Consider the following 232,984-nt stretch of genomic DNA (forward strand, 5'->3'; position numbering starts at 1 on the left):
TCTGAGGATGGGCTGTAAGAGAGAATTGCCCGTTCCAGAGAGGCTACGCCAACTGGTAAATGTGTTGGGCCGACATCGAGGGCTCCAGGATTTCAGAGAAAGGAGGCAGCCCTGACTCCCAGTTAGATTGTGAGCTCCTAGAGGACAGAGATTCCTGTACTTCATTTGTCCCCCACCGTGGTCGACAAGTATTTGTCAAATCAATAAACTGGTGAACTATTATTTTTATTTTATTTGACCACAAAAGCTTTGTTCTCATGATATTTTCCTATATAGTTTCCACTGTGGTCTTGGTTAGCTGACCTAGGATGCAGAGGAATTATTAATAGTTTAAGAAACTGCTTGTAGAAGAGGAAGTCGGTGCTGCTCAGGATACATTCATCGAAAGCAATAAACATCATCAGCTTTGAAGCTTTCAGTAAACATCATCAATTAACTCTCTCTTCCCCCCAAGCTTTAAAACCAGTTTGCTTAGGAGGTATAGGAATCCGCTGACACTAGCAAGAAACAGGAGTATGGCATAACCTCACTCGTAATCCCTTGTTAAGCAAAATACCACCCAAATAAAAGCCCCCTTCTCTACTTTTTCATAGAAAGATCAGCCTTAGAGCTGCTGCTGTTGTCACTAACTGTGATAAAGAATCAGGCCTTAGACTTCTGGTGGATATGAGATCCCAGCAGCTAGAGATGGGGGATGAGTAGAGAACGCAGTAATTTGGTTAAACGTTACCCTCCTGGTTCCACATCGCTGCGTGGCATTCCCTTACAATGCAGGATGGAAAGGGAGTTTCTGGGAGGACTTTGTATCCTGGCTTGTCAGGAGTGCAGCGAATGGGGTCTCACGGGTGTGAGGAGGCACAGGGAGCTTCCCCACGCAGCAGTCAGGACTGCCGTTAACCGAGTTTCCTGCAAATGGGCAAAGGCAACTGTTAAGTAATATTGAAAAGTAGCTGAGAAATCATATCTCATTTAGGAAAATTGGGATGACAGTTACAAGCGTATTAGGATCAACTATTTTAATGATTTGGTCTCAAAAGAAAATGAGTTAGAAATCATGCTCTTCGTGTTCTGAGCTCTAAGTGGGGACAGTGAGCTGTTGGGTATTTAGTGCAGGTCACGCAGCAGAGCCAGGCGTTGGGAGATCGTTGTATCGACTCTGCCTTGAAGGGCTCCCTCGTTGCCTGAATGACAGATCGTGGCCTTCTTAGAAAAGTGCTCCGTGACTTTCTTATTGATCAGCCTTCAAAAAAGAGCACAGCAGTGGGGGGAGAGGTGGGGCCAGTCTCCCTCAGTCCTTGGGACTAGGCTGAAGCCCAGACACCCTCACAGGCTGATGGGAGACTCGCCAAAATACTCCATTCACCTGGGACGGTCCTTGTTTATCCAACTACAGTCTGAAGATACGCAGTGTGGTTTCCTGACACTTCCGGTCAGCTCCTCGCCATATTCTTTTCTCCTCCCCTCCTGCACCCCTCCCTCAACACTTCCCCCTTATGACTTGCTGGAACACCCTCTCTTTCCTTACCTTATCTGGAAAAATGTATTATATTGTCAAATAAATCAAGCTGTGTTCAACTGGAAGACTAGAGGCATAGCAGAGAAGGCCCTTTGTCTCTGGACACAAGACACTTAAAAAAAAAATCTCACTCCATTATCTTCCAGGTAATTTGTCCTTTAAATACTTTTCTTCCATGGAGACAATTCCAAATGACAGTAAAAAGAGAAATGGTTCATTTGGAAGACACGCATAACAGTATTTTCTTAGGGTATTAATTAATGATCCTCTACTTACTGAATTTAAATCACAAAAAGGTAGGTATTAAAGTGGCTTTTTAAAAAGAAGCTTTGCACATAACTCATTTCTATGATTCCTCTGTGTTATAGAGAAACTTGTCGTTTACAAAGAGCTTCCGCACACGTTTTCTCATTTGTCATTATGTGTTATGGCATGATAGGCGTTTCCCCCCCCCCCCATTTTCTAAACGAAGATGCCCAGAGAAGTCAGGTGTGTTGCACAAGGTCACCCAGCTCCTTGCCTCTCAGATTCGGTCACTACTACTTCTGTATGTGTTCATAGCTCCATGACGAGTTCTGTTGTCTAAAACAAAATGGAAAACAGCTATTCCCCTTGGCCCGGTTTGGTGGCTAGGTTATACTTGGCTTAGCTTTACACCTAGGCACCCTTTGAAATGTGATTCTGAGCTAGGAAAAAGGCTATTTTAATACACCCAAGTGGGGCTTAGTCGAATTTTTCCTAGTGTGTGCCTATGACTAAGAGAACACAATGTTTCAAGGAGTTCCGTCAGTACTCTGATCATGTTTGTTTTGCTTTTAATTTTGCTAAAATCATGAAGTGAGAATGAATTTCCTATTTAAATACACTGGCATGTAGTAACCATTTAAGAAAGGTAGGTTGGTTAAAAAATATGTTTAAAAGATGATAAATATAGGAGAGCTTTCTGTACATTTTGAGTTAGAGGCAGCTAGTATTCCTGGATAGAAAATACTGGAAATACAAAAACATCTTCAATATAAAATACTACAAAAACAAAAATCTTCCTGCTTCTGTCTTGGAGATGGGAGTGTCTCAGGCGTGGCCGGGCAGCCTACCCCAACCAGCCGTCCCCGTTAACACGCACCCGGGGATTCAGACACACGGCGGCACTCATCAGAAAGAGCATTCTAATCCTCAGGAAATGCATCTGACACACACACACACCAAAACAACTGCTAATACATTTGTGTAGCAATGTGACCAGGATCAGGTTCCTCGTTTCCTGGCTCCAAATAGCTTTAAAGTATTTTAAAACAGGAAAAATGTTTGTGATCAATTATGACAAAGTCAGAATAATGACTGATGCTGTGCTGAGTCATTGAGGTAGGATGTGAGCAGGTTATTTTTTGGTTTTCCAAAGAACAGAATCCTGAATCACAGCATTAAATCAACGGAGTTTCCAGCAAAAGAGGATGAGAATTTTGTCAGGTCCAGGAATTCTCACCTCCTTGGGGTCACTGAGGACTGATGACTACAGGCATATTTTCTAGGTTGAGAATTGGGGTCTCTTGCTTGATTCTTGAGGTCTTTAAAAAAAGAAAAAGTAATAACCTGTTTTGTGCCCACCATGATGTGGCAGCTGTAGTGTAAAGAAAGCCAAGTGGATGACTCACTGTCCCTTGAATACATCATTCACATTCCTGCCCCCACACCTTTGGCCACGCCATTCTCCACGCCAGGCCCTGCGCCCTTCCGCACTCTACTGAGGAAGGCTCCGTGCAGGCCTCATCTCGGGCCCAAGGTCGTGTGTCCCTTCCCGGGTCAGGCTGCCTCCCTTCTTGGAAATCCTGGAGCCCTCCATGTCTGCCCAACACATTTACCAGTTGGCGTAGCCTCTCTGGAACGGGCAATTCTCTCTGACAGCCCATCCTCAGACACAGGCTGTAAGTTCCCTCCCTGCAGGCAGATCTTTGTTCCTTTTTTTTGTTTGTTTTTAATTTCCCTGACAGCATGCCTCATACCAAATACGTACTCCAAAAAAACCTGTTGATTAGTTCATAACTTGTAACGTCTTGGTGCTTGGAGAAAGAGGTATGTATTAGTTCGGGCAGCAGAGCTGTTGTTTCTCACCATCCTCTGGTTTAAGGTCTCTGCTGAACTGTGGATTCATGTTGTTGCAGTCTCTTAGCACAAGGTCAGGCAGGAGACCACAGTGTTGGCTTTATAACTCCATCTGCATGTCCACTCCCTCTCATCTGTGGCTGTTATCCCAACCAGTGGCTTGGACACAACTAAGAATTATGAGGATTCAGGAGGACTCAGTGTACTCAATGGAGTGCCAAGCTCAGCTCTAAGAAGGCTGAAGAGATAGCAGGAAGAGAATATGGCTTCAGGTGTGGGGGAGGCTATTTCTCTTCCACAGCCTCTGCAGAAAACATCTGAGATAGTCTGCAGAGTCAAAAGTCCTGTTTTTGCCTTATCTATGGGGCTCGACTCATCGGCTTCAAGAGGGGAGGGGGCAGGTGGATCCTAGTTCCTAGCATTAAATGAGGCTCTTTCCTTACAAGAGCTGACAAAGCAGAGACAGCAGAAAGCTATCTAGAAGAGTAAGTCAGGAGACAGTGGAGAGGAGATGAGAGCGGATATGAAAGTTATCTCAGGAGAGGGAGGGCTATCTTTGCAAGAGAGCTCTTGGAGACAGGATTCAATTGCATAGAGTAAAACGGTAGGGAATTATTTTTACCTGACTCTACAGAACGCTTTGCTGAGCTAGGGGGTAAAATAATAGATTTGAATTTTGATGACCTCAGGGTTTGTGAAGACTCGGGCTACATAAGAAGGCAGCAAGTGGAGCAGTAAGGAGCGTGAGCTTGGAGAAGGAGCTGGGTTCAAATCACAGGTGTGTGTCCCCGGCCAAGTTACTAATCTCTGAGCCTCAGTTTCCTCATTTGTAAAATAAGAGTGTCTACCACAGAGTATTGCTGAGAGGATTAAGTGAGATAATACAGGCAGTTAGTGCAGCCCCTGGCACTTAATGAATGGTTAGCTCCATCCATGTAGAAGGATGGGACATTTCTTTTTTTTTTTTTTTTTTTTTTGAGACAGAGTCTCGCTCTGTTGCCCGGGCTAGAGTGAGTGCCGTGGCGTCAGTCTAGCTCACAGCAACCTCAAACTCCTGGGCTTAAGCGATCCTACTGCCTCAGCCTCCCGAGTAGCTGGGACTACAGGCATGCGCCACCATGCCCGGCTAATTTTTTGTATATATGTATTTTAGTTGTCCATATAATTTCTTTCTATTTTTAGTAGAGACGGGGTCTCGCTCTTGCTCAGGCTGGTCTCGAACTCCTGACCTCGAGCGATCCACCCGCCTCGGCCTCCCAGAGTGCTAGGATTACAGGCGTGAGCCACCGCGCCCGGCCAGGATGGGACATTTCTTGATCTTTCGTTAGGATTTCTGGCCTTGGAGTGCCCTGAGGGTGCCAAGGAGGGACACAGAGAGAAATTCCTCATGGAGAGAATAGCCAAAGCATTTCTAGGAACAATGATATCTGATGTTGCATTTGAAATTATTTCCTGCCCTGGGCTGTAATAGCTCTGTCTGTTCTCATTAGCCACAACATCACCAGAAAAGTCTGTTATGTGCAACTGCTTTGTGTTAGTGGTACTTTGCAACAGAAAGGAGACAGCCTATGTCTGTGCTCTGGCTACCCGAAATGGGAAGAAAGAGAGCAAGCCACGGGGATCGGGCAGGAAGCAGGATTTCAGAGCCAGTGGTGATGGACGCATTCGAGAGGGCAATGATATTTCCACAATGAATAGCAAAGGCAGGAGGCCTCAGAAGGGAAGGAGACTTGGTAACATCCAGGTTCCAGCAGCACATTCACAACTGTCACAGGGAGAAGAAATTGGGAAATACTTTCAGTTATTGGAGTAATCAACTCAGAGCTGAGAATTGACAGGAAGTCTTTTCTGGGCCCTCTGCCTAGCGGCAGTTCATCACTTACTGATTAAGTTAGGGGACCCACCTGGAGTAGCTCTAGCACATTCTAATTAGTCTGTACCTGCTAAGGTTACAAGACCAGCTTCGCTCAATGTCAGCTGTGGCTCTGTGCACTCTTCCTTCTCTGCGTGACAGGAAGGATCCCCCAGGTCGCCAGCCTGAGGGCTAGGCAGGATGCAAATTAATAATGACACAAAACTGATTTGGCTCACAATGAGAAAGGATTTACAGGCTGGCTCACAACTGCTGCTGTGCTGTGTCCAGCAGGGCTGCAGCGTCTAGCCTCGACTGGCTGCTCCAGCACCGACCAGTGAAATACTTCAGAAGGCCTCTCAGATGGCCAGGTGCAGTGGCTCACACCTGTAATCCCAGCACTTGGGGAGACTGTGGCCAGAGGATCACTTGAGGCCAAGAGTTCAAAACCAGCAACATAGTGAGACAACCCCCACCACAAAAATTTTTTTAAAAATTAGCGGGTGTGGTGGCGTATGCCTGTAATCCCATCTACTCAGGAGGCTGAGGCAGGAGGATCACTGGAGCCCAGGAGTTTGAGGTTGCAGGGAACTATGATGACACACCACTGCACTCCAGCCTGGGTGACAGAGGGACACTCTGTTTCAAAAAAAAAAAAAAAAAAAAACCTCAGATGATGCATCAGCCACTGTGGCCCCTCCTATTGCTCTCAGGTTACTTTAGGTTTGTTCCAGGTGGGAACTCAACTTTCTGCCTTCTCGAATTGTTTTCTTTTATTAGCCCAGTCTGGAGGAGGGCTCTTGACAGGTGTAGGATATTATCAAATAATCAACAGGTGTCCTCAATATTCCATCTGCATATACAAGCTCCCTTTAAGAGAGCTCACCTGCGGGGGGTGAACTGCAATGCAGATTCAAGCTAATGGCATATCAATTACCCTTAGCTTACTCTAGATCACATTGTGAATCTTATTATGCCTGGGCTGGGGAATTGCTAGATTGCTAAAGCATTCCCTCCTTCCCCAGGTGTAGCCCTTGCTCGGGATAGGATTAGGGTGGGACAACACTAAAATGGAGTGCCGCCCTTATCCTCCTTGCAGATGGAGCAATTCCTCAAAACGGCACCAAAATAGGGAACCCTTGTCCCGAGAAGAGCCGGAGATCCTAACTATCTACCCAACACTACTGTTTTCTATGTGCCACAGACTCTCCCAGACACTGCCTTGGCACTATTTCATTTAATTCTCACATTAAACTTGGGCAATATATTTATTACACCCATTTTTTCAGATGAGAAAACAGGATAAAAGAGACTAAATACCTTGCCCATGTATGTGTTACCAGTAACAGCTAATAAGTGTTACCAGTAAGATGTATCTAATAAGATTTGGCATCTTTGAGAAATGGTTGGAGAGAGAGAGAGATAGGTCAAATTCAGAAGTCTTCTCTCCCAGCCTTAAGTCATTATCTGAATAAGTATGAGCTGATTGGACAGGGGGAAGATCTCTTCATCTGTATTTTAAACTATGATTCATATCTATTTTTAAAATTTTAACATAAAGAGTAATTTTTGAGATGGCAAAAAATTAGGAATCAGATGAGTAACTTTTTAAATTGTGATGGTTGCCATCCTTGAAATGGTTGAATTTACAAACTATCCCACAAGTAGTGCATTGATTATTTCTATCTGAGGCAAGACTCTAAGTCTGCAATTCTGATAGTTGCTGTTGGGAGGCAGCGGGGAAGGGTGGAAGCGTAGGCTTACAGATTGAATCCGCCATGGGGGTAGCTGCCAGGTGTCGAAAGTGCTGTAACTCTGATAACATGTGAGCCCAGGATTCACTCCCAGGGCACGGAATTCTGGGTGTGGTTTACAGAATGATTTAATTCAAGTCCAGTTAGATGAGAGAGGGCTTCTCCAGACTCAAATTGGTTCAATATCTGAGGCAGCCCCAGGTGTGGATTAGGTTTGCCCAATTAGTAAATTCAAATATACATAGAAGAGCAATGAGTCAGAAGATATAATCCCTTGAGAGAGGACTAAAGGAGCAAGATTAAAAGAAATAGAGTATTTGGGCAGTCCCAGACTGGTGCCATCTCTCATATTAACTTCTGATATGAATAATTATTACTTAATGTAATCCAGCCTTGGGTTCACGTGGGGGCTGGGCCTAGAAGAAAGGATGGATGGATGGATGGATGGAAAGAAGGTGAGCAGGTGAATGAAACGTCAAGTGAAAACACCTGCCTGAAGCTGCTTGTTTGCTGTGTGCAAAGGTCAGCTGAAAACAGCTGACCTGTATGGAAGCTGTTAAATAAATTAGCAAATGGCCCTGACCCTTTGCATGTGTCCTTGGAAATAAATGCGGGGAGGAAGGTAGCTGAGGAGGCCATTTTCTCCTTCAGACTCTGGCCTCTCTCCTTCTCTTGAAACATTGTGTTTCGAGTATATTACTCGTTTCTTTGCTACCAAGCTCGGGAATGGAAAGTAGCCACGCGAGGGATAACCCTTATGTGATTCAGGAATCCAGGCGTCCAGAGAGTGTTTCGTTGTCTGGACTACATAGGGGTATCATTCAGGTAAGGGATGGTCCCACCCACTGCTTTGAGAAAGGGATGGACGCATGTGGTTTCAGAAGGGGATTTCTAACACGGGGCAAGAGCTGTCGAAGGATCAGTGAATCTATTTGTGCACTTTGCAGCGGCTTTTAAAAGCCGCTCGATGTTGACCCAAAAGTCTTATAGCAGCCCTTACGTGCAGTAAGGCAACAGTGCCCCAGGCTCCCAGAGGGGAGAGCATATTAGGTTTAGAATTCCAGGAGCTAGTAGGGAAGTTTTTCAAGACAAACTTTAGGTAGAGGACTCTGGTGCCCCTTACTGTAGTAACTACATGGAGCCTGGTGTGAACAGCGCTGACTCCCTTACATGTTCCTTACAGGTTCTAATCCACTGGAACCCGCTCCTCCTTTTCCACCGTCTGTTAGGGTGGAGAAGCTGGCATTACTTGCTGTAAAATTCCCGGAATCTTGAGCTACTCTCTTCACCGTTGCTTTCTGTGGCTCAGTAGGAGCAGCTACCTCCAGCTCCTTCTCCCCATCTCAAAGGGGATCTCTATTCCTCCCCTGGTAAACCATCCACTCTTCAACATTGCCTTCAAGAGGGCCTTCTCAGGAATCCGCTTAGTGAGTGGTGTCCCGGGCTCCTGGAGACAAAATACTCACCACCTTTGATGTATAGGCCTTGACCAACAAGAGGCCACACTCCAACCCCTCGTCCTTCCCCTACCAAACTCTCTATGGGTCCGAGATTTGCTGGAACAATGGAATCTTCCTTTAACTACCTAGCCTTTTCATTAGGGGCCACTGCACAGGTGCACCCAATACAACCCACACCTTTCCAATGAGCTACTAATTTGCCCTTCTGGATAGAGCGGTGGCTCATTAAGCAGGATAAATTAAAACATCAATCTCTTGTCCAGGACCAACTTTAAGTGGGACATATAGAACCTGCCCTGAGCCCATGGAATACTCATGTATCTTGCATACCTATAAAACAATAAGTGGCATTTACCATAGGATGTAAGAGCTCTTAATGCTATTATAGTCCCTGTGGGACCTCTACAACCCAGTCTTCCCCAGCTGTTGTTAATTCCAAGAGATTGGCCTTTGATTGTAATTGATTTAAAAGACTTTTTTCATAATTCCTCCAGTGAAACAAGGCCAGGAAAGATTTGCAGTTTCTGTTCCCACCTATAATAGTCACCCGGTTGACAGGTATCACTAGAAAGTCCTTCTGCAAGGAATGTTAAATAGTCCCACTATTTGTCAACATCATGTTCATCAAGCCCTACTCCCTTCTCGGTGCCAGTTCCCATCCGCTATCATCTATTATGATACGGATGACACTCCTAACTTTTTTTTGTCCAGGCTCCAGCTGCCCTCCACCACTATCTTTCGTCATTACACCTCCCTTTCCAGATCCCAACCGGAGCCCCGACAAAGTGTGGGTGCAGCTATGGGACTCCGCAGGAACCCGGGACGGCCCTTTGGTGTGTTAACATGGGGAAGAGGACATGTTTGTGTTCAAACTTCTACGAGTCCGGAGTGGCTCCCTTCCAGACAAGTTCGTCTACACCATGAGCTGGATTCCACAAATGAAACATGTCTCCCTCCAGCTGCCGCCATGGGGCTTCTGCCGCAACAGACAGGTAAGGCCACGGCGGTACCCTGGATCACGTGGGGTCAATTGAGACAACTAGAGAGATGGGCCTCAGCTGTGATAACACACTGGGGGGTCCTCCTACCCCAGGGAGCACTTCTCTGGTGTACTTGGCCATTGTTGCCCTTAAGAGGAGTCAGATACCCCAAGCCTTTTTCTCTCATTTCTCCCAGGTAGTACAGCCATGGTTTACTGGGCTCATGTCTTAAACCAGACTGTGTTTAAGGCCCTCACCTGGTGGGACTTGGTAGACCTCTACCAATGACTCAACATGGACTGGAGGAATATGGCTGCCTCCACATCCCTGGCAGAGAATTTCCTCCACTCCCCTCCCCACCCCACCCCACCAAGTTACACTGGACACACTGTCGTTACTACCATTGGGGGCTTTGAGAGAATCGGGACTCCTTCTGTCTCTCAGAAGGAACTCCCAGAGCTTGCCCTGAGAAGGCAGCTTTTAAAGTTCCCCCATCAGAATGGGTGTGGGTGGGGAGGGTTTTCATATCTTCAGTATTTCCACCAATACTGGTTATCTTATTCAAAATCATACCGAGTACCATCAATCACGAGTTGGGGCTTGCGTAGCTGCAACTCCTCCAGCAGCTTTTGTACTTGCACAGGGTACTGGCACTTCCACAGCCCAATTACCCGTAGATTACAGATGGGCTGTGCAAAGTCTTCACCATTCCTTCGGGACTGAAGTTCTGCACCAAGTTCAGACGGGTCAGGCTCTGGCTGCAGGAGAGGGCGGCGGAGAGCCCCTCGCAGCACGTGGAGGTCAATCCACATGCCTGCAACCCGAGCCTCCTCAGAGCCCTTCCCGTGCTTCAGTCCCTTGCAGAGCACTGCAACCCCACTGTCGCCCAGGGTGTTTTCGGCAAGGTCCAAGCTCTTGAGGTGTGGGCTTCTGATCAGAGGACAGATTCGTGCAGCAAGTGGCGGTAGAGTGGCACCCCACCAACTCCAGGTCCTGCAGCTGACACCATGGCCCCAGCATGACTTTGTACAGAAGGCTCATGCCCTCGTCCTGTAGTGGGTGCCAGCTCTGGGGCAGGAGGTGGCCGGTTCAGCTGTAAAAACAAAAGAAATCCTGCCATTTGCAAAAACATAGATGAAACTGGAGGGTGTGATAACCATGTGAGGTGATGAATATGTTAACTATCTAGATTATGGTGATAATTTCACAATGTATATTTATGTCAACGTATCACATTGTGTGTGTGCGTGTGTGTGTGTATATATATATATATATATAGATATACATATACACACAATTCTTTTCAATTATCTCAGTAAAGCTGAAAATGGGGGAATGGGAAGGCTGTGCAAAGCTCTTTCTATGTCAAGGCTGGTGCCCTATATGGTATCAGATAACTGACTCCTCTAAACTGCTAAGGCAGGCTGGTCATTCCTGCTAATGCAAAATAGAAAACCCTTAAGTGACCCTGCTGGAAGGTGACAATATAACACATTGCCCAGTACTCGGCCCGTAGCTGAAGTTCAAGAGGCTCAGTGGGAAATATGTAGCTACTTTGCTCCTGCATTAGGGATGACTGAGCCGTGCCTGGACAAGCACAGTGAGCTGGAAGCAAGCCTTCTACTCTAATCTGGGCAGCACGCTTGTTGATAAATTGCAAAATGTCTCATGTTTCCATGGAAAAGAGGGTGTTAACTGACATGTGACTCAGTGTAATTACAATCACTAAAGTTAATATTTTCCCCAAACCACAGATGGTCTCTGAATTGGGCTAAATTTGCAGAAATTATGTTCTAGTCCCATTAAATATGGCATGGAATTACCTTTCAAAGTAATGTACATGAGGCAGCTCATCTCTTGTCATTCAGCAAGTGACCCTATCCTGGCAGGGAGTTTTCCATTAAATAATACAATATATTTTCCCAAAAGGTAGAGAAGGGAGGAAGGAAAGAAAAAAGGACAAGATAGTGTGAATATCATTAGGGATGTTCACAAATAGCCTAGCTTTCCTCTCTTTCCAGGAACGTAGTAGGATTGCACTTCACTGCCCTCTTTGAAGTCAGATGTTACCATGTGACTTACTCTGGCTGATGAAATGTATACAGAAGTGACCTATGTCACTGCTGAGTGAAAGCTTTAGGAGCCAGTGCACAGTTTGCTACGTTCTCCTTTACTGCTGCCCTAGAGATTGTGGGAGCAGGTGTCAAGATGGGTCCTGTCAGCATGAGTCCCTTAGTGACCCTGAGAAGCAGAGCAACAGAGTGTGGGCAAAAATCAAAGATTTGTGTGGTTAAGCTATTGAAGTTGTGGGGTTTTTTTGTTTGTTTGTTTTTATTGCCACATAACCTATCTTGACAGAAAGCAGCAGTGAATTCTGCATGTTAACTGTTACTAACCAACCAGCCAATACTGCCAGTGTTAGTGGACAGAATTCTCCAAGGGAGGAAAGGTGTTCCCTAAAGGGGCTGCTCCCGGGTGTGCACCTGCCAGGGCAGATCTGTTAGGGAGGCCAAGATTGGGCTCCAGTTAGGTTGTATAGGTTTTACTACTAAGTTACTAGAATACACTTACCAGTTGTAATAAATGCTTCAGATAACTATGAAATACTTCAATATGGTGAAGTTCAATATTACAATTTCATTCCAGACAACACTGAACAATAAAGTCCCAGGAATATTATGAAGATCAAATGGAAAAAGGAAGAAGGAAAATCAAGTCACGTAAATACCATTTTAATAGAGGGACCATAGCCATTGAGTTATATTAATGTCAAATTCATCCACCTTCTCCTTCCTGTTTTCAACTCCCTTAACTAAGCCAATCGAATCACCTGTTTTCACCTAACAATCCTACTCTAACACTTCTGCAATGACTTCTACAAAATTCTCCTACCCTTCTATAATAACTGTCATAGCTACCTAAAATTACTTCCAGGGCAAGGAGGGGTACAAATGAAATAACAGACTGTCCCTTTATTCTAGGAAAACTTGAGATTGACTCTACCATGGCTTTATCACTTCACTGCCTGTTCCCCCCCCCCCCCTTGCTTCTCATCAATCAATTCCCTTCACCCCAAAGCACTGTCCTGTGCCATGACGGTTTTTCTCGCATGGATTCACGCACCTGCACAATGTCCCTTTCTTTCCCCTTTCTCTATTCAATCCTGACCTTCCCTCCAGGCCCAGCTGCCATGTCCAGGAAGCACTGGAGCCTCCCTCTCAACTCCAGCCCTCACTGGTTTTCCTCTTTCCTGAATTCCTGTGGCAGTAACAATCCTAAGCACATCATTTAGTGCCAAATGACATAACAGTTCACCCCTCTTGTGTGTGGCAGTCCTGTCCCACAGTCACGGCATGGGTTTGTGTGCAACTTGGGACTTCTCTTTCTTTCCTCTCTTTCTGTGCTTCTCTTCATAAACAAGTCACCCTGTATCATGCACTGAATTAGAATATGAAATAGAGCTTTCTATTGAAAGCAAAAGACCATGACAACTTAAAGTACCCCAAATAATTCAAATATTACCTTTACTTATGATTGATAACATGCCCTTTCATAAATATATAATGTAGGTGACTATCACATGAAAGCTATTTTACTGTTAAAAGGATGAACTACATATTTAGGATAAAATATCACAAATATACTTCATTTCTATCTTCTGCATATTTTATATGAAATTATGGCTTTGTGAATCATTTTAAAAACATGCCGATTAAAAAGAAATTTTGGGAGACTTCTGATTTATTTTTAGTTATAACTTTCAGCTATAAGCACAAATGTAAGCTCAATGCCTTTGATGTTTCTATATGCCCATAGAATCAGAAGTGGTAATTACCATGTGGTCAATTGTCAATAAATTCTTGGTGAATTTTGGACCTTCCCTACAAAGCAATATTTTTTGACTAAGCCTTTTTGAACTTGAGCTCTGGCTTTCATATGCTTTTACTTATATGGTTATTAGACATTTGAAGGGAAGGAAATTAAAAACTTATAATCAGACTTCAACCAGAAAAATATTAATGAATAATTAAAACATTAATCTGAAGACATTTTTGAAATAAATGACTACATCCAAAACCACTTGAATGTTATTTCCTATTTTTAAGGTAATATAAATGAAATTGTTTACATCTGATTGTGTCTGCCTGGCCAGATTTTTTTGATGATGATAACCATTCCTGGCTTGTGACTACTTATGTCTGATCAACTCTTCCAAGCATAAATGCCACAAAATTCATCAAAGTCATGGTTTCTGCCAAGATGATGGTCAGCTGTGGTCATCAATATTGACAAAGAAGGGATATTTTGATGAATGCAAACTTAAAATGTAGCATATGAAAAATTCTAGTTTCAGTACATTGTTTAATGTACTGAAGTCTTTTACACTTTGATAAACATGTCAAAATACATGTTAAACATTTTATCTTTTGTGTATTTTAGAATATTAATTTTTAATTCAAAGTTCCTCAATATTTGGGAGAAAGAGGGTGAAGTACACGAGTTAGGGAATGGTAGAAACATTACTTGCAAATAAGAAAATCCAAACAAGCAAAAACGATCAAAAGGGGCCAATGACGTAGATTCAGAGCTAAGTTTATCTCGGTCTACGCTGTGTGACCTCTATTTCTTACTGCTGCGTTCAGAGTAATAAGTAGACTTGTCAGAGCATTTTTTTTTTTTTTTTTAATCCAAGCACACATCTTAACAAAGCCTGTTTTCCTCTTTACTCTCAGTCCTTGGCTCTAAGTCTAAAAGAGAAACAATTAGGATTTGGATGCTGTTTAAAGTAGAGATACAGTAACAAAAACAACAGTTCCATTCACTGTGCCTTACGACGTGCAGGGTCTGTGTCTTTCTAAGCATAAGGACCAGAAGGACAAAGATAATCCGACTAGCTCCTCACACTAGAGAAACACAAACCTGGCTCTATGTTGCCACCATCTGGCCAATATGTATATTACACTTCCACTCCACCTGTGTCCACAAGATGATGAGTATCTGGAATCTTGAACCACCCAGAGTGGGGATTCAAACTCACAAGACTCATTTTTCATATAAAAGAAGGGATATTTTATGAAGTCACAATCTGTTATGTTTTTACTTTTTGGACCCTTCATTCCTCAAACCAGTAACTGAAACCAGAAAAAAATTTCAGAGGTGGATAAGAAAATGTTCAGTCAGGCTCTCAGTTTCAAATTCAGGGGTACTTTCCTTAATGATTTTTACTTCTGATGCACCTGAAAATAGTTCGATATTACTTCCTGCCAATTGATTAATAGCTCCATTTCCATTTACTGATTTCTGGGCAAAATCTGTTTTAGCAGATATAAAAGGCCCAGACTGCTTAGATGAAAACCTGGGAGTTAGATCCACTTGGTTACTCACCGAGATGTAAGACTACGGTAAGTCATCTAATATTTAAGGAGCTTCTTCTGAAAAGTAATGGGGCTCAACTTAGGACTTCATGGAGAGGATGTCTAGCTTAAAAATCTTTCAACATGTGCCACAAGATTTAGCACTTAATTTCATTGTTTTGTTTGATATTCTAATCGTTTACATGAGTAGTAATCTTGTTTCTTCAACTAAAATTTAAGTACTCGATGGCAGGGATGACATCAGACTCCTTAGTCTATGTGCTTTTTATTGTATTACAGGACATGAACATTTAATAAGTCAACATTTAATAACTTATTAATTTTTAGCAAGTCAAAATAACAATATGAAAATTTAAAAATATTTTATATTTACTAATAAATAATACTCATGAAGCACCATTACTATACTAGTTACTGTATTAACAACAACAAAAATGTTCCAAATATGGGCAGAAGTCAGCTAGCACTATGCACTTAACTGAGTCCACTGCTTTTCCGTCTTGGTTCCAGATTTATCAAGCACAATGGAATCTCTTCACGACTGGCATCTAAAAGCATGGTAGGCTTTTATCATGTAATCCTAGTTTTGCTTTGTGGCATATGGTTTGCTGCTGTATTTGTGTCCGTATAACGATAAATAACAGTACACAAGATTCTTCTACTCTAAAGTCAGTTTCTAAACCCGCAAACCCATCCCCCAAAAGTCTCTGTTACTTGTGTTGGGTTAAGTCAGCCATTATCATCAAACTGTCCCCACTGAGGTAGTCTCAAAATTAGTCACATTTTTTTCCTTGTTAATTTTTGTAGGAGATATCTCTAACTATTCCTGAGAACTTGAGGATGTGATTTTTTTCGCCCCTTAAATTATGCTCTTTATGCAGATTTCACAAAGACTCCAAGTTTGCGACTCTAGTTTTCTTATTGTGATTCCTTTTTTTTTGCACTTAATAAAATTCTGTTGATTATTTTATCTGAGGGTGATCCAATGAACTTCAAGATTATGCAAATTAGATAATACTGTCTAATATCTCTGTTTATCTGCCTATATGCTAGAGTCCTGCTAATATGCTTAAGGAGTTGGATTAAAGGTCATGGATTTCCTAGAAGATTATGTCCTAGGTAAATACTATCAATTTGATTTAGTGCCATATAAATAGCCTATAGATCTAAAACGACTCTTTTAAATATTTGCAAAATAAAGCACGCTTTGTAAATGTGTGCTAAAGAATTAACATTAGTTTTATTTAGAAGTCTTCCTTAGGACTATAGACTGAGGCCTATAATGTGGGAGCAGCCCTTTAGGGAGGTCCCATCAGTCTACTCCAACACAGTATGTCGGTTCACAGTTTATATACAGGTGGTGAAGATTCAACACCTGCAAAACCACATCTAAGCTTGGGTGCAAGAGTGCATCTGGTTATGGTTTGCAGAAGCATAATCACTAAGCCCCGTTCAATGTTTTCCTTTGTCTGCTGGGGTTAGTGATTAGGAAAAGGCAAGGAGTAGGGTCATTTAGGCAAGAAATGGGGGGGAGGGGGGTGTGTACTGTATCCTGTTATGTCTTCAAAGCATCTTTCTGGAGAGCTTCATGTCATCACAGAATAAGGAGCTTTGTGAAATTCTGCTGTCAAGCAGAAACGAAGCAAACATGGCTTCTTACATTTGCTACTTTTGTCTCACATAAGCAAATTTTCTCCTGTGAGGAGTAGATTAATATACATTCTAATTTTTAATTTATGCTGGGTAAGAGAGGAAAAAATAGCTAACTCCATTTATGCTGTTTGCTTGTTGAAGTGAAAACAAGGAACACTACTTTCTCTCTCTCTCTCTCTCTCTCTCTCTCTCTGTGTGTGTGTGTGTGTGTGTGTGTGTATGTATTTTATTTTATTTTTTTATTTTTATTTATTTTTTTTTGAGACAGGGCCTCGCTGTGTCACCCAGACTGGAGTGCAGTGGTGCTATCATAGCTTACTGCAACCCCATACTCCTGGGCTTAAGTGATCCTCCCAGGTCAGCCTCCTGAGTAGCTAGGACTACAGGCATGCACCACCATGCCAGGCTAATTTTAAAAGTGTTTGTAGAGACAGGGGTCTCACTATGTTGCCCAGGCTGGTCTCGAACACCTGGCCTCAACTGCTTGCTATTTTTATGCTGCTCTAGGCCGGGCGCGGTGGCTCACGCCTGTAATCCTAGCACTCTGGGAGGCCGAGGTGGGCGGATCGTTTGAGCTCAGGAGTTCGAGACCAGCCTGAGCAAGAGCGAGACCCCACCTCTACTAAAAATAGAAAGAAATTATATGGACAGCTAAAAATATATATAGAAAAAATTAGCCGGGCATGGTGGCGCATGCCTGTAGTCCCAGCTACTCGGGAGGCTGAGACAGGAGGATCGCTTGAGCTCAGGAGTTTGAGGTTGCTGTGAGCTAGACTGACGCCACGGCACTCACTCTAGCCCGGGCAACAGAGTGAGACTCTGTCTCAAAAAAAAAAAAAAAAAAAAAAAAAAAAAAAAAAAAATATGCTGCTCTGCTTTTGCCCATGCTACTCCTGCTTGGTATGCCCTTCTATGTATCACTTGCAACACTTTATTGCCCATATTCATTTACTATCTGCAAACCCTTAAAGAACAATAACTGTGTCTTTTATACATTCACTCAAAACTTTATTCAATAAACATTTAGCTGTGTGCCAGTTCTGGAGAATACGGCAGTAATAAAAACAGACAAAAATTCCCTACCCTCATGGAACTTACATAGACTAGATGTAATAAATGAGTAAAATATATTGTATGTCAGACGGCAACACGTGCTAAAGAAGTATTAATAGAATAGAGTGTTGGTGGGAATGTGGTTGTAATTTTTAATAGGGTAGTCAAGGAAGTTTTGACTAATGCGACATTTGAGCAAAGCCCTGAAAGAAGTGAGGGCAAACTATGTGGGTATCTGGGGGTAGAGTGTTCCAGAAAGGGGGAATGGCAAATGCAAAGGCACTAAAATGGGAGAATGTTGGATTATGCTTGAGTTGTGAAGAGCCCCAAGGAGGCCCATATGGCTGGAGTGGAGTGAGACAAGGCAGGAATAATTTTGTTCATCATCTTGGTTTCCTTAGGGTCTAGCACTGTGTCTGAGACATATTAAAAATTAACATATTTTTGATGAATTAATATTTTGGTAGCAACGTAAAAAATGTCAACATTTCACAAAATTGGAATTATACTAAATCCAGTCCAGTTACTTTTGTTAACAGTGAAAACATTTTGGTTGCCCTGACTTTGGTTGTGCCATTGAAATAGATAGGACTTTTGTTAACTCAGATTTTTAGGTCAGTTCAAGATAGCATGTTGGAAGCATTTCACAACAACATTCACATCTTTTTTTTCTTTACACTTCTGTTAAAATAATTAGAATCATACATTATTGTGAATATAAACACTGGAAAATTCCACCAAACATTGTTGAGCAGTATTCTAATAACATTCAGATCTCCTAGCAAGGGTAACAGCACTACTCGGCATCACTAAAAGAAGTTGCCAGTTTAAGAACTTATTTTACTTCTAAAACTGATTTCTTAGAACATCACTCATAGAATTTTATTATTCATTTTACCTCATCAATATTTATTTCATTTGAAAGAATGACTCACTGATAGCAGAAGATGGGGCCGTGCACACCATGTGCAACACGGCAACCAGCAACCATCACAAGTCAGAATGATTAGATCTCGACCCCTTCTCTCCTGCCTGCTCCTTTCTCTGGTCCACTTCACACCCCTCATGTTAGCATTTCCTGCCATTGCTTGCCATTTGTCAGTGGATTTGTTTGAATCAGTATTCTCTACATGCTGATTGTTAAGCTTTAATTCTACCAGCAGAATTACAATACTTTATTCTGACTTCCTGACTTCTTGGTTGATTTTTTTGGGGGGGATTCAGAAAAATATACAGAGTTGAGCGCTGAACAGCTTGGAGGTTAAAGGCACTAATCCCCAAGTAGTTGAAAATTTGCATATAACTTTTGGACTTAACTACTAATAGCCTACTGTTGACTGCAAACTTTAGCAATAACATAAACAGTCAATAAACACATTTTATACATGATATGTATTATATACTGTCTTTTTACAATCTAGAGAAAATGTTAAGAAAATCAGAAGGAAGAGCAAATACAGTTACAGTATTGTACTGTATTTATGGATACCATATGTTTACAATGTCTGTTTACGAGACAAACTGTCTGAAATGGCAGGCAACAGCAGCTGCAGACCTCCATCTATGGTACATATCAAGCAATTCAATGTTTTCCCGATACATACTCAAGGTACATATCGAGAAAATTCACATAACGTCATGACTTTTCTGTTTCTTGGGAGCACTTCCAGCATCACTGATGGCACTTGATATGGGTCCCATGGTGTTATTCAAGGTTTATGGTATTGCACTAAACATGATGAAAAATACATGAGAACCTTGAGAGATCACTTTTTAGTGCAAATTTACCAAAGAGGTGAACTGCTGATGTGGAGACGATCAGTGTCACAGTTGTTTTAAGCCGATACTCACAAGACTTGAGTTCGCCGCAATAGCAACAGGAGGTGACTACGAAATTACTACAGAAGTACAATATGTACTACAGTGAATTTTATGCAGTTATGAGTTAATATTGCATCTTTACATTTGTTAACATTTTCTCAACTGCAAACGGCCGAATTTTTGGTCTGTGTGTAAGGTTGATAAATTTTAACTTTTTATAATAAATTTGTATATACTTTATGGTAGTAAATGACAAAATAGACAACTTTTTTCTACATACATTTTATGTATTCATGACACACCTAACATTCCCTTAATTTTTTCAATATTTCTACATTATGTGGTTTGTCTGTGAATTTTTTCAAATTGTCACAAGTCTCCAAAAAATTTTCCAATATATTTATTGAAAAAAATCCACATATAAGTGGACCCAAATAATTCCAACCTATGTTGTTCAAGGGACAACTGTACTGTCTTTCCCAAGAAATTTCTGAATGGAAACACTAATTGTAAAAGTTCTATCCTCTCAATGTCACCAGATCCTGATAGTTTTGGGATTTTAATAGAATCTTTAAGAAATAAAACATTCTCAAGTCAATGCCCTTCAGCCAGAGACCTCCAGGAACACACCTGCAGTTAATCAAGTTGGAATTCTTACTGGTTTCAGTGAGGAAGAACACATACCTTGGAGAACCATGAGCTGCCTTGGTAACAAGGTGTTAAGAAAGAACCCATTGTGGCATTTGGGCTTTGGTGATTTGAAGGAGAGTCTAAGGAAGCTGGAATATGTTCTAGATTGAACACAGTCAGAAAGTTGGGGCAGTTCTATGACTCGGCATCTCAATCTTATCCATAGAAGAAACTAACACGAGAATAAAGCTGTAATTGATAAAGAAACAGCAGTCACTCGTTTTGGCTAAGAAAAAGGGTGTTGGAATTTTGTAGTTGGCAAAGTGATCTTGTTTTTGTCTGTGCTTAGACATACTTAATGAAGTGCTTTGCTTTGTCTCATTTTATCATGGTTTCAGAGTGATCTTGTCTGAGGTTGGTATTTGTGAGATGATTTATTTATTTATTTATTTTTGTTTGCTGTCCAGGAGATTATTTCTATCTATCCTATCTAATAGGAGAATAACATGGCCTAGCAGTGAGTGCCAGGCCAGCTTCTGAATGTTAGGCGCTTTTTTTTTTCTTTCTCGCATGTTATTTTTAAATTTTTCATCCAAATACAATGTACATACAGTAAAGTACATAATTTGAAGTGAATTTTCACAATATGAACACACCTGTAAACCAGCGTTCAGCTTAAGAAACAAATTATCAACATCCAGAAGTCCCCGTTAGGCCCCCTTCAGGTCGCCAACCCTAAAGCTACTCACTATCCTGACTTCTAACACCACAGAATAGTGTTACCTGATTTTGAACTTCTTATAGAAAAAATAAAAAATTATGGAAGCATACAGTATGTACTTTTGAGGTACAGGCTTCCTGGGCTCAGTACTATGTTTATGAGATTCATTCATGTTTGTATCATTTCAATTAATTCATCATTACTGCTGAATAGTATTCCATCATGTAAACACACCACAGTTTATCCATTCTACTGTTCATGGATATTCATAAGTTTCCAGTTTGGGGTAATCAGGAATAGTGCTGCTATAAATGTTCTTGTACATGTTTTTTGGTGAATGTCACGTATGCATTTCTGCTGGGTGGGAGTAGAATTGCTGTATATTTATGTTCAGCTTTAGTGTAGATAGTGCTAAACATTTTTCCACAGTGGTTGTACCAATTTACACTCAAACCAGCAGTATAAAAGGATTCTGCTTGCTCTATTTCCCATGTTGTTTAAACTCTTCCAGAATACAAAAAAAGATGCAGACTTCTAAATGCATTTTATTAATACAAGGATTCTATTACCTTGATACAAAATTGAGAACGTATAGGTCAATGCTCTCTTTAAATAGAGATGTAAAAATACTAAAGAAAATATTAGTAAACTGAACCTACAAATACAAAAAAAGAAAAGGACGAGATGAGTTTATTCAAGGAACAGAAGTATTGTTTAAAACTAGTAAGCCTATTAAATTAGTATTAATTTTAATGTATTATATTAATCTTAATATAATTCCCTATTAATAATTTTATTAATATGATTCACTAAAATAGAAACTCTAGTAATAATTCCTTTCAAAGACTCTAGTAATAATTCCTTTCAAAGCAGTTAATAATATTCAATTCCTACTTCTAATAAAAATGGTAGAAACAGGTATGAGTCCATGCATCTCCCCTTCAATCTATAATACTTTCCAGGTTCATCGTCTCTTGTTACCCCACATGCAGGCTTTGGCTTACAACTTACTTTTCCCTTGCTCCTCCATTTGTTAGCTGTGCAGCCTTGGGCAAATTACTTAACTACTCTGTGATTTCCCATGTGTAAAATAAGATTACCTACCTTATGTAGTACGGATTAAGTCTCTCAAACAGTAACGGACTCAGTAAGTTATTTTTAAATTGCAAGAATTTGGCCATTAGACATCTCTTGACTGGACTGTGAGTACTTTGACAGCAGGGACTAACGGTGGAACATTCTGGATACTTAAGGAATGTTTGTTGACTCCCGATCCAAGCTTTCTCACCTCCCCACCTTTTCTCATTATTTCCTTATCCTGTCCACCTGTAAGCCTAACCCCAAATGGTAAATAACCATTCTTTACAACACTTTGTATCATTCTTACGGTGCTTATTACATTGTTTTGAATACTAAATGAATATATAGTGTTGTTTTTTTTTTTTTTTTCCCACAACATTTAGGACATAACCACTGAGTAACTTTCTAAGTTCCTTTAGGGCAGGACTATGCCGTAATTTTTGGTTTCATTTTACAGTGTCTGCAAAGCACAGTGGCAAAAGTAGAACTCCGAATCAGAATTGTGCTAAGGACTTCACTCTCACCCGCTAAAGCCTATTCCTTTCAAAGCCTATTCTCAGAGCCCTGAGAGATAGAGGTTCTGCAGGTGTGGAGAGCGAAACACTAAGCAATCACACAGTAGGGCGGCGAAAGCCCCATCTCCCAGTTTTTCATTCATTCAAGACAGAGCCAACCCCAGAAGCAACAGATAAACGCGCATGCCTGTTTAGGGGTGCCAGGAGCACACAAGCTGGGGTGGGCGGGAGCAGGCGGAACCTTCATCCTCAGCTCCACGTTTCCCGCGACTCCGCTCATATAGCTACACTACCAAATAGACAGCCTGCTTCCCCCCGCCCCCACTGGCCTATCCCGACAACGGGTTCCGGAGTATTTAACTACTAATGTCAATGAAGCGATTAACAGACACCCTAACAACTGAGTGCAGTTTCTCCAAGCAGCGTCCCCCCAGCGCCACCCCACAGGCTCCCTGCAGGGGAGGGCGTCTGAGGACGGACGACCAGACCGCCCCTACCGGCGCTGAGCGGGCCCAACCGAGTGGCGCGCCGCAAACGCGCACGCCGCCCGCGCGCACGGCGCCCCGCCCCCGCCGACCCCTCGCCAGCCGCGCGCCTCGCCTCTCCCACACCCTGGCGCGCTTCCTCTGGACCCCGGCGCCGTTGGAGGGTCCCCGGGCGACCCGAGGGCAGTGTTAGGCAGAGGGAAGCCCGAGGAGACCCGGTGAACTGGGCAGCGCAGCAGAGGGGAGTAGAGCCTGCCCCGCAAGCGCAAGGAGTAGAAGTGGGCGGGAGGCAGAGTTACGTGAGGGAGCGTGGAGTGAGCGAGCTCGGGTCCCACTTGAGCTCGGGCTCGGGACCCAGACAGGTCGGCCAGGGCCCCAAGCCGGCGTTACACCCGATATCAGGAGGACAGACCTGACTCAGAGGGACTGACCGAGCAAGGAGACATGGCCTCACCATTCCTGCCTGCGGGGGCCACCACAGGCGACAGCGGTGGGGAGCTGAGCTCAGAGGATGACTCCTGTGATGTGGAATCCCCCCATAGCCCTGAGACCGAGGAGTCCAGGAGCCTGACAGAGCTGTTTGAGAAAGCTGCCGCGCACCTCCAGGGCCTAATTCAGGTGGCCAGCCAGGAGCAGCTCCTGTACCTGTATGCCAGGTACAAACAGGTAAAGTGGCAGGGAAGGGGTGGATGCAAGAGAAAGACATCCGACCTCCAAAACCTGATAGCAAACATGTATGGTTAATGGCTAGGTGTAATGACGTTTGTGTATGTGTGTTTTGTTTTTTGATCATCTGCTTGGAATTAGCATCATTCTGGACATAGAAAAGATCCGTCTGCTATCCTAGAAGTGATAGTTATTTAGCTGGACGCTGAATGACAGTTTTTCTGTGTCTTCTCCGACATAGTGCACTTCACTGGCCTCCAAACCTTTACAAAATGAGGAAAGATTTATCATTCATTTACTCTTACCAAAGGGCTATGTGAAAGTAAATATGGTAATGTTAATACAAATATTTTTAGATCCAAGAGAATAATATGATTGTAATAAATAAGATGATGCAATACAAAATACAGTATTACTACTTTTATTGTGATTTTTTTTTTAAACCCTAAATATCTTCGGTTTTATTGTGGTTGAATATATTCCTGTCAGTTCAATACAATCATAAAAATTTTAGAGCTACTAAACACCAGATGAAATAATCCTCTTCTTTTACAGAAAAGGAAACTGAAGCCCAAAGAGTAGGCAACTTGCTTAATTAAGATCATAAAGATACATCAGTCAGAACTGGATTGTAGCTCCTGACGCTAAGGTTCTGAACTTTACTTGGAAATAGAGAAACGTGTGAGTTATTCATATAGGGCGTCTAATTTATCATTCCGAGAGTCATTGGTTAGGTACTAGAAGGAAAAATAATTGCTTTATCATTTTATTCAAATATTTGTTCAGCATCTTTTATATGCAACACACTTGGGTGTTGTGCCTACAGAGAATGCAAAGAAGCAAAATCTTCTTGACATTTAACCCTTAAGAGGCTTACAGAGTACTTGAGGAGTCTGGATTTAAACATCTGAAAAATCACTGACAGGAAAATTCCAGATCTTTGGAATACTGGAGGAAATGGAGTTCTGGATGATAGGCTATTCTATTTTATTGAATTTTTAATGTTTTTTCCCCCTCTTGGTATAATTACCTGTTTCTCCTTGTATTCTTTAAAAAAAAAAAAAAATTGTGTGTGTGTGGGGGGGGGTCCTCCTGTATTCTTTAACTGAATATAGATGAACCTTCTTTTGAAAACTGATGGTCATTGTTATGAACATCGATTAATGTGACCTGAGAGGTTAGCAGGAACAAATGGTATAAATTGTAGTTGAATGAAAATTGCCTCCAAATTAACCTTAGGATTAGCTTTCTTGCAAAAGTTCTGGATATCTATTTTCTCTTTGGTCACTTAGCCTGTCCTAATAGCATTAGTATGAAACTTTTGATTATTTAGCAAGTATAATACTGAGCATTGTGCTAGGACCTATAACATGTCCACGCTGATTCTCTAATTCTAATTTTCTCCAAACTCCCTAGAGAACATTGTTTTTTTTTCCCCTCTCTTCCTCCCTCCCCTCCTTCCTTTCTTGCTATTAGTGTCGTCATTATTAAATATCTGATTTCCAAGTCATCAGTGAACTTCAGTCACCTGTCAACTGGCAACCACTCTGTATCAGGTATATTCACTTTATCCAGATAGTCTGAAGGACGAGTGTCCCATATCCTTTCAAGAACTTGACATTCCTGAGATATTCTGTATCTGAAAATTCTTCATTATTAGAGAATAAGATTATGCTTGCTTAGATATGACAGAGGGCCACAGTTTTCATCAGTCTCCTAAATATTGTATTTTTAACAGAATTCTGTTGAAAGTAGCATCTTTGATAGAATAATAAAGTTGAAAGTCCAATGTAATTTCTGCATGTTGGATTAAAATTTATCATAAAATAACATCATGTACTTGGAATAGCACCCTATTTTTTAGGCTGAATGAGGTAAGGTTGTTGGCAGGAAAATAAAAATAAGGTGAGATATGAACCTTATTTTCTTAACAGAGCTCTAAACTTACCTAGCGTCATAGCTTTTTTGGTCTCAGATAAGCCTATGGCTTTAAAATCATCTTTTAATGAAGTTTCAAAAAGATCAAACAAATTAACAGTTTTTTGGTGCCTCTGTGCATTAGCTTACACTCTTCCAGCAAAAGATAACTAATTGACACCTGTGAAAACTGTAGAGCAATGACCATTTTGAATTCCTTTTGATATCATTTTATAGGAGCCTTCAGCACAGAACAAGTGAGAATATTGAGTGTGCCCTCCTACTTTAACCTGGGCACACTTGATTCATTGGCATCTGTCATTGGCAACCTTTGCTGAAATAGTCTTTCGAGGGCACTGGATATATCAGAACAGAGTTTAGATGCTCTCTTAAAGTGGTACATTTTATACCTCTGCTTCATAGCTTATAATTCATTATCTCATGGTTTGAAAACTGCTGTTCATGATGTCCTAAAATCTTATTGTTTTAATTTCCCAGTCTTTTCTGAATCCAGATTGTTCTTTGAATTTGGGAATTATAAAAGCTTCTGTGTCAGTTAGGTTACAAGGTCAGCTGCTGAACTTTTGTTTTCATTTCACGGAATGGTCTGGTGATCCAGGGCTGGTAGGGTGGCTCTGCTTCATGAGATCATCCAGAAGCCTAAGCTTTTTCTGTTTGGCTCAGCCATCCCCTAAGGCAGCAGTTCTCAAACTGTGGTCCATGGATCCCTAAGGTCGAAATTATTTTTATAATAATGCTAAGACACTATTTACCTTTTTCCTATGCTATTATGATGGATAAAACTGCTGATGCCTTAGCATGAATCAAGGCCCTAGGAGCAAACTGTTAATAGTCGTGTTTTTTTTTACCACCATGTACTCAGAATAAAAATGAACTCCAGTTTCACTTAAAAATGTCTTTGATGAAATAGTAAAAATTTATTTCCATTACATGTTAACCCTTGAGACAAGTCTTTTAAATATTTTGTGATGAGATGGGAGGTACACACAAGCAAGGCAATTCTGCTGCATACTGAATTATGTTGGCTACTTTGAGGAAAAGTGCTTGTGTAATTTCTGAGTTGCAAACTGAACTATCTACTTTTTTCTATGGAACATCATTTTTACCTAACAGAACAATTCACAGATAACTATGCTTATTCAAATTTAGGTTTTTGGCATAAAAATTTATGTTTGTTTTTTTTTTTTTTTTTTGAGACAGAGTCTCACTTTGTTGCCCAGGCTAGAGTGAGTGCCATGGCATCAGCCTAGCTCACAGCAACCTCAAACTCCTAAGCTCAAGGGATCCTCCTGTGTCAGCCTCCTGAGTAGTTGGGACTACAGGCATGCACCACCAAGCCCAGCTAATTTTTTCTATATATATTTTTAGCTGTCCATATAATTTCTTTCTATTTGTAGTAGAGATGGGGTCTCGCTCTTGCTCAGGCTAGTCTCCAACTCCTGAGTTCAAACGATCCGCCCACCTCGGCCTCCCAGAGTGCTAGGATTACAGGCGTGAGCCACCACGCCCGGCCAAAAATTTATGTTAACATGTAATGGGATTATTGTTATTTTAAATGCATTAATACATATTTTTTAAATGTCTCAGTTTTAATTTCTAGTGTGGTAAATATCAATAGATATAACCCATATAAATGATAGCTCTTTGGAACCTTTAATTTCTAAGAGTGTAAAGGGATTATAAGACCAAAAAGTTTGAAAACTGCCACCCTAAGTTTCTTTTTCATGGTCTGAGGTGACTTGCCATCACCACATACATGTTCTAGCCAGGACAAAGCAAAAGAGGAGGACAAGCCCCTTTTCTTTATAAGGAAGATTTTTTTTTTTTTTTATTACTTTTGCACACATTTAATCCCCAGAACCTAGGGAGAAGTTGCAAGGCCACACATAACGTTTAGCTGGATTACCATGTGTCCAGCTAGAGAGTTCTATTACTGTAGGAGAAATGGAGAACAGATATTGGCATTTATTTCTGCCACTGGCTATTATTGTCTGGATAAAAAAACAAAAATATTAATAATTGCTATTTTTATGATGTCTTATAGTTTATATAGTTTACCTCATTTCATATTTCTAATAATCCAGTAGTTCATGTGATTTCAGATGCCAGACTGAAGCCCGGACTCTAGCATTTAACTCAGAATGATAAGTAGTAAAGATAGATTGAACTTGGGAATCAAACGGCCCTGGATTTAAATTCTAACAGCTAAGTCTGGATTTACTAATTTGTAACTGAGACAACCCTCTTGAGCTTCTCTATCCTAATTTATAGAATGAGTTTGTAATGGCATACCTTGTGGGATTATTGTGTGGTTCATGTGAGATCACATACGTGAAGTGTTTGTTCATGGTGGTGGTTCAAGAAATGCAGCTCCTTCTCTCTTACCCTTTCTTCCCTCCATCCCATCATAATAGGGCTGTCCCTATGTAAGTGTACATTTTAATAACAGCCAAGGGGCCATGTGATTAATTACTAAGCAAATTATAGAGGTGACAATTCCTATGAATTCAGAGGTGGATGAGATCATTGTAGATCAAAAGTATTCTTAGAATCTGAATTTTGAATAGGATTGGAGGGGGTGTAGCATTTTGAAAAGCTGAGTGAAGAAGAGCAGGCATTTCAGGTGAGTGGAATAACGAGCAAAACACCAAACTAAAAATCCCTAAGTCAGTCAGTATATCATTCTGGTTAGATAAAGGCATCAGTTAGATTTTAGCAAAATTCAAGCAAGTGTTTAAGAGTAATAGGAGATAGTGGGAACGTCCCTGAGAAGTACATAGGTACTGAGGGTGAGTTAAGAACAGTTAGAGGCTCTGTTCTAATAGAGGCTTTACATAAAACTTTCTAACATAAGGTAGAAAAAGTGAAAAGTACGTTAAGAAATAAATAGAGTAAGTGCTATAGGAGTTCATAAGGAAGGGAGGTTACTTCTGGCAGTGGGAATCTGGCTGTATAATGAATCTGCACTTGTATGAGTTTCATTTATGCTTATTCACAATGAAAATTATCACTCTATAGTTTACAAATGTCATTTGAGGCTTAAAATAAGTATTGACAACAAATAAGAGAAGATTATTGTGGAAAAATAGAATTTATATTGTTCTTGAGAACCTTTGAAATTTTTTTGAATGGCTTTTGGCATCTAAATGTATGTTAATGAATTTCATAATTGGACACTTTTAAAATAGTATACTTTATCCTGGAATTTTGGAGAGATAAAATGCTAATAGAGTTATGAGACTCAACATGAAGGAACAATCTTATGAATTCTGATAAACTGAACTTTAAAGCTTGTTAATTGCATGTTTAAAAGTTATATTATAAGTGGTAATAAAGATTACATGGTCTATATTGATAATTTGTCTTATGTATAATTAGTCTAATTTAGGAATGCAATTGTTTGTCACCCATATTATTTCTGTATTACGGTATTAGATAATAGTTATTTTATGCAGAGAGCCAAAGCAGCTTTCTGTAAAGTTTGATTTGTTTGGGTTTTTTTGTTTGCTTTTGCAAAGAATATTAAATTTTGTTATTCCATATAGAGTAAATGCTTGTAACCTATAGTTACAAAATATACATAATAAATTTGAAAAGAGTTTCTCAAATATTTCTTTGAAAAATAAGTTCTTGATTTTTTGTCCCCTCATTTAGGTCAAAGTTGGAAATTGCAATACTCCTAAACCAAGCTTCTTTGATTTTGAAGGAAAGCAAAAATGGTAAGAAATTCTTAGCATCTTTAGTGAGGTGGTTGGGGATGGTTTGGGTGTTCAGGAGTTAGAGAGTAGTGAGCTGATTAAAGAATTTTTTTAATATTAATCTCTCTCTGCTGTAGACTGTCCTAATGACAGGCAACTGGGAGAGGGATTAAAAGAATCTGCTTTAGCTAAGTCTCCTAAAGGATTCTTATGCCAGGATATTGGTATATAAGTAGTTCACAACAGACATACATTCCTTACATGTTTATAGTAACATAGTAATGATAACAAGCTATTGCTTAAGATTTTCCTTTCCTACCGTACAGCCCCTAATGAGTCACCACTTCTCCCCTCTGGAGGGATCTTTGGAAGGCCAGGAGGATGAGAAGGCAGAAGAGCAGAATAAATCCCCATTTTTCACTCTTCTACTTCCCTGCTCCAATTTTATCTTCTTGTCTCTTGATAGTCTTCTGTTCCTTGCCCCACCCACACCACATTAAATAGTGCTTATAATAACCTCTTGAAAGAAGGGGGGGAAAAAACCCAAAACAAGATACTGAGTCTACCTCTGAATATGTAAAAAGATTATGCTCTCCCCCAGTTTTTTTTTTTTTTTTTTTACTTATAATTCAGAGGCTCCGTGTTGTTATTTATGAGGCCTTATATTTTCTTACCTTGTCTAAGTGAAAAAAGAGAAGTTGCATACAATAGGGAATCTTAGTTATGAAAGGGAATACTTTGGAGCATCAGCCCTGGAATTAAAAGAAATATAGAGGGGTAGAGTTTTAAAAAAAATATATATGAAATATGGCTATGTAGAGGGGAAGTGCTCAAAAGATGGATTCTGACTTTACATTCTAGAGAAGTCCTACACAAAATTTGATCCCTGGATAAATTGCCTGTCTGCCAACTGTTTGTTACCCAACTGTAAGGAGATAAAGAACTTGAACTTGAATGTAAATCACTTATGTCACTAACCACACTGTTTAGTTCAGCTGACTTTTTTTTTGTGTAGAGCATTCTTAGTGAAGGAAGCAGTGCATTGATTTATGTTCTGGCACAAGTTTTCTTGGTTGATGATAACAAACAGTTCTCTAACTGGCATCTGTGACTGTTCTAGAGAATGCCTGATATAATTTTACTGTGAGATTTTGTTTTAATTTATGAAATTTTATAACTTCATTAATTTTTTCCCTGTGCTTTGCCTGTTTCTCCATTGTTTTTAGCAATTAAAACAAGTTTAGATTTTATAGCCACCATAATAATAATTCAGGCAAGAATCATCAATGCATGCTAAAACATTAGATGAAAAACTATTGGGGAAAAATTACGGGGGAAATCTATTATTAAAACATTAGATGAAAACTATTGGGGGACAAAACTGTGGGTTATAGGCTGACCCATGATTTACTTAACTAATTACAAAGGAGAAAAACTGGCAGACACTACTTTTACCAAGTCATCAGTCTTAGTGATGAGGGGATAAACCCACAGGAACAAACCCCAAATATGGTGCGTTGTAAAGGACATGTCACCTACATATTGTTGCTACTGAAATATTTAACCTGGTTTTAGTCATGATTAATAATTTTTGACAAGAACACTATGTAGGTGAGGAAATAAAAAGACAAATCCAAATTGACAATTGGTTTGGACTCTTAAAAACTATCAATACCATGGAAGACAAAAAGGCTGAAGATATATGAAACTCAGTGCTATATTTGAATCTTGATTTGGCTCCTGGTCTGGGAGAAGAAAGCCACAAAGAACATTATTGGGACAATCAGGGAAATCTAAATCTGTGGTCTCCATATTATCTAATAGTATTGATGACAAATTTCCTGAGTTTGTATAAGCTGATATATTTAGGGGTAGAGTGTTAAGATGTATACAAGTAACTCTCAAGAGATTGAATGAAAATAAATTTAGAAACCTTAGAAAGATGTTATGTTCATCATCAGAGCAGGAAGAGAGTGAAAAAACTGTGGAACTGAGTTCTGTTTTACAGTGGATAAAGGACACAGAGAAACCCTGGTTGGAAGTAGAAGGAATTGGTAGGGAAAAACCAAGGAGGCCTATTGTGGTGGCCTGCAGAAAAAAAGAAAGGGGACTCAGGACTGAAATGTTACTTTCGGTATTATACTATAGGAAGTCCCTACCTTCTGATTCATTAGTTGTTATTTTTTTTTTTTTTTTTTTTTTTTTTTTTAGGGAAAGGGAGAGGGCGAGAACTGCTCTTATTAATATTCTTATTTCTGCCCTCACTATTCCTCACTTTTGAAGTCCCTGACCGAGGCCTCAGGATTAGCTATTGGTAGCTTATAGATGAGGTAACAGCAGAAAGGGAAGGTGGATTTCTTGCATTTGAAGTAAAAAGTTTGATACATTTTCCCAGGGGATATTGTTTTTTGTGTGATGATTAATTTCCATACTACTAAAATGCCAAAAGTACAGTTAATTTATAAGATGGGAACTGCCTCTATTGGTCTGTAGACCTTATATTTTCAACAGGGGTGAAAATTGGGTTTTGAGGAGTGATAAAATCTTAGATTACAATGGTTTGTAGTCTTTTAAAATTCAACAGATGTGCAGTATATCTGTGTTATTAAAATTTTTGGGTGGGGGGGGCCAGGCGCGGTGGCTCACGCCGAGGCAGGTGGATCGCTCGAGGTCAGGAGTTCGAGACCAGCCTGAGCAAGAGTGAGACCCCCGTCTCTACTAAAAATAGAAAGAAATTATCTGGAAATTAAAGAAATAAAAAAATATTAAAAAAAAAACTTGTGGGGGGGCAGATTAGGAAAAAAATTACCTAAAAAGGCTTCTTAGGAGTGATAAGGTCTATATTGCTGTAGACCAGTGTAAATGCAAAAAGAGAGGGCTTCTCCTCTGTGCATAGCTTATTGTCTCTACATCTATACCCTTGAAATGTATATAAAAATTTTTTAATAATAAAAAGAAAGATGCTGTTGTGTTATTTACATAGTTAATGACAGGTCATTTTGGATATTCTACACTGTAGGGAAGCGTGGAAAGCACTCGGTGATTCAAGCCCCAGGCAAGCAATGCAGGAATATATTGCAGTAGTTAAAAATTTAGATCCAGGTTGGAATCCTCAGGTAAGACTTAATGATTGTAAATAATACTTTCTAAAAACTTACCTTTCTCTCAAATAAATGTTTAAAACTAAGCTTAGGCTTAAGTAAGATGCTTAAGGTTTTTCTTTCTTAAAACTTATAGTTATTGCAATATTTATTTAAGAATACTATTGCTTAAAAATGAACATAACCAGCTACTGATGCTGTGAGAATGTCTCTGAATTATAGAGAATTTTTAAAAGCATAAATCATGTCAGAATTTGAAAGAGTTAGCTTGAGATCATCATTGTAATCCTGGGAAAAAGAAATTTCTTCTTGGATTTTTTTTTTATGAGTACTTTCTATACAGATATAGAATGCTTATTAATAAGGATAGAAAATGAATAAGATATATTTCTGCAGTTATGTAGTTTAAAATAAAATAGAGAAGATAAAACATATCAAAATACATGTTTAATAGTATAAAACAGGCTGGGCGCAGTGGCTCACGCCTGTAATCCTAGCACTTTGGGAGGCCGAGGCGGGTGGATCGCTCGAGGTCAGGAGTTCGAGACCAGCCTGAGCAAGAGCAAGACCCCGTCTCTACTAAAAATAGAAAGAAATTATCTGGCCAACTAAAAATATATATAGAAAACAATTAGTCGGGCATGGTGGCGCATGCCTGTAGTCCCAGCTACTCGGGAGGCTGAGGCAGTAGGATCACTTAAGCCCAGGAGTTTGAGGTTGCTGTGAGCAAGGCTGATGCCACGGCACTCACTCTAGCCAGGGCAACAAAGCGACACTCTGTCTCACAAAAAAAAAAAATAGTATAAAACAATAATAATGCAAATGCAAGGGAATCCAGCAGAAGAAGAGATTACTTTGGACTCTGGGAGCATTGGATATTGTTCACTTAAATATACTCTGTTTTTCTCTTATGCTTATTGGAGACCATCTAGAAAGAAGTCAGTAAACGTAGGGTTGCTATTTTATTTAAAAATATTAAAAACATGGTTGACAGATATTTCAGTGGGATAAAGGCTACATTGTATCATGTTAAAAATGCAAACTGAATTTTTTTTAATCAAAATATTTAGGCCAAACATTTTAGCAGTGAATGAATTCAACAATTTTCAAGGTTTTTGTAATAATTAAATTATTTCATGAGTACATAGTTGTTACTAGTACCAAGGAATTTTGTTCCATCAATCATGAAGTCTTAAAATCTCGAGTGTTAGACCCCTTAAGAGATTATATATTGTGACATATAAAAGTGTATCTTAATTAAGAGTACAAGGAAAGAGATAAACCAACTTAGGATATCTTTAATGATATAATTGCCTTTTGGAAGTCAATGAAAAATTTTCTGATTATTTATTTATTTATTTATTTTTTTTTGGAGACAGAGTCTTACTTTGTTGTCTGGGCTAGAGTGCTGTGGCGTCAGCCTAGCTCACAGCAACCTCCAACTCCTGGGCTCAAGTGATCCTCCCACCTCAGCCTCTCCTCAGCCTCTCGAGTAGCTGGGACCACAGGCATGCGCCACCATGCCCAGCTACTTTTTTTTCCTATATATTTTTAGTTTTCCAGCTAATTTCTTTCGATTTTTAGTAGAGACCGGGTCTTGCTCTTGCTCAGGCTGGTCTCGAACTCCTGAGCTCAAATGATCCAGCCACCTCTGCCTCCCAGAGTGCAGGGATTACAGGCGTGAGCCACCACACCCTGCCAGAAATTTCCTAATGTTTTTGATGTGCATGAATTTCATTTTCAGAAATCTTTCATTTTATTATTTTTATAAAGCACCACATATGCACACAAGTACCTATTATAAAAGTTGTACAAGGGCTTAAAATCCCAAGGTCAACGGTCAAAACAAAACACGTTCTCCCTGAGACGGACTCAGCCTGAACAAATGTGGCACAGTGTTTGAAAATGAAACAAAACTTGAACGTGAATGCCTTTAGGCAGAGTACTTTTAAGGTCCAGTCACTGTGGTCTCATTCTTCCCTATTGATTTATATTTGATTTTGCTGATGGCTGGCCTGTGAAGGCATTTGAGTTTATAAATTCTGATAAATGACAGAATTTATGATTTCTTACCTTCAATACCTTATTAATCAGTAAAAATTCATTAACTGTGACTCTTAAAAATGCTTGCAGATTCCATATAGTTAGGTAGTTCTTCTTTATGGAAATCCAAACAGGTGTTAAAGATGCTTTTTTTTGAGACAGAGTCTCACTTTGTTCCCTGGGCTAGAGTGCTGTGGCGTCAGCCTAGCTCACAGCAACCTCAAATTCCTGGGCTCAAGCAATCCTACTGCCTCAGCCTCCCGAGTACCTGGGACTACAGGCATCTGCCACCATACCCGGCTAATTTTTTACATGTATATATTTTTAGTTGTCCGGCTAATTTCTTTCTATTTTTTTTTTAGTAGAGACGGGGGTCTTGCTCTTGCTCAGGCTGGTCTCGAACTCCTGTGCTCAAACGATCCTCCCCCATCAGCCTCCCAGAGTGCCAGGATTACAGGCGTGAGCCACAACGCCCAGCCCGATACTGTTTCTTTTGAGTCCTATACAAAGTTTTTTTTTTTTTTGTACTAATAGCAGAATGATTCAATTTTAGTTTATTTTGTAACTTGGGCATATACATTAATGGCTGCTTTTTTTTTTTTTGCCTAATGATATTAATGATCTCTCTCCAGACCTCATTAAAAGATCCATGTCATGTATTTTGCATATGTAATTCAAATTTATCCTAATCTGTAATGGATTACTGTTTCATGTTGAACCAAATATAAAATGAGGCATTTTGGATTTTTTTCTAACATCTGTTAAGGTATGATTGATACTGGTCAGTTATTCATTCCACATGTTAACAGTATACTGATTTTCTGCAAGTTTGCAAGTTACAGTTTTAGGGGCTGAGAATACAGCAGCAGTGAATACAGCAGAACAAACCCAGCTGTTAGGGAGTTTACAGTCTGACAGGGGTGAGTAATAAATAAGTAAATATGGTGTAAGTAAATATTACAGTGTATTAGAAGGTGATAATATTATGGAGAGAAGGCAGGGGAGAAGGATAGGGCATACAGGAGGTGGGGTTACAAAGGAGGGACCACTGAAAGGTTACATTGAGCATAGATTTGAAGTAAGTGAAGGAGTGAGCTGTACAGGGGGAAAAACATTCTCTACAGAGGCTCTAAAGGAGGATCATGCCTGGTGTGCTCTACACATTGTAAGAAGGACTGAACGTATATAGGAAGGAAGGGCAGAGAAATAGAATATGAAGTAGGATTGGGCACACAGTGTAAGTCTATTGTAAGGATTATGGCTTTTACTCTGAATGAGAAGGGAAATACACTGATTGTGAACTTGTAAAAGATGTAGGTATTTCTCTGTATTGTCTGATAGATAATATTTTAATGAAAGTAATGCAGGCATATGGGAAAAAAGTTCAAATTGTGGAAGAGTATAAAATGAAACTTTAAAAAAAGTACCTTTCCCCACACACTCATACACATTCAGTCCTAGTCCCTAGAAGTATTTTTTCACTTGTTACTGTTTCTGTAATCCTCAGAGCTACCTCCATAACACTCAACTCTGAATTCCTGTTTTTTAAAGTTTTCTTTGAAAATTGAACATTTTTTTCGTCTGACATACAGGTTAACTTAGTGCCTGAAATTTCATTTCTCTTTGTCTTCTACCTCCATCTCTACTCATACCTAGTAAAACCTTCAGTGACCACCAGAGGGAGCAAATTTCATTATAAATAAGATGTGTTTTTATTTTCAGGAATTTCTAGTGCTTTGCCTGTGTTTCAGTGATACTGTTAATACCTTGATTCTCTCTCTTGCTTTTTTTTTTTTTTTTTTTTACTTCCTAGATCTTTAAAACTTTTATATTTACTTGGTATCTTATAATAGTAACTTCATTTCTCTTCACCTCACTGGTCTCATGACATTTAGACTAGCATCCACTGTGTTATATTTGTGTGTTGTCCATGAAGATAAATAGCATAGATGGGAGAACTGACACTCTCTTTTGTTCCAGTAGCCAAATAAGTGGTTATCTAGCTGTCCAGTAGCCATCTAGCCTTTTGCAAAACCATTTACCTGTTGTTTTTATAGCATCATCTACTTATCTTTGACCTATAAAAAATTCATTGAAAGTCAGAATAGATAAATTCATAAATGTAGTATATACTTACCTATAAAGGCAGTCATACGTTTGGAATTTATATTTTAAAATGCAATTAGATATGTTTATTTTTGCCAGAAATTTATCTTCTTTGATTTTTTTCTTATTTATATTTAATTTTTGTTGACAATCAGGTATTAGTATTAAATTTGGTTTCTTTTCTCTAGTTTATGCTAGAAAATAATTCTCTTAAGTTATATTTTTATCATGTATTAAAACTCTCATCTCAGAAAGAACCTCATCTGACTGTTATACTTGATAGTACTACCTTTAGCCTATAGGCCCTTCAAAGCCAAGGACCATGTTGAATTCATCTTTGTATTCCCACAATACCACCTACAAGGTTTAGCACAGGACCATGCCATAGAAGATACCTAATAAGTAGTTTTTTGATTATTCTAATTTCGTTCTCATTCTCTTTTCCAGGGTAAATACTAATCCCTCTACATTTCTCTCAGGATATATTTCTAATCCTCTTCTGGCTCTTCTTTTGTTTCTTCAAGTTCCAGGGCATAAGTTAAGCTCAGTATAAGGGGATTACTTTATTTAATTCAACTAGCCTTTATAGAGCATGTAGATATACCGGATGCTAGTAGTAATTCTTGAAAAACACTACTTGGAAATAAATAGAAAACTCAGCATTTGTGATTAAGGACTAACGGTGTTGCTGAAGAGATTAAAATATACACACATGGGGAAAAGGAATTTTGAATTAGGATTTGAGTATAGTAAATGCCACTGTTAAGGTGATAGGAATATCCTAAAGCATGAAGTATGCATGATTAGGTATTGTTTTGTCCCAGGATTCAGCCTGTGTTGATAATTTTCAAAACTGTGTATCTCCCTACCATGCTTGCAGTTTTAGCCACAGCCTATATTGATTGTAAATTTATTTTTTAGCCCTGATCTTTTTTGCAATCCTGGTCAGGGCTTAGAATTTTTAGACTAGGGTCACAAGAAAAGATTTTAAAAAAGTCGAATGCCTTCATGGGCCAGGCCATTAACATAAATGAATGAGGTGGGTCATGATTTATACATAGAGAGTCATGGAACTCTGCTTTACAGTGAAGTGCATGCACAGTTTAAAGAGGGGAATTGGACCTTAGCTCCAACCAGTTATTGCTATGAATGCCTAGTGATAGATCTGATAGGAAATTTTGATTTTTATGTGAAATCTCCCGATTTTTATTTTTTTATAAAAATTGCTGAGCTTAAGTCCAAAGTAGAACTCATCAATTCTCTATCCCCTTCTCTTGCCTTTAACTTTTTTCTCCTTTATTCCTTATGTTATTTAATGATACTGTCATATACCTAGTTTATTTAATTGAGAAACCTAAGAGTAATCCCTGAATCTTTTCTTAGCACTTTTTCTTAGTGGCCCATTTAATTAATTACTAAATCTCACTAATTTTACCTTCAAAGTAGTCTACATTCATCGCTTTCTTCCAATCCCTACTGCTTCTGTTTTAGTATATCATTGTCTCTTGCATAGGCTGTCGCAGTGCTTCCTAAGTGTTCTTGTTTTGAGTCTGGTCCCTCTCAATTTTCCTCCACATTGTTTCTAAAATGACTTATCTAAGTATATATCTGATCATGTTTTTCCTATTTAAAAGTGGTTTCCTTTCACTTATAGGCTAAATTAGCATGACACACAAAGCCCACCATAATCTGCTTTATAACCAACACTTCAGTCCCACTTTTTCTCTATCCCCATCTTTTATTTTAGGTTCTGATACTATCAGACTGCTTGTGTTTTCTTACTGTGTTGTTTCACCATCCTAGCCATACGTCAGAATCACTTGTAAGGAGCTTTAAAGATACAGATGTTCAAGCTTCGTGCCAGGGTTCCTTAAAATTTACTGAGACAGAGTCCTGGCATCTGCTTTTGTTTTGTTTTCATGGCCCACAAATTATTTTGAATCACAGCCTAGAGTTGTTAATATCTACTTCCCTATGTCTTGCTGTTTCTTCAAACCTTCTAGTCTTAGTTCAGTTGTTTTCTCTGTCTAGAAAACCTTCTCTTTACCAGATTAATTTATGCTTACCTTCAGGACTCAGTTCAGGGTATTTTTACCTCCAGGAATTTTTACTCCATGTACCATACTGAAATAGGCAGAATACATGTCCTTTATGATCCATGCTTTCGTTGCACTTTGAATTGAAATTATCTTTCCCTCCCATAGTACTGTAAACTTTTCCAGAATTAAGATTATATCTTATTCATATTTATACTCCCTGTACCAGACTGTACCTGAAATATAGAAGATTGTCAATAGAAGTTGAACTGAACTTACTGGGCAGTCATGTTATGTTTGGTGCCGAGGGAGGATTAAAGAAAAGTTTGAGTCTTTTTACCCAAAAATGCAGTTTGGCTAGATAACCTTAATAGCTGAGTGTGCTATAGTCTGTTTAGTTTTGCTTTATATAGCTTTATCAACTGTAATAGTGCCAAGTTAATAGAAGATTGGTTTAAGAACCTATGTAAATTGAATTCTGAATTCAGTATCTTTATTCCTTTTTTGATATGGATTGTGTCCATGTTTGCTCATATATGTTCTGTCTGAATGAATTGGGTTAAATATTGTGATTTTTATGCAGGAACATGAAAGTTAATGCCATATTTAACTGCAACTTGAGCTTTGGGTGAGTCCAAAGGGGAGGAGAGACTTTAACTGAGGTTGGAGAATGTTTGAGATAGGCATTTCTCTAGTATAATCTTGTTTTAATAAAAGTTTTATAGAGCAGAAGAATTTTGCTTTAGGAACAAGGCAGGAAAATCCAAAATTCCTCAGCTGTATAATATTGTGATTTAAGTAAATTGAGTTGTGTTTTAATTCAGTGGACTACAGAGGGCAGTGTTTCACAGTTTAAAATTACTGTGATTTTTACTTGTGCTTATTTTTTGTGTTTGTTTCCCTTGTAGACACACAATAAAATAACTGTAAGGTTAGAAATTAAATGTTTTAATCTGCTGTTAATAGACATTTTAATGAAAGCTCTTTTAATAAAGAATGTGTAATCTTTACATTTCAAAATGTATATTTGGAATAATAGATGAGAACTAAAACTGGGAAAAGATTTTGTTTTCCTATTCAATTCATGTAAGTTAAGAAAAATAAGCAACATAAATTTCGTTTGATCTAAATTTAATAGAAAATTTAAAAACCTGTTCCCTGTGCAGCGAAAATTTTGTTTTGTAAAAGAATTCTTTTATTATTTCTTTCTTTTCTTTTCGTTTCTTTTTTTCTTTTTTTTAAGAGATGGTGTCTTGCTCTGTTACCCAGGCTGGACTTCAACTCCTGGGCTCCAATGGTCCTCTTGCCTCAGCCTCCCAAGTAGTTGGAACTACAGGTGTGAGCCACTGTGCCTGCCTCCCCATTTATCTTTAAAATACAGTAGTACAAAAATCAGTGAAATTATATACCCCAAACTTAATGAATGTATCATTTCTAGTCTTGCCTATTTTGTACCTAAAAAGTATGTATCTTTCATGCAAATTCATTCATATGTGCATATATATAAAATTCAGAGTAAAAGACTCAATTAGTCTTTTTAGCAGTCCTGTAGAGTGGATGTTATTATTCTTTTCTTACATATGAGGAAACTAAGGCTCAGAAAGGTTAATTTAACCAAGAGATTAAGTAACCCAGCCTATAGCTAGAATGTACAAAGGCAAGACTTGTAAGACCCTAGGCTTACCTGACTTAGGTACCTGCATTATTTTCCCCACACCACATTTTGGAAGATTTTTTAGCTTTTCAGGTATATGTTATGTTTTATGTTTTATTAATATTTCCTGAAACAACATTGATATTTGGCCCTATTTTATCGGAATCTGATGCTTTTTTCTAGGACTGCCTACCCCTTTAAAAACAAGTATAAATTCCAGCTGTATTTAAGCTAGACTAGTATCTCTCTCATTTTATAACTTTTTAAAGAGAAATATACTACAGATGTGTTTCAAGATAGCTTTGTACTCTACCTTGACAACATAGTGTTATTTCTTCTTGTATTTGTCACTGGATATAAGTGAATATTAGCAGAATTATTAAGTTAGAAATTGTGAAAGAATAGAAGAGTGGTCTTTCCATGTATGTTTTATTCTGAAACCAAAGTCTCTGTAATGTTTTCAATAAGAATTTATAGTCTTTGGAAGTATTTAGAAGTATTACTTTCATATTTAGATTTACAGGGAGACAAAATCTCAACACGGAATGAATATTATTTCATAATTTGAACCCTATTATGTATAAGAATGACTATGGGGGTGTGTGTGTATATGCATATATATAAACAGATATTAATATGGACATTACCTAACTTTTTAATACAAGTAAAACATTATAAGAAATATTTTAATCAGGTGAATCCAGAATTTCTATTTCAGTGGTGGTGGTGGTTTGTGTGTATATATGTGTGTGTACCTGTGCATTTGTGTGTGTTTAATCTCCCTCATACTACCTGCTTTTATGTGGCATTTAATATTAGTAACTCCAGCAAAGAGAGTTTGATGGTGTTACCAAGAAATTAGGTACATTAAAACCTGAAAAATAGCAAACCTATGTCTGCATGTTATTAACACTGCATTCCAAATAATCCTATCTGTATTGTTTAAATTAACAAAATGCTTAAGCAATTTACTGTTTCTCCCTTTTAAAAGTTTTTATAATTTTTAACATTTTGGGATATTAAAATTTTGTATTATAAACCTAGATTGATAACTTTTGATTTCTCTTCCTGTACCTTCCCCCTGCCCCACCAAATTTGGTTCATGTGCAGAAGTTTTATATATTGAGAGACTGAATGTTTAAAATGTCTAATATTTGTATGGTTGCTGATTAAATTATTTTTACTAGTATTTTAGTCGTTGTGCTCTTTCTATATATTAATTTTTATAGTCCATGGAGCATTTCTCTTGTATATGTTTTATTCTTTGGAATTATTCTATATTCTAGTTTATTACTATGGTTCTCTACCAGATTTCCATATCTCCAAGTACTATAGTATTTGTTTTCATATCTATTTGTGTTGTAAAACTGAGGGTAACTATGTTAATTTGTCCTTTGAGATTCCATTCAGCTAAGATTTATTGAGCCTCTTCAGGCTGCATTACTTAGCATAAACTAATGCAGTATTCCTGCTGAAATCTTATAATAATAATGATTAATTATATGTCATCTTCTGAAATTTTTAAAGAATTAATGTACTTTGGAATGTGATTTTCCCAGTATTCTCAAGATACCAAATTACTCAGCTTTTAGCTCCTTTCTCTAGCATTTCTGCTGATCGGTACAAAATCATGAAATCATCCAATTCAATTACTCTATCATTGGCCTATGACTTTGAAAAACTGAATGGGAAGATCTGATGGTTTTTTTGACAGTTTTTGGTGAGAAAGGCACACACACACACACACACACACACGCCACCTTTGTGGTTGTAGTGTCTTCCATGAAAATTTAAATTGGGGAAATTTCTCTTTAGGCTAACAACTAACCTCTTTTGGCTTTATGGTTCATGGTTTCCAGGGATGCCTGATGGGGTACTTCTGCTGGCATCTGCTGTAAGTCATGATGCTGTTGTTTTCTGATACTCTTGAGTCATTTGTGTTATCAGTAAAGTATGCACCATTCTTTCATAGTCTAATTTTTGCCAGGTGTCACCTAAACATCATCTCTGAATAATAAAGTAATGGAAGAGTTAACATATATGGTACCCAAATTAGCCCAGCATAGGATATCTTAATTTAAAGGAAGGGTCTGACATTGTAGTGGGCCTGGCCAAGATAAATGGAGCAAAGGTATTTTGGAACCCTGCCAGGTCAGGCCTTCCCCTACAGATATATATGTTCCTAAAATTTCAGAACATCAGAAATAATATCATTAAATAGCCAGGTACAGTAGCATGTGCCTGTAATCCCAGCACTTTGGGAGGTCGAGGCGGGTGAATCACTTGAGGCCAGGAGTTTGAGACCAGCCTGGGCAACATAGTGAGACCCTGTGTGTACAAAAATTTTTTTTAAAAATCAGGCAGGCACAGTGGTGTGCACCTAGCTACTTGGGAGACTGAGGCAGGAGGGTGGCTTGAGCCCAGGAGTTCAAGGCTGCAGTGAGCTATGATAGCACCACTGCACTCCAACCTGGGTGACAGAGCAAGACTCTGTTTCCAAAAAAAAAAAAAAAAAAGAAAGAATATCACTAAATGCATAACTTTAGTAATTAGAGTTGTAAACATTTTTCTATGTTTGCAAACGTTTGTGCATACATATGTGAGAGATTTTTGTAGAAACACATTGATATAAACCTCTGCTAAGGCAGAAGACCATGTATATTGAATGATTTGCTATACCAATTATACTTGTTTTTTGTTTGATCATTTTTATGCTTAAATCTGCAGTTTTTAAATTTATTACCTTATGCCTACTGGAAAAGAATGAAGTGCCAATTATCTCCTTCCTTCCAAGCTGACAGATAAACTTTCAATTTGCATTATTTAGGAACAAGGAAATATCAATTGCAAAATGAATAGGAGAACAAATTCTTAAGTTGCAAATTTCTATTTAAGTTATATTCACAGGTTGATGCAAAAAGTACTGAAATTTTGGAAAACAGAATAGACTTCAAGTAACACTTTTAAGAAATAGATTTATTTTAACAAAAAAAATTGAGCAGTTAAATATTTTTACCCATCTTCACACAGTGGAATTTGGTTTTAAATACCATTTTTTAATCATGTGCTTTAAAAATCGATTTAAGCTGGGTATGGTGGCACATACCTGTAGTCTCGGCTACCCAGAAGGCTGAGGCAAGGAGGATCGCTTAAGCTCAGGAGTTCGAGGCTGAAGTGAACTATGATTGCACCACTTCATGCCAGCCTGGGGAACAGAGTGAGACCCTGTCTTTGAAAAAAAGAAATCACTTTAACTTCGTATATTCTTTAAAAAATGCTTTATCATGAGCACTAGCAAAGTGACCTTTCATAATGCCTGGTTGTGATGAGATGTGGATGTAGCACTTGTTTGTATGAAAAACTGTAAAAACTGTGTTGTTGTCTTTTCCAGGCCTTTAAAAAAATTTTCTGTATTTTAGAGTTCCTTGTCAGCTGTGTGAATATAGAATCATGGGAGGCTTGAGATAATCTAGGTACTGTTTGAAATGTTGTCATATGTGCCCTAGTTTAAGTCTGTGCTGTTTTACAGATAGCTCTCATTTCATGCAGAGTCCTGTATGTAAATAACTTAGATCATTGCTATTCTAAGTAGTGCTTTTGCAGTCAAACGTCTGAAAGGGGATTGACTTTTTTCCCATAGCTTCATAATTTATAAGAAACATAAAATGAAAAGACTAGACCAAGATGATTTTGGTACATGGTTGTAATCTTAATATCAGTGTGGAGAGTAAAAACTAAGTCTGTTCAGGTAGACTGGTTAACTAACTGATCAACTGGAATTTCATATAATAATTTCATTGTTTAGTTCATGGGTTTCTTAAAAAAATTTAATTTGTAGGTGTTGGGTGTCTTTGATTTTATGTCTTTAGAGAAATTTATGATTAGGTTCTTTATTTATGACACTGTAGTCTCAGCTTAGGCAATTGATTGAAATACAATATAGGGAAATTTAGTATGCACTTTTTGAAAGCTTAAATTGGAAAAATGAACCAACAGTGCTAGTGCTAATGTAGAATTGTTTTGGAGCAAGGTAGGAAGAGAATGATAGGTTAATTTTTTTATATTTCTATTGGTCTTTTTTTGTTAAAATCTTATTTACAATATTTGACATGATTTGCTTTTGGAGATTTGTAGTGTATTGTCATGTTTTGAAGTTGTGAAGGAAGATTATAATTCATTGAAATTATATATGTATAAAACAGTTGGTAAACTGTAGAGTGCAATGCAAATATAAATTATTTTTATTATTATATCAAATATACTTAACCGAGGCAAGAATTTTATTAATATGCTACCAAAAAATAAATGGGATGCAGTGTTAGTGTTACTGGGGGTATTAGTGATAACTCACTAATGGCACATGGAAGACTATGTTGAATAAATGACCAGGTCAAAATTATAGTGGAATTATTCAGAGGGAAAAATTAATACATTTCCCTTGTGTGGCTATACTGTAGTAAAGCTTGATTCTTATAGGACTGATTTAGTTAAGTCTGATTCATATTCCTTTAGAGTAGGAAAATAGTTTTTCCCCATATATTATTGAATCTGTCAGCTGCATGAATTATATTTTATTAACCAAGTTGAAAATAAATGCATTCATTTTTGGAGAATGTTATTAAAGTCTTCGATTTAAAACATGCTGTGAGAATGCTGTATTGTTTTCAAGCTCACTACAGAGTATCCCTCTTCTGGAGGCAATGCTGTTTTATTTACTTTACAATGCACATGAAGTAGGACTTCCTGGTATTTGATACAATATCTAATCCCAAAGATATTAATAACTTTACAGCTTTGCAGTCAAAGCTACCATATATTTTTGTACTTTCAATTTTTAGAATATGACAAAGGTGAAAAGGGGGAAGAATTGGGTGATGGAATGACCCTTGAGTACAATGCAGAAATCAGATCTAAAAACAATCAGAGTATTTTTTGAAAGGAAAAAAACATAATAGGATAAAGAAGATGTTATCACAAATTTGGGTCTGAATCTCTCAGTGTCTGTCTTTGTATGGAAAAAGGGTCTGTATTGTTAAAGATAATTATCTTATGGTCAAAACCCTATAATTAAAGAAATTTGAATTGGACACTGGCAGTGCAGCTTGGTTGGCTTATAGACCGAGGTGTTGGCAAGCAGGTGTCATTGTTCTGTTTGATACTGAAGCATTCTGGCCAGAAGGTGAGCACATGGAAAACTGGATGGAAATGAAGATTTTCTTACGTGCCAAAGTTTCCCCGACCCTGCAAAATGTAATTATGGAATCTAGGGATAAGGCAGTTGTCATGTTTTTGCCTTGTGCTCCTCTGTTATAGCTATGGAAAGAATAACCATCTAAGATTTTATAATACTATATTTAAACTAACCCATAGCCTTAAATATCTGATTTAAAGGCAACCTGGAGTGATTTTATTAATAGAAAATAGGGCAGAACTGAGAGTAACAAAATCTTGTAGTTTAATTATATACTTGTAATGGAAGGGTGAAAAATTATACCTAAAATTTATGAAAATCAGCCATCCCCCGAAGAAATAATAAATACCAGTAAACAGAAAGATATTCAACCTCACTAATAATCAAGAAATGTAAGATAAAACATTATATCCTACTTCTCATCTGACACATTGAATTAGAAGGCTGTTGTTGGCAGAGCGTGAGAAAATAAGCACAGTCATGTACCTTTAGTGGAGCGTAAATTTGCAGCAATCTTCTAGGATACAGTTTCTTCATCTCCTTAAACCACCTGCTCGCTTAGCCTCCTTTAGTGTGGGACCTTCAGCTGGACCTTCTATCTGACCAGACTCATGGAGGCTTTGACCATTACTGTTTCCTGGCTTCGGTGACTGGGGAGAGGTGTGGTGGAAGTTCTATCCTCAACAACTGCTTGGAGGGGTTAGGTGGCACGCCCAGAAATTCAGGAGGCAAACTTTGACCAAGGATAGGCAGGAGATAGGAAAAATTTGACAGATAATTGCTTTTCCTTTCTTTTATTTCTCCTTTTCTTGCTGGCTGCAAGATGCAGTGGTTCATAACCTGAGTGGAAAACATCTTGTGTGACCTAGGTCAGTGAAGCCAGCTTCTTAACAGTACCATCTTTTATTTGCTTTTCCTCCTTTCATGCCTCACCTCCCTTTTCCCCTCATCCTTCATATTCCAGGATTTCACTTCCTGAGAATTCATTAGCTTGGAAGCCTTGCCTCAGGTTCTCTGGGGAATCTAGGTTAAGAAGTCCCACTTCTGAGGCTGTAGTCTACGAAAACATCTGCAAGTTCTAGAAGATATATGTACATGTTTGTACATTGTGGTATTGTTTGCATTACTGAAAAATTAGAAATGATCTAAATGGTCATCCACAGGGAAATGTTTAAATAATGATACATCATACAATCGAATACTATCCAGCCATAAAAATAATGATTTAGAAAATTGTCCTAGGTATATTAAGTGAGATAAACAAAGTATAGGACATTATGTTTAGTTTGATAACATTTTGGAATATTAAACCCTCCCTAAAATCAGGTATATTTGTGCCCACATGTGGGCACAGGCACAATGTTGAAGGAAATGATGTGGGATGGGGGAAGAAAATAAGGAAACAGAGGGATTTTCACTTTTTACTTTATGCACTTCTATAAGATTAAATTTTTTTCACATTTAATATCTGATAAAACAATTGAAAAAAAGAATTTGCTACTTGCCAGGTGTGGTGGCACATGTCTGTAGTCCCAGGTACTTGGTAGGCTCAGGTGGGAAGATTGCTTGAGCCCAGGAGTTTGAGACCAGCTGGGGCAACATAGCAAGACCCTGTCTCTAAATAAAATAAAAGGATTTGCTACTTAAATGATACAAGAACTGAGATAATTATTAATATGAAAAATGGAGAAAAGATATGTTTTGGAGATCGCAAAACATACCAGAGTGCTTAGTTCATCTAATATTAATCTTTGGGGATCACATAAGAACTAAGTTTTTAACTTTATAATATATGTTTATACATTTACATATATACACATGTACATATATATGTGTATATGTGTATGGATTTACTATAAGCTGGACATTATTCTAAGTGCTCTAAGTCCTAATGAGTATATTGCACACTATCTGGGTGATGGACACACTTATGTTGTTGACTCAAACTGTACAAAAGCAATTTTTGTAAGCAAAATGTTTATACTCTCATAATATTCTGAAATTAAAAAAATGAAACTACAAAAGGAAAACCAATATTCTCCATTTGTTTACTTAAACCATATCATTTTATATGTCCATACCATTTCATATATGAGATGGTGAACTATCATTCTGTTTCCACATTATGTGGTCTAATTATAAACTTAGGGTCAGACCTAAACTGGGAGTCAGCAGCCCAATAAATCAGTATTACAAATGATATGCCCCAAAGGAGTATTTACCAGTTACTTTAGCCAACTTATAAATGAGTAGCTTAAAACCACAAGTAATTAGATAAGGTCAAGAGTAAAAAATACCTATAAAATGGATGGCAGCATTCTTCATTTTCTTTGAGGATGTTACCTATTTTATGCTGATTGTTGTAAGTTATCATTGGTATTCTCTGTATGGGTATTTCAACTTTCACCTTTTAATAGTAAAACCTAAATAATCTTGATTATAACTACTAGAAAACAAAAATGAATCACTTAAAAGTAGCAAGTTTTCCAGATGAATTAGTATTTTTTAAGCTTTCGGCACCCATGAGCAATTTAATGGGCATTTTGTGCATAGGCAAACTATTAATTAAAGGTAAATTTTAGTGAAGACTTTATAATAATTGTTTTAATAATAAAACACAATATTTTAAAAATTTAAATGTACCCAATAAACATCATTAATTTCTTTCTCCAGCAAGTTAAGCAAACAAGTAAGTGTTGGGAAAGTGTTAAACTCTTGTTGAATAAGCATTATAATTAACCTGCCAAACTACCTGCAAATAGTAAATACCTAGTAAATATTTTTATAGAACTATGGTTATAAATAGTCCCAGGAAATTCCTCTTGAATATGCTATGTTTACATTTCAATTTTATGCTGTTGGTATAGCTTTAAAACTGAATATAATTAGAATAAATATTAATAACAAGCTAATAGTTTGATTTTGTGCTTTCAATCAAAGCTTATTAAACTAAACCTTTACTCCCAAAATAGTATCTTAAATGAGTACATGCAGCTTACTAGCTTCAAATGTTTTCCTGACATCACGTGTGTTTGATTTTTCCCTTTGTAAAATTGAAGAGTGTATGCAACTAGGTGTGTAACTCTGTTCAAGCATCCCTCATTTAATAGAATTCAGAATAAAGGGAATTTATGAATTAAATAACAAATTGATTTTAATTTTTCCTCTTATCCACAGAACTTGAGAAACTTGGCATTGCATGTATATTGCCAGAGAGAATACCAAATGCCTCTTACTGTGTATGTGATAGTTAAACTAAAATGAATGTGGGAGAACACTTTTTAAAATGTATTAAGAGCTATTGGTGAGAGCCCTCATCCTAGTAAACAGAACTTTATATTGGGAATAGAATAGTCACAAAGGCCCAGTCTTATACACCTGTCATCATCGGGATATTCATTAGCTGTTTTTAAGCTGTGAGTCCTAGCTAATTTGAGCTGAGTCCCCTTAACTAAACTAGGATTGAATATTTCAGTGTCTGGCTTTATAAACTATTCCATGCAAGGATACCTTTTAAAAACTGGTTAGATACAATTGGGGAGAATGTTAGTAAATAGAAAAGTAAATTATAGTTATGAGGAAGGTACAAAAAGAGTTAAATTATGGATCATGATTTTAAAATTAGAAATGTTAAGGTGGGCTGGAGCCAAATTACTAAAATATTAATACTAGAGATTTGTCTTATATAACTGGAATATTTTAAACTCTCTGTTAGACTACCAGATTGCCTAATGAATTTGTCGCTTTCAGTATCTTAATGTTATGAATAATTTAATGTTTTATAATATGAATTATTTTAATGCTTTCCACACTGAGATCCTAAAAAATATTGTTACTTTTATTAGAACTTTAAAGTTCTAATAAAGCTTTCTAATAAAACTTTGAAGCTATATGTTTTTTAAAAATTTGGTATATTGTAAGTGTGATTGTGTTATATATGGAGATGAACAGTTTTATAATGGAGTATATGTTCCTCTTTATAATGAAGGTTAACAGGAAAATGACAAAAAATAGTTTATGTCAAATTTCTTAACCATTAATTTAAATCTAAGTTTTAGTTCTTACTTTCAAAGTCCTTTGTAACATATATTTCTCTCCTCAAAATAATGAATCCAGACTTAATCTCTAACTTTACATACTGTATACTGTAAATTTGACTCTCATCTGACATGCTCATTGCCCCTCAAATATGATAGATTTATTGTGCCTTTTTTTACTCATGTTGCTTCCTGAAATACCTTCTTTATTGTTTCTACCCATGGATGTTTTTTTTTTAAGTCCTGGTTAATTCCTGTTTCTCTAGTCCACACTAAGTTCTCCCATTCTGTAAATCAGTCACATACATTGTTTATGGCACACATTTTAATATTTGATCTTATTTGTCTTATATGATTTCTTATCTGTTTTATGTGCCAACATATCCTAAATTCCTGGTATTACTAAATGTCTTGATAGCAGGTACCTTGATTAATACACCTTTTGGTAATGAGCTCAATGTTTAAGAGAGTAACTGCTTAAAAGTACTTACTCTGTTGAGTTGAATTGAACTGAAACAAGTTACAGAAGTTAGAGATTTAACAGAAATTATGCCTTGTACTACGGCATGTATGCTTTTTGAGTGTTCTAACAATTATGTATATTTTTCACTGTCTTTTTGAAAACATTCCAATTGCTGAATCATGCTTATTCATTGAAGGGCTATTTTGAGTCATGCTATATATAGGAAAGATGTATTAAATTAGGATTATATTATTAATATTGATAAAAGGTTAACTTTTGTGGTACAGTAGACTTTTATAGAATAATGCATTGAGGGTTTTGTTTGTTTGTTTGTTTTTTGGTTTTTTTTTAAGAGATGGGGTCTTGCTCTGTCACCCAGGCTGGATTGCAGTGGCCTGATAATAGCTCACTGCAACCTTGAAGGCCAGGGCTCAGACGATCCTCCTGCCTCAGCCTCCTGAGTAGCTGGGACTACAGGGGCACACCACCACGCCTGGCTAAATTTTTGTATTTTGTAGAGATGGGATCTTGTTATGTTGCCAGGCTGGTCTCAAACTCCTGGCCTCAAGTGATCCTCCCACCTTGGCCACCAGAAGTGCTGGGTGGGATTACAGGCATGAGCCACAGCGCCCAGAGCATTTAGTTTTTGTATATGCCTATATGTCTTCACATTTTATTATATGAAAATTCTCTTCTGTTTCTCCAATTAATTTTGCTTCCCTCAAAAGCCACTCATTCTGATTCATCTTAGCCTCTTGCTCTCCTTCAGTGATTGTAATTTTTCTCTGCCTGTTGATTGTAGGTTTCCTTAGCACTGGTTCTGTCTGTTGAGATCTTTTGAGCAGTAATAGACTGACAGGCAAAGTAGGATGTAATTTTTTTCCTAGTGTCGTAGGCCAGTGTGCTAGCACCCTCTGATCTCTACTGAGACAAGATGCAATGGAGTGAGAGAGACCTTTCTCCCCTTCGCATTCCAGGTAATGGCTGAGAAAAGATAATGGCTGAAAAAATGTCCCCAGTCTCTCCAACAAAGAGACTGGGGACAGTTCAGCCTTCCAGGATAGTTTAGGACTGCCAGAGTAAGTAGGATTTACCATATGTAGGAACCATATATAGCATGTGGCCGGTGTGGCCCCTTTCTACTTGATAAGGGACTCTGCCTTTACCAGGTGGTTGTACCCTTGTGAAGGTTCAGGTTTTTACTGTGTGAGTAAATTTCTATCCTCACCTTTGGGCCTGTGGATCTCTTGCCCCTACACACTCTCCCTTCAGGTACACCTGTGATTTCTTCCAGGCTTGTTTTAGTTGTTGATATGTTCCAGTACAGTAGCCGTACTGGGGAGAAGGAGCCAAGGATATGTGTTTAGTCTACCATCTTCCTGTTGTTGTTTTTAGATAAAGTTTACTGTTTCTATTGTCTTCCTTATGTTTCTAGGTTTCCAAGGCCCTATATGCAATATAATTTTTGAATACTGAGTAAGCTTTTATTATAGTGTGATATTATAAAAGATAATTTATTTGGACTCTTGATCAGCAATTAGTCACACTCATTGTGTGAGGTTTTCTGATATTTTTCTTAGTTAATTGGAAAATATAGGTGGAAATACCTTTTAGAATTGCATATTAGTTGTTACTATTTCATGCTATGTCAGTCTTTCATCAAAAATGTTGTATGTCTGCTGTACCTATAACCAGTGTGTTCACACTTTTCATGAGCTTTCTTAGGGTGGAATTCCTGGATCAGCTGCAACCTAGGTGAAGTTTTGCTTTGTATTCTCTTTGAGGTGGTCCTCAGTAGTAACGGAAAATACCAGAGCAATTACTGCACCCACATTAATGGTCTTTCTAATCTCCAACCTTGCATGTAATTGCTGCTGTCAAGTACAATTACTGTCTGCCCAGGTTTCTTTCCCTGGGGGCAGTTGTGCCATGCCTTGCTACAGAGTTAGAAAATGAGAAGAGAGTTTCTGAAACTTTTTGAGAGTTTTGCTTATAAACTTGTTTACTTTGAAAATGTAAAGCTATAAAATTACATTGCCTTTTTTATTTTTTATAGGACTGACCTGAATAAATATGACGGTAATAAGAGAAGAATAACAAAAAAGATTTGAAGGTTTCATTGATTGTAATTATATTTCTAAAGAATTAATTATTTATACATTTCCTTTATACATTAGTACCATATTGGTCATAGTTCAGGAAGTATAATTCTAAGCTGCTATTACTTTATTTCTTAAGTATGTGTATGGTTAAATCCCCCTGCATAATCTGGAATTAATTCAATTTTGTGGTTGTAGTGATAGGACAAGATCATAAATTAGTGGTTCTAGTTTGTGGCACTGGCATCTCTGTAGGAATAAAGCAGTAGGGAGCCTTAGTGTCCTGTGAATGGGAGATCCTAAAATAGCAACAGGTAAAGCTTCGAGGGATTTTTGCAGACTTCAATTCATGGCTGAGTACAATAGGTTCATGGTAAGGTTCTTTTGAATCTTCCAAAATTATCAATGACTAACCAGCCAAAGGTCTCTTCCGGTATAAAGCCTCAGGCTGAGAGCAATCTGCTGGGAATTTAATCAAAATCAAGTAGGACAAAGACAATAAAGACAAAAGGAAAAAGAACCAGGTAAAAGTGGAAGAGGGGACCAGAGCTAAGTGATCTTGAAAGTGTCCCAGGGGCCAAATTTTTTTAAACACTTAATGAAAACAACAGAAAAGGGGGATATAAATCAAAAAAATCTTCCTGGCCTATGTTTCCATCTTAAAAATGCAAGAACATTAAATTCAGGCAAAGATAGGCAATACAGAGCATTATGGTTGAATCCCATACCAAGTTACTATAATTAAGGATTATATTTTGTTCTTGTAACATTCAGAAGTTGGTGAAAATAATGAACATACGCTAATAATGTTGTGGGTCTTGGTAAGATTGCCATATGCTTTCCAAAAGAATAATACCATTTAAGAAGGTCATGGAGAGAGTGGGTGAGTGGGTGGGTGAGTGAGTGAGTGAGGAAAAAAAAAAAAGTCATTAGGGCCATTGACTTATTATTAGCACCTGTTTCACTACAATTTTACTGGCTTGGGTGATGTTGTTATCCTAATGGAGCTAGTTAAAAATCCATTGCTCATTGTTGTTTTAATTTGCGTTTTTAAACTATTAAGGGACGGTGAACATTTCCCCAATTATTGGTCTAACATTATTGGTTTTTATGTATATGTATGTGACTGGAACCCTAAACCTCTATGTAACTTCACATATCTCATTCTTGCCTGCTTATAATTATGGTGTGTTTATCCATTGGATATTAATGTTTTTCTTATATACGAGATCATTTGGATATATGGCTTATAATGTTATAGAAATATTAGCCATTTGTTTTGCTTAAAATACAGTTTTCTTTTCTCATTTATTTTTGCTATATTATTATAGAAATGCTAGTTTATGTATTTGAATATATCAATCTTTTATGATTTCCTTTGCTGCTTAAAATCTAAGAAAATTAAAAGAAAAACAAACAAACTAGTAAAACAGAATCCCAAAAGTAGCACATGGAAGAAAGAAACCTCCTCTTTGTATGTCTTAGGCTATTAATCTTTGGAATGGTTACTTTTTCAGATAGAAAAGAAAATTTCATAAGGTTTTAAGATCTTTTTTTTGGTAGCAAAATGCTGTTTATTTTGAACATCTGGGGAAAGATGGGTAGAGAGTGAAAAAGGCATTCACTGGTTTTAAAATCTTGATTCTGAAACTGACCAAGGTGGAGTCTGAATCAAGTGATAAAGATTCAGCCAACAACTTATCCTTTCCCCTTTGAGTGAAGGAGCATTTCAGTGTCTCAACTAATAGAGTCTGAGGCAATATAAGAATTGGCAAATTATATCCTATTGGCTGCCAAATTGGAATCTCTTTCTTTAACTGCTGATACAACATAAAAGTCACTTAAAGGATTTTGAGTAGAGAGAAATGGAATAAACTTCTAAGCCTCTGTGAGAGACATTTCATTGGAGTGGAAATCACGGGGATAAAGTAGCCAAAGTTTACACCCTTTGGTAGATGAAGTGGATGGAAAGGAAAACTAATGCATCCTTGGCATCTTCGTGCTGGATTCAGTTGGATAATGGCAGATTATTTTTAAAATATTATTTCTGCCTAAGATATCTTTTTTGTCCCCCACAAAAAGTTGACACCACCATTTCAATTTGTGTATTTGTGCATTTGCTTTAGAAAGAGGGACAAATCCCAGGAAAAATATATTTAGAATACACCATAGTCAAATTATGGGGTCAATTTTTTTCCCTAAATATTTTAATTAAAACTGTTATTTCTTATGCATAAAGGTATTCGTTGTATCTTTATGAGTAAAAAAGTGAAAATAACCTAAATATACAACTGTCAGATAATGGTTAGGTAAATTATATTGCTGCATGGATTATTATGTTGGCTTAAAATTAATGTTTGTGAGACTTCTGCTTCTGGGCATGGTGGAGCAATAGGGATGAGATTTACCCTTTTGCCAAAAACAAGAAAACCAGACATGGGGCTGAAATTACTGTATGAAACTAATTTTCAGACATTGCATTATAAGCAGTGTAAAATTATGAGAGAAGGGAAACAAACAAGCTAAGCCCTACAGGTGACTTAGTTTATTGCCTGGAAGCATTTTCCAGGCTTCAAGGAGAGGGAACCCAAAATTGCTTGGCATTTTCACCAATTTGAGCTAGAATTTGCAGCACTGAATACCAGAGAGGATGATCCTACATAGAGAGTTATGGGGATCCGTAGAGGGATCCCTTTGACTGAATACTAATCTCTACATGTGTGAGAAGAAACTGATAGGCTGGGGAAAGAAACACAAGAATGCAGTAAGGCAAACGATTTCTGGAGCTGACATAGGGCTGATAATATTTTGCTTCCTACCAGTGAAGAGTGAAAAGAAACTGTAATGTATGGGGCCTCAGAAGGGTTTCACTTCAGTAGTGGGGCTAAATTAAGCCCTATATTAAGCCTGTCTTGCTTAAAAGTGAGACTCCAAAAGATCAGACTGATTCCAAGTAACTTATGCCAGAACAAAGCCCAACATAATTTAAAGGAACACAACAAAATCGAAGCAAGAATGTAAAATTTACAATGCCTGGCTTATAGGAAAAGTCTTTCAAGTATGCCAAAAAAAAAAAAAAAACCAAACCAACAAAACACCCCACAGGAAAATCTGACCCAGGAGAAAAACCTGTCAATAAAAGCAGATGTTGAAATGATCGAGATGATGAAATACCAGACAAGGACATGAAAACACCTATTATATGTTCTATAAATTCAAGAAAGTAGAGGAAAATATGAACATAATATAGAGAGAAATGAAAAATACAAACAGACCCAAATGGAAATTCTGGAAATGGAAAAATATAATATCTGAAGTGAAAAATATACTGGCTAGGATTAACAACAGATAAGACATTGCACAAGAAAAGACCAGTGAACTTGAAAATGTAGCAAGTGTAACTAATCAAAATGAAGCACAGAGCATAAAAAGACTGGGGGGAAAAAAAAAAAAAAAAGGAACAGAACTCCAGTAAGCTATGGGAAAATATCAAGCAATGTAGCTTGTATATAATTGGAGTCCCAAAAAGAAGAACAAAGTGAGAGAAGACAGAAAAACGTTTTAAAATAATGGCTGAAATTTTAAACATTTCATAAAAACTATAATGCAGAATTTTTCAATCTTTGTACCATTGATATTCTGGGCTAGAAAACTCTTTATTGTGGAGGGCTGTCCTGTGCATTATAGGACATTTAGCAGCAACTCTGGTCTCTATTCACTAGATGCCAATAGTGAATGTGACAACCAAAAATTGCTCCAGACACACCAGTATTTAATTGATTTTTACATCAGTGTTCATCAGGGATATTGGTCTGTAGTTCTGTTTTCTTATGGTGTCTTTGTCTGGCTTTGGTATTAGGGTAATGCTGGCCTCATAAAATGAGTTTAGAAGGTTCCCTCCTCTTCAGTTTTTTGAAGTTTGAGGAGGATTGATGTTAATTCTTCTTTAAATGTGTGAAAGAATTCTCCAGTGAAGCTAGCTGGTCCTGGGCTTTTCTTTGTTGAGAAGTTTTTGATTATTCATTCAATTTCTTAACGGTTATAGATCTGTTCAGATTTTTTTATTTCTTCATGATTCAGTCTTGGTAGATTATATGTTTCTAGGAATGTATCCATTTCTTCTAGATTATCCAATTTTTAGGCATATAATTGTTTATAGGTGCCTCTTATGATCCTTTGTATTTCAGTGGCACAGGTTGTAATGTCTCCTCTTTCATTTCTGAGTATAGTTATTTGATGTTTCTGTATTTTTTCTTAATCTAAAATAGCTCATTTTTTTGTCACTGAATAATATTCTATTTTATGGATGTACCATTTGTTCATTCATCTGTTAAAGAACATACTGTATTTTAGCCATTCTAATAGGCGTATAGTGGTTTCTCATTGTTGTTTTAATTTGCATTTCCCTAATGACGTGATGTTGAGCATCTTTTCACCTGTTTATTTGCCATCTATGTATGTTCTTTGGTAAGGTGTCTGTTCAGATCTTTTACTCATTTTTTATTGGGTAATTTCTTTTCTTATTTTTGAGTTTTAAGGATTCTTCAGATATTTTGGATACCAGTCCCAGATAGGTGTTTTGCAAAGATTTTTTTTCCCAGTCTGTGGCTTGTCATTTCATTGTCTGAACAATATCTTTCACAGAGCAGAAGTTTTTAATCTTAATAAAGACCAACTAATCAATTTTTTCTTTCATGGGTCATGCCTTTGGTGTTGCATATAAAATGTCTTTGCCAAACCCAAGATCACCTAAGTTTTCTCCTATGTTACTTTCTAGGAGTTAGTTCTTTTTCAAGAAGCTGTGCTTGACACTCTATGCTTGGCTCTCTTTTTCTTTTCCTTTAGTATCTAGTTTTCTCATTTTTCATTTTTATTATTTAGTAATCATCTCTTAAGCACCAAGTATGTTTCAACTTTACCAATGGAGCATATGTTTAGAATATGATTGGATTGAATAAAACAAGTTCTACCTTTGATTTTACAGATGTTCCTTGACCTACGATGATGCTACCTCCTGATAAATCCATCATAAGTCAAAAATATCATACATTGAAAATGCATTTAATACCCTGATAAACTCATCATAAAGTAAAAAAATCCTTAGTTGAACCATTCTAACTTGGGGACAATCTGTACTTTTTTTTAGTATAAAGAAAATCATTCTCTATCCAAGAGATTCTTTGCAGCATTTATTCTCTAAGAATGGTCCTCAGAGAATGGAGAGATCTGGCATTTACTTAGAACATCTTATTTTCTAGCATCATGCTAATGTACTTTATATACTTTGTCATTTAATCATGGTAATAGTTGTTTATGATTTTATAACTTTGTTTCTATCATAAGTTGATAACTGACTTGATTCATCTCCTCAGAAATTTCTGCCATTTTTTGAAACCTTAGTTCCCCCAATAGTGTTAGAAACTGATAGAATATGCCGTCTCCTCAAGCCAATGATCTGCAGAACTAAAAAATAAAATAAAGGTAATAACAATAAAACCCCTTCTTTAAAGTGAGGGAAAAAAATATGGGTATTGCCTTTATTTTTTGAAGTAAACTAGTCATTTTGCAGTGAAATTAAACAATAAAATAATTTAATTTTGACTCTAAAATATTTATGTTCAGAGTCAGAGTTTTCACTTTTACAGGGTGTCCTGGTCTAAAAACTTGATATTGCAGAGAATGTGGGCTTTTGCAGAGGTTGCAGTTTGATCCTTTCAGACAATATTATCCAAGTTCATTGCTTCCACATAATGTATTTTAGAAGAATCTTATTTCTAAATTAATCTTTTGTGTTTTTTGAGAACATACAGGGGCAAGGCCTACTGAATCCTTGAGTTTCCAAGACATTTCCATAGCAGTTTGCTTCCTTTTTCTTTTCTTTTAGATATAAGCCTCCTATCCTTCCCTTCCCTTTGTCCACCTAAAAACATTTTTTAAATTTTTCTTTGTGATTGAATTTGAAGTTTTACCATAATTTAGCTTATTTTGTATTTGGGAACTTTAATTTTATAAATCTGTATATGAATTTGTTGATCACATTCATGTCTGGTATTTAGATTTCATATTTCATTTTCATTTTTTCACATGAACATCCATATTTTCCACATCAAACATCATCTCACAGTCAGCTAGGGGAATGACTTTTTGGTGGCTACAGAAGGTGGTGTTGGAATGACCTTAGATTGCCAGCGGACACCCATTCCACTACTGTGATGACCTGAGAGTCCTGTTGCCTTTCTGTTACCACTTTAAAATTGTCAACAGGGCTTTTAGAAATGGTAAAATCCTTAGTATTTCTTAGCAAAGTAATATTGTGTAACTAGTTTAAATACACACTGCTTTAATCCACGTGTTTTTTTCCTACCTTCCCCCCCACCCCCGACAGATACCAGAGAAGAAAGGAAAAGAAGCAAATTCTGGTTTTGGTGGGCCGGTTGTTAGTTCTCTATATCATGAGGAAACCATCAGGTAATTTCTCTTCTGCTCTTTGATAATAAGAATGTGTGTGTGTGTGTGTGTGTGTGTGCGCATGCGCAAGTGCACATATGTAAGTTTGTACTTGTGTATGTGTATATATATTTTTAATCCTGAAATCTTCAATTTGTGAAGCACTAATTCTCAACACAAAACTGATTTGGTGGTATCTCTAGTAGGATAATAAATGGCAGGAAAGAATGTTTTAGCTGTATAATCTTTAAAATCAACACATGTCTGAACCAGCACTAGATGATGTGTCTTAATTGATAGTAATTTTTATCAGTGTCTGATAATAACTGTCTGAATCAGTGCCTTCCCCCATCTTGTGTGAGAAACAAAAGCTTGCCTTGCCAACTAAATCTGATTTTCCTCAAAATACCAGTATTTCTTTTAAAGATTTTAATTTTCATAATTTATTTACTCTAATTAAAAGTGATTTTAATTTAATTTACTCTAAATTAAAAGTCATTTTGGAATGTAAAATGGTATAGCCACTATGGAAAACAGTATAAAGTTTCCTCAAAAAGTTAAAAGTAGAATTACCATATTACCCAGCAATTCCACTTCTGGGTATATATCCAGAAGATTTGAAAGCAGGATTGCAACAACATATTTGCACACCCATGTTCATAGCAGCACTATTTACAGTAGCCAGGAGGTGGATGCGATCAAAGTGTCCATTGAGGGATGAATAGATAAACAAAATATGGTATGTACAATGGAATATTATCCAGCCTTAAAAAGGAAGGAAATTTTGACACATGCCACATCATGCATGAACGTTGAGGAAATAAGCCAGTCACAAAAAGACAAATACTGTATACTTATGTGAGGTTTCTAGAGTAGTCAAATTCATGGAAATAAAAAGTAGAACAGGGGTTTCCGGGGGCGGGGTGGCGGGGAGGAATGGGGTAGAATTTAAGTTTTGCAAGATGAAATAGTTCTGGAGATCACACAACAGTATGAAGATGCTTAACACTACTGAGCTGTAGAAATGGTTAAGTGGCTAAATTTTATATTACGTGATTTTTTTTACCACATTAAAAAAATTTTTGAAGATCATTTTGTATTACTTAAAGATCTTAAATTTTGTGTAAAATATTCTTAATCTTTTTCTTTCAGCACTATGTGTGTATAAATCGGAAAAAGGATTCCATGCTGCTTTAAAGAGTAATATGATACATTCTTCTAAGATTGTTACTTTACAAACTAAACAAAAAATAGAAATCTGTGATACTCTTACTCTTTTGAGTTATCTGAGCCTTGCTTTACTTATTCGTTAGCATGAATTAAATGAGGTCTAATTTTCAAGTGAAAAACTGGGATCACCTAAATTTATTGAAGGGAAATACCTATCTTCATAGAATGAAGAGGATATTGTACCAACAGTTTATGCTTCACCCTTGCAGAAAAGAGTTCACTGACGTTATTCACCACATAAATAGCAATATGAACTCCAGGTAGCATTATAAAAGAAAGTTATTGGTACCTCTGTGAATTAAAAACTTCAAATGCTCAGTTTCCACTTATTGACCAGGTAGTCAGTTAATGCTATGGGACCTGTCTTGAATCTATTTGCATAGCAAGCACACCATTTTCACTTAGATTCGATGTTTATGTAGGATGGGAAGGCTGATGGAGATTTGGGGGGAATAAAGATACTCTTTAATGCTGCTACTGGCCTGGAGTACATTTGCTGCTCTGATCCCTGTGATGGACTCTGAGAACTCTGAGGAGCCCATAAAAGTTTTGAGGAAGCATAGTTTAAAAGCCATTTTCAGAATTTAACCCTTCCTTCAACTCTAATGTATTCAGAAAGTGTTTTGGGGTTCTTAATTTGTGTATTCTGTCTTTAGAGTCTTCTAAAAAATAGCATTTTAGAACCTTAACCCTACTAATCAAAATTTATTAAGTGTTCAAGTCAGGAAACCTTCATAGTCATTTTACTAGGTAATAGGAGGGGAGGCAGTCATTTCTTCTCTGTTTTCTCATAGTCCTTTGTTTACATTTTTGTTATAGAATTTATCATGTTATACCAAATTGAATTATAATTTTTAAAAAACTTTATCCCCTCTACTAAACTTTTAGTTTTTGAGGGCAAGGATCATATTTTATCCATCTCTACATTCGTACTATCTAAGGAGGTCCAAGATCTTAGTATGTGTCCAATAACAGTGCTCAGAACTTGGGAGGTAGCTACAGCTGCTTCCCTTAAATAACTGATAGGTTAGTGAAATTTGCTCATGTAGAGTTAGCCTAATGGCCCTAAAACAGAGAGCTTCTGGTTTCCTTTTCCTGTTATATGCCTATCCTCTCCTCTTTCTCTAAACAATTAAAAAAATTTATAGACTGTTTTTCTTTCCTAGTTATATAAATAAATTGAGATAGTTTCTTGACTTTGCTTTTATTTTTTAAATCACTAAGCTTAACTTTCTAACAATATCAATCACTTATCTATAAATAATAATGATCTTTATTTTGTGTGCCATTTTCCTTCAGGGCTCCCAGACTCTCTAGTACTTTTCAAAAGGGCATAGTGAATACAGTTGCTTTTGACCACAGTAGCTCTATAGAATATGAAACAAATCAAATGTATGCCAGTTGAAGTCAGAGTAGAAATCCTAGGCCGGGCACAGTGGCTCACTCCTGTAATCCTAGCACTCTGGGAGGCCGAGGTGGGAGGATAGCTTGAGCTCAGGAGTTCAAGACCAGCCTGAGCAAGAGCAAGACCGCGTCTCTACTAAAAAAAAAAAAGAAAGTAGAAAAAATTAGCCAGGCATGGTGGTGTGTGCCTGTAGTCCCAGCTACTTGGGAGGCTGAGGCAGGAGGATCGCTTGAGCCCAAGAGTTTGAGGTTGCTGTGAGCTAGGCTGATGCCATGGCACTGGCCTGGGCAACAGAGTGAGACACTGTCTCAAAAAAAAAAAAAAAAAAGAGAGAGTAGAAATCCTGAGATGGAGTTTAACGTTTTAACAGAGTTTATCTTCCCCCTCTTATCCCTCATCCAATTCCTAAAGAAGTGACTTAAATTTAAATCAGCATTTAAAATTTTGACCACGAGAAACAATGACAAAGAATAATATAGCTTATTTTCATAAAGTATAGATTTTAATTCAGCTCAACATATATTTATTATGAATCTACTATGAGACTAAGTGGCATTGTGTATATTTGTGCTTTTTAGCTGCTTTTTTTTTTTTTTTTTTTTGGAGACAGAGTCTCCTCTGTTGCCCAGGCTAGGATGCAGTGTTGTCGTCATAACTTGCTGCAACCTCAAACTCCTGGTCTCAAGCGATCCTTCTGCCTCAGCCTGCTGTGTAGCTGGGACTGCAGGCGTGGGCCACTACACCCAGCTAATTTTTCTATTTTTTGTAGAGATGAGGTCTTGCCCTTCCTCAGACTGGTCTCGAACTCATGGCCTCCAGCAAACCTCCTGCCTCAGCCTCCTAGAGTGCTAGAATAACAAGTGTGAGCCACCATGGCTGGCCACCTTCTTCATTTTTGAATAATATTGTTTTTAATACTTTGGGCATTTACATGGATGTATGTTTAATAAATATTATTTGAGTGAAATATGAACCTTTGCTATGGGCAAAACTGGTTAGACTTGGCCTTATTCATTAAGTCATTTAAGTATTAGTGTTCTTATGATATCATCTAAATCTTCATATTCTGAACATATTGTTAAGATATGAAACACTAAGAAATGGGAATATGAACAAGCCATTGAAAGCCTTTTAACTGTTATAAACAGTACTTTTGTCACTACCATAGCAGATCACAGCAACTAGTCATATTCTTATATTGAGGGAATTCATTCTATAGTGTAACAGAATTCCATAATAACAAATTAGATCATAATAAAAATTCTTATGTACTGAAATGTTGGATTATTCCAATGAAGGACCAGATGCAGTCCCTATGGTTTCTTAAGCATTAGAATGCAGTTGGAACAATGAAAACAGGTTATTTCTTGGAAGTTATGTAATCAAATTTTCCTTGTACTTTTGGTGATATATAATACCTGATATTTTTCTAAGAGAAAGTTGTACTTAAACTGATTGCAGTTTCATGGCAGAATTATGTTTAGCTGAGGTGAAAGTGATGTTAGATTTTAGAGTTTTAGAAACATCAAATGGTAAACTTGATGAAAGGAAAAAGTTTTTCTATAGAACCATTGTTTTTAAAAAGGTCATAAAATAATGTATTTTAAAAGTTTGTTTTGGAGACTTTAATATATAAACTCCAAATTTTTTTCACATTTGTCAAGATCAAGAAAATCAATAACAGTAATTCCACTTGATTAGGCATAGGTTCCATGTTGTGGCAGGTTTTCTGACTAATGTGTATTATAGATGGTAAGTTAAGGGCCCATTTTAGTTTTAACATAAATATTCTTGAGCCAAGGGCCACTGGGGCCAATTCTGAGCTTGCTTCCTGCCTTTTTGGTTCTGACCTTTATTTCTACTCTGTCATAGAAAGTGACAATATAATGTCACAGGTACAGATCTATGTGTTAATATCCCAGAGCCCTGACACCAATTCACCAATTTCTCATTCTGAAGCTAGTTAATTATTCTATAATATAATAGAGGGGATATAGTGTGAGTCTAATTAAGAACAAAAAGCATGGAGCCAGACTGCTGGCATTCAAATGCTAGTTCCACAACTTACTAGCTGTATTACCCTGGGCAAGTTACTTATCTGTAAATGGGGATAATTATAGTACCTGTCTCACATGATACTTATGTGGATTATATGAATACCTTCACACAGGTGTTTTAGGACAGTATCTGGCATAAGATAAGTTACTATATAACTGTTAGCTTTTATTAGTATTGTTACTCAGCGTAAGGAGTCCCTACAGAGGAGACCAAGAGCAAAGGGCTGATGTTAGGAGCTAACATCATGTCATTCTGGCTATATAATTAGGCATAAGTTCTTTGCATTTGCAAAACAAAATGGGAAACATGGAAGGGAGAGCTAATGCTATTAGATCTGTTTGGAACTATAGAAACAAAAGAGTGAGAAAATCTTGAGTTACCTCTAGTTTTGACATCAACTGTGTTTCATTTATATTGCAGATGGGCAGAAAAAAGAGTGGTTAATAGGCATAGGGCTTTGCAAAGAGTCAAATGGTTCTACACTATATACAAGAAATCATTTTTGGTAACTTATATACATAGAAGGTTTGATCTAGAAGTTGGCACATAAATTGAGAAATTAGGGCAAGAATTAAAAATGCAGTAAATGAAGTACCCACTCCACCCTGCAATAAGATTTGTTCTTCCCTGTTATATGTTGTAGTTTGACGCCATGTAATCTATCAGAATTTTATTAATTCCACTTACACAAGCAGCCATCTGGACCTTCTCTAAGCAAGACCAGACTAGTATACAACTGAAGTGATTGATGGGCTCTGGAATTGATTAGTTGTTCTGTGAGACAAATGAAGTGTTTTGGCAGAATATACCAGAGGTCACTGCTTGTGGTCAGACACAAAGCCTGTAAAATTTCAGAGAGATGCTTTCATCATTGACTTACAAAGTTTCAATTTTTAAACAATAATGGATTTTGAAAATATTTTAGAAATACTTTTTCATTGGTTGCTCTCTAGTCCTGATTATAAAGTGGAAGAATGTAAGTATAAAAAACTAGAATGAAAGTGATTGTTTTATCCTTTAATTTTGTATTCTTGGTGAAAATATGAACTAGAATGAAAGCATAAAAGCCTCTTACTTACATATAAATTATACTCTAAAATTTTCCTGAAAGAAGTGTGATTGGAGAGAAAACTGCAACATACATGGTTTTATTGTAAATGATTTATAAAATCAGATGTTAAAAAATTCCATTTAGTTTTTTATTCAAAGCTTCACATTGTTAGATAGCAACTTGTTTTTAACAAATCTATTTAAGGACTCTGAAGCTTCAAGAGTATGTGTTGTACCTATTTGTGTTTTAAAAATGGAATATTTGGATTTTTATGCTTGTAACAGGTTAAGTCGTTCTGGGACATCCCTGTCCCTGTGACGCTGCTGTCCATAGCTTTCCTCCATCTGTTTGGATGGTGGTAGTGTAATACTTCCCTATTTCACTGTGTTGTCTGTGATCAACACTGTGTTAACATTTTGGTGATAGGTGATAAATTGGATGACATATGTCTTGTTACATTCTGGTTATTCTTTGAGGACTACACAAGTGTGTATAGGCAAGTGGGCAACTCCCCCTCGAGAATCTGACTGCTCAGAATGAACTTGAGTTATGGATTTATTCAGCCTGTAAAACCTCAGCTGGCATAAATAATTGAGAAAGCAAAGGTTTGTCTGTGATGCATACCTCAGGGACTCGTGGCTCCTTTCCTCCTCTCTACCTCCCTTTCTTATGAAAATGATCCCAGTTGCACTCCTAGATAATAACACACCAAGCAATTAAAAGCCATGGGTGGCTGGAGAGAGGAGAAAAGGTTTAGTTAATGAGCTTTTCCTTTTCCAGTGCCCATGAGAGCTTTAGGAATGACAAGGCGATTAAAGCGAAGAGATAATTATAGATTATGTGAAAATGGGTCCCTTGGGACCAGTGGGTCTTGACATAAACAGTAACTGTTGGAAGAGTCTCCTGGCTCTCATATTCACCCTTTTCTAGTGTGCTTCATTTAGCTCCTGTGTGCTCAGTGTCATGATGCCAACCAGGCATATAGGCAAATCCAGCTCTTTCTGACCTAGGGTCATTCATCAACTAAAACTATTATCTTTTCTTCCTCTCTGCTTTTCATCTTCCTTTTTTTCATCCCCCTCTTCCTTTTCCCCACTTTCTTCTTTCTTTGCTATTCATCTCTTCTAATCTTTTCCTTCTCTTTTTCCTATATCCTTGTCTGTATGTAGTACCTGTGAAGTGCTAGGCACTTAGACTTGTTTACAGACTTTGGTGTGTGTATGTGTGTGTGCATGTATAAAGATACATATAGTATGGGTATACTATATCCATTACAGTGATAAGAGGGTTATATATATTACAAATAATATTACAAACTGGTATTTCATTAATGCCAGTTTTCCCCTCAACTCCTTGTTCACTCTGCTCCAACTACATTGGCTCATTTTTATTTCCTTCAAGGTCTAGTTAATATTTGTTAGATTGATCGACAGTGTTATGTAAAGGTATGAGAAATGACCTCCCAGTTTACAACATATGCTAAATTCTTAAGATAATGAGCGCTAATATTTATTGACTACTTATTATGTGCTAGTAGCCATACTGAGTTATATATGTTATTTAATCTTTAGAATGATCCTATTTAATATAAATGTTATTAATATCCCTATTACACAGATGAAGAAACTGAGATTCAGAGAGGTTAGGTTACTTCCCCAAGGTTACATGGTTAATAACAGTGCTCTTAATTATGCTATACTGGCTTCTGAAATGTTTGAGGACTCATTATAATTTCTAATTAATGAAATTGAATTTGATAGTTTTTACTATTTAATATAGTGAATATCTTCAGTTAAAATTTTAAATTAAATCCCTTTTCCATTTAATGTTTTTTAAAATGTACTTTATTGGTAAAATTAGAGACTCTAGTCTTCCATTTATCAATATACTGATGATGATATTTCCTTTGGATTAATTGTCTTATTGATTTTAGACTTACCTTAATGGTTGAGAATGTAACTCAGCCCTGTAGAGCCTTTTAGCAAAGGGGGTCTGTAGATTTTTCTGATATGACCACTAATTTTCTGGGAATTGATCAGAACTGAATTATATTTTTTCTTACAGGCATTTCAATCAACTTTGTTTAGAATTAAGCAGGTTTTCAGAGGTGAAAATGCATTTTTAGTAACCAGTGTCTTTATAAATCATGGTTAAGTAAGTTTTCCATTACAACTAATTATCTACAAGAAGTATCTGGGACATTGATTTTTCTTTTGTCAATACTTTCTTTAAATAATGTGAGAAAAATATGTAAAAATGTAAGTGGTTTTATTTGATGGGACCCATATCAACATAAATGATATAATAAACAGAACCTTTAATTTGAGTGCTTTAATAATTTTCTGATCCTGGAACTAAGTATACTGCATATATAATTCAGTCTGAAAATAGGAAGATGTTGCCAATACCACATAACAGGAAGGAGGAAAACTAACTGGTTGTTTTCTATAACTGTCTGAAACCAATTGCAGATATAAAAGAACTGTGAGTGCAAGGATTGTGATTCAGTACAGTTGAACGACATGGGTTTGAGCTGCATGGGTCCACTAATGTGGATTTTTTTCAATAAATATATTGGAAAATTTGGGCGAGATTTGCAACAATTTGGAAAAAACTCACAGATGATACCCTATAAATATCAAAAAAATTAAGAAAAAGGCATCATGAAAGCATAAAATATATGCAGATACTAGTCTAGTTTATCATTTACTACCATAAAATATACACAAATCCATTACAAAAAGTTAAAATTTATCAAAACTTGCACAAACACTTGCAGACTGTACATGGTACCATTTGTAGTTGAGAGAAATATAAATATGAAGATGCAGTATTAAATCATAACTGCATAAATTTTTTTAATTTCAGGATATTATGGGAGTACAAACATTTTGGTTACATGTTATGACTTTGCTTCACCCAAGCCACGATTAGAGGCGTGCCCTTCCCCCATACAATGCTCACCACATCCATTAGTTGTGAGTTTACCCACCCTACCCCCCCAACCCCCAGTGAATATTACTACCATGTGAGCACCTTAGTGTTGATGAGTTAGTGCCAATTTGATGGCGAGGACATGTGGTGCTTATTCTTCCATTCTTGTGAGACCTCATTTCGGAGGATGGGCTCAAGCTCTATCCAGGATAATGTAGGGGTGCTAGATCACTATTGTTTTTTGTAGTTGAGTAGTATTCCATTGTATACATATACCATATTTTATTAATCTACTCATGGATTGAAGGGCACTTGGGTTGTTTCCACATCCTTGCAATAGTGAATTGTGCTACAACTGCATAAAATTAACTGTAGTATAATACCTACTGTACTATTGTAATAATTTTGTAGCCACTTCCTGTTGCTGTTGTGGTGAACTCAAGTGTTGCAATTATCCACTTAAAATGCTGTGTGATGCTAATCTCTCCTTATAAGCAGTTCATCTCTCTAGTAAGTTTCCTATCACAGTAAAAAGCGATTTCTCATGGTTTTTGAGTATTTTTCATTGTGTTTAGTGCAATACTGTAAACCTTGAATAACACCATGGGACCCATATGAAGTGCCACTGGTAATGCTGGAAGAGCTCCCAAGAAGCAGAGAAAAGTCATGACATTATAAGAAAAAGCTGTGAATTCTTGATATGAATTGTAGATTGAGGTTTGCAGCTGTGATTGCCTGCCATTTCAAGACAAATGAATCCAGCTTAAAGACCACTGTAAAAAAAAAAAAAAAAGGAAATTCGTGAAGCCAACCCTGCAGCTATGCCAACCATTGTGAAAACCTTGCATGTTTTGTGAAGTACCTTTGTATTTAGTATTGAAAATGCAGCATTTATATGGCTGCAGGGTTGTTATAGGAAAGGTACATCTATATAACTCTAGTATGATTTGAGGAAAAAGCAGAGTCATTATATGACAACTTAAAGCAAAAGGAAGGTGAAGTGTCTAAAGCTGGAAAATTTAATGCCAGCAAAGGATGGTTTGATAATTTTAGGAGATTTGGCTTAAAAAATGTGAAGATAACAGGAGATGCAGCTTTTGCTGACCGAGAGGCAGGAGACATTCTCAGACACCTTAAGAAAATCATTGGGAAAGGTTATCTGCTTGAACAGCTTTTTAATGCAGACAAAAGTGTCATATTCTGGAAAAATTGCCGCAAAAGACATTTATTATTAATAGGAAGAGAAGTAAGCACCAGGTTTTAAGCCAGGAAAGGGATAGGCTAACTCTACTGTTTTGTGCGAAAGCTGCTAATCCCTGAGCCTTGAAGGAAAAGATAAACACCATCTGCCAGTCTTTTGGTTGTATAACAAGAAGGCCTGGACAATAAGAACCATTTCTCTGGATTGTTTCCATTGATACTTTGTCCCTGAAGTCAGGAAGTTGCCAGTAAGGGATTGCCTTTTAAGGTTCTTTGGATATTTGGACACTGCTGCTACCCACCCAGAACCCCATGAGTTCAACACCAAAGGTATCAAAGCAGTCTACTTACCCCCAAACACAACATCTCTAATTCAGCCTCTAGACCACAGAGGGTCATAAAGACCTTTAAGGCTCATTACACATGGTGTTCTATGGAAAGGATTGTTAATGCTATGGAAGAGAACCCTAATAGAACATCAAGAAAATCTGGAAGGATCAATCAAAGATGCCATGGTAGTTATAGAAAAAGCCATCAAAGCCATCAAGCCTGAAACAATAAATTCCTGCTGGGGAAAACTGCCTCCAGGTGTTGTGCATGACTTCACAGGATTTTATGACAGAGCCAACCAAGGAAATCCTGAAAGAGATTGTAGATATGGCAAAAAAGGTGGGAACGTTGAAGGGTTTTAAGATATGGAACTTGGGGAAATTCAAGAGCTACCAGACACCAAACCAAAGGAATAAACAGAAGTTGACTTGAGTGCTTCTGAACCAGACAAGGAGGAAATAGACGTAGAAGGAGCAGTCCCAGAAAACAAACTGACGTTAGACAGTCTGGCAGAAAGGTTCTGTTTATTCAAGACTGCTTTTGATGTTTTTTATTAATACCACATGGAGCCTTCTATGATGTGGGCACTAAAATGCAAGCAAACGGTGGAAGATAGATTGGTACTGTATAGAAACATTTTTAGAGAAATGAAAAAGCAAAAAAGACAAATTACAATGTATTTTCCATAAAGTTACACAGAGTGCGCCTGCCTCTCCTGCCTCCCCCTCCTCCACCTCTTCTGCCTCTGCCAGCCCTGACAGCAAGACCAGCCTCTCCTTCTCTTCCTCCTCAGCCTACTCAACATGATGATGAGGAGGATGAAGCCCTTTATGATGATGATCCGCTTCCACTTAATGACTAATATATTTTTTCCTTATGATTTTTCTTAACATTTTTTCTCTAACTTTATTGTAAGAATATGGTATATAATACACATAACATACCAAATAGGTGTTAACCGACTGTTTATGTTATTGGGAAGGCTTCAAGTCAACAGTAGCTATGAGTAAAGGTTTGGGGGAGTCTAAAGTTATACATGAATTTTTGACTGGGGGGCAGTGGTCAGTACCCCTAAATCCCCTCCTCCCCCATGTTGTTCAAGGGTCAACTGTATAGTCATTCCTTCAGTCATTCACTAGTCCATCTCTCACTGTATTTTTTTTCTTTTTTTGAAACAGAGTCTCACTCTGTCACCCCAGCTAGAGTGCAGTGGTACCATCATAGCTCACCACAACCTCAAATTCCTGGGCTCAAGTGATCCTCCTGCCTCAGCCTCCCAAGCAACTGGGACTAGAGGTGTGCACCACCATTCCCGGCTAACTTTTCTATTTTTTGTAAAGATGAGGGTCTCACTTTTGCTCAGGCTGTTCTCAAACTCCTGACCTCAAGAGATCCTCCTGCCTCAGCCACCCAGAATGCTAGGATTACAGGTGTGAGCTACTGTGCCCGGCTGACACTGTATTTTGAACCTACCTTATTACTTCTTTGACTCCAAGGCACCATTTGTTTTAAAGAACATCATTATTTAAATACCATTACCAAAAAAAAAATGCTGTCCATTAATTATAAGATGCTGTGGATTATAAGATCCATAAGAGGTGTTAAAATATGAAAAAAATTGTGTTTTAGAATCAATGAACTATGACAAGTTAGTAAATAGTTTCCAAATATCCATTCAGGATTTCAAGAATTCTATGAACAATGCAACAAACAAAACACTTTAAGTGCTTTAATCTGAAAGCTAGACTTCTTAAACATAGTTAATGTGTAATTAGTATTTTGCCTGTTCCAGGGCTTATGAATAAGGTATTTTAGAAAGGAGGTACTATTTTGCAAGATTTTACTTGAGGATCATAATATAGACTCTCATTTGTGATTGTTGGTAAGATTTAAAAAAAATTATTTTTAATTATGGGTACATAATAGTTGTATATATTTATGGGGTACATATGTTTTGATACAGGCATGCAATGTATAATAATCAAAGTAGAGTAATTAGGGTATCTATCACTTCAAGTGTTTATCATCTCTTTGTGTTAGGAACATTCCAATTCCACTCTTTTAGTTCTTTTAAAGTATACAATAACTTATTGTTGACTATAGTCACTCTGTTGTGCTATCAAATACTGTTCATTCTATCTAATGGTATTTTGCACGCATTAACCTTCCCCACTTTATCTCCCCCCCCCCACCTTTCCCATCCTGTAGTAACATTCTATTCAACCTATCTCCATGAGATCAATTGTTTTAATTTGAGTGAGAACGTGAAATTTGTCTTTCTTTGCTTGGCTTATTTCACTTAATGTTCTCCAGTTCCATCCATGTTGCAAATGTCAGTTCATTCTTTTTTTGTGGCTGAATAATATTTCATTGTGTGCGTGTATGCACACACAAACACACACACCCACCACATTTTGTTACTCACTTATCCACTGGTGGACTCTTAGGTTGATTCCAAATCTTGGCTATTGTGAATAGTGCTGAAATAGACATGGGAATGCAGATATCTTTTCAATATACTAATTTCCTTTCTTTTGAATATATACCTAGCAGTAGGATTGCTGGGTCATACGGTAGTTCTATTTTTAGTTTTTTGAGGAATCTCCATATTGTTCTCCATAGTGGTTGCACTAATTTACATTCCTTCCAATAGTGTTTGTGTTTCCCTTTGCTCACATCCTCACCAGCATTCATTATTGCCTGTCTTTTGAATAAAAGCCATTTTAAGTGGGGTGAGATAATATTTAATTGTAGTTTTGATTTGTATTTCTCTGATGACTTGTGATGTTGAGCAGTTTTTCATATTCCTCTGGGCCATTTGTATGTCTCCTTTTGAGAAATTTCTATTCATATCTTTTGTCTATTTTTTAATCAGATTATTTGATTTTTTACAATTTGTTGGAGTTCCTTATATGTTCTAGTTATTAACCCCTTGTCAGATGGGTAGTTTGCAAATATTTTCTCCCATTCTATGGGTTGTTTCTTCATGTTGTTGATTTCTTCGTTTGCTGTGCAGAAGTTTTTTAGCTCGATGTGATTCCATTTGTCCATTTTTGCTTAGATTGTCTGCACTTTTGAGATATTAGTCAAGAAATTGTTGCCCAGACCAATGTCCTGGAGCATTTCCCTAGTGTGATAAGATTGACACTCAAAAACTGTGTTCTTCAAGGTGAAATTAACATCTAAAATTTTAATTAGATATTAATTAGAAGTGGGGATTTTCAATGTGCTAAATATGGCAGCCGTGACAATTAAATCCTTGAGAGTTAGGAGTTGACTTTACCTATTTTGCTTCTCCCAAATAAGTCTTAAACCACCTTTACTAAAAACCTTTGATTCTTACTTTTGGGGAGAGAAGCAGCTGTAATTAAAATTAAAATATGCCTGTATAATGTTTTATGTTTGTAAATTAACACATACTTTTTTAAAATAGAGGATCTTAATTTCTATGTAGACATTTTATCTCAACTTCTAAAATATTGATGTTTTCATTATATCAAAGATTATATAAAGATATATAAAATGAAGATCATATGAAAGATCATATTAAAAAGAATCAACATTAGGCTTTGGGCTTTTTCTTTGGCATACACAGAATGTTGAAGGTCATAGTCAGTTGAGATCAGTGAGATGACAGCATTATTTCCTGACATTATATTTGGACAGAATGACAATCCTTTACCTTTTACATAGAAAACTTCTGGCTATACATGCAACAATAAATTAGGAAATTAAATTCCTCCAAAAAAGTAATATTCACCAGCAGTACAAGTGAATTTTGGAAGACAGCATGTGATTCAGGCCTTTATCCTAGAAAGACTAGCTGTAAAGGAACTTCACAGAGTGGCTTTTTTTTTTTTTTTTTTTTTGGTGAATTTACCATTGATCAGGGTTCATTCTTCAACCTCAAAGATCTAGAAAAAAGTCCCATAGATGAGCAGACCCTTAAAGACAGAGTATCAATAATAAAAATTGACCTAAAACTGAGTTGTGAACTAAAATGCTGGTCGGGGGTGGTGGCACATGCCAGTAGTCCCAGCTACTTGAGAGGGTGAGGCAGGAGGATCACTGGAGCCTAGGAGTTGGAGGTTTTAGAGAACTATGATAATGCCGCTGTACTGTAGCCTGGGAGACAGGGAAAGACTGTGTCTCAAAACAAAAAACAAAAAAAGAAAGAAAGAAAGAAAAAGAAAAGAGGGCGGAAAAAAACCCTAAAATGATTATTTACTTACCAAAGGTACTATGCCTTTGTAGTGATTGAAATACTGGGTCTACTCCTTTCTGAGTATTGAGGAGCCCAAAAAGACAGATTAGTAGTTGGTTGATCATTTGTAAAAATAAAAATAGAGCCGGGGAAGGTGAATCATTTTGAGGATTGCTTTAGCTGGGGTCCTAATCAGGCCTCATGAACAAACCAGAGAAATACCTCAGAATGGTTTTTTGCCTCAGATTGTTTATTTTGGTCAGTGTTCAAATTGTCCTCACTGGCGTTTTTCCCCCCTGTGGTTCATTGCTAACCATTCTTACTGATGGTGGGTTGTCATTTAGTTTTGTTTGCATTTTTTTTAGATGTGTTATGGTTAGTGTCTGAATCAAGAAGACATTCTTTTCTCCTTTCATTAGGTACTTATTTAGTTTGTTTAAGAGGGCAATCTTATTTTCCTTTACTCCAGGTTTTGGAGGATGTATAACTATTTTGTTCCCCAACTAACTTGTTACTTACATTATAAGCCCTGTGCCAAGGCTGTTTGTGATCCGTTGTCCTGATTATCCCTCTAACATTATTTCCCAACACCCTACCCTGACCAATTGCTTGCAGTTCCCCTGAATACCTCTTCTTGCTAATGCTTTTTCTTCCTATTCTTCTTCATCCTTTGATAACCCAGTGAGGTTATTTGTCAGTTCATCCTTCAAGACTAGGCTGTTGTAATGTCAATTCTTCTGATACCTTCTTTGACCATCCTTGTTGAGTAGCCCATTCCTTGCTTTTGGCCTCTATTTTATAGAATATTGGATTTAGAGCAGTGTCATTCAAAAAATCTTTTTGTAGTCCCTAAGAAGTTTTGAGAAGACTATGTTCCCTGTTACATTTTTAAGATAACATTTATGGCCGGGCGCGGTGGCTCACGCCTGTAATCCTAGCACTCTGGGAGGCCGAGGCGGGTGGATCGCTCGAGGCCAGGAGTTCAAGACCAGCCTGAGCAAGAGTGAGACCCCGTCTCTACTAAAAATAGAAAGAAATTATATGGACAACTAAAATATATATATACAAAAAATTAGCCGGGCATGGTGGCGCATGCCTGTAGTCCCAGCTACTCGGGAGGCTGAGGCAGTAGGATCGCTTAAGCCCAGGAGTTTGAGGTTGCTGTGAGCTAGACTGATGCCATGGCACTCACTCTAGCCCGGGCAACAGAGTGAGACTCTGTCTCAAAAAAAAAAAAAAAAAAAAATAAGATAACATTTAAAATTTTTCATTAAATGCTTAAATAATTATAAAGTATATAATTTCTTATATTTTATAAATAATACCATTTTTAAATAGATTACTCTTTTATATGTGTCCAGTGGAATCTAAATACTATAAAGAATAATCCATTTTCTAAAATACATGAACATGGTATATCACTGGGGCAAACCGGGTGAAGAGTACACAGGATCTCTGTATTATTTCATACAACTGCATGTGAATCTTCAATTATCTCAAAATAAAATGTTTAATTAAAATAAGATTCTGCTCCTGATTAAAAAGTACATGAACAAGTTCTTTAACAGAAATTTTATATCATTCTTTTTTCTCCCTTTTGCATAATTTCATTTTAAAGTAATATATTTCTCTGAAGTCTTATCACACTATCATAATTCTCTGTGCAAAAATATGTATATAAATTGAAATTTTAAAATAATTAATTTTTTGTGACCCAAAAGTTTAAGCTTTAATTTTTTTCTCGTTTGAGTTATCTTTATAATTATTTCTATACAGTTGATCAAAGCAACATACGTTACAAGTTTTGTTAAAATAATTATTAAACATAAGTAAAATTTTATTGAAAATGTGTCTCTTAATAAGATGCATGGAGCTTTTAAAAATAGTTTATTTAACAGATGAATATTAATTTTTATTAGAATGAAACAGCATCGAGCCTGTCTTTTATTTTTTCATCTCTTCTATACTCTAATCTCAATTAGAGGAGGCTTCTCAACACCAAGTTTTCACCAAAATTTTCCCTTTATTTGGTATCATGGAGGATTTTGTATTTTGAGGCAATCCATCCCAGGGTTAAGTTTGCCCAAACCTTTCCTAGTATATTAAAGAGGATACTTTTTAGCAAAAGAGTAATAAGTTTAATTAATATTCATTTGCCAAATCTTAGTAAAATCTTTGGTTATACTTCCTAGAAGTGTACCGTAGTAAGGAGAGAGGTGTCTGCCTCTCTTTTACAAACCAAAAGGAGAGTGTTTGCACAGAGGGAATCTGGAAAAGGAGAATGGTGACGTGAAATATGTACCACAAGAGCCTTTCAGGTAGATTAGTAAAGAGTGCATTCATTTAGAAGTTGAGGAGCTGGGAAAGGATTCATTTAAAATTATCCATACCTGCTATCCTTTTAAAGGTCTTTGTGTACCATAGAGCCCACAGATTCCTTTGTTTGATTTGTTTGTATCTTTGTAGATAATTGGCTTGCTTTCTGTGGGTTTTCATTCATCCAGTAAATACTTATTCATTGTGTATTTGTTGGAATGCTGTGTTTTATACATAATTTCCAGTTGCTTGATAAATACATGTATTGAATTAAAATATTTGTTGAATGTACCTGTTAAGTAGGTTTCCAAGCTGGTCTCATAAATGTGTTTTTTAATTCTACAAAGTAGATGAAATAGTAAGTAAATGGACTTTATGTGTCTTGCCATGAAACCTATTTGGATTACTCTTTTTATAGGAAAATATAATCTGTATAGAAAATGGTACAGATAACATTTTTAGCAATGGTCGAGGATCTAGTTCCTGTGATTGGATGAAAAATAGTGATACTTAAACACCATCCTTCTTGTCCGTAGGGGTGTGTTCTTATGTTTTGAAGGAATTTCAAGGAAAACCAGTGATTTTTCCTTTGAGTATATAAATGTATTTTCTGTCAATTTCAGAAAAACGTGGAGTAATCTAAAGAGAGACTTTCCATTTTGTGCTAGGGATAAAGTGGGACATCTTTTAGGGCAGCATAGTGAGCATAACTCATACTCATCCATAGAGAATGAATATGATAATTTTTATACTTACATTCAACAAAGAGAGGAAGAGAGATAACAGTAAAAAATCATAAGAGAAAGGAAGATACGTAAGAAGATGTGAAAGGACATGTTTATTAAGGCTCTACTATATTTCATAATAGCTGGGTTCATTTGCACATGTTATTTCATTTCAGATAAATATGGATATAGAGGGAAATATTGACTACGGAAGACTGTATTGAGCTCTTAACAGAAATGTAGAGCAAGAGTTTGATTTCATTAGGGGGCAAGAAAGGAGATACAGAACAATGTTGGTACAGACATTTCTCCATTTTGGCCACTAGGTGGTGACATTGTATAAAGACAGCTTGGTTGTGGCAGATAAGATAGTCAAAATTTGGTGTGGGGTTGGATAGCTATATTTAACAACTAAGCCCAAGTGTATTACTTAAATTTTTTTATATTAGTCACTCATCTTTGTAGCACAATTGTGGTGATTTTATTTAACTTCTGTTTTTAACATCTAATATAAATTGTGTACCCTATCCTGAAGTATTTTATAAATACCTCTGTGCCTGACATATTTAGTGATGATGAACTATATATGATAAACAGGTATTTAGATGAATAAATGCCCCCTGCCCTCAAAAAATTCATATACCAAAACAAAATAATAGATGATGCATCTAAGGAACATTAAAATATATTAAATATTAAGCAAAATAAAAATTTAAATATGTTTGTACTATGTTTATTCTTTTACTGCTTATGGCATAAATATACATGCACATTTGGAAGTTGGGTTCAGGAAGAGGGATCACTCATAAGGTCTTCTCATCTATGAACAACTCTTACATATTACTGGGTGTGGGTAACCCACATCCCAGGGATCCTCCCTACTTTCCTTCCTGTGCCCCACCACCAATTCTCCACTATTTTAAAATTCAAAACAATTGACGAGTAGTGTATTTTTGTTATGACTTAAAATGATAGAGTCCTTTCACAGTTGAAGTTGCTGCCTCTTGATTAGAGGGTTCTCTGTTCCTGGATTAGGGAGAAATAGGCCCCTATTATTCCTAAATTGGAACTCTGAATGCACTCTTTTACAGAAACTGTGTTTTTGAGAATAGTTAAATATAGCTAAAGTGGTATTATATGCAGCCCTAATTTTAAAAATTAGACCTCTCTTTTCTGGGATTTTGGCATTAGACTTCCCTGTTTCTTTACAGAGTAAGTGATCTGGAAAAGCATTTTCTCTTCTGCAAAACAGGACATTTTCAAGTGGTCACATATTCCTATTAAACTTGATTTGTTGATAAAGACCTATCTCATTTTCTTCAGCTTGAAGTAGGCTGTTTCTCCTCTCTTCTTTTATAGTCTTCTTTAAAGATCCAAGTTCTACCTTATGTTGATGGTGTATAGATTTTTTTTTCATCCCAACTATAGTGTTTATGTGTTGAAGGCAAACTTTCTTGCTTAGCCTTGTATCTGTTATCAACAGAATCTTGCCCAGTGCCTTGCCAGGTAATAGGTGCTCAATTAAATACATCAGATGCTTAAGAAAAGCTTTAGATGGTTGATGCCAAAGTAACGTGCTTTAAGACAATTATCTGTGACTAGAAATAACTTTTTATATAGTTTAAGGCATTTAAGTTGGCTTTTAAAGTGGAAGAACTCCAGGCCGGGCGTGGTGGCTCACGCCTGTAATCCTAGCTCTCTGGGAGGCCGAGGCGGGTGGATCGCTTGAGGTCAGGAGTTCGAGACCAGCCTGAGCAAGAGCGAGACCCCGTCTCTACTAAAAATAGAAAGAAATTATGTGGACAACTAAAAATCTATATAGAAAAAATTAGCCGGGCATACTGGCGCATGCCTGTAGTCCCAGCTACTCGGGAGGCTGAGGCAGTAGGATCGCTTAAGCCCGGGAGTTTGAGGTTGCTGTGAGCTAAGCTGACGCCACGGCACTCACTCTAGCCTGGGCAACAAAGTGAGACTCTGTCTCAACAAAAAAAAAAAAAAAAGTGGAAGAACTCCTATGACCAGGTATTTTAATTTCTGATGAATGGATACTATGGCCTTCTGGGTGATAAAGCACACTAGTTTAATTTTTGGAACTCAAAATACATTCTTATGTGCCTGTCTGTAAAATTCATTTCACAGTTAGGACAGATTCATTGCTAATTGTCTAAATTACTGATCCTTTTGGAAGTCACAGATCTTTTAATTAAAGGTATTCCCCTACTTCTCCCTGCCATATATATACAACACCCAGAAAAATACACATGCATTACAAAGATAGTTCTGTATACTGTTTTAGAGTGCTCATAGGCCTCAAGTTAAGAACTTCTCCTTTAGATTTTGGAATAGAGTGCAACTAACTAGTCAAGAGGCAGCATGATATAATAGAACAATGTACTATATACAAAGTCAGTTGATCTGTTCTAGCTCTTATTCTACCTTTGATAAATGTGGTGCCGTTTGACACAGGTCATTTAACATTTCATCCTTGCCTGTTTCTTCATCTGTAAAGTGAAGTTGCTAGATTAAAGATTAAATGAATTAGTACTGCAATATGCTTAGAATAGTGCTGGGTACATAGTATGCTTCCCAGCTTTTTTCCCCAGTCTTTGATTCTACTATCTTACAAAGGATTTCTGAATTTTGTAATGCTCTCTTTTTTCTAATGAATTATCTTTCCTTTAAGAAAATTACTTTCTTTTATATATATATATATATGTGTGTGTGTGTGTGTGTGTGTGTATACATAAAAATATTTTTAGCTTGAGTAACAATTTATTCTGTTATCCTGTAAGACGAGTAGTAAGCTAACAACTTTAGTCTTTTCAGAGTTTGGATGTAATATATCTATTGCAAATCCATTACTATTCATGTAAAATATTTTCATAAAAACTGATTCTATTAATGTCTATGTCATCAGCAAACAGGTTGTGTTAAAAATGGGTAACTTTTATGTATTACACAGTAAGACAAACACCTGTTTTTGTTTTTGTTTTTTTAACTCCAGGGAAGAAGACAAAAACATATTTGATTACTGCAGGGAAAACAACATTGACCATATAACCAAAGCCATCAAGTTGAAAAATGTGGATGTGAATCTGAAAGATGAAGAGGTATGAAAAATATGCCCTGCTAAATACTTCTTTATGCTCTGTTGTTCTGCCCCAATGCCTTTTTGTAAATAGTAAACCAACAAACTACAACTCAAAGTACAGTATGGTTAAGAGCATATCAGAATATCTAAATGAGATGATGTCATCCAATTAAGATATTTCTGTGTCTATGGCCAACATATTACATTATCTGTGTTTTAGAAGGTACTCCCTGAAACTTGCAGGAGTCAAATAATTCCCATTTGTTTATGAAAAAGGGAGAGACTGTTAGCATAAGTGAAATCTATAGGTAATATCAAAATCTCATTTATAAATTGCTTTATACCTTAAACGGATATATTGTTCTTTGCTCAATAAATATATTTATAGAAAACTCTGTCAGAATTTTGGTAATTTAAATACTGACCAATAATTAAATACTGACCCACTATTTAAAGGGATCCTATAGTAAATTATTATATAAAATATATTACTTCTTACTTTATTTGTTTTGTCAATAAATCTTTTCACATACTGAGTTTAAACTGTCCCTGAATTACAGTATTAACAAAGGAGCAAAATTTGTTAATTCACCTCTAATCATTTTTCTCATTCTTTGGTGATGCTGTGAAAGATTATTGATGGCCAAAAGGGGGTAATTGTTAGGAAGAAGATATACTGTGATCATAGATAATCTTTAGAGTAGATAAATAATCAACTTAGAGCTCCCTATGCTGGTTAGCCCTTAATAATATTATCTCACTTTTAGGCAACATCTGTCCTGTGATATTTTGTCAATGGCATCTGAAATTGAAAATGTAAGACCATAATATTACAGTAAAAGGGGACTAGTAGTACTCTTTGTTCTCCACCAACCAGTGAAACAAACAACCAAGAAAGATGTGGCTAGAGAAAAGCAGAAGCCAAATTGTGAAAAAATAATACCAGGTCTTCTGATTCCAGTTAGGTTCTTTTTTTTTTTTTTTTTTTGCCTTTCAGAATCAGAACCCAGGCATACCTCAGAGATACTGTGGGTTCAGTTCCAGACCACTGCAATAAAGCAAGTCACATGAAATTTTTGGTTTTCCAGTGCATATAAATGTTATGTTTACATTTTACTGAGGTCTGTTAGGTGTATAGTAGCTTTATGTCTAAAGAAACAATGTAAATACCTTAATTAAAAATACTTTATTACAAAAAAAATTCTAAAGATCATCTGAGCCTTCATCAAGTAGTAATCTTTTTGGTGGTGGAAGGTCTTGCCTCTAGCTTGATAACTGCTGACCGACCAGGGTGGTGGTTGCTGAAGGCTAGGATGGCTGTGACAATGTCTTAAAATAAGACAGCAATGAAGTTTGCCACGATTGACTCTTCCTTTCTCGCACAATTTCTCTGTATATGTGATGCTGTTTGATGGCATTTTTACATACAGTAGAACTTCTTTCAAAATTGGAGTCAATCCTCAAACCCTGCTGCTGCTTTTCAACTCAGTTTATGTAATATTCTAAATCTGTTGTTGTCATTTCAACAATATTCACAGCATCTTCACCAGTAGATTCCCTCTTCAAGAGACTGCTTTCTCTTTCATTCGTAAGAAGTAACTCCTTATCTGTTAAAGTTTTGTCATGAGATTGCAGCAATTTAGTCACATCTTCAGGCTCTACTTCTAGTTCTCTTGCTATTTCCACCACATCTGCAATTTTCCCCCACTGAAGTCTTGAATCACTCTAAGTCATTTATGAGGGCTGGAATCAACTTCTTCCAAACTCCTTTTAGTGTTGATATTTTTACCTCCTCTCATGAATCATGAATGTTCTTAATGGCATCTAGAATGGTGGATCCTTTCCAGAAAGCTTTCCATTTACTTTGCTCACATTCATCAGAGGGATCGCTAGGGTAGCTATTGCCTTACAAAGTGTACTTCTTAAATTATAAGACATGAAAGTCTAACATACTCCTTTATCCCTGGGCTGCAGAACGTATGTTGTGTTAGCAGGCATGAACACAACATTCATCTCCTTGTATATTTCCATTAGAGTTCTTGGGTAGTACTGTCAGTGAGCAGTAATATTTTGAAAAGAATCTTTTTTTTGAGCAGTAGGTCTCAACAGTAGGCTTAAAATTTCAATAAAGCATGCTTTAAACAGATGTGCTGTCATCCAGGCTTGCTTGCTTCCATTTATAGAGCACAGGCAGAGTAGATTTAGTGTAATTCTTAAGGGCCCTAGGATTTTCAGAATGGTAAATGAACATTGGTTTCAACTTAAAGTCATTAGCTGCATTAGCCCCTAATAAGAGAGTCAACCTGTCTCTTGAAGCTTCGAAGCCAAGCACTGACTTCTGCTCTATAGCTCTGAAAGTTCTAGATGGCATCTTCTTCAAATAGAAGGCTGTTTCGTCTACATTGGAATCTGTTCTTTAGGGTAGCCATCTCCATCAGTGATCTTAGCTAGGTCTTCTGGATAACTTGCTTCAGCTTCTACATCAGCACTTGCTGCTTCACCTTGCACTTTTTATGATATGGAGATGGCTTCTTTTCTTAAACTTCATGAACCAGCCTCTGCTAGCTTCCAACTTTTCTTCTGCAGCTTCCTTACCTCTCTTCGCCCTCATAGAACTGAGGAGAGTTAGGGTCTTGCTCTGGATTAGGCTTTGGCTTAAGGGAATGTTGTGGCTGGTTTGATCTTCTATCTGGATCTCTTAAACTTTCTCTGTATCAGTAATAAGGCCGTTTTGCTTTCTTATCATTCGTGTGTTCACTGGCATAGCACTTTAATTTCCTTCAAGAACTTTTCCTTTGCATTCACAAGTTGGCTATTTGGCACAAGAGGCCTAGCTTTCAGCCTATCTTAGTTTTCAACATGTCTTCCTCACAAAGCTTAATCATTTCTAGCTTTTGATTGAAAGTGAAAGATGTGGGACTCGTCCTTTCTCTTGAAACTAATTTTCACTTGAAACTTAGAAGCCATTGTAGAGTTATTAACTGGCCTAATTTTTTTATATTATTGTCTTTCAAGGAATATGGAGGCCTGAAAGGGAGAGAGATGGGGGAATTGCCAGTTGTTGGAGCAGTCAGAACACATAAAACATTTATTGATCAAGTTTGCTGTCTTCATGGATGTGGTTCATAGTACCCCAAAACAGTTCAATAACAACATCAAAGATCACTGATCACAGATGGAATAATAATGGAAAAGTTTGAAATATTGAGGGAGTTACCCCACTGTGCCGCAGAGGCATGAAGTGAGCACGTACTGTAGGAAAAATGGCACTGATAGACTTGCTTGATGCCGTGTTGCCACAGGCCTGCAATTTGTGAAAACTGCAGTGTCTGTGAAATGCAATAAAACGAGGTATGCCTGTACATGCTTTTTTTAGTAATTCAGGCATGATTGCTTCCCTTTATTTTACTGTTGTTTTTTTATTTTTGTGCTTGTAAATTAAGATTTTTATAAAATTCATACATGTGGATTGTTTTTAAACAATCGTACTATTAGTCTTATTACAAAAAAAAAAAAAAAAAAACTTTCTCTCTTACCTGCATCCTTCTCACTTTTTGTGCTAGCTCCCTTGAGGCAAACTCTTGCAATTTTTTTTTAGTTGTTTCTTTTGCAACTTACCTACACATAATTCTAAATAATGTACTTCTATCTCTTGTTTTTCAAATTCAGACATTATTGATTTCCTTCTATGTTGTATTGGGATTTAACTGTCTCACTTGTCATCACCTTCCTGTTCCTCCTAATATAGTTATATTGCAACTTTTAATTTCAGCTTTCTGATTGAATTTCTATTGAATCAATGTTTACATTATTACGACTAAATATTGTTCATTGCTCAGTTATGGATTATACTATATATAGCAGTCAGCTTTTGCTGTAGCACAAACAACCCCTAAATTTCGGTAGCTTGTGGCAACAAACAATTATTTCTTTCTTATATCACCATCTCATCAGAGTGACACCATCTCTTTTAGATATTCTGATATGCTCTTTGTTTCTTGCTTTGTGTTTATCTATCTGATATTTTTAAAAGATTTTGAATCAGTTGAGGTACTCAAATTTTAGCTATTTTGATTATTTTTAACAGTATGAATGAAGAATGATAATATAATGAAGAAATGGATGAGGAAGCCAGTTACCTTTTCAAGGTCACAGTTTTTTCACTAGAAAGTATCTTGTATGTGCTATATGATCCCTATTAATATTTCTGTCTTTCAAATAATACTTTATACAGTGTGCATTGTAGTTTACCGAATACTTTCACTTATTACCATATTATCTTTACAATAGTCCTCTAACTAAGGTAGATGTTATCCTCATTTTACAGATAGGAACTAAAGTTCAAAAGTGTACAATTACTTGCTCAAATGCATACAACTGGTGAGTAGAAATCAGGTCTGGGAGAGCATTCTTCCAAGCACTGGATTTTAGAAGGATAATTTGAAAAAAAAAAAGGAGGAGGAAGAGAGCAATTTTCAGTTGGCCCTCCTGTGTTATGCTCTGATGTGCAACGATTTCTTTTATAAAATAGTTCTAAACATTAAATCCACATGTGACCTCTGCAAAGATCATTGGACAGACAGCAGTGGAATAAGTGCCTAGAACACAAATAGCTTACACTAAATACCATATTTTTTGTAAAAATAAAGGGAAAACTTACAAAATGTATTGCTTCTACTGTTTGGTTACTTTAATGTAGTACTGCTTCCCAGCTCTTCCAGTTTGTTACCCGTGCAGCTACCTTTACCCCCAGCCTGCCAGAACATTGTATTTCCATGAACAGATGAAGTGCTTACACATTCATAGACTGAGACGCCAAGAATTCAGTTGGGTTCTCTCATTGCTCCAAGCAGATTTCTGCCCTCTCAGCCATGACATCTCAGGCTGGGCTTTGAATACTGATGGCAAGCTCTTTTATTATTAATCAGGGATTTGTATGAATTAATTTAAGAACATAAGGGAGATGGGAGCTTAAAATCAAAATCAAACTTAACATCCTAAGTAAAATAAACAGTAGGCTTCATGACTTTTAAAGCTCTAGCAAATAAAACAATTTACTAAGCCTTGATGATGGACTAAAAGTATATAACCTCAAAAATAAGTTTCTAGCAAAATACTTTTAATCCCCTGTCAGTAAAAAAGGCATTTCCTTTTTTTTTTTTTTTTTTTAAAAGAAACAAGTTCTCACTCTCTTGCCCAGGCTAGAGTGCAGAGTGCAGTGGCATTATCATAATTCACTACAGCCTCAAATTCCTGGTTTCAAGCCATCTTCCTGCCATAGCCTCCTGAGTAGCGGGGACTATAGGTGCACACAACTGTAACAATTATAGTTTTAAAAGAATATCCAGTTCCTTTTTGTGTTTATCTGAAATTTGAACTTGAGATATTTCCCTACTGATTGCCCAGGATTCTTTGGCATGGTATACATTTTTTACTTAAAATGTTCATCCAGCAGGTTCAGCCCAATTTTAGTTTGCCCTTAGATGACTAAAATTTATTGCACTTAAAATTTGCCATGAGCACATAAAAAATTTTAATGACAGTCATAAAATGATAAACTACATTTGCACTCCCACACATTGAAATAAACACAATAAATTATTAAATCATTATAAATTTAGGGCCAGGCACAGTGGCTCACGTCTGTAATCCTAGCAATTTGGGGGATCGCTAGAGGTCAGGGGTTTGAGACCAGACTGAACAACATAGTAAGACCTCTTGTTTACAAAAAACAAAAAATTAGCTGGGCTTGGTGGCATGCACCTGTAGTCTCAGCTACTCAGGAGGCTGAGCCAAGAGGATCCTGTGAGCCCAGGAGTTTGATGGTGCAGTGAGCTCTGATTGTACCACTGCACTCTAGCCTGGGCAACAGAGTGAGGCCTTGTCTCAAAAAAAAAAATTATAAATTTGTAATTCGTAAATTATTATATTATCTGAAATGCATATGTTTGGATCTAAAGATTATATTAATAGTATATGAACAAATATATATGAAATGATTTTTAAATAAAATTTAATTGTATTTTATAATGAAGTTATCTATTATGCATAATTAAAGTTCCTTATATATATCTTTTATTCATTTATGTTGTGATTACTATGGGTTGAATATCCCTGATCTAAGAATGCAACATTTGAAAAGCTCCAAAATCCAAAACTTTTTAGTGCTGATGTGACACTCAAAGGAAATGCTCATTGGAACATTTTGGATTCAGATTTTTGGATTAGGGATCCTTAAGCAGTAAGTATATAATGTAAATATTCCAAAATCAAAAACAATCAAAAATCCAAAAGACTTCTGGTCCTAAGCATTTGGAATAAGGGAGACTCAACCTGTACTAAAATAGTAATGCATGTATTTCTAATTTGAGAAAATTACCTGGTATTTCCTACTGTACTATAGTAATTAGGACATTATTTATATTTCACATAATAGAAAAAAGTTTCATAATTATACTTACTATTCAGGAAGCTATCTATATATTAGATTTTTCAAGGTACAAATTGGTACCTTGGTGTTATGTGTACTTATGATAAAAGTTGTAATTTAAATAAATATTTTTAATCTCATTTGTGAAATGTTTAGAAATTGAGGTAGCGAATGTAAAGAGAAAAGTTAAGGACAAAGTCTTTAAGCTTATTTATTTTTTTAAATGATGCTTCAGTTTTTATCTTTGAGTCATATTAATACAGCTCTTCACACATGCCAAACATCTGTGGTTCTTTCAAGAAAATACATTTTAAGGGGAAAGGATGATTTAAATAATTTGTAAAATATATTTAAAATATGAGTAGAATATTTCTTACCAAACATCAGGCACAAATTATGTCTGTATAATTCTTGTCACACACTTCTCAGATCAGTGCCATGTACAATAAACACTAAGTACATGCTTATTGATAATATTTCAATAGTATTTTATTTTTATTTTTTTTTTTAGTCAGAGTCTTACTCTGTCACCCTGGCTAGAGTACAGTGGCATCATCGTAGCTCACTTCAACCTCAGACTCCTGGACTCAAGTGATCCTCTTGTTTCAGCCTCCCAAGTAGTTGGGACTATAGGCACATGCCATTAAACCTAGCTAATTTTTCTGTTTTAGTAGAGATGGGGGTCTTGCTCTTGCTCAGGCTGGTCTCGAACTCCTGAGCTCAAGAAATCCTCCCACCTCAGCCTCCCAGAGTGCTAGTATTACAGGCATGAGCCACAGCATCTGGCCTAAATAGTATTTTAAATCTTTGCAATAATATAAATTTGTTTTAGAACAAATGTAGCAACATAATATTTTAGCAAAATAGATGACGTCATTGCAATGCAGCTGTCTATCATCAGTTCCCACAAAGACATTCGTTGTGGTGCATTGGTTTTTCATAGATTCTTATCTAATGCACTCCCAAATTCCTCTTTCACTGAGTTGCTTCTTTAGTTCTTTCCTTTCTATCGTTTTGATGGTATAATTGTTATCATTAGCCATTTTCCATATGTCTATTGATTCTTTCAAATACTTCGAAGGAGGTCATCTTTCTCTTGACTCCCATTCCTTTCCTTTCTTGCTTTGTTTTAAATTTGTGGCTCATGTCAGAATATAATTTACATGCTTTTGGATTGAGAAGCTGCTCTAAACTCTGGCAAAACTGACAATATTAACCTAACAGGAAAGCAAAAGATTTAAGAGGCAGAGTCAGTATACTGAGGCTAAATTTATGCTTTTATTTAAGATTCGAGAAAGGAAGGAAGACAAAATTATATCCTCTTAAATAACTTTCTACTTTAGAGTATATGCTATTTTAGTTGTGTAGTCTGTGGTCCCCAACCGTCAGACTGAGGACCGGTACTGGTCTGTGGCCTGTTAGGAACTGGGCCGCACGGTAGGAGGCGAGCAAGCAAAGCTTCGTCTGTATTTACAACTGCTCCCCATCGCTGGCATCACTGCATAAGCTGCTTCTCCTGTCAGATCAGCAGCGGCATTAGATTCTCACAGCAGCGTGAACCCTCCTGTAAACTGCGCATGCAAGGGATCTAGGCTGTGTTCTTTATGAGGATCTAATGCCTGGTGATGTAAGGTGGCGATGTTAGTGCCCGGGAGCAGCTGCATATACAGATGATCATTAGCAGAGAGGTTTGACTGTACAATAAATGTAATGCGCTTGAATCATCCAGAAACCATCCCCCCCCCTTAGTATGTGAAAAAATTGTCTTCCGTGAAACCAGTCCCTGGTGCCAAAAAGGTCTGAGACGGCTGGTGTAGTTGACTGAGATATTAATTTGAAGGAACTTTGTTTATTCACACTCATGATTAAGAAACGCACTACAAACTGTTACGCTCATTTGCATTAATGTAGGTAGTGCCATTTAAAAATCAAGCCTATGGTTATACTTTACATTATAAACTCATATTTAATACAAAATCAGAAAAGAGTGAAAGTAGTTTAAGTCTTATGAACTTTGGCAACTTATTTTTTTGTTTGTTTACTATGGTAAAATAAACATAACATGAAATTTACCATTTCAACTATTTTTAAGGGTACGGTTTTGTGGCATTGACTCTACTTACATTGTGTGCAACCATCACCACCATCCAACTTTATCATCTTCCCCAACTGAAACTCTGTACCCATTAAACACTCCCCATTTCTCCCTTCCTCCAGCCCTTAGAAACCACCATCCTATTATAATACTTTCTTTTTCTCTGTGAATTCGACTACTCTGGGGACCTCATATAAGTGAAATCATACAATATTTGTTCCTTTTTGTTTTTTGTTTTTTTTTGAGACAGAGTCTCACTCTGTTGCCTGGGCTACAGTGCAATGGCATGCAGCCTAGCTCACAGCAGCCTCAAACTCCTGGGCTCAAGTGATCCTCCTGCCTCAGCCTCCTGAGTAGCTGGGACTACAGGTGCTTGCCATCATGCCCAGATAATTTTTTGTTTCTATTTTTAGTTTCCTGGCTAAGTTTTTCTAGTTTTTAGTAGAGACAGGGTCTCACTCTTGCTCAGGCTGGTCTCAAACTCCTGACTTCAAGCGATCCTTCTGCCTCGGCCTCCCAGAGTGCTAGGATTACAGGCATGAACCACCACACCCAGCCTATTTGTTCTTTTTTGATTGGCTTATTTCACTTAGCATAATGTCCTCAAGTTTCGTTTATGTTGTGGCATGTGTCAGAATTTCCTTCCTTTATAAGCTGAATAATATTCAATTGTATGTATATACACAGCACATTCTCTTTATTCAAATATTCATCAGTGGACACTTGGTTTGCTTTCACCTTTTGACTATTGTGAATGATGTTCATATTTTTGTTATTAATGTGAACATGGGTGTAAACATTTTGGGTTTTCTTCAACAATTTATTATGAAAAATGTTATACAGAGAAGTTGAAAGAATTTTACAACGAACATTTGTATTCCCACCTAGATTCTACCACTAATATTTTGCTATACTTAACTTTATCAATATCTATCTGTCCACCAACCTTCTTATTTTTTGAAGCATTTTAGAGTACGTAGACAACAGTACGCTTCCTTCTAAATGCTTTAACATGCATGTAATTAACTAGAATTCAGTAGTTTTTCTTTTAAGATAACATTTATATTCAATGAAATGCACAAATCTTAAGTACACATTTGATGAATTTTGACAAGTGCATATACCTGTATAACTGAAGCTCCTGTCAAGATATAGGACATTGCTATCACCCCAGAAAGTTCTCTTATGCCCCTTCCCAGCCAGTCCTTTCTCCTAATCCCCAAAAGATAACTACTATTCTGATATTCTTTTTACCATAGATTAGTTTTGCTTGTTCTAGAACTTTATATAAATGGAATTATATGCATGTGTAAGACTTCTTTTATTCAGCATGTTTTTGAGATTCATCCATATCGTTATGGATTAGTATTTCCTTCTTTTATATTGCTGATTAATGTTTATCACGTGAATATATCATGGATATCTGGGCTGTTTTCATGGCAACTTCCTATTATTATTGCTGTTATTACCTGTTTTATACAGGATGAAATAATATCTCCCTCATTTATTCTTTCACTTTTAAGTCACTAACATTATGGCTTAGTAAATGCTTGTGAAGGGATTTTTTAAAAGTAGTGCATTTTAAATCTTTCTCAATTCCCTGACAACTTAGCAATACCACCCCTCCCTATCCTAGATCTTAGCTAGTGAAAGGGATCAAATAGTTGCCAATTTGAAGTGTGTATCACACGTATTGGTGTGTGGTTTTCTTTAATGCTGGTAAATCCCACAAGGAACCATTGGCTTCCACGCTAGGTATATCTTGAGATCTTAAACTGTCTCCCAATCTTACTCCTGTCGGAGTTTTTGAAACAACATTGTCATTTCATTATGGAGAGGGAAGTGGAAGTAGGAGGCATTATGTAATTTCTGGTGGTTGCAGGTAGAGGAGTTCTCACGGTGGGCCAGCTGCTATAGCAGCAGCAGGTGCTGCAAAGGGTAGAAGATAGGGATAGGATATAAAGGAGATGGAGACATTATAGGTTGTTAGTAGTTAATGTCTACTACAATTGTAATTGACACCCAAATTTTTTGCAGAGGGAAATTCAGGTCCACTTGGTTTGCAGTATTTCATTTGCAAATTAGGCAGTACCATAACCATACATATTTGATAGAATGTCAAGGTAATAATTCTTACAAACTTAAATATACCAAATTTGCCATGTTTTTATTTACTGTATGTATGGTACTTTGTATCTGATCTGAAAATACTATGACAACATGACCCATTTTATAATAGAATAGCTTTTCATTTAATTTTGTGATATCCAGGAGAAAACTCTAATTTAAAAAAATTCTGTATGGTTTAAGGACAAGTAACTATGGATATCAAAGAAGCATGTAAAATATTAAGACCTGCTCTCTATATTTTCCAGAAGGCATAAAAGTAATACCACTTAATAGGTTAGCTGCTACCCTGCACTTTGAAAGCACTTTAGAGTCATTCGTCTGTCTGCAGTAGGATGGTATTAGCACCTTTGGTTAATAGATGAGAACTCTTTTTCTCTCCTTGTATTTTACTGTATTTGAGTTCCGGAATTTATCCAGAGCTCTCCAAACAGTGCTTGTGGCCTTCTGGTGGCCAAAGATTCCTTCTAATAATGACTCCCCTGCCCCACCAATGTCCTAAATACTTCTGGGATATTTTTCCAGAAGAGTTTTGAAAACTAGAAACAAAGAAAGAATTGTCAATTTTTGAAGTAGCAATAAAAATAAATTTAACTTTAACATTTATGAAAGATTATATCACTTATGTCAAAAGATAAAACAACTATGTATAAAAATAGGTAAAAGATTTCATAAATTTGGATAAAGTCTTTAAGCAAATATAGCTTTAATGTGTACCTAATTCATGGTTTTCTTTGTGGAGGAGACATTTTGGTATCCTGTATCTAAAATAATTTACTGATTATATTGTATTGGTTTATGTATGTTTGTGGTTAACAAAGAGAAAGGAAAGAAATGTGTTTACTTCCTGATTTTGTCATAATTAGTTATAAGGATATCATCTCTTCAAATTACTGGTTATGTTATTACTTGAATAATAATCTTAGAACATGTTTACGGGAACTTTATAATTTGAAGAAGTAAAAAGGTATCACATTTAGATACTTCATTGTGCTGGTGTTTGTTCGTTTAAATAGCATCTTGAAGGTAAAAGTTTCAAAGTCTGGTTTGTTTAATCTATGTTTATTTATAAGTATGTTTAATTCTATTCTTGTTTTGAAGCATTTTAGTACTACAGAATATATTAGTCATTAGGTGGTCTTAATGTAGATATCTTCAGCACTTCTACAGAAAGTCATTGTTAGAGAATTCATTCTAATTCAAGGTTAATTAGTGTACCATTAAAATAATGTGTTACAAAAATTAATTGCATTGCAGGTCAAAAAACGTGTTAAAAAGCATAGTGTAAATGTCTGAGAGCACATCATCCTTCTTAAAACATTGCTATATGTGTGCCACCCTTCTGGAAAATATATCCAAAGTGAAAATCAGTACTGAGGTCCAGTCATAGGTGTTTCCCCTAAAGTAAATTTTTGGCACCACATATGGGAAATTTAAAATATAACTGCCATTAACAGTAAAATGTGTTGCTTATCTGCTTTGCCATTGAAACAGCTAAGGATTTATATTTTAGCATTAGTTGATATGACCATAATGGGTCAAACGTAAAGAGAAATCAGGAACCTACCCAGTTGAAAGATAGAAATTATCTGTACATCTTGTGGTAAAAGTACTAGATATATTAATATTATATTTTCCTACTTTATTATTAGATAGTTCTGGTAAGTGCCCTATGTGAGCATATCACACATCATTTTAACTATGCAGTAATTCTTGTTAATAGTTTATAAAATATATACTTACAATTAGAACTAAAAATAATTTTGAAATTTTGTCTGATTCTTTTAATGTAAAAGCTGTGAAACAGTTACATGGAACTATAGAACATTTTATTCATTGGTATTTGTTCAGAGGGTTTCATTAAAATGTCTAATTGTTCATATGGAGGATTTTTGAATTATTACCCTAGTAACAGCAGGTCACATTAGAGCTACAGAAATTTTAACATGAGAAACTCTGTTCTAGTACTCAACAATACATTTTTTACTGGACTTTTGGAATTGTCTCCATTTTCAAAAACTCTTAGTGGGCTCCGAACAAGGTAAAATAAAATAGTTTTGCTACTACAACAAATTGTGAGTGATTTGTCCACATTTTCAAATTTTCTGCTTTCCTCCTTTTTAGGATTTTGTATAAGCCTATTGGAAAACAGATATTCACAGGTAAATAAAAGTAAATCAAGCAAAATAAGAGGACAATTTGTAGGGAAGAAGTTTTCCTACTCTGTTTTTTTGTTTAAAGAATAGATCCCCGGTTTAATTAGTTGAACTAATAGGTATGTGAAGAGTCTGAATGATAAAATAGAATACAGGCAAGTTTAGAAAGCTTTCTTGAAAAGTGCTTTTTACTTTAAACCCATCCTTGTTGCAGCCTATGTCTATTTAAATCTTATCTAAAATGACATAAAGCAGGGATTTCAACTTAATGTGGGAAAACATTCCATTCTTTATAAAAGACAACATCATTACCACCCTCAAAAAGTAGTGTTAAGCCACACATCACTCATTTCTTAAGAAAAGCCTTTAGCTTTGGGGGTTTTGTTTATTGTTTTTCACCAGGTAGGCTTCTTTCATTAACTAGACCAAGATTTTCTGACAGTAGAGAATAGAAATAACACATGTAATAGTAACTGTGAGTCTTTGGTAGACAAGGGTTAATATTTCATATTTAGTACTTTATCTCTTAATAATTAATCGTCCATTGTCTTTTACAAGTAGTTTTCACAGTCAACTGTTGATAAATACTAGTAGATGGTACTAGTGTTTTGAGCTATTACAGGTATAAATTTGTAATATTAAGGAGAACGCTTATTTTCAAACTGGTTAAATATTCTTTTTAAGGAGTAAACTTGAGAAAATTTAGATATAGTACATTTAGATTATTATTTCTACCTAGGTTTTAGGTGCTCATTTTTTTATTCATAAGATTTCTTTCACCAGAAGTGAACAGAATTTAAAAAAACTGTATTTTATTATAAAGTACAATTTACAAAGCATTTTCTTATAGCTCATTTATTCGATAAATTTATTGATATTATTGTTATTACTATCATCTCCACTCCGTAGGTGAGGAAACTGATTTGACTGAAAGAAGTCATTGGGCGAGTTCATAATGGACCCGGAAGTAGAACTCAGGGTTTCTAGTTGATTGTCTATTGCTTTTCCCATGGCACATTTTTATAATCAGTCATTCTTAGAATAATTAACCTATTTTACATATTTCTTTTGTCTTTCTTAAAACATTATATTTTTAAAAACATTTTAAATTTTAATAGATTTAGGGGGTCCAGGTTGAATTCCATTATATATATTAGGTAGTGGTGAAGCGTGAGCTTTTAGTGTACCCATCACCTGAGTAGTGCACATTGTACTCCATAGGTAATTTTTCACACCTCCCCACAACTGGATCATTCATTTCTATTTTTCTGTGTTTTTAGGGTAGAGCTCTACTCCACTGGGCATGTGACCGAGGACATAAAGAACTAGTCACAGTCTTACTGCAATATAGAGCTGACATTAACTGTCAGGTAAGAGTGGAGCTTTTATTTTTTAATTGAAGTAAAATTCACATAGCATAAGATTTACCTGATTAACCATTTTGAAGTGTACAATTCAATGGCATTTAGTACATTTGACAACATCGTGCAACCATCACTACTACGGAGTTCTGTAACATTGTTTTCACTCCAAAAGGAAACCCTGTACCCAGTAAGCAGTCACTTTATTTCCCCCCTCACCCCAGACCTTGGCAACCACTAATTTGCTTTCTGTTTCTATAAATTTGTCTACTCTGGATATTTTATATAAATGGAATCATAAAATATATAGTCATTTGTGTCTGGCTTCTTTCACATAGCATAATGTTTTGAAAGTGTTATCCATGTTATAGTATGTAATAGTATCTCATTCCTTTTTATGGCTGAATTGTAAATCTATCCCACATTTTGTTTATGCAGTCATCAGTTGATAGATAATTGGGTTGTTTCTACCTTTTTGCAATTGTGATTAATGCTGCTATGAACATTGGTGTACATGTGTTTTTTTTGAACACCTGTTTTCAGTTCTTTTGGTTATATACCTAGGAGTAGAATTGCTTGGTCATATGTGGTAATTTGATGTTTAACTTTCTGAGGAACTTCCAAAATGTTTTCCACAGGAGCTCACCAGCTATGCCACACTTCTAATTTCACCGCATCCTTACCAATACTTGTTATTTTCCCTTTTTTTAGTAGTCATCTTAGTGGGTATGAAGTGATATATCATTGTGGTATGATTTTGATTTGCATTTTCCTAATGACTAATGATGCTGTGTATTTTTTCACATACTCATCGACTATTTGTATATCGTCTTTGGAGAAATGTCTAATCAAATGTTTTGCCCATTTTAAAGTGAGTTTGTCTTTTTGTTTGTGAGTTGTTAGAGTTCTTTACATATTCTAGATACTAGACCCTTATCAGATATATGATTTGTAAATATTTTTTCTCTTTTTTGTGAGTTTTCTCTTCAATTTCTTGATACTGACCTTTGATGCACAAGTTTTTAATTTTGATGAAATCTAATTTATGTTTTATTTCTTTTTTCTCTCATGTTTATGGTGTCATACCTTAGAATCCATTGCCAAATCCAAGGTCATTAAGATTTATCCTTATGTTTTCTTTCTTTCTTTTTTTATTATTGCAAAATATCTATAACATAAAATTTAACATTGCAACCTTTTTTTTTTTTTTTTGGAGACAGAGTCTTGCTCTGTTGCCTGGGCTAGAGTGCTGTGGTGTCAGCCTAGCTCACAGCAACCTCAAACTCCTGGACTTAAGCAATCCTTCTGCCTCAGCCTCCTGAGAAGCTGGGACTACAGGCATGCGCCACCATGCCCAGCTAATTTTTTCTATATATTTTTAGTTGTCCAGATAATTTATTTCTATTTTTCAGTAGAGATGGGGTCTCGCTCTTACTCAGGCTGGTCTCGAACTCCTGACCTCAAGCAATCCTCCCGCCTCAGTCTCCCAGAGTGCTAGGTTTACAGGCATGAGCCACCGTGCCTGGCCTTAATCATTTTTAAATGTACAGTTCTGTGGCATTAACCTCATTCACATTGTGTGCAACCATCACCACCACCCGTCTCCAAAACTTTTTCATCTTCCCCAACAGAAACGCTGCACCCGTGAAACATGAATTCCCTATTCCTCCCTTTCCCCAGCCCCTGGAAACCACCATTCTACTTTCTATTTCTATGAATTTGGCTACTCTAGGTACCTCATATAAATGAAACCATACAATATTTGTCTCTTTTTGACTGGCTTATTGCACTTAGCATAAAATCTTTGAGATTCATCCATGTTTTAGCATGTGTCAGAATTTCCTTCCCTTTTAATGCTGAATAATATTCCATTGTGTATATTTACCGCAGTTTTTTTATTCAAATAGCCATTGTTGGAGACTGTTTTTCACCTTTTGGCCATTATGAATAATGATGCTATGAACATGGGTGTACAAATGCGTAAGTGCTTGCTTTCACTTCTTTTGAGTATATACCCATAAGTAGAATTGCTGGGATCATGTAGTTCTGTGTTTATTTTTTTGAAGAATTGCCATACCATTTCTCACAGCAGCTACACCATTTTTACATTCCCACCAGCAATACACAAATGTCCCAACTTCTCTACATCCTTGTCCACACTTGTTATTTTCTGTGTTTTTGATAATAGCCATCCTAAGGACTGATTTGAGTGCCTTTTATTTCATTTTCTTGCCTAATTGCTCTGGCTCAACCTTCCAGTACTAGGTTGAATAGAAGTGGCAAAAGTGGACATACTTGTCTTATTCCAGGAGTTTGCTTTTTAATTATGTTAGATACAAAATGCTTTTTATTTACACATATTTGTTGGCATATACATCCATTCCCCTCTAGTCCCCCAGGCCTCATAGGCCCACCCTGGATCTTTCTGTCAAGTCTGAAATTTTCATTTCTAATTATACCCTCCAGTTCATTCCACTCTACATCTCTTCTCTGACCTTATGGATATCCTCCTGTCTCTTGACTATCCACCTTCTTCCATTTCAGTTCAACTTTTTTTTGTCTACTTTCACACTGTTATCCTGATTGACATTTCCTGTTCTTCAACTGTCATAGCCACCTGGCAAATCTCTAATTCTGACTGATCCAATTGCCTGATTTCTGCACATCTACACCTGGGTTCTGGGAAAAGATTTAAAAAAAAAAAATTCACACAATCCTGATGTTACTATAAATCATGGTAATACTATCATTAAGTTTGACTACCAAGTCTTCTAGTCTTTCTTATTTCTAGAATATCTCCTATTTCACAGAGAAAGTAGAAGAAATCTTTATCACCAACCCCGATCTCAGTCAGTAACTTCAGACACATGTATCTCTTCTTTGATGTCCCACAGATACTTCAGGCATAAGCCACTGTACCTGGCCTGTTTGAGGTATTTTAGAGAGAAATGTCCCCACGTTAGGCATTGCCTGAGGTTTTTGCCTTGTGGCTTTCTTGTATTCTATTTGTTTGAATGGTATAAGAAAAACAATCCAAAAACTACCTTACATGACTTTATAGAACATTCTTAACTGAACACCAGCTATAATATAATGAATGCAAAGTAAAAGTTCCAGGTAGGTTTTTAGGATGGATTGGTTAGGACTATATGCCTGGCACAATGTTTCCTTGCCCCCCTTTGTATTTATATGACCATTTTATGTAGCTGCCAGCCTTAGTTTTCGTTTGTTATTGGCAATAATAATCTATATTATCTAACTTCAGTTAAGAGGATGTTTTGGCTTTTTAAGTTTGAGTTGCTAACATACTTCCAAGTCAGAAGGCTTCTGGAGATTAGTTCTCAGAATAGCTCTTTCTCTTGTAATTTCTTCTTTGGTTTCGTTATTGAAAACTCTTTTCAAATATAGACAATACAAACATAATAAATGGAAGGAAAGCTTCATCTCCCTCATGACTCAATCTTTCTTAAACAACATTATTATTGACTGGCCTATTGGTTGCCAAAAAGAGAAATCAATTTTATTAGAAGTATTTGCTTGGCCACAGATCTTGGTACTAACCCAGCACAGACAGGCTGATGTTATCAACTATCTGAAGACTAATTTTTACCATTAGTCTGAAATGAAGTAGTAATTAGAGATATGTCAAAGTCTGCTCTGTGTTTTTCTGTCATTTTTACCCTTCACTGTATCTTGTACATTCTTTTATTGCACTGCGGTTTCTATGTTCTGTGACTGTGATGGAATTGGAACTTGTAATTTTATTTCTAAGAAAGATCTTTTATAGATCTCATTTGTTATCTGGCAGTATTACAGAAACAGTTTTGTCTCTTCAACTGCTTGGTATTTTTAATTCAACTCTGAAAGTCAGGTTTTTACCACATTTGGGATTAGGATGTGGCTTAAACACACACACACACACACACACACGTATTCTTCTCTGACTTCTTGAGTAACTGATTTTTTTAAGCCCTGTAGAAAGATTAAAACTGCTTCCCAAAGCACATTAAAAGATATTTGAGTGCTGACGATTTATTAGTAGGTTTTCATAGATTTGTTGTAAGGTAGCATTAGGGAAAAAAGCAGGGTGGGGAGGAGGAGGAGGGGCTTCTGTGGCGTAGCCGTCTGCACTGCATACTAAGTGTTACACAGTTCAAAAGAAAAACTTTTGTTGAGTGGTGTGGAAATATTCAAGGACTCTATGATTTATAAATTATATAAGCTTATGGTTTATAGAATACCGTGGAGCATCGTGCCCTCTCAATGAATATTTTGGTGGCTATCTGTGTGTTGTAAAGATTTCAAAAACATGAGAAAAGTATAAAACAGTAAATAAAACCGTCTGTAATCCCATTACATGGTATTATGTTGGGGGGGTGAGGAGTAGGATATAAAACAGTTTCTTAGTATTTACTACGTGCCAAGCATTTTATGTGCATTGTCTCTTTTAGTCATTGCATCAATCCCATAATATAGGTATATTACTGTCTGCATTTTACTGATGAAGAAACAGGAGCTTAAAGAAGTCATAGATCGGCAAGGCACAGTGGGTCATGCCTGTAATCCTAGCACTTTGGAAGGCCAAGGCTAGAGGATCTCTTGAGGGCAGGAGTTTGAGACCAGTCTGGGCAATGTAGTGAGACCCCATCTCCACAAAAAAATTTAAAAATTAGCTGGGCATGGTGGCATGCACCTGTAGTCCTAGCTACTCAGGAAGCTGAGACAGGAGGATCCCTTGAGCACAGGAGTTCCATCCTGGGTGATAGAGCAAGAGACCCTGGCTCTATTAAAAAAAAAAAAAAAAAGAAGAAGTCAAAGAGCTCACAAGTGACAAAGCCTAGATTTGAACTCCATAGCCCAAGCTCTTAACTTCTTCACTATGAAATTTGAATATATTTCATTCTTATCTTTATTTTTTTCTACTTATGTGTATATAATATATTTTAAAGCTACTTCATACAATATTATAAATATTTTTTATTATTTAAAATTATTGAGGTATAAAATAAATTCAGTGAGGTAGCTATAGTATACAAATCTTATGGATACAACTCAGTGCATTTTTAAATATATATATACACACACACACACACACACACACACGCCCTTGTGTAACTACCACCTGTGTCAAATAAGAACATTTCCAGAACCCCAAGAGGTTGTTAGTGTATGATAAAAGTAGAGTTTAGTAAACTAATGCATTGAGTAGACTTTGAGTTAAAATTCATAGAAAAGACTGTTCTTAAACACTTATGGAAGTAAAATTGTTAAAATCCCCTGTATGCATTACAGATACTTAGACCTGTCCACTGGGTTGGTAGAGGATAGGAAGGGGAAGTGTTCTAGGCCAGAATGTTCCTATTTAGAGGACATTTTGAAATTATAGCTTGTGTTATGAGTGTGTACATTCACTGCTACTGTGTATAGTGGGGAAAAAACTCAAGTCCTATTTGAAACATATGGTCTTTCTAGATGTTTAAAAGTACACAACATATGTTAAAAGTAAAGAGCTAAAGTAACACTCTTTAAGTGTTTTTTGTTATTTCATAGGAGTGGTTGCATTTGCGGAATGGAATTGTTAAACTTGATGTCTTGGAGAGTATGTTGTCACTGGGTGTTGAGGGGGGAGAGGAGTAAGTATGCAGAGAACCCTTCTGTGCCAGTGAGTAAGATTAGTTAACCATTGTTCTATTATATGCTGAGTATGAAAGGAAATGGTAATGCTCAAAGTATGTTAAAAGTAGAAGTAGTTAAATAATCCGTTTATATATGTCTTTTGTTAGTTTTTAGGAAGGACTGTGTTTTGGGAGTGACCTTTGTTAATCCACCTCTTGGAGCTAGACTTAGTCCTGTACGTAGTCACTGGAGTGGGGGAAGAGGGAGAAGAGAAAGGGTGAAGAAGGGAAGGGCTCTTTGCTAGTATCGCCATATCTAAAAGACGATTTTAAGTTATAACCATTGGTCTGTATGTGCATTTTTAGTGAAGTATCTGTGTTTATCGTGAACAAAGTTCATTATTTTGCAACATCTAAGCTTTGGAGATGTTCTGAGGTGACAGCATATGATAAAAAGTGGAACCAGTGAATTAGCCATTTTGTGAGTATCTTTTTGTTATAATTGATAGAAAAGATGCATCTTCGACATGGAATTGTTAAACCACCTCTGAGCAGTGTAAATTAGGACTTGTTCATTAGATTGGCAGCAGAGGGGCAGAAGGAAGTATAAAAGAAGTATGCAGATGTGTTCATATTTACGTTTTGATGTTAGCCATTGATGTATGTGCATCTCTTGGCTATACTATAAAAATACATTAAGTAATTCAATAGAAACATACCTTCTTGCTAATATTTTAATGGTATAGATCTGATAATGAATCCTCTTAGGAACATTACACTTAGTGTACTCTGTTGCTTTATGTTTGATTTTAAATTGAACATTAACGGAATGCAGTATTTTAATCAGAACTCTGCCAGTAATTTTATCTAGAGGCCTGTTGCCATTTTTGTCTTCTACAAAATTTTTGTCCCAAGAAAGGCAGGATTACATTTTTTCCTAACAGATTGAGTTGGTGTAGTGTATTCTTGGTCATCAAAATACTCACAGAGCTTTGGGATTTTGGACTGGTAAATATTCATGATGTGTGAAAAAGCATGATACATACTGCACAATCTCAATCCCGTAAAATTGGATTTTGTGTATGTGTCAGGATCTAGAAGGACATATCAAACTGTAAACTGCTTGTGATTGTGGATGACTTTCTTATTATGCTTCTTGTATTTTTCAGTTTCCTATACTGCATATATTAACTTTAAAAAAAATAAAGATTATTTAAAAACTTTAAAAAATAATAATCCTAGCACTTTGGGAGGCTGAGGTTGGGAAGATTGCTTGAGGTCAAGAGTTTGAGGGTACAGTGATCATGTGACTGCACTCCAGCCTGGACAATAAGAGTGGGACCCTGTCTCAGAAAACAAAAAAACCTTTCTATTTGGAAATAATTTTAGACTCTAGAGAAGAGTTGCACAAATAGTGCAGAGTTCCTGTATACCTCTCACCCAGCTTTGCTTAGTATTAACTTCTTATATAACCATAATATAATTGTCAAAATTAGGAAATTAACATTAGTATAATACTATTATTTAAACTGCAGGCCTTATTTAAATTTCAACAGTTTTTCTACAAATGTCAAAAATGTTTTCTGTTCCAGGATCCTATCCAGTATCCCACCTAATTTGGATTTGCTTATTGTTTCTGCTTAGTTTCCTCCAGTCTGTAACAGAGCCTCAGTCCTTCCTTGTCTTTCATGATCTTGACACTTTTAAAAAGAACTGAGAAGTTGTTTTACAGACTGTTCCTCACTTTGGGTTTGTCTAATGTTTTCTCTTGATTGGTTAGGTTATGATTTTTTGGCAAGAATGTCAACAGAAGTGATGTGCCCTTCTCAGTGCATCACATTAAGGGGTTCATAATGTTAATATGTCTTATCGGTGATATTAACCTTGATCCTTTGTTATGGTAGTGTCTGGCTGATTACTGTAAAGTTATAGTCTTTTCCTTTGTAGTTGATTAGTATTGGGGGAGATACTTTGAGACTATGCAAATCCTGTTTCTCCTCAAACCCTTGCCCACTAATTTTAGCATCCGTCAGTGGAGCTTGTCTGTGATGATTATTAATATTATTGTGGTATTTGTCTAATGGTGATTTTCTGTTTTCCTCTTTTCTTCTACATTTGCTAATTGGAATTCTACTGTAAGGAAGAACTGATATTTCCCCCTCATTCCACGATTATCTTGTATTTTACCTATCCCAGTCCTGGATCACTCATTCCTTTTATCGGAAAATATGTTTAGAAATGAAGATCTAGGCACTAGGTGTGCTCATTCCTATAGAAATGACATCGTTTCTTGGTTCTCTCAGCAGTCAGAGCTGGGAATATATGTAGGAAGTATATGTATGTATACTAATCCATGCATACACACACACTGTATTTCTGTATCTGTCTATCTGTATATATATTTAAGACCACGCGTTTATACTGACACCTTTGATTACAATCCACCATCACAGGGTTTAGTTTAGTCTTTCCTTATTTATAACTTTTTTCTCTAACAATAAGAAACTCAGCTCTCATTATTTCTAATATTTATTCTGTTCAACTTTAGTATACACATAAAGGAGTTTCAGAATTGCTAACCCATACCTCTGCACGAAACACGTGTACTAACTAGATTAAAACACTTACGTATGGCTTGTTTTGCCATTAGCCTTAGAGTAGCCAGTCAAGGTACTATTTTCCAAAGCTACTTAAGTTCGTTTCTTTTCCACCCTCTTCACTATAGTTATGCTTTTCACATCAGGTTCATTTGTTGGTGTTTGTGTGTCACTTTAGGTTTGCTCTATATACATGGTTGGTTTTAATTTTTTATTAATAATTTGGGGGTATGTGAAACATTATTATGGATCTAAGCATCAGAGCTGTATAAAAAGTTATACCCAAAGAATTGTCTTTTCCTTCTCATCTCTGCTACCCCAGTCCCATTCCACCACTCCCACCCCTTTTTTCTACTCCTCTCTCACCCATTCCCTATAGGTAACCAGTCTCTTTTGTTTCTGATTTATCCTCTCTGGATTTCTTTTGTCTTAATGAGCAGGTACGTGTACATTTTCGTATATCCCCTTCTTAGTTACGTGAAAGGTAGTATATACTATAGATACTCTTTTGCTCTTCACTTTTTTCACTTAACAGTATGTCCTAGAGTTACGTCATAGTATTTTGTAGAGATCTTCCCTTTTTATCCACAGTGCATAGTGCGCCTTTCTGTGGATGATTTATTCAACCACTTTCCTGTGTACGAGCATTTAGGTTGTTTCCAATATTTTGCAGTTACAAGCAATGCTGCATTTAATATCCTTGTGCTTATGTATTCTCATATTATTGGAGGTGTACCCTCAGGGTAGATGCTTGAAAGTGGAATTACTGGGTTAAAAGGTAGGTATGCATGTAGTTTTGTTAGATATTATCAAATTTCCCTTTAGGAGGGTTTACTAATTTACATTCCCACCAGCAATACTTGAGAGAGCCTGTTTCCTTACAGCCTTGTCAATACATTGTGTGCTCCATCCCCCCCCCTCCGCCCCCCCAGAGACAGAGTCTTGCTCTGTCACCCAGGTTGGAGTGCAGTGGCATGATCATTGTTTACTGCAGCCTCAAACTCCTGGGCTCAAGTGATTCTTCTGCCCCAGCCTCCCAAGTATCTGGGACTATAGGTATATGCCACCATGCCCAGCTAACTTTTGTATTTTTTGTAGAGACAGGGTATCGCTATGTTGCCCAGACTGGTCTTGAACTCCCAGGCTTAAGTGAGCCTTCCGCCTCAGCCTCCCAAAGTGTTGAGATTGTAGGCGTTAGCCACTGCACCTGGCTGTGCTCTTATATTTTTAAAATTTTGCCAATCTTGTAGAGAAATGGTATCTCAGTGTTGTTTTAGTTTGCATGTCTACAATTATGAGTGAGTTGTTACATTTTTTCATATGTTTGAGGGCCATTTTTATATGCTTTTTTTCTGTGAATTATTTATTCACATTTTTTCTTATTTTTCTATCAGGTTTTTGGCTTTTTGTGACTCAATTTTTAAGAGTAGCATATGTTGCAGCTATTTCCCCCCACTTTTTCATGTCTTTTGATTTTGTTTATAATATCTTTTGCCATGTAAGAATTTTTTATTTTTATGTAGTCAAATTTATCACTGTTTTTATTGCCTCTGGGTTTTAAGTCATAGTTAAAAGCATTTTCTTACACCAAGGTTAAAGAGGAATTCCATGTTTTCTGTAGTACTTATGTGGGTTTATAGTTTATATTTAGCTCCCCAAATGTATGGTTTGAGATATGGATCTAATTTTGTCTTTTTCCAAAAGTTGTCCCAGTTGTCTCAGTACCATTTATTTAAAAATCCATCCCCCAGTGATTTGAGATGCCACCTTTGTCATATACTGTTTTTCCATATGTGTCTGAGTTTAATTCTGGTCTTTACAGTCTCTTCCACTGGTCCCTTTGCTCATGTTCATGTACATTATGTTAATTAGAAGGCTTTATAGTAGTTATTAATGCCAGGAATAGCTGTTTCTCCTTCATAGTTTTCCTTTTTAAATGTTTTCCTGGATATTGCATTTTTTAAATACAAATTTTAATATCAATTTGTGTAACTCTGTAAAAATAGCTTATTGGTATTTTTGTTGGGATTGCATTGAATTTATAAATTAGGGAGAACTGACATCTTTATATTTAGTCATGCTATCCAAGAATAAGGTATGTCTTTCCATTTGATCAAATCTACTTTTAAATACTCTTTCAGGAGTATTTAAAATTTTTATTGATATAGGTTTTGCACATTTCTTGTTAAATTTCTTAAATATTTAACATTTGCTTGCTATGAAGTGTTTACTATTTATATGACTTTTGCAAATAATGTTTGAGATTTTTAGATCTCTGATTACTATACTTTAACATAATTCCTATACCATTTATATGATGTTAAGTCATTGCCTATATTTCAAATATTTCATCTGTAAATGAAGGGGTAAGTATGTTGAATTTTCCTGTTTTCTCTCACATAGTGTCCTTGTGATCCTAATTAGAGAGTCATTTGAAAAGCCTGGGCTAATTTGTTAAATCACCTGTATGATTTGCTAAAGAATTGCTTTAATTCCACTTAAGAATATACACGTCAATGAGAGTCAGGTGTGAAAACAGACGCTCTTTGCCAAAAACACAATACATTTTATCATTAGATCTTTTCCTGCTGAGTGGATCACTGTGAAAACAGCATTAGGCTTTAAATTATTTTCTTAATCCTTGATTCTCTCACACATTGTAAAGAATCTACTCCTCAAACCAGTTTTCCTTTCTTCCTAGATTACTAATATATATTGGGTGCTGAGGAAGAAATATTTGCTAGTATTTGAGTATAGCATCTTTCCATAGGAAAATGTAAAACTCTTCTCTAAAATGAATCAAGTTTTACCATACTCTACAGAACTCAAGTGAATGTGTATGTGGCAGTGAGGGAGAGAAGAGGGGAAGATGGAGATTAAGTCCAACGGCTGTAATTTTAAAAAATATAATTATTTCATTTTTCAGTACAGGAATCATTTTTAATGTATGCCAATTGATAAAAATGCTGATTTATTATGTTATGGCATATCTTTTTATAAGTATGTTCCTTCCAAATACACTTGTAATTGGCAATTTGAGGGTAGAGTTTGTGCTTTAATTTTGCATTTTCTTTAATATTGAAATCGCTAGTTAGGCATTCTAATTAAATAATTTCTTTGTGTTCCCTAGAGCCAATAAAAAATCAGAATTTCAATAAACAAAGAAGTAAAAGGGTTTTTACTACATGAAAAATATCAATTGGTAATGTATATGGTTTTAGGATTCTCTTTATACTTTCTAAAAATTTTACAGTTTCATTATCAAATACCAAAAACTACATCCCAGAATGTGAATATTCTTATATAATAGTCTTTACATTTTCAAATAATTTTTTATGTCTGGGTTAAGTCATAAAGTTAAAGCAGTATAGTATAATTAGCAAATCCTGATCCCTCTGATCATTGTATCATGATTTTGAATCCCCATTGGCCAATATGTAATCTGTTCCAATGTCATATGGGCTAAATATAAATATATTTGCATATTCTTATCTTTGTAAGCTTGGATGTCACAGTGACATTATATTTGTCTGCTTTTTATGCATTAACCAGCTATAGGAAAAATCCATTTAGGGAAAGGCTACTGTTCTTTTTCCTGGATGATGGTATGTTTTTTTCTTGAGGCTTTTAGATTATTAAGTGTTTTAAGTTACATTTTTGCAAATGATTGCTTTGATGAGTTACTGTCTTATGAAACCCTGAAATTGCAGCAAAGTGTTAAAATGGCAAGTACTTGGATTTCTCTATGCAAAGAACATGTTTAGAAAGCTGAAATAAAAGGGAAAATTGCAATGAATGAAAAGAAATCAAAATAAATGAGGTAATCAAAGTCAGAGAAATTGATATTGGCAGGTTCTGAATGATGTTCCTAGATGAGCAATCTTTCAAAATACTTCTTGTACATTGCTGCTATTCCTTTATTTATTATTAAAATAACATGATCCATGAGGAGCTTGGGGTGACTTTCGGCCTAGCTAATTCTAATTAATCCAGTCAGGGAGAGCAGTAGGGTAAGTGGAGCAGTCTATCGGATTGAAATTCATAACTTAATTGAGGTCAAAGTCCCGGTCTGGGAGAACAAAAGTCTTTTGCTAGGACCAGTCAGATCAATAGCAATAAATATCTGGCTTGGATACAAGTAGCTTATAGTGACAGATTATCTGACACTGGCCAGAGGTCTTGGTTCTGTTAAGGGCAAAGTCTTGAGCATGCCATGGTTCTTGCTGATGTTCAGTCCGTACGCATGACACTTGGAAAGAAGTAAGTGATACTCTCAAGAATGCTGGAAAATCTTATGGAAGCACTATGTGTGAAATTCCAGATGGCTTCTATTTGTTAGTATCAGACGAACATTCTCTAATGATGCATTTTTTAAATAACAGGAGTTTCTATCAAATTGCCAGTAAAATCCAAAGCATTTGCAAAATTGGTTAATCTTGACAACTAACTTTTCCACTAATAATTCAAAAAGAATGTACAGAATTCCTTTAGGAGAGGAACATAATAGGCACATATCATCTTGATTTACATATAACTAAAAGTTAAGAGGACCATGTTGCATTCATTAACATCAAGGAGTTAGTGTTAACTCTTTTAGGTGTGATGTTGGTATTGTGGTTATGTAAGAATGTGTTCTTGTTTACATATGCATACTGATATATTTAGAGACAAGATGTCTGTAATATATTTCAGCAAAGTTAGATACATACATGGGGCAGAATGTTAATTGTTGAATCTGTATAAGTCTCTACTTTTCTGTATCTATAAATATTTACATAATAAAAAGTAACAACAAAATAACTATGTGTAATAAAAGCGTTAGCCTAGTATGTTACTAGGAAAGGTTTTTCTCTGTCCCGTTCTTTGCATTCTTTCTAATTCCTATTATCAGAATTTTGGTTCTTCTTTGTGTTATCTTGTTTATCCATCATTATTGCCATCATAATTACTGAATTAGTACACCACTTTGGTATTCTACTCATTGTTTGATAACATCATTGCCTCTCAGGCTCAACTACTGTCTGTGGGAAAAGGAACTCTTGAGATCTGTAATTGTTGGCCTTGTAAGGTCTGAAGAACCTTATAGTGTATATTCATTCCTATTGACACTTCTCTGGTCCAAACTGTCATTTCTTCATGCATATATTATTGTGGTAACTTCTTGTGTGACTTTTTTGATGCTAGATAATAATGACAGATTAGTCTTCCTTAAACTTCATTGTCTTAATTCCATTTCAGTATCTAAATGATTCTATGATCAAAATCCTCTAGTGGTTTTCTTATCTATGAATCAATTTTCAACCTTTATGATTGACTCTCAAGGTCCCACCTCCTATGACCAAACTTTTTTGCCCAGTGTCTCTCACTTTGGTGAAATTGTTGAGCTCACTTTGTACATCCTGGAAGTTCTCAAACCTGGATCTCCAGAATCAACTATAGATCTTTTTAAAAATAGGCCCCAGCTCCACAAATTAGGACATGGTGGGTGGGTTGTGGGGTGAGGGCTGCGGGAAAGATGAGAATCTCAAAATAAAACTTCCACATCTCATTCTGTAGTTCCAGGTCTGTAATTCTAAACCCTACATCCACCTGCCAGTCCGTTAGCACTACCTGTCTTAAGTAGGAGTTAACATAAAAACAATCAGGTTAAACTCATTCATTCACATAGTGACTCTCCAACAACTGTCTAGAGTTCTCATATACGGTTGCATTTTTAAAAGAGGGATGCAAATTTAGATATAATCCTATTGGCTGAGCGCTTGCTATTTTTCAAATAATTGTGCAAGATATATCTATATTCTTGGTCTCTTATTCTCCTTATAATAATATTATAAAATGGATTTTTTTCATTATAGTAATCCAAAGTCACAGAGCTACTTCACAGTCAAGATTCAAATCCAATTATTCCAATACCAAATGATCTCTGCTGAATTTTTAGTTTATCAAAATAAAGTGAAAAAAATCAAGGCTATTTAGAGAACATATTTTTAAGCAGAACAAATAAACAAGGCAGTCCAACATCAGTTGTTTTCCAGCTTGTTTTCTTTGTAAACGATTTCTGCCCTTTATTCATTTTGGAACCCATATATTTTCTGTAAGTTCACATATATACCAAATAATAATAAAGCAACAACTCTTCTCTGGGGAACAAAGATGGTGTTTTTAAATAGGCCATTTGGAAGGCAAATGTAATTAGAGACCATCTACCCTGAGTTTAAGAAAGCGTGGTAGAAAAATTCCTAACCAAGTAAGTTAAAATTAAAGAAGAGCAACCCCAGCTCTCAGAAAGACTCATATATATAGTATATAATAGTTACATAACATAGAACTAGTGGAGAATGTTAAATATGCATGTATTTCATATGTATATAATATATGTATCCATGTCTATATGTATAAAATATATATGTAAAACACATACATATTATTCTCCAATTGTTTTATTTCACAATGATACTGTATTAATTGTATTTACTTTATTGTCCACTTGTGTAGTCTTTCCAGTTGGATTATGAGTTCTTTGAGTGCAGGGATCATGTTTTCTGTTTCTTTAATATTCTGTGTGGTCCCCTGCATAATGTTTGACATATAGTGTACATTCAGTAAATATTATAAAATATCAAAAAATGATTGTTCCTTTGTAGATATATACTCCCCCAGCCTGAAACACATACACATGTACACATGCATAGACACAAACACTAAATTCTTTTCCCTACACCTTCTTTACTAAAGTATTACCTTTTGGGAAGACTCTGACCTAGCCCCACTCCTTTTCCTCTGGCCACAACCTCCTATTAGACTTTCTTTTGTGCTCCTGTGATATCCTTTGTTTAATCTGTCATGGAATTTATCATTCTTTATTATAATTATCTCTATTCATTAGACTCTAGGCTCCTTGAGAGCAGGGACTTTGATATTTTTCCTATTTTCAAATTCTAACACTATTTGGCATATTACTTAATATGTTTGCCATAAATAAAGAGTAAATATTTAGAATAGAAATAATAATGCCTCAGAGAAACAATGTGTTTTAGAAATTTATGGAAAAGAAGAAAGAAAAGAAAGGATTTAGCTTTGAACATTTGATCTTAACAAGGTTATTTCAATACTTCATGACTTTCTTGACATATCTGGTCAGTATGCGTATCTGTGCTGTAGAGAATTGTTTGTGTAGCACACGAAACAAATAATTCTGTAACACATATATCAGATAGACATTCTTGAGCAGTGGATGCTAAAGACTGTTCTAAAGATAAATTAGATGTACTCTTAAATGAAGGTTATGCATTATGAGACCACAGTGCCCACGTTGAAGTGACTTATTGCTCTTGACTAATATCTTGGTGATGGACTGATTTTACTTCATGGAGCTGTTACTTGTCTTTTTCTAACAGTTTATTTTTTAGAGGTGTAATTTCTTATTTTAACATTTTAAAAATTATAAATGAATTGAAGGAAATATGGAGACTCTCTTAAAACTGTGGTAGAAGTTATTAGTTTATGACTAGAGTAGAAAAAAGAGAGCTGAGGCATAAGATAATCATGTCTCTCTCTTTTATTTCCTTCTTCCCTAACTGTAAAATTTACATCCACTTTATGCTTTTTAAATCACGTCTTCTACCAGGTATGCAATGGACTTATAAAGAGACCAGTCCAAATGGCTCAGCTCATTTCTAGGATCCACCAAGGGCAGATCTTGCTGTTGGTATGTGTGCCCTTGGGCCTGGAGGGTGGCCGTGGGGAAAATGAATGAAAGGTGAGGGAGTGTATTGAGTTTAGACAGGTGAGTTATACTCACTTAGGAGAGGCCCTTTGTGATATGGGATGGAGCCAAGGGTAGGCTCCTCCGTTTGTACTCTTGCCCCAGATGCACACAAATGTTGGGGGAGACCTACCTACCAGTTTGGTAGTTACAGCGTGTTCTGTGAATTCCCACAGAGATGCCTAAATATTTCCTTCCCCACTTTAATTTTTACTTATTTTTAGATTAGGCTTCTGAATAAGATTTTTTTTTTAAAGCATTCTCTATAATGGATTATAAACACTTTTTAAAGGATTGAGATATGAAGGTAGAGACTAAGTCTAGTCCTCACTGTGTACAGTAGCCCTCCCTTAGCCACGATTTCCCTCTGCAGCTTCAGTCATCCAGGGTACAGTACAGTAAGATATTTTGAGAGAGGCAGACCACATTCACATAACTTTTGCTACAGGGTATTGTTATACTTATTCTACTTTATTGTTAGTTATTGCTGCTTATTTCTTACTGTGCTGAAATTATAAATTAAACTTTGTTATAGGTATGTATGTATAGGAAAAAACAGTATGTATAAGGTTCAGTATTATCAGTGGTTTCAGGCATCCGCTGGGGGTCTTGGAATGTATCCCCTCAGATAAGCGAGGACTAGTGTACCACAACTTTAGTATTATTTAAGGCCTGGAGCTTTGGAGTCATTTTGTAAATATCTGTTGACTAATAGAACAAATTTATTCATTCCTTTATGCAAAGAAATCTCCACATCTGCAAAAACATAGCAGAGTTTCCTGGGTTAACAAAGAAAGACAAATGTCAATGCAAAAGAAGTCTGAAACTTGTGAACAAAGATGATCAAACTAGTATTTAAAGGTCAAATATTTTTATCATTTTTTCTATTCTACAAAATATGTTTCTATATATTAGCTAATTTTATCCTTACTGGAGTTCTGTATAGCATTGTCCTTATTTTATAATTGAGGAAACTAAAGCTCAGAGAGGTTATGCGACTTGCTCGAGCACACAAAGCTAGTAAGTGGAGTACCCAGAGTTCACACCCCAGTGTTTTAACTGTGTATTCCATGCTTTTTTTGTACATTATGTTGCCATCATATTTTATCCTACTGACTCAGTGCTTTTAGAATTCACAGCCATCTTGTGCATTTTATGAGGACATAGTAATAAGTTCTTCATGTCTTTTATATTTTCTTATTTATAATGAAATTCATGTATGTAGACATCCATTTTATTCATCAGGTTTTTCCTTTCAATGTAACCTTTATTCCATGTTTCTAGTCACAATTTTCTTTAATAAGCTATTTTTTGTCGTCATTTTATATTGAATAGTCACTTCGTTTGCTAAGTTTATATCTGAGAATGAACAGCTGGCTCACAGTACAGTGTGAATCAAGTTCAAATTACTTTGAGTTCAGAGAACACCCAGTGTCATCTTATTTTTACATCTAACTGAATTATAGGACACTGTCAAAGTGTTATGACCTGGTATAGTAAATTGCTCCTTCTTAATGGTCCCCTGGCTACATTCTCTCTTGCTATTGCTATAAACCAGAAATTGTTGACATCTTATACTACTGTAAGCTTGAAAACAAAAGAATTGGTTTTTATTCCCAGAAAAATCTACCTTCTTCACCATAAAGGTTTATGAATGTCTTAGCTACCTACATCTGAATCATAACATTTTGTAGTATTTAAAGTTGATTGTACCCTCAGAATTGGATTAATTCTATAATTCTGTAACTTTTAAAAAGTCAGACAGTTCTTCCTCACCGAACTCAAGAAATGAATCAATTATCTACCCTAAAAGAACTAACTAGCTTGAATGTTGAAATGGTAGCTCATTGATGATTTCTGAGATTCATTATTCAAATAAGTATATGCATGTTATAAAACATATTTGGCTGTGCTTAATGCTGCTGAGTCTAAAATGCTCTTCTAAATGTCACATTATGAGGATGAATTAAAGATGAAGGAATTACACAGTAACAAAATGCTCCCAAATGAGACTAAGGCTTTGTGTAGTCACTGAGTAAACAGAATAAGTTCTAGAAGTGGTCAAGATTGCTTTTGATCAGACTATCTCGTAGATATCAGTGTTTAGAGTCATAGAATAGTTGATAATGCCTGAAAGATGGAAATAAAGTAAGTAAGAAAAAAACTCTTCAAAGAAAAGATGATTTTTTTCATAAAATAATTGCTACAGAATATTTATGGGCCATATTCATGTAAATATGTATAAAGATTGATTATGCACAAATATCAGTAGAAATTTTGATGGTTATTGTGGACTGTAAGCGAACAATGAGACTGCAATGTAGTGTTGATGTTATAAAAGCCAGGGCAAAATACATAACAGTTATTAGACTTTAATATAATGCATACAGCTTAGATTTTGCATTTCAAAAAGGGTGTTGATAAATTTGAATAATCTAGAAAAGGATTTTTTAAAATCAGTAGTTTGGAAATGGAATTTTTGAGAGAAGTCTCATGGTCACAAAATGGCATGGGTCATCATGTGTAGCCCAAAGATCTGTTTTTGTTTGGTGTCAATAGTATGAGCCCACAATTTATTTATAATTAACTACCAATTAATTTCCAATAAAAGCACAGATTGTAGGCTTCTCTTGAGAAATCTGAAAATATGACAGTCCTGGGCACATTCTTCTCTGGTAACAATCAGCTAGAGCCGAGTAGCTACTGCCCTCTGTTGGCAGGCCTTGAGCTCTCCAGTTCTCCACAACCCCATTATTGCTTCCCTGACCCTGTTGACCTCAGTCTTTTCATTTTCTGCATGAAGACTTTTGAGGAGTTTATAAACTTGTGTTTAGAAAAACTAGGTTTGGAGTCAGATTACCTGGATTTCACTTTCTATTCTGCCACTGTGTGACCTTGAGTAAATCATATTTGTAAAATCTTAAAAGTAGAAAGGAATTTAAAGACCATCTGGTTTAACTTTCATCTAACACAGGAATTCTCTCTGCTGAATTTCCAAAGGGTGGTAAAGCCAGCTAGCCTCTGTTTGAACATTTCTATTTAGTTCACAAAGTAGCCTATTCCATTTTAGAAATCTCTATAATTATTAGAAATTTCTCCTACATGTTAAGTTTAAGTCTGCCTACCTATCACTCACTCAGGTTTTAATTCTGACTCTTAAAACTATGAAGAAAAGTAAAAAAAAAAAAAAAAAGTCAAATCTTCCTTTCATGTGACGCCATTCTGTTATAAAACTGTACATTATATGTCTTCTCATTTGTACAGAACAAACTATGTTAACTTAGTAGATGTGACATCAAAGGCAAGGTACCCACCTTCACCCTTCCTCTTATTTGAATGTGTAGTTGGTTTGTAAAATGTGCTAGGCCATCAAATGGGTGAATGGTTTTCTAGCAAATCACTATATAGTGTAGATAGTATAATATTAGTCTGATTTTAGCCAGATCAGTTATAGTTTCATTAGACTTTGTAGACTTTGTAACTCAGTCTTTATTGTAGCATTGTTTTAAATATTTGCCATCTCTTTTAAAAAAAAAAAAAAAAAGAAAGAAAAAAGGAAAGGTTTAGACACATCTTGTATTCTTGTTGGTATAATGGCATTTGTCATTGTGTTCATACTTTTTAATTTTCCAGTACTTGCAGACTTAATCCCATGAGCTCACTTCTAATATCAGTAAAGGGTATGAGCTATGTGGTTGAAAGTGCCACTTGAGAGTTTCTCCTTTCTGTGGAGCTTTCTAATGGAATTCAAGGTTCTATCTAAGGGTGAGCATTACGAAGCCTTCCCAGGCTGCTGTGGAAGGAGGAAGTGAACCACAGGTTCAAGGACACACGCAAAGTTTAATGTGCACAAGCATGCTCCCACTCCTGCTCCTGCTCGCTCTGATTGGCAAGGTTAACTCTAAGAGGCTGCAGCTTTTTAAAGTGATTTGATTAGACCCACCACTTTATTCCTTTTACTCCCCTCCTCAAGCACCAAACCACCACCTTCTTTGTCTTTGCAGTCTTTGCTTTGCCGGTTACCTTTTCTCTTTCTTCTTTTTTCCTGTTTTTATGTCAACTTTTAACATTTTGTGAAACAGAATATGGAATTCAAAAGTAAAATAACTTGCCTCATTGAAAGCTTTGATGTGAAAGATTTCCATACTTATGTTTTCTATACTTGTATTTTATAAACTCCAAATCTCTTACCTTCACTTTGTTTTACCTCATGACATAAGGAAAGATAGAATTATCATTTACATTAAGAGTTCACTAAGATTGACAAGTATAATTCCACAGCCCTCCATCAAGATTCGTTTTGTACATAATGAATTTCTGTCACAGCAATTTTTTAAAAATAACCTTTAATTACAAAAACTTCAACAAGGTGCTAAAGTAAAGTAAAGAGAATAGTATAATGAACTTCCATGTAACCATCATCCAGTTTCAGCAGTTGCCAATTTGTGGCCAATCTTGTTTAATCTGTGCTTCTCTCCTACAATAGTGGTCTGTAATCTTTTTAGGAAGAAAAGCTATGAACACCAGAGAAAAAGACATGTGTGTTGAATTTTCTGCAAACAGTTTTAATAGGTTCATATACTTGCTGAAGCCCTTCCATGGATGTCCTAGGAATCCAAGAATCCAGAGTAAGAATCTCTGCTTTCCAGCAAAGAGACTGTTAAAGTTTCTCAACTTTTCTGTTTACCTGAATGTCAGCATTTGGGATTAGCATAGGTTCTCCTGTGGAAACAGTGATAAAGTTAAGCCAATGGCAGGATCTTTATATTTATTTATTTATCTTTATTTTTATTTTTTAAACTTTTTTTAGAGACAGGATCTCTCTCTGTTGCCCAAGCTGGAGTGCAGTAGTGCCATCAAAGCTCACTGCAACCTCGAACTCCTGGGCCTAAGTGATCTTCCCACCTCAGCCTCCCAAGTAGCTGGGACTATAGGTGTACACCACCATGCCCAGCTAATTTTTTGTAGAGACAAGGTCTCTCAAACTCCTGACCTCAAGCAATCCTTCTGCCTCGGCCTTCCAAAGCATTAGAATTATAGGCTTGAGCCACCGTGTCTGGCCCAATGGCAGGATCTTTTAATGATTAAATATTCGTTATATTATATAATCTCTCTCTCTCTCTCTCTCTCTCTTTTTTTTCCTTTTGAGACAAGGTCTCGCTCTGTTGCCCTGGCTAGAGTGCAATGACATCATCATAGCTCACTGCAACCTCAGACTCCTGGGCTCAAGCAATCCTTCTGCCCTAGCCTCCCAAGTAGTTGGTACTATAGGTATGCACCACAATGCCCAGCTAATTTTTCTATTTTTTGTAGAGATGGGGTCTCACCATGTTGCTCAGGCTGGTCTCAAGGTCCTGGCCTCAAATGATCCTCCCTTGCTGCCATATTTAACTTCTTTTTTCCCTTGGATGCTTATTAGTTTGCCCTTTTTTAATTGGTAGTACTTTATCATTGTTAATAAAGTTGGTGGAAGACTTTGAACATCTCAACTTGTGAGGCCTAACAACTCAGAAATTTATCTAGAATTTTGAATTGTCATTGCTAACAACTAAGAAAAACTACATCATCTCCCTATATATAAAGGATAGAATGATTAATCATGAAGTGCATTGTTAGGAACTTAAGTGTTATAATAAATCTGGAGTTTCCATAAAAGAAGATACTAGCATTTGAGTATGAATTCTAATGATTAACAAAGCATATTTGTTGAAGGGATAGGGATAGCTGATTGTACATGACAAAACAATAATCTTTCTTTTTCCCAGTCTGCTTCACTTCCTCCTTTTGTCAGCTGGCACTTGGCCTCCCTCTTGAACAGCCGTGGTCATAGGGTAGACTCAAAAAAGCAGTTAGTAAAGTAGAACTAGTAGCCTGAAAAAGATTACCCTGTAGAACTATCTCCTTGTTGAACCCCACACCATCTGACCCTGATGTGAGCAAAAGTATTGTTAAATGTAGTAATAAAAGAATAGTTGATACAATTTGATTATTAGTTTTTCCATTTGAGAATACTAGGTATATTATCTTTTGTCTTTGGTATACTGTCTTTGGTATACTGTCTTTTGGTTTTGTCACAGTTGTTTCTTCTTCTTCTTCTTCTTCTTCTTCTTCTTCTTCTTCTTCTCCTCTCTCTCTCTCTCTCTCTCTCTCTCTCTCTGTCTCTGTCTTTCAGGTGGGGAGCTAAGGAATAGAGTAAGCCCAGTCCCCAACCCCTGGGCCTCAGCCCAGTACTGGTCTGTGGCCCGTTAGGAACTGGGCCGTGCATCACCACCTGAGCTCTGTCCCCACCTCACTCTCCTACCCCTTCCGTGAAAAATTGTGGGGATGCACAGCAGGAGGTGAGTGGTGGGCTAGCGAGGGAAGCTTCATCTGTATTTACAGCTGGTCCCTATCGTTCGTATCACCTCCTGAGCTCTGCCTCCCCCATGGAAAAATTGTCTTCCGTGAAACCAGTCCCTGATGCCAAAAAGGTTGGGGATCACTGCTCTATTGCATTTTATTTTGTGGTTGGAAGTACTTTTAATATTTTATTGAAGGGAGAGATCAACAACAACAAAAAACCTAGAATGTTTAATGGTTATATCTGCTCAATAAATACACCAAAATAAAAATATGCTCAGACAAGGTAAATATAGACTACCTCATTTTATGCTTCTAAGGATGTATATGATCCATACAACATATAAACCAGCCTGTTTTTATTAATTGATGTTTCTATAGTTTTTTGAAAGTTGTAAAATGTGGAGGTTTTACCCCCATTGTAGGTATTAATCATATTCTGCATGGGTTGGGAATACACAGTATCTGTTTTTGTTGGGTGGTATGTCTTCTTGTAAGGCTGTTGAATGCCTAATCTCTGTGCACTCCTTTGGGATTGGCTTTGTTCAAGGCCAGATTCCTTAAGAAATCGTTTAAGAAGCTTAGCATAGAAGCATCACTTATAAAAAAAAAAAAAAAAAAAAAAAACTAACCATCACTTTCAATACATTTTAAAACATTTTCTTTTTTAAAAAAGTGTTTGTAAAATTTGTTTTAGATATTTTACAGTGGAATTCCATGGTTCATTTGTTTGTTATTTGGACTAAAGTCAAGTTCTCTGATGTTGTAGATAGTGTCCTGACCTCCTCTCAATATGGAGTAGTCTAAGCATGGCTAAGCACCTGTTTTTTTAAAAAAGAGAGAGAGAGAGAAGTTGCTTGTAACAAAAACTATCCCCACCTACAATTTATTAAACCTTGACATACTGCATTACTTAAGAGTTCTCAGAGAAAATTAAAACCCTTTTGACTGGGTTTTGCAATGCAGGGAAATTTTTAGTGACATTTAAAAGGTTTCTCTTGTGGTCCTCTAATGGGATAAATAAAAAAGGCTTGTTTTAGACCAGCAAATGGGGGGACAATCCAATTTCCTTGATTCCATCAAGACACTCTTAAAGCATTAGCCTGTGCAGTAAAAAAAAATTCAACTGACCCCCTTTGCCTGATGGCTTTGAAAAGTGTCCTGATGTGTAGGTATTTGCCCAACACAGCATACTTGGTTATTGCTCTTCCAACACATCCGTTGATGGAAAAATCTTATGTGAAGCTCCAATAAATGTCAGTTTATGTTATAGAACTATAAAAACAGTGTACCAGACTATAATGCTTTCCCTGATAGGTAGCCTTTTACTTGAAGATGAAAAGAAATTCTGTCAAATGTGTTTAAATTTAAAAATTAAGGAATAAGATAACATCATTTTAAATAATATTTTAGTAACTTTTTGTCACATTTAATTACTTCCCTGGGGTTGATATTTACTTCTCTTTGTCCAAAAGATGTTGCTCATTTGCAGAGAATTTACTAGCATGGGGCAGTGGTTCTCTAATGTTAGCTTACTTTAGAATTACCTAGAGCTTGTTCAAACAAATTGCTGGGCCCCAGCTCCAGAGTTTCTGATTCAGTACGTCTCTGATGGAGCCTAAGAACTTCCATTTTTAACAAGTTCTCAGGTGAAACTGATACTGCTAGTCTGGGGCCCACAGTTGGAGAACCACTGGCCTAGGAATGTGTGAAAAGAGATACTTACTTCTGGATCACTGGTTTAAAATTTGAATTAAATCCTTTAGTCTGAAAGTCATTAACATCCGAGAGCACCCTAGTGGGTGAAATGCATGCTGATGGACATCTCTTGAGTGGACAGGCATTTATTTGACATTTGGCTTCCCAATCTGAAGGGGGAAAATAACCTGAAGATAGAACGTTCATGTTAGAGAAGGTGCAAAAGAGAAAACATAGGTCCCTGTGTATTATTTAAAAGAAGGCAAACTGAACATGTTTTTATGACCAGTTGCATAATAGAATGAAGCTGTTGTTTGATATCCTGATAACAAAAAAATTCTTTTTAACAAGAACTTCTGTCCTTATATGTGTAAAAACCCAATGCATCTCGTTACCCAATAAAAGTTTAAAGTATGTTTGATGTTCTGATTCTTTGAAAATTGATCATTTTTGTGTAGGAAATATGGTACTTTTGTTAGCCAGAATATTTCACTCTCTAGGTATACCAGCAGTATTTACTTTGAAATACTTGGAATTGATGTAATGGTCTATTTTTACTCTAGAGTTATACGGATGCTATTTATTCATCTGTTCTTAAAATATACTTATGAAATAAATAAGAAACCCAAGAAATCACCATTTTTTGATAAGAGATTCTAGCAGAAAGAGATGTTAACTTATCCAAAAGTCATAGCAGCAAAACTAGAATTAAAGAGGTTTAGGAACCTCAGATAGACTCTGCTGAAATAAGGTGGTCCAGCAACCAGTCTCATTTTCTTCTGGTGGAAAAATACGTATGATAAGTGCATGTATTTCTATTCTTACAGTGTCTAAGTGCTTTGTAGTGATTCATAATGTTCCTCTGTTTCATACTTCTGTTTTGTTCCATCAGTCTAAGTAAATTCCATTCTAACAAATCCCTTTCATAAAATAATATGGGCATCTTATATTTGCATAATACTTTATATTTTTAAAAAGAGTTTTTTATATACATTGATTTCATGTCATCAAAGCTATTTTTTTAATGGTTTCCTTTTAAAGTTGTGGAAATACTGTGTGATAGAGATACAGAAGGGCCAAAAAATATATCTCACCGAAAGAATATTACTTATTATAAATATTTTTGTTGTGTTCATTGCACTGTCACCTTTTAAAAATATTTCTTGAATTTGTAGCTAGCTTTGAAGCAAAATAAATGTTGTTTTTAAAAGAGTTATCAGTTGCTTTGTGCTTCCTTTGGGAGCAAGGGTACTATCTGCATTACTTAAAACTCAGTTTGAAAATAATTAAAGGTGACTTTGAAATTGCCATGGGTTAAATGAATGAAATCAGGTAATCAGCACTTTCCTGGAGCCCTTCTGCATTTCCCTAGAGTCCTTAGAGCCCTACATTTTGTGATTCCCTTCCAGCACCAACTTTCTTGTTTGTTTCTCTTTTCCTCAGCTAAGGGTAGGTAAATCAAGTCAAATGGCAATCTTCCACAGTGTACTAGGTATCGTTAGGCTAAACTTTACCTCTGGTGCAGTGAGTACTGAAGATGGAGTCCGGAGAAGACTGCATAGTGGAGGTCAGTGCAGAAGTGGGAGCAGTTAATCTCTCTGCTGCTCTGATATCCGACAGCTGGTCCGACGTGGGCCTGGTGCCAGCAGTGTCTTTACAGGCTTTGTGGCAGAGATTATTTAAAGGAGATTAATCCCTCTAAACCCCTTATATTTTAATTATTTCTGTATGTATTTATAAAACCTGCAGTCTGCTAGTTTCAGGACACAACTGTCCAAGCCCTTATCTTTTAACCTGGTTTCCACAATCAGACAAGTATATTTCTGCTACCACAAAGGATATATACCATTGATTTGATTTTCCTTGTTATTAAAATTGTTTTTATTTTGAGTTTTTTTGTTTGTTTTGGTTTTGGTTTTTGGTTTCTGTATGATATTGTGACCATCACTGTTCTTTAAAGGGATAACCAAACTTAATATGACTTATTTTAGAATATCTTGTAAAATACTGTTTTTTACTATATGATAGGAGTCTAAAGTTGTGGACATGTAATGTGAAAACCTCTGGGTTAAAACCAATATGCCTTTTGCAGTATGATTTTTTAAAGATGGGTTAGTTAACGTGGCTGCCACACTTTCCAGCATTGTCGGGTTACTTTGTGCCTGACCAGGGCATCCGGAACAATGATTTCTGTATGCCCAACTTATCTTACTGAGAGCTATAAAATTTTGCCCCAAATTTAAGCGTTCACACAGTATGAAGGAACAAAGAATTCCAAGAGCTTATGAAATACCTTCTGCAGGCGTTAGAGCACCAAGTCTAGGCACTGTCAAAATGGTGCCACGTTTTTAACGTGTAGGGAAGCAACTATACTTCTTCATGCACGCTGTTACCTCTTCTTTCAGACACTGAGAAAAGGAGGACTTTGGAGATCATCCTCACTAAGGTCTTCCAGCCTCTAGGGAACCTCTGGTAGAACCTGTCTTGATTCAGAATGTGTTTGTGATATTTATATCTTCTAAATGCTTGTTTTAGATATTTTATCTTAGCATTTATCTAAGACTGACCTCTCTTGGTTGGATTTCTTCATGCTTAACCAAATGAACAATGACAACATATTTGGGGCAGGGATGTGGAGGGATCTTGGTTAGCTAAAATAATAGTAGCTAACGTTTTGTTCTCCAGATTCAATGATAACTTTTGCTTGTGCTCTAGAAGTGGGAATTAGACATTAATATCTCAAAACTTGTTATAAGTTTAAGTCCTTACTCTGCTTTTTGGCTTGCTATAACATTTGGGGCAAGTCATTTAATCTGCTGAACTTGAGTTTCCTTATTCATAAAATGGAGCTACTAATATCTACCCTACTTACTTTAGGACATTAGTTTCAAATAAATTGGTATGTGAAAGTGTTCTATAAAATGATGTACAAATGTAAGTTTTTATTTTCTCAAAGAATAGCATGTCTGAATTAAGAAAGATCTGTGGGAGGCTAGGTAGTGTAGTTCTTTTATGCCATCCATATCTTGTGAATGGTTTTTTAATTGGTGTTAGTTGAGCCTGTTCCTTTTCTCTTTCCACACAACGTAATCATCTCTTCCCTGTAATTGTTAGTTTTCAAAAGTGTGTTTTAATGTAGTTAACAGAAGTATAACCATAAGGAATTAAATTATAATCTAATATATGATACTTAATATAAATAATCTATTTTCATTATATGATATATCTTCATATTTGAACTGATCTAAACTTTCTGTATATACAATGTTAATCTTTAAAATCATAAAAATATGTCATTCTATGTAAAGCTGGAGAAATCCATAATTAGCAATTCTTATCTGACTTGAAGACAATTGAAATACACTTCCAAAGTTTTAACAGAAGAGTGGCATGTTTAGGACAATGCTTGCAAAAGGGATGAAAGACCAGATAAATTATCAGAGAGGCTTTTGTAGGAGTTAGTGGATTAGGAGGTTTGGGCCTGGATGGAGTTCATTACTGTGAATAAAGAAAGAATCAGAAATATAGTACAGAAGAATTCAATCAATCTCACTTGATGAAAGATAATATAAGAAATAAAGAAAAGGAATAAAAGTTGAATATGACTTCAAAGCCATGGGCAAAAAAATGAGTTCTGTTTTTGGCATGGCTAATTTTAGGGGACTATATCATGACATCCTTGATGAAATGTCCTAAAGAAAAAGGAAAGTCAGTACAGGACACGCATGTACATAGAAATGTTTTCCCAAAAGAACAATAGCACAGAGAGAAGACTAAATCTTAACTTTAAGATTAGGATACTGAAAAATCTCCATATAAATATGAAGATATACAAAGAAACCCATGAAATCCCAGTCATACTGAAGAGCATAAGCTTGGGAGCCAGAGACCTAATTTAAGTTCTGACTCTGTCTCTTACAAATCATATGACTTTGAACAGGTTACTTAACCTGACTAAGCTTCAGTTTCTTCATTTGTGAGATGAGTTAACTTAATACTTACTTCATAAGGTTGTTGGGTGGATTAAATAAAGGAGCACATGTAAATTAAGTAGTGCAATAAATAGCATTAGCCAATACCATCATTGTTTTTACTCACTATTAACAAAACTCTGCCCTTTTTTTGTTGCATTGGCAAGTAGTATACATTATGCAGAAAGGCATACAAAAATAAGGTATTGGCCGGGCGCGGTGGCTCACGCCTGTAATCCTAGCACTCTGGGAGGCCGAGGTGGGCGGATCGTTTGAGCTCAGGAGTTCGAGACCAGCCTGAGCAAGAGCGAGACCCCACCTCTACTAAAAATTAAAAGAAATTATATGGACAGCTAAAAATATATATAGAAAAAATTAGCCGGGCATGGTGGCGCATGCCTGTAGTCCCAGCTACTCGGGAGGCTGAGACAGGAGGATCGCTTGAGCTCAGGAGCCTGAGGTTGCTGTGAGCTAGGCTGACGCCATGGCACTCACTCTAGCCTGGGCAACAGAGTGAGACTCTGTCTCAAAAAAAAAAAAAAAAAAAAAATAAGGTATTATTAAAGCTGCCTGAAAAACTGCATCTTTGTCTGCTTTACTATTGAGAGAAGATGTTGCATATATCTTTATTATAGAATTCTAATTCATAGGTGACTTGGAGTTGTTTTGTTCTTATTTTTAAAAATTATATCAGAAATAAGACTTTTATTTGGTTCTTAGTTGTACAGCCTTAAAGTTATTAAATTACAGAGGAGCTGAGAGGAGAGGTGGAGTAGGGAATAAACTAAAGCTAACATTTATTGAAAATCTCTTCCCCTTAATAGAATCATTCCTTCTTCTTAATAAAGTCAGTCACTTATGCCAGAAAAATAGCTCAAAATAGTTTTATCTTTGATTGCATGGGTTTTGTTGCTTTTCTTTCCATAGGCTGTCCTACTTTATTGGGGCCCCAGAGAAAGCAGTTTATTTAACATTTTTTTTAGGAAACCCAGGAAAGATTTTAGTTAACAAGACAAATATGGACAGTAAAAATTGAAGTAAAAAACTTTCCATGTTTTTAAACATTTTAAAAAATTACCCTAAAGGAGGAAGAAGTCTTGTGGGTGGTGATAAAATCACATTTGATAATATTGATAGGCAAATAGTTCTGAAGATATTACAGTATTCGAAACTGAAATTGTAGCTTTAGGGTAAATAGAGGGTTAAATCTCTGAGCTGTAGAAGCAGATTGTGTTTTCCTTTTGTGATGTGGGCTGACAAGACATCAGTATTCTATTCATCTGTTGGGAATTAGGCTGTTAATCCAATCAATGACTCTTGAGTGAGCTGTGGCCTACCTCCCCCACTGGGGAACAATCGGATCAAACTGCAGATTGTTTAAGAGCACAGTGCTGTCCTCATGTCAGGTGGAATTCTCAAATGTTCCCTGGTGAATTGGGGATAGGGAAAGCTGTCTTGGCCCATTTATCCTGCTCCTTAAATAACCAGGTATCTGCCTCATCCATACGAAAGCATTTGGCAGTAGTGACAACAGCAAAGCAATAGAAATCCATTAACTTTAACTCACAAAAGTGTGGGTGAAAGGAAGGAATGTTTTCAAACACCACAAAGCAACTTATATAAAAGTTTTTTTACTTTATTCATATATTTTTCCTACTCCTTAAACCTTAAATCATTTTCTTTGCTGGGCTTTTTTTTTTTTTTTTTTTTAACTGTTTTACATCATAGAATTTTTTTAACCACTGCAAGTTTTTTTTTTTTTGTATATTTACCCTGCCCTGCATATATTTTTGTAAGTCAGCAGGGTACAAATAAATTTTTAATATAGATTATGGGAACACTAATTAAATAAAATTTTAATTTTAAAATATCTTTCTCTGACAAATGCTAATTAAATAAAATTTTAATTTTAAAATATCTTAGTCTGAGCATACATAATTTTGACATCTTTTGCAGCCTAGCAAAATTTGATTTCTAATTACTGATTTAATAGTCCATTAAGTACATTTGGAAATTATTATTGAACTGATTAGATAGATGTTCAGAGTTGCAGTTATCTTCTGTGAAATGCTGCCCCAAATTTTTCCTGTTAACCAGTAAGGTGACATGGGGCTTAGAGTAAAACATCCAAAATAGCAAAGAAAAATTCTCAAGGAAGGTACTTAACTATCCCACTTTTAGTGAAGACAAGCTTAAAGAATAACTTTATTATTTTCTACCAGTATTACGTAAGAGTATTCCAAAAAGAATTTCTTAAAGGTGCCACATTTATCCATTCATTCTGTGAATATTTAGTGCCTACATTTTATGTACCCAGACCTGTTCTAGGCTTTGGAATTACCGCAGCGAACAAGACAGACAAAGTCTGTGTTCTTATACACATTCTAGTGAGGAAAAATACCAGAAACAAGTAAATAAATAAAATAGTATCAGGTAAGTGCTAAGAAATAAAGTAATGGATTACTTTGAACAGTGATCAGGTAAAACTTCACTAAGAAGGTAACAATTAAGCCAAGACTTCAGTGAAGAGAAGTTGCTGTAAGTCATGCTAAAAATCCCTAAAAAGGAATGAGCTTGACATTACCAAGAACAAGCTACTTAAAATATGTACACTGTTGTCCAGGCCAGTAATTTTCAGACCTGGCAAAGTATTGAATTTTCTTAGGAACTTTGTAAAAATAAAGTTACCTGAGCTTCCATCCCTGGAAATGCTGATTCAGCAGGGCTGCACCGGATGGAACCTGTGTATAAAGTGCCATGAACAGTATTGAAAACCCTATCTCTAGCGAGTATAGTTTCTTTCCTTGAATACGTGACATATTTTACCCCTCTCTGTGCCTTTGCTCTATAATGTTTCTTTGTCTATAATGTTCACCCATATCCTTTCACACGTACGTCCATCCACACCCTCTCAAGTGCCATCTGCTCTTTAAGGTCCCCTCTCAGTAGAAAGTACGAACTATACTAGTAACTATTTTCATATTCTTATGAAAAAAATTGAACCCACATCTAATAAAACCTATAAAAAATGTATGAGATAATGATGTAAATGACATTGAAAGAAAGTAAGTCAACAAATCCAGACTCTGTAATGTTCTGCTGAGCAACTGACTATATTTCTTTAACAAGTCAATGGTATTAAGAAAAGAAAGTGAGGGGGTCAGCTGATAGATGGAAAATTACTTAAGAGATCTCACAACCAAATGTAGTGTGTGGTCCTTGTTTGGATCCTCATTCCTACAAATCAACTATTAAAAAAAATTTTTTTTAAACATAATCAGGAAATCTTGGTATTGTGGTTATATAAGTAAACTCCCATGGTTTAGAGTTGCATACTGAGATATGTGGGGGAAATGATACAATGTCAAGAATTTGCTTTAAAGTACTTTAGTAAGAAAAAAAAAGGAATAAATGAAGTGGATAGCAAAGTCTTTATAGTTGTTGAATCTGGGAGATGGTTATTTGGAAGTTCATATTCTCTATTTTTGTGTATGTGTAAAATGTTTCATATGACGTGTTTTAAAGGGCATGGGATTTTTATTTATATGAAGAAAGCATACATATTTAAAGGTTGAGAAACAGTGCTGTACCATTTTGCCTTACCAAACTGATAAAGGATAATTATTCACACAATAAAAAGGTACTACGTTTTTCAAAAAGAATTTATCAATAAGGATTATAATTCCCCAGTGTATTTAAAGTATGATTTGATATACACCTGAATTTTCAGGAATAAATCTTTTGTAAAATGAGGCAAACCTCTAATTTTCCAGGACACTATTTCACAGTTTTAAATGCTGCATTTCACTGAAGGAAGTCTGCTTAGTCATGAAGACTTCCCTAGAATATTTACATTTTTAGGAAAGTACTGATCATCTGGCCTCTTAATCCAATGAAGTTTAAAGCAACTTTTACCATAGTGTTCAGAAGAACAGAGAAAAGGTATATGCGTGTTTTTGTGTGTATGTATATAGGGTGGGTATCAATTCAAGTTCTACAAGGAAAAAACTTTGGCCTGCTAGGAGGTCTAGAAACACAATAGCTGTATAGTAAATATAAATAATTTTAAATGGAAATATACATAGTATTATGTTTATTTTATCCTCCCAAACTGAAACTCTGTACCCACTAAATAATAACTCCCAATCATCCCCACCCCATCCTAGCTTCTGGGAACTACCATTCTACCTTCTGTCTCTGTGTGTTTGACTACTCTATTGTACCTCATGTAAGTGGAATCATGTCATATTTGTCCTTTCATGCCTGGCTTATTTCCCTTAGCATGATGTCTTCGAGGGGCCTTAGGGCTCAATAATCTGAGTTTTGTTACCAAATATATGTGTCCGTGTGTGTACATGTATATGTGGAGAAAAAAAGGCAATGTCATTCTAGTTGAATTAGTAAGGCTCATGAATATAATAATTATTGTTACTAGTAATGCTCATTGTTATTATAATGACTTGTTTCCTCTCATAAAACCTTCTCCCCTCCTCATCTCTGGCATCCAGTGTTAACCTTGGAATATGTATTAATAGCACTTGTATGTAGCATTCAAAACTGCAAGTGAAAACAGGGCAAGCCTGGCCTTGAGAGCCAAAGCCAAGAATCCAGCTAAGCAAACAAGATTCTGTCATGTAAGTTACATTCAGGAAGGCTGAGAAAAGGGCTTCACATCCAGGAATTTAGCCAGTCAGCCAGAGTATTGGCTTAAGATTGTGGGCTAGGACTCTTTGCTTTCTGTCCTGTTTAGTGCTACCTATTGGATTTAAGCAACCCCGAGCCCATTCATTGAGTAAGCATTTCAGCATTTGCTGTGGCTAGTCTGTGATCTAGACCCACTAGGTAGTAATAATAAACAAGACTGAGCCCTTCCCACTGTGTAACTTTACCTCAACCTGGAATGATGGACAAACATAATGGTGATACAATAGGATGACTGCTCTAATAGAAATAACGTATGAAGTGATTTGGCCACTGTAGTTGAGAAAGCAATTTGTTTTCTGCCTCAAGCTTCATAGGAGATGATACTTTGGCTTATCCTACTTGACTTTTTTATACTACTGGCCACTCTTTCCTTGACACTCTCTTCCTTGGCTTCAGTAGTGCCAGGTCATTTGGTTCTTCTCCCGCTTTTTTGGATCATTCTTAATCAGGCTAATTTTCTTCTGTCTGCTCTTTAAATAACAGGTTCTACCTTCACCCCCTCACTATATACTCTCTTAAGATTACCCCATTAACACCTGTGGTTTCACTTGTTCCCTCTGGCCTGATGTTTTTCAAATCTTTATCTGTAGTTCAGACCTTTGTCCTAAACTCTGGATCTTTACTTCTAATGGCTTATTGGACATTTTCATATGGGTTTTTGAGTCAGAAAGATGCAAGTTCAAATTAGGATTGTACTGCTTTCTAATTGTGTGATTTAGGCAAATTATATAACCTCTCTGAGTCTCATTTCCACTTTTGTAAAATTAGGATAATAGTACCTACTTTAGATGGTTTCTGTGAAGATTAAATTATGTGTGTGAAAATGCCTAGCATAGTTCCTGGTACACATAAAAAGTATAAAATGTAAGTTTTTTCTTCTAAATTTTTTATCAGTCCCTCTGTTGATTGTGGATATAAGTAACCAGTAACACATATATACACATACAATTATTGATGGTTTATTGCATAGAGTGAAAAAAATTTAAAGCCATTTTACCAAGGCTTTACTGCTAGTAATCACATACTTGGACTAAAGGCACAGATCACTTTAAAGCCAACACATCACAAAAGTGCCTCCAGTAAATCTAATGAATTTGTAGAATAACTTCACAATAGATGAAAAAATAAATCGGAAGTCGTTACCAAAGTTAGAGTATAGCTTATTTTCAATTATTGTACCTTGAAGCCTCTTTCTATGTAACCAAAGACAGCAAGGACACTAACGTCTCATTGCAGTTGTATTTGTATTAGTATAGATAGTTCAGAACTAAGTCAAATGTGAAAAGTTTTAAACTCATAAACAATGGCTTCTGAAAATAAATAAAAAAACAGAAAGTAAACAGAAGGAAAGGAATAGAAAGTAGAGCTGTGTTCTTACGAATTTAACGTACCAGTAGGATCTTTTGGGCTTGGTATTTTTTTATTGTGTTAAAATTTATCATTTTAGCCATTTTTAAGTAAACAATTCCCTGGCATTAAGAATATTCATATTGTTGTGTAATCATTACCATCATCCATCTCCAGAATGTTTTTATCCTCCCAAACTGAAACTCTGTACCCATTAAATAATAACTCCCAATCATCCCCACCTCAGCCTTGCTTCTGGGAACTACCATTCTACTTTCTGTCTCTGTGTGTTTGACTGCTCTGTTGTACCTCAAATAAGTGGAATCATATCATATTTGTCCTTTCATGCCTGGTTTATTTCTCTTAGCATGATGTCTTCAAGGTTTATCCATGTTGTAGCATGTGTCAGAATTTCATTTGTTTTTAAAGCTGAATAATAGTCAACTGGGTGTGTTATTCATCTTTGTTATCGATTCATCTGCTGATGGACATTTAGGTTGTTTCCACCGTTTGGCTATTGTATGCAGTGTTGCTGTGAATGTGGATATACAAGTATCTGTTCGAGGCTAGGTGTGGTGGCTCATGCCTATAATCCTAGCACTTTGGGAGGCCAAGGTGTGGCATGTGCCTCTAGTCCCAGCTACTTGGGAGTCTGAGGCAGAAGGATCCCTTGAGCCCAGGAGTTTGAGGCTGCAGTCAGCTGTGATTATGCCACTGCACTCCAGCCTGGGCAACAGAAGGAGACCTTGTCCTGTAAAAATGTATATATATGAATATATATTTTTTTCAAGCCCCTGCTTTCAATTCTTTTGAGTATATACCCAGAAGTGAAATTGCTGAATCATATGAATACTCTATGTTTAATTTTTTGAGGAATTACCGTACCATTTTCACAGCAGCTGCACCATTTTATATTCCCACCAGCAATGCCTGAGATGCCAGCTCTTTCCATTCCATCTCTTCCTCTGTCATGGAAGTAGTATGCCATCATATTCACAGGTCCCACACCCACACTCAAGTCAAGGGGATTATACAAGGGCACGGGTCATTGCGGGTCACCTTAGAATTCTGCATACCACAAGACTATCACTTTCCTCATTCTAACAATATCTAACTATTAATACATTTCTAAAATTTAATTTGTTTTTGAGTAGCTACATCAAAACTCAATAAGCTCACTCTCTACTAAAGCCCCTTATTCTTCTATTTATGTTTCTCCCAAGATATATACTCCACAATGTAGTTTGTGACTATTTGGTCCTTGGTACAAGATCTTTGGTTTATCTCTGTAAATTGCATCTTGTTAGATTCAACTGATCTAGCCTGTTGACGCTTGATACCTATATCTCTCACCCAGTACACATACCATATCTTTCAACCTTGATTGGATTTCTAAAATTGTAGCCCCAGAATTCCAGATTTCCAGCATATGATGCTAGTTTTCAGGGAGCTGCTACAAGCCAGACTTTACTACATTGTAAATCAATGTAACTTGAAATTTTGAAGGTTTTTAATTATAAAGGTAGTACCTTCTCATGATAGAAAATATTAGAATGTACAGAAAAGTAAAAAGAAGACAAAAACCCAATAGACTTATAGCTACTATTTACATTGCAGTAGATTTTTTTTTTTTTTTAGGAGACAGGATCTCGATCTGTCAACCAGGCTGGAATGTAAAGACACAGTCATAGCTCACTGCAGCCACAAACTCCTAGGCTCAAAGCCATCCTCCTGCCTCAGTCTCCTTAGTAGCCGGGATTACAGGGGCAAACTACCAAGCCCTGGATACATTGTAGTAGATTTCTTGAAGCATGTTTTCAATATATAATGTTCTTTGGTTTCTTTCCTTGCTTTATATAGTTGAGATCTTACTATTAAAATATTTTTGATTCTTCCATTTTATACCAATAATAATGTAATGATTTTCCAAATTATAAATACTTTATGACCATCATTTAAAATTGCTCCATAATAATCTCAACTTTTTCTATGTTGTTGGATACTTAGATTGTTTCTAATTGCTTACTAGTCTAGATAATACTGGAATGAACTCTTTTTTTATAGGATTTTTTAAATATTTGAAATATTTTTTAGAATACATTTCTAGAAATGCTAAACCAAAGGAAATGAGCATTTTCTGAAATAGTTATACTAATTTATGCTCCTACCAACAACAAAGGAAAGTGCCTATTTCATAGCACCCTCTGTGAATGAGGAACTGTTTTTTGCACCTAGCAGCCTATGAAAATTTTTACTGTAGAAGTGAAAAGTGAGTAAGAGTGTGAATGGAAAGAATAATTTACTGGATTTCTCCACTATAATTGTGGTTATTCACCATCGTGGGATTTAGAATAGAGTGGATTAAGGTATATTGAATTTTTAACTGAATAATGTTACAGAAACAGTATGCAGTAAACAAGACACCCTTCAACAGAGAAAATAGTTTGGGTTGTTATCTTATGTATCTATCTTTGAAAGCAAGACCAGCTTAGTACATTAATATAAAATATAGAGAGACTAAGCTCCAGCTTCTGAAAATATGCATACTTGAAAAAGTACAGCAGTCAACTGAGGCAGAAGTAAAGAGTATGTAGCCTTAAAGAGTAAGATTATTCCCTCTGTGAATGTGGTGTATTAGTTTTGAGATTATGGTAATAGGAATTACACAAGCATGCTGTATGTGACACTATAACTTAAGCCACCTATTGTGTTTAACCTGGAAAAATAAAAATTTTAACCACATGTCTCTCTATTTGTATTTATTTGTGTTGATTCCCTTTGCTCCTTTTTGGTAGCATAGTTGAGGAATCGTATTTTGATGTCAGAAAGGCCTGGAACCTTGGACAAGTTATATGTGTCAGAGCCTCATTTTACTCAGCTTGAAAATAGGAATAATAGTATTTAGGTAATAGAGTTGTGAGAATGAAATGTTCATAAAACTTCCAGCTCATGACAGATATTCAGCCAATGTTTGTTCCTTTTTCTTTCCTTGCTCTAGTAAATTCTCAACTGTCTAGCACCCTTTGGAAAGTTAAACATTCTAGATAACTGTTTGTTTGAAATAGCTGAACAGTTATATTCTGCCTTTTATTTTTAACTGTTTTTCTATAAAATACTTTTTCTCAAATATATTCTATACTTCATTGCTTACTTCTTAAATCAATGTACTATACCATGGGTATTTATATAATAGATGGTATGAGACATAAGGCTAAAGCTTCTCTTTCTCTCTTGAGATTGCTAAAATCTACTGGTTGGCATGCAGCCCAGTTCTGTTTATGGCTAGCTATTCTCTATGGTCTCAAATGTCTGCAACTTGCCACTTCTGTCACAGCTTCTAATTTCTGCTGCCTGCTACTATTTGTTATTTATTGTTTCCAAATAAATAATAAGCCTATAAGGAACACAAATGAATGACAAAATAATATAGAAAGTTTAATGACCCAGATTCTCAAATAAGAAAAGGAAAAGTGTACCCATAATCCTCCCAAATGGTTCTTTACTATAACCTTTAGAATGGCAGGACATTGTGGAAACTCCCTCCCATTTGGCTGCCCTATTCCTTCTTCTAATTACCGTTAGGCTCTGCTGGCCCTCTTACCCATTTCTGCTCTTTATTCCTTGCTTGCTTTTAACCTTTCACTTTCCATATCGCTGCTGCCTCCTGTTGTGTCCCAGATTTCATAGGCAAAGATTGGCCTGTCATTGCTTTCTCAGACCAGCTAGAAGAATTCTTCTATACAGTGAGCCAACTAGTTACAACATGTCTAATATAGTCCTTATCAACATTTTCCCCCTGTACTCTGGGCCCTATTCCTGGTACTAGAAAATGCCAAAAATCAAGAAAATCAACTGTTTAGTTTTCTTGCAAGTAGTTTATTTTTCTTTACTCTTATATAACTTTTACTATATGCAAAGTTTTGTGCTAGATAAAAGGGATGAAAAAAATAAAGTTAAATTATGCCCTGGTCCTTAACTTCAAAGGAGCAGAAAAACAGACATATTCATTAATAATATGGTAAAAGATGAAGGGGGTGATAGGAGAGAGAAAGTTTTAAGTAAGGAATGTTAAGCCTCAAGGTTCTCCTTATTTATAAAAAAAAAAAAGTAGCTGTTTTTGAACCCAATCTCAGAGGAGTGGGTGATAGTTTAGAGTCCTGTAAGAGTCAGAACAAAGAGGAACAGGCCAAATGGAAGGGGAATTTCCATGATACGCTACCATTCTAAAGGTTATGGTAAAGAATCATTCAGAACGATTATGGGTACATTTTCCCTTTTCTTATTTGAGAGTCTGGGTCTTTAAATTTTCTGTATTATTTTGTCATTCATTTATGTTCTGTATAGATTTATTATTTATTTGGAAACAAAAAGGATATGGAAGTGTAGTGTAGGGGGTGCACATTTTTATGCTTTTGTAGTTTGGACTTTAAGCATAGTTGAATTTTTCTATATTTTAACTCTATTATGTTATTTTGTTTATTTTTAATTCAATTGGGTATTTTTATTTTACCCTAATGTATAATCCCTTATAAAGATTTCAAGCATATGACCAGTTTTAATTTATTAGAATAGTTTTTGCTGCAGTTTGTAACAACTTCATATTTATTAAATTTGAACATTTCCTTCAAACAGAAAGGAAAAGCATAAATAATCATGACAAACAACCCTCTTCTGGTGTGGTCATTTGAAATGAAACAACCAAAAAATTTAATCAATTTAAATCTAGAAAAATTAGCTGATATAAGTTGTAAACCAGATGAGTAAAAGCTTTCACTTACTCATTCTTGACATTCAATTCCATTTATTCTTTGTAATATATTTTAAAAGAGAATGTCTGTAAAGACTAGGGTTTTGGTTCCTATGTCCTATTCTGAGGTTACCAAGAGAAAATGTTTGAAGCCATACTCATGCTTTAATGCAAATTCCATTTTAACACACAAAGAGAAATAACAGGTAAATATTTTATAGTTGTATACAAGATGATGTGTTTTACTAAAGCATCATGATTATAATAGTAAGCATATTATATTAGCTGATTTAAAATAATTATTGATAATGATTAAAAACTGAATAGGCTTTATAATAGTGAATCATAATCATTCCAAATAAATATATATTCAGGGATTGAACATTTCTTGAGTGCCCGTTATGTGCTAGGCATACAAAAGATGAATAAGAAGAATAACTTACATTTGGGTCCCTAAATACTACAATTGGATTAAAGTAATTTAAAATAATCATCTTTTCTTTGTTTCACTCAAATACCTATTCTTTAAACATACCAAGGTGCTTAGACATACAAGCAATTCAGAGTTAAAGAAAATTCTTAACATCTTTTTTAAAGACTGTTCCTTTCTCTACTACTCTAGGAAGAGAGAAAAGATAATAGAATTAGAGGACAGCCTGGTTGGCTTCCTGTCTTTCTATTCAACACTTACCAATCAATTCTGTGACTGGAGTCATGGTTCTTATGTTCATGTTCCTGCTATAATTGATTTCTAGATGGACATGCCCTAAATTGAAAGATCAAAAATCTCAATATTTCACATTCAACAGTAGAACACTTCAGCCCACTGCATCCAAACACAAAAGCCCCAAATTAGACATGGTGATCTGAGGAACATAGCAAACAAGAAAGGAATTGCGAATTGGTAGGTAAGCCTATCATGCTTGTAAAGAGCTGTTTATAAGTAACCATGATTTTAATGGGTTTGATGAGTTTTTCTTGGGGACAGCTAAGTAAATTAAATCACTGAATAATTAGATTGTAAGCACATAGATGATTTTCAAATTGAGAGAGTACAAATAACTTTTTATTCTTTATTTTTCTTATTACAAAAGTAATATCAATATATGCTAGATATTTTTACAAAATATAAATTAATATAAAGAAAAAACTATAAGTCATCCATAATCTTATCCTCATAATAATCCCTGTTATCATTCTGATGCTTTTCTTATCCTTTTTCTGTGGATAGGTATGCATTTTAAAAACAAAAATGGAGCTGGGCATGATGGCTTATGCTTTGTAGTCCCAATTACTCAGGAGGCTGAGGTGGGAGGACTAATTGAGCTCGAGGAGCTTGGGCAACATAACAGTACCCTATCTGTTAAAAATAATTAATTTATTTATTAATTTTTAAAAAACAAAAATGGGATCATACTGTACACAGTTTTATAACCTTTATTTATCAGGAATATCTTCTCATATCCATAAATATTCTTATGTAACATAATTTCTGATGGCTACCTAGTATAATATATTAATCATATACCTACAGTATGATATACTTGTAGCCATCCCACTGTTTAGATATATAGGTTGTTTCTATTTTGTGATATATAAGCTAGATTGTAAACTCCATGAAGGCAAAGACTGTAACTTGGCTTATCACTGGAATGTAGCAGGCTTTCAGAAAGCATGTGTTTAAGTGAATTCTAGTACTCTCGTATACCCCTATCCATGCAGCTAAACATGGCTGGAGACGTACACGACCATGCTCACTTCAAGTTTACAACTCCCAATCTCACGTGGGCCCTCAGTGCTGCCCAGCAGTCACGCTATGTTTCCCTACTCTGTTAGCTCTCCTGCTCTGCTAGATGACTCTTTCATATGGTCTCTTCTCAAAATTCAAACATCTCCTTCCTCATGCGCATTCTTTGCTGATGACTTTCCTTCCCATTTAACTGAGGAAACAGGAAACATTAAAAAACAGTATTTATACAAGTTCTCACTACTATATCTACCTACCTACCTGTATCTGTGTTTTTACGGTTCACGTTCCCTCCTATTAGTATGTATAAACTATCTGTGCTCCTAGCTAAGGCCAGACCCTCTGCTTGTGTGCTATATTCTGTCCTACTAAAGGATCTTACTTTTCACTTTGCCTTCTGCTGGCACTTTGGCCCAAGTCCCCATCATTTTTTACCTGGATTGTTGAAACAGCTTCCTATCTGGTCCTCTTGCTTCCCTTCCATCTGTTTTCAACCTAACAGCCAGAGTGATCTTCTCAACCCCTAAGTGAAGTCAAGCTCTACTCCTCTGTTCAGAACCCTCTGAACAGAGGCCTCCCATTGAATTAAAAATAAAAGCCAAAATCCTTATAGTGGCTCACAAGGCCCTATGCCATCTGGCCCTCTCTTACCTCCCTCACCTAATCTCCTATTACTGATCTGACTTGGTTTCATTGTTGCAGTCACATGCTGGCCTCCTTTCAGTTCCTCAGACATGCTGGGCACATAACATCAGTTTCTTTGCACTTGCTCATCTTACTCTGTCTATTACTTTTCCCCCAGATATTCGTCCAACTTATTCCCTTACCATCTTCAGTTTTTCTCCCCCGGTAATCTCAGTAAAGCCTACCCTCACTACTTTATTTTAAGTTGATACCCATTCTACCCTACCTTCCAGTGTTCCCTATTCGTCCTTCCTGCTTTATTTTTCTCTGTAGCACTTATCATCATCTAACATACTATATATTTTACTTTATTTGCTATATTCCCTGCCCCCCACTGTTAGTGCAGAGACTTTTGTCGTGTTTTGTTTACTACATTTAAAACAGTGCCTAGCACATAGTAGATACTCAGTGAACATTTTTTGAATGAATAAATGTAAGCAGTAAGCATCCTTACAGGTATAAATTTGTATAAATCCATGATTCATTTATTTATTCACTCAGTAAAATTTTTTGCGTTCATGGGGTCCATGAGGTCAGAACTGTTTCATAATAATTCTAAGACATTATTTGCCTTTTTTCATACTTACTCATGAGCATGTTGCAGCATATCCCAAAGCCCATATCACATGCGATACCACAACAGATTTAATGCACAACTAGGTATGAATATCCAATTACTTTTCTATTTAGCCAGACATTAAAGAAATTTACAGAAATGTAAAACAAGGCCATACTTCTCACTTTTTTTTTCCTCTTGGAAAATGTACTTATTTTCATTTTGAAAATGATGTTGCTTATAGAAACATGTAATGGTTTTTAAATTTTTTGGCTTTAATTTCTAATATGGTAAATATTGATAGATTTAAACCACATAAACCAAAGCTGTTGAGATGCTCAGTAATTTTGAAGAGTTACTATAAAGGGGCCCTAAGACCAAAAAGTTTAAAAACAGCTGTCCTAGGCCATGATAAGCATTTTGAACTTTATTCTAAGAGCAATGGGAAGCCATTGAAGGGTTTTAAAGCAAGGTAGTGACGTGACCTGGCTTAACTTTTGAAAAGTTCACTCTAACTGCTATCTGAAGAATAGATTGGAGTGGGTCAGCAGCAGGAAGGGGGAGAGGAACAAATATGAAGTTACTGCATTGATCCAGGTAGGAAATGATGGAGGTTTGTACTGATGTGGGATATTATTTCCTAGGACTCCTGTAACAAAGTGCCACTAACTAAGTGGCTTAAAACCACAGAAACTTATTGTTGGTGGGGCCATTCTCCCTCTGAAACCTGTAAGGGGGAATCCTTCTTTGCCTCTTCTAGCTTCTGGCATTTGCTAGCAATTCTTGGCATTCCTTGGTTTGTGGATGCATTGCTCCAAATCTATTTTCAAATAAGGTCCCATTCTGAGGTACTGGAAGTTAGAACTTTAACATATCTTTTTGAGGGATGCAATTCAACTCATAACACGTGATAACAATAAGGATAAAGAGAAATGGGTATTTAAACATATATTTTGGAAGATACCCCCAGTAGGAGTTGCTTATGGATTAGACATAGAGGATGAGGAAAAGAGAATTCAAGGCTGGAGCTCACACTCTGCCTTGAGCAGCTAGGTAAACAGTAGAGCCAAATCTATTAACATGGAGACTTGAGAATGGGACCATTTTTCTTCGGGAATAAATTTCCAGATGTGGAATTGTGAGGCCCCTATTTCCTTAAGTATCCTCATGCTTCTATCTTTTCAGATATGCTATGGCCTTATTAGTATTGTTTCAGTATCATTCTACCAGATCCCCCTGATTTAAATAATCAGTGTACACACTTGAAGCTCTGATTCAGGGGGTGGGGGCAAGGGGAATATACATAACCTAAACTTTTGTACCCCCATAATATGCTGAAATAAAAATAAAGAAAAAAATGTTTCAAGCACAAAAAAAAAATAATAATTATAATCAGCATAGTAAAATAATATAGCACAATTCACTTAGGTATAGAAACCAAAAAAGAAAAAAGGAACATGTGGTGTGGGAGAAATTTATTTATTTATTTGTTTATTTTTAAAATTTTTTTGGTGGGGGGACAGTTCGCACTCTGTTACCCAGGCTGGAGTCCAGTGGCACAATCATAGCTCACTGTAACTCTAAACTCCCGGGCTCAAGTGATCCTCCTACTTCAGCCTCTGGAGTTGCTGGAACTATAGGCACACGCCACCATGCCTGGCTAATTTTTTTTATTTTTTGTAGAGATGGGATCTCACTATGTTGCTCAGGCTGGTCTTGAACTCCTAGCCTCAAGTGGTCCTCCACCCTTGGCCTCCCAAAAAGCTGGGATTATAGGCACGAGCAGCCAAAATTCTTAAAGTGAGACAGACAGAAAGAGTTGGCAAAATCCTATGATATCCCAAAAATATTTACTTCTAAATGGAAATTTTATGTAAGTTTAATAACATACTATAAAATTGATTACATTTTCCCCTGCTGAAAGAAAATCTGACCTTAGGTAAAAATGTTTTAAGTTCCCTGGTAACATCATGAAGTTAAGGATGTCAATTATATTACTAAGTAACATTATTTACAATGATAAAATGACCACTTGATTGGTAAATTAATCTGGACTGGAAGGAACTGCAGAAGAATGATAAATACCTGATGGGGACACTGCACTTGGGAATGTCCTGAGTTTCATGTAATTGATATATCCCTTGTGTGACCCTAGAAGCTACAGTTACGAGAAATAATAGCACCAGTAAAACAGCAGGGCTTCTAAGCCAAGGAAGACCATACATTTGCTGATGCAGGTCTCACACCTGAGCTGTATCTCCCAAAGAGAAGATAGCAATGGACCTTTCATGTTTTCCTGTCATGGAAGGTGCACTGTCTATACACACACTCACTAAATTTACCAAATTCAGTCCAACTTCACAACTGAAGCCCTATGGGGAGGACAAAGGCACACAGTGGGTGGAAAAGCAATATGGCGCCTGCCATCTCGGCTCAGCTTTGTGGTGATGGGAAGCACCTCAAGGGGGCTGACAGCCTGGTGCTTTGTCCTCAAGAAGCTTCCAGTTCACTAGTGGTGGCAGCTTTGGGGCTCATGAGGGTAGAAAGCCTCTCCTGCAACTCGGGAGCCTGATGACTGCCAGAGATGTAAGGGAGGAAGAAACAAACCACTCTACCTACCCTTCTCACTAGACTCCAAGCCTCTCAGGGCTGCCCTCTGCTAATGTCTTGCTCCTCCTTGTTCTGCTCCTCAACTTCTTCCCATGGAATCTCTTGTAGGTTCTGGCACTTTTCCCTCAGAATTAGACCCAATCTATGACTGTTTGTTCATTTGTTTTTTGGTTTTCATCTAAAACTTTTCCTTCTTTCTGAGATGATCTGGCAGCTGGTGTCCCTGGTCAGCCATCTCCCATCCCTTCCAGAGGCACTCTTTCTCTACTTCTTAAGTGTTCAAAAATCCCCAGGCTTAAGAACTGAGTTAGGGGATCTCAAGCTGATAATATCTCTGGGGTGCTTGGCAGAAACAGAGCAAAACCATTGTGTGTCTCTCAATCCAGAGAGCACAGTACAGAATTTTTCACAGAAAAACCCAACTTAAAGTGAACTGATAGTCCAAAATTAAAAAGTACACAGGAAGCAATCTATAGTAAGTATATGTCAGCCAGCACAACAAACATCCCCTTCCTAAACTCAGATAGAAGAAATATAGGGACTATAAAATAAGTCTATTTCAAATGCTCACATATATCAAAGAGGGATATTAAAACATGAGAAAAGAGCAAGACATTACCTTTAAAATGTTGGGGGATGGTTTGCCAGTGGAGTAAAGAGCGCTTACTGCTGTGGGAATCCAGATAGGTATTCTTATTGGGAATTGGCAGTCACAAAATTGGGAAGGGAAGGAATTGGCAAAGAGATGAGCAAGGCTTTGTTCACAAAATGTCTCGCATTCTGTGTTAGGAGTCTTGTTTGTAGGTGACAAAAAGATCATGTTTGTCTAAGGAGTATTTTGTTGTTGTTGGCTTGCCTAACAAAGAAGGCAAGTATGTAGTTGAAATGACAAAAATCTGAGGCCCTATTTCTCTCTCCATCTGTGACCACTACTTTTTTCTTTTTGAGTACTTTATTCTCTCCTGTTGCAGACCGATTCTCTTCAGGAAGTGGAGAACATTGCCATTTGCCGCTTTTGGCTCATAACTCTTTTCTTTTTCTCTCTTTTATATTTTGGTAAAATATACATGAAATTTGCCATTTTAACCATTTTTAAATGTACAATTCAATGGCATCAAATATATTTACATTTCTGAGCAATCATCCCCATCATCCATCTCCAGAAGTTTTTTACCATCCCAAACTGGAACTTTGTACCCATAGCTAACTGCCTATGCTTCCCCTCCCCCAGCCCCTGGTACCCACTATTCTAATGGATCTGACTACTCTTGTTATCTCATGTAAGTGGAATCTTGCAGTCTTTGTCCTTTTGTGTGTCTGGCTTATTTCACTACACCTTACTTTTTTGATCAGAGAGGAAAGAACCTTCTCTGTGCACACGCTGCCGTCCCTTAGCTCCATTTTGAAAAATTCTGAGGGAAAACTTTAATTGGCATGGCTTGAGTAACATACTTCCAGACAAGGAAGATGATGGGTGTATGATTTGCTCAGTTGGGTTACATGGCCATCTTAGTGTCTTCCGCAATTTTCTGTGTAAACATGCTTTCTCATAGAGTCCTTCTCTGTCCTCTCCTTCTGAAATAGCACCCCACATCACTCTAGTCTCTTGCTCTGCCTTATTTTTTTCTAAAATACTCATCACTGTCTATTATTAAATATATTTATTTGCTTATTGCTTCCCCAACCACTAGAATATAAGATTTATAACACCAGGGACTTTCTCTGTTTTGTTCATCTCTGTGTTTCTAGTGCGTAGAAGAGTGACTGGGACATAATAGGAACTCAGTAACTACTTTTAATTAATTAATCAGAAATTGGGCTGGAGTATTCATTGGTAAAAGTGATTAAAAGAAATTAATTATTCTTTCTTCTGCCTCCCTAGTGAAGATAAAGAATTAGAAATCAAAAGGAACTGAACTTGGAGTATATATGAACACAGTGATTAAACATGAAAGTTATGTACAAATACCAAGAGAATTATACTTCCTAAAGATGGAGAATTATGGAAAATGTAACCTTACATGATGGATGCATAAGTAGAGTCCCGAAATTGCAGTAGATTAAGGCCTTTCTGAAGTTGCTTTTTATTGCTGGACATTCACATTTAAACTATAAATATGAGTATATAAATGTGTCAGGTGTGTTCATGTTATATGTATATACACATACATACCTATTAACATTGGAAGCTGGCAAAGCAGATGTGAGTCTTAAGCCACAATGGTTAGTACTGTTCTTTCTAACTGGTCCTTAACTATAGCCAAGCAAGACAAAATATTCTGGAGCACAACTTCACATTGTCATGCTGCTCTGCATGAGAATCACTCAGATCTTGTTCACTATAGCTGCCTCAGCTCTCTTCCCCTGTCTGCCCTTAATTTCAAGGGAAGAACAAGTCAAAGAATAGCAAGGTAGGGGCTGTATCTAAAAAGACAAGAAAAATGTGAGCAAAAATAATCTCTTGTGCTTCTTGACTTTTTGGTGCTTTCTTTCTTTTACTTTCCTTAGAGTTTATTAGCCTTTTGATGCTTTTTGGCCATGCTGTTGCACCTCAGCCAAATGTAGCCCTGTCCCCCAAATGACTTCTTTCTTATCTCCTCTCACCCATTCCAACACGCCTCACCTCCAAGTCCAATCAGAACTTTTATACCCTAGTAGGAAAACAAACTACACTGCCTCAAGGTCATCTCCCTGCCATGAATTTTTCTTACTACCTATCTGAACCAGAAAATAAGTTTCCTGTGGCAATTTCTTGCTTTTCTTCCTAGACGATTAAATAGGGAGACCCATGACCAAAAAGTTCTGGAGCCAACCCCCCACCCCTAAATTCAACTTTTAGGAAGTAGGAAAGGCAGATTTGGGGGTGTACCCAAGAATAGTTTGGTTTATCATAATATCACTCTCTCCAAGTTATTCATATTAATAGTTTGGCATTTATTCTCAATTACCAGGGGCATAATGTCATGCATATTACAAAGTGCTTATCAAATTAATTACTAAGTTCTACTTTTCACCTGTGTCCTTTTTCTGATTATTTGTTACTCACGTAATATGATCAGCTGCTCTCAATTTAAGAGGTAGCATTGCTAAAAAAGTACTCAACTCTGCTATAATTAGTATATGTAGTTACAATATCTTGGGTTTTAAAAGAAAAAAATTAACTGAAATGTTGGAGTTTCCTGAGTAAATCTATGAGAAGCCTTGGCTTTCTTAGCAACTTCAGGGAATCACATTTCTTTGATATTTGATCTGGTTAGGAAACCTAATGTTGTTAGCCTGGAATTTGTGAGTCTTTGAAAGAGGATTAAAAAGCTACCCACTCTTTCTATAAATCACAGACTTGCTAGATAGATTTGGGGACAAGCTTAGGAAAACACCATTCTAATACTGACCAAAACAAATGATACAGTGTCAACTTTTCTGCTGCTGAGTAACCAAACTGCCACGTTTTAAGGGATTCCCTTTGGTTTATTATCTGCAGATACCTGGTTATCCTCTACTGCAGCTGCTACAATGTACAAGTCATTCTTCCATCCTTCAAGATGGTTGGTCAAAAGTTACCGTGAGGCTCAAAGAACTGATTTCTTCTTTTCTTGTGTCTGATAAACCTATAGAACTTTGGTATATCAGATATATTTGCTATTGTTTATGACTTTCATACTTTTGCAATTACTTAGACTTCTAAAATGTATTGTTTTTTTCTTTTATAGGACAATGAAGGTCAAACAGCTCTACATTATGGTAAGATGTTTCTAAATTATTAAATATAATGTTTGAGCATTTTGTCTGTTAGCTTATCTCAACTTTGTCCATCCCTATATAGTGCTTAGAAAAGTACCTGGCAGCTAGCAGAGACACAATAACTTTTTGTTTACAAAATAAGATTAATAACCTAGAAAGTTAGAGATATATTAAAATTCTTATGGTCACATTCATAGTAAATTAAAGATTTCTATTCTGCCAACAGAAATGGAACCTCCTCCAACCCCCCTTTGAAAATTCATTATTTCATTCTTGGTACTGTCAGTGACAAGTGAGAGGCTAACCATTGTCACTGTAGAATCTAACGTCTCTCCTACAAAAAATACTTTCTTGACATAATTGAAGTAAAGGAAATAAACTTGATTTTTAAACTCATTTCCCCTACAAACTTATTAGCTTAGTTAAGTAATCTGTAAAATGAGAAAAAATAATTCACAAAATGGAAATAATAATATGGCTCTTAGAGAACTACTTGGTAAATTCAGTGAGAGAAAAGATATTAAAGTATTTTGTAAACTGTAAAGTGCTAGTAAATAAAATATTCTGTTTGGGTGTGAATGTGGTTGAATAAAAGACAGCCATTGATATTTAAACCAGATTATGGATCAACCACATTCAGACCTTTTGGGAGGGAATACATTAGGCTGTTTTGTTGGCAGGCCTAGACCGCCATTGAGTAACAAATGGCTCAGGTGCCCCTAGACAATTTTCCACTGCTTGGCATTTTCTTAGATACCAGGAACCTTGCTGGGTTATCTAGGAGTCTAAACTACTGGACTAGATACTATGCTATCTATATATATTAGCCTAATAGTGAAGATTGAAATGCCTGTCACCAAATGCCTGCCCCAACTCACTTATGAGTTTAGCTAGTATGACCTGGGTACCAAAACCAGCAGGAAAAAGGAAATTATGAGTCAATCTCACTTTTGAACATAGATGCAAAAATCCTAAATAAAATATAAGCAAACAAAATCTGTCAATATTTTTAAAAGAAAGGTATGTTATGACCAAGTTGGATTTACCCTGGGAATTCAAGGATGATTTAACGTTAAAAAATTTATTAATGTTATTTTCCACATTAGCAAATTAGGTGAAAAACCATGATTGACTCAAATGCAGAAAAAGCATTTGAGAACATTCAACATTCATTTTAAGAAGCCGTATAGAAAAGTGTTTAAGATTTTGTGCTCTTAAGCCAGACTTTTGATTCTAGAATTCTAATTCTACTACTAGCCTTGGACAAATTATTTAATGCATTGTATCTCAGTTTACTCATGATAAAGTAGGAATAATACCCTCAGAGATTTGTTATGAGAATATAATGAGTTAATCCTTGTAAAGTGCTTAGAACAATGTCAGACACCTAGTATGTACTCAATAAATATTACATAATTTTTTTTATGATAAAAGCTCTTAAACTAGGAATGGAAGGAAACTTCTATGGTCTGATTAAATTGTATGTTGAAAACCCAGAGCAGACATTATTATTAAAGATGGAATATTTGAAGCATTTCTTTAAAAATCAGAAACAAGAAAAGGATGTGTACCATAATATTTCTCTTTAATATTGTATTGGAATTCTAGACTACACAAAATAAAAAAACAAAAGAAATAAAAGATGCATGAGATGGATAAAAAGAAGCAAAACCATCATCATTCTCAAACAATATAATTAGCTACATAGAAATCCAAGAGGCTCTACAGTCACATTGTTAAATCTAATAATGCAATTTAACAAGGATGCTGAATACATCAGTTTTTAAAATTTCATTCTAAACAGTATAAAAAGATGAAAAATTTAAAAATGTTTTAAAATATTATTTACAATAGCAACTAAATCCTAGGACTCAACCTGACAAAATATATGTAAAATTTTCATAGAAAAAAATTATTATTTTTTAAAAGACATTTATTAAAGATAGTCCATGTTCCTAAATGGGAAGACTCAATACCATAAGGATCATTTCTTCACAAGCCAAACTACAATTCAGACAATTTTTATAAGAATCCCAGCAGGTATTTTGTGGAATTTAACAAGCTTGTCCTAAAATTCATATGGAAGAAAAAAGAGCCAAGAATACCTAAGGCAATTTGAAGAAAAACAAGAGAGACTTATTCTTCCAAATATTAAGATGTTATTTTAAAGCTATAATAATGAAGGCAGAAGGTTTAAATGTCTGTATTTTTGTTTTGTTAGAGACAGGGTATTCCTCTGTTGCCCAGGCTGGAGTGCAGTGGGATGATCAGATCTCACTGTAGCCTCAAACTTCTGGGCTCAAGCAATCCTCTTGCCTCAGCCTCCCAGGTTGCTGGGACTACAGGTGCATGCCACCATGCCTGGCTAATTTTTTAAAAATTTTTATTGAGATGGGGGTCTCACTATATTGCCTAGGCTGGTCTCAAACTCCTGGTCTCAAGGAATCTTCCTGCCTGGGGCTCCCAAAGTGCTGGGATCACAGGCATGAGCCACTGCACTCAGCCCAAATGTCTGTATTTTTAAAAATATTTTTCACCAGTTTCACAGAGGAGCAGGTCAGGGTAGCTTCTTACACTGTCATGTTGGAAATCAATAAGCTAACCTTATGCCTTAAGACTCTGGAAAAAGAATAAGAAACTAAGCCTAAAGAAAACATAAAAAAGGAAATAATAAAGATTAGAATAGAAATAAATGGAATCAAGAATAGAAAAACAATAGAGAAAATGAAAAAAATTAAAAATTGATTCCTTTCCATCTAGTCAACCCACAGAATTGTGAAAAATAATACATTATCGTATTTAAGCCAACAGGTTTTGGGTAGTTTGTTGTGCAAAAAATAACTAAAACAGCTTACCTCACACACATAAATCAATTTCAGGTAGATCAAAGGTATAAATAGGGAAAAGCAAAATTTTAAACTTTTAGAAGAATACAGATGCTTCTCAACTTATGATGAGGTTACACCCTGATCAACAAACCATAAGCCAAAGATATCATAAGTCAAAAATGCATTTAGTACCCCAATAAATCCATTGCAGGCTCACAAACGTAAGTCAAACCATTGTAAGTCAGGGGCCATCTGTATATTAAGAAATGGTTTCTTAACAAAACACAAAAAAATATAAACCATAATTTAAATTACAATAATTTGACCATATTAAAAATTTAAACTTCTGTAGAATTAAAGATAGTATAAGCAAAGTAAAAATACAAGCTACAGACTGGGAGAAGATATTTAAAATGCAAGTACAGGCTTAGTATTTAGAATACATAAAGAACATTTACCCATTCGATAGCAAAGACAATCCCATAGAAAAATAGATCCCCCCCAAAATGGATAGTAAATTCACAAACGGGAAGAGCCAGATAGCCAACAAAAAAGAAAAGATGCTCAACCTCACTAATAAGTATCAAGAATGATTAATAGTCTAAGATCGTACCCTACTTACCAGTTAACAAGTTAGCCTGAAACAGTTTCATGGTTGCTGGCAAAAGACACAAAACTTCTGGATCAGAAACAAAACTTCTGAATCAGATTATCCATGGTACAGCAAGCGACATGAGCTTCATGTTTTTGTCATTTCCCCTTGCCTCCAGAGTCCCACAGGAGCAATGCAGAGAGGTCCAGGTAGATACTGCACACATAGTGTATCATAGTTTAGGAATCCTAATCTTAGGGAACTCCAGTCTTTTATAATTGGCTGTAAGCAAACCTGCTCAACCTTTGCCCAGGAGGATATATTATATTTATTATTCTGGACAGTAAACAAACCTGCTCTGGAAGAAATACTCTCTCTGTTGTCAAGGTTGTTCAATATACAAACATCCTTGAAAAGATAGTCTAAAATGAAAGCTGTCAGTACCTCTGTATGTAAGATAGGCAGAAATGCAAGAGACCCTTCCAGAATTGTCTCCCAACAATAATCAGGGAATGCAAATTAAAACATTTAGATACAATTTCACACTGATCAGATTGACAACATGTAAACATTTAGAAATATTAGTATTAGGATGTGTAGAGCAACAGAAACTCTCATACATTGCTGATGAGTGTCAACTTTTACAACCACTTTACCACTTTGACATCCATTTGGCAAGATCTAGTAAAGCTGAAGGTACACATATTCTACAACCCAGTATTCCACTTCTAGATATATATACCCCAGAAAAACTCCTGAACATATATATAATGAAACATGATTAAGAACATTTATTGCAGCGATTTGTAATCGCCCAAAATTTGTCTTTTAGCCTCTATATTCCTCTGTATACCATGCTTGTAATATTTGTTAATTAAAATTACACACATATACATGTGTGCATACACACACTACATACATATATACATATTTTATGTTATCAAATACCTTTAATTTTCATTTCTATTTTTTTTTTTCATAACTGCCACTTCAGGGAAGAATCAAATACCTTTAAAAGAACCATTAGAAATGTGCATATACAATACAGTATACAGGTAATCTGTAGGCTCCTGTCTATAAACAGCCCTCTATATAGTAGTTATTGTTTTCCCCATTTTATAAATGAGGAAATCAAAACTCAAAGAGCTTAATAAAGCTCTTTGCCTAAGAGAACCAGAAATTCAAGTCCATGCCTCTAAGTTTACTAGGAAAGGCAAGAAGAATGAATGTTTTCCCAGGCCTTCTTCTACAGCATTCATATCACTTATTCTTCAAACATGTTTTTGATGTTTCTGTTATGACTCCTCTAATATTACTAAGACCTGTCTGTTCTAAACCCTAATTTTTTCAACCCAGAAAAACCTTTTCTCAGCTACCCCACAGCTGTTATGGCAATATGGAATAATCAGGTGTGAGGCAAACAACCACAGAGAGTCAGGAAAGAGGAAGAATAAGCTTTTCACGGTGGTTGTAAGGACTTCACAAAATTCAGGGCTACCCCTTTTTCCTGAAAAGGCCAGCTTGCTTGCTTGCCTTTTTTTTTTTTTTTTTTTGAGACAGAGTCTTGCTCTGTTGCCCGGGCTAGAGTGCCGTGGCGTTAGCCTAGCTTACAGCAACCTCGAACTCCTAAGCTCAAACAATCCACCTGCCTCAGCCTCCCAGAGTGCTAGGATTACAGGCCGAGGCCAGCTTTCTTTTACTCTAAAATATTTGGCGTAAGGTCCAGAGTTCCCTGCTCTGCTTACAAAGACAACCCCTGCCAGCGTATCCACATGCTCTGCTGAATCAGCTGTTTCCATCCCCTCATTCTTTCTTTCATCTCTCATTGAGATGTTTTCATTGCCTTCTCAGGAGCATGGGCTGTGTCTTCCTTTTATTTCTCCCTTCCAGAAACTGTAGCAACAACTAAACCAGACTGAATGTGCCCTTGAGAATTTAGATGAGTCACTCTGTCATCCCGTTACCCATTAGGGATGAATGCCTTTATGGATGTGGGAATGTGACCATTTAAGTTTGATATATTTAAAATGCATTTATAGACATATATATCCCTATATATATGCAAATATATATATATGTATATATATCCCTATAGGGTAGGGATTTTCAAAAGGCCTTTCTGGCTGGCTTCAAAAACCCTATTTTCTTTATGTACCAATACAGAAAATCTCTGAGATATATTGTTGAAAGAAAAGATTAAAATGTAGAACCACTGTAGTGTGCTCTCTATACATGTTTGCTGGTAGTAAATGCATAAGATATCTCCAGAAAGATACATAAAAAGCTAATAATGTTGGTTTCCTAGGGGAAGAGGAGCTGGGGGCCTAGAATACAAGAATAAGATAAAAACTTTTTGGTAAACCCTGTTATAACTTCTGTATTTGGAAACATATGCATATATTGCCTGTTCAAAATTAATTTCAAATCTGGATATCATAAGCTCCATTAGTACTATGAATATGATTTTTCTTCTTAATTATATTTCATTCATTCAACAAATATTTATTAAGTACCTACTATTTGCTGGATAAAATATACCATTCTTTTTAAGATAAGAGATGTCCTCAGATTCCTTCACTTCCCACTCAACAAAGAAGGACCCAATAACCATAGAAGTGTGTGAGCAAACATTCTATCTGGGAAAACTCTGGGCTTGGGTTTTGGTGCCAACACTGCCTGGAAATGGGCCTCTTAAACCAGAAGTGATAAGGACTCGATACTGAGATCCTGCACAGGAGCCAGGACCTTCAAAAGGCTATACCCTCAATTCTAAAAAACAACAACAAAAAGATTAGATTAGAAAAACTTGGCCCTCCATTATAAGGAAGACAAAGAAGCTTATCTGCCTAAGACCAGTATCTGAATGGGAACAAAAGCCCCATCTCACACAAGTGTAGGGTTCAAATTTATACTCTGATTATTTCAGGAATCTTGAAGTCACAAAATCAATATGATAAATATACTCGGGCTGGTTTACCACCTGAGGGACCTGGCAGAAGTCAGTGCTAAACCTTTCTTCAGTGATATATCTTGAACCTAGATAGCAGAGAATTCCTTCAGAGTGAAGCTCTACTGAGAATAATCTCACAATCCAAAATTACAAAATACACTTGAGTGAATGTCAGCAGACATAGTAAACCACAGTATTGGACTTTGAGGAACTTGAGTAAAACTAATAGATAAAATTGATCAGAAAAAAAATCTGTATTAAATCAAGGAATCAAAAACACAAGAACAAGGTGTACCCCCAAAAAGAACAGGCATCTTTGAAAGAGAACCAAATAGAACTTCAATAAGTGAGAAAATAGACATTTTACAATGGATAGGTTAAGGTGCAGAATTAGCACAAGTAAAGAAAAAATTGGCAAACTGAAAGATAGTTCTAAAGAAATTACCAAAAAGGCAGCGCAGAAAGATAAAGAAATGGGAAATGTAAAAGAGACATTAAAAATAGAATGAGAAAGTTCAACATTTTTAAATAGGAGTTCCAGAAGGAAAGATTAGGGGAGAATCAATATTTGAAGATATATTTACTGATAAGATATATTTACTGATAATCTCCAGAATTGATTAAACATTGGAATCTTCAGATTCAAGAATTATGAGATCTGATTAGGAATAATCTGAGGTATTCATATAATTGAATACTATACAATAATGAGAATGAACTACAACTACATATAACCACTTGGATGAATCTCACACATACTGTTGAGCTCAAGATGCCAGGCACAAAAGAGTATATACAGTATGCTTCCCATTTATATAAAGGTCAAACACAAGAGAAACTTATCTCTACCATTAGCAGACAAGATAATGATTACCTTGGAAATAGGCAGATAACAACTAGAAGGGGTTAACAGGGCAGAGGTGCTTCTGAGATTCTAATAATAATCTGATTCTTGAGCTATGTGTTAGTTACATGGATAGGTTTATCTTAAGAAATTTTTTTTTTTTTTTTTTTTTTTTTGACACAGAGTCTCGCTCTATTGCCTGGGATAGAGTGCAGTGGCTTGATCATAGCTCACTGCAACCTCTAACTCTTGGGTTCAAGTGATCCTCCTGGCTTAACCTCCTGAGTAGCTAGGACTACAAGCATACACCACCACACCAACTGATTTTTTTATTTTTGTAGAGACAGGGTCTTGCAATGTTGCCCAGGTTGATCTCAAGCTATCCTCCCACCTTGACCTCCCAAAGTGCTAGGATTATAGGCATTAGACACTGTGCCCAACGTCATCTTAAGAAAATTTATATACAGTTGACCCTTAGAACAACACGAGTGAACTGCATAGATCCACCTATATGCAGATTTTTTCCATAAATATTAGAAACTTTTTTTGGAGATTTGTGACAGTTTGAAAAAACAGACACACAACTGTTTAGCCTAGAAATATCAAAAAAATTAAGAAAAAGGTATATCATGAAAGCATAAAAATATGTGTAAATACTAGTCTATTTACTCATTTACTAACAAGCTATACACAAATCGGTTATAAAAAGTTAAATTTTATCAAAACTCACACAGACTGTACATGATGCCATTTATAAGTAAGAGAAATGTAAACATAAAGATGCAGTATTAAATCAGAACTGCATAAAATTAACTATAGTATAATACATCCTATAATCATTTCATAGTCACCTCCTGTTATTGCAGTGAGCTCAAGTGTTGAGAGTATCTGCCTAAAATACCATATGATGCTAATCATCTCTGTGTGAACAGCTCCTCTTTCTGGTAAATTGAGTACTGCAGTAAAAAGTGATCTCTTGCGGTTCTCTTATATTTTTCATCGTGTTTAGTGCAATACCATAAACCTTGAATAACACCATGGGACCCATATGAAGTGCCACTAGTGATGCTGGAAGTGCTCCCAGGAAGCAGAGAAAAGTCATGATATTACAAGAAAAAGTTGAGTTGCTTGATATGTACCGTAGATTGAGGTCTGCAGCTGCAGTTGCCCACCATTTCAGACAGACGATTCATCTTATAAACAGATGAAATAAACTTACAGTATCGATAAATACAACACAGTACCGTAAATGTATTTTCTCTTCCTTATGATTTTCTTAACAACATTTTCTTTTCTCTAGCTTACTTTATTGTAGGAATACACTATAAAATACATATAACATACAAAATATGTGTTAATTAACAGCTTATGTTACCAGTAAGGCTTCAAATCAACCACAGGCTGTTAATAGTTAAGTTTTGGGGGAGTCAAAAGTTATGTGCGGATTTTCTACTTCATGTGGGGTTGGTGCCCCTAATTGCTGCATTGTTCAAGAGCCAACTGTGTATGATTTTGATATTCTTCTGTATGTATTTTTTACTCTAATATAAGGTTTACATACAAAAAAAGCCCAAACCTAGACAGATGTGTGGTGGTAGTGTTACTGACTCTGTTTGTATTAGTAAAATCTCATTTAATCTTTCCAACAACTGTCTGAGCTAGGTGTTGCTTTCTCCCAGATGAAAAACTGATGTCCAAAGAATAAATTAAGAAAAGAAAAAGAAGAACTGAAGTCCAGAGAGGTGACGCAACCTTGACAGGGCAATTCAGTTGTAGGCAGCAGAGCCAAGACACTTGTGCAGGTCTTCTGATTGCATATCTGGTCTTCTTTTTATAACTTTACAAATAATTATATTCCTGGCAGCCTTTTAAAGCAGATATTATTCTATGGAAAATAATCTTTTATAGAAATAAAATTAAGGAAAATCCTTTATTATTGGTAAGTCAGGTCTAATTTTCAAGACTATACGTGTGAGTAAACACCTATCAATATATCTGTTCATCTATGTGCTTTTATATTCTTATTTCTATTCACTGAGAGTTTAGACATTAATAAAAACTATTCCTGATTCAAGAATCTTGCCAAAAATTCATCTAGTAAAACAACTTTTTCTGTTCCTCAGGTTGTATTAATCATTGTGGAAAGTACAAAACAAATATCATACATGTTATAGCCAATATAATTGAACACTAAAATAATATTGTTAGAAGTTCTGGCATTACAAATATATAAAACTAAAATATTCTGACAGCTCTGGAATATTTTATAAAAATTAATATTTTAAGTTTAATTAATAACCACTTATAGGAGTGATTTGTTTTTAATTTAGATTTTTTTTACTATGTCCCTGGACTTGTGCCAGTTTTTAAGGTGGTCAAAACAGAGTCTTGTATGTAATAATTACCATTTGTTAAGCACCTATTGTATGCCCAAGAATCTGCTGGGCATATTCATTTAGTCACTGATGTTATTTAACCCTTTTTATTTAGTAGGCATTCAGCAGCTATTTGTTGATTTGATTTGATTTTAAGACCCTTAACCTATTCTTGGAACTTTTATAAGACTATAAGTATGGTTAAATCCAGTGAGTGCAGACAGTGTTGGGGGTGTCTTTGGGGTTTAGCTATTACTTTTTATGAGTTATGGTTGGGCTTGACAGCTGTCCTTGTGTTGACAGCTCTTCTGATTATAGCAGTTGTCAAACTCCATCCTTAAGCAGGTTGTAAATCCTGGCTTCTTCCGATTAAAACTGGGTCAGAGCCAATCACAGGTTAACTAGAGGCCAGTATTCTACTACTGTATATCCTTACTAGTTCATTCTAAATGGGCTTTGTGTGGCAGCATACTAAAAACCCTTATTTGCCTATATTTACCTGCGTTTTTTTTTTTTTAACTCTTCAGATATTGGTTCTCCTTTTATTTTGTGATTAAGCATGGTCCTTGCTGAAGAGTATATTGATATAAATGTGGTCTTCCTTATAAATGGCCTGTTAGCCTTCCCCTCCTCTTCCTCCACTGGGAATACTAATATCATTGCATCTGTGTCTCCCAGGGGAAATCAAGGCTTTTCCTTGCACGTGCAGTCATGTGATTTCAGAGTGGGCAGGCTTTGTATCCTCATGAGCCCTCGGTCTTCCACGTAAAGCACCATCTGTTCTATTCCCTCCACACTGTTAGAGGGCAGTGGGAGGAGGCATTAGTGTGAAAATAAATAAAATAAAAAAGAAAGAAATTCATCATCAAAACCCAGAGGATTAATGGAGTCAGAAGGCTCACTGCTCTGAATGAAAATTCATCTTCACCTGTGCCAGTGTCAGGGCTGCCTCTATGGCACTTGACAAATAGAGGTTCCTAGGGTACCATAAATTCAGCAACTGCTCTAATCCCTATAGACTTGCTCAAGCTTTTCCAAGATGGGCTTATGACTGTTTTTGTATTTCCCAACACATTGTGGGCACCAATATATCCCCTCATTAATTTGGTAAAATGTTAGCACCCTTTCCTTCTCATTCCTTTCTCATCTTCTTTGCCTTTGTCTGTTTTGAGAGGATGAGCAGCTTGCACATTCCTAAAAGACGACTCTCTACTCTGTGACTTATGCTTCACTGAAGATGCCAAAGGCAGAGAAATCAATTAACTAATGAATTTTGAGCAAATACTAAGTACTCAGCACTGTGCTAGATGAAGAAGAGAATACAAAAAAGCATATACTCAAGGAGCTCACCATCTAATTGCGGGTACAGAGCTATTTGCTGGGCACCTATATGTAAAAGTAGGCTCTGTGCTAACATCAACACAACTGATGCCTATCAGCAGTACTGCAAGTGCCCGTGTCAGGGTAAGATTCACCTGTGTGGTTTAAAGGGACTCCTGCCCTTTAAAGTTAGTCTCTTCCTTTTTTTCTCTCTACTACAACTTCCTCATTGTTTATGCTCTCTTGTGAGCCTGTCTTTGCATAAACCCCAGGCATTTGTTAATAAAACTCCTTCCATATGGATAGCATATTTCTTGTTCTGAAGTACTGTTTTGCAACCCTTAAGTTCCAAGTTTAAATCTCACATTATAGTTAGACTTGAGCTAAACTTTCATTCACATCTGTCAAGTTAGGGAATTGTCATGAGCCCCAAGGAGCCTTTTCTAAGCTGGTTGGCTGTAGGCTTCTAGATATGGAATTTAAAATTTTAAGCTCCATTCCTGGTACCCATAGATTAGATTATACCTCACTGCTGGAACAGTCATTTCATCGTACGGTATACGTGAAATTAATGCCTCTTTGTCCGAGATGGCCACCTTTCATATCTTTGGCCATAGCACACATCTACTTAGCCCTGATCTTCTTGCTTCAGTGTTGGGTTAGATTTGAGCTAAGTATGCTCTGACAGATCATGATGGTTATTGTCATGTGTTACAGATTTATACACTGGGAAGCTTATTCCTCTGACACTGCTAGACGGTCCCATTTTAAAATGTAACCAAGTGTTTCTCACAGTAAGTTGAAACTGATAGCCACAGTATAAAGGTTAAATGATTATTGTTCAAAATATAAATATCACATAGTTCTATGCAGGATGAGTAGCCTCTTCTCACAGCTACTTGATACTGGGTAATGTGTCTTTAACTTTGTTCTTTAAGAGACTCTTCCGTTTTAATCTAATTTGGTGTTCAGTGGTTCATGATAAAACTCTGAAGAAATTTAAAATTAAAATGTTAATTAAAATTATTTTGGCAGGCAATTTTAAATTCTCAAGGAGATCCTATAATCCTAATCACTTTCTTTTGAATCCTGACCTTAGTACCGTCTAAGTAATGGATCTTCGTTTCCTCGCTGATCTGTGATGCCAGCTTTGTCATAAATCAAGTTTTCATACGTGTGCAGAAGAACAGGTGGCTCTCTGTTCTCACCCTTTGGTCTGTTTGTCCGTCTTGAGGCAATACCATACCATCTTTATAATAAATCTTGATATCTAGGTCCTTCTTACCCCTTCCTATGCCTTGAGCATATCAGTGACACCCGTTGGTGCTATTTATTATTTTTTTTAAAAGGTCTTGTAGAGGGATGATCTGACTACTATGCCAGCTTTATTATTTTTCATTTACAAATTGTAACGTTCAGTTAGTTAGTTACCGTCTCACCCCAGCTTCAAAGAGAAAACAAAATAGTTTCTTTGATATTTATAATATTTTTAATTTGACATAGCCTATACACCTATCATTATTTTGAAATAATAATTGAAGTAAAATAGATACCTAAACAGTATATTTTTTATTCTTTCTTTCCATCCTATCCTTAAAGACTAGAGTCAGAAGTCTTGCAATTTAAAAAATATATATTTTTTTATATTTCTAGGCGACCAAGAAGGTAAATTTTATTTTCCTAAGCTTGAAAATCCAGGCCAGGTACAGTGGCTCACACGTATAATCCTAGCACTTTGGAAGGCCAAGACAAGGAGGATCACTTGAGGCCAGGAGTTTGAGACCAGCCTGAGCAAGAAAGAATGAGACCCTGTCTCTACAAAAAATAGAAAAATTAGCCAGGCATGGTGGCATATGTCTCTAGGCCCAGCTACTCGGAAAGCTAAGGCAGGAGGATCGCTTGAACCCAGGAGTTTGACTGAGTTGCAGTGAGCTATGATGACGTCACTGCACTGTAGCCAGGGCAACAGTGCAAGACCTATCTCAACAAAACAGAAACAAAGAAAAAGAAATCCCGTGTAATGCCACAGTTCTCATTATAAGGCCCAATCATCCTTTTTAGCTGCTGTACCATTGCTCATTGTTCAGTATTCCTTAGTGCTCAGCACTTTCCTTTCCTGCTGAAGTGGAGTAGTTACTCTGTGTCATGGTAAACTTGTTGTCGTATTTGTTGATTTTGCTTTCAGCCGCTGCCTGTGAGTTTTTGGATATCGTGGAGCTGCTGCTGCAGTCTGGCGCTGACCCTACTCTGCGAGACCAGGATGGCTGCCTGCCGGAAGAGGTGACAGGCTGCAAAGCAGTTTCTTTGGTGCTGCAGCGGCACACGGCTGGCAAAGCTTAATCAAACGCCTGGAAAACCACAGTCTGTAATAGCACAGGGCTTCAGTTATGAAAGAAAACTGCAAAAATAATACTCTTTTACCACCCATGTTTGGTATGCATTGGCTAATAAAATCAGTTCTGAGGAACTGGGATTTTGAAGTCTCAGCAATTCATTCTACTTGCATACATTTTGGGGAGTACAGTTTTGGTGATGAACATGTGTACTGTGCATAATATAATCCAATTCTGCTGAGCATGCTCTGAAATTTATCACTGCTTTAGAGGTGGGGAGAGGAGGAGACAGACCATATTTCACAATATTAAACATGGCTGCTCTTTTGAAAAACATGCAAAAGTAAAATGTGACCAACAGCACTATATTGACAATTAGGGAAAGTTTCATGAAATCCTGGTATGGTGGAGATCAGATGAGCTTGTAGCATTGTACAGCTGATCTGAATAGGTAGCTAAAATGTCTATTCTTTTGGCAGATAGAATGGGAAAGACAGGAAAGAAGAGGGGTGTTAAGAATAAGAAAGCAAAAGAGAGACAGGACAGAATTTTGTCACATAAGGGGTATAGAAGTCAGAACAACCAGATTTACTGAAAACCTCAAAACCTTGGGCATTTTAGAATAATATTCAGCAACCTCACTCTAGGATTGAAACAGATTTGGGAGGATTCATCAGGGTTAGGTCAGGATTTCTTAAACTCACCTTCACAAAACAGGAGAGGAATTTCTTTAGGGCCCTTTCAATTGGCTGTAATGACCCTGTCATGTATAGCGGCAGTCTCTGTAAGAAAGCTCAGGCCTGAACCGTTAGGCCTGTTTGGGTCTATGTAATGTGTTATTGTTGAAGTTATTTCTGGATACCAGAAGAGCTGCTCGTTTTTACTAAAAATGTAGACATGTATGCCACCCTGGAAACTGGCTCCCAACGATTTCCTCATGTACGCGGCAAGAACTCCATCCGGGAATTCCCTGACAGTTCTTACTATGTAAGGAAAGTAAATCGTTGTCACAGGAAGAGACATGAAATAAGAAATGAGTTGAGATGCAAAGATAACCATTTAAAAGATAATAATTTTCCTAACAAATGTTACTATTAAGGTAACAAGTAATCCTAGCACTTGGGAGGCTAAGGCGGGAGGACTGATTGAGGGCAGGAGTTTGAGACCAGCCTGAGCAAGAGCAAGACCCTGTCTCTGCAAAAACAGAAAAATTAGCCAGGCGTCACCTATAGTCCCAGCTACTCAGGGGTAGGGGTGGCGGGGGGCCGGGGGCGGGGGGGGGCTGAGACAGGAGGATCTCTTGAGCCCAGGAGTTTAAGGTTCCAGTGAGCTATGATGACACCGCACTCTACCCCAGGTGACAGAGGGAGACCCAGTCTCAAAAAAAAAAAAAAAAAAAAAAGATAACAAGTAATAAACTTGTTTAGTGGAGCCCTCAACAGGAACAAGATTTTCATTAGCTTAAGCTGGCCTGTCCTTCTGGAACAAGCCCTTCCATAACAAAAATGAGGCATAGTAATACTGTTTATTTTGTGTTTTTTATTTTTCTATCCTAACTTCTTATTTTCTAAGATATAAACCAAGACTATTCATCTTTGAAATAATTATCTGTGGAAGTGATATGCATGTTAGTGTACATGCTGAAATGTTACTGTAATTCTAGGAGAGCATTCTCTTCATTATCTGTTTTTTCACCATAATCTTAGCTACATTGCAACCTATTGTTTAGCTAAATATGCTCATGTTCCACATTAATTGAATGTGTTTTAAGAAACATACATTAGTTATAATAAAGTGACCAAGGTATTGCATGCAGTTTTTAATTGATACTACTTTGTGCACTTTAAGACATTAGCATATCAAAAATTATTTATTCATTTCAAATTTGCAGAACAATTACCTGAGCACGAAGCTATCAAGGAACTCTTGTTTCATCTCTCTTTTGCAATTTGAACTTGATATTTCATAGACAAGTTTTTTATTACCTGTATTGCCACATCTAAAGCTATATGGTTTTTAAACAAAGACTATAACCTATTTTTTAATAATTTTATTTTAAAGGTTTCAAATTTATATTCAAAGCTATCACTATAGCCATCAACTTAACATTTTCAAGTGCATTCTAAAATCAGTTTCCAAAATCTCTATTCTTTTGTCATCAATATCTGAATTTTCATTTTTTTTTATTTTCCCCAAAATTCGTATGTTGAAATCAGTATCTGAATTTTCAAAAACCTTACTATCATATGAGAATCTATGAATCATCTCCGTGTGCTTTAAGGCACTGCTCTAGGCCAGTGTCTTTCAAAAAGTCTCTTAGAAAGTCATGAATTACCAATCAGAAACTAACTAAATCTTTTGAACCTATTATAATTAAGTCTATAATAAAGATATAAGAAGTCAACCAACTGGCCACATATTGGTCTCTCTTATGCTTGTCAAGTAGAAAGGTAACAACCAAGGTATAGTATCTGGAATTATATCTAGTATATCTTTTTTTTTCCTTTTTATTTCTTTTTTTTTTTTTTTTTTTTGAGACAGAGTCTCACTCTGTTGCCCAGGCTAGAGTGCCATGGCGTCAGCCTAGCTCACAGCAACTTCAAACTCCTGGGCTCAAGCGATCCTCCTGCCTCGACCTCCCAAGTAGCTTGGACTACAGGCATGTGCCACGATGCCCAACTAATTTTTTCTATATATATTTTTAGTTGTCCGTGTAATTTTTCTATTTTTAGTAGAGACGGGGTCTCACTCTTGCTCAGGCTGGTCTCGAACTCCTGAGCTCAAATGGTCCACCCACCTCAGCCTCTCAGGGTGCTAGGATTACAGGCGTGAGCCACCGCACCCAGCCTAGTATATCTTTTTTTTAATGTTTCAGCATTTTCCAGCTAAAAGGTTGCTATAATCCAGTGAACCTTTCTATTACTATTAAATAGATATTTCTTAGCTTCCTGCCAGGTTTAACTACTTGGCTGTGGGTTATCATTCCATGTACAATGCAGCATCTCTGAGATTAATGAACAACTTGTTTGACAGTGGCAGAGCTGAGCTTGGGTTGCAGAAGTGTTTAGTGTCCAGGCAAATATATGCTTCAGTTGAACTTAAAGACTTTAAAATGTTTTTTTTTTTTTTTAAATTTAAACATGAAAGCTTTTACCAAACTTCAAGACCCTGAAAATTCCTCTTTATAAATAAATGTTTATCATAGAACAGGTATGTAACCCACCAGCTACAATTTAGTAATGAAAATAATTGAGTTTAAGTATTTATGAGTGAATTTCAAATCCTATTCCTAAGGTCATTTGGGTCAAATGTTTTCGTAGTAGTTATTAACACTGTTTTTGATCAATTCTAAGATGTACATTTTTTCACATTTTAACATATCCAAAACTGGATCTCTTTTACAAGCAATGGCATGTCATAGTTGAATTGGCAGCAATTTGTTCTTAGTGATACATAAACTAATGTGTCTTACAATCAATGATATCTTAGTTGCAATGAAATAACAGCAATTACACCTTACATTTGTATAGGGCTTTATACACAAGCATCTTAATTGAACCTCAGAATAATTGTAGAAGTAGAAATAATTCACATTTTCTTTATTTTACAAATGAGGGAATTGAAGCTCAGAACTGCTGGGGAAATTATCCAAGGGCATACAAACAGAAGCAGTAAATGCCCACTTTTTTATATAGGCTTTATTATATATTAAGATAAAGCACTTCAGCATACATGATCTTATTTATTCAGAATCGGGGTGATTATCCAAGCCTTTTGATGCCAAGTCCAAAAGTTTTCCCTGAACTACATTTATCAGAATAAGCAAAAGCAACCACACTCAGTGGTGCGTTATCGGGCCTCTTGGTGGCCCAATGATGCCTCTTTTATATATATGTATATATACACATTGGCCTTTCTTTTTATAATGTAACCTTGATACAGTCTTTTGTAATCATGTGATTTGAAAAATTGTGATCATTATTAGAGCTTTACCCTGAGAATCTTTAATTATTTCAGTAATTTATTCACAATTCCTTCACCAGAGAGATTTTGGGTCAAAGTGTAGTGATTATCAGACACAAGAAAAAAAATATGCTTCCTTGTTATATTTATCAGTAAATGTTTATTATGCACGAAGTATGATCAGTTTTTCAAATATGCATTAATTGGCATTGCACTAAAGGATTGAATAGGTAAAGCTATTTAACCTCGTATTTATTCACTTATCCCCGAAATAGTCTTGTCATGCTCCTCCCTAAAAATAGGCATGATCTTTGTGTGGATCACAGTAGTTATTAAGAGTTCATAGCTTATTTCTTACTTAGTACAGGTTGAGTATCCCTTATCCAAAAGGCTTGGGACCAGAAGTGTTTCTAATTTCTGATTTTTTCAGATTTTGGAATATTTGCGTTATATATTGAACATCCCTAATCCAAAAATCCAAAATGCTCCAATGAGCATTTCTTTTGCGTGTCATGTTGGCACTCAGAAAGTTTTGGATTTTGCAGCATTTCAGATTTCAGATTAGGGATACTCAACCTGTATTTTTACTTCTATGCATGAATTCTTCAAAATTTTCTTTCCTGTGTTTTATCACTTTTTCTTGGCCCAATTACAGAATACACATCATTACTTTATATTTTTTGTTCTCTTCTTTGGGGATGCATGTACTGGCACTGAGGTTAAAATGCAGATGGGAAACAGGAGGAGCTGCTCACCCAGCACGCTTTTGTCTCTCGGTGGAACTCTAGACACGTAGGGTGAGTCTCTTGTATAAGTGGGGGGAAAAGACCCTTTGGAACCTAAAACAACTGGATGCAGTGGCTGAACATAGGGGACCATGAGAGCATTAAGGACTAGAGAGGTGACTTACAATGGGCCGCCCTAGGCAGCAGCAACAAATTCATCATCCACTGCAGCCAGGATTTATTTTTCCCCTCCCTTGTACAGCAACCCTGGTTTCCATTTTAATATTTAGAAGGTAAGTTCAGTTGATGGACACTTTGTGTAATAAAAAGCTCTTTTAAAGTACGTGCACACGCACACACGCAGGATGAAAAGTGGCACCGCTAGTGCCCATGGCTTTCATGGAGTACATTTGTGGAGCCCAAAGCTTAGTCCTGGATATGTTTATAGCACTTTAGCTCCGTTTGTGAGTCTGGAACCCTTCCAAAAAAAGAAGAGAAAGACATATATTATTGTTTATAATCTGCTTTATTCCGCCAAACCTTGACTGAACAGACTTGTGGATTGCTGTTTAAATCCCTCAGTGCCTTTAACTACTGATACAGAAAGTGGTTAATGCGCATTCTAAACGAAGCTTGGCATACACTCCAGGAAATCACTTTAATTGAGAAGCATTAAATGTTAAAATGATTTTTTTTAAAAAAGCCAGCACACCCAGGGAGTATAAAAGTCCTGGCCCAGCAGTAATATTAGTTTCTTCGTTATCGTATTCCTCCAGCTTGGGTGAGCTTTAAGCCCTGTAGTTGACAGGTGTCGCAAAAGTGACTTTCAGTTCCCGAGGTCACTAGATGCAGGCGTCCACCTGTCAGCTGGCCAGTGAGTAGGCAGCCTTCAAGGACTTCACTCTAGAGCAGGGGAGGGAGCTGTCAACTTTATGGATGTTTGTTTTTCTGAAATAATAAACTAGTCCCAGGTGACTAAAATATGAGATTTAACCCCAAAGTCCTTGCCTGGGCTTTCCATTGCTGTGCAAAAGCCATCTGTTGAAACCTATTTACCATTTTAATGGCCTCTTTTTTTTAAAACTGCTTATTTCCAACTTTAGGCTTGTGCCAAGACCACTTTTTGGGGTCTATATTTTATTTTTCAGAAAGCAATTCCCAGCCGTTCCCAAATCCCCAAACCCCTCCCAACCAACAGGAGATCCCGCTCCAGGGTTGGCAAACAAGTAAGAGAAAGAAAGATAAATCGTTTTTATAATAAAAGCCGTTCCTACAGCTCTAGAGTCGGTTCAGTCTCTATCAGCCTTGTAAGCTCTGGACAGGTCAGCGGTCTGCTGAACAAAGTAGGAGTAAGTCACACGGAAACCTTTTGCTCCTAAGATCCCCTTCCGTGGTGCCATGCGTGATCATATCAATGTTTTGAGAAGGGAAAGTGTGTGTCCTGTCAGGGACAGCCTGCGCCTTGTTCAGTTTAACTACAAAATAGCATACCCATCTGTGCATAATACCTAAATTCAATTTTTATGTTTGCAGAGGTGGCCAAAGGAAAAAGCACCAAAAGGAAAGGATTCTAAAGGAAAATCCTGAAATCATACTGGCCAAAATGAGAGAAGAAAATGAATGAAAAGATTCTAAAGAGACAAATGGTACATGCGAAAGCCCTTGCCTGCCTTTTCCTGAAAGGATGTGATATACCCTTCCTAGGGCAGGGCTGATCATTTAAAAGCCCTTTATTTAATAGTTTGGATGGTTTATTTTTATTACTCCTTTTAGAAGGATGATAATAAAATTTCCCTCTTCCTAATGATTTGGCCCCATTTTATAAACATTGATTTTTTTTTTCTTCTTCCTAACCTAACTCATGGTATTTGTCCACAGCAGTGGCTGAACTATTTACTTCCCTGCGACAGCCAGGATCCAAATCATCCTCCAAAGTGAGCGTGATCGGTACTCCCCGAACAGCCGGCAGAGGGACTTAGGAAGAAAGACACCAGGAATTCTGAGGGGTAAAACCGAAACAGCATTGTTCTAGGAAGTGTGGCAAAGGATTGAAACAATTGTCCCTTTAGACTGCAAAGGACGGTTTTTAAACTATGTCTCAAATGTCAAATCTGAGAAAATATGTACAATTACATTAAGGATCACCCCTCAAAATGTTACTTCTAGTTTAGCAATAGGTTAAAATCTACAATACCCTGACCTGCCTTTGATTTCTTTTTATTCTTTTGTGATTTTAGCTGAGTATGATCCTGGGCCCAAGGAGAAGGAAGGATAGGAAAGCAATGGAAACACTGACTGCTGGGCCTCCACTTGTTCTCCTTAGTGGGTCTTACTTCTTTCTAGCTAGTAATTTCTTTCCTTTATTCTTCTTTAGGCAGCTGTCCTTTTAGAAAGTCCCTGTCAGAAAGAAAATCAGATTGCTCAGGAGCTGGTCTCCAGGGACCAAGCCACCAAAAAAAAAAAAAAAAAAAAGGACCATCTCCTCTCTCCTTTGTGAGCTGAGCACATTTTGTAATTGCAAACAGTTACCAGGTTAGCATTGTGGTGGGAGCTGTGTACGCTAGAGCATAAAGTGGAAATGGTCCAATGAATTGTCAGTCTTTGACAGCGTATTGAAAACAAAGACTCAATATAGACAGACTGATGATGAGGGGTTTGAGGATGGAAGACGAATCGGGCTACCCAAAGGCCTGGTGTTTACTGTGTACATGGGCCAGCATTCTGGGGCCCTGTTATTAGTGCCTCCAGAATACTTAGATGAGTAAGCAAATTTAGAAGCAACAGAGCCTGTCGTAACCACCCAAGGGATGGGGCAAGTGAAAAGGAAAAAGAGTCCTTCTGTACCAGTACCCTTACTCCCATTTGAGACTCATCTCCCTCCACCCTTCCCAGTAAGGTCTTTTGCCTTTCTCAGCCTAAGAAAGCATTTACCACGGGAGGTGACTTTGGCAAAGGACCATAAATGTCTCTCCTTGACAGCAGAGCTTTGGGTCTCCATTACTTTAATCCCTCCAGTAATATCACTGGTCTCCTGCCTGGTGGGCAATATCTTTCCCATTTAACCCAGCAGACTTTGGGGCACAAAGTGCGTCTAGGACTTAGGTTAAGTCACAACTTGGTGGCAGCTTTGATTGGGGAACGCAGAGGCCCAGAGCTCAGCCTCCTGCCTTGTGCCTAAGCAAGTCGTCATCGTACGTAGTGCTTTTTTTTAAGTTGTCTCTGTCCAGGAAAGGAGGAAAAAAGGGGTAAAGGGGACTGCCACACACAAAATTAGATTGCAGAGAAGTTGGCGCTGCCACTGTCTGAGGAGTCTCAGACTGTTTCTAGTAGCTAAATGTGTGATGAATGATGTTTCCTGCCCATTCTCCCCAAACAGACGCCATCAGCACTGTCCAATAGAACCTTCTGCAGGGATAGAAATGTTTTATATCAGTGCTGTCCAAATACAGTGGCTACTAGCCACATGTAGCTACTGAGTCCTTGAAGTGTGGCTGATGTGAGGAACTAAACTTCCAATTTTATTTAACATTAATTTAAATTGAAAGAGCCACATGTGCCTAGTAGCTGCTATATGGGACAGGACAGCTCTGGATCCTCTCTTCAAACACACAAAACTCGTCACCCATGGAAAAAGCACTCTAGTTTTTCCACAGTGAAACTCCAGCTCCGAAGAAGCTGTGACTTTAATTTTTTAAAATTTTAATTAAAAAGTCTCTGTTGCTCTTTCCATTCCAGTTAAACTTCAAGACCTGCACCCCAATAATAAAGCCTCCTACAGAGAAAAAACCTGGATGGAGATTTTCCAAGAAAACACTTGTCCAGGAGCCCTGAGACTCTGACAAGGTGCTTTTATCCCTCTGTCCACCTGTCACCAAATATAGGCATTTGCTCATACTTTCTCTAGGGAGAAAATGTGTAAGTGTGAAAGACTTTAAAAATGCCACTGAACAAACAGTAACTAAGAATTATGTGGTCAACAGATTTTTTTTCTGCCCATTCTGTAAGTCTGGGAGCAGAGGATTGTGCCCCAGGAAAAGGCTTTTGGAACAACCAGGGAACCTACTATAATCAATCCTTTATTGAGTAATTCTGGTATTTCGTGGCTGTAAGTAGTTCTGGCATTCAGAGTTGTATTTTTGGTTTCCTTCTGGTGATGAAAGGATCCCATATCAGCTGAGCTTTTTATTCTGTTTATGTCAAGAGAAAAAACTCCAGAGAACCAAATGAAAAGGAAGACACATCAGCTTCTAAAGAATTAACGTATTTATTTTACATAGCGTTACCGTACACATCTCATGCCAACACACAGGAGGCGTAAACAAACAAACGCACCGGCTTCTGTTTTCCAAAGTCACATGGCAATAAATAAGGATGGGTGGGTCCTTTTTTTTTTTTTTCCTTTTTCTTTTTTTCCAGGAAACGAGACTTCATTTCTTTTTAACTGTACAAAATTTACACTGCGAAGGATGAGGGCAGCAATCCAGAGCTTAGGGGATCTGGGGCTTTGAGGTCTGAATGCAAGCTCAGAGCAACTTCTAGAATCCTGCAGCCCTGAACCTGCTTGTGTGGCTGAACACAGTCCTCAAGTGGGAAAGTACGATGTGGTTCTTGTCTCTAGGTGGGCAGCAGATGCGAGTGGGCGTGTCCTTCCTCTGTGCACCTGTGCTCTGCCTCCCTAAGCAAAGGCATGCCCGCCGCACCTCCCAGACCTGCAGCTGTCTCCTCACCAGAGCTAGCAGCATGAAACTGTGCTTTCAATGTGGTCCTAGCAAGCAGAGTGTGGATGGGATGACTTTGCTGAGCTCTCTCTTTTTGGCTCCAGTCACTGTTTCAGAGCAGTTGGAGCAACTCCTGCAAAAAGGGGCCAATGGACCAATCCAAGAAAGAGAGAGCCCGTGATGTGCTTTTTACTCAGCCTTCAGCATGCCCAGAGCCCTTCAGCAGCAGGCCATAAAACAAAACTCATTTCCGCTTAATTGAATTTGTCTTCATCTCACGGTTTCCAATTTTTAAAGTGCAATGTTGAAAAAAAATGAGCCTCCTCAGGACTTCCAGACCCTGCTGGCTGGGGAGGTATGGTCGTTATTTTCATGGTTATAACCGAGCTGTCAGTCATGGCGTAGGGGAGGAGCCGTGTGGGAGAGTGGAGTGTCAGGTACCAGGGCTTTTGCTAATCAGAAGCCTTGAATGCCCCCCACGAGGAGGCCAATTCAAAATAACCAGCTTGAGCTTCAGAGATGGGGATGTCTTTTGTTCTACAGGTTTCTCACACTTCCTTAAGTGCACATCATTAAGTGAACTTGATGATGAAGATCTAACGGCCCCCAGTTATCTTACTAGCTTTCATGTTTTACACGGAGGGGCGGGAGATACTTTTAAGGATACTGCCAAATGCTTTTCTTACGTCATAATTTTTTCTCTTTCCTTGGTGTTTCACTATATTAATTTGCAGGAACGTTATCAATATGGTAGTTGATTTTCATTTTACATTAGATCCATAACTATCAGGTGAGGCAAGAAAGAGAAAGACTGAAAGCAATTTGCCTGAGGTTGCATAGCAAATCCTTGAAGGGCCGAGAACCATGCTTCCCAACGTGATCTACCCTCTGGGCCAGCTTAGCCCTTAGATTTGGTATTGCCTCCACGGTTTTATTACTTTTCAGCAAATATAGATTCCTCTGTATCCCCTCAGTTCCCATGGTTGTTTATACCAATTGCCATGGGAACTGGAGGTTTTTAATTAATTTGCTTCTGGATTCTGAAGCTTCCTACTCTACAGTCTATCGCGAGGCACGGCAGATAACAGTTGCTAGTTAATTGCTCTCTTAGAACCAAAGACAGGTCCAAATATTGTAAATGTATCTAGAAGGTCTCATTTCACTTTTAAAATTCATCCATGTCATTTTAGCAAGGGGGAAAACAGCTTCCATGTAGCACCTTATCCCCCGGTGGTAGATTTCTGAGCAACAGCGGAGTGCCTCTAAGGGAATCTAAAGATAACGTCCTGCTCTTCTCCATCTTCCAATCACAGAAGAGCTAACGAACATTCTTGGCATGCAGTGGCTCATTCGTAGCCCAGTAATGCTAACCTGCCTCGCAGGGAGATCTACTCAAAATCTGAGACCTATTGTGGCTGTGCTTCTAAATGGCACCAGTGTTTGCTGCTTTCTGGGGAGGTGGCTCTGGGGAACTTAAATAAAGCTCTCCTTGCTTTCTGCCCAGCGCTCTCTCAAGAGCTTTGCCAGTTAGCCAGCCCCACTAAGAACAAATAACTGTTGACCAACGTCAGCTGTTCACTGAGTTCCTCAAGAGACTTGTCGAATGAGGAAGGCCTCCCTTTCTTCCACCATTGAACTGGGAGTGAGTATGATTAACTTACAAAACCAAAAACTGGTCAACTTACATTGATCTTAAACAGTGCTACACAGAGGGAGGATGCTCCCTTTTTTAGAGCCTGCTCTCCCCATACTGTAGTCACCAAAAATATGAAGTGCCTCTGAAATCCCATGAGTCGCTAAGCCAAACAGTCAAGCTGAAGCAGTAGTATGGGTGGGACAGCTTTGCAACTGGCCCATTGCCAGCAGAGCCTTTCTCCTGTGTTTTGGGAGCAGCCCACTAAGAAGGGTGGATTTAAGAAGCTGTCCAAAAAGACGGCTGCATTTGCCTTTCCTTCACGTGGCTTATTATCTTGCATTTGTGTCTCCCGATGTTCACGTTATTGGGGAAATCCCAACGGCACACAATTGGGTGGGCTGAACACCCCACTGTCTGTGAACACGGGACCTCAAGAAAACAGTCTTCATTTGCAGACTCCCCAAGCAAAAATCACAACAGTTGCAGCACACCAAAACACAAGGGTACTCTACCAAATCGATCAGAGAAAAGGTGGCCTAAAGGCTGATCCAGGAATTTATTGACTGTATATTTTAAAGAAGTTTAATTAATCTTAGTTTAATCCTGGCAAGGGGCTTCCAAAAGATGCAGCAGCTAAGGAGGAACTGTTCGTTTCTTCCTTTAGTCTGCCTACAACACGCCGAAATCTTTGCAGTCCTCAAAAGGTGACCACAGAAGGAAGGGTCCTTATGCCTGTGGCCCCATCAGTTCACGTGAAAGAAAGACAATGCCTTCTCAGCCTTTCCTACTCTGCTAATCTCATTTAAGAGACTGGGAGGCTGGAAGAAGCAAACCATGGTTTCCCAAGAGGGTAGGAATAAATTCCAGCTGGCTAAATTCCAGTTTGCACATGGAGAGCTTCCTAGTGGCCAGATGGGTGCGTAGGGTGGGAATTGCCACACCATTCCTGACGGCACTCCCCACAGAACTGCAGCCTGTCGCAGGACTGGCAGCTCCTAATACAGGGATCAGCCTTGCCCTTGCCTCAGGCTTCGTGATGTGGTACCACAAACCTGCAAGCAGCGAGGACCTACACCACCACTGGCCAAGCCCCACCAGCAATCCAGAGAGATGGAGCCCAAGGACCACTTGGAACCCTTCAGATAATTTTAGGGCTGCTCCCTAAATTATTCCTCCCAACCAAAATAGGCCAAAGAAAAAACCTTGCTAGCTCCTAGAAGCAACCAAGAGTGTCCTCCAATTGAGGCAGCTTGCATTTGAGTCAGAGAAAGCTTGCATTTTTAAGGGGGCAGGACCAGGGGCAGACTTGCAAGCTCATCTAAACCAACTCCCTCAAAACAGACTTTCCAAATAGTTCACCCTACAAGGATGGAGGACTCCAGGAGACGCATCTGCTGGCTGATACGGCTAAACAGATTGCATGCTTGGAGTCCAAATGTGTCTACAAATGTTTTCACTGATTGTCATTCTGTTCTCCATGTTTTAGCTTTGATCATTTTGTAACCCACAGCCTGTCTTACGGAAGAAATGATATGAGCAAATTAACAAGGCACGTTGTGCACCAAGGGGACTCATCAGGCGGTCTGTGATGGCGGTCCAGGGCCACTCAGCTCCAGCCTCAGAGTCACCTGCAATGAAAACCACCTCTTGCCATCAGGGATTCGGTGATGTAGATGGGATTTCTTCAAAACCAAAACTGAAGAGCAGTCTCTGGTTTGTAGGAAAGAAGTAATATTTTCATAGCAAAAAAAAAAAAGAGGGGACGTGTTTTTAATATCAAACTGTGGTCATCAAAGTTTTTCACTGACATTTAATAACTGACCTTTTTATTTTGCAAATTAGGGTTCAGTATGGGTGCTCCAAAAATCACTTTTATTGTACTCAAGGCCTGTGACACCTCTACCTTGGGAATGTTGGGTCTGGTGAGAGCAGGGGTTTGGGAGGCGTTGCGTGAGACGCACCGGTTGGAGCAGAGTTCCCAAAGGCCAAGGGGGCCTGTCACAGTCACCTTGTGCCACCAAAGCACTGAGCAGCCAAAGCCTCTAAGCAGGGCAGGAGGGGAGACAGCCAACAAGCCAGCATCCCTAGAGCTCCAGGCTGCGCACCCCTGTGCCGCGTTCTGAGATACGGCTGCTCTCCCACCCCAAGAAAACAACGCCCTAGTGTGGTCTCACAGCCTTCTAGGACTCAGCGGAGGACTTCCATTGAAAATAATGGAAATTCACACTGGCGCACGTTTGATCCTTAAAAGGCAAGTCTCTTTTGATCCTTGAAGATACTCTCTCAAGCCAGGAGGACAGGCAGGGTGGGGAGGAGAGAAGTTTAAAAAGGAGGATGATCCATTTCATCGAGCCAGGAGGCTGGGCTAGTTGGAAAGTCGGGGTAGCCTACACTGCTTCCCGTGGAGATGTCAGAGGTGGGTCCCCCAGCCATGGCTCTCAGCGTCTGGCTCACTCCCTGCCCCGCGTGCGCGATGATGCCCAGATTACTGTCCACCGCGTAATCCAGCCCACTGAGCAAAGGAGCGTGGGGTGGCAAGGACGTTATGGAGGATGGAGACTGGGGGATTCCATAGGGGCTCCCATCCCTCAAGTCCTGATAGGATTGTCCTGTCCCGTCCATGGAGAAGCTCCCATTCATTAACTGTCCGCCTGTAACGTCCCCCACGTTGCCATAAATCCTATTGGTGTGGCCAAGTTCTGAGAGAATTTGATCCTCTGTGGACAAAAGAAGGGAGATTTATTGTCAGCTGCCAGGACTCCAGTGGTCCCCTGCCCTTCACAACCTAGGAACACAGGAGGCAGCTGCCTGGCTGCCCAGCATGGGTCAGACACCAAACATGGCAGCCTGACACCCAGAGGCCAACCCAGGTCAAGGGGAAAAACAAGAAACACCTGTGGAGACTAAATTCCCAGGTCCCAGAAGGCTTGGTGAGCTTGTTGGTCCCATGTGGCTTGGTGTACTAAGACACCCTGGCTACACTGAGGAGTAAGAATGCCCAAGGTTTGGTGGGTCGTGTGTTATCAACGTCACAATGGGAGCTCTGTGCTGATAAGATTTACTCCGAAAGCTTTCAAGCTGAGAAAAGGCTTGGTTTAGTTGGTTGGGAAGCTAGCAGGCCCTCAGGATAACGGCAGCTGAGGACCACGCTCAGACATGTGTACAAAGTCATTTTGGTCTACCTGGAAAAGAGGGTCAACATGGAAGCACTCGGTTTCTCTCTCTATTCAATGTGCTCTTCACTAGGGACAGAGAATTGATTTGATTAAGGCAAATGGACCTTCCTCTTTCTTGAAAAATTTCATTAATGGGGTCTAATGGAATCTTTGCCACTTGAAAGAATTCATCTCTCCAACAGAGGTGAGCAGTTTAGATCTTAAGAAATAGAGGATGATATAATTACCCAGAGAGACCAAGGACATGTCAGCCCAGGGACCCATCGGCACCCAACAGAAATGAGCTGTCAAACAAGACTTCACAATCCTGTATGTTCCAGGCGTGACTTTCAACAGCTCAGGTGAGATTCAGGGGCCTTCTCGAGAGAGGCCCGGATATGAGCCTCAGGCCCATGAACTCTCCCAGGGGGGCCGCGCAAGCCCTGTGTTTGGCGGGGAGGTGACCTCCTGGGCTCGGCAGACCTCCGGGCCGAGCTACAGCCCTCTCAGGGCGTCGTGCTCCTGGCAGACAACTTGTCCCCTGCCCTGTCCCACAGACTGCTTTCACTATTTCCACCTGGGCCTCTGCATCAACTCCATATAGGGCCTCCCCACGGCAGACTTGAACGCCCCATCCCTCTGCGGCCTGCCCCGTAACACCCTTAACAGTGAAAAGGGGGGGCGGGGAGCTCATGCCCTTTAAAGGGACTGGGAAGGTGAAGGCTCAGCTCCACTGTATAGAGACTGTGATTTAGCCTTTTGCCTACACCTGTCATCCCACGTGAGCAGGGCCCTCTGTGGGGACCACAGGCTACCCGTGGGGACAACCGTGCCCTCCACATACACAAATGTGCGGTCGCTTGTATCCACTAACACCCAACAACACTGGGGGGGGGGTGGCGAAGCTATGGTCCTCGTGGGGAGGCTGTGCTCAACAGAAGGGGGTGCCGAGGCTCGAGGGAAGCGAATCCATTCGGCAGAGCCACACTGGTCCCCAGTTCAGCACACTTCGCTTCCTCCCAGCTGAAGACCTTCCACATTTGAGGACTCAGTAACTGAGAACAATTATGGTTATTTGCAAACAACCTGAGGATTGACAACATGCGGTCATTTGCAAGTTTGCTGATGCACAGATTTGAGTATAGCGCATGCTGCGAAGCTCGTGTGCGGGGACAGGATGAGGTGAGTGGTGGGGGGGGGATTTCAGACATGAAGCCAGTTCCCGTCTCACATGCACTCGCGGCGCTGACTTCCCAGGAAAAGGGCCCGTCGAGCACGGCCTCCCCACCACCGGGGTGGGAGGAAGGGGCTACACTAGGGGACCGTGAGAGCTAGGCCAGTGTCCCTATAAAGGGGAGGTTGGCAGGGGAGGGGCTGGGCCATCTGTTCACAGCTACGTGGGCTGGTGAGGGAGCCCTGGTCAGCAGGGAAGAAGGGGAGGCCTCAGGCCACAGGACAGGGCCTGGCGGGGCCCGGGCCCCCAGCTTCCGTATCTCAGCAGCAGTGCTCTTTTGTTTTCTACTCCTTGTCCCATCGTGAAGGGCCACTAACATTTCCCCCATCCTTCACTGCAAGTCGGGGAAAAGCCTGTGTTCAGGAGGGAGCTGCCAAGGCCTCAAGAAAGGTCCCTCCGAGTGTCAAGGATCACTGTTTCCCAGGGGACGTTCCTACGGCCTCGGCCTCGCCCCTCCAGCCCCGCTCACCTCGGAAGCTCAGCTCACTGTCACTAACCCCACAGTCCTCCGCAGAGCTCTCCTTCTCCTGCTTGCTGCCTGCCCGGCTCCGCTTCACGCTCTTGTAGAACTGTCCCCAGCGATGCCGCCCTGCGTCCTTCTTCAGGCGCTTCTCCTTGGCCCTTCTGTTCTGAAACCAAACCTGCCATGCAAGCACAGGGACACGCTCAGAGGGTGTCCACCACGAGCCCAAAGTCCCCAGGACGCCCGAGGCAGGGCCTGGAAACAGACTGGAGCCTCCGTAGGGTTCAGGGCCGGGAGTGGGAGGGGCCCACTGCTCCCCCTGCCCCGGCCTGAGAACTCTGTCTCCAGTTCTGGCAAAACCCCGAGGTCACGGCCCCAAGCCCAAATCCCCTAGGGGAGCAGTGTCACCACTCATGAGGTGACGTCACTCATGCTCTCTGAGCCTCCTGCAGGTAGCGGGCACAGACACAGGGGCCGGCTCAGGACCCCTTCCATCCTGGCCCAGGACCCCTTCCATCCTGGCCCAGGCCGGGGGTCCCCCAAAGCACAGGGGGCCGGGCCGTCTCACCTGCACCACCCGCATGTCCAGGCCTGTCTCCGAGGACAGCTGCTCCCGCACGTGCCGGGCGGGCTTGGGGGAGTTCTTGTAGGCGTTCTTCAGCGTCTCCAGCTGCTTCGCCGTGATGGTGGTCCGGGGCCGCTTGGCTCCGGCCTCCGAGTCATCTGCAGTGAAAACCACTTCTTACCGGGCCTCCTCCCTGTGCCTCCTTCCCGGGTCCCCCACGCTGGCGTAGCCGCTCTAGGCAGGGCGGTGGCAGGCAGGGGGCGCATCAGAGCGGACAGGCCTTCCCAAGTCACCAAGAGGCAAGGACCGCGGTCCCCGTTCTTCCCTCAGCTCCTGGCCTCCCCCGGCCCCCGCCAGCCCAGGGCGGGGAGGCCCTTCCTCAGACCGGAAATGCACTGTTCCCTCCCTGCCGTCACCTGCTCTGCACAGACCCCTCGCGAGCTACCGCCAGGGCTGTGAGGCTGCACAGCCAGGCCGAGGCCTGTGTTCCCAGCTGCCTAGAAGCCCCCGTCCCTCTCCCACCCCCCTGGCCACGGCCACGGCCACGGCCTCCCTGGGCGCACGGCCAGAGCCGAGCCCGCACCCGCACTCGCCGTCTGAGCAGCGCTTATAAACTACCGCTCAGACCCTACTAGTGGGTTGTGAAGTCAATTCAGTGGGTTAAATGAAAAGAGGAAATAGGAATAGAATGGAACAGAACAGAACAGATGCGGGCTAGCGTAGTTTCATGAAAGTTTAGTTTTCACTGCACGAATGTGTGTACTGAGTTGCAATGTACAATGACTTTCTTACTATGGGTCCCAGTCAACATTTTCTGGAAAACACCAGTCTGAGTTTCAGGGCAATACACTGATCAACCCCAAGTCTTCGATGGGTGAGGAGTGAACCAGCCTCTAGTTCCTGTTAGTGAAAGGCTGGTCCGTCCCACTCAGAGGCAGGCACAGACAGGCACCTGGGTGCGTTCAGCAGCGCACAGTCAAGTGCAAAACGTCGTTTCCTCTCCCGCACTGAGATTTACTAGCCCCTCCTGCACGGTCCCCTGGAGCAAACCAAGAACAGGTCAGCAGCCGGGCCCCTGGCGCCCTCAGCCTCTGTGCGGCCTCATGTGTGTCTTTTAAAGTGTCTCTGCTACATTCCTGCCTTTTCTCCTTCCTTTCCATTCAAGAAAACCCTCTCTTAGGGACAAAATAATAGGCAACACTTATGAGCACCTGCTGTGTGCTGGTGTGGACTGAGAACTTCACCTGCATTCAATCCTCACAAATCTACCAGGTTCTCCTTGGAGGCAGAAGGCCTGGGGTCAACATTCTCGTTGTTGTTATTGTTGAGCGAGTGACTCGGGCAAGTAACCTCTCCCCTCAGAAGCCTGGGGGGCACTAGAGGAATGAGATAGTTGTCTCTGTGGGGCGAGGTGGCTCACACCTGTAATCCTAGCACTCTGGGAGGCTGAGGCGGGTGGATCGTCAGGAGTTCGAGACCAGCCTGAGCAAGAGCGAGACCCCCCCCCCCCCGTCTCTACTAAAAATAGAAAGAAATTATATGGACAACTAAAAATATATACAGAAAAAATTATCCGGGCATGGTGGCACATGCCTGTACTGTAGTCCCAGCTACTCAGGAGGCTGAGGCAGGAGGGTCCCTTGAGCCCAGGAGTTTGAGGTTGCTGTGAGCTAGGCTGATGCCATGGCACTCTAGCCCGGGCAACAGTGAGACTCTCTCAAAAAAAAAAAGAATATAAGATGGTTGTCTCACACACACATGGGGGGTGGACAGGCCAGTGTCCTCTCCTCTCCGTGAGCTGTTTTCTCCTCTAGCAGAGCCACTGTCATCCCAGAACCCCTGTCACCCAACTCCCTCCCTTGGAGTCCCAGACCCAGGAGGAAGGATTCCAGAGCTCCTGCGGCAGAGACTATTCTGCTTAGAGAGCAATTCCAAAAGACTGCAGAAAACCTCTAAAATTCTCTAAAGTCTATTATGAGGAGCCAATTCTTTCTGCCTGTATTTGTAGAGTTTACAGCATGAGAATGTTTGATGCAAATTGGAATTATGCAAATATGAAATAGTAATAGCAAATTGTAAAATCTGTTTACAGTCTTATATATCAAATTAGAAATAATGAAACCAACAAAAATGTTTTCATTCCTCGAGAATCACTTAATTTCAAAATAGCTTGGCCTAATACTCTGGTCTCTCTTCAGGTCATATTAATCTTTTGCCTTTTGCAAAATAGCTTGGCCTGGTGACTTAGAAATTCTTCTCACCACAGCCAGAGGGCAGTGCCACCGGAACGTACCCCTGTCGCCCCGGTTTGTCCCCCCCGGGTCCCACACTGCTGCTCACACGCACGGGACTTTCTTCTTGCGATTATGAGGACTAATATGCTGTTATTTTAACATTCACTGTTATTATAATTTAAAATCTTTTTTATATCCTATAACAATGTCATCCAAGTATTCATTAAGTACCGGTGGCAGTGCTCATGCTGAAAAATGTACCCAAAAATCAATAACTTTGGTGCGGAAGTTAAATGTGATAAAACGCTAGGAGGAAGGCTAAGCAAGACCATGATACCTGGGCTGTTAATTTAGGAGAGAGCATCCTGCAAGGTGCTAGGATAATGCTGAGAAAATAAAAAGCAGCATTAAGGCTAAGATATGCCTCACTGGTTATGGATTTATGTGCTCCCAGAATACACCCCCCCACACACTCTTAACATTAATTCCTATGGTAAAATTAGTCTTAAAATATGTTAGTTTTGAATTATGCAGGGTCTCCTAGAACTTGTCCCTGGAATAAAATGCAACCTCATCATATTGAAAATGCAAATATCTGGGGAGATGGAACAAATGAACAAAATCATTCACACTAAGGTGCAAATAGCTGCTATTAGCCCGAAGGAGGGTTTAGAGTAGCAAGGAGGATTAAAACAATGTGAAAAGATGGCCAAACACAGCAAACTCCCCTGCTGCTCTAAGGATCACTGGGTTGCACAGGGGGAGCACCCCTGCCATGCTGACAGCTGGAGGCAGCAGCTGGGGGTTGGGGGGGACACCTGGGGAACATGCCAGAAACACTGTGTGACGTGTGATGTCAGCAGCCTCACCTCCCTGTCTGCATTTCTCTTCTACACTGGTCTTGCTCTGACTCCACATCCTACTTCTCAAGCCTTAATCCTATTTAAACCTCAGGTAACCGCCCTCTGGGGCAGGTATTAGTACCCCCCATATAGCTAAGAAGTCAAGGCTCAGCCACTTACACAGCTTGCCAGTAACCCCCAAGTTCGTGGGGGTGCCCGCCCAGCTGATGCCCAACCCAGTGTCCCTCCATTGTCCCACAGAGGTCTGCTGTGGTGCAAATATTCCTCGATAAAATGAGGAGCTGCACAACGTCATTCCTGCCTCCCCAGCCAGAGTGTGACCAGTCTCTGTTTGTCTCCCTCTTCTCTTGAACCCTCCACACACCAGGGGGTGGGGGTGCTGCGCTGACACTGCCCAGAGTGTAAGTGAAGAGAAGCAGCGGTGGCCAGGAGGGTGTGTGGCTCAAGTCCCCAGTGAAGGGCACCAGAGTTCCAAAGGTGTCTTGGCATCTGAGTCCATCTGCCTTGAGGGTTTATCCCTGACAAGACACCCTAATCTTCTGTGACATCACAATGAACTCCAAAGCAATCCCATGGGGTGAGTTTTAAGGAATCAGAACAGACGTGAACATTAAGGCAAAGAGCCTTGGAACAGGTTTGCAGAGGCCCCGGGTCTCTGGAGGAAGGAGGTCAAAGGCCTCTGCCACCCTGAGAGGCCAGAGCTGTGGGGGTGGGGGAGGGGGGAAGAGAGAAAGAGAGAAAGCCCCTCCACGGGCTCCCCTGCCCCTGCATGGCTCGGGCCAAAGCCCAGCTGGGCTCCCCCTGGCCCACCCAGAGCCCCCCCCACACACCCCTCCTAGTGGACTGTGCCCATCCAGCAAAAGCTGACTTCTCCACAGACCCATCAGCTCTGTGTAACACATGTGCGTGAGCCCAGAAGGGATCTGGAAGGAGATACATAAAACTGTTGTTGCTTAATTTTTTTTCTCATCAAGCCCAGAGCTGTCAACAAGAGCCGCTTTCCACAGTAACACCCTGAGTTGAGAAAAATTCCAGTCAAAGGCACAGGACCTTGATGTTTTGGGAGCTCCTGCATCTGAGAATACTAGATTCAGAGCCAGCATGTGACACCCCCACCCTGTGGGCCCAGCAGGGAGCCTGGGGAAGTGAGCCCCGCCCGGGCTGCCCACGACCACAGCGTGGAGGGCGGGAGCAACGGCCGGAAGTGCTCAGGGTGAGGCGGGATTTCCGGGCGCGGCTGCTGAAGGCCGCGGCCTGGTCTCAGCCTCCGCTTCGCAGTGAGCCCTGCCGCAGCCAGGACAGTGCCCTGAGGTGGCTGGGGTGACAGACGGTGGCATGGGGTCGGGTGGGGTGGGTGGGGGAGTCCCCCGGAAGCTGGCCAAGCGTTCCTCCTCTTCCTTCGGCAGAGTGACTGAGCACTCGCTTCAGGAACACCAGGGCCCCCCGGGCTGGAGAAGCCCACAGTCCGAGAGGGGAAACAGAACACAGTGAACCGGAACGCGAGCGGGCCCAGGGAAGGGTGACCGAGGCCATTCTGGGCTCCCACTGGCTGCAGCCGTTGAGGCGTGGGGTGCTGAGGTAAGCGCGCACCCCAAGTGTCCACAGTGGACCAAGCTCCCGCGGCTGCTTGGCACCCCCAGCCCAGGCAAGGGGCCACCAAGATGATGGCAGCACGGTCCCTGGCTGCTCGCGAGCGGGCCCCATGGTGCGGCAGGCAGCGAGCTCTGGGCAAGCGCCGCCATATTCCCGCCTCCGCAAGGCAGCAGGTGCTCGCGGATGGCGGTGTTCAGAATTCACCCTCAGGGTGGTGGCCGGAATGCTTCTCACAGCAGGCAGTGGGAGCAGGGGTCTGGGGGCCGGGGAGGGGGCACGCGGGGCCAGGGTGCCCCAGGCAGAGGGCACTGCCTCAGCAAGGCCTGGAGGAGGGGGCGCACTGTTACCGTTCTGCTTGGCCGTCTCGTAGTCTTCCTTGCACACCAGCCGCCCGTCCTCCATGAGGTAGAACTCGTCCCCCGTGGCCAGCTGCCGGCTGCAGATGATGCAGGCGAAGCAGTGCAGGTGGTAGACGAAGTCCTGGGCCTTGCGCACCACCTGGGTGGGGGGGATGCCCTGCTGGCAGGCCGTGCATTTTGTGCCGAAGCGCCTGTCGGGCAGCAGAAAGGGATTAGGGCACGGGGGGAGGGGAGGTCTGGGCCCCCCTATGCTTCCCGGAGCAGCCCCTGTCTCACCCCACGATTCCGGCATCCCCAAGCATCACCCTGGGCCACCCAGAGCTCACCCTCTGGTCCTCTCTGCCTCCATTTAGCTTCATCGCTTTGTGCCTGGGACTCCAAGCTCACAGGAAGGGGCTGATCAGAGCTAGAGTCTCCGGTGCCTTGTCCAGAGCTGACACCCCTAGGCTTGAGTCGCCTGGTCCACACCCACCAACTCACAGGGCACTGGAGGCGTTTCTAAGTCCCTTGAGAGCAGGCGGTCTCGCCCTCTGCCCCTGGCTTCCGCACCTTTACAGTGACTCCTAGAGGACCGTCCTCCGAGGGAACTGTGTGTGCCCACAGGCTGCTTGTATCAAGCACCCAGCAACACCCCTTCACGTGCTCCCACAGGAGGAGGCCCTGCGTGGCTGGGGACAGCACGTGCCAGTGTCCATGCTGGTGCTCCAGAGAAAAGGCACTTTGTCAGCAGAGTGGGGCTCCTGACAGCTGCTCTCTTCTGTCCTCCCCCACATCTCCCCTCCCCTCCATTCAGCACACACGAAAGCCCTCAGTGGCAGCCTCCATCCCCTTCCCAGGCACAGCCCTGGGCAGCGGTGTCCAGGGAGGGCCCGGGAAGCTGCACTTTCCAGCCCCTGCAACAGTCCAGGGCAAGGAGTCTGCAGATCTCAGTTTGAAAAATGCTGCCCCAGACCCTTCCCTGGGCTACACCTTCCTGGCGCAGCCCCAAGGCAAGAGGAAGCCATCAGCGGCCACCTGTGCCAAGGCTGGGAGGGAAGGAGAAACAGACACACTGAAAGCACAGTCTAGCAGGGTCATCGAAGCCCCTTGCCCCATTCTGGCCATAGAGATAGACAGAGGCATGCCAGCGGCCGTGGAAGGCGGGAGGGAAACTGAGGCATGGCGCGGTCGTGGGCGGTGCAGGAGGGTGCGCTGCTGCAGGTACGCCTTCCCCACTTCGGGAGGGAGCGGGAGGCGTTGGGGAAGCAGGGGCAGAGTTTAAAACAGCAATCAACCTAATTATTCATGACATTTCACACAGCAGAACTTTATCTTCTTCAGGATGAAAGACTTCGCCTAATGGATCTGGGGAAGGTTTGATTTTAATGGTCCTTTTAACTAATGCTTATAGGCAGCCTGATTTCCCCTGAAAGGACAGTACATATTTCATCCACATTAATACCAAATAAATTAATTATGGTCATGGCTATCATGATGAATCCCAGATTAATGCAGAATGATGGGTCTCTTATGCAGTAATGATACCTGCCGAGGGGGCTGCAGGGGCCCGGAACGGGCACGGCCAGCTGCGGCTTCAGAAGGCCCCGCCAGGGACATGGTGTCCCAGAGAGAAGGGGGGGCTCTAAGTCTAGACAGGTAACCCCGAAAGAGCCAGGAGCGCGGTCCAGGGGTCTCCCGAGATCGGTATGAGAACGGTGTTGGGGTATGGGGGGCTGGGACGTGGCAGCTTGAGAGGACCTCAGACTTCTGAATTCCTGGAATGCCGCTTAGTTTTCGGGGAGGGAGTGCAGGAGTTCTCAGGCTGAGGGGCAGGGCAGGCCTTGTAAACCACCCCCAAGTTGTTCAAAATTGTGCCTCGGGAGGGGGCCTGAGCTTTCCTCAGATTTTCAAAGGGACCCAGAACCCAGAAAAGCAGAGTTAATATTTGTTGAATAAATAAGTCAATGCGTAAAGAACCACGCTCTCAGAGGACATGCACAGAGACGGCTACATCTGAGGATGGAGAACAAAGTACACGGTCAGCTCTGGGGGGTTCCGCACCTCCCAGAACACCGGCTCCTGGCCGGGCTTCCCGCACTGCGCCCCATGTGCAGAGGAAGGTTTCCTGCTGTGTGTTGGGGGGCGCAGTTAGGGGGGACAGAGAAAGGAAGCCTGTATGTGTGTTACTAGAGAGTGTTTTCAAAAGGCGGCCTGTACTTCTAACATCAATCCCGGCCAAGCCGCAAAGGGGTGCGAGCATGCGCCAAGGTCCTTATCACGCTCCGCGCCCTCCCGGTGAGCCACCCGGATCTGGACAGTGTGTTCTAAGCCTTTGCTGAATATGCTGGGGCAGAAGTGGCTCCAGAGAAGAACTAGAGTTGCCCCAAATGCAAATCCTGCCTTGGTGGCCCAACCATGGGGCAGCTATCGGGGGACAGGAGGGCGGCGGGGAGACCAGAGCCCAGCGGAGCCCCTTCCGCGGCCTCTCCCACCCTCGCTCGCCGCTGGAGAGCAGATGGGGCTTTCACTAACCAGAAGCCCGGCTGACACCCGCGCACCAGAGACATGAAAGATAACGGGGGGTATAAATTTAATCTCCATACCGACAGTGATTCATGCACAAGAGTGGCAAGTGCACAAGAAAAATGAAAAATAAATGGACTTTCCCACCAGCGTTTTTTAGCAATTGAAGCAATTTTCCTGATTGTGGGACAGATGCCGATGGGAAGTGGAAGTTGCCCCTCGTTACCTTTTTCCCCTGGAGCACAGCCAGCAGGACCCCCCGCCGAGGGAGCCTCCTGCACCCCCTTGGCCCACGGGGCTCCCCCCACCTGGCCCAGTCCCCGTGGGGTACCGTGACCCCATTTCCAGTCAGAGCCAGTGGACCTGGAATGAGGTGCCGTCCTGGGGGGTGTGTCTGTGATGGAGCCACTGTCCCCTTGTCCAGATTTTAGGCCAGCCAGTCACAGATGACAGGGCCAAGGCCATGGCTAAAATTCCCCGGCCCCAAACAAGGGAAAACTGTGAACTGGGCTGCTACACTGAGTACCAATAGTCTAACCAACCTCACCAAATCTGAAGGCTGCTGGGGCGGGAAGGGGGAAGGAGGAGGAGCCAGACAACTGCCCCCTTAGTCCCCATCACTCAGCACCTGGGGGTGCAGGCCCCACCCACTTGGGCGCTGGCCTCGCTCTCCAGAAAGACCATCCCGCCACCAGGCCTCCAGGGACGCCCAGTCTCCCCGGGGAAAGCAGCTGGAACTGCCCCAAACCACAAAGAAAACGCGAGGCAGGACTTGCGAATGGCTCACATCATGCTCTTCCTTTGGCCAGCACCTCTGGAACTTCTCTCACCCTGCCCAGCGGAGCAGGAAGCCGCAAAGACCCGGTGAATGAATGGACGAACCGCTCCTGAAAACGTGCATCTGAGTGGCCAGGGAAGGACTGGCTCTCAACGGCAAAAGCTTTTAAGAAGGGCTGTGAATCCCAGGTGGAAAGGGGCCTGCGGTTCACCAAAATATGAAACTCTCCATCCCACCCGCTGTCATCGTCTCATCCATTCCACAGATGACCCTGGAGAGCCCAGCCTGAAAGGTGAGTATTGCGATGACTTATTTCACAATGAGAGCCGAGGCCCTGAGAGGCATGGGCCGGCCACTGCTCCCATGGGCAGCAGACACTGCCTCGGTGCCCCACCCTGGCCCCTGACGAGAACCGGGCTGGCTCCCTGCCCTCCGAGCTCCTACCTCGGGCTCAGGTCTGAGGCTGGGAAATGCCAGGACATTGCAGCCCACTCTCGGGGGCCACCTGGTCTCACCCTCTGCTCCAGTGCTCGCCTGAGCTCGAGTCTCTGGCCATCTGTCCACCCCTGCTGCCTTTGTCAGGCCTGGCTGGGCCACTCACAGGTGCAGGGACAGACTTGAGGGAGTCTGGGCCTTGTAGGAAGAGGGTCACAGGTGGTCCCTGCAGGCACCAAGCCTTCCAGAGCCAGGGACACATAAACCCTACACCACGGCTGTCTGGCACACTCCTGATGGTAAGTTCTGTCCCAGGATCAGAGCCACATAACGTACCACATTTGGTCACTGTGACATTACTAATAAAGGCAGCTCCCACTCAACAAGCACCTACCGTGTGTCCCGCACAGAGCGGGCCCCATGCTGCACATACAATCTCACTCAGTCCCCCCACCAGGCCCTCAGCCCACAGCCCCCCCCCCTCCCGTGGCCACCACTGCCACCCCAGCACCACCCATGCAGGCTCCCAGCTTCCATCAGCCCTGCCATAAGTCTTGGTGGCTTTGGTACCTGCACAGACTGTCCTCCTGCCCCTCCTTGATCCTTTGGCCTCCCCTGCTGAGGTCATAGCCCCCACCCTCATCAGCTGCTTGCTTCCCTGGTCTGCCCCAGACCTTGCTGTTACCAGTATCTGCAACAGCTCCAGGGACAACTTCCAATCAGCCCCCACTGGGCCACCGCCCTGTCCTTCCAGGGAGCTCCCTCACTACCCTGACTCCAATGACACAGGGACTACCCCTTCACTGTTCTTGTCACCGTCCCCCTCGCCCCTCCTCACTTACTGACCCCTCCCGTCACACACCCTCTGTCCCACCTGCTCCACCCTGTACAGGGTGCCCAGACAGAGCTGAGGAAAGCATAGTGCCTGGCTGGCTGCGTCTCGGATCATGGCCACATCATTCTTCCCTGAACCATTGCTCAGGCCAAAACCTTTGGACACCCCCATCTGATCTATCAGCAAACCCTGTAGACTCCACCCAAAATGGTACCAGGTGTGGGGCCACTTCCCACAGCTGCGCAGCCGCCTCCCTAGCTCAGGCCGCCCCCACCCCCACCCCACCCTGGCCCTGCGGCCTCTTTTTAGCCACAGTGGGCCAAGTCCTACCCTTCCTCGCCAGTGGCTCCCATCTCACTCGGGGTCAAAGCCACACTCCCTTTAACAGCCTAGGAGACCCTCCACCATTTGGACTGTCACCTTCTTGCTCTCATCCCTCCCTCTGCCCCTGCTCCCTCCACCCCAGCCACCCACCTGGCCCCAGGGCCCTAGAGCTTCCTCCTCTGCTGGCCACACCCCCAGCACCTGACACCTGCATGGCCCCCTTCTGCACCCCCTGCAGGGCTCCCCTCAAATGTCACCTCCCCAGGGGCATCCCTTGCCCCTCCGCAGAGCACACATCCCAATAGACGTGCTGTGCAGCTGCTGTGCATTTGCTGTCTTTCCCTCTCTAGAAGGCGAACTCCATGACAGCAGGGCCTTCTCTGTTTTCATTGCTGAGTCCCGCACCCAGAGCGGTGCCTAGCTCGGGATATGTGCTGGGTGAATATTTGTTGAACATGTGAGCGACCCACTCCTGTGGGTGCATTAACACATGTTGCCCATTTCAGACGAGGAAAGCTAAGTCCAGAGAGGGAAAGCGATGTGCCTGAGGCCTCACAGCCACGAGCGGTGGAGCTGGGATTTGAACCCAGTGCCCTTCCTCAGGGAGGCCTCCCCGACTCTTGGCCACTGGAAGGCCATCGAGGGGACCAGCCCAGGGTCCACGTCAGCCTCTCGTGTGTGGGAGCTGCCACAGCACAGCGCACCGCCCCCAGGAAACAAAATACTGCATAACTTGATTTTATGCTTTAATTGCTTGGCGGTGATTTACTACAGGCCGTATATTTTTTTCCCAGCTGACACTTCCCTACATGTATTTCTTTTATCTATCACCACACTTGACAGGAAAGTTGCTGATATTTACTGTTACTGTATGTACCAATATTTCCAACATATATCACCGCCCACTCCAAGGCCACCGCCATGTCATGGGCACATAGAGTCCTGCCCCAGTGCGGCCAGCCTGCTCCAGACAGAGGCTGGGTCACCCTTGGAGAAGGCCTGACACTCAGTGCCACATGCATACAATCATGCAGGTACTTCCCCACCCACCAGAACAGCACCCCCATCTGCTTTTTATTGGGGTTTTTATATAATGTTTTTATTTTTAAAGAGCATCCAGTATTACTACTTTGAGATGAATGCTACTTGGAAAGCTTTAGAACCAGTGACCTAGTCTAACCCCCTCACTTCACAAAGGAGGGAACTGGGGTCCAGAGAGGGGTAGTGACTTGCCCAAGACCACACAGCTCGGTTAGTGGCAGAAAGGGGATTAGAGCCCAGCTCTCCCTTTCCTTTGGCCACAGGTCCTCTCCTTCCCGGCTGGGGGCAGATTTGCTTCCCGAGAGCCAATGGGACATGTAGGACCTGACACCCTTCTGCAAGAGTCCGACCACCCCCCTGTATTTGTGTAGACATGAATCAAGCATGTAACTTGTACCAGGCAACTTCATGTGAGTTATTTCACTGAAACCACACAGCAGCCCCTGTACACAGGTATTATCAGTCCCTTCTCGCAGATGATGACAGGTGCGGAGCAGTCAGCTGACTGGCCCAAGGTCACTGTGCCCCCTCCCCACGCACTTCCCCAGCACCTAATGTGCCCTCCTCGCTGCAGCTTAATCAGCCTCTGCCAAGGTGTCAGCTCGGCGGTCACCAACCCCCCTGTGCAGGAGACTCGCCGGGGGTACTTGCTCAAAAGCAGAAAAGCCACCCTGACTCCTGCTTCTGGGCCCTGAACCCACACTCGTTATTAACAAGTCCCCAGGGGTGACCCCAGTGCAGCCGTGTCATGGACCTCTCTGCAAAATACTATGTGACTTACGCTCTTAGCACCCGCTGGGGCATCTGCAGGTTGCTTATTGATGGCCAGAGTCCCTCGAGATCTAGGGCCTCATTCTCCAAAGGGAGCGAGGTAGACAGTGGAAGGGACATTTGGGGGCAGAGGTCCCACCCAACCCCCAGGCCAACCTGCAGTGCTCACTCCTACGCCAGCCATAGAGCTGGACCCTGGTCTGTGGCCTGTCCCCAGATCTAGGGACAAAGATCCCTGGGGACCAGAGTGACAAACTAGACACTGGCTCTGGTGGGCCCCTAGTGTGACCTTGGCCAGGGAGTCAGGAGGAAATGAGGCCCTTGATGTTTCTGGAGGCAGCGGGAGCACCGGGGCAGAGGCGGCCTGGTGGGAAGGGATTCACTGGCTGGGAACGGGGGAAGGGGAAGGACAGTGAGGAGAAAAGCTGGCAGCAGGGCAGAGGCACGAAGACACAGGCCTGATGGGACAGAGGTGGCAGGAACGGCAGAGAGCGCCTTTGGAGGTGGGATCCCCAAGACTTGCATCTGGGGGCGAGGAGAGCGGAGGCTGAGCCTCAGCGGCCACAGCCGGGGGTGGGGGCGGGGCGGCTGCGGCTGGCTGCCCTGGGTGCTGGGGCCCCACACCTCCCATCCCCGTGTCACCCACATCCCACTTTGCTTGGGGACCCTGTTTCCACAGGCCAGATGCCATCTGATTCCCGGACTGATTTGCAGCTATTTGGTTCCAAACGGATTCCCCCAAGCTATAAAAGTCCCCGAGATGAGGTTTCCACGGATGCCAGGAGGCCTCGCCCCAGGCCCGACTCTGGGAGGGCGGCCAGGGCGGGCGCAGCTGAACTGGAGAGCGCGGGGCGGGCAGACAGATCATCCGAGGACTCATCACCTCCTGATATACGGCCTCAGTCCCCGGGGGAACTGCTGGGCTAAGTAATTGCTTCTGCCTTGATTACAGGCCGTCACAGACGACTGTGGGCCTGATCCCACCAGTGTGTGCGCATCTTACAAACGTCCACAAGCACAGCCACTATCTGGACCATCTGATCGTTACCTTAAAAGGTTTAATTTGCTTAGTGAGGGAATTAGACTATAAACTACTCAGAAATTATGGAAAGTCACACGTCAGGGACCTCCCCCGTGGGTTCCTCAGACACATTTGGCCGGAGCGTCGTGTGCCTGTGTGTGGCCTGGCAGGTGTGTAGTTATCAGAAACCAGAGGCTCGGCAGGAGTCTGGCTCCAGGTCAGACCCACAGCCAAGCCAGGACAGAAGCAGCCTCCTCCTGGGGAAAAGGCCGCCGGAGAGCTCGAGGCGGCCCTGCAGCCACACGGGGCCACGGCTGGGCCCCGCTCTGCAAAGTGAGGACCCGGGGCTGTGGTTACGGCCCCACAGCTCTGGACCACACGGACAGACACCTCCTGTGAGGAAAACGCACGACAGCTCCCCACGCCACCCTCGCACTAAAGCGTGGACCGTCGTTCTAACCACCTGACCTGCCACTGCCACCGCACACAGCTGCACCAGGTCTGGCCCCGAGGCCATTTGCAGCCACTTCACGCCCAGCCACTGACTCCAGGCCTCCCTCCTCTCTCGTGTCCTCCCTACGGGACACACCAGCACGGCCTGAATGAGAACAGCTGCTCACAACGATCACAGCTAAGCACCTCTTCATCTTACTCCGTCGTTCTCACAGTAACTCAGAAAAGCAAGTAGTTTTATTCCCATTTTCGCGACGGAAAGCGAGGCTGGGTGAGGTCTGACGCCCTCGTTCACACCGAGCCTGGACTGGAAGCTAACGCCCCAGAGAGGTGGCGCCTGCCTTCCCCCACGTGAGCTGACGTCCTGGGGGCATCTGCCCACCGCCTAGATGCGGCACGGGGACCCTGGTCACTGGAGGGGTTCGGACCTGTCCTCAGCCAGCTGGGCCAAATGCAGCATGGCCGGCGCTGAAACACACTGTTCTGGACGGCGGGGATAAATCAGAGCCGCTCTCGGGCTCCCAAGGACGCCGCCTACCTGCCCTTGGCTGACTGCCCACCTGCGATTGACCGGCTGGAGGGGAGTGGAGGGAGAGAGGGAGGGAAGGCCTGTCTGGCCCCACAGCGGGCACAGCTCCCTCTACCCTCCCGGGGACCCCACCCAGTGAGGCCTCGGGAGCAGGGGGACACCCTCTGAGAACCTCCTGGGGTGGCAGCACCCTCAGAACACCTGAGACTCTTCCCCCATCCCCCGCTCCAACAGGCAGACATGAGTACAGACTCCTCGTGGTCGGGGGTGCAGCTTGAAGCCCCCCCCAAGCCTGGAATGTCCTTGAGGTCTTGCCCCTTTAGCTTAGAAACCTGCATGTTACCCTCTCTTCAATTCCACAGCCATGTTTGTCTTCACGTCATGATGGTCTGTTTCCCAAAGCTTCGTGTAAATCGACATGACACGTTTGAACTGTGGCGTGTCCCACGGCACACTGCTGGGTGCCCTCCCCACTCCACCGGCCGCCTCCACCTCTGTCTGTGCAGCTCCAGGCAGTTAAAAGTCATCTACCTGGGAAGCTCCCAAAGCTGGTCCCAGAGGGGACACCAGGAGAGGCCAGCTCAGGCGCATCCCGGAGGGGCAACTCTGACAGCCTGGCCCCCTAGGGCGTCTGGTCAAGTGGCCACACATCAGGGCCAGAAGCTCAGAGCTATTAATAAAGCACTTAGCACTAGGCTGGCCACCTACACACCGTCTTCCTCCCGGCTCCGTGGGCGAGCACGAGCTCCTCATGACAGCCAAGGGATGAGGTTCAAAAAGACCTGATTGCTTGTTTGCAGACAAACAGCTAATAAAGAGGCCAGGAATTCACCTGAGCTCCTGTTGGGTGCACCAAACCACTCCACTCACAAAATAACCCCCTTTTGACAAATGCTCCTCTGTGCCAGGTCTCTTAGGCAGGCACTATTAGAATTCCCATTCTTCCTGACAAGGACAATGAAGCTCAGAGATGTTAAGGAACCTGCCCAAGGACACCCAGCTGGCTGCAGACAGAGCCAGCACTTGCACCCAGCCCCGAGGGCAGAGAACCTGCCCTGTCTGCACTGTGCTTCAGAGGAAGGGAGCTGCCTGGCTCCTCCCAGGGCCCAGTTGGTGACAACAAGGGGACCCAGATCCCTGCTCCCAGACCCCTGCTTCCCCCAGGCCCTGGTCCCTTTTTGAGGAGATATGGGACCTGTGACATGCTGGACACATCGTCTTTAAAGGACCTGCTTAGTAAATGCGACACAAGGAGTTGTTGGCCCCTCAACGTGCAATTCAGATCATAATAGGCCTTGGGACATCCTCTGCAGGATGAGTGGGCTCTCCTGATGCTTTAAGCCCTCACTGGACCCAGAACAAATGACAGCCCTACTGCACAGCATCAGTCAACACAGTGCCTCTCCTCTTGGGCCCCTGGATTTTATTTCCTTTGGAGAAAGGAGAGTCCAGGACCCAAGAAGCAAAAATAAACAATAGCAAAAATCAGTCCATGTTACTGAGCAAGACAGAGTTCAACAGCCCCAAAAGAAAAATGCAACAACCACAGAGTACAACCTCCCCAGAATACTTCTTTCTTCATCCGTATACACACCAACATCGCCCTCTGCTGCCCGTCACCAGCATCACCGTGTCCCCGGCTAAAGGCTGGGGGACCTCTGGGGAGGTCCAGACCTCCAGCTCTCCCAGGCCGCCCACCGCCTCCAGGGGACACTCTCCACGTCACCATCTTGATTTGCAAACCTCACATAGAACACAACTTGGAGGACGCCCCCTGGAGTTGCACAAAGCAGTGGCCCTGCCCCTCGCTATGCGCAAAGAGATTAAAATATTGCTCCAGGAACTTAGCACCCCAGTGCTGATCAGGGAAGCCTGCCCTCTGCCTCTGAACAGGGCTAGGGGTGGGGACCACAGAAGGATGGTGCTTTTTCTTTTCTCTTTTCCTTCAAGGAGCACGGAGAGGGGACTCTGCCTGACTGTGACCAGGCATCTTCCACACCCCACAGCTAGAGCCCTGGGAGTCTGACAGGCGGATTCAAGTATGGGGCACCTGCCGTCCCTCTCACAAGGTTGCACAGATGTGACCTCTGCAGCACGTGGGAGACTACAGAGGGACTGGGGTCGCAGGGCTAGCTTGCCCCTCCTGTCCTCCTCATGTTCTCTCTGCTCGCACCCGCTGCCTGCGCGCCCCACTCCTTCAGCAGTGCCCGCTGAAAGCAGGTGCCCGATGACATTTAATGAGCGGTAATGAGGAGCAGGCCGCCCCTGAGCCCCAAGTGGGACTAAGACCCCTGGCGATGGGAAGTGACCCTGAACCTGAACAACCCCCTCCCTTCCTGTCCTGGTCTAGGACGGCCGGCAGCTGTGCCTTCCTCCACCAAACAGCCACAGTCCCCAAGAGCTGGCTGGGGCCTGTGCATCCAAGTGTCCTCGCTGGGGACTTCAGAACCGCCCTGTCTTCATCTCTGATTGAGCCTCCATCGGCAGGGGCAGAATCACCCCAGCTTTAAACTCCTCTCCACACAGTGTCCCATCACAGCGTTAACCACCTGATTCAGCACCGGCTCTGTGGTCAGCTCCCTGCTGCACAGAGGGACCCATCCCAGAGCAGAGCAGCGGCGAGGAGCAAGGGGAACAACTGTGGCTAAACAACACCTGTGCGTTTCCAAGGCAGCCTGGCCTCCCCGACTCGCAAGACGCCGTGAAAGGTACAGGAGAAACTGTCACCAAAGCTCTTGTAAATTCATTGTGTAATTATTCATTGTATCCAACCTAGGACAAACCAATGGGCAAGGCTCAGGGCCAGGTGCTTCCTTGGGGGACAGAAAAGTGAGTAACCTATATAGGCCCTTTCCTCAGGCCCATAAGGAAGATGAAACAGGTGCATGAGAAATGAGCAGGACAGCAGCTCGTGCTGAGTCACCGGAAGAGAGAAGGCAGAGGCGAGGGCCCCCACCCATGAGACGCAGGACTCTGAGCCGCCATGGAGGATGGGTGGCCTTGGCAGGGTGGCATCCTCCTGCAGGATGGAGTGGCAGGGCCAGGGCGCGGAGGCAGGAAGATGCAAGGCAGGCCTGGAGAAAGCGCACCCTCTTTGGTGGGTGTTGGGAGGAAGCACAGGCAGGAGGCTTGGATGGTGCTGATGCATCTGGCATGTTCTGTGGGTGGAGGGGGCCCTGCTGAAGGAGCCGGGGTGGGCAGCGCCAGGCCTGTGGGCAGGCTGGCTCGTTGGCAGGAAGGCGTGCGGGAGACAGGAACCAGTGGGGAAGCAGACAGGTTTCTGCAGAGCAAGGCCTTGAAAGGATCCAAACAAGGGCCACGACGTGGGGAGGCCCCGAGGCAGGGCTCAGGGGCCCCAGCCTGAGTGAGCAGCTGTTACTGTTATTTCTGGTCTTGGGCTTATGGCTCCTGGGCCTGTGCTGATCCCCGCTCAGCCTGTGCTCTGGGCCCCTTCTGGGTCCAGGAAGACGCCCTTTCCTTGTCATTGCTTCTCCCGAAGTCACCCCTGCACCTGCACTGCTGCCACCTCCCTCTCCACTCCTCCCTTCTCCAAACCCAGAGCCAGCCAGTCAGGGTCCACAAATCAAACAGGGCCCTGAGGCAATGCTGGGGTGTCAGGGGGCTCTCTGGCAACAAAGCCCCAGGTCGGTGGCCCTCCCACGGCTGCCCTGACGTGCCGCCCTCGGCCAGCCAGAAACCCTGTGGGCCCTGAGGTCTGACCCAGGGACATCTCAGCACTTACTCTGTCCCTAGATGGGCAAGCAGGTAGCATGGCCACTTGCCTCATCCCTGGAGCTCACTGTGGCTTTGCAAAGATGCAGGGACAAACTGGAGGATGGTGTCCTGATCACAGAAGCAGGGTGGCTCACCCAGCCCCCAGGGCCAGGTCCTCCCACCTGCTTCCTCCTGCCCTCCTTACACACACATCGGTGTTCACACGTGCACAGTCCACAGTGCACACGTGCGTGTGCACACGCAAACAGTGCAATTCACCCCATCCAGGGGCCCGTGAGAGCCGCCGTGGTGCCTGGCCAGGGCGTCACAGAGGGAGGAAGGTGGCGGCAGACTCTCGTTGCCCACTGAGAAGGGATGTGGTGGAGGAACCGGGACCGCGCACATGCCAGGAGAGAGGAAACTAGATGAGGGTCAGAGGTGGAAAAAGCACAAGGAAGACTGGAAGAAAGGGGAGCAGCACACAGCGCTTAGAGCGAGAACCAAAGGCCTGTCCTTGCATTTGAACTTGCTGGGTGTGCCTGTGCTAGCTGCTGCCCCCGCCCTCCCGCAGCACACGCAGACGTGCTCACGCTCACGCACGCACCACGCACGCACAGTAGGGAGTGGCTCGTACTTGACCGAAGTGTGATGGTGACAAGGTGCAGCCTCTGAACACAGCAGGGAGGCAGCCCCAATAATTACCAAGATCTTTAATGTGCTCTTCGACTCATATTGCACTAGAGCAATTTGAGAGTTCTCTGAAACTCCTATCACTTATTCCCCATAGCTAAACCTGCGGGAGGATGTGGGAGAAATAGCGTTCTATGTCCAGGACGCAGGGTCCCCACTTCTTTTGTCTCCACAATGTGCACCTGCAGGAGGCCGGGTTATTCCCGCGGAATGTCTGCAGGCCCGGGCGCACCTCCCAGCACCCCGCCACCCAGGCTGGTGTGACTGAGCACCGGCTCACTGTCACTGGCCGCTGATCCCACCTCCTGTTCTGGGCTCCGCTGGCTGCCGGCTGGTCCATGTCAGCTGAGCCACCAGCCCAAGGGCCTCGGCTAACAGATTCTGGGAGAGAAGTCCCAGACTAAATGCCACAGAAAAGAAAGTCTAGGAGGTTCCCTCACCCTGACCCAAAGCTCCAGCAGGATTTTTCTGATGGCTCCAACCCCAGAATGAACAATCCAGGACAGTCTCAGAGCCAACACCCAGGCGTCAGGCACTGTCCTAGGGAATTTTACACAGATTGACTTGTTTGAAGCTGACAACAATCCCTTGAAGTAGGGATTATCATTATCAGCCCATTTTACAGATAAACTGAGGTGCAGAGATGTTAAGCAACTTGCCCAAGAGCAAACAGCCAACGAGTGGGCTCAAACCCAGGCAGGGTCTAGACTCTTAACCCTCACAAGAAACTGCCTTTTCGTCATGTTTCCAGTTAGAGTGATGAATGACACTGACCAAACCTGGCTTGACTCCAACCAGGAGCAACTCTTCCAAGCTGCTGAGGCCCTTGAAGCAGGTTAGGAAAACACAGCCACAAAGACTCAGATGCGGGCCCTGAACCTAAAAGCACCTGCTCTGACAGTCGTGGGGACGTTACAACCAAGTGCCCTGTGGCACCAATGCATCAAGACAGAAAGAGCAACTCCTTTTAGGACCTGCAGAGATCCTTTGTCAGCCACCCTGGAGAAATCTGGCCCAAGCCCTCCACCGCTCCTCACCCTTGCCCCCTTGCCGAGCTCAAGAGAGGCCGAGACACTGGGCCTCAGGCAGTGAGGGGGCCAGTGACCAGAAGGGGACCTCAATGAGGGGCACCCTCTCATCACCAGGATTCACCTGCTCCACCCAGGGTGGACCCTCCAGCCTCCCCCCCGCCCCACCACTGCAGAGATCAGCCTCACTGCATGGGGAGAGGCAGGGACAGGCCAGGGAAGGACAGGGGAGCTGTGGCCACGGCTCTGACTTACTTGAAGAAGTCCTCCTTGCAGTACACGCTCCCGGCCCTGGAGAAGCACCTGTCGGCCAGCTGCATCTGGCAGTCTGCACACTTGAGGCAGGAGCTGTGCCAGTGTCTGTCCAGGACCTTCAGGATGAACTTGTCCAGGATATGCTGATTGCAGCCAGCGCACTGGGGGATCTCTGCAGGGAGAGGAGAGAGAGCCAGTTCGTGAGCCTTCCTTGCAGCCCGGCGCCGAACCAGGCAGGCCCTACGTGGATGCCTTCCCATTCTGCCGCAGTGGGAACAGACATGACCCAAACCCCCAGGGCTGCCGCATACAGTTGTGCAGTTGTACACTGCACAAACATGTCTGGTCAAGGGGGCAGGTAGGGACTGAAAGTCAACTCTTGCCCTGACGGCCAGGCTGTGTGTTCTGGCTTGAGGTGACTTTGGCCCAGAGGGGTCACCTGTTACTAAGAACACCACATGCTTTTAGCATCAGCTAACCCCATTTATGTCAACTACAATTCCACAGCCAAGAAGCCAGAAAGGCCCAAAAATGTTCACCTCTGTTTCCATGACACGTTCACTAGTGATTGGAAGCTGTACTAAAAGCAGCAGCCTCCAAAGTGAGCCCTGCCTAGTCATCTGGCTGAAAAGCAAATGACATGCAAGAGGGTTGGGCAGTGACGGAGGCCTGAGGGTGCTCTTGGAGAGAAAAATCTCAATATTTTAATGAACTGCAACAGATAACCATGGATTGGTTTGATCAATACCCAGTTCTGATGTGCCTTCCCATACTGCAGACAGGAAAGCTAGAAACTGCTTTTCGGACTCCCTGCAGCTCAGGCTCCAATTATGATTTAGAGTCTGCCACTCAGATGTGCTTAGGAGAGACCTGAATTCAGAACTGAGTTCAACGTGGGGACAGCCGAGGGGCAGGCTCCCACTGTGCCGGGGCGGATCATGGCAGGGGCTATGAGGAGTGCTGTGTTTATAATGTCCCGATCAATCACAGCAGAAGCAATGAAATTCTGGGGGCTGAGAGTTATTTCTGGAAGCTCCACCCAGCTGAGCTGAAAGCCACTTAATACCTGGCGATGAATCACTTTTCACTTAAGTAGTAAAAGTGGATTTTGTTGTCTGCAACGGAACACTAACCACTGCCCAACCCTGTTCCTGTCCTGAGTGATTTCCTATCCAAGGTCTGTTTCGCTGCCATCTCATCTTTACTGAAGGATTGCTTGGGGCATTTGATAGTATTTTGAGTCACCGAATGTTTCAAAATCTACAAAAATAAGATGATCAGGCTTCCATGGTCAGATGAACAAATAGTGCTAGCAGCTCTAGCCGTTTTCCCCTGTACTTTTCCAAAAACTAAACTAAAATAAAACGAAAATAAAGGAAGATAACAAATTAACAAATATTAAGAACAAAAATATACAAGTGCAAGCATTTAGCCTCCTATCATATCCTCCTGGTATAGCACGCATGAGGCTGGCAACTCCAGGGTTTCTCACCTCTACTATGAATAGCACTTTTGCTACTTGTTTGTCTACACATCGTCTTTCCCACTAGAATGTGGGATGCTCAAGAGGCAGGAACACTGTTTCTTTCTCGGCTTTGCAAGCTCACTGCCTAGCACGATGCCTGGCACACAAGGGTAACTGCACAGATGTTTACCACTGAATAATGATCCATCAAATCGGCCGGGCACGGTGGCTCACGCCTTTGATCCTAGCACCCGGGGAGGCTGAGGCAGGAGGATTGTTTGAGGCCAGAAGATTGACACCAGTCTGGACAACAAAGTGAGACCCCCATTTCTACAAAAATTTTTTTTTAAAAAATTAGAGAAGGATTGCCTGAGCTCTGGCCTTCGAGGCTTCAGTGAGCTATAATTGTGCCCCTGCACTCCAGCCTGGGTGACAGAGTGAGACCCCATCTCTTAAAAAAACAAAAAAGTGTTTAAGGGAATTAGCCTTGAAGCACTAAGAAAAAGTTTAAACACATCTAAAGCACTAAAAAAAAATATAAATACTTGAGAGAAAGATCCCTCAAGTATTAAGACATTTGCACTTAAAACTTATAGACAGGCTATTGGGACATTCGTGAAATGCCATCACAAGCCCTGTACCCATATGTGCCAACCCCAGCCCCAGCCTGTTCCCTTCATGGCTCCAGTGCCAGCATCTGTAGCACAGTCAGACCTGTTGGATGCCCTGCCTTTTGACCCCTTTCTCAGACCAAAATACACCACGAAAACGACCAGGATCACACTGAGCTAGACACACAGAGGCCCAGACACTTGCTAATTGTCCTAGTACATACGTGATTCATTTTTTCTACCTCAAAAGTTTTCCTCCTTGAGAAATAAATTGTTCAACCACTAAGTACTTACCCAGGACTTCCGATATGCCAGCAAAGCACTCAGCACATGGCAGCTACAGGAATTGCCAACTCATGGCGGGGTTAGGTGAGACACAGGGAGAGAGTGTGGATTCTGGGGCCAGACTGCGCGAGTCTGTCCTGGCTCTGCTTTTTACACAGTTACTTAGCTGCTCTCTGCCTCAGTTTCCTCACCTGTAAAAGTGGGGTGATGATGACAATAGGGCCTGGTAGGATTTTTGTGAAGAGCAAATGAATCAATACACGTAAAATTCTGAGAAGAAGGCCCAGTATACAATATACAGTAATCAGTAAGGACTCACTATCATTAGGAGATAAGATAACTGTAGTAACCGTGGAAAGTAAAGTTAGGCACCATGTCTTTAATTGAACTCTCATGAGAGTCCCTGCAGAGATGGCCTGGCTCTCCAGCGGAGGCTCAGGGTCTGCTCACCTCATGCAGGTGCACATTCAGCCACCCCCGGCCTCCGGCCAGGGGCCCTCAGGGACTGGCTGGCATCCCTGGAGAAGGTTTTGGTGGAGAGGTGACGTGTGAGCTGGCCAGTCTATGAGACGTAGACAGCCAGGAGCTCCCGTGGTGACATGCCCAGCCTCAGAGAGGGGAGAATGGGGGACAACTCAGGTCAAGAGGGTCATAAAGGACGAGGCGGTGCAGGTTTCTCTGCACGTGCTGCATTTAGAGCCATTGTAGGCCTCTGAGCGGCAGAAAGGAGGCATCGAGGAAGATTGCTCCAGCCCCATCTTGCAGGGGACGGAAAGGAAGACCTGACCAGGAAGGCCTCCCAGCTCAGGAAGGTGGTTTAAGGGCAAAGAGGGTGCAGAGCCGGCAGGAACATATGAGTGTGTCCCCTGTGTGCGGCGCAGGGTGCCCGCTGAGCCCCGATGGCTGCTGGGCATGGCCACCGGTGGCTTCTGCTGGGCACAGCCATTCAGGACTTTGTTCCGGGTGACAGCTGCAGCTCCAGTGTCCAGGCAGGGGCTTCTTTGTGCGAGTAAAGGGCTGGATTTCCAGGAGCCAGACCTCGGCCACAGGGGAGGCCAATTAACCCTTTGAGAACCTGGATGGAGAAGGTCGCTACAGGCCGGGGCTATCCCGCTCCCCACACCTCCTTGGGCTCCTGGGCACCAAGGGCACCGATTCCCACCTAATTGTTGTCTGGCCTGCCCTCCGAGGAAAGATGCAGCTATATTTCTCCTCCCAGCCACAAATGCACGGGATGAGGGCGAGGATGTATGCCCATAAAATTTATTTCGAGCAAGGTATCTACCGGGAGCCTTAATATGATGAGTATTCAAGAGAGAATACATTAGGGCTAATGTATGCAGGCAACGGCGGGCAGGGGAGTTTCAGGGGCTTGTACGAAGAGACAACATCACGTTAAGGAACAACACTAAAAGCAGACAGACAAGCCATTTCAGCTGCTGCCTTGCAGGGGATGCTGCCCGCTGGGTCCGTCTGGGCTGCCCAAACTAGGGGTCCTCACAGGGAGACCTGAGCACCAAACTGGGGTCCCCGGGTTTGGCAAAAATGTAAGGGACATGCTACAAGTGCCTTTTAAGTTAAAAGTTAAAAGTCTTTTCTACTGCATTCCACTGTAGATTTTGAGGTGTGGGGCAGCTTTAAACAAAGATAATTGAAATGGCTTCCAAAAGCCACAATATGCCAACAATAACAGTGAAACTAGGCATCACGAGCCTGCTTTGGACTATGTCAGGGCTTGCATGTGTATCACCACCTCAGTAATCCCACTCAAGGAGGAAGGTTTTGTCAGCCCCACTTTACAGATGAGGAAACAGCCTTGAAGAGGTCCAGCAATGTGCCCAAGGTCCCACGGGGGGAACCAGGATTTAGACCAACAGCCTGTGCTGTGCTTTCCTACGATGGAGTCACCGCACCTAAGCGCCCACGGGGCCTGACCCACTGCCTTACCTGGCTTGACTCTGCCGTTTTACAGAGGGGAAATGGACAGAAAGTCTCCCAGCTGCTCTGCACACAGTGACAAGAGAGCAGCTGACTACTGGCCTCTTGAGCTCCCCAACAACTGAGCAAATGGAAATGTCTGAGGCACAAATTTAGATCCTCTGGGCAGGGCACGCATGTGTCTTAGGACACAGACACCGAATGCCCAGGGGAGGGCTGGAAGCAGGAAGGCTCCCTGGGTCCCCTCAACTAGCTGCAAGGTGCCACCTTGTAGAGCGCATCTGTCAAGTTCAGACCCATCCCTACCTGGGAGGGAACGGAGACCTGTGAACTCAGACCCCACACCCCAGTCTACACTGCTCCCACGTAATTAGTTAGATTAGTAAGACATGTAAACTATCTAGAAATTGTTCAAAGAGCAACAACATAAGCCTTTTTTAAAAATCTACAATAAACTATTATTATCCTTTTTTACAATTTGGAAAGCCTGAACAGGACAGAGATTATATAGGTTTCCTGCCACAAATAAAGTTGTAACCAAAATTTCCAGGAGCAAGAGGGTTTCCAAATCCCTAGTAAGCTCAATTTACCTCACACAGTATTTTGTATCTCAAAATTCCACTTTAAAACTGGAATTTAAGCAGATCCTTGAAGTCACTGAAGACAGAATTTGATCTATAGGCCAGGCGCGGTGGCTCACGCCTATAATCCTAGCACTCCGGGAGGCCAAGGTGGAAGGATTGCTTGAGCTCAGGAGTTTGAGACCAGCCTGAGCAAGAGTGAGACTCCGTCTCTTCTAAAACTAGAAAGAAGTAAGCCAAACAACTAAAAATAGAAAAAATTAGCTGGCCATGGTGGCACATGCCTATAGTCCCAGATACCTGGGAGGCTGAGGCAGGAGGATTGCTTGAGCCCAGGAGTTTGAGGTTGCTGTGAGCCAGGCTGACGCCATGGCACTCTAGCCCGGGCAAGAGAGTGAGACTCGGTCTCAAAAAAAAAAAAAAAAAATTTTGATCTATAAATTCAGTTCCCAATAAGAGGAATCATTTCTTTTAAAATGAAAGTTTTTATCTTATTAGTGTTCTGTGGTGATGCTTTCTGCTGGGGCCCTGCAGAGGGTAAAACCAGGCTTGAAAAGACAGCAATGTCCCCTGGAACAGCCAAGGAATCTGTGCAGACGCCGGACCACATGGTGCAATACGCACCCCATGAGCAGGGCCTGTCCCCCAGAGCCTCCCGTGTCCTGCAGAATGACAGAGTGACGTGGCTCAAGGCACAGACCCAAGCCCACAGGGAGAGCATCTGCAGGTACATGTACAGACATCCTCACTGTCCACGCAGACACCCTCACTCACACACGCCGTACACACTCGCTATACACACAGACACATATATGCACACATTCACACACAGATGTACACATAACACAGACCCATGGATGTACACAGAAAAACACATACAATCACAAATAAACAAAGATACACCTTGCGACACATACACAAAAGCACACACACATACATATATATTCACATATACTCAAAGACACATGCACATAGCACAGACATACACATATTCACATGTACGCAAAGACACACATATACCACAGATGCTTACACGCACTCACACATATACGCAAACACTCACACACAGCCTCACACATAGGCTGAGGCATTGCCATTCTGGGAAAAGGCCAGTTCTTCCGAAGTCAAGCTCTGTCTGTGGCAAGAAAGCCATCACCGAATGAGGGAGCTGTCCACCCTGGAGGGGGGGAGAGCGGGCAGTGAGAGAAACACAAAGGCAGGGGGAAGCGGAAACATTTTTTGAAATACTTTTTGGAATGTTCAAAAATATTGGGAAAATTTGAAAGTTTTCAGTTCTGGTTAGAGTTTAGACCTTCAAATCTTTAGGTCTGCAAAATTGTCTATTATAAATCTCAGAGCAGAGTCAGACCTGGGTTCATATCCTAATTTTACCCTGTATGTGATCTTGGGCATATTACTTAACATCTTTGAGCCTTGATTTTCTCATCTATTAAATGGGGATGATAACACCAGTCTCTCAGCGTTGCTGTGCTGTGATCACACCACGTGGCTCCGTAACACCATTGTCCAAGCCCAGTGGTCAGCTCCCTTCTCCATTGTCTCACGACCAGTCACCAACAAGATGGATTTATATATTTAAGGCATATCGAAATTACTCCATGCTTCATTATTTTCCCATAGACCTTTTTGCCCTCCCTCACCCTCTCAAAAACCACTCCAAACTCTCTTCCACCTCCTTCATTCTAAAGCATCCAGAAGATGTACACCTTTTCCTGATCACCACAATCTCAGAGTATGAACAGCAGATAATGCAATAGTCCAAGGCTTCAGTCTTTTTGGAATAAAGAAATCTGACACATTCTTTTCTCTGCAGAATGAGGGGCTGATTCGCCCCCTCCCCACATGTGAATGGTGAAAACAAGGAGGCTGAGGCCACCAACTGCCTAACCTCACCTCACTGTTGCTATAATATAGCCAGGTAAGAGTAGATTGGGTTCAAATGAACATTTGAGGCTTCTAGCATTTTTCTTAGACATCTAAATGCCCAAAGGAAAAGTGACTATTTCTTATTTGATAAGAAATGGTTACAAACCTTTCACCAGTGGCCATAATCTACTTCTTCATCAAGGATGCTTATAAGACCCAGGACATGATGGCCAGCCCTCAGAGCACCTGGAGTACTGTGGAAGGGGCACCTTGGGCTTACTTTTCAGAGTAGCCCATCAGAAAATGGATTCCATTTTTAAATCCCCAAATTTCTTCATTAGTGAAGTTTCAGAAAGCTGGGAGGTGGAAGAGATCAAAAGATCCAAGGTGATCTGTGGCAGACCAAATTGCCCACACCTGTCTGGTGATATATAATAAGTCCTGTGCATTTGTATTCCCCACTCACGTTTCTTCATTTCCAAGAAACTGCTCTCAAGGAACCAGGGGCTACTGTGAAACCTTTCACAGAAGGTTTGTGTTTGTTTGATCGATTTTAATTCTTTGAAAAATGGTGTTTTCTATCTCTTCGGTCACAGAAGATCAACAGGGTGAAGAAAAAAAAAATCCCACTGAAGAGACTAAAACTAGAACCAACACACTTGGCAAGGACTTCTAAAATGTATTTAAGAAAATGCAGCTTTCTGGGGAAATCCATCAGAATTTCAGGTATTTCCATTGGAATCATAATGCTAGTGCATTACTTCAATATTTTAAAAACTAAGTTACTTTGTACTGATAGGAATAATGTTCATTTTACTATGCTCTGAGATCAGATTAATATTTTGTGAAATTTGAACTCTGGCGTGCCACCTTGGAGCCCCGTGGGGCATTGCTCTTTAACTGCCTTTTGGGCGAACAGAGTCCTTTTTGCTGTATAATTTGACTTGACAGCCTAATGCTCAGGACAAGGTTTTCCTCGCTCCTAAAGAAAGGGAGCTGGGGTCCGTGGGAGTCACTTCCAGAACTCCCCATTCACAGACCCCACAATACCCCTGCCTGGCGTGGCCATCCTCTTGGGACAGCCAGCGGCACTCCAGCCCACTTAGGGCAGCTCCACCTGCCAAATGGGAGCCTGGTCTCTGAGCACCTTAAGATCCACAGCTCTCTGAACTTTGTATATTCAAATCTGCACACTCATTTACTCTTCCAGACGCCCTGTGAAGTGCATGTTGTCTACATTTCAAAGGTTATAAGCGGCTTCCCTAAGGGTACACAGTTGGGGGCCAAATTGGAGCTAGAGCCCTCTTCTCCTCTGGGGCTGACCAAAGACCAAGGCTTCCACCAATGCTCACCAGAGCCACCTCTATTTGGGACTTTCACCCCAAATCCTTTTGTTGGTGATTTCCCTCCAGGAGTAAGTCATTTTCTGAGCTGTCTCAAATAACAATTTGGCTGAATGTGTGTTTCCAAAAACATCTCATTTTATTTGTTTGTTAAGTTTCTTTACTGACTACTACTAGCTGATAGGAGAAGCCAACGGGGCTTTAAGGAAACACACACACAACTGAAAGGTTATGCAAATGTTTTTCTTGGAATTTTCCATTCCTTTCCCACATAAAAGGAGAAAACAACAGTCAAATGGCAGGCACGGCTGGTGCGGTTGCCTCAGGTTTCCTGAGCAAGAAAGAAGATGGCTTTGCAAAGGCAGGCTTGGGAAATATTCTCGGAGGGGGGTGCATTGATTTAGTCTGGGAATCACTAATTTTCAAGTGCATCAACAAGGCAAAACCACAGGACATACCAAGTTATGGCACTCCTGCCTGAACTCATACCTGCGCTCTGAAATATCCAAGTCTAAGAATGGTAACAGAGGTATAGTTAAATTAAAATTACATTAATTAAAACTTCCATTACTGGGCATTTTAAAAATCAAACTTTCCAATTCAAAGTTGCCACTATTGCCGCTGACAATAAAATCCTCTTTTCTGGTGACAATTTCCTTTTTAAATGCCCTGATAATTGTGACCAAAGGAATGGAGGACTGATTCACCTACGTAGTCCACATGTAAGGAAAGCCTGAGACCCAGGATTCAGTTTTGCATGACAAATCATGACGAGATGTGTCTGGCGCTCCTCCCTCCCCCGACTCGTTATTTGTCATTAAAGACAGTTCATTTTTATTGAACAATTTATAGTTTCCTTTTTTATATTTTCGCTTATTCTAAACCAGGGTACCTTGAAGAGACCATAACATAATTTTCCAAAATATTTTATAAAATTCTTGTTAAGGTATTTTCATAACCTAGTAATAATAATCTTATAACAACATAGCTAAAGCACAACATTCCAATATTAATTCTTTAAAACTTAAGGGAAAAAGACACATTGAACATCATGGTATTTCGTGATGACGACAGCAGCATTAAACATAGAGAACTGCGCCAGCCACAAAAATACTGGAAAAATTCTAATTTGAAAATTGGCATCACATTTAAGGTAAATCATATCCTCTATCATCATAGCCAGTCGCATGCTTTAAAAATACATCAGTGTACGCATGTCTTGTTATCTAATTTCTAGTTTTTTTTTCTAGCTTTTCTTGACAAATGACTAGCAACTAGAAAAAAGTCAGAACATCCTTCTCATATCAGAAAAGATCACACCTAAAATTGTCCTTTCTCTCCACTTCCTTTCCGGATTCCTTCCTACAACAAGTGCTGTTTGTTTCATCTGGTGATTTGGGGTCCCTTTGTAAATCTTTGTTCTTTTCCTACTTAGACAGCTCAAAAATAGTAACCTCTTCAATAAAAGAGCAAATTCAAAAATATTCTGGAGATAATTTCAATGTTATCATTTTTAAGGCTGTAATTTGGATAATATTTTAACAGAAGGAGTCTGGTAGCAAATGAAATGTACAATGTAAGTACCTATTTGCAGGGACAGGATTATCTTCTAGATGATACACTATCACATAATTAGTATTCTTCAGTAGAAGATCAAATATTCTCGGTAATTGCAAATAAAACAGAAAATTACATTAAACATATCCATGACAGTGTATGGAAATGTTGTAGACATGTCTCCATTTCCACTCCATTTTCACATTTAATCATTGCTAAATCTCTACAACGTATTTTTCTGATGTCTCATTCTATAACAATATTCCATATGTTTGGCAGCCTCTCCCTCGTAAGGAGAAACTTTCAATTAATTTGGCTGCAAGTTTTGTCTCTATGAAGCTATTCCCAGAACAAATCCCTTAACCCCTTAACATTATAATTAAAGCAAATTATACTTTAAAGGCATCTGGGGGTGAGGTACCGCAGTAAAACATCTGTGGCTAGACCCAGACTGACAGAGGGAAGGGGGCAGGGAGAGCTGAGAAAGGAAATCCACCAAAATATAATCACAGCAGCAGTTAGGACTCACCTCCCAAGATGATGATTTTCCAGTCAGCCACTAATACAGTTAACCCAAAGTACATTTTCCAAGGGAGGATCAATTTCAATTTCACCAATTAAACCCAACCTGTCTACCTACCCCCAACAGAAGTGCTTCAAAATGGTTGATTTGTGCTCCATTTTGATCTGGGCTGCTATAAAAATTGAGGACTAAAAAATGGCAAAACCTCACAGCGGCATCTATTTTTATTTGATTTCCTCCTATCACAAACAACAATAACAGTCTGGCTCCAGGGTGGCTTCTGTCCTAAACCCAGCACCTGTTCTTCCCTCCCAGGTCTCCGAGAAAGAGAGATGTGCCTCACCACCCTGCAGCCTGCTGGACTCCTGCCCCCCAGTAAAACCCCTGTGCTGTGAATTCCTGCACAAACCCATGTTCCTCCCTGCAAAGATTTCACATAGGAAGGAAGGAAAAGACAGAAGGGGGGGGGTGGGAGAAGGAGGGAGGGAGAAAAAGAGAGAAGACATTCAAGCCACCAAACCACAATGGAATTTTACTAAAAGCACTAGATCCTATTTGCTCACATCTGTGCTATGGGCATTGTTAACACTCGTTCCAGCGAGGGAGAAAAGTCAGAAAATCGTTGTAAAAGTAAATGCCCCCCCACTCCCCAACATGACCAAATCCAGCAGTCTGTACGGTAATGTATCTGGTGCTGCCACAGCGAACTGCTGCTTCAGTCTGTCTTCAACCTTGAGTTTCCCAAAGTGGGTATCATTACTCCTTTTGTCCTCTCATCAGCTAAACTGGTTCCAAGTGTCTATGTGTTCCAGAGCTTCACAGCTCAATTCCTGATAAATTTCCCTAATTGAAAGAAATGGCACAAGGTCCCTTCATCCAACTCCACTGACCCTCCCCCATGCACATCTCTTCAACTGGAGGAGGACACAAGTTGCCCGGCCAGAGAAAGCCACCAAAGATCCACCGTTCCTGCCTAAAACAAGAGGCTCAAAGGAGATTTCTTAACAAGGTAATAGAAAGAACGGTTAATCCCTGTTTAATATTCTGTCCCTGCGACTGCAAGCGCTGTCCTCCTTCCCCTGGCTGGTCTGTCTCCTCCCAACACTGGGGCCTCTCTGGGTGTGTTTGCTAACGTGGGTGCTAAGTAATTGGTAACTAACACAGAGTGAAAGGTCACTAAAATCCGAGGCAAATGAGAAATCAGGACAATGCAAATATTTAGGACTTGAGGCTGTCTACACCTGGCCAGCGGGGTCGTCAGGTCACCGTTCAAAATACAACATGGTCCTGTGGCCCGTGTTTTTGTCTACTCAATGGAAAGAAATTGCTTTGCCGGCTTCCCGCCTCCCCCACCTCCACCTACCCTCTGGGAGGACTCGATTTTTTAAAATCGACCTTGGTATTTGCAGTGATGTAGGCGGTCTCGAAGGCGTTCCGAGGGCTCGCGTTGCCCTAATCCCCGCAGCATTCAGTCTGCATTCTTGCCTGAGCCCCTCTTTGTTTCTGGTGTGTGGAGAGGCAGGTCCAGGTAGCCCCGTCGCTTGGTCGTCTCTCCTTGAACTTCCTGCCGCCCCCGGCTTTATCCTGCCACGGCTTTTCTAGTCATTCCTTTCCTTCTTCACTAGTTTCACCCTTCAGATCCCTTAAAAAAGACACATTCGCCCCGCCTTGTAAAAAATTAAAAAATTTAAGAGGTCCCATGTTGGATAAAGTCAACCTCCTGAGAGAGACGGGGTGAAGCCCGCACTCGGTCCCGGGCCAGCTGCGGCCTCTGGTGCGGCGTGTGCAACCCACGGCCCGCGCCATCTCGCCTTCCCGGGTGGCGCACAGGGTCCCCAACTCCCCACCCCTCTCTGGTCGGATTTAATTTACGTCGTCGGCTGCCCAGGTGGGGCCCTGGTCTCGCTTGAGCCTGCCAGGTTCGCAGCGCTCGTCAAGGTCCCTAAGCCAGAGGGCAGAGCGGGGAGCGGAGGCTCGAACGCGGGCACAATGCGCGGGCCACGCAGAGCCCGGCTGCCTCTCCGGTCCCAAAATGGGAGCGTTACTTTCTAAGGGTTAAAAAGTCACGGAAGGCTCGAGCCGCTGGCATTGGGGTTTAATTTTGTCTGTCCAAATGCTTGGCGCGAAATGGGCATGGGGAGGGAGAGAGGTTTCAGCGCAAACTACTTTTACTGGGCGCGCCGTCAGCGCTCGCGCCTGCAGCGCCTGCCCTTGCGGGGAAAGTCTCTGCCCTGCTCCAAAGGGCAGGAAACGCGTCCCAGGCTTGGCCAGTCCCAGCTCAGTCGGACCTCAGGGCTGCACGAGAGAGTAAGCTTCGAAATGGAATGGGAGCAAACCGCTGGATGGATGGAGGCAACGGGCCGAGGCGCAGGAATGCCGAATGCAGCGTGCGGTGGACCCAGAGGCTGTCCCTCCCTTGCCCCATTCCCCGCCGCGACCTCTACCCGCGGTTGTGGGGTGCGGTGAGCGCAAAGCCGGCGGTCCCCGAAAGGCGGCCCTGGCCGCATCTGCCTCCACCCGCGGGCCCCCGAAAACTCGAGGCTCGTCCAGGATCCCGTGGCGAGTGCCCAGGATCGTGCATCACCCGCAGGCGCGCAGCAAACGCTCTTGGAAGGAATTCGTCTTCTGTTCCTCGGGCCACCCAGGCCGGCGCCTGCCCGCTGGGCGGAGGAACCCTGCTCTGGTCGCAACGAGGTCATTCAGGTCGCGCTCCCAGACCCTAGGACGCCACTCCCGCCCAGCCCTGCACAGTCTCGCCTAGCTCAGGTTTTCCGCAAGCCAGGACCTCGGCCAAGCGAGGAAACAACTCGAGTTAGGTTGTTCTTCCGCTTCTCAGTCCCTACTTCCCGACTTCCCGGGACACTGGGGACCGCTCAGTGCAGACCTTTGCCCCTCACCCACGCCACTTGCTTGCTCGGTGACCCGGTTTAATCGTTAATTCTGCACGCTGAGTGCACTAGGACCGCGGCTTGCCAAGCTTCCCCCCCCCCCCCCCCCCCCCCCCCGCCCCGTGATCCCGGCTATGGAAAGGAAAAGACCGGAGCCCTCTCGCCCCTCGGGCGTCCTTGACCACCCGCTGTCCCAAGCGAGGTGCTGCGTAGTCAACCCAGTTTCTCCAAACACCCTTCTGGATGGTGTGGAGCCCTTGCTGGAAGCTGGGGTGGGATCCTAGCGGTTAGGGAATCCGAACCCTCAACCTACCAGGTCGGAATCGGCTGGCGGGGATAGACGGGCTGACCTTTAAAAATTGTCTCGCACTTGATAATATTTTGTGACACAGGGAGGGAGGTCTATGGTGTCCGGGGCTGTCTGTTGTCTTAATATCTGTATCGGAATCTGATAGTCTCTCATATATATATATATATATATATGGACAGAGAGAGAGAGAAAGAGAGAGAGATGGTTTTTTTCCCTCGCGCATCGAGACAAGGCAGGAATGGAAAGAAGAGCGAACAGCTCCAGGGTTGGAGAGGACTCCTGCCTTGGGAAGCGAGTCCATTTCACCTCCTTCGGAAATGGCCCGCAAGAAGGAGATAACGTCAGGGGCTGGGATTCACGACTCGATCTGCGCGGGAAGATTTACCCATGCACCCCAGAGGCGCCCCAGGAGGGGAAGAAAGTGGTAGTGGGGTATCCGAAAGAAGTCCTTCACTCAGACCCTACAGAATACAAAATAAAATATCCTTTTCCCACTTCACGGTTTGCATAGGTTGCAGACGCAATTTTAGGAGACAAGGAAGGAGGACGGAGCCGGCCCGTCCTCCCGAGCCCGAACAGGCAGGTCTCTTCTTCCTTCCCAGGGGGTTGTCCCCCTCTCCCGCCAGCAATCCCGGGGCCACAGGCGTCGGCTGTCCTTTCCTTTGGTGTCTGGGAAGACTACGTGGGAGATGGGTCAAAACCGAGGGCAAAGGGCGGATAAAATGCCCCACCTTCCTATATTCCTGCCCTTTTCCGAGGCGCCTTAGCCGGCGAGATGGGCCAGCAGGATCCAGATGCGTAGAGAGGACCGCTGAGGTCCTGGAAGAAGAGCTTCGGACGCGGCTCCGGAGACGCTCACTGCACCCAACACTGCCCCGGGTCGGCGCTGGAAGGACTTGGACCTTGGCCTCCCTACAGCCCAGAATGAGGCGGCGGGGGCGACCCTGACAGAATCTGGCTGGGGGCGTGGGAGAGAGAGGGAAAGAGAGGGAAAGAGGGGGAGACAGACCCGCAACCCCAAATCGCGGTGGGCCAATAGCCCGGGACCCACCAGCTCAGGATGAGGTCCCTTTCCGAACCCATTATCCCTTCCCCCAAATAGACCGAGACCTTTCCAAAGAGCCCTCGGCCCGCGCTGTAAGTGACCACCCGGGGGTGCTGCCTCCTGCCAACACAGGCTCCTGCCACCCACAGCAAGGAGCCATTGACCCGAGGCGACAGCGGGGCTGCACCTGCCGAAGGAAGGGGACTCTACTTCCCTACTCCAGATGGCTCTTGGGATCGCTACCAGCCTCCTCCCGCCCGATTCCTTCCTTCCGACAGCCTCGCTTCAGGCCGACGCCCCTTGAGCCGATGGCCACGAGGAGCTTGTCCCGAGAAGTCCGATTGGAGCCTCCCGGGGGCTGTCGGAGCGACAAGGCCCGCGCTGGGGCGGCGCGAGGTGAAAAACGGGGAGGGTGACAGCGCTAACTACCAGTCCGCCCTGGAGTCTGCAGTGGCGGGAGGCAGTGGGTAGAGCGGAGAGGGGGACCCACGGAGTTGTGAGCAGAGACCGCGAAGATGGAGAATTTATTACATTACTTGGTAACGTTTTCCTGACGGGAATGCACTTCACACATCCCCAAATACGCGGAAGAATATTTTGACTGCTGCCAAAACAAACTGGATTTAAACTCCTTATAAAATGCCCCTAGAGCTGAGGGCACCAGAGGCACCACGAGATTGGGGGGATCCCTAGACCTGCTGCCCCCAGTGCTCCATTTGTGGTGGCTCTGGGTGATGAAGAGGCAAGAACATGTCTGCCTTGGGAGTGGGGGGCAAACCGAATTTTCCAGTTGGCAGATTGGAGGGACCTCTGTGAGCCAGCCTTTCTCTCCTCTCTCCTCCCCAAGATTTAAAAGGCTAGGGCCCTGGGATTACCCCCCTTCCTCCCAGAGGCTCCCCCCACCACCCTCTAGTTCTTAAGCCACTAAGCCCCATGTTTCAGGAAATAGAACGTGTATATGTGGGTGAGGGAACCACGCCCCACCTACCACCTGGTTCCAGCACCAAAAGCTTAATAGCCAGCGGCCAGATCTGCTGCAAGGCAGGATACAATCCCACAGTTGCAAAAGAAAAAAAAGTTGGATCCCGAAGTCTTCAGGGATGGAGTCCCTCAATTTTGGCCCGTGCCTTCTCCAACGGAGGCCACAGAACCCGGGCAAGACAAAAGAGAGGACTGACCATCCCCTCTTGGTTTGGCATTGTCTTGCTGGGGGGAGGGTTCTTTTCTATACCTCCTTAAGTTTTCCACACTTTGAACCCAGACTCTGGGCCCTGGTGAACTGTAGCTCTGCAGGTGAGTTCTGGGTATTTTAGGAAAGCGAGTTTCTGAGGTAGAACATCAAAGTTGTCTTTCAGCAAGAAGAGCAAAAAGTGAGACAATCTCAGAATGGAGCATCACAAGAAAGGCTGTGAGAGCGGAGCCCAGCGTCCTTCATTGTGGTCCCAATACACAGGTCACCTGCGGGCCACAGCCATTAAAGCACAGACATATTGGGTACCAAGGACAGGAGTCACACACATACACCCTTCCCCCACTCTCGCACTCCTTTCAGTCCCTCAGAGCTACAAGCAGCTTAAGGACTTGTAGCATCTTTGCCAGGGTTTGTGTTTCTGTTTGTACAGGGGCTGACACCCTACTCTGTCCCTGCCAGGGCGGGGGGAGCAGTGAACCTCCAATGCCTTCCATAGAAACATCTTAGCAGTAAACGCCCCCAAAGCACAGCACAGGTGTGGGACTGTTTGCCCACAGTTGACATAAAGACATAAAGAATCTGTAGGATATAGTCAAGCAACAATGTAAATACGCTTGGATGAAACTATCCTATTCTAGACCCTTCCCAAAAACTTCCCAGGGAAGCCCGGGGCGCGCACTCGCCAGCCTGCCCTTTGAGGTATCGCCAGGACAGAACTAGAGCCGCGGAGAGACCAGGCACTGGAGGGCGCGCTCGTGCGCCCTCGTTCGTAGGCAGTCACCATCCTTGGGTGAGCCGTCCTTTACTTGAAAGGAACCCCGAGGATGTAGCTAAATAAGTCGCAGACGGAAGTACAGTCCCTTGGCACAAGTGGACTGGGGGAAGCTTTGGTTTCTCCACCTTGCCCAGGGCCACCTTGCTGAGCGCGCGAACCGGCGGGGCAGGACACTCGCGGCGCTCACCGCGGACGCGCGCGCGCGCGACGCTCGGGCACCTGTTCTGGCCTCCGCACAGATCCTCTCTCACGGACTCTCTATTCGGGAGCGAGGGACAGAGACAGATTCCCTTCGGGAAAATCTGCGCGCGCGCACCCTTAACACACACCCTGAGAGCTGGGGATAAACACGCCCCGAGCTCACGCTGCCCGGCTAATTTCGGACGCGGGAAGAAAGCGGGCGGGTTAGCAAAGCGCCCGCACACCCCCGTCTTTGCCCCACACCCCAGTCTTTCCCCCTGCAAATCCAAGCCACCCTGAGCGCCTGTCCTCGCGAGCGCAAGAGCTGAACCGAGAGTTCACAACTTCGTCTCGGCGCTTCTCCCTCCCCTGCATTCCTTGACTAGTTGGACTGTGGCGAGCAGATTCCCTCACAGGAGCAGCCAGTCCCCCGCGACAAACGTGGTGAGTGCAGGGGGCAGTAGCGGCTGGGGACGCACTGGGCGCGCACGCCGGGCGCACAGGCAGCGGGGACGAAGAGTGTGGCCCCGGCTTCCCCGCTGCCAACCCCGGGGGCGGGAGACGCGCTTTCCAACTTCCCGCCACCTGGGATGAAGTTGCACTAACGGTCCTGCTAGCTTTGACCGTCGCCCCACGAGGAGATTATTTGGGGGAGCCACCCTCCCTCAGGCCTGGCCTGCAGCTCGTAACCCAGGTGTTCCCAAACAGCACTCTCCCCGGCGTTCCCAGAAAAGCCCTGCGTTGGAGATGCGGGGTTCTGTACTCTCGGCTTGCCTCAAGCAAGATCCGGGAGGCTTTCGCGTTCCGCCCCGCACAGCCACAAGCCAGGCCCTGCAAACGCACTCTGGCCAATGCCTCTGCCCTATGACCGCCTCTGCGCCCCGGCCGCCGGCCCCTCCCGGTCAGGGCCACGAACAGCGTCCGGCTCGCCCCGCAGCGGCTGAGGCTGCAAGCTGTCTTGTTATCAAATTAAATCAGCGAGAAAGGGGGGTGTCTTACGTTGCATCGGCACACCGAGCATCTCCGGGAGCCCCTTGACAGCCCCCTCCGCGGGGACAGTCGCGCTCTGCATCATCTCGGAGCGAGCGACAGGGAGTCGCAGTCTATGGAGATCTCTCACTCTCTCGCTCTAGCTCGATTCAGAAAATTGAAAATAATAATAAAAAACCCAACCAGGCCGCTGAAGTCACAGTGGAAGCCCGGGTCTCGGTCTCTCCGGGAGGACTCCACAGGCTGGCCGGCCCCCTCCCCCCGCCACTCCTCAGCCTGTTTCAAATCCCTTTGATCTCGCTCTCCGGGGCTGGTGCACATCCCAGGTTGAGGAGACGCTGTTGCTGCAGCTCTGTCTTTTTTCCCCTCCTCCCTCCTCCTCCCGCTCTCCTCCCCCTCCCCCTCCACCCTTCGCGTGCCGGCCGCCCGGGAGGCCGCGGTCACCCAGGCATTTTGATTCATTCACACTGCAGGAGCGGCCGTGACGTCGCCTTCCGCAGGGAGGCCCGCCCTTCAGCAAATCCCCCCAGCCGGCAACCGGCCGCCGACCCTGGCCATAGTGGGGGTCCTGGCGCCCCAAGAGCGGCCGGCGGCGCAGGAGGGCGGGGCTGCATGGAGTGGGGCGGGGCCTCGCAGGCCCGCACCCCCACCCCCGCCCCGCCGTGCGGGCTCGCGCCCCGGGTATAAATACTGCGGCTGGCTGCGCCGCGGCAGCAGGTGGCACGGGACCGTGGCTCCCAGGGCTGGCGAGTTTCTGCGGGTCTTCCGGGGGTTCCGGGCCGGCGGCTCGTGTCCTCTCCATCCCTCCGATCGGAGTAAGGGGCGGGGAGGGGCAGACCGTCCGGAGACCAGGGCCGCGTGGCCCTGTCTTTTCCTTGCGCGCTCTCGGTCGCCGGCTTCTCTCCGCCGGACTGAGCGCGCTCCGTAACCGGATGATTCCATCCGTCCTCCTCCTACTCTTCTCCTCTGGCCAATTCCTTTCCCGCCGGCACTTTCCAGCCCCTGCTCTCTCTCCCCCGCGTCTGGCTGAGGCTGGGCCAGGGACAGCGGGTACTCCGCCCGGAACGCGCAAGTCACGCAGCGGGCGGCGGCCGGCCGGGCTGGGGAGGCGGCCAGGGGCAGTGCGCGGAGGTGGCGGGGCGCAGCCCCTCGGTGCACACCCCCGCACGCCGCGGCCTGCAGCCCGGAGACCGCACTTCGCTCCCTTTCGGACGGATAGGGGCCCCAGGGCTCCAGGCGGCTGGGCCTCCCTGGCTGCCCTGCTCGCGTCCGCCGAGCGGTCCCGTTCTCGGTCCCCAGAGACCGCTCTGCCTTGCCGGGAGCTTCGAACAATCCCCGACCTCGCGTGTGCAGGGCCGCCGCATGCACACGGACACCCGGAGCTAACCAGCGAAGGGGTCTGTGTTGCTTACTGCATTTAGAAGATGTATATATGTAAACGCTTAAAACAAATTCTCCTTAACGCGAGTTTCTGGCAGAAATAAACGAGAAGGCCCAACGCTGGGACGAGTCTACGCAGAGGTCTTCTGACGCCTCGTCAGATACTCGACGCCTGCCGAGTGCAGGCGCGGGAAGCCCGCCCCGCCAGGGTCCCAGCCCCCGCGGCACCCCCGTCCGGAATTTCGTTCCAGAGATGAAGACAGACGCGTCCTCCCAGCCTACTGGGGTCCAGCCCGGGCGGGAAGGGGGACTGTGTGCCCTCCCCAGCCTTCCAGAACATTCCCTGCTCTTTCCCCTGGCGTCGTCCTCAAACAGGGGACACCTGCCCACCTTTCTGGGTTGGTGAGGGAGGAGCATGGGGACCGAGGAGAATGGCGTGGCGGTCTGCGCTGTTCAGAGTTTGTCCCCATGAGGTCACAATGACTTCTATATGTCCTGGCACTGGGTTGGCATCATCTCTTCCCCTGTTACTCCTGTGAGCGAGATGAAGAATATGCGCAAGAAAAAAAGCAAAGAACCTGGTGGCATTTTCAGTGTTTACCAAAGTGTTTTCTACAGAAATAAAACTAGTAAACAAACACAGGGAAATGCCAGCCTCATTAGCAACCAAAGACGCGAAAAACAAAACAACATAGTACATCCCTCTTTTTGCTTGTTAAATGAGCAACGGGGTGGGGGACGGGGTGGGGGTCAGGGTGGGGGTCAGGGTGGGGGTGGGGGCTGTAGAGTTCAGTGCCGGCCAAGGTGCTTGGAAACTGGTATGCTCACAGGTACTGCCGGTGTGCTTATAAACTCAATATACGTTTGGAAAGCAATTTGGCAATATGTATCAAACCCATACATTTTTCATATCCCTTAGCTCATGTAATTCCAGTTTTGAATGTCTATTCCACGGAACGAAAATAATCTAGAATTTTAAAAAATGTTTCATGCATGAAGATGTTTATTATAGCATTGTGTTTTAGAGAAAAATAACCTAAATATTCAACAAAAGAAGAATGGTTTAGTGAAGTATATTAAATTTGTTTGGTAATATGTTATACAATTATTGAAACTAATTATGAAGTCTAGCAACATGGGAATGGTTGTGAAATACTAAATTTTTTAAAAGCAGAATGCAATACTGTATGGTTAGCACATAAAAAACGTTCATCAAATATAAAAGCAGTGACAATACTCATTTTTTGTCAGGGTGTGGGGAAATTAGCAAACAATTTCCTGGTGGGGATGCAAAGAGGGGAAATGTCTTTTGAGGGCATTTTGGCTGAAAATGTGATGGATTTGACCCAATCCAAATAGAAATGTATCCAAAGAAAATAATCAAGGATGTTTATTATGTTTTAAATAGAGAACCTAGATATCCAACAATAAGGGATTTTTAAATAAATTATAGTAAATTATCAAATAAATTAGGTAAGTGGAATGAAGACAGAAATAATACAACAATATTTAATAATGTATGAAATGTGAAAAAGAATATGAACAGTATGAATTTTAGGATCTTTTTTAAGAAAGCATAAATAGAAAAAATATGCTAAAGTATAAAAGAGGTTATCTGCACAATGGATATTTTTATTTTATTATTTTTGCTTTTTCCAGTTTTTTCAATAAGCACATTATTTTATAAAGCAGAAAAAACTAATAAAATGTTTTTCAAAACATTAAGAAAAGGGGAAGGAAATATAATAAAATACTATTCAAAAGTATATTAGGAAAAATGTATTAGGAAGATGTGCTATGCATCATTTTTTCTTTTTTTCTCTTTTCCAGATTTTCTGCAGTGTTTATTTAAAAAGCAATATTAGTAAAAGGTACATTTATATACAGTGAAATGTAGAGCATATGTGGTAATGACTTCTATAATTTAAAATTATATTTTTTAAATGCTCTCTGCAGCTCCTGCTCCCTGATATGAACTTGCTGGGGTCCTGCCCTCTTCCGGTTGCAGGTTGCTAGCCTGTCACTGGGTGAGGAACAGCATTACTGTGTCCTTGAGGCTGATTCAGGGAATGCCACTTTCTCCCCTGTCCCTTGGCAGAAGAGCCCTGGAAAGTCTGCGTGGCTCTCAGTTCTTGAACCTGTGGGTAGCAGCTCCCCAACACCCCTTGACCCCCAGGAGTACATGCAATGCAGCTCAGCCAATGAATGTCCCTTCCACATTCTGAGACTTTTCTAAAAGCATTTGCCTGTGGTCTGAGCTGAGTCCCATTCCCAAGGTCTTCTGATGACCTCTATGCCTGCCAAGGCATGTCATTTCCCTCCTAGGGCCTCAGCTTTCCCATCTGCAAATGAGGAAACCAGTAAAAAGCTTTCCTTACATAGATTTTTCTAGTGCATTCTGATGTTGGTAGTAGTAATGATAATAACGTAATAGTATGTGGTGGTAGTAACAACAACCAATATTTATTGAAAGTTTACAACTGTACCAGGCACTAAGGTAGGTGCTTCTCTACCTGCATAATTCCATCGATTCCTCACAATGATCCAATATGAGGTATTATTATACCTACTTGGTGGATGAAAAAACTGAGGCTAACAGAGGCTAAGTTAGTCTCTACCCGCCAAGATTGGGAGAATGGCTGCATCCCACAGAGGTCAGATAATCTCTACCATGGAATGGCCCAGAAAGACCCTTGGGGTGGGACTCAGTTTGGATTTAAATCTGTGAGCTAACTCTGCAGGGCTTTCCCCCTGAAGTCCTCCCAGGGCTGGCAGGTGACCTGCCAGGAACAGTGGTCCTCTGAGGCAGCAGACCTCAGACCTGTGCCTTTGGGCTAAGACCTGGCTGGAGGGTGGGCACCAGAGGAGGGGCCAGTGGTGTTGTGGCTTCCCTCAGGTCTAAGTTCTGCGGGGAAGTTGGTCAATAGCCAGCACGAAGTATCTAGTACTTTCTAGACATTTATACATTACATTTCTGGGAACCGAACCCAACATGTCAGTGGATCCAATTCTGAGGGAAGAAACTCAATTTAGGGAGACGATTATAGCTTACATTTGTCTAGCACTTTACATTTTACAGAGTTCCTCCACATATTTTATCTCATTTGATCTTCATAATTATGCCTGGGCTTGAGTATGATTATCAGGAAACAGAGAGTTTAAGTGGTTTGCCTAAGGTCACACAGCTAATAAGTTACAGAGCCAACTGTAAATTAAATCCAGCCTTTTGACTCCCAATCCAGTGCTCTTTCCACTCTGCACAGCAGACTTATGTGTCTTCTAACCCTTGCGTTTTAAGAGCTCCGCAGGGTAGGCAAGTGCACTCTCAGATGCTAGGAATCCTGAACCCCAGCCTCTTTCTCCACTGAGGAACAAATCTCACTGCCCCTGCTCCCCGTAACCCCATCTCCAATCATCTCCTCCTTGTCCTCATCCCTTTCAAGCCCCCTTTCATCATTTACATTTTGAAACTGTTTCCTTAATTATTCTCCTGCTGTTGCAAACCTGCTCTCCCCTGGCTCCGTGGCATCCTTTGATTTATCTCTGTCTGGATAACAGCTCCCCGATTCTCCTTGGGGAATTCAATTTTCATTCATTTTTCTGCTGGGCTAGATTGATATAGACCCTCTGCCCCAGTCCATATTACTCATCCCAGCAGAGAGAACCAGGGAGACCAACCCTCAGCCCAGCCCCTGGGGAGCCACTGTCTTGTTCAGGGAGCCACAAGGAGTTCTCCAATAAAAGGACAGGGGCCTTTGCTCTCCTCCATCTGTCCACCCAGTCCTTCCAGTCATTTGTCACAGGCCTCTTTCATGGGCCCACCACTTAGTCATTTGTCTCCTTCTCTTCCCAGAACCTTGCAGGGATCGCTCCCCACCAGGATGCTGATCAGAAGGAGGTCGCTGCTCATCTGAAACCTGCCCTGTGTCCTTGACACAGGAATTTAAGGGACATGGAGAAGAGATGGTCCTGTTTTAGGCATCTAACTCTCAAGATAAGATTTTGACTCTAAGTGGCTGAAAAACAGGACAAGAAAAGGGGCACAGGGATCCTTAGAGGAAGAAGGGAAGTAGTAATAGCTAACACATTGCCAGCACCATCTTGATGCTCCGTATGTATTACTTACTTAATCCTCACAAATCCTTCCAGCCAGGTACTATTATTATTCCCATTTTACAGATGAGGTAATGAGGCACAGAGAGGTCAACTAATGTGCCCAAGGTTGCACAGGTGGTAAGCAGTGGACCCAGGATACGGTCACAGGTAGTCTGGCTCTATCCCTGCCAGCACCACCACCATCATCATCAAATAACTCTTACTAGAGGTCCCTACGTATAGCCAGGTGATGGGTCCATGCAGAGTACATGACTCAGCAAGACCGAGTCCCCTGAGACTCATCTGTGCAACCATCACACCCCGTGGCCTGTGTACATGGAGGAGCTGGGGAATGAATCAGGGAATTTGGTTTTGTTCTAATTTCAGAGTCAATTCTCTCTATCTCCCATCAAAAGTCTAGAGTACCTGCATCATTCATTCCTTAATTTGTGCATGCATTAAGCACCTATATGCCAGCTCTATGACAGGTCCTGGAAGGCCATGGCCTGGAATGCCAAGTGCAGACAGTCCACAGCTTTCTCTGCCCCACCGCTGGCAACGTTCCTGTGAAAGCACATCGGCAAAGTTCTCCAGGTGCATCTGCCTGCCTTGTGTTGGGAGAGGGTCAGAGAACTGGGTTAGCAAATGTCTGGGTTCTGAGCTCAGATTACCTGCATTCACATCTCTACTTGGATGCATCCTAATTGGGGTACCTTTTGGCAAGTTCCTTCCTTTTCCACTTTCTCCCTCCCTAAGTGGGGATAACAACAGCACACGCTCCTCATGGATTGTTAGCTACAGCGCCCAGGAAGCTCTTTCCCTAGAAATGTTGGCTAGCATCATGATTGTACTTCGGCAGTATTTTGCCTTTTTTCCTTTAGCTTGTTACATTTATGGGAGAAACCAGGGGACACGAAACTCTCTTGGATGTTTTAAGCGAAGACTAGAAGTGGGGAGCTCTTCTCTCCAAAGAGTGCAGTTGGGATAGAGAGAGACTCGTGTCGAGGGCCGTTCTCCACTTTCCCGCCTTTGGGGATGGATGAGACCTACGCCTTCAATTTGGTCACAAGCTGAGGTCAATGTACCGAAAGTGCCTTGGGTGAAATTTTAGCTTGTGAAAAGCTCCACTCCATCATGGAAACAGGCACCTTTTCCTTTGCTTGGGACAAAGGTACAGCTGGACAAAGGGACAGGAAGGTACAGCTGGGCTGATTCTGTACCTTCTCTTCAGAAGCTGTCCTGCCCACACCCCCTGGCAACTATGCTCTCTTTGTTTTGTCTGTTTGCTGATTTGACTCAATCTCCAAGTTTGTATAAAGAAGGGGCTTGGACTCCAGACGCCGCACAGCGGACACCTTCCTCCCTTACCCATTTTCCCTCTTCCACCTCCAGGACTCAGAGGCTTGCTGAATCTGAGGATGATCTCAGGAGCCGCCATTTTTATAGGTTGAAGCGCTGGCACATACCCCTCCTTACCTAGGCCTGGCAAGGCGGCGGGGCACGTCCTGCTCCGGCCACTGGCTGATGAGGCACTGATGCGCAGAGAGCCCGCGCTGTCTCACTGCCATGCACGGGGCTCCTCCCAGAGCTCCTCGCCACACGCTCAGTTTCTCAGCTCCTGAAGAGGACGCTGTGACCCGGGAGAAGGAGGAGGGGTGGAAAGTCCAGCCCGGCTCCATCTGAAATAGCTGCAGGTGTCAAAGCTCCTCTATAAAACAACCCCGTCATCATCTGGGTGAAAGATTTTTACTGGAGGAGCTTAACTCAGCAGTTTCCCCTCAGGAACTGACTTACAACCAAAAAATGTAGCTGTGTCAGACGTGGGCAGAGGGGCCAGGACAGAGGCTGGGAAGTGCGAGGCGAAGCGGTGAGGCAGGGGCTGGACTCCTGACTCTGGAACCAGCTGGGCTTCAGTGTCCGTGCCAGCTCTGCTGCCCGCCCCCCACCGTGGGACCCGCTCCGAGCCTCCATTTCCTTATTTGTGTGATGGGATAGTGACAGTTCCGGATGGCTCTGGCAAAGGAGGGGCAAAGCTGTTGGCACAGGGCCCGGCACATGGCTGTGCACTCTTGGTGGTGTACAAGGACAGGGGACCCAGCACCTTTTAGGTCCGGCTGCTTGGCCTTCTCTCCTCACAGCCCTCGCTCACTATGAGGAGTGTGCCCTTGGTCACCAAAATTTTCTGCTTGAAAACATTGACCTGCAGAAAAGGGACCAGGCCACTGGGACTGTGGCCACTTTGGGTGGTCAGGGGGAAATACTGAGAGCCTTGGCTGGCACAGGATGTCCCCAAGACCTCACCTGAGGAAGCGTTCTGCAGAGGACACAAGCTCCGGCTCTAATCTACATCTGAGTTTTCTGGCTATGGGAGGTTAAACTCTCTGAGCCTGTTTTCCTGTGTTTACATGGGGATGACAGCGCCCAGATAATTCTCCTGAGAAGGGGTTGTTGGGGGATCAGGAGATCCAGCATGCAAAGCTCCCAAGGCAAATGCTCTGGAAATGTTCCTTCTGCTCCACCCGGCCTTTCATGGAGCTCTCAGACTTTGCTATGCAGAAATCACAGGGGCTTCTGTTCAGGTGCAGATTCTGACTCAGTCGGTCTGGAGCCTAAGATCCTGCCTGCATTTCTGACGAGTTGCCCCAGGGATGCCAATGCTGCTGGCCGGGGGACCACACTGTGTGTGGGAACATGCTAGAACTCCACTGCCCAGTGCAGCAGCCACTAGCCACTGTGGCTACGAACACTGAAACGTGGCTGGCCAGAACTGAGACGGGCTGCGATTGTAAATTGTGTATTGAATTCCAAAGACTTAATACAGAGAAAAAGATGTGAACTATCTCATTCAGATTTTGCAAAATTTTATTATATGTTGAAATGATAATATTTTGAACATTGGGTTACATAAAATCTATTATTAACATTAATTTTGCTTGCTTCTTTTAGTGTGGCTACTAGAAAATTTAAAATTGCTTAAGTAGCTGGCATTATGTTTCTATTGGGCAGCGCTGTTCTAGGGCGTTCTGATGTGTCTGGTACTGTTCACACACCGGAACACATGTGCACAGACCAGCCAATCCCCTTTCCTCTTTGCCCCTCGCACGGTTTCTGGCACCCAGCAAGGGACTGATAAACGTTTGCTGGGTGAGCGGACCAGGAGGGGGCCCACAGACGCAGCCCCTCGAGCAGTAGCCCCCCACGCTGAGGCGGAGACCTCAGCTGCACAAGGCAGCAGCCGGCAGGAGCTGGGTGGGCGGCAGCGCCTGCAGGATGACCGTCTCCCCCTGCAGTTGACCCTGGCCTGCCACCCATCCATTCTGTCATCCTCGGCCCCACCCTCTGCTGTTTTCAAGGCTTTGACTGCAAAGAGAAAGGAATTCCAGAGCTGCCTCCCCAGGGTTCTGCAGATTAGAGGACAGGGCTGGAGAGGGATGGGTCAGGGGATTGCCTGGAGTCCGGGGGACACTCTGCATCCCACAGACTTCCTGCCACCCCTGAAAGCCCACCCCACCCTCTCCCCTGCTCTCCTCCCCCAGAGCTCACATCACCTCCTCAGCTTCTCTTTGTGGTCCTTGGCCATCCCTGCCCGGGGGGAAGCCTGTGACCGCAGGACCCACCCGTGAACTTCACAGACCTCCCTGGGCCCCCGTCACCCAGGAGAAGGGGCCACGGGCAGCCAAGAGAGTCTCACAGAAAGAAGTGGAAAGCGGCTTCTGAAGGCGCCCCGCCTTGCACCCTGACACCAGCGGGGAGGAAGAAAGCACAACTCAGAACCTGGATTCCCACATCTTCCAACACTCCCAGCGATCCGGGGTGGGCGTCATCTGGAGGGAAAAGCAGCCCTAGGAGAGGCTCTGCTGAGCCCGGAGGGTCCCCAGGGAGGGGGGGGACGGTCAGGAGCTGGGCTGTGCCCCAAACAAACCACAGGGCTCTGAGCTGATGTCCACCCCTCCACCAAGGCCCCCTGCCTGTGTGTATACGTGGGCCCACCTCCTCCCATCGCCTCCTCCTGATGCCCCCCTCAGCAAGCCTCTGACACCAAGCAGGACAAAGAGAACTGCGAACTTACCAGAGGTCAGGGGATGAATCTGTCTTCATGGTGAGGCTCTGGAGGAGGAACAGCCTGGAGCGGCTGCTCTCGCTGGGCCCAGGCAGCTCTAGAGAGAATCAGAGGGTCTCTGGGAGGGCAGCGGCACCCTCATCTAGGCAGGACCCGGAGAAGGGGTGAAGTGGGTGGGGTGGGGGGTGTTCCAAAGGAGGCCAGACGGGATGAGCGGACAGAGCCACGAGGATGCCCCTCTCCTCTTTTCTCTAAGAGAAGGTGCTCTGCTCCCCCTTGGAAGCTGGGGAAATGAGGGTCTGTCTAGGGGGAGGGTAGCAGAGGGGCTGGAGACCGCCTCAGAGAAAATTAAATTGCACTTGAGGGCAAATTCTATTAGGGAATAGAGTCTGTCTCTCAACAGCCTGCGTCCATTTAGGTGATTAGCTCGGCCCAGCACCTCCACCCAGAGCCTGGTGAGCCCTGTCTCTCAGCTGGGGGACCAAGGCCGATGGCCTCTGATGGCCCAGCTGCCCCTGCTTCCCTCTCGTCCCTCCAGCCTGCCCCGGGAGGACCCTGCTCTCACCACTCACAGCCCCCAAGCTCTTCGAAAGTGGCCAGGAGGGAAGCAGCACCTTGAGGTTCTCCAGAACGCTGTGGGGGTGGGGCTGTCGTGAACACACATGGAAAAAAGGACGGGCGACGCCAGAGGGACAGAGATGGATTTACCCTGGTTAAGGCTGGAGCAGGGACATGGGGGGGTCAGAGGGCAGGTGAGGGAGAGACCCCTGGGCACTGGGGCAGTGAGGAGGGCTGGACTTGAGGGGGCTGGGAGACAGGAAGGGTCTGGATAGGTGGAGAAGGCCACCTGGGGCAAAAGGGCAGGAATGAAAGTGAGGAGAGGGACAAGAGACAGGGTCCGAACAGCAGGATTGGGAGCCAAGAAGTAGACATAGAGAAATACAGTGGTGGCACTTGGAGGATGTCAAATGTCATGGCAAACTGATGCAACACGATGGTAAATGGTGAAATAAATTCATCTATAAAATGGGCACAATAATGGCAACATGTACTTTATGGGGCTGTTGTGCTGCTTGAATGCACGTGCTCAGCAAATGCTAGGGGACGTGATTGGCAGCTGATCGTATGTTCTGGGGCTTCACACTGTATCCACGCTTTGGCAGAAGGGTCTGCATCTGAGGCACTTTGAGGCCGACTTGCCAACCCCCCATTTCCTAGCACCAGCGGCACCTCAGGTCCCCAAGTTATAGGCCAGTCACCCCCTCTGGGCCCTATTCTGGACCCTGCTGGCCATCTGTCCCGGGAAGAGATGGTCCCTCCTCTCCCTCATAGTGACAAATGAAAGACTGTGCTTGATGCCTTCAGTTTCTGGCTATGAAATTATTTTGTTTGCTTAACAAAACTTTATTATGCACCTGCCATGTGTTCTGAGGTGAGCCAGGGCTCAGTTTCTAGAACAAGGAGAAACGTAAGCACATGCAATTTACAATGAGTTCTGAGAACACATGATGCTGTATACAGCGCCATCTCTGAGCAGTGGCATGAAGTGTTCTAGCTTCTGTGACCCTCCTCTCGCAGGCTGTCCCAAGGCCCACCTGTGCGCCCTGGGGACACCATTTCAGCTCCAAGTGAACTTAAGCTTTTAACCGACCTGTTTACATTGCTGGGGTGATGGCCCTCACCCGAAGTGCAAGGGATTTGTGTTCTGTGGGGAGGGGACGGGAGGGGGTGTTCAGAAAGGGAAGACCCCAGGGGAGGGAAAGCATGAGGCATGCCCAGCTGGGACGCTCCCCAGGTGGCAGGTCAGCCACGCTGTGGCTGGAGAGAGAAGCCCAGGCCTGTTCTGCTCATGCCCCCCAGCCCAGGGTCTGTCTCACTGGGGCCGCTCCTGCCCAGAGATGGGTTCCAATGAGCCCCTACCCAACCCCTGACCCTTGCCTGATTTTCAAGGTGTGGGTTTAGCATCTGAAGGTAACTGGTGAGCGGGTATTGCGGGTGGCCTGGCGCCCTCCCAGCAGAGGCTGCTCAAGTTTCCCAGGGCCCGGGCTTCCTGGCCTCAGACATGCCAGACAGCATCGACAAGGCCCTTGCTCCCTGAGAACACTCTCCCCCGGCAACCCTGATAGCACAGGAGTCCGTTCCCTCCTTGGGGTTCCAGGTGTCTTCAGGACAAGGACACACTCCTGCCCTTGATGGGATTTGGGCACCCCCACCTCGTCCCAGCCACCCGCTCCTGCAGACCTTCTGGGGCGACTCTGAGAAGGGTTCGAGGATGGACAATTCTCATCAGCTTCACTCTCCAAGGACTGCTGGGCAGACTCCACCGACTGGCCGGGAGACCTTGAGCAAGTTACTTAACCACACGGACGGCTTTCCCGTAGGAGACAGAGACAGGCATCCCTGCTCTCACTCTCGGGAGCAAACGTGACATCACCGTGTGGCGATGTTGGTAGGAAATCCTCAGGCCCCTTTCTTTATACTTCTCTACTGACCACAAAGAAATGGTTTTGTTCACCATTGTATTTCCAGCTCCAAGAACAGGGCCCAGCATATTGCAACTTCTTAGTAAATATTTGTTACATAAATGGGGTGAGTGAGTGAGTTTATAGATAATCCAGCGCTACAGCCCAAGAGTGGGAGCACTCCAAGCACATCCTCCCTGGGTCAGCGAGGCTGGGGAGGTGGCATCCGCTCTCAGGAGCCGCTGAGCAGCCGGCTCTGTCAGGCCTGGTTACATGACTGGACGTGTTATTGGTGTGGTCAGCTGGCGGTACACTCACAGTCGTGCTGCTGTCAGGGCCCCACTTACCTCCCATCCGTAATGGCTCCTGGCTTGTTATGAGCTTCCTGCTCTCCCGCTGCACTCTGTGGACTCTATTACATTCGCCACGTGGTCTCCCATGATGAGAGCTAAAGCAGAAAGGAAAGGCCAGGGAAAATGATCCAGAAATTGAGGCACCAGCCTTTGGCTTCAGCCACTGGTGGCTGGAATCAGGCTGGGGTTCCCGCCTACGAGCCCTGAGTGTGCTTCTGCAGGCCTGGGGTGTGTGTCCCTCTCCTGCCACAATTCCACTCCTGGCCCTTCCTCCAGCAAGCTCAGGAATCAAGTGTCATGGACCTCTTAGCATCACAGGACCGTAGCCTCAGATTGGAAGGTGCCTTAGAGGTCTTCTAGCCTGGCTGCCCACACCCTGCAGACGTCTTCAGGGTCCCTGCATGACAGTCCTCGGGCCTCAGTATGAACACAGCAAGTCAGTGGCTCTCTGTTTTCAGAGGCAGCCAGGACCATTTCTAGGCAGTTCTACAACAGGATTGCTACTTCCCAGAAAGTTTTGCTTTTGAATAAATTCCATTGAAAGTTTGATTTTCCCAGGTTGTGTGCATGTGTGTGTGTGTTACATATGCTTTATAGTTAGTGCTTAAATTGTTGTAAACACTTTCAAAATGACTTTGGTATCTGGGATTACTTGCTTTTCTCCAGTATTTCTTTAGCCTACAATAATAAGAGTAAGAGGTGATCTTTAAAATTCAAGATTAGATCTTTCTTTTTGTAAAGTGGGCAATTGATTTTTAACTAAAATTTAAAATTTTCACTCTTTTCTTTTTTTTTTTTTTTTTTTTTTTTGAGACAGTCTCACTCTGTTGCCCAGGCTAGAGTGAGTGCCGTGGCGTCAGCCTAGCTCACAGCAACCTCAAACTCCTGAGCTCAAGCGATCCTCCTGTCTCAGCCTCCCGAGTAGCTGGGACTACAGGCATGCACCACCATGCCCGGCTAATTTTTTCTATATATATATTTTTAGCTGTCCATATAATTTCTTTCTATTTTTAGTAGAGATGGGGTCTCGCTCTTGCTCAGGCTGGTCTCGAACTCCTGAGCTCAAACGATCCGCCCACCTCGGCCTCCCAGAGTGCTAGGATTACAGGCGTGAGCCACCGCGCCCGGCCGTCACTCTTTTCTTAAAAGACAAAAATGAATTGCTCTAAAACATTTGGTTGCCATTTACACGATTACACCCTTAAAAGTTACACAACATTATGTGTGCAACACAACAAAACACATTCTCCCACAGGGAGTGGGCCCTTGGCGTTTATACTAGTCAGAAAAGGCCATGGGGCATTGTGTTACACAGGTGGCCCCAATGAACTATGTCTCTGTATTCATGCCCTGTGGAGTCCCCTCCTCTTGAGTCTGGGCTGGGCCTGTGACTTGCTTAAACCAATAGAATGCAGCAGATGTGACGCTGTGCTCCCTCTGGGACTAAGCTTTAAGAGGGCTTGGCTCTTCAGGGAGTTTTGAGGCCAATTCCATGCAAGAAGTCTAACTACTCTGCTGGAGAGAACTTGTGCCTTGTGGAGGGACTATATGGAGGGGGAGAGAGAGAGAATGTGTACAAGCTGTCCTGTGGTTTCTGCTAAGCCCCGTCCCCAGCCTGCCCGCCAGCTGACTGCAGCCACGTTAATGACCCTGGCAAGACCCACGAAGGAGCTGCCCAGCTGAAACTAGCCCAGATTGCAGAGTCATGAATAAAGAAAATGAGTGTTGTTTTAAGTTAAGATATTTTGGGGTGGTTTGTCAAGACAGCAATAGAGAAACTGACGCAGACCAGCATACAATGCAGTATCAGAGTAACCTCGAAAGCCCAGTGACATAACAAAACAGCAGTAGTTGGCAGGAAGTGCTAACATTTTATAGCAATACCATCCGGAATGTGTGGTCTCCTTGGTAGCCAAGACAGAGGAAGGAAAACTGGAGAGTTGAGCACCTACGTGTACAAATGACATACTTGTACAAGTAACATATGTGTACACCTAGGTGCTCAATGAGACATCATTTCCCTTCACATTTCATTGGCTAGAAGTAGTCACATGGCCATGACTCCCTGTAAGGGGCTAGGAAAAGGGGAAGCCAGCAGACTGCCTGGCAAGCAGTGTTCCTGGACTTAACATTCAAATTTTCAAATGTGTGTGAGTGACTTAGAAGTGCTTTGATAAATAGTAGCTAGTAGTTTTGCTGAAGCAGAAATTTCCCCCATTTTATTTTCATCACAGAAGTAATACACATGCTTTGCAAATAATTCAAACACAGAAATACCTATAGTAACAAATGAATATTCCTCCCCATACCTACCTTAAAATTCTACTCTGCAGAGGTAACCACAGGTAGGAATTTGATGAATATTGTTTCAGACTTTTTTCCTAAGTTCCTAACAGACATCAACACACACAAACATATGTCTTTTTTATTCAAACAAATTTATTCTATACATACTGTTCTTCAGTTTACTTTTATTATTTAATAAGTTATTATGGATGTTGCATCATGCGCATGTATATAGGTTTATTCGGATGGTTGTAGAATGTTTTCTAAGACAGGCAGTCCCCGGGGTTACAGATGAGCTAGGTCGGATTTGTGTGTAACTCGGCCCCGGATGAACAGTGCAGACTGGGTAATAATGATAATACTAGTAACAACAATGCTATAATGGCCCACATGTGGTAACAATAATACAGCATAATTCCGTAATAATAATAATACGCCTGTACTGTAATAATAAGTTACAGAAACTGTTGTGCTCTTTCTTTTAATTAAACAGAACATAAAAACAAACTCATACAAAAAGTTTACATAGGAGATAGGAGAAATTTGAAAAAAGAATATCAAAAGTCAACATTCACCTAATGTTGCATCAATGTCTTGCTTATTGGGAGAGGAATTTTTGAGGCAAGAAGGTAGCTGACATTCATCGGAAGGTGACGATGGAGACGGTGCTGGAGAATCAGGATTTGGTTCTGTTGCTGGAGGAGGGGAGCTGACCACTGAAGTCGGTTTGTTGAAAAAGGTATCTAGGGTTGTTTGCACCGACTTTTTCTTTTTTCCATCAGAAATGGCCCTGGAGCAGCTGATTTCTCACTAACCGCACGGTAAACCTTTGTAAATTGCTCAATGTTAGGATCACGCTCCTCAGGCTTTACAAATCCTGCTTCAATGAGACGAACGTCTTCAGCTAATTCTTTGCAGTTGTGTCATAAGCTTTCTCGGCTCTGGATCTTCTGATTCTTTGTACTCTAGTGGTTTGTCAGCTGCTTCTCTATGAGACCGGCCACCGGTGTGTACTTGGTACACAGTATCTTGGTAAAGATACTGCACCAACGAGATTCTCGCCCCACGCAGTTTGTGTGCGCAGAAGAAACTAGTTCCCAAATTATTAATTTAATTATTTAATTATAAATTCTCCTTACGGGGAGGTTGGGAGCCTGTTTGTAAGTGCTGAACACCTCTGTCAGGGTGAGTCCAGCCGCCCATAGCCCGGGAACTGCCTGTGTTCATATATGATAATTTGGTCCCCATCGATGGATGTTTAGGTTATTTTTTGCTGCTACAGATGTTGCCATGAACATTCTTGTACACGGACCTTTCCATACATATGCAAATATTCCTAAAGGTTAATTCCTGGAAATGGATTTCCTGGGTAAAAAGGCAGGTACATTTGCCATTTTGATAGATACTGCCAAAAAAGCTCTCCCAAAAAAGGGTGTAGCAAAGTACAGATCTTAGGCTGCTTCTGAAAACCTAAAGATTTTCTAAAAAAAAAAATACCTTTTTGGTATCTCTCCTCTTTCCAGGAGGTTGAATGAAACCAGGTGGGGGAAGTTTAGTCAGCCCGGGGCGACGAGCAGCTGAGTCACATCAAAATCGGGAACTATTTCGCTGAGCAGGGGGCGGTGGGAGTCGGAGGCTGTTCCTCAGCCCACGTCCCACGCGCTCCTGGTGCCTCCTCGGCTCTTCCTGCATTGTCACGGCGTCCGGACCGGGAGGCAGCGACTACTCAAGGCTCCCTAGTGCCTCGTCCTGCGTCCTCTCCATTCGTCTGTCAGGTAACAGCCACGGGACTCCCTGGAGGGCCGGGAGTCATAAATACTTGCTGGGAACGTTATTGTCCCCCACCCTTTAGAAGCCCACTCAAAGCTTTCCTCCGGAAGGGGACAGCGTTTCAGGAGAGACTCTCCCGCGTCGGAAGCGTCTGGGACGGGGGCCGCCCATAGCGAGTTTTAGAAACACACCTCCGAGTTCTCCCGCCCGACACACACACAACGTCCAGTCAGTCTTTTCGGTCACAGACGCAGGGTGATGGCGGCAGGACGTGTTGCTCGAGCCACGGGCTGGACACAGAAGGGAATTCTTCCAGAGAGGAACACAATTAGCCCCACTCTCTCCCTCAGGCCCGGGAGGTGACAGCTGCCTTTCGGCTGATAATCCACCATGAAGGCGGCATTTCACAGCCCGCTCTGGAACAGGCCCGCGGGGAATCGCTCCTGCAGGGCGAAAATTGGAACTCGTCAGGGTAATTTGTCCGTTTTGCCACACACTTGCTGGGCGGGAGCTGTGGTGGCTGTGATTGAAACTGGTCTCGGAGACGTCGAGTGCTAAAGCTTTTTATTTTATTTATTTATTTATTTATTTAGAGACAGAGTCTGACTCTGTTGCCCGGGCTAGAGTGCGGTGGTGTCGGTCTCGCTCACAGCGACCTCAAACTCCTGGGCTCAAGCGATCCTCCTGCCTCAGCCTCCCAAGTAGCTGGGACTACAGGCATGCACCACTATGCCCAGCTAATTTTTTCTATATGTATTTTTAGCTGTCCATATAATTTCTTTCTATTTTTAGTAGAGGCGAGGTCTCACTCTTGCTCAGGCTGGTCTCGAACTCCTGACCTCGAGCAATCCACCAGCCTCGGCCTCCCAGAGTGCTGGGATTACAGGCGTGAGCCACCGCGCCCGGCCCCCCGAGTGCTAAAGCTCTTTACCCTCAGTCAGGAGGGGGCTTGGCCAGCTGACCTGCAAACCTGGCCGCTGGCCCTGGCGTGTCATGCACCTCTGTGTCGTCTGAATTATTCACCTTAGCTTTCTGACCCTCCCTCATCAGGACTGGAGAGAATCTCTGGCCGGGCCTACTGGAAAGCCTTGTCCTTGGGTCTGCAGGGATGATGGTGGCAGCAGTTTTGGACATTGCAAATATCTTCTCTCACTCTGTAATCTCTCCATGCACTTGCCTATGGACAGAAATTCTTCATTATGATATAACAAGTCCACAGACACTTCACCTTGTGGTTTGTGCTTTTGAAGTCCTGTTTAAGAAGTGCTTTCCCACGTTTATGTTGTGGGTCTTTTTTTTTTTTTTTTGAGACATACACAGTCTCTCTCTGTCACCCTGGGTAGAGTGCAGTGGCATCATCATAGCTCACTGCAACCTCAAACTCCTGGGCTCAAGTGATCCTCCTGCCTCAGCCTCCCAAGTAGCTGGGACTACAGGCACATGCCACCATACATGGCTAATTTTTCTATTTTTAGTAGAGACTGAGGTCTTGCTCTTGCTCAGACTGGTCTTGACTCCAGAGCTTGAGCGATCCTCCTTTCCCGGCCTCCCAGAGTGCTAGGATTACAGGCTTGAGCCACTGAGCCCGGCCTCCATATTTTCTTTTATTAGCTTTGTAATTTTTATTGTTGATGTTGAGGTTCCTAATCCACCTAGAGTCCATCTTTGGTGCAAGCAGAGGTCCGGTTTTCTTTTTCTCCATATACTGAGCCAGTTTCCCTGTCACCTTTGACTGACCCATTGATATAAGATGCTACCTTTATCCAATATCATGTTTTCGTATACTCATGTGTCTTCCTGTGGACCTTTTATTACAATTCATTGGTCCATTTATTTGTTCCTGTGGTAAAATCACACTTTTGAAGTTATTAACTATGACTGTATTGTAGTATATTTTAATTTCTCGTAGGGCTAGTCCTCCCACTTTGCTCTCTTTTTCCCAAAAAACTGATTCAGCAACCCATGGGACTTTCAATCACCCATAAAAATTTCAGAATAAGGTTGTTGAGTTCTTCAGAAAAAGAAAAAGAAAAAAAAAACCATGTGGACTTTTGCTTGGTGTTACATTGGATTTTAGATTAATTTGAAAACTTTTATCTTCACAATTTTAAACTTTCCATCCATAACTGTAGAATCTCCCTGTTTAGTGAGATCTTTATGCCTTTTATAAAAATGCCTCTGTTTTGTTTTCTCCATAGCATTTATCACTATGTGAGGTCCTTGTTCATTCATTTCTTTACCTCATTCCAGTCTGTCTCTTCCTATCCTCTTGCTACACAAGTGTAATCAGAGACCTCTTTTATTCACCCCAAAGCCCCCAGTGCCTAGATGTTACCCTACTTTGCTGATGAAAAAACTGAGGTTCAGAAAGGTTGAACTTCCCAGGCTTGCACAGGTAATTAGCCTCAGGGCCATGGTTTGTGATGGAAGAGCAGGTAGGAAGATTGTTTTGTCCTCAGCCAGTGGCAGGCATGGGGCTACACTAAGAGATTTGGGGCCAGGGCACAATGGCTCATGCGCTCTGAGAGCCTGAGGTGGGAGGATTGCTTGAGCTCGGGAGTTCCAGACCAGCCTGAGCAAGAGCAAGACCTCGGTCTCTACTGAAGATAAAAAAATTAGCCAGGCGTGGTAGCATGCACTTTTAGTCCCAGCTACTCGGGAGGCTGAGGCAGGAAGATCACTTGAGCCCAGAAATTTGAGGTTTCAGTGAGCTGTGATGATGCCACTGCACTTGGGACGACAGAACAAGACTCTGTCTCAAAAAAGAAAAGAAAAAAAGGAGATTTGGCCTTTACCCCCTAGGTAAAAGGGAGAGGGACCAGATGGCAGGATAGAGGAGATCTGGGGGCTCCAACAGGCAGTAGGGCTGAGGCACGAGAGGGTAGAGTCCAGGAGCCAGGGTGGAGACTGCAGCAAAAGAGGAAGAGAAGCAGAAGAGTCACCAGTGAAAACAGAGCTCATCAAGAAGATGGGAAAGAGGAGCTTTCTAGTCCTGGGGAGAGGGAAGAGAAACTGCCGGGGGTCCAGAGAGGGAACAGGCTTTGAGAGGAAGCTGAGGCTTCCCATGAAGATTTGAGAGAGACAGGGAGACAGCACGCCTCCCCATGTGTTGGCAGTGCTGCAGTGCTGAGTATGCTGACATGGAAGGGTCTTCAAGATACACTATTAAGTTAAGAAAAAATAATAACAAAGAAAACCCCAACCGGGCTGCACGAGGTGGCTCATGCCACCACTCTGGAAGGCTGAGGTGTGAGGATCGCTTGAGTTCAGGAGTTCAAGTCCAACCTGAGCAAGAGGGAGAACTTGTCTCTACTAAAAAATAGAAAAATTAGCCAGGCACAGTGGTGTACGCCTGTAGTCCCAGCTACTCAGGAGGCTGAGGCAGGAGGATCAGTTGCTTGAGCCCAGGAGTCTGAGGTTGCAGTGAGCTATGACGATACCACGGCGACACAGCAAGACTCTGTCTCCAAAACAAAACAAAACTGAAACGAAACAAACAAAAAAACCAGGTGCTGAATGCTTCAGGGAGGGGACCTGAGTGGCTGGGATATAGAGAGGGAGGGAGATGTTTCACTCTGTGTCCTTTTGAATTTTTTGAATGCTTAAGCATGTATTACCTATTCAAAATAGTTAATGAAATTAATTTGTTAAAAAAGAACAAAGCATGAGAAAGGACTTTGGGATGTATTATATAAAGGATTTTGAAAACATAAAGTGTTTTTGCCTTTGAAGACTGGTACTTAGCCTCCAGGGAAAAGCCCTCTATGAAATTCCCCAGGAGCAGGCCGGGCGTGGTGGCTCATGCCTGTAATCCTAGCACTCTGGGAGGCTGAGGCGGGTGGATCATTTGAGCTCAGGAATTCGAGACCAGTCTGAGCAAGAGCAAGACCCCATCTCTACTAAAAATAGAAAGAAATTATATGGACAACTAAAAATATATACAGAAAAAATTATCCAGGCATGGTGGCTCATGCCTGTAGTCCCAGCTACTCAGGAGGCTGAGGCAGGAGGATCGCTTGAGCCCAGGAGTTGGAGGTTGCTGTGAGCTAGGCTGACGCCATGGCACTCTAGCCTGGGCAACAGAGTGAGACTCTGTCTCAACAAAAAAAAAAAGGAGGGGGGAAGAAAAGAAATTCCCCAGGAGCAAGGCAGCTACTTCATTTCTGGTGCTCCTTGGCCAAAACCGAGTGGCTAGGACACCACATCACTTCTGATGCCCAGTGCCCAGCACCCCTGCAGCCAGCTCACTCCAGTGCCAGTGCTGGGTGCCTGGTTGTCCTCTGTTACTTGGGTCTCTAAAGTCCATGCCTGCATTGTAAGGTTTTTTGGATTGGCTGGTGCCAGAGAAAGAAAGGTGAGCAGAGTTGAAAGGGATAAGTAAAGAGGCTTTATTGGAGCGCTCCCGGGTGAGGGTAATGAGTCCCAAGAGAGGGATGCGGGAGGGCTTCACAGGTCCCACAAACCTGTGGAGAACCAGAGAAGTCGCCCCACCCAGAAGTCTGAGTGGGCTTATATATGTTTTTAGGGCTGGGGGTGGGGGTTTCTTTAGCAGGAAGATTTATGGTAGGGAGAGCAAGGAATTTTCCATTGCAGTTTTAGTGCGGGTATTGAGAAACAGGAGGGGCTGGTGGTATGTGCGACTCCAGGAACCGAGACCCTTATCAGAGTAACCATCCAGGTGTGGCTATTCTTTAACTTAGCTGGGCCTTGCAGGCATTGTTCTTGGCAGGTCTCATGGGCTTCTTTTTTCATTAGAGAGGAGAGGGGTGCCTGCCACCAGCCTTACATTCTGGCCTTTTAGTGATAATAGGGCGCTTCGGTCTTTCTGGCTACTTCCTGCTTTTGAGGGGCATAGTGGGGGCTATGGGCCAGAGTTGGCTGGTGGAGAGGTGACTGGAAGGGGAGAGTAGGGGTGAAGAAGCATCTGTTTTACTGTCACTCTGGATAGTTTCTGCAGGTGGTGTTGGAGAAATAGGCTGGAGTTATTGACATAGTAACAGCATTTCTCCGAGTGGCTGGGCTGTATACCAGTGTTAGAGATATCAGAGTCGGTTTCTGGCCACTGAGGCAGATATCGGTCCAAGTGGGCATGGAGAAGTTGCCTGAGGAGAGAAAGATATGGGAAATAGGAGACCAAAGGTGGGGGCTGGAAGATGATGGTCAATGAGAAAAGGCTGTACACGAGTTCAAAATGTCTGTAAGGTGGCATATGAGTGAAATCAACCTGCCAGTTTTGTCTGGGGAGGTGACCACGTATCTGATAGGTGGACACGGGGGGTTTGAGGCCCCCTTGAGGATTAACCGAAGCACAAATGTCACAGGCTGAGCAGACAGTTTTGATGGGGTCTATAGAGAAGGGAGTGCAAATAGAGGCTGTAAGAAGTGGGAGAGGCCCTTAGTGTCAATATAAAGTGAAGAGTGGACCTGGCCAATGAGTTTTAGGGCCTTTGCCTTAGGGAAAGCCAGCTGGCCGTCCTTAAGAAGGACTCACCCTTCGGTGGTGGTTGATCCCCCTTGGGCGAGAAGGCTGTTGCACTTCTCTGGAGTGTAGCAAGGTTGGAGGGAAGGGATGGAAAGGAAAAGAAGAGGAGCCGGATAGGGTGTTTTGGGGATGTTAGGTTGCGGGCGATCATATCAGTATAGCTGTTTCCTTTAGTGACAGGGGACCAGTCCGTCTGGTGTCCCTTGCAGTGTATAATAGCAAATTGGGTGGGTAACTGAAGGGCCTCAAGGAGATGAGAGATAAGGGTGGTGTTAGTAACAGAGGAGCCCTTGGTGGAGAGAAAGCCCCATTTTTTCCATATGGCAGCATGGCAGTGAGTTATTATAAACACATACTTGGAGTCCTTGTAAATATTTACAATACTGCCTTTGGCTAGGTGTAAGGCTCCGGTGAGAGCAATGAGTTCTGTCTTTTGGGAGGTGGTGTCCTTGGGAAGGTGGGATGTCTCTATGACCTGAGAGGCTGAGACAATGGCATAGGCTGCCTGGCGTTTGGCATCCTTACCTGTGACTTAGCTGCCATCAACAAAGAAAGTTAAGTCCGCTGTTGGAAGTGGCTTGTCTGACAGATCAGGTCTAGGGGTAACAAAGGCTTCAATCATTTCCCAGCAGGAGTGTGAGGACAGGGTTAGGCAGGGAATGGGGAGCAGAGTGGCAGGGTTTAGAGTTGGAGATTGAGATAAAGTAATGTTGGGATTCTCTATAAACAAGAGATGGAATTCCTGTAGTCTAATTGGAGTGAGGCGGGCTAAAGAGTGGTGAGTTAGAAGGTCCTGTAAACGGTGGGTGGAGAAGACATGTAAGTTCTGTCCCAGGAAGAGTTTAAGGGCCTCCCTGGTGAGAGTAGTGGCTGTGGGTAAGGTGCGGAGACAGGGCAGCCAGCCACGGACCGTGGTGTCCAGCTGTTTGGATGAGTAGGCCACTGGGGTGGAAATGGGAGTAGGTCCCAGAGGTTGGGCGAGGGTGCCGAGGGCCAGGTCCTGGTGCTCATTCGTGTAGAGATAAAAGGGTTTTTCAGGATGAGGGAGTCTTAGAGGGGGTGCTTGTAACAGAGTGTCAAGAAGTTTTAGGAACGCGTGGCAGACAGCCTGAGGGTTTAACAGAGGGCCAGCGGAGGCATCATGTGTTGCCTCATAGAGGGGTTTGGCAAGGAGAGAAAAGTTAGGGATCCAGTGTCGGAAGAAACCAATGAACCCGAGGAAGGATAGAATTTGTTCAGCAGTGGTGGGAGGCTGGAGGTCGCGAAGGGCCTGCTGGCAATTAACAGTGAGATGACGGGAAGTGGGGGTGAGACTAAGTCCAAGGTATGTGACAGTAGGCTTAGACAGCTGAACTTTGGAGGGGGCCTGTCATTGACATAGTAGTAGCATTCTTCCTGAAGGAAGATGTAGGGCCCTCCTTTTTCGGCTGTCAGTAGATCTAGAATTAAAACACTTTTGTGGTTTCATTAAGAGCAAACCAGGATTTCAAGAATACCTTGTGATTTTAACCAAACCTTTTCTCCTTTAATTATAGCTGACTCAACCATACACAAAATTCTTTTGTAAATTTCTTCCACAAACTCCATCACAACCTACACAGACCATCTACGACATGCTTGGGCTTTCTTTTTGTCCTAAATTTCCTCTTTCCCAAATAACCAACCATTCTGTTCTAGAGCAAGAGTCACTACACAAGATCCTTCTCTACCCAAATCATTCTCTCGCTGATCTTTCTTAACAAAAATACATTTCCATGTTCATAGCCTTTCTACATCTTTTTCTCCACCTTACTAGTTACCTTCTATCTTGGTTTTATTTTTCCCTCCAAATCCAGGCTTTGAATCAATTTCTAAACAACCTCTGAATTAGACAAAATTACACACATAATTTTATTTTAGCTTATAATGGGGGTACAAAAGTTCAGGTTATGTATATTGCCCATGCCCCCCCCATCCCCCCGAGTCAGAGCTTCAAGCGTGTCCATTCCCCAGACAGTGCATATCGCACTCACCATGTAGGTATACACCCATCCCCTCCCCCCCATCTCTGTCCGATACCCAATTGGTGTTATTCCCAAATGTGCACTTAGGTGATGATCAGGGAAACCAATTTGCTGGTGAGTACATGTGGGGCTTATTTTCCCATTCTTGGGATACTTCACTTAATAGAATGGGTTCCAACTCTCTCCAGGAGAACAAAAGAGATTCTATATCACTGTTATTTCTTATAGCTGAGTAATACTCCATGGTATACATAAACCACATTTTACTAATCCACTCATGAATTGTCGGGCATTTGGGTTGTTTCTACATCTTTGCAATTGTGAATTGTGCTGCTATAAACATTCGGGTGCAGGTATCTTTGTCATAGAATGTCTTTTGTTCTTTTGAGTAGATGACCAATAATGGGATTGCTGGATCGAATGGTAGGTCTACTTGAATCTGTTTAAGGTATCTCCATATTGCTTTCCACAGGGGTTGCACCAGTTTGCAGTCCCACCAGCAGTGTATGAGTGTTCCTGTCTCTCCACATCCACACCAACATGTATTGTTTTGGGACTTTTTGATAAAGGCCATTCTCACTGGAGTTAAGAGATATCTCATTGTGGTTTTGATTTGCATTTCCCTGATGATTAGAGATGTTGAGCATTTTTTCATATGTTTGTTAGCCATTCTTATATCTTCTTTTGAAAAATTTCTATTCATATCCTTTGCCCACTTTTTGATAGGGTTGTTTGATTTTTTTCTTACTGATTTTCCTGATTTCTAAATAGATTCTTGTTATCAGTTCTTTATCTGATGTGTAGCATGTGAAAATTTTTTCCCATTCTTTAGGTTGTCTGTTTACTCTCGTGACTGTTTCTTTGGCTGTGCAGAAGCTTTTTAATTCAATTAGGTCTACACACATAATTTTTTAACATAAATTTGGGGGGCTACCAGTTCAGATGGGAGAGTGTATATAGGGCTTGGTAAGGGGGGAGAGGCTGTGGGCAGAACTGAGGAATCTGGAGAGAGAGAGATAAAGGAAGGGCGGAGGCCCCAGAGGAAAAGTGGAGAGTGGTGTCCAGGTTGGTTAATAGGTCCTTTCCCAA

General features: G+C 41.1%; 2 protein-coding genes across 2 annotated transcripts; one reads left to right on the forward strand and one right to left on the reverse strand.

Moving 5' to 3' along the window:
- Positions 1–23,105: 23,105 nt before the first annotated feature.
- On the forward strand, positions 23,106–154,690 carry ACBD6 (acyl-CoA binding domain containing 6). Its single transcript, XM_069459385.1, has 8 exons — positions 23,106–23,661; positions 29,254–29,318; positions 32,317–32,413; positions 58,413–58,495; positions 78,932–79,037; positions 93,107–93,196; positions 141,278–141,308; positions 154,403–154,690. The coding sequence occupies exons 1-8, from the start codon at positions 23,440–23,442 to the stop codon at positions 154,555–154,557; spliced, it is 849 nt and encodes a 282-aa protein (XP_069315486.1). The 5' UTR covers positions 23,106–23,439; the 3' UTR covers positions 154,558–154,690.
- A 13,224-nt stretch (positions 154,691–167,914) lies between these two features.
- On the reverse strand, positions 167,915–208,089 carry LHX4 (LIM homeobox 4). The gene is made up of 6 exons (XM_069459384.1): positions 208,014–208,089; positions 190,435–190,606; positions 176,047–176,249; positions 171,013–171,167; positions 170,451–170,622; positions 167,915–168,309 (listed from the first exon to the last, which is right to left on the reverse strand). Exons 1-6 carry the CDS (start codon positions 208,087–208,089, stop codon positions 167,915–167,917), a joined length of 1,173 nt encoding a protein of 390 aa, XP_069315485.1.
- Between the last annotated feature and the right edge of the window lie 24,895 nt (positions 208,090–232,984).

This window comes from Eulemur rufifrons, chromosome 27, assembly GCF_041146395.1.
Source record: "Eulemur rufifrons isolate Redbay chromosome 27, OSU_ERuf_1, whole genome shotgun sequence".
NCBI lineage: Eukaryota > Metazoa > Chordata > Mammalia > Primates > Lemuridae > Eulemur > Eulemur rufifrons.

Excerpts from the sequence above, each read along its gene's own strand:
- ACBD6 (XM_069459385.1), top strand. The coding sequence starts at position 23,440 with ATGGCCTCACCATTCCTGCCTGCGGGGGCCACCACAGGCGACAGCGGT. Across the intron at positions 29,319-32,316 it reads TTTGAAGGAAAGCAAAAATG|GGAAGCGTGGAAAGCACTCG; the intron begins GTAAGAAATTCT and ends TCTACACTGTAG. Across the intron at positions 58,496-78,931 it reads TATCATGAGGAAACCATCAG|GGAAGAAGACAAAAACATAT; the intron begins GTAATTTCTCTT and ends TTTTAACTCCAG.
- LHX4 (XM_069459384.1), bottom strand. The coding sequence starts at position 208,089 with ATGATGCAGAGCGCGACTGTCCCCGCGGAGGGGGCTGTCAAGGGGCTC. Across the intron at positions 171,168-176,046 it reads CGAGACGGCCAAGCAGAACG|ATGACTCGGAGGCCGGAGCC; the intron begins GTAACAGTGCGC and ends TTTTCACTGCAG. Across the intron at positions 170,623-171,012 it reads TGGACATGCGGGTGGTGCAG|GTTTGGTTTCAGAACAGAAG; the intron begins GTGAGACGGCCC and ends CTTGCATGGCAG.